This window comes from Schistocerca cancellata, chromosome 4 (assembly GCF_023864275.1).
Source record: "Schistocerca cancellata isolate TAMUIC-IGC-003103 chromosome 4, iqSchCanc2.1, whole genome shotgun sequence".
NCBI lineage: Eukaryota > Metazoa > Arthropoda > Insecta > Orthoptera > Acrididae > Schistocerca > Schistocerca cancellata.
Window position 1 is genome coordinate 169441852 of NC_064629.1, and position 288358 is coordinate 169730209.

The window sequence follows — 288358 nt, forward strand, 5'->3', positions numbered from 1 at the left end:
TGGTCCAACTGAGGCGCCAGGTGGAAATGGCATGGCAAGCCGTTCCACAGGACTACATCCAGCATCTCTACGATCGTCTCCATGGGAGAATAGCAGCCTGCATTGCTGCGAAAGGTGGATATACACTGTACTAGTGCCGACATTGTGCATGCTCTGTTGCCTGTGTCTATGTGCCTGTGGTTCTGTCAGTGTGATCATGTGATGTATCTGACCCCAGGAATGTGTCAATAAAGTTTCCCCTTCCTGGGACAATGAATTCACGGTGTTCTTATTTCAATTTCCAGGAGTGTACATTATCATGTCTTGTCTGTGTCCTATTTTTCTACATAGACTCCATCACGTCCTGTGGCCATATGCCAACATTGTCGAAGAGCATATATTCACTGCTGGTAAAAGCTCTTGTCCTGTAGGTGTGACCATATTTTCACTACATGACTGACACTCTCAGTCCGCAGCTCGTGGTCGTGCGGTAGCGTTTCGCTTCCCACGCCCGGGTTCGATTCCCGGCGGGGTCAGGGATTTTCTCTGCCTCGTGATGACTGGGTGTTGTGTGCTGTCCTTAGGTTAGTTAGGTTTAAGTAGTTCTAAGTTCTAGGGGACTGATGACCATAGATGTTAAGTCCCATAGTGCTCAGAGCCATTTGAACCAAATGACACTCTCATCATCTTCAAAGTGTGTTCCCTGTAGAGAATCTTTAAGCAGTCCAAAGAGATGGAAGTCCGAGGTTGCCAGGTCTGGACTGTAGGGTGGATGAGGCAATGATATCCAACCCAATTTGACGATGTGTTCCTGGGTTCTCAAACGTATATGTGGGCGTGCATTATCGTGTTGGAGCAAGATTTCTGCCGGACTCTTGAATAATCGAACACTTCAGAAATGGTTCTTGAGTTTATTCAGAGTCTGCACATATGCCTCTGAATTGATGGTTGGCCCTCTTGCCATCAAAACCAAGAGAATGACGCCATTACAATCCCAGAAGACTGTCACCATGACTTTGCCAGCAGAGGGGGTTGTCTTAAATTTCTTCTTTTGTGGTGAATGAGGATGATGCCACTCCACGTTCTGCCTTTTTGTTTCTGGCGCAAAGTACTGCACCCAGCTTCTGTCCCCTGTAACGATCCGTGATGGGAAGGCCTCTCTATTGGTCTCCAGACGCTCCAAGAATTTAGATGAAATTGTCCTCTTTTAATCTTGTGGTCCCCTGTGAGCATTTGTGGAACCCATCACGAGCATCTTACTGAAGATCCAAGACACACTTTCAACGCTGACTGTCAATTGTAAAGCAATTGTCGAACTGTGATGAGCTGGTCGGTACAAATAATGGCATCTGCACAATTCAGCATTAGTGGAGTGGTGTTCTGTTTCTGCATTCCCCCAAGGCTGTAACTTTCTTTACCCATCGCCGAACTGTACTCCTATCAACTGCACACATTGCCATAAACTGCACACAAATGTTAATGGATGTACACAGTGGTTTCTTTTTCTGCACACAAGAATTCAATAAGAGAATGCTGCTTGTAATGTGGGTCATACGTAGACACCATTTTGATGCTGTACTACAGCTCTGTCATCTGCCAGAACGGTTTGAAACTTCACTGGCACCCAGGACAGACATCAAATGTGAGGTACGGACAAGGATGTTTGTCTATGTACATTAATGGCTTTTTTAAAAAATGTGGGGAATTACTTATGGAATAACCCTCATACATTCAGAGGCAAAGCTATTGTTCTCTCTTGATTGACAGGTCCATAACTTATTGTTCTCCTAAGTGGATTATGACCCCCTAGGAAAGCCTGTCCTTCCAAGAAAACCCCGTACCTGCCTCCTCCTCCACCCGCTCAACCTCCTCCTCCTCCACCCCTCTGGGAACTCCCCTCCCCAGTACAAGCACACTTTTGAAATCAATTTCATTGACTAATTAATTAATCCATCAATTAATTAAACCCTCCCCTAACCCACCAGGAAATTCGGAGGAAAAATCTCAGTTAATTGACCATTTGAAAGGAAATTGATTGTAGTATATGGAATATTGCTAAAAGAATTTCTGATAGACAGGCCAATGTGTGGAATATAGTTCACCTATCCAAAGAGTTTGGCATGAAATTGATTGCAGTGTATGGCATATTGGTTAAAAAATTTATATAATGAGTGGAATATTGTTTATTTAAACAGTTTTTGGGATACAAGGCAGTGTATAGAATATAGTTTATTCAAAGAAATTGTCAGAAAATTGACTGTAGCGAATGGAATACTGTTTATTTAAACAATTAGTGGGTGACAAGGCAGTATGGAATATTTAAACAATTGTGGCACCTCGTTTATTCTGATCGCACATGGAAGTGCTGAGAAGGCATAGTTTATATTTACTGCTGCTGCAGTCAGGGATGTTAAGGCACATTCTTCTCCCCCCCCCCCCCCCCTCCCGCCCCTTGCCTTTCGAAGCCACAAGTGTCTAAGCATAGACAGAAAAATCAGAACAATTACATATCTAAAAGTTCATGACATATTTCAAAACCCACAACAGATCGTGAAAAACACACACACACACACACACACACACACTCAAAACAGAATTCTAAGCACTCTCCTACAGATGAGAAAAGTGGCTGTAATTTTCAGTGTCCTACAAATGCTGGTATGGAGATGTTCTAAAGACACAATGACAGTTGGGGGTCGGCATCACACCTGTCCAAACAAGCGGAGGCTGGCCTGCTTGGACTTGTCTCTGAACACTCAGACAAAGAGGACATCACATGACTCTCTGACATCACAGAACTTTCTGTTGATACACTGCCCTGCCCCCGTCTTGTTCAAACCAGTCTGTAGAGACTCCTGTGCCCCTCCCCTCTCCCCTCCCCAAAGGATATCTTGTGACTCTCTGATTTCATGCAACTTCCTGTGAAGGGAGCATTCTGATTGGTTCTTACTGAATTTAATTGCTGCTCTTAGTGTGGGAGCACTGTCTGGCACTTTGTGCAGATACACAAATTATGAGTATTTCAGCTTCAAACTATTTTGTACAGATCCAGAAACATACAGCAGTCACATTGCACTGACAGCTAAACCCTGCAAAAGTGATCTACAGATCACGAACAGAATGAAGTGCGGTATAGAAGCCACCATTTGAGGTCACCTGCATGTTTGTCTATCATTAGGGCACCACTGCAAAAGTCAGAACAGCACAGTCTCCTAATTACAGATCACATTTTTGCCAATAAGAAACACTGCCTCTGTCTTTTATTTCAAGCATCCTCTGTGTTGCACCATGCAATGTCCAGCTTTCAGTGAGAGCCAATAGATCGAGACGTGTTAATGTCAGTTTAGCACTTGACACAAACCCTAAAGTTGTGGTGGGAAAAACAAAATGATGACGGTGTACAAAGCTGTAATCATACATTGCTTGGATGGGTTATGGCAGAAAAAAAAACATTGCACCATACTGCTTATAAAAGAGCAACAAAGGGACCCTCTATTGTGACTGATAGTCTGTGGGATATGGTCATGCAGTACCAGTGAGAAAACTTTATACAGGTCTGTGGAAGTGACTTTGATCACATGCCACCTGCTCCAATGGACCAATACCTGTATATTTAATAGGATCGAAACATATCCTCAATGCCAGCACGCAGACAGTATTTTTTTTTCGATATATTGGAAGCCAGGGATGAGGTAGTATCTTATCCAGTTCTCTAATGGATAACATTAGTGGAGATTTTATAGTTCGTAGTTTTTCTCTGTTGGATGGTATGAAATAATGAGGAGAGAGAAACTGTTTGGGTGACAGACATGAATGCATTCTCAGAGACACAGATCTCCTTCGTACCCATATGTAATTTGGAGACCCATTGCTGTGCAGTAGCAATATCCTCGTTTTCCTTCCAGTTCCTGTATGATGTGAAGAATTCCTAATTTTCCTACTCATACAGTGTTTTCTACTACTGCGTGTTGCACGAGAAAGCTTCGTTTGGTGCTGGAATTACACATTGTACATGTTTGGTGGAGCTATGACAACACGTTCCCACTTGCACCAAGTGGTCAAAACATGGTCTTGTCGCATTAATTCAGTTCATCCTGTTTCTCCATGGGATGCAGGAGGTCTTAGACATAGTGCTCTCCAACTTCTGTTCTGTTTGACTTAAATTGGAATGATCACATGGACAAAGATGCAGGGACGGCAGGGCAGGGACTGACGAACAGTTACAAGATGAAGAGGGACTGTCTGAAAAACCACATGGTAGATTTGGTGTACGGAACCATTAGCAGATAGGTTCGAAAGAGGTGACTCATTTTGAGATATGAAAGTGCTAAGAATATGATTCACCAGCGGCTGTAATCATTAAAAGACGTCTCCAGAGGATCAAATGCAAGTATGTGGTTGAATATATAGACATGATTCCAAATCACAGACAGCATTTTTACCAGAAAGTGCAATACTATCAGCGACTCTTGATGTGCCTATAGAACCAACACAGCCTGTAGAACCAACACTGCTTTTTATGTGTGGTGATGGTAACATAGTTGCTGTGATCAGGATTTTAACAGCACGATCCTCAGGTGAAATGTATGTTGATGGGGGTAAAATCCGTTAGCAGTCTGCTTTAAATGTCGCTTTTCAACAGTGGTCATGAAAAAGAACATCGTCTTCCATCCAGGGATTCCCATTTGAGCTGCCCGGTGAGTGTAATCTGAATGATGAAAAAAAAGTATGATGCAATGCAAGGTGGCTCCCATCATCAATTTAATGAATTAGTCTATCAATTTGATATCAATAAAGTGCCGCCTGGTGGGTGGAAGCCACGGCTAGGGTACCATGCATATCATTCTTGAATTGGAGTGGTAACCAGGCATTTTTTTTCTTTTTGCTGTCGTGGTATCTTTTAACAAAATTTCAGTCTCTCATCTCCACAGAGAAAGACTGCCATTTTAATAAAATCAGATGTACTACTAAATTTAAAAGTGATACATAGTATAACACTGATATTTACAACTTATGTGTGCTGTTACCTTAATACACTTGGAGTGGTCAAGTTACCAACACCGGGTGTTTGCTCAGCCACCAGCACCATATGACTTTGTGTAGCTAAGTGCTGCTAATAATAAACACATTTTTAAATTTTGTAGAGCTAAAACCTATTAGCAGTAAACTAGAGTAGGCTGTAAATGGCCAAGTTACCAACATTGACATATGAGACGAGGCATTTGGTTACTTTAAGGCAGTTCAAAAGTGAGGAGGTTTCCTGTGACAGAGGTAGATTTTAGCCCTCCATCAAGACCCAAAAATGAGTTTAATATTCTGGTCCTGTGATGCATGACATAACAGATATTAAGCTGATTAGAACAGATTTTTTCTACCTGATGGAAAAGGACTTAGAATAATTGTAGCCTATGCCATACTGTTACAGGATTTTCACAAGTAACGATACTTTGGTGATGTGAAAACGTGAGTATGGCCCGATTTCTTCTTTCTTCCAATACATAACTTGTATAAAAGGGAGAAATCTACATTTCACGTGAGAGATTGGAGGCATACGGTCAACAACATTGCTGTTTGCGATTGGGTAAAGTGGATTTTTTTAAACTGGACGTCCTATGTCGGGCTGGATTTAGTTAAAACTACTGTATAAATCCAAGCTGCAGCTGTCTGCATCGCAGTGCACCAAGGCTGGCGGCAGGGGTAGTCACGAGGAGTTGGTACCGGAAGTAATGGATTAGCTCAGCCTGACAGGCAGTTAGGTACAAGGAATGCACCAACCTGTCTGCTCTTGCCTGCGGCAGTGGGGGCTAGCGAAGTGACCAGAGTGCTGCGTGAGTGGCAATAGAAGCAGTAGTGTGTTTCATGAGAAAATTCAAAATGATGGGTGTTTGTGCTGGACAATTAGTCCACCCATGTAAATAGATAAGTTGACTGTTTGGTGAATCTCTCTCTGACCTGTGAGTGTTCGGTATGGCAGGTTGGCAGGTGTGGATACCTGGGGATGGGCGTGCAGTGCCAGCATAACCGATAAATATGTGGGTCTCTCCTCGCTACTGCTTGCGAGATGGTGTGGTGACCCTGCTAGCAGCGGATGGTGCATCCACGGCTCCTGGCAGTCGGCAGATGGCACGCTCTTTGTAGTCATGAGTTTATGTGATTGGTTGAATATTTTTCGCCTGATACATTTAGTGGAAATGTTGTAGTGGAGGAGGGTGTTGGTGCTCTCAAATGTCGGGGCATACAAGAACTTGGATACGTTTAGTGCTACGATCTATCTGTGGTGGAAATTTCATTACTTGATTTACATTATGTTTGTGAGTGATACCCAAACATTTGAAATAAGTTTTATTACGAAGAAGGGTCATTGTGAGTTGGAGGTGAGTGTTTTAAGTGATCTATTTGTTTCCTGTAAATTGTTATACAATTAATTTGGTAGGATCTTGCAATTGGATTATTTCACTCTATTTCTGATATCAAAATTGGTCAGCTTTCCCTTTGTCTCCGGCAACAGCCAATAGGAACATGGTATTCTGAGGAGTAGTGAAAACCTCCATCTGCATATTTTGAGACGTTGGTTCACTCAGTCATCCAGGTAGTGGCCTCTTGAGAGAAACAGAGACAGAAAGCAAGTATAGAATTTACCAATCAATAGAATGCTGTTATTTGATGCTTTTTTCGGGTGCTACAAGATCAAAGGAAACAGATATCCAGTCTGAGGTGGGTGGTATTTAGTAATGTGATCTGTAATTACAACATTGGGCAGTTTTGCCCTTTGTGGTGGCACCCAGATGATAGACACACATGCAGGTGACCTCAAATGGTGGCTTCTATACCGCACTTCATTCTGTTCGTGATCTGTAGATCACTTTTGCAGGGTTTAGCTGTCAGTGCAATGTGACTGCTGTATGTTTCTGGATCTGTACAAAATAGTTTGAAGCTGAAATACTCATAATTTGTGCATCTGCACAAAGTGGCAGACAGTGCTCCCACACTAAGAGCAGCAATTAAATTCAGTAAGAACCAATCAGAATGCTCCCTTCACAGGAAGTTGCATGAAATCAGAGAGTCACAAGATATCCTTTGGGGAGGGGAGAGGGGAGGGGCACAGGATTCTCTACAGACTGGTTTGAACAAGACGGGGGCAGGGCAGTGTATCAACAGAAAGTTCTGTGATGTCAGAGAGTCATGTGATGATGATGATGTTTGGTTTGTGGGGCGCTCAACAGCGTGGTTATCAGCGCCCGTACAATTACCCAATCTTTGCTCAGTCCAATTTCGCCACTTTCCTGGATGATGATGAAATGATGGGGACAACACAAACACCCAGTCATCTCGAGGCAGGTGAAAATCCCTGACCCCGCCGGGAATCAAACCCGGGACCCCGTGCTCGGAAAGCGAGAACGCTACCGCGAGACCACGAGCGGCGGACAGAGAGAGAGTCATGTGATGTCCTCTTTGTCTGAGTGTTCAGAGACAAGTCCAAGCAGGCCAGCCTCCTCTTGTTTGGACAGGTGTGATGCCGTCCCCCCAACTGTCATTGTGTCTTTAGAACATCTCCATACCAGCATTTGTAGGACACTGAAAATTCACTGAAAATTACAGCCACTTTTCTCATCTGTAGGACAGTGCTTAGAATTCTGTTTGTGTGTGTGTGTTTTTTCACGATCTGTTGTAATTGTTCTGATTTTCTTGTCTATGCTTAGACACTTGTGGCTTCGAAAGGCGAGGGGGGGTGGGGTGGGGGGGGGGGGGGGGGAGAAAAGTGCCATAACATCCCTGACTGCAGCAGCAGTAAATATAAACTATGCCTTCTCGAGCACTTTCATGTGCGATCAGAATAAACGAGGCGCCACAATTGTTTAAGTATTCCATACTGCCTTGTCACCCACAAATTGTTTAAATAAACAGTATTCCATTTGCTGCAGTCAATTTTCTGATGATTTTTTTGAATAAACTATATTCCATACACTGCCTTGTATCCCAAAAACTGTTTATTTAAACAATATTCCACACATTATATAAATTATTTAACCAATATTCCATACCATGCAGACGATTTCATGCCAAATTCTTTAGATAGGTGAACTATATTCCACACATTGGCCTGTCTATCAGAAATTGTTTTAGCAATATTCCCTATACTGCAATCGACTTCCCACCAAATGGTCAATTAACTGAGTTTTTTTCCCCCCAGTTTCAGGTGGGTTAGGGGACGGGCAGAGCTGTGGCATTCCCAGAGTGTGAGGAGTTAATTAATTGATGGATTAATTAATTAGTCAATGAAATTGATATCAAAAGTGTGCTTGTACCGGGGAGGGGAGTTCTCAGCATGTGGGTCTGTAGCAGTGTGTGTGTGTGTGTGTGTGTGTGTGTGCATGAGATACAAAAGTATAAATACAAATTCCACCACATACAGCACAGACACTTCCTAAGCATTGAAATTCAGATTGTAGTGGGCTTTTGACAGCCAATTATAGCTCACGTCACGTGATCACACCAGCCAATGACGGCAGACAAGGCACGTGATGTTGTCAGCCAATAGCAACATCACTGTAGTAGTAGTAGTAGTAGTAGTAGTAGCAGCAGCTTTATTCATCCGTAGATCTCTTTTTACAAGGATATAGGATATGTCAAAGTATTTACAAGTTTAGATAAATTTAAAATAGGCTAATTCGTATACACATATATTTACAGACTTCTAGTTAGAGACAAGTCATTAGATTTACTCCTGGTATACAATACCTTTTTTTACAAATACCTTATTAAATAATGTAATGCCACACTGTTCACTCATATCTCACTATCAGTCACTGCACACATTATACACACATTGTTTCATAAAACTTCTCACTACACACACACACACACACACACACACACACACACACACACTGGTGATCTCTGGGCCATTTCCTGAACCGCAACTTCCCATTTGCTATCCTGAAAAATTGAGTCAGCATCGCTCCATAATGGGTGAGATGTTGATCTCAGAAATAGGAAGAGGTGTCAGTAACGTGATATGCATAGCTTCAGGGCAAGTATTTATAGAAAGGAAAAAAGAAGGAAAAAAAACATAAAAGTGAAGCTGTTATGTGGAATGTTGGACGTTTTATAAACATAATTATTATTATTTATTTGTATAACATTTTTTATCAAACCCCTATTCTGTTTTATCTAATTAATCCTTCAATGTATAAAATGTATTGCATAAGAGGTACTTTTTTGCTGCCTTTTAAAATAAGTGTATTTTTGCAATTTCTTTAATCTCTCTTGCTAATTTATTGTACAGTTTTATTCCTTGGTAGAAAATGCTGTTTTGAGTTTTATGTTTATTTCTTCTTGGTAAATGTAAGTTGAGTCTAGCTCTCATTGCATGGTCATGGACAGAGCTGTTTGAGCAATTATTACCAATGTTATTTTTGATGTGTACAACTGACTGGAAAATGTATTCACATGGAGCAGTTAAAATCCGCAGTGTTTTGAACAGATCTTTACAATGAGCTTGACTAGTATTTTTGGTTATTATTCTTATGGCTCTGTTCTGGAGTTTGAAAATTGTGTTCATATTTTGTGCATTTGTTCCCCAAAAATGAATGCCATAGCTAAGAATTGAGTGTACATATGAATAATATGTAACTAAAAGACATTGCATGTTACATACTGATTATAGGATTCTAAGGGTATAGTACCTTTGTGTGTTCACACCACTTCAACTGAGAATAAATATTCATTCCTAGAAATTTTTCATTTGTTACACAGTCTGTAGATGTGCCATCTACATTTAATTTAACATTGTCATTTTTCCTCTTTAAACCGAAATTCATAGCTTTACTTTTCTTTATGCTCGATGTCACTTTATTGCTTATTGACCAATCATTAACTTCCTTGAGAGTTTCATTTGCTTTCTTGGCAAGGAGTTCTCTTGTTTTCTCAGTGACTATAATATTGCTGTCATCAGCGAAGAGAATTTTTTCACCATGAGTAACACCACTGGGAAAGTCATTGGTGTATATCCGGAACAGTATTGGTCCTAATATGCTATCTTGCGGAACCCCTATATTAATGTATTTTGATTCTGATAAGTGTTTTACTGAATGTTTAGATCTATTTGAAGTATGTGTTATCTCTGCTCTTTGTACCCTACCTGTTAGGTATGATCGAAACCAGTCATTAGCTACCCCTCTTATTCCTAATGCTTCTAATTTATTTAATAGAATCGTGTGTTCGAATGTATCAAACACCTTACATAGATCCAAAAATATGTCTGTGACACATTCATCTTTATCAAGAGCATCAAGTACAACTTTTGTGAATTCTACTACTGCTGACTCTGTATTTTTGCCACTTCAGAAACTAAACTGTGATTCACTTAAAAGATGGTATTTATTCAGGTAATTCATTAATCTGTCTTTCATACATGCTTCTATTATTTTTGAGAATGCTGACAGCAGGGAAATGGGCCGGTAATTTTCTATGTCTTCTGTATTACCTTTCTTAAGCAAAGGTACAACTCTTGCCTGTTTTAACTGCTCTGGAAATGTCCCTGATGTGAAGGATTCATTTATTATATATGTTAAGGGGCCTTGTATAATCCCTATGCATTGTTTCAGTAAACACATTAGTACTTCATCTTTAGTTTTTGAACAGTTTTATTGACTTAATTCTCTGTGGTTGTAAGTAACCTCATTGTATTTAGTGCAATATTATTTACAGGTGTTATATTTGTTTTGGGGAAGTTTTGTTGTCACTTCACTGCAATACTTGAAAAATACTCGTTTACTTAGTTTGCTAAGTGTTGTGGATGATTTATTACCTTAACCCCCTCCCTTAGCAGTATGTTATTCTGCGTTTGTTTGCCTCTTCCTGTTTCCTTTTTTATAACATCCCAGACTGCTTTGCTTTTATCCTCTGCTAAGTAGTGTGGACATACAAATATGAAAAGTTAATGGTTTGAATTAATATACATACAGTATAGTTCCAAGAAAAGCTTAGCTTTCAGATATAACATTCATCTCTTTTAGCATGTGTTACCCCTTAAGATACATCAAACACAAATGCACCAGTAAAATTTTAAACAATGGCATAAATGGCTGGTCTTCTAGAACTGAAATTTTTCTAAGTGGCTGGTCTTCAAAGTGTTAAGCTTTGAATGAGAGTCAAATGCTCTGCGATTTATGAAATTCATCGCACGTGCTCACAGGTAACGTAACTCATGTTGCATAAAAGGAAATTTATTTTCAGTCACACTTCTCAAACCTCTATTCGCAATATTTTCCCACTACCTGTTAGAAATGTAAACAGTTGTTACATCACGCTCATCGAAAGCAGTTTGTTATTACGAAGTATTGCATAGTCCTTGCCATGTCAGTAGACACTTGAATGTGCATTGTGTTTTGTTGCTGTAAAAGGAGCATTTTCTTTGCAACTAAAATTTTTCTGGGTTATTCTCTCTTTTCTGTTTTACTGCTGCAGTATTAATCTGCGATAGCAGGCTACAGTAAAATTCATTGTTAGAGTATCAGTTTTTACCAGTCAAAATACAACAACTTGACTGAAAACTAAAACAATGAAAAATTTGCATAATTCTAAAAAATTCTTGCATTTTTCCTGGATTTCCTGAGCCGTGTACACCCTGTAACAGCCAGAAAGGACACACAGACTTTTATGTGGAAAATCTCTGAGAAAGAATGCAGAGAAAGAGAAAGATATTCCTTGAAGACCCAGGCTTGGAACACCTCACATCTTTGTCCTAAATCTTCCTACAGGTCTCCCATACAATCAAAGGTGTAATGCAACAATTTATGTAGTTTATGAATTGTTCTCTTTCATAATGTGATAGATTTTGTCCTCAGAAACCAAAAGGTGATGTGGTTATCTGTTGTTGATAAGCATTTGAACCTGCACAGTAATCTACCCATAACCCTGATTAAAAAGGCATTCTTTGATCCAGGAGGGGAGAGTTGCCCTACACACTTGGAATCAGATGCATCAGCAGCTTGATAGATCACATTTGTAATCCACTCGAACAATTCTTTGATACAGCCAACAGGTCGTACAGCACCTATATGGGGCTGCTCAAGTTTCCATTTATATGACTGTTTCAGGTACTTCTCAGTCTGTGAGATGTATCCAGATTGGGACATAGTCACCTACTTCCCACTGAGCGCTAGTGTAGAGGCACACATAATTTCATCAACAGCAGACAATGCCTCCATAACTGCTTAAGTGTTTATTTTCCTCCTTGTTTAGCAGGCATAAGGCTTTTGATAACCTGTAGCTCTCAACAACTTAGGCCCAGGTATTGGTAAAGTCTCCACATAATATGCATTAAAATCCCAACGTAGGAGGAATGGGTGTGGGAGATGTGCAGCACTTCCTCCTTGTTAATCTGTCTTCATGAAAGTCTTGTAATTTTTCAAAGAAGTGTAATGACAAACATATCAAGGAAGATGAGAGTAAGTATTACTAAGTTTTTGTCAATCAAAAACATCTTGTAACAGTTCAAAGAGAAATGTCACAAACAAAAACATGTTACTTTACACGATACCCATCTCACTGGAATATAAAAAAAGGGTTTACTTGCTGCAGTGTGAAAAAGAGGTGATCACATTGTGTGTAAGAAGTACTTTTGGGCCACGTTGTGAATTTCTAAAGGAATTGCAAACCTGACAATAAAGAAGAACATGGTAAAGGTGTTCATCTTGCTGGCAAATGAGGTAGACATATACCACTTAACATTACAAGTAGTTGCTATTGGTAATTTCATTAAACTTCCAAGATATGACTTAGACTGACAAGGATTCATCCCAGAAATACATCACACCACACCTGAATATGTCCATCATGTATAATCTTTATGAATAAGAATGTTGTGTGTATTCCTGCATACTTCAATTATTCAGTACAATCTTCATTTCCATCACCCAGCGAGATATATTTGTCTGTGATATAAACTGCCCTGACAAAATAATTCCATGCCACAACGAACATAAAATGAAGAACTGGAAAGTTAGCATGATAACCAGATGAAGCAAGTAGAGATAGCAAAGTAGGCAAAGTCAAGAGATGTCTAGGAAGTAAAATCATGTAATGGTACTTTTCAAGTACTGGTGTTTGAGTCGCAGAAATCAAGTAATGGTACTTTGCAAGTATTGGTGTTTGAGTTGGAGAACATTTCACCTACTTCAGTGCTAACAGGTTTAGTTTGTTATAAGTTAACACTCATACTGAAGTTTCAAATATGGGACACGTGTGGTTGGGATGGAGCTGGGGCATCCACAGGTTGCAAATATGATCCAATAACTTGGAGGCGATCAACCAAATATTTTATGTTCCTGGTAATCGAAAAGTTTCATCACCAACATACAGAGTATTTGAGGAAGATTCGTCAGATTTCACAAGACTATACCTTCTACACAACTGAGGATAGAAACAAGTGGAGAATTTTAACTTATGTACTGAAACTGAAAGTGTATCTTGACCCCCAGTTGTCAGGTTGCTAGTTCATGTGGACACTGGTAAGGGCCTTCTAGATGTAGCTAGTTCACTCGCTTCCTCGTTCATTACCCAATACGCATTGAGTTGAGATGGTGATAACATAGGTGTTTTTCATTATAAGTTTCAATAGGTGCAGTTCAGTTCCAACTGTGCAGCATGATTTTCATGAAAAGTATCACACCTCAAGGTATTTGATGTTGCTAATGATGTTAAATATCTGACTTTTTTCACAATTGTGAGAGTATGTCAAAAATTTCCTTTTCAACAGGACAAAGCAATGCTGCATTGGCACCTGCATGTAAGAGTATTTCTGAACAATGAGCTTCCTCATGACTGATTGACCATCAGGGTCATATGGATCTCTCATTGCACCAGAGGCCTCTCACAATTATCTGATCTCATGACACATGATATGTTTTTTGGTGGTTTGTAGAAGACTGCATGTATGTGCATGCTGGTAAAAGATATACCTTTGTACAACTGGATCACTCGTTTTGAATACTCTATTCTCATGACTGGATGTAATATCGTAAATAATGGAGAAGATACTAAACTTCATGGTTAACAGAATGAGTATCACAAACTGAAAAGGTAAATTTGTTGGTCTCAGCTTCAAAATAATAATCCAAAGCACCTTTTATTGCATATGACTGAAGAAGTCTTCCTTGATAAACAATATTTCAAAAATCTGGTGGATAGACAGACCATCAAGCTCTCCAATTGGAATACACACTATTATTTTACTCAAAAGACTGAACTGTTACAAAATAAAAGAATGAAGATCTTCTGACACTCTTACAGTATGTGTCTCACATGCAGTGTGACTCTTCTAAGAACTTAAACTTCTGAGTAAGATAATGGTGTACATTCCAGTTTGAGAGCTTTATGGTCTTTCTATCCCCCAGACTTCTGAATGTTATGTCTATGAAAGGAGTGTTCTTCAGAATTTTATTCAGTGAATCACCAATACAGAACTCTATAGTGACCATGACTATCAGTTTATACAACTGATTTCTTGTTTCACACAAATTGTATTGTGATTCAGAAAAGGGTCACTGTAACTATTACATTTTTCATTGCTTCAGTTAAAAACAAAATATGTCCAGTCACTGATGTTCTTGGCTTCAGTGTGCTTTGTTTACAATTTATTGAACAAATTTCATAGAACAGACTATTCACACTATTAATTAACCCTGTTGGTTGGTTGTTTTGGGGAAGGAGACCAGACAGCGAGGTCATCGATCTCATCGGATTAGGTTAGGAAGTCGGCCGTGCCCTTTGAAAGGAACCATCCCTGCATTTGCCTGGAGCGATTTAGGGAAATCACGGAAAACCTAAATCAGGATGGCCAGACGCGGGATTGAACCGTCGTCCTCCTGAATGCGAGTCCAAATTAACCGTCTGGAGCATTCCAGTTAGGTAATTTCAGAAGGCTACTGGTACAGAATACAACCGTACCAGGCAAAAAATGTTGTTCAATTACAACAACATTCTGGCACACACCTATCAGCACTGGAATTCAGTACTTACAGAAACATCTGTTTGCGCACTGAAAATTTCAACAGAGGTGGTGGGATTTCCTTCAGCATGGCATGTAACAGGTTACTGGCAGTGAAAGAGCAACTGGCATGAAAATATAAACAGTACAATGATGACATCAGTGACCTTGGTCTGACCTGGCAGAGCCACAGGCAACATCAGACTGTCCATAGTTCCAACATCATGAAATGTTTACAATGGGCTTCTGGAAAACACGCAACAGTGCTAGGGGGATCTGCAAATGCAAGAAAGTTTATAGGGTATGATCCGACAGTCAGAATCTCTCTCTTAACAGCGAAGTCAGAGGTAACCATCTTTGATACTTTTGGTATTCCCGCCATACAGTGATCTTAGACATGAAACTTTTCACACACCACTGAGGGTGTCAGCAGGGCGAGACTCCAGAAGCAACTATTGTCACTGCTGTCATCACATCTGACAGGCGACATCCCTGATGGTGGTCTTTATACAAAGGTGCCAGTTTTTCAGCATACGCCAAGTGCTACATCTACATGTTATACTAGATACCAGATACTAGCTACATACTAACTTCCTGCGGAATTGCTCTTTGATTGTTCCTCTGTAACTTTGGTGTTTGAACTTATTTGGGAAGTTCCAACAGCAGGTTCCTCTTTAGCCACTGGTGATTGCCCTGTACTGTTTGGGGTTATCACTGTTCGTCTCTGCGTCTGCTCCTCTGGATCTGCTACTGTGCTATATTAATACGCTTGTGTTACTTCCAATGCAACAGAAAGTTTGAATTTTAATTTTAACTTGATATGGTGTATGTACTGAAGACTTTACATTAAAATTAATCACGGTTTTTCACTAATAACAAGCATTTACAATTGAGAAACATAAAATACATATTTCTGGGTACCACATGTTATGAAACTGATAATAGATTTCTTCCATTTAGAATGTGTGTGTTTCACATTCACATAAAATATTAACCAGTTTATGTTCAAGTTTTGACCACTGTTCTGCAGTTGTGTTAAGATTGACTGAAATTGTTTTAAAGTAGTAGTGTCTTTCAAAGTAACGTTTTTACTATAATTATTTTCCAAGCACTATCACTAATTGAATATCAAGGAGCTGTTTTCAACTTAAGACAATCATTTAGTAAATGAGCCTGAAATATTAATGGTCATGTATATTCTGTTACAAACACACTTTTACATATATATTTTTATGTTGAAGTGTCAAGATAAAAAAAACTCATTTTGATTCATAAATATTTTAATTACATTATTCTTTACATCAGTTTTCAAAACTATATCAGTGTACGAAGACGCTCATGGGGGAAAAAACCTCTTCCCTTTTGGGTACAAATTTTTTTAAGTAGTCTGCCTCAGTAATGCTAACACTGTCCCCAATGATATCAAAAGAATCACAGGAATGTACTACTACCATGGGTAATATTCTCTAATAAAATTCATTAAATACAAAAAATAAGCAATATACCCAATTCGCAACAAACTGAAATTTCACTTTGTTTAATACTCTTACCTAAAAAGACATCATACATACGTACATACATACATACACAAAGTATTGTACTTAAAATTACAAAAACTTCTACACGATAAATTTTATGGAGAAAGAAATTTTGGCTGAAGCAAAAAGTCAAACTCTTAATATTTCCAGTGCACGATTGTAACATATCGCAATCCAATCCGGCTGTGTAGCACCCCACTGAATCTGGTTGATTTCCCCTTCTGCTGCTGTGTATGCTAGAATTGGATCCTCTATTGCTCGTGGCATTTGTTGAATGTCCCATATGAGAGCTTGATGGTCATCACCTGAAATTACAATACTGTCTAATTTGTGTAATAATAACCACTTAGTTAATTTTCAGTATGAGGTAGGACAACAATACACATTTTTGAAGGTTATTTACATTTTTAAACAAATACTCAACAGGAATGGAACTAATTCTTGTAAGCAATTACTGACTACGTTGAGTTCGTTAATCCTAGTCATGGCCTAAAGCTGCTAATTCTCTACTTCAATGATACAATGTTAGACACTGCTGTTATTTGTAATTTAGTAAACCATTTCTTATCAATGATTTTTCACTGTACTATTTCTGAAAGCTGTACTCATCTTTCAAAAAATGCAGCCCTTCTCTAAATGACACATTAGATCTCAAATGATTATTGACCAAATCTTGTAGATTAGAGAAATGAAAAACAAAGCACAACATAATGCTAATAGTTGCAGTCAATAAAAGTATTCCTTCTTAATGAATGCCATACCCAACACTTGGGTGACAACTAAAAACATTACTCTCCATGACAATAAATGATAATACATGCACAAAACATTTTCCCCCTTCCTTTTCCTTCAGCAATATTTATTGGTGTCAGCATTATTAGCTCCTGATTTTAAAGCTAAACAGCTTCACCCTGCAGTGCCTTTAAGAATACATGAATAAACTGTAAAAATTGTGCTGTCTCATATAAACATGGGTTATACAATTACAATGTGCACTTCCAAACATTGTAAATGTAGCTCAGGAGTGTATAACCTGGGTTTATATTAGGGAACACATTTTGAAGATCTTGGCTGACTCTTATGTCCTGTCGAGGTGCCAGAAGATGAAAATATCTAGCTCTGACTCTGTAGAATGTAAAAATAACCCCAAAAAAGACTGCTGAAGAAAAAAAAGAACTTTTGTCATTACTGCATGCCTGATGTCCCATCAACATGTATTCAGTTTCCTGTATGAATGTATATATTTTCCAGTATGAATTTCAGGAAACAGACTAGGTGCATTCAGTAAACACAGTAGAATCCATAGTTCATTTTCAAAGAACTCTCACTAATGTACTTTAAATCAAATCTAAAGTTTTCTATGTCATTAGTTTCATCTTCTGGACTCGAAGAGAAAATGAAGATTAAAATGGGGGAATGGGGTGGGGGGGGGGGGGGGTGGTATACCAAGACCATTGGCAAGTAGGACATACTGTGTGACATAACAGATTAAATATAAATACAATGAAATAGTAAACAGACAGATGCTGGAGGACAACATTATTCCACAAGTAAAAGCCAAATACTACATACAAAAAACTGCAACCACAAAAATAATCTATGGTAGATACAAAGTTCTGAAGCAATGCAGACCAACACAAAAAATGAGGAGAACAGGGAGTTTTCTGGTGACAAAGAGCAAGAGTATGAATAACAGATAGCATGTTCAAAACTAGAGAAGACTAAGGATGAAGAATCGTATCTCTGGAATTTACAGGCAAGACAACAGAAACCTAACAATAATAATCATTTTATACATTCCTGTAGATTTACACATGATTATGATTGTGTGGGTGTTATAAATTATTTTGAGTCCCTGATCCCAATGTACCACATAATTTGAAGTAAGTAATGGAGGTCTACACTTTTGTATCTGTATAATGTTGCTAGCCAAGTTCAGCTATGGCAATGAGTTATCTCTACCACCACACACAGAACTACAGATGTTTCACTTCGGCCATTAAACCATGTGGTCTTCCACATAGAATGTTGCAAACTGGTTTGATAAACTTTGCTGAAAGCATTATGCAGCATTCTGTGGGAGCATGAGAACATGCCACTGCCCACTGTCCACCAGCATCAAACAGTAGCCAAGTGTAAATCCAACTAACCAGTCCAAAGAGCATGGTGCTCATCATTATACAGGTATTTTAAAAGTTGGTTTATATCGGATGTCACTTGGATTACACTCCCCAATACCAGCTCCCATTGGAATGGGCAAAATACAGCACACACACTATGGTTTTGCAAATCTCCATGCACAAAGCTGCGCTACTACTTATTTGACTGATTCTGCTCCCTTTAAATCCCATCTCTACTCCTCAGTCAATCTTTTGCATTGCATACCTGTGTATTGCTGCCTTTAGACTTCCTCCATCTCTCAAACACTGTATTTGCATTCACCTACATGTATTTTAAAGTAATTTGGTATTTCTTAACAATTTTTCTCATTTCAATGCCCCTTTCCCCCCTCTGCTCGCAGTTCACTAAGTTAGTTTCCATTCTCTTGTCCCCCCCCCCCCCCCCCCCCTCAATCTTATGTGTCAGAAACTCTTTGCTCATTCATCTCTGATGTTATCCTTATTTTGCTCCATATCACACTTCCCAACAATCCTTCCCTTTTTGCCACTGTTCTGCCATAAACAGTCAGACAAATGTCATGCAGCATTAGACAGTTTTCAACTTGCTTCCCTGCAGGGAAATGAGAATGCAGAAATCTACCAATGAGTCACACATTTTACCACTCAGAATTTCAATCCAAAGTTCTTCACTTTTTCTTAGAACAACTAATAGTCAGAAATAGTTACAATTACCCTGTATCATAAATTTTGATTCATTAATGGACTTTTAGACACACAATTATTCAACAAACAGGAGATATATAGCAGTTTTAAAGTAGGCGGGTGCTTACTATTAAAAGCACTAATTTGTTTAAAAGCACTGAAGACAGTAGAATGAATAAGCCTCCTTACAGTGATTCTTTTCTATTACCTGCTGTACATATGTGGCATGATGAATGTGGTGCCCACGCAATTCCATTGACACACGCTCTATGGTTATTTAGTCTTGCAACAGGTGTACACGGAACTCTGACATCTAAAATAATCACCTGCCAAACATATGAATTTATCAGTAGTTGTTATACATACATAAATAAATATCTGTAAGAAGGAGACAGGTATGGACATCTTAGATATATAAAGCAAATTTGTCATCAACCCAATTATTTGTTTGAACAACACAATGTAGAGGTCTACTAATAGCCACACTATTTAGTACCTTAAAAGCATATAAACAACAACAACAATAACAATAAATATAACGCAGGTGATATGTCTTTCAGACCATTTTTTTCTGATCTAAACAACACAAGAGAGGGGAATATTGGAAGAAGTAATGAAATACATATTAACAGACCTACTAAAGAAATTAATGCTATCCATAGCAATGCTGACCAGAGGTGATGATGTTTTGTACTGAATGGCACCCCAAATCATAATGAAAAGTGTGGAGCCTATATGACAATGACAATTTGTCATGGTTTAATCAGGCAATGGAAAACCCAGGACGGAATAATGACAATATTATGAAAAGGATACATTGCTACCCACCATACAGTGGAGATGTTGAGTCACAGACAGGCACAACAAAAAGACTACTAAACATTTAAGCTTTCGGTCAGAAAGCCTTTTTCGAAACACACACACACACACACACACACACACACACACACACACACACACACACACACACACACACAAAAAGAACTTGTCTCTGGCTGCCAGTGGCCAGAGGCAGTGGTCGTGGTCATGGTTTTGTGTGTGTGTGTGTGTGTGTGTGTGTGTGTGTGTGTCTATTTATTTTAGAAGTAGGTCTTCTGGGGAAAAGCTTATGTGTTCAGTAGTCTCTCTTGTGCCTTTCTGCCATAATTTTGTCAAGGTTTGTTCTCCACAAAGCCTACACACACGAATACAGCCATTATGATACTATATGCAGATCTGGGACTTTTCTGAACAGACAATGTGGTGCCACTCCTGTGCCCAGTGTTGTAGGCCACACCACAATGGCATGTTCTTTCTGGAAAAGTCAAGGGAAGCTGCAAAAGGTTGCCGTGCTGACAGTCAAAGATGCTGCAGATGTCATCATGTCACCTGTGTGGATGCTTGTCTTGCTGCAAAGGAGCCCATTTCCTGATTCAAGGCACATTATTCCTCTGCATGCCCAAAAGAACAATGTAAGGATGCTCTATGGCATTAGCTGGGCGAGTGCCATTGAGATCCTGCACAGTGTTGATTACGGCCTTCCTAAACTCATAAATTTCATATTTGCACAGCAGTCATGGAACCCCGACCAACCTGAGTTGCAGTATTGCTGAACAATAAACTGCAGTCTCGATAGGCCATGATCCTCTCTGTCAAATTCCAACCTGTGAAAGTACACATCTCTCCTCCTCACAGAAGGCATTACCTGATCATCTCATGAACAACCGACATTCAAACAGAGATTCTGAATGAAAAACTCACTACATAAACTTTCCTCATAATTAGAATATAGATCACCTTACTCCTATGTATAGTATATGTATCTAAGCATGCAGTCCACTTCATGCCAATTTCAAATTAGTTGCGTTCTGTCTTCATAGCGTTGCAATATCAACCCTTTGATGACGATGTTTTTACACACATTGTGGGGTACCGGGGATATGTAGTGGTGTCTCATGCGGCGTTGGTCTTCCTCCGTTTGCAGATTCTGTGGGAATGCTGTATCTCTCAAGCAACTGTTTCATGAGCGCCAAGAGAAAGTCTAGTACTTGTGGTTTTTTACCAGCTTTCATTTGGTAAAGAACATACGTGTTCAGTACAGACAATTCCAAGAGGTGAAATAAAAACTTTCTATATCACTTGACTGACTTTGATGTGCACTCACTAGAGCGAATCTGCATGACAGTTTTATCCATTGCTCCCATCTTCTGGCTACACACTGAGGTGACAAAAGTCACCAGACAGTGATATCCACATATACAGATGGTGGTACTACTGCATACTTAAGGTATAAAAGGGCAGTGCATCGGCAGAGCTGACATTTGCATTCAGTTGATTCATGTGAGAAGGTTTCCAACACGATTATGGGCACATGATGGGAATTAACAGACTTTGAACATCAAATAGTAGTTAGAGCTAGACGCAGAGGACATTCCATTTCAGAAATTGTTAGGAAATTTAATATTCCGAGATCCTCAGTGTCAAGAGTGTGCCCAGAATACCACATCTCAGCCATTACCTCCCACCAAGGGCAATGCAAGGGCCTTCATTTAATGATCGAGAGCAGTGGCATTTGCACAGAGTTGTCAGTGCTAACAGACAAGCAACACTGAACGAAATAACAGAAGCAATCAATGTGGGACATACGACAACTGTATCCGTTAGGGAAGTGTACCAAAATTTGGCTTTAATGGGCTACGGCAGCACACAATTGACGCAAGTGTCTTTGCTAACAGCATGAAGTCACCTGCAGTGTTTCACCTGGGCTTGTGACTATATCAGTTGGACCCTAGACAACTGAGGCCTTGTCAGATGGGTCCTGATTTCAGTCGATGGTAGGGTTCAAGTGTGGTGCAGACCCCACAAAGCCCTGGACCCAAGTTGCCAACAAGGGCTGAGTTATCCCGGCATGGACTGGGTCCTGGTTATGTTCAGCTACTTGGACACCATTTGCAGCCATTCGTGGATTGACAATGTGCCACATCACCAGCCCACAATTGTTCATGATTGGTTTGAACAACATTCTGGACAATTTGAGCAAATGATCTAGCCACCCATATCGTCTAAAATGAAAACCATCGAACGTTTAGGGGATGTAACCGAGAGGTCAGTTCGTACACAAAATCCTGTACTGGTAACACCTCCACAATTACAGACAGTAGAGGCAGCACAGCTCAACATTTCTGCAGGGGACTTCCGACGACTTGCCAAGTCTATGCCACATCGAGCTGCTGCACTACACCATCACCTCAATGTATACAGTACTGTGTTTCTTCATTTTTCTTTACTGTTTCTCTGTTGTTGCTCTTCCTGTATCAACAACCGTGTCTGTGTGAATTGGTGAAAACACATGCACTTCTCCCTTGTCCATAAACTTTCCTGTCCACATACAACCAGTACAGCTAGATGTAATTTGGCCTTCCTTTAGTTTTGAAGGCAAATCTGTTGGCACCCCTTTCCTTTTTGGCGTAACTGTCACAGAGGCATCAGTTCTATTCTTGTATTTTTGGCCTAACTGTCACACAGGCATCAGTTCTATTCTTGTATAGAAAGACAAACACATTAGGGCTTGCATATCAATAATCACAAAAATAATAATACCTATGTTGAAGCAAGGCTTCAACAAAGTGGTTACAACAGTGCCAGAAACACAAAGGCCACAATTAACTTCCATTTATGTTCCTCTACCTGTGTACACGCTAATGCCTAAAATAAATCTAGTTTCAACATTGCACATTATAAACAGTTTTATTCTAAATGTGTCCTTTTGCTTGGTATATACTGATAGATTTGTTTTCAAACTTTCCACAACATTAGAGACTCACCAATGCACAAATCTCTGCATGAATTTAGAACTGACTTGAATTTCACTTTTTAAAAATTTCACAGTATACTTTATTTTATAAAGCCTTTTTGTTCTCTAAGCAACTCCCAAAATGCCTGCATCACTAAAACATAAAATTCAAAGAACTGTCAGAAATCATTTTCTAAGCATTACTTTCGAAAATAAGGGTGTTTAGTCTGTAAGTCTGTAGACCAATAGTTCTTCAGTCTATTCTTTTTTTTTCTTCATAAGGCATCTCCATGCAGACTGTTAAAAACTTATACATCTCATCTACACTTTTATCTGTCTATTCTACTCCCCTGGTAGGGCATTGACATTGTTCAGTCACTACTTTGTGAAAGCTGTTAGTTTCACTGGCAGTGTATCAAATCAACTGCCTGTCAAGTATAAGATCAAAACATTCACTTTCATTATGCTCCTCTTTTGGTGCACAACAAGGATTCATTCCAGAATTATCTTTACAGAAAGCATACTTCTGAGTGTAAATATGCCATCTGTATTCAATATTTCCCTTCCGTTTCATTCTCTCCTGTGAGGGGCCCAGAGTTCATGTGTAATTTCAATGTCACTCCATACATCTTCACTTTCTCTTGGTAATATTTCGCAATTTTTGTCCATCTTTAAAATCACTAACAGATTCTGCAGCTCAGTCTTCATTTACAAGTACTTCTCTAATTTTCTTTTCACTCGAACATCAAACATCATTCTCACCAAACACGAAAACACAAGTGCAAGTACCAATGTAGTTCCCATAGCTCGAATTTATACAAGGTCTCCTGAAAATGCAAGTAGTTCCACACATTTGCAACAGATGGCAGTCACTGAAGGGAGCAATCACCCAATAAAGTGTCATGTACAGCATGATAGAAAAGCCGGATGTATCTCTACGGTTGTGGGCTGGCACGACAATATGACTACCATCGTACCGGTATGGTTGATGTCCAAAAAGTTAAGAGGCAGTAGAGAACTTTTAATACCACCTGAGGCATTTGATGGAATCTCATTTGTTGGCACATCAGACATGAATCAAGATTAAGATGCCGAAGTATAGATTACTGTATTCTACCTGCACTATCTAAGTATTCTTCACTATCAAACTAAAGCTTCATTCTGTCATTACTTACGTCTTCCACATACATTACTTACATCCTCCACAAGACTCAAAGTCTTCCACAACATGAAGACCACACGGGGGTTAATTTCTAAATGACATCCTTCACTTGCTAGTGCAGAGTAAACTTGAGAACTTTGAAAGACTGGTGGTGGCGTAATGATTTGAGATGCTTTACATGACATATTCAGACTACTCAAATAACCAAACTGCTGCTTGAAAAAGGCAGCCAAAGGCATAAAATTAGTTGAAGAATGATATATTGCACTATTTTTTTCTGTATACGCAGAAATAAACAGTTCAAGATTTCTTATAGTTGTCTACCAGAAAAAATACCTCACAGGCATCCATTGCAACTGTTGCTAAGTAATTGGGATCCTGTTTGTTCCATGCCAGGCGAAGGAGTGGTGTATGTTGAGGATCTTCATATATTATGGTAGAATGTTCTAAATGACGCAAATCGAACATCCTCACAGAACCGTCAGCCCCTGAAACATATATTCATGTTAGTGACATTTCATGTTATGCACAACAAAATATTTCTGTCCCTTTAAGGAAATCAATGCAAGGGATCTTAGGAATATATATTATTTGTATTTTGTTTTGGCTGAAATTTAATGCTGTACTGAACATGAAATCAGTCATCGAGAGACCAAGCTGTTTCAGCTCACGTACCAGCCGGCAGGCAGGTGGACAGGGGTGGGCGCAGGCACAGGTAGGGAAATAGCCAGCTGTCAGGCCGTAGCCTACACGATGCTACTGCACAGGAAGAACACATGCACACTGGGATGGATATGTGCCTCATGCATGCAGAGAATGCACGTGATTAGGCCACCCTGTGCATAGCCTATACTAACTGCAACTACCTGTAGGTGAGCTGAGAGGCAACTGAGTGTGTTTACACCTATGGGGCAGTATTGAAACAGCCTGAGATTCACATACATTCAAATTTGATATGGAACTGATGTGATAATGGCCATGCACTAGGAAATACCCCAGAAACCTACACCTGGAGAGTGAGTCGGGGGGAGGGGGAAGGGGGGGAGAGAGGGAGAGGGGGAGAGGGAGAGGGGGAGGGGGAGAGAGAGGGGGAGGGAGAGAGAGAGAGAGAGAGAGAGAGAGAGAGAGAGAGAGAGAGAGAGAGAGATATGACATCCCATATCTTCTCTTGGCTCCCTCTTCAAGTTTTACTTCTGCATATTTCAATAAATGTGGGAAATTTCTTAGTTCAAAAGACCAGTGCTATTTATTATAACTAATGGATGACCTATTATTTTACTGATTTGATGACCCCAGTGGTCACAAACTTTTTTAATGAGTATATATTTCGTAAGTTCAGTATAAAATGTTTCTAAATTTTGTACTCAAACTTTTGAGTCATGTCCAATGGGATTTACTTCATAATATTGTTAATTTGCTACAGTGACACTACATCCATAAAAAATCAATGAAGCAATGTGATATTTGAGCATGATTTACAATAGAATCATCTTCAAGTTCAATAGTAGAAGTTTAAAGGCTACAGACTTTATGAGCTAATTCAAGGAAGGACAAATGAGGTTTAATTTCCTTGTCAAGAAGTCATAAGAGATGGAACTCAAGCTTGGAATGGGGAAGAAAATCAGCTGTGCACTTTCGAAGGGCCCATCCCGATTTAGGGGAAATAAAGAAAACCTAAATCAAGATGGCCAGATGGGGATTTGAGTCACTGTCCTGTCAAACACAAATTCAATATCTTACTAGTTTTCAACCTTGCTTGGTATTGGATTTAACAATGGACTGTCACCTCCATGGTCTAGCGGTTACCCTTATTGACTTGAGGTGCACTTGTCCCCAAATTCTGTTCACGGTAACCACCTCAGAATTTCCTTGTCCAGAATTGGGTCCACCAAACCTCATGAGGCCAAATGAAAAGCTGCTTGAATAAAAAAGATGAAAAAATGACATGCAAGATACCAAAGTGGCATCAAATTGAAAGGGTGAGACCAGGATGGGACTCATACGACATAAAAATGGACCAGTGTCTATGACATTTTAAAATTAACCTACAGTTTGACATTGGTTTTGCTGTCTTTACATCATTTTATAACACTGAAAATGTCCAGTAAAAGTATTATCTTTGCCTTTCCATAATTCAGTCTTGTGTACCTGCATTTTCCTTGCACTAGTCGTTTTTGTGTCTTTGATGGTTCATTTTACTTTCCTTGTCATTTTGTTATGACAAGTTTTAGGTGGAAAAGTTTCATAAAATACATTTGGAAAACAAGGACTTTTGGAAGTTTGCGTTACAGGACCATATTGACATTCTGTCCCACTTCATTTGGCATGGAACAAAATCAAATTTGTTTGGTTGGTGTTAATTTTCACGTAATTTTTTCCCGTAAGGCCAAGTCCTCATTCAAAATGGCCAAAAATTAAATTTATATTGCATTTTTTGAAAGGTATGTGTGTCTAGAATGTTGGGACAAAAATGTTTTTAATCCATGTGTTACAAAAGTTTCTACAGCACATTGTTTGAAGCAGTGTCATAGCCACTGTGGGATGTTCTCAGCCAGAAATGTACAGCTCAGATAGGAAACTTGTTGTGCCGTGATGCACATTCACAGAATGATTTATATTGCAGTATGCACGCAAACATATTCACTGAAAAAGCTGACGAACATTGTGTGCAGGTTGCCAAATGCAATATATCCAGCTCAGCCAAATAAACTTTTCTCGCCAAGAATAATGAGGGAATTGCTCACCAGGAACTATTTGAGTTAGAGGCAGGGTTGATATATGGTCCTGGAATTGCAGACAAAACATAAGCAACAAAAACACTTTTTTGGTCAAAATTCGTCAAACGTTTTGGTCTGCCATACTGGGTTACATATTTAGAATTTTGAAAACCTAACTTCAGATTTTTGGTCAGAGACATCACAAATGTATAACATGTAGCTTTTATGTGCATTGAGCTCATAAAACATGTTTTTCTCGAGAAACGACTTTTCAGAACTGTGTGCAGCATGAAACAAAACCAGTTCAACCGATTAATTTCTACCTTTGACACCAAAAAAGTAAACACTTTTCTTAGAAGCTTACACCTATAATATGAGGGTGGTTTGAAAAGTTCTCGGAATCACCACAAGAGGTCAGCGCTAGCGCAATGAGTTGTTCACGTGATATTCATTGGACTGTTGCCTGTAAACACGTGCCACGTCAGTGTTCTCGGAAGAGAGCTGTGGCGGTGATGATGTTCCCACGTAGTGATTTATGAAAATGGGAAAAATCGAGATTCGAGCAGTTATTAAGTGCTTATTAAAAAAAGGTATGAAAGCAAAGGACATTTGTGTTGGTTTCGAGAATACACTGGGGGGACTCTGTTCCTTCACATTCAACTGTTGCACAGTGGACAAATGAATTTAAATTTGGTTGGGAGAGCTTAGATGATCCGCACATTGGTCAGCCAAGATGTGTCACTACTCCAGAAATCATTGCAAAAGTGCACAAAATGTTGATGGAGGATCGCCGATTGAAAGTGCGTGAAATTGCTCGCACTTGTCAGATGTCATCTGTAATTATCTGCATGATGGGTGCCGCGACTCTTCACGCTGCGTCAAAAACATCTGCCGTCGCCATGGCAAAATTACATGAACTAAGGTATGAATTGTTGCCACACCCACCTTATTAACCTGATATGGCTCCTTCAGAATTCCATCTCTTCCCAAACTGAAATTTTTTTTTTTTGATAGATGTAGATTCACTTCAAACAAAGAATTGATAGCCGGAGTCGACAACTAATTTGCAGGCCTGGAGGAACTAATTTTCGAGATGGGATCAAGGCACTGGAACATTGTTGGACCAAGTGCATTAATCTACAAGGAGACTACATTGAAAAATAAAAAAAAGGTTCAGTGATTTAAGTACTTTTCTTCTATTCCATTCCGAGAACTTTTCAAACCACCCTCATATATGAAATTTGTTAACATTAACTTTTTTTGGAAATCCGTAAAGAGGGGGGGAAAAATTTAACTCAAAGTTCAAGTTAGCACCATATCATTAAATTTAATGTTATTTCATCATGGTTAGGTACAAGCTCCCATAAATTTAATGTAGTATTAACTATTGTTATCCCTTTTTGATTTCAGATAACTCCTGAGGGGCTACACTGCAAGTAGTCTGCGTATTTCAAATTCGCAGGCCCTTCATCAATTCATGATCATGACCGCCATATTTCTTTTGTATTGAAAATATAAAACAAAGTTCAAAGTATGATCAATCATAATTCCCAGACAGATCCTTTGTATATATTTTCATTGTCTCAAAAAAATTTCCAAACTTTACCTATTTTTGTTTTTGTTGATTTGAATGAGATCCTGGCCTTAGTGAAGATTCCCAGTGTTTCTGGCAGCTCAATAAAAAATACTGAATGATCATAAACTCTTCAATCAAAGCACAATTTACATATAATCTCAAACACATAATTTGTTACAACACAATCAATGCAGATCACTGCCCAAGCATTTTTCTCTGGTGTATTCACATAAATTTAATTTTAAATCATATTCTTCTTTAAAATTGATGAATCTCATGTATTACTTGCTTTCATTAATAATATTAATTTCTTTTTTGGTGAACATACAGTGAATGTCTTGTTTAATAAGATAGCTACACGGTTGCCAAGAGTCTGCTTCTGTTTTACAACAACTTGAACATTTGACTTCACATGGCATGACTTTTTTGAGTAACAATGCAATTGTTGACAGAAAACTTGGATAACCTCTAACTTTTAGAAACAACTAAAGCTTACCTCCTCCATCATAAGGAAGGAAGAATGGGCTCTAATGCCCCATTGACAATGAAGTCATTTGAGACAAAGTACAAGCTCAGATTGGGGAATGACATGGAAGGAAATATGCTATACCTTTTGAAACTAACCATACCAGGAATTTGGCTGAAGTGACCTAGGGAATTCACGGAAAACCTAGATCTGGAGATTTGAATCACTTTCCTTCCAAATACAAGTCCAGCTTCCCTGCTCTGGTGCAACATAAGGATTTACAACAATTTGAAAAGTGTGGACAAGTGTTACATTTTTAACAGATGGTCTCTTCAGAAGAGAGAATTGGAATTAAGGTTTTCCTGAAACATCATACTGTTATCAGAGTTCCCAAATCACTATCAGAAATGAAGTCATATTGATGGCTCCCTGCACCATGCTATCAGAGTAGCACTTGTTTGTCACTTCAAACTATGTCAGAAAGTGCCTTCTCTCATCAGCAACAGGATAATTCCACATAGTGGTCCTTCATGGCAATGAGTGACTGAGATTCACTCTTGAAGATGGTATCACACAAGCTGTCAATAGTCCATGTCTCTTGGTTATGGCACATTCCAACAAAAGTATATACACTCTTCTGTTAAAAGCATACTATGTCTGATACAATCACTATCTAGATCCGTAATTAGGTGCACACAATACGTGTAAGACCTAAGTCTGAATGACCAACAAAATAAAATATAGTGCTATGTGGTGTGTAAAATGAGTGCATCCCCCCCCCCCCCCCCTTTTCTGACCATTAAGACATCATAATGTACATTATGCATCCTAAACACACAAATCATTCATTCCACTTCACTCAGACCAACTATGAAGCCACATTTGAAATGTGACAAGTGCTGTGAAATGGGCCTTCCACGCATTTTTAGCATTGAGCAGCTGCCTAACACCAAGCATGCTTCAAAAATATCAGTACTAATCACGCTGATGTGTGTTAGCACCATTGGTTAACTCTACATTTGTTTTACTTATGCACCATGTTAACTGCAATATGACATGCATACAAAATAATGTTCTCACTGGATCATTCCTATTGGGCACTTTTTATGATGTGTATATTTCTACATCTCAGTCAATAGTTTTCTGTACGGCCTTCTATCTAACAAAGACTCAGTGATTTAGGAACCAATGCCGCTGCTTTGTTTCTTAACTTCCCATTCAAGTAGGACATACTTGATAAGGGTTTTTGTGATGGGATTCGCAAATCCAAATTTAGATGCTATAGGATTAAACTGCGTCTGCTAACACTTGCAATATTATTTCATTTGGTGTCCTTTCATTACTTCATTCAGCAATTACATACACACACACACACACACACACACACACACACACAAACAATTAAATTCCACCACATTAATTTAAATACCTTAGTGGTTGGTGGAATCTCACCACGGAATGTCACATTCCCAGCAATGAATTCCATGTCCACAGGGCTCTTAAACATGAGTGACTTCCACCAGAAATAATCAAAAGGATTGTGGGCTTTTCCAAGAATGGAAAAAACCTTGTTTTGTTGGTATGTAGGAAGGAACATTATGGTTTAACATCCTGCTGATGCTGTCATTACGAAAATAGCACAAGTTCAGACTAGAGAATTATCTTAATGTTGTACATCCATCATGATCTTTTCGGATGAATTATTCCAGTATTTGCCTTTGGTGATTTAGTAGAAACCACGGAATACATGAAGATGGATGGCCAGATGAAGATCAGAACAACTATCCTCCCACATTCGAGTGTTGTAACCTCTGTGCCACCTCATTTGGATTTTTTATGTAGTACTGCCAGCTGCATATATTCACTTCCATCTTCTGAACCCACAACAAATGTGATTAAAATATCTCTTGGATTCTATAAACACTGAGTACATTCCAAAACATAACAAGCTGTCTCATGAGATTATTTGTAGACTGTACATTCTTAGAACCTATCCTGGCGGTAGGGAATAGTGTTTCTAACTAGTCTGGCATTAAGTCCATTTGACACTGCCATTAGTGGACAGCTATTTCATAGATGCAATCTTACTAGGAACCGGCTAAAAAATGAGAATCACTCATTCACACAAAGTGTTTCTGGTTTTGATGTGGGTACTGTGCATCATAGTTCAGCTAACAAAATGAAACTGCCACAGATTAAACACAGAATCACTATTAAAGTCTCATTGTAACTCAGTACAGGAGGGATGGTCAACTTCTAAAGGGGCTTCGCTAGTAAATTCACAACACACCTCAGCTCTACATACTGTAGATTTCTATGATTGTCTTCTGCAGTTTACAAAGTTTAAATATGAATTCTGGTGATACACCTTAACAGAGCAGTTAATTTTAGCTATCAATGAATTCTACTATAAACCAATCCCTGCTCAGTGGTTGTTTACAATGAACAGTACTACTGCCTCACTCACTCAGACAATGGAACACGATATGTCGTGGTTTACCTGCAAGGTCAATAATACATCATACGTCCTAGCATCGGGGGTTGCCCGACTACCAGGCAACACCTTTTCACCGAAAACTAGATTTTCTGGTTTTCCACTAGGTGGCCCTACCAAGTGCTACAGGAACCTACTTGCTTTTGCAACACACATGATTGAAAATAGATCCCAAGATATCCTGCAGTCGGACAGTATTCAGGCCAGTGCATGGCTTCCCATCTGCAGTTGACTGAGCCCAGACTCCAGATTGCATATCCAGCCCATGTTGACGCCACTGTCTCTGCCACCAACATCATCCTGGTTGGAAGACAAATCTGTCTTCATGGTTGTGGATGTCATTACACTTGGCTCAAATTATTCCTGTAGGACACTGATTGTAGATTGTTCAGGGAAATTTAATTCCATGTCCAGACAGAAGAACTTAAACCTTTTTTGGAATTTTAACTCCATGCATTGACAGAAAAACTGAAATTGTAGTTGAACTTTACTTCAAGAGAGTCTCAATGAAATTAGCATTTTCATTTTGTGTGATCAACTTGTTCATGTCTAAACTACAATAAAGTGATTTTTACTTGTCAATTTTGTATTATTATTCATCAGATTAAAGAAAGAGTGTTCCTTTGTTTTGTTAGTAATCTTTTTTAAGACTCTTTAACATTATTTGTGTTGCCCATGATGGATTCTTCAGAAAAGAAGATCTAATGTCCCACTTATGCCCACATCACTAAAGACAAAGCTATAGATGGGCAACGACATGGAAAGAACTCTACATTGACCTTGCATAGTGAATCATGGAAAAAACAGAAAACCTGGCTCAGAGTGGGTAGATGAGATTTTGAACCAAACCCCTTTCTTCCCTCATATTCATCCAATGCATTATGCACGATGTCAAGCCCCAAGATGAATGCCAACAATTGAATTTTTAATAAAAATTTACAGTCATCTGTTGTTTGAATAAATAGCAGCATTTCTCCAAATTCCTGAGAAATCTTACATCTTAAAAAGAAGTTATTCTTTCAGAAGATGGTCACTGTTGTGAGATAATCTGAGAGTAAAGGAGTGTTCACTGACGGATGTCATAGTAATAGATGAAATCATGTTTGAAAATGTTCACTTGTGAGACAACTAAATCTGTAGTTAAAGATACTTTAGTATTCTGAAACAAATAACTCCTACTAAAGACTTATTTTCAGCATATGCTACACAACTATGTGAATGTCACTTCCAAGCCCTTAAAATGTTTACATGCATTATTATGTGATATTCTGATACCAGCAAGAATAATTGCGATGTGCACCATCTGACATTGGCGCTATCAAATGTGGCCAGTTTATTGATTATATGCAGAATTTGGACATACATAAAGAGGAACTTGGCAACATTTCACATCAGGACATATGACAGTGTATTTTGGATTAGTATATATTTTCATGTCATCTGGAATAGTATGTGGGGTGATATCAGTTGAACTAATATGGTTGGCTGGTTGGTTGATTTGGGGGACGGGACCAAACAGCGAGGTCATCGGTCCCATCGGATTAGGGGAGGATGGGGAAGGAAATTGGCCGTGCCCTTTCGAGGGAACCATCCCAGAATTTGCCTGATGCGATTTAGGGAATTCACAGAAAACTAAATCAGGATGGCCAGCTGTGGGTTTGAACCGTCGTTGTCCCGAATGTGAGTCCAGTGTGCTAACCACCATGTCACCTCACTTGGTGAACTAATATGAGAAGTGTTTTCACATGGGAGAAGAGTCCTATGAGGATTGCAGTGAAAGTGAAACAAAAACATCTTGTAAAAGCCTATTTACTAGCTTTAACATTCTCACGATTTATACGCTGTATATACTACAATAGCCCACCTCCATAGCCGAATGGTCAGTGTGACTGGCTGTCATGTGGAGAACTTGGGTTCAATTCCTGGTACTGCCAGGGATCTTTCCTTGGGGGTAGCACAGGAAGAGGGTGTACTCAGCCCCCAAGTAAGCTACTTGGCTGAATAGTAGTGGCACCAATTCTGCCAATCTGACTGGCTGGGACTGTGGTGTGCTGACCCCCATCACTTCATACCACATCTGATCAATGACACCATGGTCAGTCAGGCCCGACTGTCCCATTAGCAGAAATAACAGCGATGTTTATATTCTACAAAACATTATAATAATGGAGGATGACATACAGGTCACAAACAGGAATATGCAAAATCACAGTTACAATACAAGGTATAAAATAGATTTCCATTTGTTTAACAGATGATTAACACTGACAGCAAAAAGCCTGAATACGGAAGAAGCTGTTTGTCATAATTTGCTACCAAATGGTCATAGGATATTGACTGGATCTACTTTAAAAAGTAGACTTCACCAGTGGCTTATGCATAAATCCTCCTATAACAAGAAGCTAGCAAGAGTAATAGTGTGAACAATAGACCTATCCTAGCAACAAATGTGGTACTAAATTGCATACAAAACCAACTTTTCATTGTGGAGTAGAATATTGTCCTACAGTATTAATTTAATAATTGTAGAACAATGTAAACAACTTTTGTGTGCACAAATAACATTAATGTTTCTTTGTTGACATTGCCCATGCATCTAAAATTGTGTGTCACAAGTTGAAAATAAATAAAATATATCTCTAAGGGAACAGAGGAGGAGCCATTTATGACCTTTGAAATTTACCTCCTTAAGTAACTAATTAAGCACATAGTTGGAGAATTTTATCATTATATTTCTTGGCCATACAAATTTCAACTTGCCGTATGAGATTTACATGTATAAATTTACTTTGTGCATTATGTGGGGTATTGGCGTGAAAACATAAAATCTGAAAAATGAGGATGATGATAGTGTCATTACTTTTAACCAAAAGTTCAATAGTAATGATGTTAAAAATCATTAATGTTAATGTCTTGGTTTTACAAGTATTTAAGTTCTACTGACTTACCAACTGAAGCAAACATATCTCTACCACCCCCAGCTCGACTGAAAGCAATATCATATACTTCTTTATCATGAGCAATTAGCTGGGTCTTTACATGACCAGTCACTAAATTTGATCTCCCAAGAACCTGAAAAAACAAGCAACAGTTATGTATTTTTCTGTGCATGCTGACATGTACGGAGTGACGAAAGTCATAATATGTTTTTCAATCACAATCATTGAACTTTTCAAAATAAAGAACAAAATAAAAAAAATATTTGATACAGATTATGGAAGTTAAAACACTCACAAGAGAGTTGATAATTTGTTTGTTCATCTTAAGTCCAAATTATTGAAAGTCTGAAAACACCTGAGCAGTTCCTCAACTCTGAAATTTTCTTAACTTTCTATCAATCTATAAACCCAATAGAGGTGTGATAAAGTATAAAAACCATGGCATCTGAGAATATCTACGGTATTCTTTCTTTCTTCTCTTCTTTTCAAGTAGACAATGGCACATTTAATTCTGGATCTCTAATTTATCCACGTTTGATTACTCATCTTGCCCAAAGAATCCCCTCACACCACTCATACTCTCCCTGCCTTCTCAATCCCATAAAACAATAATTTAATCTAGGTCTCATTCTATGTACTATATGTGACTGGGACCCATCCCTAATGAAACTTAGCACCACATAAAATATAATTCTAAATCAACGTTGTTAAAATGTCGACACCAGAACAACTTGGGTAGGCCTACATTCAGCAAACAGATGACAGGCTGAAATCATATAGAGGGTTGGATATGGATTTCAGGGCCTATTGGAAGTTCATGGGCAATAGTGCAATAGTTATTTCAGAGTTCACAAACACTTTAAAGTCAAGGTAAGATCTCAAATACTAAAAGCATTGCCACAGGTGTTATTAATTTGTGGGATGACTGACGTTTTTACTCACCAACACTTGCTAGATGGCAAATGAAGTGTAGTATCAAGTGTTGTCACAAGAGAGCAGCCACATATTTTACCATTTCTCCCATCTTTCATCTGACTGCAACCCTCTAAGTCTCAATGTCTTGACAAAAGGCAGAATTAACAGTAGTACCCCTGTGAACAAATTTGAGTGAAAAATTCCTTCAATGCCACTACTTTAATTATCTCAACACTGACACATCTCATCCAACATCGTTGTACCCAGCTGTGATGCACATTTCCCATTTGGGTGATGCATTTTATACTGTAAAAGCACTGACATAGCTTGCCATACTGCCACATGTAATCAACTTAGTTTTGTTGAGATGTTAGTTTCACTTTCTTTTCATTTCTTCAAATCTTGATAACATCCTCCCATCCCACTATTTTTCTTTTTTCTTCTAAGTGATGATCAATTATGACTTTTAAAACTATTTATAAATTTAACTGAAACCAGTAAATGCATATTTCAGCTATTGTATAGTAAGTAAAGCCACTGAGGCAGTCAACATCTACATCACCATAATGTTTTCGAAACATGAACTGAATGTGATTAAAATAGTTAAAACACATAAGAAATTGTATTTAGAAGCACATGCACAGACCTGTGTGTGTCATGTCACAGAATGAGTTCTAAAATAAAATAATGATACAGAAACACAGAACAATAAGAACAAATCTATGTGGCTGGATGATCAGTCATATGGGAAATAAAGGGCTATCTACCTACTATGTTGTATATTAACACCTTTCCCACTGCATTTACAAATAATTTGGATAACAGCCCTGACAACACAAATACTTCAAAATAAATAACACCTTTGCCAATAAAGGTAGACTAGTGGTCTTACGGAACTCTACAGGTGGTATTTTGTCAACAAATGAACCAGTTAATTAAAATGTGGAATACTATTTTTCAGTATGCAATAGCAGGTTTTCTCACCACAATAACCACAATAAAAAGAAAAGCATGGGACAGAGGATATCATCTCCTTCAAAGATAAGTTGAAACAAACTCAACTCTCTGATGAACTTGGAAGTAAACAACTAAGTGGAAAATTTCACTAGCTGTTGCGTCTTATCTCCTACTCTAAGCTAATCCTGATTTCTTGCTTGAACAATGATGCAATGGATTCTACGGGGATGCACAATGTGATATATTCCTTCTTATGGGCCATTTTGATGTTATGAACTTTTCTCTGGTGTATCAGTGAGCTGGATGGCTCAACCATATTCAGTGTGTCACAGCAGAAACCAAATTTCAGCCTAACAAATCTCCTCTACTTCAGTACTCTGGGTATCATATACAATCCTGCACAAGCTATGGTGCTGTCAATAGTCAAGCAGGCATCTAGGGAATATATCCTTAACAAGTAAGTCCTACATAGATTTATCAGCTTACTATATAGTTTTAACTTTGTGTTAAGAGATGTTATAACATAGCTTCAAAAAGATACTGGAGAATTCAATGCTTTTCGTACTCTAATAACTCTAAAATAAAACTGAACCTCTAAAGTAGTCAAGGTGATTGTTGATTTCATCTCTTCTGAAGAAAATGCTAATTTCTCTTGCACAAAGAGCAATGGGGCACCAGTGTCCATGTATCTCAGGCATTCCATTAGTCACAGATACAGCACCGAAAACAGCACCTACTAGATGGTAAATTGTGACTTAACATCTGTGACAGTGAGGCAGGTCTAACAATAATTGTGAAGATACTTGTTGTCAGTTACATTTGGAGGAAGAAGGGGGGGGAGATCCTAAATCACAACAAATGGTCAAAATGAAAACTTTTTTTTAGGGCATTACCCAAATTTATGTTCCCCATTCACTTCTCCTACCTGTGGAATGACAGTTTCTATCGAACAATGGGTGTTACAATCTTAGGGAAGAATAGGAAAATTATAACCAACTTTTTAAGAATGGGCCACTCACTGCATATGTATATGAATATGAATAGCAAAACAAATTGCAATTATGGGCAATTCATAAAGGGACAAGCCTCTTTCACAAAGCAGTCTGATGTGAGGTCACTCATTTAAGGTCTGAACCAATGTTTGAGGTAAATAAATTATTTAAAAAAATGCTAGGGAATATTATGCTTCAGAACAGTATCATATGTCTCAAGACTGGAAAAAACAATCTGAAACATCCGGGCTATGTAGGACAACCAACAACATAGCCACCTCCTGAAGCCAACTAATGCTTACATGATACAGTGTTTCTAATGACTGCAACACTGACAGTTATTAAAGTGCGTACAGTCCTCCTCTACCGTAGGGGATCAAAATGCACTGTTCCTGCATCATGCAATTTTCCTGTCCATCAGATTTCATCATAAACCGTGGGCTTTCCTGATATTTTGTAATACGCTACACTGAATCTCATCATGTGACAGCACAGTAACCTGAGGATAAACAACCTAGAACTCATGAACAGAAAGAGCAGTTTTTCCACTTCACATTTATTTAAAACATTCTGCCCTACTGACAAATGACTCCAGGTGTTTGGAGAATTACTGAGTTTAATGTACTTGTCACAGCTTGCTGGTTAACTTGTTGGGTTCAGTGAGCTCGATACCTATATCATCAATACCTGTGCAAAATTCCTATTGGATAAGTAAGCCTAAAATTTGTGTCAACTTACGTAGGCATCCCTTGTCGGCCAGCACACACTTCAATGACATTTTATCTGAACATTCACACATGTCCCCGATGAACCCTGGTGAAGTTTTAACATTTGTCGAAACAATATTGTTTGACTCCGTGAGAATGTGCGCAGAGTGAGCATGAATTTCTAGTGACTTTGAGCTGTTCTATCTCGGGCAATATTTTGTTGAAATGAATTAAATTTAGACATCTTGCACAGCTTTATACAATCTCTTAAGAATAATAATGAAAATAATTTTATGAGCCATATTCAGTCAGAAAATTTTAAACTCGCCCCCCCCCCCCCAAATAAAAAATAAATAAAAAAAAAATTTCCCAATTTTGGCATCTTACATCTCAGGGACTGAAGGTACGACAAATGTGAAACTTGGCATGTAGTAATGTAACAACACAAGGTTATCAGATACAAAGTTTCATTTACGCACCACTTTGCAATGCTGAACAAATTAAGTGAAAAGTCAAACATTTTCTAAAAAGATACAAAAGGCAGTTTTTTCAAACTGATTCTGCAAGAATCTAAGTTCTATAAACGTTTACAAACTGGTCTCAATTGAAAGAGCATGGTTTTAATCACCAAAAAAAGAGTATTTGATTATCCAACACAGGCTAACAATGCTGATAATTTGAATTAAACTTGAATATGAGAATCGCAGCACAAAAGAATGTAAACTTTAGCTTCTCATATCTCAGAGTAAATGTGTGCTGAAAATGAAACTTAATAAGCAATAGCTCGGGAGCACAAGGATGTGGAATACAAAATTTCATTCTCTTACTACTTTCCAATAATCTGCTAATTCAGCGAAGAGTGATGATTTTTGGTAAAAGATGAAAGTAGGGCATATTCGACACTTCTTTTACAATACCATTATCTATTAAACCTTCAAAAATCAGTCTCATTAAAAAAAGTGTTTTAAACCCCCTCCAAAACAATGGATTTAATTTTCAACTAGGACTAACAATGCTACATAAATTGAGGCAACAGAGCAGGAAAAATCATGCTCTGAATAAAGTTTAAGCTTTGGCTTCTTATACCTCATTGATTAAAGGCATGATAAACATGAAAGTTTGGACAACAACAACTTAGCAACACAAGAGTCTTCCTGGCAGACTAAAACGGTGTGGCGGACCGAGACTTGAACCCAGGAACTTTGCCTTTTGTGGGCAAGTGCTCTAGCAACTGAGCTACTCTAGCTCTAGTCACGACTCTACCTCACAAGTTTACTTCCACCAGTACTTCATCCTCTAATTTCCAAACTTCACAGAAGTTCTCCTGTGAAAATGGCAGGACTTGCACTCCTGGAAGAAAGCCATGTCTCTGCAATATGCTTTCTTCCAGGAGAGCAAGTCCTGCAAGTTTCCCACAAGATGATCTGTGAAGTTTGGAAGGTCGGAGATGAGGTACAGGCAGAAGTAAAGCTGTGAAGATGGGTCGTGAGTCGTGCTTGGGCAGCTCAGTTAGTACAGCACTTTGCCTGAAAAAGACAAAGGTCTCAATTTTGAGTCTCAGTCTGGCACACAATTTTAATCTGCCAGGAAATTTCATATCAGTACATACACTGTTGCAGAGTGAAAGTATAATCATTCTTAGCAATATAAGGTTTTCCAATATAAAATATCATTCAGGTCTTCAATGTCAGTTAAAACTTGCTTTTTGTAAAAATAAAAAAACAGATCACATTCAATATTTGATTTTAGAAAATCTGTTTTCCATAATTCATTTCAAACTAATCACAGCTGAAATGACAATGTTTTCAAGAACTCACAAAATCAGATTCATTTCTCCAATATGCACTGAGAGCACCTGAAACTGCCTGACAAATACAAGGGAACGTACCATGGCAATGGGCTACATAGCAGCAACCTGTTGTCCACGTTTAGTTGTATGTGGTTTTCATTTTTAAACTGACAATTAATATCTCACTATATTACATTGATCCATGTTAATACTGAGACTACTGATTCAAGAACATGAACTGGCAACTCCATTGCCATAGGGATCATGTCTGATAGCTTTTAAATAAGAGCTATGGGTGGGTTTTTTCATGCAAGTTCCCAAGCCTGTAATTTGGTTTCTTAATATTGGTTAAAAACCCTTGTGGTGACACCTGTCTGCATACAAAACCATTTGCTAAGTACCTTATCTTTGATTCTCAAATCTTAAGAGAACCTCGTATAGGCAGCAAGCAAAAAGTAACAACTTCGATTTTGAGCTTCTCAACACTGCAACAATACTGACTGATAAAATTTATGCATTGTCAAGGACCAGCTCATTCCTTTTATTGCCTCAAAAAACAGGATGCTTGTTAGGTACCAGAACAATTCCTAGAAAATGAAGTGCAGAAAGGGGGCTTGAAAATTTTGAGAAATGTAAATGGCACTTTTGTGTCTAAACTTTCCTGTTTATCACACCTTTACTCAATGAAACATGACAATCCAAAGCTGAAACTTGATCACAATGTGATTTTTCTAACTAGTTTGCTCACTTGATGTAGAATTGTTAGACCATGTAGGAAATTAAAGTCACTGTTCCCAGGGGGCTTAAAACATGATTGTTTCCAATGAGACTTATTCTGAAGCCTTAATAGAAAATGGTACTTGTAACGGAAGTGTCAAATATGTCCTATTTTCACCTTTTCACAAAAATAGTCATCTTTTCAATGAATTTGTGAATTATTGGAAAATCATGCATCAAATTTTATATTCCACAGCCTTTTGCACATTGAGTTTAATGTTCAATGTGTGTTTATTCTACAAGACATAAGAGTCTGTCGTTTACACTTTTGTGCCGCTATTTTCATGCCCAATTTTGATTAAAATTATCTAGCACTCTTAGCCCACGTTGGGCAATCAAATACATTCTTTTTTTGTATAGTTAAAACCACAGTCTTTCTATTGAGCCCTGTTTGTAAAGTTTTATAGAAGACAGCTTTTTTTGCAAAATCAGGTCAGAAATACCACAATTTTTTGATCTTTTTACAAAATCCGAACTTTCCACTTAATTTATCAAGTACTGGAAAGTGGTACATAAATGAAATTTTATATCTGAGACCCTTCAGTTGTTAGGTTATACATGCTAAGTTTCACATTTGTCATACCTGTAGTTCCAGAGATACAAGGAGCCAAACTTGGAAATTTTTTTGGATGCCGATTTTTTCAGGCAATTCTGTCTAAATATTCTACATCTCCATCGATACTCTGCAAGCCACCATATAGTGCATAGCAGAGGGTACCCTGTACCAGTACTTGTCATTTCATTCCCTTTCCTGTTCCACTTGCAAATAGAGCGAGGGAAAAACGACAGTCTGTATGCCTCCATGTGAGCCGTAATTTCTCATATCTTATCTTCGTGGTCCTTACTCAAAATGTATGTTGGTGGCAACAGAATTGTATGGCAATCAGCTTCAAATAACAGTTCTCTAAATTTTCTCAACAGTGTTCCTCGAAAAGAACGTCGCCTTTCCTCCAGGAATTCACATTTGATTTCCCGAAGCATCTCCATAACACTTACATGTTGTTCGAACCTACTGATAACAAATGTAGCAGGCTGCCTCTGAATTGCTTCGATGTCTTCCTTCAATCCCACATGGTATGGATTCCAAAAATCTAGCATACTCAAGAATAGGTCACACCAGTGTCCTATATGCTGTTTCCATTACAAGCGAACAACTCTTTCCTAAAATTCTCCCAAAATTCTCCTAAAATTCTCTGACCATTTACCTTCCCTACCACAGTTCTCACACCCTCATTCCACCTCATATCACTTTGCAATATTACACCTATATATTTAAATGGCTTGCTGTGTCAAGCAGGACACTAGTAGTACTGTATCTGAGCATTACAGGTTTGATCCTCCTACTCATCCACATCAACTTCCATTTTTCCACATTTAGGGCTAGCTGCCATTCATCTCACCAACTGGAAATTTTGTCCAAGTTGTCTCGTATCTTCCTACAGTCACTCAACTTTGATACCTTGTCGTACAACACAGCATCAACTGCAAACTAAAGTAGATTCTGTCCACCCTATCCGCCAAATCATTTATGTATACAGAGAACAACAGCGGTCCTATCACATTTCCCTGGGGCACTCCTGACAATACCCTTGTTTCTGATGAACACTGGGTTCGATTACTTAAGAAGTCTTCGAGCCACCCATGTATCTGTCAACTTATTCCATATGCTAATACCTTCACTAACAGCCTGCAATGGCGTACCGTGTCAAATGATTTCCAGAAATCTAGAAGTATGGAATCCACCTGTTGCCCTTCACCCGTAGTTCGCAGTATATCATGTGAGAAAAGGGCAAGCTGAGTTTTGCACGAGTGATGCTTTCTAAAATCATGCTGATTCATGGACACAAGCTTCTCAGTCTCAAGACAATTTATTATATTCAAATTAAGAATATGTTCAAGGATTCTGCAGCAAACAGAAGTTAGACATATTGGTCTGTAACTTCGTGGGGTCTGTCCTTTTACTCTTCTTATATACCAGAGTCACCTGCGCCTTTTTCCAGTTGCTTGAGACTTTGTACCAGCCTAGAAATTCATGATAAATGCAAGCTACGTAAGGCGCTAATGCCATACAGTACTATTTGTAAAATCAAAGTGGGGTTCCGTCTGGACCTGGTGATTTATTTGCTTTCAAATCTTTCAGTTCTTTCTCTACACCAGGTAAGCTTATTATGTCATCCATACGGCACTCTGTTCAATGGTCAAAAGATTGTATGTTTGTACAATTCTCCTGTGCAAACGATTTCTTGAACATGAAATTTAAAACTACTGACTTTCATTTTTCTATCTTCAACACAAAGAGATTCTGGCGATACGTAAAGTACACCAATGGCAAAAAACAGTCAATACTGCCACTGCGCGATACCGATGAAAATGTTACCGATGATGGTACCACTAAAGCGAAGTTACTAAATACAGTTTTCCGTAATTCCTTCACAAAAGAAGACGAAGTAAATATTCCAGAGTTCGGAACCAGAACAGCTGTTAGCACAAGTGACATAAAAGTAGATATCTTAGGTGTTGCGAAACAACTCAAATCACTTAAGAAAGGCAAGTCTTCCAATCCAGATGGTATACCAATCAGGTTCCTTTCAGAGAATGCAGACACAATAGCGCCTTTCTTAGCAATCATATACAACCGCTCACTTGAGGAAAGGTCTGTTCCTAAAGATTGGAAAGTAGCACAGGTCACACCAATATTCAACAAAGGAAATACGAGTAACCCATTGAATTACTGGCCCATATTACTGACCTCAATTTGCAGTAGGATTTTGGAGCATATACTGTACTCGAACATTATGAATCACCTTGAAGAAAATGACTTATAGGTACATAACCAATGCAGATTCAGAAAATATCAATCTTGTGCAACACAGCTAGCTCTTTATTCCCATGAAGTAATGAGTGCTGCCAACAAGGGATCTCAGATCAATTCCATATTCCTAGATTTCCAGAAGGCTTTTGATACCGTTCCTCACAAGCGACTATTAATCAAATTGCGTGCATATGGAGTATCGTCTCAGTTGTGTCACTGGATTCGTGATTTCCTCTCAGAGAGGTCACAGTTCGTAGTGATGGACAGTAAATCATTGAGTAGAACAAAAGTGATATCTGGCATTCTGCAAGGTAGTGTCATAGGCCCTCTGCTGTTCCTGATTTATATAAATGATCTAGGTGATAATCTGAGCAGCCCCCTTAGATTGTTTGCAGATGACACTGTAATTTACCGTGTAGTAAAATCATCAGACAATTAATTCCAATTACAAAATGATCTAGAGAGAATTTCTGTAAGGTGTGAAAAGTGGCAGTTAGCACTAAAGAAAGAAAAGGTCAATTCGACTAAATACCTAGGAATTACAATTATGAGCAACTTAAATTGGAAAGACCAATTAGATAATATTGTGAGGAAGGTGCGCTTTGTTGGCAGAACAGTAAGAAGATGCGACAAACCCACTAAAGAGACAGCCTACATTACACTTGTCCATCCTCTGCTGGAATATTGCTGTGCAGTATGGGATCCTTACGAGGTAGGATTGACAGAGGACATCGAAAAAGTGCAAAGAAGGGCAGCTCATTTCCTGTTATCGCGCAATAGGGCTGAGAGTGTCACTGATATGATACACGAGTAGGGGTGGCAGTAACTGAAACAAAGGCAGTTTTCTTTGCGGCAAGATCTATTTACAAAATTTCAATCACCAACTTTCTCTTCCGAATGCGAAAATATTTTGTTGACACCCACCTACATAGGGAGAAATGATCATCATAATAAAATATGAGAAATCAGAGCTCGAATGGAAAGATTTAGGTGTTCCTTTTTCCCATGCACTATTCGAGAATGGAATGGTAAAGAAGTAGTATGAAAATTGTTCACTGAACCCTCTGCCAGGCACTTAAGTGTGAATTGCAGAGTAACGATGTAGATGTAGAACTGCCACACCAGACTGGTGAAAAAGGGACTGAATGGAAGCCTTACACCCACTTAGTGAATTTACGTGAGACCAGAATTTTCTTGGGTTCTCTGCCAGATCTTTTGTTAAGATGTCACAGTGGTAGTTTTGTATCCTTCATGCATAAATCTTTTCACATGTGCACAAATCTCTACTAACCTTATCTTGTCGTCATCTGTGTGTTCCCTTTTGAACCGAGATGCAACAGCCTTTGCTTCCTGAGCATGTGCTGAATTTCGTTATTAAACCATGGTGGGTCTTTCCCATCTTTATCCACTTACTATGCACATAACTCTCCAGGCCATGATTTACAATCTGCTTAAACTTTGCCCATAATTCCTCTACATCCATCTTACTGGAACTAAGCGATGCCATTTCACTGTCTATGTGAGATACTAATAACTGCTTACCTACTCTGTCTAGCAGAAACACTCTCCTAGCATTTTTGACTGATTTATTAACTTTCATAATCATAGTTGTGGTAATGACATGATGATCGCTAACCCCTGTTTTTGTACTGAAATTATTGATAAGATCTGGCCTATTTGTATCCACAGGGTCTAGGATATTTCCATTATGTGTGATCTGCCGAGCTAGCTGCTCAAGACTATTTTCAGAAAACATGTTCAAAAGTATTCTGCATGGCTGGCTGACTGTAATCCCCCCCCCGACATTCCCGCAGTGAATCCACAGACATCCCAGTCTATATTGGACAAGTTAAAGTCACCTCCAACTAGTAATGCATGATCTGGGGATGTATGCACTATTGACCATAGACTTTCTTTGAATGAGTCTAGAACTTTCACGGCAGAATCAGGTGGCCAGTACAAACATCCAACAATTAACCTGGTTTCACCAACACATGTGATAAGCAACCAGGTGACTTCACTGTCACACTCAACTTTGAACTCAACAGAGACAATATTTTTGTCTACAATGAACACTCCCCCTCCTATGGCTTCTTATCTGTCTTTCTGATATACATTCCATGACTCACTGAATATCTCAAAGCTTTCCACTTTCAGCCAGCTCTCTGGCCCCAAGAATAATTTGGGCATGAGAACTTTCGTGGAGGGCAGTAAATTCGGGAACTTTATTACAAATATTACGGCAGTTTACTGATGAAATTACGACAGTCAAAGTGTCTTTATTCTGAACACTGTTGGACTTCTCTTGCTGCATATCAACTATAAAGTGTTCATTAGATCACTTCAAACACCCGGATAGCCTAAACAACCTTCATGTTAATTCCACAAGTACTCTGCTACCCAAGTAGCTGCTTCCTTTGTGTATTCTGGCTGGAAATGGATCATAAAATACTTTTCATCATTATTCTTAACCCCTTAACCTGCAACCACATGAGAGACTCGTGGTCTGGTACTTGGGCTAAAAGTGATTACCACGAGCCTGACCCATGGTATGCTGGTTGGGCGAAATGCAAACTTCATGGGAAGGGACCGCAGTACATCAGTCAGGTGACATGTAAACTGCACAGGCCTGGCCTGTTGTACATTGGACAGGTCAAGTTTGCATGAAAAATCAGAAACATGGTGAAACAGAGTTGGACTCCATGACATGCAAAGTTCCATTACATGTATCCATATGTTTTGAACAATCTCACACCATTGAAGGTTATTGATTTATGTTGTTGCTTTTTGTAAGAGTGTTGATTATGTGTATTTTGAGTGTTTTCAGAAAATGAATTTTGAGTGTGTTCAGAAATTGGAGATAAATGGTACTGATTTATATTATATTGTATTGACTGATAACGAATCTTTTGTGGTATTTCTAACATAATTATTACATGAGCCTGTGATGATTTATCAGATATTGCATAAAATTTTACCAGCTAGATCTTACAGGTGTACTTACAGTCCGTAAGGAAGTGTGTGACTGGTATAACGTCAGATCGATTGGTTGAACCATGGAATGGCTCGAAGTCTGGAAATCGTGTTTACATTTTGTGCCTGGGCCACTGGAACTTGAATCATAGGTTAAGAAAGCATAAATTTGTATGGGGTCAACAAATTCAGTTTCTTACCACACAATATTGCCTGAGATATAACAGCTCAAAGTTGCCAGAAATTCGTGCTTGTTCTGCGCAAAGTCACACTTGGACCAAAAAGTTACTAATCTTAGCCAGTATTGCTTCAACTAACATTTAACTTTACCAATATTCATTGAGGGCATGTGTGAAAGCTCACATAATTTTTCGCCAAAATCAATGATGGTCTAGCAGGAACACATTATGAAATTGGTCGATTAGACATAGAATTTTTCAGAAACACTAATAAAAAAAATAAGGTTGGAGTTATTCATATAAATTAGAATCTTTGTAAGTGACCACATGTGCATCTGCGTATACACACACACACACACACACACACACACACACACACAGAGAGAGAGAGAGAGAGAGAGAGTCTAAAATTGCAAAATATTCCATAAAGATATAAGGTAACAATTAGATATACTGAATGTACAGTCCTAGTTGATGGTGCAACACTTAAGGTGAATCAGCCACTCTGTGAAACATTAGTCACTGTGAGAATTCCTGTCAACATTTGAATCTCTGAAATACGTAACTCAACCCCCTTGCATTGAACAACGTGTGTTGTCAACTCTATAATAATGATTCAGTTTTTGACATATTATAAAAATTTGACTTACAAACATTGAAATGTAACACTTACTCTATTCTGTTAAATATAGAACATTCTGCGGCATTACAAAGGCAAGCATGGAGACCTGCTCCACACCTATATTAAATCCTTTACAACTGCTTCACATTAACAACAAATGGCCTAGTGGTCACTGGAAACAATGCACGTAAGTACTCAAAAGGAGTACACAACACAGGCACAATTTAGCTGTACAGCTGCACAGGATGTGTGTGTGTGTGTGTGTGTGTGTGTGTGTGTGTGTGTGTGTGTGTGTGTGTGTGTTCTCCTAAATTACTTGCACTTTGCCAGAACTTCCCTTAACTTTGAAATTACATATTTTAAACAAGAGGGGGCAGTGTTAATGCTTTGCAGCTAGTCCGGGCTGTGCATGCACCTACAAAACACGCAACACAGCAAGCACTTTGTCCCTGCCAAAGAAGTATTATTGGCTGACCCCTGCTACCATACACACTGGAACATAAATCATAAAGTTATTTTAATGTTAGGATATCCTACCCAATCCGAAGGCTTAACACTGCAGCCTTAACACAGATCGAGTCAAATGAGACTTCAATAAAATTATAGTGGTCGTCACCTGTCTACTACACTACTGGCCATTAAAATTGCTACACCACGAAGATGACATGCTACAGACGCGAACTTTAACTGACAGAAAGAAGATGCTGTGATATGCAATTGATCAGTTTTTCAGAGCATTCACACAAGGTTGGCGCCAGTGGCGACACCTAAAATGTGCTGACATGAGGAAAGTTTCCAACCAATTTCTCACAGACAAACAGCAGTTGACCGGCGTTGCCTGGTGAAACGTTGTTATGATGCCTCGTGTAAGGAGGAGAAACACGTACCATCACGCTTCCGACTTTGATAAAGGTCGGATTGTAGCCTATCGCATTTTCGGTTTATCGTATTGTGACACTGCTGCTCGTGTTGGTCAAGATCCAATGACTGTTAGCAGAATATGGAATCGGTGGGTTCAGGAGGGTAATACAGAACACCGTGCTGGATCCCAACGGCCTCGTATCACCAGCAGTCGAGAGGACAGGCATCTTATCCGCATGGTTGTAACGGATCGTGCAGCCACGTCTCGATCCCTGAGTCAACAGATGGGGACGTTTGCAAGTCAACAACCATCTGCACGAACAGTTCGACTATGTTTGCAGCAGCATGGACTATCAACTCTGAGACCATGGCTGCACTTACCCTTGACGCTGTTCACAGACAGGAGCCCCTGCGATGGTGTACTCAACAACAAACCTGGGTGCACGAATGGCAAAACGTCATTTTTTCGGGTGAATCCAGCTTCTGTTTACAGCATCATGATGGTCACATCCGTGTTTGGTGACACTGTAGTGAACGCACATTGGAAGCGTGTATTCGTCATCGCCATACTGGCGTATCACCCGGCATGATGGTATGGGGTGCCATTGGTTACACGTCTTAGTCACTTCTTGTTCGCATTGACATCACTTTGAACAGTGGATGTTTCATTTCAGATGTGTTACGACCCATGGCTCTACCCTTCATTCGATCCCTGCGAAACCCTACATTTCAGCAGGATAATGCACGACGGCATGTTGCAGGTCCTGTACGGGCCTATCTGGATACAGAAAATGTTTGACTGCTGCCCTGGCCAGCACATTCTCCAATCTCTCACCAATTGAAAATATCTGGTCAATGGTGGCCGAGCAACTGGCTCATCAAAATATGCCAGTTACTACTCTTGATGAACTGTGGTATCGTGTTGAAGCTGCATGGGCAGCTGTACCTGTACATGCCATCCAAGCTCTGTTTAACTCAATGCCCAGGCGTATGAAGGCCGTTATTATGGCCAGAGGTGGTTGTTGTGGGTACTGATTTCTCAGGATCTATGCACCCAAATTGCGTGAAAATGTAATCCCATGTCAGTTCTAGTATAATATATTATCCAATGAATACCCGTTTATCATCTGCATTTCTTCCTGGTGTAGCAATTTTAATGGCCAGTAGTGTATGTAGACACTTCAGCCTATGTAATACTTTGACGATTCTTGTTTCAAGAGATCTCAATGAGACAACAATGTAAATTTTACATAAATATATACGTGGGATCCCTGGAATCTCACCAAGTTCTTAAAAGCTAGAGCAGAAACGCCTTAGGTGTGAGTCAAGTATATGAGAAACAAAGTGACAACCATCAAAACTGATGCACATATATTGTTAAAACTTAAAACACCTATTTTCTGCCAAGAGGATGAACAAGAGGATGAACAAGAAACTGAGAAAGAGGCCACATAAAGAGTACTCTCCACTCTACATATAGTACAACTGTAAAAGCTATATTCCACTGTGGTTGATTTCACCTAAGACATCAATTTCAAGTATGGCAGGCAGTTAAAGAGAAATAATCAATACCTGTCATTGACATTGACCAGTTGACACAGGAAACGTGCAACAAACGCCATAAACAACATGGTGGCTATAACATGATATCAGAGGCTATTTTTTCAAATGGCCTGAGAGGCAGATCAGTCTTTCACCAAGTTTTTTTGCTTTCACATTCACCGAGTTTGTCCACTGTCATCCTTCAAGCTAACCTACACCTCAGTCCAAGCTACAGATCACAGTCTTTCATTACAATCAGGTTTTTTGCTTTCAAATTTGTTGGCTTCACCAACTAATAATCATATTGTGAAAAGGCAATGTCAAACGGCCATTAACATTATGTCAGAGGTCAAAGCCAATGACTAGTGCTGAATATTTCACTAGACCCAGAGGGGCTGTAACAGATCAGCAAGAAGATGAGCACTGAAGCGTTGAAAGTAAAAATGTAACTGTGACATTAAAAAGGATGAGCAGTGGATACACTAGAAGAAACAGAAATACGTGAATTCCTGAAAGGATAGCCTGACTACATTTTGGACATGCACATAGACCTCAATAATAAAAATCTATTTGGACACTTTTAAGTACATATTATAACTGTTCATGTTAGTTGTTAACTGAAATTGCATTACTTTACAAATAAATGTTATGATAATTTTTTGTATTTAACTTTATTTACAAACAATTTTATTCTAGATATGGTGGTTATTCTCTTATCTACATTTGTATATCCATCCTTATTTTTATACACACACACTTATTTACTATTTTATAGTTTATTTTTGTGCTCATTTATCTCTATTTGTTTCAACATGTTTTGTATGGATAATTGTATGGTTTCTTTTGTAAATACACATACTGTGTTTCCATATGCGTGTGTGTGTGTGTGTGTGTGTGTGTGTGTGTGTGTGTGGGCATGCATGCATGCATGCGCGCGCGCGCCCGCCCGCCCGCCCACACACACACACACACACACACACACACACACACAAAAGCACAGTATAATTGTATATGGAAACACAGTATGTGTATTTACAAAAGAAACCATAAAATTATCCATACAAAACATGTTGAAACAAACAGAGATAAATGAGCACAAAAATAAACTATAAAATAGTAAATAAGTGGAATGCCTGGTACAGGAATACCCAGAAGTTAATGGCACGATAATATCTGGAATTATGTAATAATGAAGATTTTCAATACTGAATAGACAAACACATCAGATAGAATAAAACAGATGAGGCTTGTGGAGCAGGAGTATGGCCAATAATGCCCTTGACATTAAATGAAAAAGAAAGTAGTAACTACAGGTTGTTCACACATCAACTTGGGCAAAGCCTCACACAACTTAGGTGTGGGAGGTGCCCCAGTAATTATCCGCAGTAATCATACACCCATTCCACATGTAGCTGATCTTCTATTATTCATACAGGTGCCTATCATCGTAACAACCTTGACAGTTAAGCCTAGATCCTTCCTGCATATGTGTTATACAAAACAATTCACCACTATGTCATACAGTGATCACTGACGCAATCTCAGAATTTATACATCAATCAAGAGGACTGGGTGTGTTCACCAGCCACAAACTACAAAACACCAGGTTCACTAAAAACATACCTAATCACTACTGGCAAAGTTCCCTGCAAGACTCAGATTTGACATATAGCTTATACAACGCTATAGACCCACACAGCATAAACCTTCCTCCTCTCCCCCCCCCCCCCCCCCCCATCCTTTTCCATCCCCTCAAGGTATGTCATGAGATAATGCAAGTACTGTATGGTGTCTCATCTGTTCCTCTTCAGTTTTCCTTTCATTTTAAAGATAAGGTAATCTCATAACTTATGTTGAATATTTTCAGAAAATGTCTTTTTTAACCTGTACATGTTTACACTAACAGCTATGCTGTCATTTGTTAGGTTTAATAAATGGACTTTTCACTCTCTGATATTTTAAGTTGTCATGTGTGACACAGAGCAGTAGTTGCTCCATTTTTTTATACCCATTTGTGTTTCCTTACACTCCTACTTGTTTTTCTTGATTACATTACTAAATTTCATTCTCTCCTAAATTCCTTTGCCAGTGATATGTCACAAACGATGATCCCTAACTATAGACTGGTTCATACGTAGTGTCTACGAATGAATAGGTGATGCAAAAAGCTATGACACAATACTGTTAAAATTGTAGCAGTGAAGGTACACGAAAGCAGTAGTACACATAAATTATTGAGAAAATGACTTCATCTTTACCCATGTTCCCACATGTAATCTTTCTGTGGAAGGTAAAAATACATTCAGAGGTTCCTTTCATATGTAAGAAATGCTAATTTATCAGCTAGTTTTCTGGATCTTAACAGTACACCTTAGTGCAGAAGTCATGCTTCAGCAAGGTTAGACATTTCCTTCACTTTCTTCAACAAAGGAAATCAAAATCAGGAGAAATAAGCCTCTCAATCAGGCTAAAAGTGTGAGTATACTCAGAGAACATACAGTAAAGAAAACACCACATCTGTTTCTGATGTATAGACAACCCATAATTTTAAATATACTTAAGAAGCAAGAATGTGTAAATAAAGCTATTCCCTGAAATGAACAACTGAATTATGTCAATAGTTACACAATTCTTTCCACAAGTATGCTTTTACAACACATGTAACATTGCCCGGGAAAGGATTTGGATGGATTTTAGGGGCTGCATTGCAACCCTCTAGAAGAACAATTGCTATGTTCCCAGAAGCAACTGGGGAACCACGCAGGTCACCCAGTTGTCTGAGAATCTATCACAGTGCATACTACACAGAAAGTAGAAAAATGGCATCTTTTTACAAAGGGTAGGTAGTGTTTCTCCCCTCCCCCCTGGGGGGAGGGGGAGGGGGGGATGGCCAGAAAGTGAAGAATGAGAGAGGAAGAGGGGGTGGGTCTACACCTACAGTTGGAGGATGGGAGGGTGTACCATGAGTTGGAGAGAGATTTCTCCCGATTTTGGTTTCCTTTGTTCACGAAAGTGAAGGAAATGTCTAACCTTGCTGAAGCATGACTTCTGCACTAAGGTGTACTGTTAAGATCCAGAAAACTAGCTGATAAATTAGCATTTCTTACATATGGAAGGAACCTCTGAATGTATTTTTACCTTCCACAGAAAGATTTCATGTGGGAACATGGGTAAAGATGAAGTCATTTTCTCAATAATTTATGTGTACTACTGCTTTCGTGTACCTTCACTGCTACAATTTTAACAGTATTGTGTCATAGCTTTTTGCATCACCTATTCATTCGTAGACACTACGTATGAACCAGTCTATAGTTAGGGATCATCGTTTGTGACATATCACTGGCAAAGGAATTTAGGAAAGAATGAAATTTAGTAATGTAATCAAGAAAAACAAGTAGGAGTGTAAGGAAACACAAATGGGTATAAAAAAATGGAGCAACTACTGCCCTGTGTCACACATGACAACTTAAAATATCAGAGAGTGAAAAGTCCATTTATTGTGTGTGTGTGTGTGTGTGTGTGTGTGTGTGTGTGTGTGTGTGTGTGAGAGAGAGAGAGAGAGAGAGAGAGAGAGAGAGAGAGAGAGAGAGAGATATTCATTACTCAATGTCAGCTCAGTGTCCAGATTTGTAAAAAGACTTTGCCTATGTGCCTTGTGCTTTTCCTTCACACAAATTTGCGTAAGCTGCGTCTACCAGGAGGGGGGATGCACACTTAACATTTGTGGAAGATAAATAAAGACTTTAACCCTGAAAGTAATCACAATACCCGAAAACATTCTGTGCATGTATGTAAGATGTACACTCCTGTAAAGTTGCATGATTCTTTGGAAAGTAGCTTTTTAGTTCTATGTGTAAGTTAAAATTCACCCCAAGTTTCATCTTCTTTCCTGTATAAGATACAGTCTTGTGAATTCAGATGAATCTTTCTGAAACAGCCTGTACAACAAACCACAAGAAATGAGTTTCTTTGACATTACTCTGCAAAATTACATCAAACAAAGAGAGCATTTTTCTCACCTATAAGAAGAGGGCATGGTGCTTTGATTAATGTAACCCCCCTAACTCCATCCAACAATCAGCTTTTGATGGAAAAGACTGATGTAAATACTGCCCCCACTTCATACATCCATCTTAACATGGTTGGATGTACATGACTAAGTCACTTACCTAGAAAAAGGATAAACAATAACCTGCTGGGTACCTGTTGGCAAACCATCATTTTACTCCATAAATATTTTTCTTCTGCAGTTACAACATGGTTCTTTAGATAAGGCATTGTTTTTTGTAAAGATTTATAAAGACATTTCAAGCCAATATCTCAACCACACACCTCTCCCATTCTCCTGGATCAAGGATGCGAACAACGTTTTAACCATGTCACATATAACACTATTTCAAAGTTATCTTGTTTATACTGAAGCACTGCAACAATTTTCATTGTTGTCTGGTCTCAGTTCCATTTCCATTTTGCAATAATTCATGTTTGTAAGACAGCTGCAAATGCCTATGAGAAATAAGTACAGCCAGTTTGGAATTATAACTAATTATTTTCCCAAAACAAATTGCGATAATTGTATTTGGTGGTGGGGGAGGGAGAGGGGGCGGAGGAAAGAAGAGGGAACTGACTGTTGCATTATTTAATCAGTCAACTTCTGTTATTCAAGGAACTACTGTGGCACTCATACGGAGAAGTATGGCCCACAAAAACCTGAAATCTCGAATGGATCTTGAACCACTATAACAAACAGGAAGGAGTGAGTACAATGACAGAGTGCCACATCCCTTCTATTCCTAGCCTACATCCTTGTATGCAGTAACACACTCAATGATGAACACTGAATACCAAACTGATAACCCATTAACAACTCATAAGTAGTAATAACTACTAAGAAAATATTCATAGCAGACATGGAACATAAAAAGAATAAACAATGTTCCATTAAATCCCCCACAGATAACATCCTATAGCTGCTTACTATCCTGTAGCACTGACAAAGATGCTGTAGTACATGTCCAATTTTCTAGTAACAATGGATGGATTCTCAAGCTTTCTAGTTATCCATCATAAAGTTTTACTAGAAATATTTAGATTTAATGAAAATAAAAAAAGTAAATAAAATAATTAGAAATTATCCTTTATCCATAATTTCTGCCAAACCAAATGATATAGAACACAAATCATTACATTATTTCAATTATTTTCAAACTTTAAGTGCACAGAACTTACCTGTCCTGTCTCCAGCCCCCATATGGTACATGTAGTATCTATGCTTGATGTGCCAATCAGATTGGGATCCACTTCATTCCAGTCAAATGAAGTTAATGGGGCACAGAAGTCTGAATTCTTATTCTGGAATGAAAATTGTTTTAAAAAATTAGAAATATTTATCAACCATCACACTCACTATTATATCAGAACATATGTACATACGCACTTTCATAACACTATAGCTGCAAGTAGGTGAAGTTTCTCATAGAATTTTGTTGTTTGAATGTGTCACAACCAAAAACACTGGGACACTTTAGCGTAAACACCAAACAAAAATTACATGATACCTAATGACAATGAAAAGATCAATGTTTTGAAGTAATAACAGCTAGAAACTGAAGTGAAGTGGATTATCACAAGTGATTACATTATGCTTCGTAATTCTCTCTGAGCAAAATATTCTTCTCAGAAACAAATTCAGAATAAATTAAGCTCAGATTTGGACACAAAGTTTTTTGGACATTGGCTATTTTGTTTGCCCATCCATTCGGAATCAATTTCTTTCTCTTAGATAAAAAAAAAAACTGGAGAACTATATCACAACAACTTAATTAAAATATATGTTAAATCTAGAGGATGACAATGGTTACACACTGAAATTTTTAAACAAGTCTGTTTTATTATATGGCTATTAGAATAACATTACAAGCAACAACAGCACAAGCCACTGATTACTTCCACAAAATTAGAAGTACATTTCAACAATGAAGCATTGCAGAGTTTTATTGTTAGCATCATGGAAGAAATAAAAAGGCGAGTGAAGGGAGGTAGTCCCAAAACACCTGGTGAAATATGAGGCCAGTAGAAAAAGAATAGCACTTACAACTATCAACATGGCAGAAACTGGAAAATGAGAATCTAAAAAGCAGCAAATTGTACTGTGGAATTTTTAAGCACTTTTTCATTCATATTTGACTTAACTGATTTGTTAACTTTACAGTTCACATTAGAACTACTGATAAAGCATGTCTACATCTATATCCATATTGTGCAAATCAATGTAAAGTGCATGGTACAAGACACTTCCCATTGTACCACATATTAGGGTTTCTTCTCATTCCATTCAAGATTTAAAGATGGGAAGAAGGAGCACTTAAATGTCTCTGTGTGCACTGTAATTAGACTAATCTTGTCCGTTGATGTGTAGGATGCTGTGGAAGATTTCGAGTAACTCCCAAAATACTGACTCTTGGAATTTTTTATTTCATGGGGTAGTCTGTGTTCAATCTTCAAGTGTTTACAATTTCAGGTTTTTCAGCATTTCTATGTCACTATCCTGTTAGTCAAGCAAACCAGAGATAACTTGTGTTGCCCTTCTTTGTATATTCTCAATGTCACCTGTTAATTTTATTTAGTACAGGTCCCAGGCAAACGAGTAATATTATATGAAGGGCACACAAGTATTTTGTAAGCAATCTGCTGGCTAAATTTTCTAATATCCTGTGTTTCTAACGGATACTGTCATCACAGAATGTTACTTTCTGGCATTTTTTGAAGTATATAATTTTACATTTCTGAACATTAAAACAATCTGCACCTTTGTCAAATATTTTCAAGATCTGCCTGAATATCTGTGGAGGTTTTTTTTTCCAGATAGTATTTCATTTAAGACAACTGCATCAGCTGCAAAATGTCTGAGGTTACTATTGTCTGTCACAATTAAACTTTCACTGCTTGAGTCAGTGAAGATAGAAAACTATGAATCATATGGGTACCCAAGCTGCAGGATTTCCGGTTTTAGTTGTGTAAAGTGTCATAACATACTGTTACAGACTTCTATTGTACATTGGCATAGGGCTGAAACACAAGCATCAGTGTGGATTATAGTTGCAAACAGTCAACATGGATCTGGATAAGGTGAGTAGCCCTTTACTTGTAAAGCTGTTTTATCAAAACAACAGCAATAATGCTGCTGCTCTGCGCAACTAGCAATGCATTACAGGAATACTGAGAGGTCTTCTTCCTGCACTGAAGTTGAAGAACACGATTCGGAAGTTTGAATTAACTGGCTATTTGGGAATTGCTCCTAAGAGGGGCCTATGGCCAATTGCGCCACAAACTGTTGAAGTAGTAACTGTTGCCATGGCTGAGAATGCTGGATGCAAAGTGCAATCCTCAAGAAGTGCTCTGTTACAACAATCAAACATTCCACAGTCCACCACTCGAAAAAAACTGTGAACAATAGTAAAATGGTATCTCTAGTGTGGTTCCATGCTGTTGTGGACGCAGATGGTTGTCACCTCAAGCAACATATGCAGCCCACAAAGTAAATATGGTACGCAATCAACAAATTTTCTCTCATGAGGAAATTAAAATGTGATTGTTTCAACAGTTTATTCATTATTTTTCTTTTGCGTGTCCTTACAAATATTTCCACAAAGTTCCATTGTCCTATGATCACTCTTCTATTCATGGGGACTCTATCAAGTAGCAAAAGTAATTTTAAAAACCCTGTACAACATGAACAACAAGGGTCACAATACAGTTCCCTCAGGCATTTAGAAAGTTACTTCCACATCTGTTGCCAGTTCCCAAACAAAGCTAACATGCAGAGACTTTCAATCCAAGGAACCCTCCAATGCAATCACAAACTGCATGCGATACTAGAAAATCATTTTACTTTTATTAATAAATATTTTACTGGTACTTAGTCAAATGATTTTTGGATGTCAAGAAATACTACAGTCACATGATTGATTTGAGCCATGGATTGCTGGACATCATGTCAGAGATGCACGAGTTTGGTTTTGCAAGACCATCTTTTTCGAAATCCATGCTGGTTGACACGGAGGTCACCTTATTCAAGATGACCTTATCACATTTGGGCTCAGAGCACATCCTAAGACTCTACAGCAGATGGATGTCTGATACTGAACTGTAGTTTTGTTTCTTATAGGTGTTAACTGTGCTTTCTTTCAATCACTGGGCAGTTTCCTGTTAAAGGGGTCTACAGTATATTATGGTTAAAAGGGGGCCTAGCACAGCTGCAAACTCTGTATAGAATCTGATAAAGATTCCGACAGGCCATGGAACCTTGTTCGATTTTAGTGATTATAACTGTTTCTCAATGCCACCAACCCTGATGTCTAAGAGTACATTATTTTTGGTTGTAGTGGTGTGAGAATTAATCTGCAGCAGTAATCCTTGCTCCTTCTCAGCAAAGAAACATTGGAAAACTGAGTTCAGCACTTTTGTTTGTGTAACCTTCACTTTTAGTTTGTGTGTCATCCATGAGTGTCTGAACACTATCAGGGCCAGAACAGGTGTGTACTTCTAACCAAAGCCTCATAAGGCATTGTTGTATTTCTTATTTACTTAGTTCATACCTTATAAGCCAACCACATATATTTCATAGAATTAATATAATGTGTAGAGTTCTGGACAATATAGGGCATATGCAAAGTCAAGCCAGAACATCTGTGTGATGCCACAGCACGTTCATACGAGTATTTTGATAAAAACAGACCTAAAGTCATAAAGTGCCTGTTTGAGCATAAAAAAAAAGAAAATGGAGAAAGTACATTAGCTCCTCCATTACTGAAGATGTGTATAGTCCTAACTTGCTGCAATGAGTATATGGGAAAAGAATCAATAACTCTGAACTGAGTTACTTGTCTTGATGCATGCAGAATAATTGCCTTTCTATTTTACTGAGATAATGGATATCATGTTTCTGGTATATCCTAAAGCTATAAACAATGAAGAAAATGTGACTTGTCAGGTGATGTTCCTGCCTACCATGAGAATGCATTGCAGGCCAAAATCAATACATAATGTCTCATAACTACTTACATGATGTACAATAACTGAAAGATTAGAATTCAATGTATCGTTGGTTAGGGCATTAGGGTACAAGCCTTACTTAGGAAAAGACAAGGATGGGGAAGGAAATTGGTATTATATTTAGAAATTAACCATCCTTGTTTTCGCCTTAATTGACTTCAGGAAATCACTACAGACTTAAATCTGTATGTTTTTTTGTTTTACTGTTTTGCTTTCCTGATGTATTTCTAACTGCATAAGTTTTGTATTTTAAAACAGAACATAGGTATGGGATTTGTTATTAGTTTTTGTGAAACACGTGTACCGCCTTAGAACGGGCAATGTCCAAACTAAGCTTTGAGAAACACACACATAAAAAAAGTTTTGAATTACCTCGGCACCACGAGTTCTGGTACCTGTACAGAAAACTGGAGTAGATATCAACAACAACATCATTTCTGCCCTTTGTATTGCTCATGAAAACCAAACATTGCATGTTGTACCAAAATACAGCAAGACCTTCAGAGGTGGTGGTCCACATTGCTGTACACACCAGTATCTCCAATACCCAGTAGCACATCCTCTTGCATTGCTGCATGCCTGTATTTGTCATGGCATACTACCCACAATTTCATCAAGGCACTGTTGGTCCAGATTATCCCACTCCTCAATGGCGATTCGGCGTAGGTTCCTCAGAGTGGTTGATGGGTCACATTGTCCATTGTTCAATCTATCCCAGGCATTTTAGACAGGGTTCATGTCTGAAGAACATGCTGGCCACTCTAGTCGAGCAATGTCGTTATCCTGAAGGAAGTAATTCACAAGATGAGCACGATGAGGGTGTGAATTGTCATCCATGAAGACAAATGCCTCGCCAATATGCTGCCGATATGGTTGCACTATTGGTCGGAGGATGGCATTAATGTACCGTACAGCCATTACGGTGCCTTCCATGACCACCAGCAGCGTACATCGGCCCCACATAATGCCAACCCAAAACAGCAGGAAATTTCCACCCTGCTCCACTCACTGTACAGTGCCTCCAAACACGTCTACAACGATTGTCTGGTTGAAGGCATATGCGACACTCATTGGTGAAGAGAATGTGATGGCAATCCTGAGGGGTCCATTTGGCATGTTGTTGGGCCCATCTGTACTACACTGCATGGTGTCGTGGTTGCAAAGATGGACTTCGCCATGGATGTTGGGAGTGAAGTCGCACATCATGCAGCCCACTGCACACAATTTGAGTTGTAACACGACGTCCTGTGGCTGCACGAAAAGCATTATTCACCATAGTAGCATTGCTGTCAGGGTTCCTTCAAGCCATAATCCATAGGTAGCAGCCATCCACTGCAGCAGCAGCAGCCCTTGGGCGGCCTGAACGAGGCATGTCATCAAGATTTCCTGTCTCTCTGTATCTCCTACATGTCCGAACATCATCACTTTGGTTCACTCCGAGACGCCTGGACATTTCCCTTATTGAGAGCCCTTACTGGCACAAAGTAACAATGCAGACATGATCAAACCATGGTGGTGACTGTCTAGGCATGGTTGAACTACAGACAACATGAGCTATGTACCTCCTTCCTGGTGGAATGACTGAACTGATCAGCTGTCAGACCCCCTCCGTCTAATAGACGCTGCTCACGCATGGTTGTTTACATCTTTGGGAGGGTTTAGTGACATCTCTGAACAGTCAAATGGATTGTGTCTGTGATACAATATCTACATGTATCTTGAGGAGTTCTGGGAACCGGGGTGATGCAAAACTTTTTTTGATGTGTGTACATGAAGCAGCAGTGCAACTACAGCGAAATCGTGCAGAGAGTGTGTGTGTGTGTGTGTGTGTGTGTGTCCAACAGTGGGTTAGAGGGTGTGTGTGTAATACAAAGTGAACATTAATAAAACTGACAAACTGCGGGGACAAAGTCCTGACTAGAAATGAAGGGAAGAAGGTCCTAAGATCATGTGTCCAGAAATGTATTGTTGCCATGGTAGAGGGCACTCACGAAGTTCCTCTGACCATGTGCTGTGCATTCTTTGTGTGTTGCAGGCTGTACGATTGGCACAGCATTCTGTTAAGTAGCAGAATGGTCCAGTATTTATGTCAGGAACAAGCCAAGATGGTGTTGGGGTATGGCCAAGCAGACGGAAACGATCAAGAGGCAGCATGGCTATACCAAAACACGTACCCTCATAGAAATAAACCACATCACATCACATTTTTGGACGTCTGTGTGATCATGGGTCCTTTCAGATAGACGTCCAAAAAGGGCTTGAAATGTTGTGTGATGTGGTTGGTGTTTGTGAGGGACCTCTTTTGGTATAGCCATGCTGCCTCTCAACCATTTCCATCTGCTTGGCCATACACAAACACCGCCTTAGCTTGCTCCCAAAATGAATACCAGACTATCTGCCTACAGTATGATGCATCAATCACACAGCTTGCAACACATAAGGAACACATGGCATGTGGTCAGTGGAACTTCCATTCCTCAGTGCCTTTTACTGTGGCAACAATGCATTTCTGGACACATGTTCATAGGACCTTTTTTCACTATTTCCAGTTAGGAATCCATCCCTGCAGTTTGTCGGTTTTATTAGCAGTGGGTTAGGGGTGTACACATGTTTGACCAAGAAAGGCAAAACTGTGCTTTAATATGCAAAGTTGTCCACATTTTTCCCATTTGATGCATACAGCTATGGTATCAAAATTCACATGAAATTTCAGGGGAATCACCATTAAAAACCATGAATAATACCTCCAAGAGAAAACACACAAACCTACTGTTCACCACATTAATGATAGGATTGTGTATATAGTGTCTGATGGGCAATGATCAGCATCTGTAAATAAATTGCTTAAGGTCATGGTTTAATCAATCAACTTACATCAGTAATCTCTTTATTAACAACCAGTGTCAGATATGTTAATGCCCACTGTAAATGTGCCAGATTAATTACCTGAGGAGAAGTAATGAAACATTGAGAGTCATGTTAAAACAAAACATGACCTACAAAAGTTGTAGCTCTTGTGAGTATAGCAAACTTATAGTTCTGCCAGAATGCTAATAATTTAAGAGTAAAGGAGACCAGCCACCAAAGAGAGAATGAAGTCCTTCGCTTCTGAACAACAACCACTATATGGCATACCAAAGCCTAAAAATCAAGAAATAGCTTCCTTAGAGCAAGCGAGAACTATTAACTCCACCTCAGCTTAAAGTGGAGTGTGGTCAGCTTTGAAAGAGCATCACTCCAAAGCAAGTCTCCTAAAGTGGGGCCTAGCACATTATAGTATTTGTACGAGCTCTCTTACGCAACACTGAGACGAGGCTTTTGAGCACAACCCAAGAGTGGGCAGGATGCACTCCCGGTAGGAAAAAGACAGAAGACCAGACACAGAAGGGTACTTGATGAGTGACAGCCATCAAAAGGCACACTCAGAGTAGGTGCCCAATGGTGATGTAGATGCTGTGAGCAGTTAAGGCAGAGTGTGCAGACCCAGGATTTTTCTGGTAGGGAGGGCAGTTATGGCCACTAACTTGATATTGAGAAATTAGGAGTTCCTATGTTTACAGCCTGATTTAATGAGACATGTGCCCAATATGCCCTATTTGTAGTTTAGGAGTTATGATTGAGCATAGCTGATGAAATATGCAATTTATTAAAACATTAGTAACAACAACAACAATAATAATAATGATTATTATAATGTACAATACTCAGCAAGGTGTGAATGGATTATGCTCTTCAAGCGGCACAAAATAAGTGTACATACATCATATGCACACATCATTAACTAGCTTTCAGATGCTTTCTTCTAATAATAAAGCCTAATGATTAATTGGCACAGAACATTAAACCAATGCACACAAAAAGAACATGAGCGAAGTATAGATTAAATGTGAGTAGTGGATAGTATATATCTAGGACTATTTTGACATAAGATTCAATTAAGGATTCTAAAAAATCATAATTAATCAACAAATTGTAATTGTATGGACACCAGCTAAAACAGACAGGAAAATTCTACGAGGTGAATATCTCATGTATTTTTATGTATTGATAATTAGTGACTTCTTTTCTCAAGACTATGTGGTGACGGCAAAAATTTTTTAAAAATCTATTGTATAATAAATAAATAGCTTGGATTTAAGTGTTTGGTGTCACTAGAATCAGCACTCCATTGTGAGTATCATGGTACATATTTTTATGTATTTATTTTTTATTATTTTTAAGCAGCCGAAGTGAAGTAAAAGACAATATTTTAGAAAAGGATGAAAAACAGATGGGGGATGTGCTATTGTTTCATGTGCATAGGGAGTATTCCAAACCAAAGGCACTGCTGCCCGAAAGAGAGGAGTTGGCAGACCATGTTCACCTACAGCAGCCTGGCCATACACAAACACCATCTCGGCTTGTTCCCATTGTACAACACGCACGAAAGGATCCATATCAAACAGAGGGTTCAATTGCAACCACATTTAACAGGACTGCAGGACACGCAATCTCACACTCAACAGTGGCACAGTGACTGCTTGGGGTTGATCACTTTGTCCATCGACCTGTACGTTGTGTTCTGTTGACACCCCACCCACACATTGGTTGCGCTGTTTGTAATGCTGCCAACAGCACAGGGACTAGATCAATGAGGAATGGGCTCACGTGTTGTTCTCGGATGACAGCAGATTCACTCCGAGTGGTGATTCTGGATGTATTCTCAAATGGCAAGAGGTGGGAACATGTAATGCACCCACCAACATTGTCAAACATGATTGTTTTGGTGGACCAGGTGTTATTTGTGGGGAGGCATAATATTGGGCATACTGACTACCATATCTTCATACATGGTACGCTCATTGGTTAACATTATAGTGACACCATACTAGTTCCCCATGTGTCTCATTCAAATCTGACTTCAGATTTGCAAAGTGAAGAGCTCTTGCACTGACAGCACAACTCAACTAAAAGATGGGATCCGTTGACAGAACACATCCTGAGGCATTAAGGAATCATCAGTTTGATAATGGAGGAAAGTGTGTGTGTGTGTGTGTGTGTGTGTGTGTGTGTGGGGGGGGGGGCGGGGGGGGGGGGTAAAAAGCGTAGAGGAAGAGCAAGGCTTTACTACAGTAAGTATGTTCAAGATGCACATAGGTTCCACAGGTTATGTAGAAATTAAGATGCTCACACAGGATGGATAACCAAGGAGGGCTGCATCAAACCAGTTTTCACACTGGTGACCAGAACAAAATTTTTCTATAGAATGTAATTTGTAATAAGCATACCAAAAATGCAGTTTGTGAGCAGAATGAATCAATTTTCTGATGAGTGGTGGGGAGTTTATTTCTGAAACATGGAAGTAGGGGCCCCTCTAGTTTTTGATGTCATGAACATGACACGTGTCGCACATTGGACGGCAAGTTGAGGGTGCAGGTATTTACATTTTCATCAAATCAGTCTCATACTTAAGAGATTTTTGTAAGCATAAGTCATCTGGACTTACCATTATTAAATGAAACCAACAGTTACAGAAATTTCAGAGTCACAGGTTTTAGACTTCGTCATTTCAGGGCATACCAACGAAATACTAATGCTTTTAGCTACTGGCACAACCTCAAAATTACAGGTGGATCGTTGCTGTTGGACATGTGTTATTTCTGAGACAGTGTGGGGAACTTAAGTGGGGTGTAGGCTGTGATGAACTTTTGACACTATTATTGAAATAAGTCCTATGCTTCCATGTGAACAGACTTAGTGAAATATTGCATCTGCTCCACCACTGAACATTTACTGTTCTAAAACTGTATTTGGATGAAATAAACTGAACATTGATTGAATTTCATTTCAACTACGGTCATGTACTGTAATTAATGACAACCTGTCACATCCTTTACACAGTATTTCAGCTTGCATGCTGATTAGTTACTGTAACGTGTTACCATGGTGCATGGGGTCAACACAAACACAGAGCTAAAAGAGACTCCATGTGCCACACATTGTTCCAACCACCAACCATTAACTCTGGTAAAGCATCAGGTACATGCACAATGGCCATGAATAAATACAAAATAGTGAAGCCCCATAATGATGCCATTATTTCATGGCATTGACTGTTCACAAATCATTTTAATTTTTAATCTAATATTGGGACACAGGAATCCAACGATGTTTCATTCCAAGCTTAAAACTAGTTAAAAAACAGTTGCTTGACATATAACTCAGCAATTAAACCATGATTTTTCAGACCATACTTTTCTATTTAACCGAGTGACACTAGTTCTGTTTCAGAGTCTTGAGCTGACTAATCAATAAAATTTCAGTTTTAAATTGAGGAAACGGTAATACACATCAGTCTTCATAGAAATGAAGTTAGCATCACTAGGGCCTGTGAATTACTCGACTAGTGTCCATGAACACACTGATGCAGAGAGACTCAACGTTTGACATGTTGGTAGCTTCCACAAATTAAAGATCTTTTACCGAATTAGCTTTAGGATACCGTTTCTGTAAAATCCATTCAATTTCTTGCTGATAAATACTTGTGCACACTTAACAACAAACTGCCCCAGATTTGTAACATCATAATAGATTCAAAAGTTGTCACATCACCGACATTCCTTCTCAGTGTGGATCATTCTTCAGAGAAATATGAATTGTTAATTTATAACTGAGAAATTGTGAAGTAACTTTCTTGAAAATATTTATGAAGCTTTTAAATGAAAGCATTAAAAGAGAATATAAATACACATGCAGAATACTCACATGTTGATATTTACAGTCTGTGCAAAAGCAATCGCAATTAGACAACTGAGCTATGAAAGACCCAGGTTTATTGATGCATTGTAATAAAAGTCACAGAAAAATTAGTAACAGTGATTAATGTGATGGGGTAAAAACTGGTGAATACAGCAACAAATACTGGAAGGTGTTGTCAACACCACACTCACTCTTACATTGTTCAGCACACATTCTAGCCTTGTTTCTGGTTCTCCTGCACGCCAAACACGGAGGTAGTCACCACTTGTCGCAAGCAGGTCTGGAAAAACACCTTTCTGTGGAAAACAAATACATCTTTAGAAAAGAAAAAATTAAATGAAGACAACTTAGTGTAGGGTAGTCCATACTTTTTGAGTTAAAGGTTAATATCTCCACCACCACTTAAACATAATTTGCCTAGTTCATTAAATGGTAGTACAGCATTAACTAGTATAAAAAAATCTATCAGTCATCATTTTAATGGACTAGTTTTATTAATTTAATTAATACCACTGACAATATTGCACAGAATTAATCACCAATGTTTGAAGGATTAAAGGTGCACATTCAGAAGAGGCACGAAAGGAAAACTGAATTACAGACAACACACAATAGGATAACAACAAGGAAATAACACAACTGATACAGTGCCACCAAAGGAATTGAAATTCAATGTAAAGGAGTGTGGCAACAATTATTTAGAAGGTACACTGAAGTGTCCTTGCTCAAGACCACTCAGAAATCCTGCTGGAACTTACAGACAAAACTCTCCTACATGTATCACATTCTGCAGTAAATGCTTCTCTGGAACACCAGGAGACCATCACTCCTGTGGGCCTGCCCTGGCTAATTCAGCATCAGAAAATACTTGCAGAAGATCTGAGTACTAGATCTTCCTTCATGGATTCAATCTGGTGCATGGGTTTGCTTTCCATTGACTTACTTCCATTATTTCTGGTACAAAGCTGGACACTGAGTGGCAGCACCCTTACCTAACTGTGTAGCTACACACATTCTAGTGAACTCAAGTTGAGCACCACAGTACACAGTTACACTACTAGCAATGTCAGATAGCCTTATCTCAGTTATGACCACAAGGTTAAAGAATGATTGCTTGGGTCTGTCTTCAAGCCTCTGCCAATTTAGACTGTTCAGCAAATATTATATGATGACTAGTTAGTAAAAGTTTTGTGAATAACATAGGATTGTCAACATATTCAATATCCCACTTCTCCAAAATGTCTAGTGTAAGACCCTTTTGTCTTTAAAGTTGGGCACCAGTAGATTCAGATAATTACTACAGAAAAGTTCCTGATATAAAAATGAGGAACTATAATTGGACATCTATCAGCTACTCAAAAGTCAGAGAATGATGGTTTTAGAACAGAATTTTTATTAACACTTCCAGGTAATTTAAAACAGTGTGCCACACTGGAAGCATGCCTTTTGTTGCCTATGCTCTTACTGGCTGACCTATTGAGGCATAACTCTTGCCTTATCTTCACTTCTGCTTATCACTCTCCTACTTTCCACACTTCACAGAAGCTCTCATGTATATTTTGCTGGACTAACACTCCTGGAAGAAGGGTACTGCACAGGAAACAGCTTAGCCACAGCCCCTGAGACTGTTTCCAGAAGAAATCTTTTACTCTAGAACATACTGAGAACTACCCTGAAACTTGCTGGAACATTAAAATTGTGTTTCAGAATGGGAGACAAAATCAAGCAGGAAGTTTCAAAATGGTGCACACTATGCTGCAGAGTAAGAGACTCATTCTGGAGCACTTTATGAAATAGTTGTGATACGTGCAACATGCATATGTTTTATTACTTACTGCAGGTGACAGTTTTCTTGTTTTTATTACTGTTCTTCGATGATGCACAAGCTGTAAGTGCTAATGATAAAGAGATAATAAATTTTTAAATGTTGAAAAAGAAGAAAACTGTTACTGCAGCTGTCTGCAGCACTTGCCAGCCACTGAAATGCTAATATCTAGCTTACATTAGTACAAGTGGATGCAAATTACGGAAAGCTTTTGGCAGCTGGGTCACTGCCTGCTAGCTGTCATGGAACAAGCTTTTTTAGCAAGCTGTTGATCTTAGGAAAAGATAGTCCTTCCTGGCTCACAATGTGCTGGTCATAAGATTATGGCTGAAACAGCAACAATGAGTATGGCACAGTGTTAGTGCTAATGCAACATGTGTTCTGAATAAACGTGTAAACTGTTCATGTTTCTGTATCTCTGCCTTCTAAGGACTCCATACACACCACTTACTATTTCGATTTAATATGAGCTCTAAGCACATTGTGATACTTGGGTAAGTGTTGTCTTAAACTGTGGATAGCTGGAATCAATATATATAACAAGTATTGATGAGATATAACAAGTTGTGAACTTCTAAGCACTCCCTCAGGAAGAGAAACTGAAGCAGCAGACGGTAAAAAGGACACCCCCACACACAAGACAGCCACGTTGCATGTCAGTTTGGCTTGCTAAAACAACATAATGTAGCACAAAAGGTGCTTTTAATACTTCATGAATTTTATATTTGTGTCTCATTTTTGCTACATTAGTAAAAAAGAGAGAGAGAGAGAGAGAGAGAGAGAGAGAGAGAGAGAGAGAGAGAGAGAGGAGAGGTTAAGTAGTACAACATGGTTTTTCTTCAAAATGCTGGTGAATTGTAATGAAATATTCCACAGTCAAAAGTAGATTTAAACAAACAGGGCCTTATGAAATAGTTGGCAACTGACAGTTCATTTAATCTTGGGTATTCATTTGACATGATGAAGACAATTTAAACAAAAAAATGCCTAATGAGAAATAATACATAACAAAGTATAAAACACAAATCACAATGAACCAAATAACATTTGAAAAAAATTAGCTCTACCATCTGAGTTACCCAAGCACGACTTGCACCCCATCCTCATGGCTTTACTTCTACCAGTACCTCATCTCCTACCTTCCTAATGCAAAGGTCCCGAGTTCGAGTCTCGGTCCAGCGCACAGTTTTAATCTACCAGGAAGTGTCACATCAACGCACACTCCGCTGCAGAGTGAAAATCTCATTCTGGAATAATAATAATAATAATAATAAGCCAAAGTTTACTAATGAGCTAAGATGTATGCTATACATACTACAGTCAAATGGCACACTGAAAATTACTCTGCCACTGGAGGTCTTCTCCAGAGTCACTGTGGATGTCCAATTCGTCCTCCTTTGAAACCAAAATTACACATTTTATAACATGGTCCACAGTTTTAATTCCACCACACTCACAGAAAGGACCACTTGCAAGATCCCATTTTGTAACCAAGATTTGTAGCAACCCATTCCCGTATCTATTCTATTTAAGCTCCTCCAGAATCTTGGAAGGTCAAAACCATGAACGTTTATGGCCACGTCAGCAATAAGGAATCCATTGTGCAGGATGTTACTTTACCAGTGCTCCTGCCAGTTCCTTTTCTCCTCAGAAATTTCTAAACTTGGGTGGTTTTAGAGTGAGTCCGATCCTTTGTGTGTAAATGAGAATGAATAGGGAGATCGCACTGGTTTCATATCTCCTTCCACTCCTTTTTCATTGCAGATTTGTGTCTGATGTTTGGTGGTTGGATATTGGCACAACCCACAGGTTGTGGGGTGGGGGGTGGGTGGGGGGGTCAGTATCAGTGAGCTAGTTGTTATCTTCATTGATTCACTGAGTTCCACATCAACTTTTTTTTGTGTGGGCACTCTCTGCCAATACTGGTGTGCAGCATTATGCACAACTTATTTGGCTCAATAAGGAATTCATTATTGTTTCAATTTGTGGCACAACTGTGAAATATATAGTATGGAAAGCCACACACAATTTCATTATCGTTCCACCTATTGCCATTGAAATGGAAGCTTAAAATTATTTCAGAAGAGCAGTAGTGCAAAAATAAAGTACAAAAACACAAATAGATTTTACAGAAATCAGCTTCATAACCAGAATAGTATTGTATAGTAATTTATACATCACTGGATCATTATTACAATGATATGGGATTTGTCAGCTAAATGCATGGAAAAAAGCAAGTCACATATATGAGAAATAGAGCAGGTGATCAGCTGTGGCTTTGTTTAAGACCATGAGGCATAATGAATCCATTTTAACAGGTTACAGATTTAACCTACATACTAGATGAAGACAGTACTAAAAATTATATTTTGATGACAACAACATACAGTCAGAATGTGATTAGTTTAAAATGATATCTATTCTGAGGAAGTATTTAGAATGGGTTTCTTGCCCACTAATGCGGCAGAGGTATTTATAGGGTGTAGAAAGATTTTATTAGATCATAACAACTACAATTTTGAACATATTGCCCCATGTCTTACTTAGAGAAATAGTAACAGTGACAATCTGGAGTTGCGACTCCTAATCGAAACATCAGTTCAAACACTCTGTCAATGTAGACATTGAAAAGGTACAGTAAACCCTCCAGAGAGTAAAAAAAAAAAAAAAAAAAAAAAAAAAAAAAAAAAAAAAAAAAAAAAAAAAAAAGCACGTTGAAATTGAATCACCCCAGCAGTCTGAAATAACTTGAGTTCCAATAACAATAATGAACATGAGCAATGAAAGTGGTATATTTCCACAAAGAATGAAGTTTGGCAAGATATTGAACATATCAGGAGCAAACAAATGAAAATGAAATAGATGGAAAAAGTAAGTAAACTGTTTACTATTTCATAAGTAATCAACATAACTGTTAATACACTTATCCCACTGTGAGACAAGACAACCAACAGCCTAATGGAAAAATGATCAACCTAGTCATGCACCTATACCCAGTCGTGTACCTCTTAGTCTGTAGCAAATTGACAGTCACAACAGCTGTCCCTCTTCAGGGCTTTGAAAATATGGGGGCAGACCCCCACATTACCCAGGTTGTTTCAACTACACTGTAGAAGTTTCATTGGAAAGCCCTGGGTGAGTTCAAATGGCTCTGAGCACTATGGGACTCAACTGCTGTGGTCATAAGTCCCCTAGAACTTAGAACTACTTAAACCTAACTAACCTAAGGACAGCACACAACACCCAGCCATCACGAGGCAGAGAAAATCCCTGACCCCGCCGGGAATCGAACCCGGGAACCCGGGCGTGGGAAGCGAGAACGCTACCGCACGACCACGAGATGCGGGCCTGGGTGAGTGGACTTCTGTCCTAAATTTTGTACATTCTATTACAACTGTCCTTCTACATTTATAAGCTGAACACAGTGAGCCAAGGCACTGATGCTGATATAGGGCTTTATGAAAATTATAAAAGGTCATTCCATGAAAACATTCAGATGAAATTTCCATTTCTCTGTAACACTGTTTTTTGAAATGCTCAATGCAAACAAACTACTCAGGCAATTTCTGATCTGTCATTGTTTTAGCAACAAAAAATGACAAATTTTAAAGCAATAGTAATGTCATGTCTTGACAGTGCCATCTAGTGGCCATTTGTAATAACTTAAAAAGACAAACCCAGTTATTCACTGGGTTTGGAGGAAACAAAATACTGCTAATGTAATGTGCAGAAAAATAAGTGTGTGTTGTATACAGTCGAGAATGAGAGCAAGGGGAAGTTCAAGAAGAAGAACTCTGTTGGAAGAATGGTACACATTTTGAAGAAATAGTCGACTGTTGTATAAAACCACTAGCAAGGGGAACTGTGTAGTCATTCCATAGTGAAGAGAGTAATAATAATAACGAAACAGAAAGATTATTTATTATTTGGGAACTGTGAAAATGATGCAATTAATACCAAAACAGAACAAACATAATGATAGCCAAGACACAAATATTCTTGAATGTGATCCCTGCAACAGACCAAAAAATGTTGGGAAGACTAGAGCACCATTACAAGAATTCTGGTATTCTTGTGCTGATAACCAAGACTAATCCCAGCAAAAAAATACATACTGAGCAAAATATTCTCTCCAGATATAGTCTCAAGATACTGATACCTGCTTAGAATGGTTCAAATTTTAATAAATATGTGGACATTAACATTTTGTTCAGAAGTGTTTAATGCACAAGAATGAATGATATTGTGTTTCATTTTCAGCCATGTACATCTGACTAGCACAAAAAGTGATAGTGGTTCAAATTTGAATCGTCTGCCACATTACTCAGGGGCCCATCACAGTCCAGAATGCACAGTACAACTCACAAAAGTGAAGGACATTTGTAACTGGGTGTGAACGAAGCATTACACCTTATCAGCACTCGTCATCAAGCACGTACACTCTAAAAACTCACAATAAAATCAGCTCCACGTAGTTCCTAGGAGTTCGGACATGGAAAAGGCACTTGGAGTTGGAAGGTGGAATCAAGGGCGGAACACCAGTAAGAAATACCTAAATATCACAGAACTCAGTATAGTGACTTTGTAGTTCAGTGACTTAATCAACAGACTTATACGCAACTATAAAATATCAGGATTCTGGGCAAGTCCCACTTTCAGCAATTTTTTCAATCCTAAAAAGGGCACAGCATGAAGTTTCTTTAACAGTAATATTCCATGCAAATGTCTTGCACTTCGATGACCAGATGCATCCTATGCGGAAATGAGTCTATGAAACGAGCCAATTCTTTCATTTTCTGCTACCTCCTTCCAGACAGCTAGGGCTACATCCCAGTTTCTTCGCGGGTTCTTGGCACACAATCACACCAGTTTTCTTGTATGATCTGTTTCATGTCCACTCATGCATATTCTGTGGAGCTGAGATTTGGTGCAGGGGAGTACCAGTCAATAAGAGAAATCCCATTCTGAAACTTCCTGGCAGATTAAAACTGTGTGCCGGGCCGAGACTCGAACTCAGGACCTTTGCAAAGGTCCCGAGTTCGAGTCTCGGTCCGGCACACAGTTTTAATCTGCCAGGAAGTTTCATATCAGTGCACACTCCACTGCAGAGTGAAAATCTCATTCCGTTCTGCAAACCACTGCAGCGTCATAGCTGACATTTGTGCTGCACAATGACCCTGCAGGAAACAGAGTAATCCCTTGGGATATAGTTGTCACACTGATACAATCATAATATTATCCATATTACAAGTATACTGGTCAGCATCAAGTTGTCCATCTGGCCTGCAAAGCATCTTAAGTACACAGGAACACTTTCAGCCCCAAACTGCCACAGACACACAGTTACAGTGAGATGACTTGCAGATATATTTGAAGTTGAAACTGACATCATGAGGCCTATACACTTGCACTGAACCATTATTTGTGGTAGAAAATACTGATTTCTCAGAAAATATTACATTCTGCCAGTTGCAACTGATATACTCCACAGCAACCACTAATTGGTAGAGTCAATGATTATCACAGAGCTTCCCTTTGATGGCTGCACAATTGCTTTATAGTCCAGCCTTCCAAACCATGTGAACTTATGCAGGAAAAACAGCAATATGTTTCAACTACATCATATTTAGAAAGGGATATTGCTGTGATGTGTTTTTAACACCTAGCTCCCAAATATTTACTGGAATCTTCAATATCATGATCTTAATTTATCTATCATTGCACTGTGCCCCAACCTCCAATACTGTAAAATTCTATTCCTTTAGAAGTGCAATGACACAGTCATAAATTAGGCTAATCTGTTCCTAGAATGTACAAATGTGAGAGAATTGTATGTTAGGTGTAATTGACTGAGGTGGTGTATTTCTTAAGACACATGCTTCTGGATCAGGAGAATGGAGGCTCATGCTGTCTGACCATCCCGATTTAGGTTTTCCATAATTTTCCTAAATCACTTCAGACAAATACTGGGATGTTTCCTTCCATGAGGCCATGGCCTACTACCTGTCCTGTCCTGCCCTACCCTCATTGAACAAATTTATATTTGTGTGTCTGCATACATGCTTATGTTTTCCTTGTATGAAGCTGACAGATCTTATATCACTGAAAAATGATCATTGGATGAATAAATTACTGACACTGACAATGTAGCAAGGCCATTATATGCCAAATGCTCTAATTTTGGAAAAGTACCCACATGACCATCATGAATTTTGCTGAAATTTTGTTTGAACATTTGCACATGTTTCCCATGAACATTGGTAAAGTTTCACAATCATTAATTCAATACTTCTGGATAGACAGACATTTGTTTGACCCCATAGTGCAGCTGTGAGTTTTCGGCAACTTTCAACTTTGAAACACAATGTTTTTTTGTAAGAAATAAAACTTGACCACTGTGTACAACTTTCTGTGCTCTCTTAAGTGAAATAATAAAACGAGATTTCCTGAGCTATTAGCCTATGGATAATTTGAACCAAAGTCGGCTGAAAGAAATATATGCTGGAGGGGGACGTGAACTTTAACTTTTTATATCTCTAGAATTAACTGTGAGATAAACCTGAAACTTTGCACATAACAACTTACCAATACAAGGTCTTAGAATACAAAATTTCATTCTCCCAATGCTTTCCAATTATTTACAAACTGAGGGCAAAATTGGCGATTCTTCTAAAATGCCAAAAATAGCTATATCTGGCCCACTTTTACAAAAAAGGGATCTTCTGAAAGCCCTTTCAAATTATTTTCATTCGAAATACCACGTTGTAAAGCACCTAAAAACCATACTTCGTTTTGCAACACAAGAGATTCAAGTAGTTTGAAGTAAATATAAGATTGGGATCCTAAATGAGATCTCCTTTAGCTTTGGCCTCTGACACTTATACAAATGTCAATTTTTCGTATGAACACTACTACTTCACATTAACCACAAACTATGCCACCACACAGTATGTTACACCTTAAACCAGAATTAAACTAGCGTATCAATAGCATTATACAATAAAAATACATACTAATCATTCTCTATAACATGAATCCATTCCAAAAAATGTCAGGAAGACTGTTGTGAACTTCACCGAAATTTACACACTGTGACAGACCTAGAGGCTATTTATACAATGTGTGCTGCAACTGTTGTGTAACAATTTTACTACCATAATCGCCATCACCTTCATAACGCACAGTTAGATTGTGAAGTTTGTAACCAGTTTGATCCTGTAATTATAGCAAAAAACTGATATTGGCTGCCTCAAAGACAACAAAACAATTTTATAACATAATAAAAGTTGTCAGATTTAATCTGCGTAGCAGGAAAATACAGACCCATTTTCGATGCACCTCCACCTAGTCTTTTTTTTAGGGGCTTATATGCTGGGATTGAAAACCAAATATAGTTTTTAAGTGGTTTAGGACTTGGTCTTTTGAATGAAAATGATTGAAATGTGTTTTCAGAAGACTGTTTTGTAAAAGTGGGCCAGAAATAGATATGTTTAGCATTTTTTGAAAACTCGTTAACTTTGCCCTCAATTGGTATCTTGGATGTATCTCTTAATTACTTCCAGAGAGATAAAATGCATCGAAGTGTCTTTTATGCTACGTGCAAAGTGCAGAATGTCTCAAGTTTTGATTGTTTTCATGGTATTTATTGCCCAACATACTCTCCATACAAAAGTTCAGGAGGATACTGCCTGAACAATAATACAAAATTGTATGTGTTATGATTATCTATTTTTTCAAAAACTAAGGCTTAGTGACCTGAGGTATTTCACAGTAGTTACTTCTGAATGGTGTTCAAATAGTGTGTTAAGCCAAATTAAATCACCGAGTTGCTGAGAGTAGTCTCTCCTCAACCCAATTAAATTGTACAATCATAAAAAAGCGTCAATGTTCTCGCTTCAGCTGCTGCATTGACTGAAAAATCAGCCTTTGACAAAATTCATCATTCTGTTAAACTTTGTAGGAATTTATTATACAACAACAACTACAAACAAATGATCGCAATTTCAGAAAAATTGTGTGATTTATTCAAGAGAAAGAGCTTCACAAATTGAACAAGTCAATGATGCGCTGGTCCACCTCTGGCCCTTGAGCAAGCAGTTATTTGGCTTGGCATTGATTCTTAGAGTCGTTGGATGTCCTCCTGAGGGATCTCATTCCAAATTGGTGTGTTAGATCATCAAAATCCCGATATTGATGGAGGGCCCAGCCCATAATATTCCTAAAGTTTTCAGTTGGGGAGAGATCTGGCAACCTTGCTGGCCAAAGTAGGGTTTGGAAAGACAAGTGGTAGAAACTCTTGTTGTGTTGGGCGGACATTATCTTGCTGAAATGTAAGCCCAGGATGGCTTGCTATGAATGATAACAAAATGGGGCATAGAATATCATCAACGTACCACTGTGCTGTAAGGATGTTGCGGATAGCAACAAAAGGGGTCCTGCTATAAAATGACATGCCACCCCAGACCATCATTCCAGGTCATCTAGCCATATGGGGAGTGACAGTCAGGTTGATATCCCACTGATGTCAGGCGCATCTCCAGACACGTATTCAGCATGCAATCTCATTGACTGGAGCAGAATTGTCTTCATTGATGAGTCCTGTCTCAAACTGACACCCAATGACCAGCAAAGACATGTCTGGAGATGCCCTGGACAGTGGTCGTACACCACATGGCCAAACAACCTGGAGTGATTGTCTAGGGTGCCATTTACTTTCATAGCAGGAACCCCCCTCCCCCTGGCCGTCACCTGTGACACCTCTACAGCACAGCGGTACATTGACAATAGTCTACATCCTATTTTATTGTTCTTCATGGCAAGTCATTCTGGGCTTATATCTCAGCAAGATAATGCGCACTCACACAGAGCAAGAGTTACTACTGCCTGTCTTTCTGCTTGCTAAACCCTACTTTGGCCAGGTAGGTCGCTGGATCTCTCTCCAGCTGAGAATGTTTGGAGCATTACATGCTGGACCCTCCATCAATCTTGGGATTTTGACAATCTAACATGCCAATTGGAAAGACTTTGGCATGGTATCCCCAGGAGGACATCCAACAACTCTATCAATCAAATGTTGATGGTGTTAGGACAGCAACCAGCCACAAATTTACTTTGAGTTCCTTTATTCAAAGGAAACCGTTACCGGTTTCGAATCGTTGCGATTCATCATCAGACGGTTTACATGCTTTCTTTCTGACATTTGGTGTGTTTTTTATAGATTAATTGTCCTAAAATATAAATAAAACATAATTACAAACACGCCACACACGGATGGTTGCGTTGCAGATTTTCATTGCATGTGACTTACGTGAAACGTCGGTTTCGAGTGATTGTTTCCATAACGTTCATCCAATCGATGTAAATGCATTTCCACTGCATCCTCGTTGTTGCACACGTAATAGTTTTCACTGTACACTTTAGATTTGTCGCTGAGATCATTCCAACCATGCACCACATGTTTTGGTGGAATGATCTCAGCGACAAATCTAAAGTGTACAGTGAAAACTATTACGTGTGCAACAACGAGGATGCAGTGGAAATGCATTTACATCGATTGGATGAACGTTATGGAAACAATCACTCGAAACCGACGTTTCACGTAAGTCACATGCAATGAAAATCTGCAACGCAACCATCCGTGTGTGGCGTGTTTGTAATTATGTTTTATTTATATTTTAGGACAATTAATCTATAAAAAACACACCAAATGTCAGAAAGAAAGCATGTAAACCGTCTGATGATGAATCGCAACGATTCGAAACCGGTAACGGTTTCCTTTGAATAAAGGAACTCAAAGTAAATTTGTGGCTGGTTGCTGTCCTAACACCATCAACATTTGTCTTCAAAAACAGCCACGGTCTCCAACATGTCATCATATGACAAAATTGCATCTATCAATCAATGCCAAGCCAAATAACTACTTGCATAAGGACTAGAGATCTACCAATGCGTTATTGACTTGTTCAATTTGCAAAGCCCTTTCGCTTGAATAAATCATCCAGTTTTTCTGAAATTGTAATCATTTTTTGTTCATACATGTAAATCGTATTCACTGATTTTCATCTCATTCAGATATGTCCTCTGTGGTTTGTCTTTCTTTTCTTTATATCTCTTTTGACTTACAATAAATTTCAAGTAATAATTCCTCTTCCATGTGTTCTCAATATAATCCAGGAAAATAGTATGTTTGGGTTCATTTGCATCAGTGCCGTACAGGACTTTGTAGTGGCTGTGATATTGCCCCATCACTTTTTTTACTATCAACCGTACAATACATAAGTGTGTTGCACTGAAGTACTGTAGCTGTTAATTTGCCTCCATTGCTGATTGCTACAATTTACAATTCTTACAGCACTGACAAAATAAGCCTACTGAATGTCAACAAGACTGTGTCCTTTCAGCTTCCTACAGCTGAATTGGCAGAAATCTTACAACTTTGGAGTAACACTGTAGCCAATCTTGAACATCAGCAACACTGTAGATCTGTGGTAGTTTTAAGGGCTCCACCCATGAACGATGGAAACTGCAACATATTCAGAAATAAACAGCCAAGTATTCTTGACAAGCAAGAACGTAATTTTCATTGCTGCTCATGAGTTGTGCTACTAGGTTCCTGCCTAACTACAGTTTGTGAAGGCATAGGTTTGCTGTTTACAACACTGTTTATATATTAATTTGAAACATTAATTTCATTTGTGTGGCCATATACTGAAGGTATTTTAAATCCATCTTTGCAACCACAAGAAAATGCATATTTTGTCACCAAATCATTTCATTTTAATAAAATAAAACACCATCAGTGAAATATATTTACAATTTGGCTTGCTTTCTAGATCAAAAAGTAGTTCCTTACAAATAATGTCGACTTTACTTAACGTGTTTTATGTCCAATTTTCACTCACACCAGAAATAATCACATGCTTGCTTGTTTTCTCAAGGTATTTATTCATTTGGCATAGTTAGTCCAGCCCCTATTCCCAAATTGCAATGCACTGTGTTTTAATCAAGAAATTCACATTTCTACAAAGCAATGTAGTTTCAGGCTGGACTCAACAGCGCCAAACGAAGGAATATCTCAAGAAAAGATGCGACCAGACAGTGTTTTCCTGATGAGAGTGAAAATTGGTCATAAAATACTTTAAGTAAAACTGGCATCATTTGGAACTAATTGTTTTTCAATCTAGTAAGCAAGCTACATTGTTAATGTCTTTTATTACAGATCACTGATGATGTTTTATTTCAATAAAACAAAATAGCTGGCCGGAGTGGCCGAGAGGTTCTAGGCGCTACAGTCTGGAACCGCGTGACCACTACGGTCGCAGGTTCGAATCCTGCCTCGGGCATGGATGTGTGTGATGTCCTTAGGTTAGTTAGGTTTAAGTAGTTCTAAGTTCTAGGGGACTGATGACCTCAGACGTTAAGTCCCGTACTGCTCAGAGCCATTTGAACCAAAACGAAATACATTTGGTGACAAAATACACATTTTCTTGTAGTTGCAAAGACAGATTTAAAGTACCTTCATTTTATTCATGCTGCATATGTAACGTTCTATATGATATGACTGGCTGTTGAGCTGACATGTCTTGATCTATGATTGGCAAACAGAAACAAATCCGGCAGTTTTCATCTTGATTTCATTGCTTACGAAGCATGAGGTATGCCGTACTTGATATGTTGTATTTTTTATTTGCACTTGAGTATTACGAAATTATGCGTCTTCAGTGAAACAACGTATTAAGGATATCTAAAAACACATAATTTTTATTATGTTTTTTGTGCTAAACTGACAGGAATTGCTGTTTTGGTATACAGAACCTTTGCTTAATCGATTACACAACACGGAAACAGTGACCTCAGCAGCAGTAGTCTCATCTGCAAATGTAAGATGACCTTGTATTTTTCAAATGACCAATTTGGGAAAAACAACTCTTCTTATAACTGGGTAAATATGGTAAATATTAACAGAAATTCAAATGTTAAAGATATGCTCTTATCTAAAGAAACACTTTAGAAAATAAAAGCTTTAAACTGTTTAAGCAATTTTTTCCCACATTCATTTATATATACAAAATTTTGATATGCTTGAATGGATAGTCACTCCCAAATGACAAGATATTAATTTTAACTATTAAATAGTATTATTTATTATGTGATCTGTTTGAGATGCCTTTTATAACTCTCACTCAACAGAGTCAGCTGTTAATTTGGGTTATGTTTATGAAAATATTGTGACAATTGAATGGCACAGCAAATACTGATAACATGAAACCATTTTCTTTGTAAACCACATACACTTGTGCTCACTTACCTCTATGCTGTAACAGTACACTGCCTCTAGCAAGTTATTCTCATTCAATTCAATTCAGTTCAATTCCATTAAAGCACTAAACCCACTGTGGCAAATGTAATTCCTGCCAGGCAATAGAACAATTATAGAAATATGACCATTCTTTTAGTGTTTATAATAATTTCCTAATTACTGCATCAAGACAAGGAAGTAATTAGTACAGAGTGCACTTTTAAGAAACACATGTACGAATCGGAATAAGATAAACCCAACATCATGTAGCTACACGAACTGGTCTAATGCATTATTTTCATACAGTACCATGAAAGGACAGGTTATGGCTCAAATGTGTTATTTCCATATATTATCATGAAAGGATAGATAATGGTCTCACAACCCAAAGACAAATAGAGAGTCTACGAATTAAGACTGAAGGGGCTACAGCGACAAGTATGTCGTGTCCTCAATGGAACCAGTTTGGCAACTGTCTTAAGGGTCATTTCATGACAAATCACCTAATTGCGGAATATTTCTTGCTCAACCATCATGGATTTCGATGAAATTTTATGTGAACATTCACACATGTCCCCAACTAACACTGGTAAAAGCAGTACTGGCTGAGATATAGTCACTTGTTTGACTTCACGTGCAGCTTTGCGCAGAGCGAACATGAATTTCTGGTGTCTGGGCTGTTACATATCGGGCAATATTTTGTTGAAAGAAATTAAATTTGGTCATCTTGTACATAATGATAAGAAGAAGAAGAAGAAGAAGAAGAATTGTATAACCCATATTCAGCCAGAACACTTCAGGCAAAATTGCCTGGAAAAATCTGTGTCCAAAAAAACTTTCAAAGTTTGGCTTCTTATATCTTAGGGACTAAAGGAATGATGAATGTGAAACTTGGCATGTAGTACCCTAACAACACAAGATTCTCAAATATAAAGTTCCATTTATGTACCACTTTCCAATACTGAATACATTAAATGCAAAGTTTGAGATTTTATAGACCTGATCTTGCAAAAAAACTGTCCTATAAAACTTTCCAAACTGGACTGATTAGAAAGACAATGATTTTAACTGCAAAGAAAGTGTATTTGATTATCCTGTGCAGGCTAACAATGCTAGATAATTTGAATCAGAGTTGGGTGTGAAAATCGTAGCATGAAAAAAATGTGAACTTCGTATTCTCGTATCTCAGAGTAAACTCATGCTTCACATTAAACATAATATGCAATATGTTGGCAGCACAAGGATGTGGAATACAAAATTTCATTCACTTACTATTTTCCAATAGTCTACAAACTCTACAGTAAGTGATGATTTTTGTGAAAAGGTGAAAGCAGGGTATATTTTGACACTCCTTTTACAAATACCATTTTCTATTAAACCTTAAAAAGCAGTCTAATTCAAAAGAACATGCCCTTTCCAGCTGTGATTAGTTTAAAATCAATTATGGAAAACAGATTTTCTATAAGCAAACTGAATGTTATCTATGCTTGTAATTTTCATGAAAATCGAGTTTGGACTGATTTTGTAGAAATTTAGTAAGCTGTATGTGAATGATATTTTATAGTGGAAAACCTTATGTTGTTAAGTTGTTTTGTCCACAGTTTCATGTTTATCATGCCTTTAATCAGCAAGATTTGAGAAGTAAAAATTAAAACTTTATTCGCAGCATGATTTTTCCAGCTAGTTTGACTCATTTAGCTCAAACTATCACTGGTAGTCCATGTTGGAAATAAACCCTATGTTCTGGGAGGGCTTAACACACATTGTTTTGAGTTACACTGGTTTTTACGGTTTAATAAAAACGGTATTTGTAAAAAAGTGTCAAATATACCCTATTTTCACCATTTTACAAAAAATCATCCTTTTATCGATGAATTTGTAGAACTACTGCAAAATAGTAAGTGAGTGAAATTTTGCATTTCATGTCCTTGTGCTACTGACCTACTGCATATTAAGTTTCACATTCAGCATGTGTCTACGCTACAAGATACAAGAAAATGAAGTTGATCTTTTTTTGCAATGATTTTAGAACTAATTCAAATTATCTAGCACTGTTAGCCCACATTGGATTATCAACTACAATTTTATTGCAGTTGAACCACTACTTTTCTAATGAGTCCTGTTTGGAAAGTTTTATACAACACAGTTTTTTACAAAATCATGTCAAAATACCATAGTTTTAACTTTTTATAAAATTTTCGGCTTTGCACTTAATTTATTCAGTATTGGAAAGAGGTGCATAAATGGAACATTATATTTGGGAATCTTGTGTTTTTAGGTTACTACATGCCAAGTTTCACGTTCGTCATACCTTTAGTCCTCGAGATATACGAAGGCCAATTTTGAAGGTTTATTTGGGTGCACATTTTTTCAGGAAATTTTGCCTGAAATTTTCTAGCTGAATATGGGTTGCAAAATTTAGCCCATATTGCTGCATCTAACATTAAACTTTACGAATGTTCACTGGGGTCACGTGTGAATGTTGACATAAAATTTCAATGAAATCCACGATTGTCGAGCTAGGAGTCTAAGGTGTATCGATGTTGAATGACACAGAAAACTTAATCTGAATGGCCAGATGGGGAATTTGAACCTAACTAATCCCAAACAACAGTCCAGTCCCTTAACCACTACACTGCACCTTAAAGTATGGTTACATGGGCCATAAAAATTGCATACTGCTGATAATACATGTTGTCTGGCCACATTGCAGCCACATGTACTACAATGTTACCTACCACTATTGCCCAGAAATATTTACAGCAATAGATTTCTGGGCCAGAAGTGTTTGCAAGGCACCATACTACTGGCACAAAATGGACAAATGTGAGCTAGAGGAAGTGGATGTGGCTCTATCACTTTTAGATCAAACAACGAATCATGTTAGAAAGAACAAGAGAACTATGGGTGTGTGGATGCGTTCTTTTTTAAGCAAGTGAAATGTTTCAGATAATTTAACTAGTGAAATGGTGCTGGGTACATCCCTGTTCCAAAATTAGCCCAGAATGTCTGAACACAATTTCTAATATCTCATATAAGCAACTTGTCCGAAAACTGATACAAATATAAGAGAGTGTATGCCAGTTATAACATGACAGGTGAACACCCTTCTGATTTTAACTATTGGTGATTCTTACATAAGTTTAATGTATCTATTTAAAGTTCAGTATTAATCAGTAAGGTATATGGTACCAAATGCACACAATGCTTTGGTAGAAGGACTGAAAGATTTCGCTAACCAAAGATTACTAAACTCTCATAAAATTTATGATTGGAGTTGGTACCAACCCATGGCTCCTGCCAATCTAGTATTGTCTGTATAGGGTGTTAAAATGACATTGAAAACTCATTTTGTACATGAAATACTACTGGAGACCTTATTGTTGTAATTAACTAGTGCATAAACCGTAAATTATGATAACCTTTGAATAAAATTTTTAGTAGTAATATTTACAATGGTTTAGTAACAACGTAACATCCCCCCCCCCCCCCCCCCTTAGTGTTCCACGGTAATTAAGGTTTGAAATATGAATACAATTTTTATTGTTATTTCATTCTTGTTCACCAGTGCATGCCACTGTTTGCACTATGAATTCCTGCTTCAGGTAGGTCTCAAGACAGTATGAAACTAAAGGTATCAAATGCCAAACACTTGCATAAACAGCTACCCACCATTTCACTCCTTCTTTGTAACTCTTTTGCCCCATAGTTGGCACAGAGTCAAAGACTTCAGAAATCTTTATATGCTTGATCAAGCACCATTCCAATCTCATCAGCATCAGCTTGCCAATTGCTCTTTCGGATTACAATCTTTGTATATGTTAATTTCATCGTCACATAGCTCTGGCTATAGATGAACCACATTTACAAAATTCATAGTTCTCTCATTTGTTCACTTCTCCACTGCTCTACACAACAAACTCACAACTACAAACAACTAAAAAACATGTCACTATAAGTGCATGTGAAAACTTTCAAACAAAAGAAAAACGATATTGTTGTTTTCACTCAGATGCATGACTGCAGCACTGTCAGTGACAGAAGTAGAGAACAAAGGGGACAACATGAAGGAAGCAATTGCACACAAAGAAGGAGATAGATATTGCCCTGCAATATGAAATATTCTGCACCCTTGGTGGACAACACCGACAACCCTCGGCAATATGTCAGCAACTATATGCAACAGCATGCAGAATCTGCAATAATGTCGAGTGATACTTCAAAATAGCCTCTTACTCCAGCCACAATGCAGCAAAGTTGATGGCAATGCAAGTGTAGCCAAACATTTCTACACAAATACCACGTTGTCTGTTGAAAACTATTGAGTTAGTGAGTGTGTGTGTGTGTGTGTGTGTGTGTGTGTGTGTGTGTGTGTGTGTGTGTGACAACAACACTGTAGTATGAAAAAGCTCTGTCCAATGCAGAAGTTAGGAAACAATCAAAGAAGAAAATGAACAAGGAAAATTTCTTAACAGAAAATTGCCACTTACACTGTCTGGTATCCACATTATTTTTGTTGTTGGATATGGATGGTCGAAGGTACTTTTTGCACTAAATTCTGAGGTATCTTCATCTAAGGAAACTATTTGTACTTTATTATTGTATTCCTCCACGAAGCTTCCGAGAGCCAATCTGCAACATGGACATGCTTACTGATAACAATAAAAATAATAATATTAATATAATGACAACAATTGGAGAAACTTTCCAAAAGAGTAAAACTGTTTCACACTGGTATTCGAACTTGGACCCTTGCCTTTTGCAGGCATTAATCTTACTGACCGAGCTGCCTAGTAATGAAGGTCAGTAGTAAGTTGTTTCTAAACAGCATAGTTGGTAGGAAAATTGCCTGTCAAAGGCAAGAGTCCAAGTTCCAGTTCCAGTGGGGCATGAAGTTTTAATTTACCATGAAGGTTCATAACAGCAATCAATCAGCTGAAGAGTTAAGCCTAGTTTACATGATGACATTGGGTTGCGCCACTCATTGTGTGGAATGAGTTGCACGCTAGTGGTTTCATATATGACTGTAGACAGGGCGACACCAGTGCACACTTCAGTTTCTTCGTTTTGTCGGTCCCTGAGTCGTGTCTGAAATGAAAGTTTTGGCAGCTGCATGTCGCACAAGTTGTGAAGGAGTTAAAGCTTGTTGCATGGAATCGCTGCTTAAGGAAAAAAATAAGAAACTTGTTTCGATTCGTGACTGGATGAAGAAAAGACGTCAGTTCAGTTGCTCAGCATCACTGCTGAAATAATTTTTAATGGAATATCCAAGAAGTTCTTTTAATTATCTTAGAATGTCACCAGAACTGTTCACATTTGTTCTAAATAGAGTTAATTATGAAATAAGGAATAAAGGTACTGTTATACATGAAGTACTGTCACCAGAACTGAAATTGCATATCATATTGTGTGCATTACAATCGAGAAGACTCGGCATGCTATAAGATACGGTTCTAGTTGGTGATGACGCTATTTCATTAACACCAATAATTATTAACATTAACAGTAATACTTATTAACATTAGCAACAATAATTATTCGAAGCAGGCCGCATTAAGAAGATAGATCTGTACAGTGGCAATATTTCAAAATTCTAAAATATGTGAATGGAGTGCACTGCAGCAATGTTTTAGATAGATGAATATTGAATAAAGAATGCAGCTTCTTGAATTTGTATAGCCTTCCCTCCTGTCAACAATATTCCTTAACAAAGAGCTGGCCAACTCAAATGATGGGATTTTAGTCTTGTAGACGAGAGCATTGCCACAGCTAGGATTACACTTGCTTGTATTTTTCTTAATTCAATTGTATATGTACTCCTAACTTAATAAATTTTGCCCTGCAAATATGATATTGTCAAACCATCTATGTTATGATCGCACACGACGGTCTCAGCAATATGTTGCTTATTCTGGTAATCAGTATCACTGAAATCCCACAAACACCTATCAAAGCATAGATATCCAAAAAGCGAACATTATTTTCAGTTTCCCACTTCATATTTCAGTTTGTCTACACTCAACAAACACACATAACCTCAAAATTCATGCAACTAGTGTCGCCAAAGTTGGAACACGCCGAAAGTGTTTAGTTTCACCAACGAGTTGCGCAAACGCGCGGCGCGCATGCGCAGTGGCCAGTAGCGCAGTTGCCTGCAACCTAGTGTCATTGTGTACACTAGGCTTTATAGATACAACCTAAGAACAACAACAACAACAACAACAATAATAATAATGGTTAGCCAAATGCAATTCAGCATAGGAGCAAGACATTATTAACAAAAGCCATGTTGACTAAAATAAATTGAAGTTTTATCTATTGAGAATGTCTTCAATGAACACTTAGCCAGTATACCTAGCAACACATAAATGGAAATTAAAATGTATCTCCTTTATTGTCAATAAGGTTTGGTGATATGTAAATAAGAAGTGTGTTTAAAAAGTTTTGGGTATTTTCATTTTTTTAAAAATAATTTTATTCATTCATCTACATTAATGTTATCTCCTAATCACCATTAGGTAATATACATCTACATCGATACTCTGCAAATCACACTTTAGTACCTGGCAGAGGGTTCATCAAACCACCTTCGCAATAATTCTCTATTATTCCAATCTCGAACAGAGAGTGGAAAAAACAAACACCAATATCCTTCTATGCAAGCTCTGATTTCCCTTATTTTACTATGATAATTGTTTCTTCCTATGTAGGTTTGTGCCATCAAAATATTTTTGCATTTGGAGCAAAAAGTTGGTGATTGAAATTTGCGGGAAGATTACACACACACACACACACACACACACACACACACACCACCTTTGTTTTAATTATGTCCACCCCAAATCTTGTATCATGTCAGTGATACTCTCTCCCCTATTTCTCGATAACACAAAACACGGTGCCCTTTCTTGAACTTTCTTGATGTACTCCATTAATCATATTTGGTAATGATCCCACACCATGCAGTAGTACTCCACAATAGGACAGACAAGCATAGTGTAGGCAATCTTTTCAGTGGATCTGTTGCATCTTCTAACAGTTCTGCCGATAAAACTCAGTCTTTGGTTTGCCTTCCCCACAACATTTTCTATGAATTCTTTTCAATTTAAGTTGTATGTAATTGTAATTCCTAGGTATTTAGTTGAATTTATGACCTTCAGATTTGACTGATTTATCATGTAACTGAAGTTCAACAGATTCCTTTTAGCACTCATGTGGATGACCTCACACTTTCCATTATTTAGGGTCAATTGCCAATTTGAAATCCCTTGTCAATAGCACGAAACACTGTGTGTGTAAAGAGCCACTTGCGTTTCACAAGACGATGTTGACTGTGTGTCAATAGACTGTTCTCTTCAAGGTAATTCGTAATGTTCGAACACAATGTATGCTCCAAAATCTTGTTGCGTATTGACGTTAATGATATGGGCCCCTAATTTAGTGGTTTACTCCTACTACCTTTCTTGAATATTGGTGTGACTTTTGCAACTTCCCACTTTTTCGTCAAGCAATCGGTTGCATATGATTATTAAGTATCAAGCTATTGCATCAGTATACTCTAAAATGAAACCAATGGGTACACAGACTAGACCAGAACACTTGATTTCACTAAGTGATTTAACTTGCTTCACTGCTCCAAGGCTATCTACTTCTAAGTTACTCATGTTGGCAGCTGTTCTTGATTCGAAGTTTGGAATATTTACTTTGTCTTCTTTGGTGAAGGAATTTTGGAGGGCTGTGTTTAGTAGCTCTGCTTTGGTAACACTGTTGTTGATAGTAATTCCATTGCTATCATGCAAAGAAGGCACTGATGTGTGTCTTGTTACTACAACACTTTACATATGACCAGAATCTTTTTGAAATTTCTGTCAGGTTTCGAGACGAAGTTTCTTGTGGAAACTATTATAAGCACCTCGCATTGAAGTCCGTACTAAATTTCAAGCTTCTGTAAAAGATAGCCAATCTCAAAGATGTTGTGTTTGTTTAAATTTAGCATGTTTTTTTCATTGTTTCTGCGACAGTTTTCTGACCCGTTTTGTGTACCAAGGGGGATCAGCTACATGGCTTGTTAATTTATTTGGTATAAATCTGTCTATTGCTGCTGATACTATTTCTCTGAATTCAAGCCACATCTGGTCTAAACTTACATGGTTAATTTGGAAGGAGTGGAGACTGTCTCTCAGGAAGCATCAAGTGAATTTTTATCTGCTTTTTTGAACAGGTATATTTTTCATTTATTTTTGGAGGATATGGGGTTACAATATTCAATCTCACAACAACAACCCTCTGTTCTCCAATCCTTGTATCCGTTTTGATGCTTGTTATTAGCTCAGGATTATTTGTTGGTAAGAGGTCAAGCGTGTTTTCACAACCGTTTACTATTCATGTGGGCTCATAAAGTAACTTGTTGAAATAATTTTCAGAGAATGCATTTAGCACAATTTCTGATGATGTTTTATGCATACCTCCAGATTTAAACATGTATTTTTGTCAACATATCAAGGGTAAATTAAAGTCGCCACAAACTATAACTGTACGAGTCAGGTACGTGTTTGAAATTTTCAAATTTTCTATGAACCTTTCAGCAATTGTATCATCCGAGTTGTGAGGTCAGTAAAAGGATCCAATTATTATTTTATTCCAGTTGCCAAGAATGACCTTTGCCTATACTAACTCACAGAAACTATCTATTTCTATTTTGCTACAAGATAAAATACTTATAACAGCAACAAACAAGCCACCACCAACTGTGTTTAGCCAATCCTTTCAGAACATGGAGCTGTGGTACTTCCCAACACTTATGCCAGCACTTCTTCAAATCCCTGAAACATTTCTGGAACTCTTTATCTCTGAGACAGCACTTAGCTCTTTCAGTGATGCACTTATTGTCTCATCTAAGCTTGTAAATGATCCTTTAAGGTTATCTTTATTTTTGGTAAACAGAAACGAGTCACATGGGTCCATATCTGGAAAATATGGAGGCTGGAGTATCATTACAGTGTTGTTTTTCACCACAAATTCACAAACAAGCAACAAAGGATGAGCAGGTGCATTATCGTGGAGCAAAAGCCACAAATTTTTTCACCACAAACCTGTTTTTTTTCTTTTCTTTCTTTTTCCTCGCACTGCTTCCCACAAATGACATTTAACTTATAAGAACTACTTCTTATTGATCGTTTGATCTTTTGGTGAGAACTCATTATATACTAAGATGTTAAATTTGAAGAAAACATTGAGCAGAACCATCACATTTGACTGCATTTGCCAAGCTTTTTTTGGTCTCGACATCATACACGACCTGTTAAGAAATCTTTCTGTAGTTCTGCATCATGAGTGAATTCATTTAATGACTCCCAAGTGACTTCCATTTGCCAATTTTTTTTTCTCAGAATTCAACACCTTTGGCACAAACACTGGTGTCACACATTTCATAACCTAAACATTCGAAAAGATTTTTATGGTATGAGCCAACTGGTATGTAGACAACATCAGTATCTTCTCTGCTGTGATTCAGTGAGCATTCATAATCATTTCTTTCACTTTTTTCCACTTTTCATTGCTTGTTGATGTGCTGGGGTGTTCAGAACATTTGTCATCTTCAACTTCTTCACAGCCATCCTGGAAATGCTTATACCACTTATAATCCTTTATTTTACTCATAGCACACTGACCTAAAGCAATATTAAACATTTCTAAAATTTTGTTTCATTTTATTGCATTTTTATAGCAAACTTTAATTCAAATTCTCTCATCCATTTTCAAAACAAATCAATAAATGCAACTCATAAGCAAACAAATGAACCATTCTTGGCAACTGACGACAGACTTAACATCCAACATGGGTTCCAGTGTACAGACACCACCTTAACAGCATGTTGATCCACCTTTGGAAAACAATACAACAGCGATTCTGCATGGAATGGATTCACCAAGTCCTTGGTAAGTGTCCAGGTATACGTAGGACCAGATGTCTACATCGGGCAAGACACTGAGCATAAGGGTATCCAAGTGTTGTGCAATGCTGTCCATACAGTCTACAGTTGTCATGGTACCTTTGATTACTACCATAGGTACCACGGAAGCACAGCACAGGCGAATGTCCCCTATAGCATAATACTGCCCTCGGAGGTCTGCGTCCCTGTTTCCAACAGCCATTTGCCTAGGTGACAGTGTGACAGGAGGATGAGGAAAGGAAATTGGAGGAGGAAAAGGATGGATCAAAACTGTACTTGTAGACCAAGGCTTGAATACAATAAACATTTTCAAATGGGGATAGGATGCAGTATTTGTACAGAAATGAAACAACTTGCACAACAAGCACACACAGCCACTTCAAACCAGTTTTCAGACTGATGGCTACAACAACTTAACATTATTATGCAGTGCTCCAATAGTCTCAAATTTATATTTGAGAAGATAATCACCTGTAGAGTTCTGATACTCAATTATCACCACACACCAACTACACACAGAGTACCCTGAAACAATCTGAGTTCAGGTGCAATCTACTAATCAAACCTTAACTCACCTGAAACGTTTATCTGGTCTGACAGACCAGTTCATGCTGTACAGTGGCCATGGTGCCTCATATTTATAGATCTCCTTTCGCTTTGGTGGTGCTCCGTGCAGTGCCATTGTGTATTTATACAGCAGATAACCTAAAACCAGAACAAGTTTCACCTTTTATATGTACTCTGTTAAGTTATGTATGTACTATTGTAACTCACCAACATAACCATGCTCTAACCCAAACAAAATAATGCCAAAGAAACATATTGTACTAACTCTAAAAGAAATACAAACAAACTGTTCATGTTTGTCTGACAGTACAATGTATGAGAACAATAAATGCAGTACTTATTTATTTACGTATTTATTATTTAAAACTAGCTTCACAGTATTAAATTGCACTGCTATTCACATTCAGATAATCATTAGCCATCCACAACGTAAAATGACTGATGCAATAAACATTTAGTGAATCAAAGCACATATCATGTAAACCTATTTTCCTTGTTACGAGATTAGGGTTATGATCAAACATATACTGCAAATCAGGGTACTGATGGAGCTGGATCATGAGCTTTCTGCAACACCAAGATTGCTTCTGACAAGTGTGCTTTTATGGTTAAGCACCTGAAGTTCATGTTTCTTTAGATTGGTCCAAAAGAGACTAATGAATATGTGACACTAGAGACTGGTGACTATCATTTGCCTGGCCTGAAAGCAATGTTGATTTATAACTCTGTAGTGTTTATGTCTGATATTGACACTAATGCATGAAATTTTTCAATTGAACACTGAAATCATCTACAGAAGTATGGAATACAGTGCAAAACCAGACAGTGTAGCTGCCACAATGTCCTCCAATCTATGAAACACAGTACAATAAGTTCTACAAGATCAGAAAACCACATATGATTCCCTTAGTCTGGTAGTAACCCCCTCCCCCTTCACCAACATCACCAAATCACCCACACCCGACGTCCCCACACAGCATAGAGGCCAAGTTCCAGTGGAGGAGGCCGTAGAGAGGAACGGGCTGTAGGTCATTCCCTTTCCAGGAAAATCTCACTATTTGCCGTACAAGCTTTGAGGAACTATAGAAACCTGGGATTAAGCTGACCTAACAGGGATTTTGCTGATGATGCTGTGGTATATGGAAGGTGTCATGTTAAGAGTGACTGTAGAAGGATGCAAGATGACTTAGCAAAATTTCCAATTGGTGTGATCCATTATAGCTAGCTCTAAATGTAGAAAAATGCAAGTTAATGAAGATTAGAAGGAAAAACAAACCCATAATATTCGAGTACAGCATTAGTAGTGTGCTGCTTGACACAGTCACATCGATTAAATATCTACACATACCTTTGCAAAGTAATACGAAATGGAATGAGCATGTAAGGATTTTAGTGGAGAGGGCGAATGGTCAACCTTCGGTTTACTGGGAAAACTTTGGGAAAGCGTGGTTCATATGTGTAGGAGACCATATATAGGATACTAGTGCAACCTATTCTTGAACATTGGCTAACTGAGTGGGATCCACACAACGTCAGATTCAAGAACAAAATCAAAACAATTCAGTGGTGGGCTGCTATATTTATTAGCACTAGGTTTGAACAACATGCAAGTATTACAGAGATGCTTTGGGAACAAATGGCAATCACTGGAGGCAAGGCGACTTTCTTTTCAAAGAGCACTATTGAGTAAATTTAGAGAACCAGCAATTTTAGGCTGAGTGCCACCAATGTACATATCGCATAAGGGCCATGAAGATAAGATTAGAGAGATTAGGGCTCATACAAAGGTACACAGACAGTCATTTTTTCCTCACTCTTGTTTTGAGTTGAACAGAAAAGGAAATGACTAGTAGTGGTACAGGAAACCCTCTGACACGCACGATACGATGGCTTATTGAGTGTGTATGTGTATGTAGATGTAGATGTAAATTCAGCCCTGAAAACAAGTGTATTGCTACACAAGAAAAATCAAATTTTTTTTTTTTTTTTACTTTATATAACCTCCATGTAATTCACACCTTCTAGTAAGCTATGAAATAAAGTCTCTACAATCACCAAAAAATTAAGTGGTAATGTGACTTGCACCAAGATCTTTCAATACATTATAAAGAAATTTAATGACAGACCTTCATGGTGGAAAAGCTAACTTAGATCATAGGTTATATATAAATGTTCTTATTACAAATTACTGACATTGGGGTACTTATTTACTACTCGATAGAGAATCAAGGATGTTCCAGAAATTTTTGCAGTATTTAAGGGTGGAAATTTTGGGATAACCTGTTTAACTGAATCAAGTGTGTGGGGGATGCAGAGAGAACAAACAGCTTTTCCTTTACATTTTGTAGCACTTCTGTAGGGTCATTTCAATATTTAATATTTCCAGCCCCTCACTAACCATGATTCTCACCACAGTGGGACGGTTTGTATACCTCAATGAGACACTCATCCGTGTCTCACATGGAATTACATTGAAGCGGTGTCTATGGAGAAACATAGTTCCTGAGAAGGCCCAATAGCACTTTCCGTAGCTGCAGTCCAAGTAATTGACTTATCTGGCCTTTTAACATTAGCTAACATGGCCTTGCAGTGTCAGTATTGTGGCATGACACAGCTGGAGGAAACCACAGCAGTAGTATTTCCAGGACAAGTGGTTCTACTGTATGGTTTAATGATGATAGCATACTCCTGGTAAAATATTCAAGTAGTAAAATAGCCCCCATTCAAATATCTTTAGGGGCAGAGGGGGGACTTCTCAAGATGGTGATGATGATGAAGAAATACATGCAGCATTCTACAGGTCAATGGGTGGAATGATAAATCCTTAATCACACAGTGGTTTAGAGAATCTGAAAAGAAAAATATTTATGGTGAAGTTAGTTATAATAGGCATTAGTGAATGTGCTAGCAGGAAAAAACGTAATTTCTAGACAGGCGATTATAAAGTCTATCAACAGAAAGTCAAATAGTGGCAATGCAGAAGGAGGTCTAATAATGAAGAAACATATAGGAATGCACATAAACTATTACAAACTGCAAAATTTATATTTTGCCTTAGCCAAGATAAACACAAAGTCACGACAAACCACAGTTGTCTAAATATATGCCCACAAGCTTTGTACATGAAGAGACATGGCAGACGGTATGTCCCACTGCACCAGTTATTAGGGTTTTCTTTCTGTTCCATTCGTGTATGGAGTGCAGGAAGATTTTTTTTTAATGTGTCTGTGTGTGCAGTAATTATTCTAATCTTATCCTCACAATTCCTGTGAGAGTGATTCGTAGGGGATTGTAGTATATTCCTAGAGTCATCACTTAAAGCTGGTTCTTGAAACTTGGTTAATAGACTTTTTTGGGATATTTTAAGTCTATCTTCAAGAGTCTTCCACTTCAATTCCTCCAGTCTCTCTCTAACACTCTCTCATTGATTACAAAAACTATAACCATTTGTGCTGCCCTTCTCTGTATACATTAAATATCCCACATTAGTTCTATCTGGTATAGATCCCACACATTTTAACAATATTCTATTCTATTCTATCATCTGTATTAACTTACATTTTGATACATTTAGAGCCAGATGCCAATCATCACACAACTAGAAATTCTGTGCAAGTCATCTTGTATCATCCTATAGCAACTAATCATACACACCTTCCCATGCACATCATCATCAGCAGCACCAATGATCACTGCTCACCTCATCCAGATGATTTATTTATACAGAAAATAATAGCAGTACTATAAAACTTCCCTGTGGCACTCCTGTTGATACTCTTGCCTCTGATGAACATTCATTGTCAAAGAAAACATACCGAGGTTTATTACTTAAGAAGTCTTTGAGCTATTCATGTATCTGGGAACCTATTCTGTATGCTCATACCTTATTGACAGTCTGCAGTGGGGTACTGTGACCAATGCTTTTCAGAAATCTAGAAATATGACATTTGCCTGCAACAGGTATACTTCGCAGTATATCATGTGACAAAAGGGCAAGCTGAGTTGCACAAGAGCGATGAGATGGAGAATGTGATACTCTAAGAATTTGATAGGGCAGTGAAAGACCCAAGCTGAAACAAGGCATCTATAGTAGATGAAATTCCTTCAAAATTACACTAAACTTTCTCTAATCTGGCACTCAGTAGTCCAGTCTCTCAGTAATCTGGCATATATCTGAAATGGCACTTCTTCTAAAAGGAAACATGTTACAATAAATCTCAAGCAGAAACTTGAAATTTTAGATAAGTTGAACCGAGGTTATTCACAGAAAGCCACTGCTGCTGAGTACAATGTTGGATGAGCAACTACTTATGACATGAAAAATGAAGATGATGATATTGGACAGTATGCATTCCAAATGGATGGCGACTGAGAAAACAGAAGGTTATGCGAAAGAGTGAAAATGACAAAATGGTCATAAATATTTATAGACTAATCACACAACAATGCAGAAAAGGTATTCCAGTCAGTGGTCCAATAATAAAGGAAAACAAAGTTGCATTTAACAAACAATATGGCGGTAATAACTCGTTAGCTATCAAACTCAAAAAAACGACATGGCTTTTGGCAGCTGAGAGCTACCTGGGAAACTTACTCAGCTAAAGAAAAAGAGGCAGATGAGTTTGTAAACTACATATGGAAGGTAAGAGTGGATGATTTAACTGCTGATGCCTTGTACAATGATGGTGACACCAGACCCTTTTTAAGATGCTTCCTTCAAAAACATTAGCTGTGAAGAACAAGAAGGAAGCTCATAGGTAGAAGCAGTAAAAACAGTGTATAACATTACTGGAGTGTTGCAATGCAAATTGGAGTAATAAACTACCACTCATGATGATTGGCAAAACAATAACATCCACGTTATTTCTGACACAGTGACACAAAAACACTCCCAGTGTAATATTGCATTCAGAAGAAAGCGTGAATGGACAGAGAAATATGCTCTCAGTGGTTCCACAAAAAATTTGCACCAGCAGTGAGGAAAAGCTGAAGAAGAAAATGCTTCCACTGAAAGCTATCCTTATTACTAACAATACTCCTCGTCTTCCTTCAGATGTGGCTCAAAATTCTGATACTATAAAAGCACTCTCTTCAACTCACTGTGACAGCTCTGATTCGGTCCATGGACCAGGGAATTTTGGAAGCAATTAAATGCCATTATCAACATGCACTTCTCGTCTCTCTGCTGAAGGTGTGGAAAGCAATCAACTTATGAGTCATTGTTTTCTAAGCAGCCAAAGCATGGGATAAAGTGGAGAGCACTACTACAATGAAGAACTGGAGAAAAGTATTGCCATACACTGATGCAGAACTGGATCCAGTACTGAGCGACAGTGATCATCCAATCAATTCGAGATCATCAACTGCTGTTACTTTGTACACTGACATGTTCCACAAGCTTCTAGAAGGATGAGAAACTGATGATGAAGGTGTTGCTAAGTGGTTGTATAAAGGAAACTATAACACAGACCAAACTTTAACAGATGAAGAAATAATTCAAAGTGTGCAGGAAAGTATTGATGAAAGTAGTGAATAAGAGGACATAGGAGAAGAGTGCATGCAGATTTCTCACACTACTGGTGCTGAAGCTGCAGATGGCTTCCTTGAGTACATTATGCAACAACCAGATACAAGCAGTACTGCTGTAACACTTGTAAAGTGGTTACGTCAAAGTATACTGCAGTTGCATACCATCATTGTGAGTGATACTATTGTATAATTATGTACTAACTAAAGGATAAATTTTTCTTTGAAAATGAATGTATCACACTCAATAATCTAGCACTTCCACTCATTCGGCACTCTTACGTGCAAGGAATGGCCGGATTAGTGAGTGTCTGAGGTAGTATGATTCTTGAGAGAACAAATCACAACAAAACTGTTCCACCTGATACACATGAAGTATAAGACGGGTGATGCCCCTCAGACTTCAAGAAAAATTTAATTGTCACAATAGGAAAGAAGCCATGTACTGACAGCCGAGTTACGACACCATCAGTTTAATAAGTCATGGTTAATTACCTACAGAAGGCTGGAATGAGTGGTATAAGCTGACTTGGGAAAAAATCAATTTGGGTTCCAAGAAATGTAGGAACACAAAGCAATACTGATGCTAAGATCAGTCTTAAAGATAGGTTGAAGAAAGGTAAACTACAATTATAAAACTTTACACAGGAGTCTCTATTGTTCTAACCACAACAGATGTGTTGCTGATACCTGTCGCAAGCAGCCATGGAAAGTTATGGTGGTGGAACAGCTGATTTGTATAGCTAATGTTTTCATTTTGATTGCATTAAGCCATATGAAGTATTTAATACAACGAGCACCTTAACATACTAGGTCTTAGAGTGACATCACAATGCAATTAAAAAAAAAAAAAAAAAAAAAAAAAAAAAAAAATTACTGCGAGAGAAAAGTTACCTACAATCTGTACAGAAAACAAAGTGCAGTTCTATGAGTCAGAGGACATAGACCAGTGACCATTCAGCAGCTGTCAACCATTCTGGAGGAGGAAAGGAATTCCCTACCACAAGAACTCCTTACGAGCATTGTGACCAGCACTGGAGCATGTTGCAGAGCATGCACAGATGTATTGTGGTGACTTCAGTGAAATTATTGTCTTTGAATGACAGTGTCATTTCTGTTTGTCTCATTGCACATTTCTTCCATTTACCTTCTGTACTACATACTATATCAGTTGTTTCTATGTATGGTCCAAATTTCATGAAGCTTTGTTACTTGGCAGTGACACATCATATGAAAGTTACTTTTGTCCTTAAGTTTGTAGTATTCACAAAATTTAATTGTATACTAATTATTTAATTTTTTAAATATATAATCATTATCTCATATACTTGAGCTTGGAATAAAGTTATCAGTTTGAATCAACCATTTCTAAACTTTCTCACACACAACCAGTTCTGAGAGTCAAATGACATGGAAGGACTGGACATCCACAGACATCTGCAACAAGGAAGGATCAGGGTTTAGCATGCCAGAGCCAAGTTTGTCAGATACAGAGTACAAGATTGAACTGCATAAGAACGAGAAAGAAAAGAGACTACATTCATCTCAAAGGAACCATCTTGACATTTGTTTAATGCAATTTAGAGATACCATGGATATGCTAAATCTGGGTGGCCAAACTAGAGTTGCTTCTCTTAAGTGACGTCTTCAACAACTCTAACGAGTACACGTTTAATATCTTCTAATTCCCACACATCATCCACTAACAACATTGTTTTCCTATCTACTGCATGATGGTGGTGGTGGTGGTGGTGATTTGGGTTGAAAGGGACTAAACACCTTGGGTTATTTGGCCACGTAAAGTGTTGTGGAAATAGAAAATAATTGGCAGCTCCTGAGTCTGTGACCTTGCCATAGTGTTTGAAAATTAGTGTGACAGAAGCTTAAGTCAGATGGTCAAAAGTGAGACAAAACCCAGGGAGCTAAAACCTGTAGCCAGTCGCTGAAGGATACTCTAAGAAGAGTAATCAAGTCAGTACTACTGAAATGGGGTGAGAAAAAGGAGGCTGTGTGGACCAAACAGTCACTTACCTTAAAATATCATAAACAAAAAATGTACAGAGAAATTTAAAAATGTATAACAGGGCAAGGGAACGAAGTAGTTGGAGGCCACTCTAGACACGTACTGCATCGAGAGGTTCTCGTCCCGCATCCACTCAACACTGAATATTGAGGTGCATCAAATTTTATTATAAAATCCACTTTGTTAACTGCTACCCCATTGTCTGCTAGAATCTGGGTTTAGGGTGGAAGACAGACTGATGACTCTTCACAGATCAATCAGCAGGACACACACTGTGAGAATATGAGTGCTCATAAGATGACTATCACAGTTGCATTGGCAGGGGGGGTGTCATCTTGACGTAAAAGTAACTCGTTGGTAATTCTGGTGTGGGTGATACACAGTCAGCACAGTACAGCAACATCTTTCTGAGAGGCTTGGAGTGAAGTATGCCACACCCTACTGGTCCCCTACATTGCTCTCAGTTTCTTGTGGGTTGTAATAGCCTGCCATTCCAGATTCCAGGTTCACAACATTTGATGACACAGCTACAATCGTAGGTCTGTGCCCAGCACTCCAAATCCAAGTATGCCTTCAGTGGTTGTTTCTTTAGCTAATTTGTCAATGAGTGACTAGATGAATATTACGGTGGTTCCAGAGCAGTGGAGGTCAACTGGTAGGTTTGGATCTGAGTGACCAAAAATATTCTGGGGGTACCAGTAAGCCATGCCTTGTAAGCAGCTCAAGGACTCAAACAAACCAGGAAGTCATTTGTGGAGAGTGTTTCAATGTACAGCAGAGCCTGTCATATGGCAATCAAACTCTACAGTGTATGCACTGTATACACTCAGCTGAGAATGTCTCATGTCACCTTGCATGAGAAAAGCATAACCAACCATGTGTTGAAGTTCAGTCCATCTGTGCCAAGAGGGAACTCAGTGCACACAGATAAGAGGGGGCAGTTGGAGGTCTTTTCATAGGGCCTCCAGTCATGTCCCAGCTGGTCTACCCAGTTTTGGGTGACTCAGAACTGCTGGTTGTGAATCAGAGTTGAATAACACGGACTGGTAGGCATCTGAGAGATTGTGACCACATAGTTCGCCACGAGTTGCTGGCATCTGACACTACTGTTAGTACACCAATTTCTATCAGGAAGCTTTCTACAGGGCTTGTATGGAAGGCTTCATTTCCTAATCACACAACACAATTGTGGCTAGGGCCTATCAAGCTCAGTACTGAGGATGCTGCTGATCTATAGTCAACAGACCCACAGTACAGACAGCATACAATCAACACTTTATAAAAATGCAGAAGAGCTGTGTGGGTTGTGCTTCAGGAGGTGCAGCTGAGAAATCTGAGCATATTAAGCTTTCTCACGCAATTTGCCTTCAGCTGGCTTACATGTAGTAACCATGTTGATTTACTGTCAAATAAAAGGCCTAAAAATTTGAAAGTTTCAATGACTTCAAGTAACTGGTGGAAAATTTAATCATTCAACAATTAACTGGGAAATTTACAGTTTTTTTAGTGGTGAGCATGATAAGACATCATGCAAAACATTTACTAAATGCCTTTTCTGAAACTACCTAGAACAGATAGTTAGGAACCCCACTCATGATGAAAATATATTGGATCCTATGGCAACAAATAGACCTGACTTCTTTGAGGATGTCAACATCGAAACTAGTATCAGCGACCATGATGTGGATGTGCCAACAATGATCACCAAAGCACAAAGGACAATTAAAACAAAGACATGTATGTTCAATAAACTAGATAAAAAATCAGTGGTGTTATATCTCAGTGAGCAACTTGAAATCACAAGGCAGGAGCATGTAGAGGAACTATGGCTCAAATTTAAAAGAATAGACAGATATGTATCCAATACAAAAGTTAAAAATGGGAGGGAACCTCCATGGTATATGTCACTGTAACAAAAATTTAAAGAAACAGAGATTACTGCATAACAGGTGTAAGACAAAGCATAGAACTGTAGATAGATAGATGCTGGATGAAACGCATTTGGCTGCCAAGAGAGCAGTGCATGATGTCTTCAATTACTACCATAGAAGAATATTGTCAAATGACGTTCACAAAACCCAAAGAAATTCTCGTTGTATGTAAAGGTTGTTAGTTGCACCAAAGTTAGTGTACAGTCCCTAGCACATGAGGCAGGAACTGAATTTGAGGGTAGCAAAGCAAAAGCTGAAATGCTTAGCTCCGTTTTTCAAATATTCCTTTACAAAGGAAAATCCAGGATAATTGTCCCAATTTAATCCTCATACCACTGAAGAGATGAATGAAATAAGTATTAGTGTCAGTGATGTTGAGAAACAGCTCAAAAGTTAAAACTGAACAAAGCTCCAGGGCCTGATGGAATCCCTATCAGATTCTGTACTGAATTTGCGGCTGTGTTAGCCCCTCTTCTAACTATAATCTATCGTAGATCCCTTGAACAAAAAACCGCGCCCAGTTCATGGAAAAAAATAATAGGTCAAGTCCTTCTATAAGAATGGTAGAAAAAGTGATCTACAAAACTACCGCCATATATCCTTGACACTGATTTGTTTGTACAACCTTGGAAAATATTCTCAGCTCACATATAATGAGGTATCTTGAACATAATGACCTCCTCAGTGTCAATCAGCATGGATTTCGAAAACCTCGATGATGTGAAACCCAACTAGCACTTTTGTCACATGACATACTGGAAGCTTTGGATCAAGGCAGTCAGGTAGATGTAGTACTACTCGATTTTTGAAAAGCATTTGATGCAGTACCACACCTATGACTTGTCAAAAGTATGATCATATCGGGTATCAAGTGAAATTTGTGACTGGATTGAGAACTTTTTGATTGGGAGGATGCAGCATGTTGTCTTGGATGGAGAGTCATTGTCAGATGTAGGAAAAACTTTGGGTATGCCCCAGGGAAGTATGTTGGGACCCTCGTTGTTCATGTTGTGTATTAATGACATTGCAGACAATATTAACAGTAACTTCAGCCTTTTTGCACATGATGCACTTACCTGTGATGAAGTACTGTTTGAAAGAGGATGCATAAATATTCAGTCACATTTTGACAAGATTTTAAAATGGTGCAAAGATTGGAAACTTGCTTTAAATGTTCAGAAATGTTGTGCACTTCACAGCACGAAAAAAATGTAGTACTCTATGACTATAATATCAATGTTGGAATTGGCCAACTCATACAAATACCTGGGTGTAACACTTTGTAGGGATGTGAAATGGAATGATCGTACAGGCTCAGTTGTAGGAAAAGCAAGTGATAGACTTCATTTTATTGGTAGAATACTGGGGAAGTGCAATCAGTCTACAAAGTAGACAGCTTACGAATCACTTGTGTGACCAGTTCTAGAATATTTCTAAAGTGTGTGGGACCTGTACGAAATAGAACTAACGGGATACTGAACGTATACAGAGAACGTCAGCATGAATAGTCATAGGCTGTTTTATCCATGAGCGAGTGTCATGGAGATACTGAACGAAGTGAACTGGAAGGCTCTTTATGACAGACATAAAATATCCTGAGAAAGTCTATTAACAAAGAAGCTCTGGCTTTAAATGATGACTCTAGAAATATATTACAAATCACCTATGCATCACTCACATGGGGATCATGAGGACAAGATCAGAATAATTGTTTCACGCACAGATACATTCAGACAATCATTCTTCCTGCACTCCACATGTGAATGGAACGCGAAGAAACCCTAGTAACTGGTACAATGGGATATAGCCTTTTCCATGCACCTCATAGTGTTTTGCAGAGCATAGACATAGATGTAGATTAGTACTGGTTACCAAGGTAAAGTTCTGGAGGCAGATGCGTAGTCCTGAGTCAAAAAAAAGTACGCAATTCAGGTTTTCAAGGGAAAAAATTTATATCCATGATTCAGGATCTAATTATGTACTTTCTCTATGGATTCCTGAAGTTGGCGCTATGCAGGGTGCAATGATGGAGTGGTGTAACATAGGCAAAGGTCATCCGCAAACAGTGACAATGAAATTGTGGGTCCCACTGCAATACAATACCATTGACTGTGAGCATTACATTCAAAATTGCTCCCTGAAAGATCCCAGTTTCCTGTATGTAATGGTTGCTGAGGATCAAACCTATCCAGACCAAGAACAGTCACAGGGACAGGAAATTATGAATAAAAATTGGTAAACAGCCCCGGAAGCTCAGCTCATGCAGTGCGTAGACAGGATGTGATCGAATGAGGTGATATTCTATGCCTTTCATAGGTAAAAGAACACAGTGATTAGGTGCTGGCGATATGTGAAAGCATTGCATACTGCAGATTTCAAATGAATCAGTTGGTCTGTGGTGAACTGAAACACTCGAGAGCCACTTCAAAATTATGATCAAGGCCCTCTAGCTTCCAAGCACCAACACAGTTGTCAACTGACCATTCTTTCGTATAAATTACACAGCCCGTTCATGATGGAGATTGGCCAGTAGTCACTAGGCGACATTATTTATGATGTTTGTGCAATTCTCACTGTTCCTGAAGTACTTTTTTGTGTTGATTTCATAACTTATAAGTTTTCTTTTTTTTTTTTTTTCTTCGATTGTGCACAGATTTTTCGCAAATCAACTACACTCGTTTTTCATTTAAACCTAAGTTGCACAAAGAGGTATTGCAAGTAAGGGGAATTTTATTTTAGTAGGATGGATTAGTTGTCCGCAATAGTCACAACCGTCTAGCTGTTAGGCAGGAAACTTTAGTTTGTTGTTGACAAGCTACACTCACGAGCCAAAACATTATGACTACCTGCTTAATAGCGTGTTTGTCCGTATTTGGAATGAAATACATCACTGATTCTGCGTATCAGGGATCCGACAGTATACTGGTCGGTTTGTGGAGGTATGTGGCATTAGGTGTCTATGCACAGCTCATGTAATTTGCGTAAACGAAGGGCTGCTGATTTGCTTCCATGGTGATGGTGCCCGGTACCACCCCAGACAGTTCCAAAGGATTTACATCAGGTGAATTCGGTTGCCGAGACATAGAGGCGAGTCCACCAAAATGCTCGTCAAACTACTTTAGCACGGTTCTGGCTCCAACACACACATTTATACTGCTGAAAGATGACATCGCTGTAGGAGAAGACAAAGCATGAATGGCTGCAGGTGGCTTGTTGCTGTCAGCATGTCTTCGACTACTACCACAGGTCCCACGCAAGCACAGGAGAATGTCTCCCATAGCATAACACTGCTCCTACCACCCTGTGTCTGTGGTGCGCTGCACATTTCGAGCGGCCATTCGCCTCGATGATAGCATTTGTGGAGATGATCATTGACTAATGTAGGAAAAATGTGATTCACCCAAAGAGCCAAGACATTTCCATTGATCAACGGTTGAGTCCCGATGGTCCCAAGCACACTGTACTCGTAGCTGACAATGTCATAGGGTCAACGTGTGACCACACAGGGGTGGTCTGTTGCAGAGCTCTATGTTCAAAAATTACGATGAATGGTGTGCTCCGAAGCACTTGTATGTGCACCAGCATTGTGATCTTTCAGTGTAGATACTGCAGATCACCTACTTTACTGAGCAGACAAGCCTCTGAACACCACATTCTATTAAAGAGTTGTGGGCGCCCAGCCATTTAGCTCTTAGTGGTAGTTTCACTGTCCTCCGACCTTTTTCCGTAGATGCTCACAAAAGTAGCACATGAACATTTGACCAGCTTTGCCTTTTTGAAATACTCATTCATAGGCTCTGCATAATAATAATCTGCCCTTTGTCAAAGTCACTTATCTCAATGAATTTCCCCATTTGCTGCCCATATCTTCATTAAGGTGATCCCCCATCCACATCTGCTCTGCTTACATACTTTTGTTACCTGTCACGGACCTTCTGAAATTTCCATGGTATGGAGGTAGCCACAGCATCATTTATATGATTGTTATTTTTGTAAGTCAACACTGAAAGTCATAACACAAGAAGTAAGAAGGATATAAAATATCCAACATTTCTTTGCTCTTATGACCAGTTATACATAGAGAATAGACAATATGTGGGGATTTCAAAGTAGCTGGCATGTTACTTGGTCATTAATCCAGTTACACAAATATGCCATGTTTCATTAGTGAGTGGGACTGCAGAGCCAAAGACAAACATCGGAAGGTAGCTAACTGGCCCAGAAGAAAAATCCTGGAACCAGTTCACAGAATATCATAAACGAACCAATTGTTAAATCAAGCAAGACACTATTACCTCCCCTTCACATCAAGCTTGTGTTAATGAAACAGTTCAGTGAAGTACTACCAGAAGATGATGACTGCTTCCTGTACTTAGTAACAAGACTTCCAAATATACCTTATGAGAAATATAAAGAAGCAATCTTTGAGGGGCTGCAGATTAGAAATTTAATGGGAACAATTTGTTTGGAAGTGCAAGGAATCCAGTGAAAAAAGGGCTTGGGTTTTGTTTCAGGAAGTAGTGGCCAACTTTTGGGCAACAACAAAGATGTTGTTGTTGTTGTTGTTGTTGTTGTTGTTATGGTCTTCAGTCCAGAGACTGGTTTGATACAGTTCTCCATGCTACTCTATCCTGTGCAAGCTTCTTCATCTCCCAGTACCTACTGCAACCTACATCCTTCTGAATCTGCTTAGTGTATTCATCTCTTGGTCTCCCTCTATGATTTTTACCCTCCATGCTGCCCTCCAGTACTAAATTGGTGATCTCTTGATGCCTCAGAACGTGTCCTACCAACCGATCCCTTCTCCTAGTCAAGTTGTGCCACAAACTTCTCTTCTCCCCAATCCTATTCAATACCTCCTCATTAGTTATATGATCTACCCATCTAATCTTCAGCATTGTTCTGTAGCACCACATTTCGAAAGCTTCTATTCTCTTCTTGTCCAAACTAGTTATTGTCCATGTTTCACTTCCATACATGGCTACGCTCCATACAAATACTTTAAGAAACGACTTCCTGACACTTAAATCTATACTCAATGTTAACAAATTTCTCTTCTTCAGAAACGCTTTCCTTGCCATTGCCAGTCTACATTTTGTATCCTCTCTACTTTGACCATCATTAGTTATTTTGCTCCCGAAATAGTAAAACTCATCTACTGCTTTAAGTGTCTCATTTCCTAATCAGTATCAACTGATTTAATTCGACTACATTCCATTATCCTCATTTTGCTTTTGTTGATGTTCATCTTATATTCTCCTTTCAAGACACTGTCCATTCCGTTCAACTGCTCTTCCAGGTCCTTTGCTGTCTCTGACAGAATTACATCATCATCGGTGAACCTCAAAGTTTTTATTTCTTCTCTGTGGATTTTAATTCCTATTCCAAATTTTTCTTTTGTTTTCTTTATTGCTTGCTCAATATACAGATTGAATAACATTGGGGATAGGCTACAACCCTGTCTCACTCCCTTCCCAACCACTGCTTTCCTTTCATGCCCCTTGACTCTTATAACTGGCATCTGGTTTCTGTACAAATTGTAAATAGCCTTTTGCACCCTGTATTTTACCCCTGCCACCTTCAGAATTTGAAAGAGAGTATTCCAGTCAACACTGTTAAAGCTTTCTCTAAGTCTACAAACACTAGGAACATAGGTTTTCCTTTCCTCAATCTTTCTTCTAAGATAAGACGTAGGGTCAGTATTGCCTCACGCGTTCCAATATTTCTATGAAATCCAAACTGATCTACCCCGAAGTTGGCTTCTACCAGTTTTTCCATTCGTCTGTAAAGAATTCGCGTTAGTATTTTGCAGCGGTGACTTATTAAACTGATAGTTCGGTAATTTTTATACCTGTCAACACCTGCTTTCTTTGGGATTGGAATTATTATATTTTTCTTGAAGTCTGAGGGTATTTCGCCTGTCTCATACATCTTACTCACCAGATGGTAGAGTTTTGTCAGGACTGGCTCTCCCAAGGCTGTCAGTAGTTCTAATGGAATGTTGTCTACTCCCGGGGCCTTGTTTCGACTCAGGTCTTTCCGTGCTCTGTCAAACTCTTCACGCAGTATCGTATCTCCCATTTCAGCTTCATCTACATCCTCTTCCATTTCCATAATATTGTCCTCAAGTACATTGCCCTTATATAGACCCTCTATATACTCCTTCCACCATTCTGTTTTCCCTTCTTTACTTAGAACTGGGTTTCCATCTGAGCTCTTGATATTCACACAAGTGGTTCTCTTTTCTCCAAAGGTGTCTTTAATTTTCCTGTAGGCAGTATCTATCTTACCCCTAGTGATATATGCCTCTACGTTCTTACATTTGTCCTCTAGCCATCCCTGCTTAGCCATTTTGCACTTCCTGACAGTCTCATTTTTGAGATGTTTATATTACTTTCTGTGTACTTCATTTACTGCATTTTTATATTTTCTCCTTTCATGGATTAAATTCAGTATCTCTTCTGTTACCCAAGGATTTCTATTAGCCCTCATCTTTTTACCTACTTGATTCTCTGCTGCCTTCACTATTTCATCTCTCAAAGCTACCCATTCTTCTTCTACTGTATTTCTTTCCCCCATTCTTGTCAAGCGTTCCCTAATGCTCTGCCTGAAACTCTCTACAACCTCTGGTTCTGTCAGTTTATCCAGGTCCCATCTCCTTAAATTCCCACCTTTTTGCAGTTTCTTCAGTTTTAATCTACAGTTAATAACCAATATATTGTGGTCAGAGTCCACATCTGCCCCTGGAGATGTCTTACAATTTAAAACCTGCTTCCTCAATCTCTATCTTACCATTACATAATCTATCTGAAACCTTCAGTATCTCCAGGCCTCTTCCATGTATACAACTTTCTTTCATGGTTCTTGAACCAAGTGTTAACTTTGATTAAGTTATACTCTGCGCAAAATTCTACCAGCCGGCTTCCTCTTTCATTCCTTACCCCCATTCCATATTCACTTACTACGTTACCTTCTCTTCCTTTTCCTACTATCGAATTCCAGTCACCCACGACTATTAAAATTTTGTCTCCCTTCACTCTCTGAATACTTTATCTCATCATACATTTCATCAATCTCTTCACCATCTGCGGAGCTACTTGGCATATAAACTTGTACTACGGTGGTAGGCGTGGGCTTCGTATCTATCTTGGCCACAATAATGTGTTCATTATGTTGTTTGTAGTAGCTTACCCTACTCCTGCATTATCCCTATTTGATTTTCTATTTATAACCCTGTATTCACCTGACCAGACGTCTTGTTCCTCTTGCCACTGAACTTCACTCATTCCCACTATATCTACTTCAACCTATCCATTTCCCTTTTTAAATTTTCTAACCTACCTGCCCGATTAAGGTATCTGATATTCCATGCTCCAATCCGTAGAACGCCAGTTTTATTTCTCCTGATAACGGCGTCCTGCTTAGTAGTCCCCACCCAGAGATCTGAATGGGGAACTATTTTACCTCCGGAATATTTTACCCAAGAGGACGCTACCATCATTTAACCATACAATAAAGTTGCATGTCCTTGGGAAAAATTACGGCTGTAGTTTCCCCTTGCTAATTTCATGAAACTGTGCAATATTGTTTCAACCATGCTTTTACAACGAAGATACAAATTTTAGAAGCGTGGTTAACACAATATTTCACAGTTTCATGAAATTAGGATGCAGCACATGTGTGAAGCTTCATATTCCCTAATTCACATACTGATTTTTTTCCCTTCGAACCTTGGTGACGTTAGTAAGGAATAAGGAGAACAATTCCACCAGGAGATCAAGGAGATGGGAAAGAGATGCCAGCAAAGGTGGTAAAAGTCTAGAATAGGATTAGTGGCATACTTACATGTTTTGCACAGTAATATTGTCAGCGCCTGCTGTGAGTTATGAAGGAAACAAAAGAACACGTGTCAGCTGTCTGTGTTACGCAGCCAATGAGACAGTAACAGGCACACAATGTGTTTTGAAGTAATACATTCAGAAGAAAGGGTGAAATATTGCTGTAAATGAGGATTATAAATTTAATTGCTCCTTGTTCGAATCATAGCTATTTAAATTGTGCCACTACCTGCAAACCGACAACAGCATTGCAGCCTATGATATATTTGAAAAAGCAAGGAAATATTTCTCTGTTATCTGTTGCTATGCGATCAATCTGTGCGAGCGTGCTGCGTAAGTCGATCAATGTTCTTAATTAAATCATGGGAAAAGGTAGGTGGATCAATATTTATTAATATATCAAACATGCAGCTCTATTATGAACGAACATTGATCCACCTGCCTTCTCCCATGATTTAATTTAAAAAATATAGATCCACTTACTAAGTGCACTTGTGCAGATCAGCTGCATAGTCATTTCACCAGTGCATGTGATAAATTTTTGTGTTTTTGTAATTAATCACTGAGACATGCAATAACGTCTGTCCACTCCATAATACTTGCTGCCATAATTACAAAATATTTCTCCTGAAATTCACTAATACACTGAAAATCAGCAAACATGACAACAGTTTTAATTTTGGCACTAGAAATACATCGCCTCTCTTCTTGCTTCTCATTGGTTATGTCAAAGAATTATCCCACTAGCTAGATGAAACCGATATTTGTTGCCAACCTATGAACAGTAGGTAAGCATCGCCGTGACTGCCACTGACCCTGATCTAGACTTTAGCCACAAAGTTGGAATGCAAACATGACAGCTAACTACTGTTTTATGCTAAAGAGAGATGGCACTTGTAAAAGGAGACAATCAAGGAAGAACTTGATACAGTGAATCAGCGAAGAGGAATTAAACTGTCATACATGTATTGTGCTTTTTGTAATAATTATGAGCATTTTTAAATGAACATCTGCCATTGTCTACTCTAATGCAGTGTATATTGGTTCTATAAACATGGTTATACAATAAATAATTTATTTTTAATGCAATCACAAAACTTCCCTGTTAGAAAAAATATATTATTTCAGCTAAAACTTCAGATGTGATTTTTTACAAAAGTCTGATTTGATACAGAAAAACCAAAATCTAATTTGAAATCAGAAAGAACAATACTTAAATAGAACAATACTTTAACCATTAGACTTCATTCCAAAAGTTATAAAATGGAGTATACTGTAATTATTTGAAACCTGAGGCTCTTACTCCAGTTTCAGTATAAGAATAATAATACCCTCCTGTCACGAGGAGGAAAATTCCTCTTCCTAATAAATACAATTGAAAAACCCAAGACTGTGTTTTATGCTGTCATTGCATTGGTGTTTAAGCATTTGAGCGTGGATTTTATCAGCTCCAGGGGCTATATCTCAACACTCTGACAAAGAGGTGCAAAAACTTTCATTCACTAAATAGAACATTGTATACTTCAAAGCTTTGTGCATGAAACGATACAGAGATTTGTTCCAACAGGCATTTCCTGATCAGGAAAGTAGGATGATAGCTACTCCATGCGAACACTTCAGTGAATTTCATTTCTTTCCTTTTTTTAATTTTTTTAGGGTGCAAAAAACAACTGGGGCTATATGTGCCCCAGTCAGAACTATAGAACACAAACACAGAGACAAGGGAAACGACTATATGTCAGTCACAATGGACAGAATAGGAGACAGCTAAAAAAGGCACATGGAAAAAGGGCTTAAAAAAATACAAAAATGAAGGTCCAAAACGAAAAATTAAATGTCCTTCACCACATTGCTTCAGCGGATAAAAAGTAAAATACGGTCAACAGCCCACGTGTCATTCGCTAAAACGGCTGATAAATCACATGGCAAACCCAAGCTGGAACGTAAACTGGTAAAAAAAAGGGCATTTCAGCAGGAAGTGGCGAACAGTTAAAATTTAGGCGCAATGTGTACAAAGTGGTGGGGCAGCGCCACTGAGCAAATGACAATAGCTAAAAAGGCAGTACCCAATATGCAGGCGAGTTAAAATAATCTCCTCCCAGTGGGAGGGCCAAGAGGAAGTTGTCCAAGGCGCTGGGAGAGGCTTACTAAGCCGAAGTTTATTCCCATGAAGAGAGGAACATTGGTGATGCCAAAGGGACACCACCTCCTGACAGACGGCAATGCAGAGATCATCGGAGGGAATAGAGGAACTCACAGGCTGAGATACGAGGTCTGCAGCCTTGGCAGCAGCCTCAATTCCTGGCAGACCGACATGACCAGGGACCCACAGAAACATGACATTGGCTCTACCAAGAGTGAGCAAGTAACAGGTTTCCTTGACCCGCTGCACTAAGGAATGAACAGTGTACAGTGTACAGCGCACAGAGACCTTGGAGGGAACTGAGTGAGTCTGAGCAGAGGACACAATTGGGAAGGCTGTGTCGCCACATGTACTCCATGGCCTGATACAAGGTGAAAAGCTCGGCTGTAAAAGCCGAGGAGTGTGCCAGAAGCCAATACTGAAAGACATGTGTGCCAATTATGAAGGCGCACAGGACCCCATGGTCAGTCCAACAGCCACCAGTGTATAGAAGGATACAATCGCTAAGTTCCATATGAAAGTCATGAAAATGAAGGCGATAGACCGAGGCTGGAGTAGTGGCCTCAGGAAGGGAATGAAGGCCACATGGGTTGCTTCACGAAGCCAATGTGGTGAGGGGTTCAAACCCACTGGGAAAGTTGCAGGTAGCATGAAGTTAAGCTGCCATAGTAAGTGGTGAAAGGGGACTCCAGGAGGTAACAGAGAAGAGGGATGAGCCCCATACTGACGATCTAAGGAATCATCAAAGAAGGAGGCATAGGAGGGGTGGCAACACATGGCAGACAAACAGCATGCATACCTGCTGAGGAGAAAGTCACGGGGGTAGGACAGTGGTAGTTCAGCAGCTTCAGAATACAGACTCACAACTGGGCTGGTGTAAAAGGTGCCCGTGGCCAAACGGATGCCATGATGATGGATAGCGTTGAGATGGCGTAAAAGGGATGGCCGTGCAGATGCATAAACAAAGCACCCATAGTCAAGTTTTGAACGGACAAGGGACCGGTACAAATGGAGGAGGGGGGTTCGATCGACACCCCAAGAAGTACCACTAAGGACACGTAGGACACGAGGGACCGTGTACAGCGGGCTGCCAGGTAAGAGACATGGGAAGACCAAGAGAGTTTCCTATCGAGCATGAGCCACAGGAATTTCGTAGTGTCAATGAAAAGAAGGGCAACAGGCTCAAGATGTCGAGACGGCAGGAAAAACAATTGGCACCGCCAGAAATTCATACAGATGGTTTTGTTGATGGAAAAGCGATAGCCATTGGCGATGCTCCAGAAGTGAAGACAATCAAGACAGCACTGAAGACACCGCTCAGTGGGACAGGTCCGTGGAGAACTGCAATAAATGGCAAAATCATCAACAAAAAGGGAGCCGAAGACGCCTGGCAGGAGACAGGCCAGTATAGGGATAATGGCGATAGCAAAGAGGATGACGCTCAGGATGGAATCCTGAGGCACACCATTTTCCTGAATAAAGGTGTCTGACAAGGCAGAACCTACATGCCCCTTGAAAACTCGGTCTTGTAAAAATGCCTGAAGAAAACTGGGCAGGCACCCACGGAAGCCTCAGGTGTAAAGAGTATGGAGGATACCAGTTCTCCAGCAGGTGTTGTAAGCCTTCTCTAAATCAAAAAACACAGCCACAGTCTGGGATTGCCACAGAAAACCATTCATGAGATGGGTGGACAAAGTAACGAGATGGTCAACTGCAGTACGCCGCGCTCGAAATCCACACTGTGCATTCCTCAGTAAATGGTGAGACTCGAGCCACCACACCAACTGGGAATGATTCATAGGTTCCATCACCTTGTAAACGCAGCTGGTGAGAGAGATGGGGTGGTAGCTAGAAGGAAGGTTTTTTCCTTACCAGGCTTATGTATGTGTATCACAGTGGCTTCACGCCAGCGTCCAGGTAATGAGCCCTCAGCCCAGATGCAGTTGTATGTGTTAAGCAGAAAGTGCTTGCCCGCAAGAGAGGTGCTGCAACATCTGAATGTGGACAGCATCTGGCCCTGGGGCAGAGGACCGGGATGAACTGAGAGCATGAGCTATCTCCCTCATAGTGAAAAGTGAAGGCAGCATTGTAGCACTCTCGATTCGGAGAAGAGAAGGAGATCGCCCGAGCCTCCTCCACTCGTTTCCGATGGATGAAGGCAGGATGATATTGAGAAGAGCTTGAAACTTCCACAAGAAGGCAGCCCAAGGTGTTGGAGATAGTAACAGGATCCACAATGACATCGGCACCTACTGTCGGGCCGGAAATGGGGGAATGGATCTTGGTTTCAGACAGCCGTCTGAGGTTGGCCCACATGACAGCAGAAGATGTGGAACTGTTAAAAGAACTAGTGAATGAAATCCAACTAGCTCTTTTGCTGTCCCAAAGAACTTGATGACACTTTGTACGCATGTTTTTATAATGAATGCAGTTTTCCAGCATAGGGTGGTGGTTAAAAACGTGGAGAGCACGTCTCCGTGTGCGAATTGCGTCGCAGCATGCATCAGGGACTGGGACACGATGTGGTAAAGAGCAAGTGCGAGGAATGGAATGTTCTGCAGCAGTAAGGATAACATTGGTGAGATAGTACACCTGGTCATCACAACTGAGGAAATCTTGTTCCGCATAGGTCACCAGGGTGGAGTAAAGCTGCCAGTCAGCCTTGGTAAGCTGCCATTTTGGCATGCTTGTGGATGGGGTAGGAATCAGCAGACAGAGAGCACAAGGGAAATGGCTGCTCGAGTTAGGTGTCAGAAAGAATGGACCACTCAAGAGGATCAGTGACTTGTACTGTGAAACATTCAGCAATGACAGTGGGATCCGTCCAGATGTCACATTGAGGGAGATGGCAGGACTACTGTGGGCAGTGGGTGGCCACAAATACATCGAATTTTAGTTCATTCTTGAGACAATGGGATGTAGGCTTTTACAGATGATACATACTGTTCCTAACACTCCTGCTTGCTCTTTTCTATTAAACACTGTGCCTACACTTGAAGTCTCTTGAATACTATTAAATGTTCTGCAGAACAATGGCGTTCCTGTCATTGAAGTGCCCTTGGATGCTTTCTGATAGTGGCCGTTACTTTTTCAGACTACCATGCCATAGGTTTCCAGCAGAAAGGGCCTGAAGAACAGGGTTTGTAGCTTCTGCAACATGTACCATCATATCAGTAACATCTTGTACCACTCGTCTGATATCCTTCTCTTGCTGGTTTTTGATGTACTGCAGCTGCAGTATTACGTAGACAGACTTCCAGCTCTGACATTAATTGTTCTGTAACTTGGCCCCTGCTACAAATGGTTGTGAGCACTGAAGGCTGCCCCCTCCCCCCCCCCCCCCCTCCCTGTAGGAGGAAGGGAGAAGGCAGCTGGTACACTAGCTCCACCAGCTCGTGATATTGTATAGATCTGCCCCAGGATATATAGATAGATATTACATACTGTTACCCTGACTGACAGATAGACAAAACCACTGTGGCTTCTAATGCTGTGGTTAGTGGCACCTACTCACTGCAAGTGTCAAATCGAACGAGCATGAAGACTCCTCCAGATTTCCTCTCAGTGTTAATGCAATTTGTACAATAAGATATGCAAGTTTTAATAGTAGGGAGGTGGCTTTCTGAGAACCAAGCCTCCTGAAGTGCCACATCAACAGCAGAGTAAGCAGCCATTAACTGATGTACATTGGCCATGTGGCAACGATAACCGTTAGTTTCATTCAAGAAGCATCAGATTGGGAACTGAGAAAGCAACGAAGGGGAAATGGGAGCACTTTTTACTTTGCTGCCGAGTTGTGTTCCGACTGAATGTGCTGTTCTTCATTGGTATTCATAGGCTCAACCTCAGGGCGATGGGGGCCAGATCGACTGAAGCAGCAGAATTTGAGTCTACTTCCAATTTACCCTTTTTGTCCATGTGTGGTTTCGATTTGCGTAAGCATTTTACTGCCTTGACTACTGGGACAGAAGAAGACCATTCTTTTCTATGACCCACAGCCTGTAGCTCTGTCAGCTGCAGAGTGGTGGAAGACTGCTGGCTTGTTTCGTCCTGTGACAAAGACATCTTGGCATGTGTCCTCTTTCCTGATAATGTCGAAGGAGGACAAGGCAACTCTGGCTGCACTGATGGGGACTTACAACTGGTGCTGTGGGTGTGGGGGGATCACAGGAGATGGTGCCTTCTCCCCACGACTGAAAAACAGACATTAACATGTGGCTAGGGCCCAGATTTGCTGTTTGAGACCTCACTAGTGTCTTGGATGTGAATTTTGACACAATGTTTGCAAAGTATGAAGTCATACAGATCTGCTGGAATCATTCAAACTTTTCTTAGCTTCCTGATAAGACAGGCAGTCAATTGTTTTATATTCCTCAATTTTCTTCTCCCTCCAGAATACTGAACATGTCGGCGAACGAGGAGGATGGCATTCTGGGCAGTTTACACATGTAATGGGTTGTTCACTAATGTTGCCCTCACATGTCATGCTGCAAACCCCACACGTAGCCTCATTAGTAGAGTAGGAGCACTTATGTCCAAACCTACAGCACTTAAAACATCTCATAGGAGGAAGAAAATAGTGCATTACATCACGCCTATAAACCATAACCTTAACTTTCTCAGGTAAAACATTTTCATCAAAGGATAGAATGAAAGCTCCATTGTCTACCCTATTATCAATAGGTCCTCTCTGGACACAACATACAGATAGAACCGTACTGCTCTAGATTCGCATGCAGTTCTTCACCTGTTTGTTGTGTCAGTTCCCAATGTAAGATGACACCTTGACTCCTGTTGAGTTTTTTTATGAAGAGTGATGGTAACTGTCAAAGGCCTGAAGTTCCTGTGATTGGTTAGCATTCAATATTTTGATCAACAAAGACCCATTCCTCATATTCCCTATTGCAGCAAATTCTCTGAACCAATTCTCAATATTTTCAATGAAAAACAGTGGATTTGTTGTTGTGAAAGATTCTCCCTCAGTTCTGGAACATACCAACAACTGGGCGAATGGTCCACCTCCATTTCTCCTCGCCTGCCACTCATCCCATAGCATGGCCAAAGATGTAAATACAGTGGGGTTGTAAGCCTCTGCATTAAAATCTTTCTACTTATCCACTGAGAAAGTCATGTTGACACAGCCACTAGCATAGGCCAGTTTGATACATTTCAATGTATCAATCATCCACCCTGATGTAACTCACTACAATCTGAGGCTCTCCCCACAGTCACCACCCTGGCAGAGCACATGCTACATGGCACAATAGCTGTTGCCCCGAGTTGCGGTGCCGCAGATTGGACAAACACCTACTGCTCGGTATACGTGCCGAGGTTACAGTTCAGGCACCAGCAGTGTAATCCCTGTATTGTCAGGGGCTGCAACCGTGAGGGTACACATGAGCCCCTCCACGATAGACTGGCCACCATACTGGATTTCATGTGCAGAAGATCACGGCACACAGTGGATAGATTGCGCTTCATGTAAAGTGCCTTCCCCAAATGGTCCACACTTCTGTGTAATTTAGAAAGTGGAGGTCAAACCTTGAAAGAAGACCACAAGTAACTAAGCCAAAAAAGGTTGAGGGAAAGGTTGTGAAACAAGCTAAACCTGACGGGTATTCTAATAATGCTCAAATCATCAACATGAAAGATTCAATAGATATAAGAATCCTTCTAGTTGCCTCCTACAACAGGCAAGAAATAACTGTAAGTCTACTCTAACCCCTGACATCACAGGGGGCCCTATCCACTGCAACTATCTCTCTAATGCCACTAACTACCTACACTTTTCCAAGTTATACCACATACATTGCTCTCCATTACATTTCACTGAATGATATATTGTCACTTTTTAGGAATTCTTTAGGCCCAACCTTCCAGATCTGTACACTTCTAGTTAACACTTCAATTTACTCTATCATTGGTTTTAGCCTTGCCACACTTTTATTTCACAAAGGTTCAGCTCACAAAGTTCTATTACCTTGAACCAGAACTAACTGATATGTACACTGTCATTATAATCTGCTACAGAATGTCAAGTTACTCCACCATTTCAAAATGGTGAGTGTATAAAAATTACATGAATCGACCTCTTTTCCAGCCCTGGACACCCTTCATACTACTTCAGCATATTCTTTGTATCTGCACATTCTGCCAAAAGATCATAAATACTACCACTTCACATTGTTGACTGATTCCTTACAGGCCTGAAACGTTCTGCTGTGCAGTGGTTACATCTCAGAAACATTGTGTAGTACTTCTCTATAAGGATATCAAAAATTTCCTTCACTGTGTCTACACACTTCCTAACACACCTAGCTGCTAACCACCATTAGGGGGAATGCTAGATGCTCATACAATGACATTCTACGCACTTTATTTCCTTACAGTTGCAGATTTTCTACCCCAGCACCTACCCCTGATTTCAGTTTGACTACATCTCTTCTTAACTTAATTAAGTACACTGGCACTCATGTCTGCTCTTGATGGTAGAATCTCCTAAGTGAGCCCAATTAAAATTGATCAACTGGAAAAAAACCTGTTATCTTAAAAGTTATGGAACTAATTAGTGAGATTTAAGTACACAGTAGATGAAATATTTCACATAAGTCCTTTAGATAAGTGACAGAACCACAGTCACATGCAATTAGACACTTCTTTGTCCAGTCCAAAATTATTCTCACAGAAGTTTCTCTTTGGTTGACTAAAAACTTTGGAAGAAAGATGAGAGACAGACAGATGTTGAAGCTAAAATGCCACACAATGTTTTAAACAGAAACAGCACTGTAATTTTCCATAATCATTCCCAGCAGCAGACTTGGAAACTAATATAGCATCTGTCATAAGGATCAGACTGTTCATCCTGTGACAAATATTTTCGTGAAAGATGTTAATCATGGGTACAGCTCTTCAAGAGGCAAGTACGTGTGACTGCATCAACTGGGTTTCCACCATTGATCCACAGAATTTTGTTAGGAGGAAATGAAGTTTTGTCTCCCAGTGGTATAAGTCTCTGCAACGGCTATTGAGAGAATTGTCATTTCCAAAATAACCCCTGTAACATCTTTTGGCAACAACCTTTACAATCTAACTGTCACTATATGAGCACAATGACAGTGAATATGGCACAGAAACGAAGGTCTGAATGTCAGATGAGGACACAGGCAGCAAAATTGAAAGCAGTATAACAGAACCTGTTTTCAGACATTTCTTTGCAGTGAAATTTGAGAAGTTACAATCAAGTTGAAATGAATGATGTGAATGTTAGTACCATTGGGTACAAGCAACAACTGAAATAGCTGAAGCATCCTCAGAAACATAAGGCAGTCTAATTCACTTGAAGATAACAGTACAGAAAAATTACCACCACACAAATACTGCTTAGAATTCTATAATAATGTCAAAGTCTCAGTATAAAGTGCCCTGAAGAAGAAAGACATTTCCATATAATTTATACATGAATGTGCTGATCCTATAAAATTCAACTTCAGGTCTTCACAAATGATAGTCAACTGTCAAGAGTCACATTCGCCTAGCACATTCAGTGTTAGAGCTTTGAAAGGCAAACAGTTCAGGACTAATTTCTGTTAGTGCAACACCTAGATACACCTGTGACTGAAATGGAGGCTCCCTGATACGCACAACACATTACCCTTAATGACAACATAAATACACTTATGAATGACCCTACCTCATGCGTACTTTGGAGCAGCACGGTAGGACTACTATGATTCATACCTTACATTAATAAATTTACACGCAACATTCGCTATATTCTCACAATGTCTGCAGCTGACAATTATTTCTCAGAAACTGCCATTTTCACAAAAACATTACATAAATTTCCACCTAATTTGGATAACACTGCCTGCTGACAAAGAATTGGCAACTTGGCCTACATATAGGAAAGCTGAAAATACTATGATTGACAAAATATGAATTACTGTCTTAATGAGTAAATACCTAAGTATCAATTAATGCCATGAACTCTGAGTAACCTTGTGCAGACTTCAGCAGCAAAATTATAGGAAACTGCAGTTCATCCATAAAGGAGACTCACTATCCTTCTTTGGTAGGATAGAATGTTATACTGAATGCATTAATGAAAATAGGGCAAACAACTGTGCACTGGTCTGTCAACTCTCACAGGTATGATGGGAATAGATAAAACTGCCAGTTATTTAAGAGATGTAGGACAATTATCTCTACCAAAACCACATGACACAGTAAGTGAAGTATATAAACTGAACAGAGACAAATGGGGAATAATTCTCATGATGATAAATGTGGCAAATGGGGAAATCTACTGACAAAAGCAATTTTGACAAAGGGCAGATTGTTATAGCATAGCACCTGAGAATGAGCATCTCAAAAATGGCAAACATTGTCGGTTGGCCACATGCTACTGCTGACATCATCTATGGGAAGTGGCTGAACAGCAGTGAAAGCACAATAAGTAAAAGCTGTCTGATACCCAAGCCTTATCTCTGAACATGGAAGGTCAGAAGCTTGCACATCTATAAAGAAAGATCATCAACTACAATTGCAGTGGGAATGGGACAACTGAGATTGGACAGTGGATAAATGAAAACATGTTGCCTGATCATTTCAATCACATTTCCTGTTAGACCAGATCTTCGGTCATGCTGGAATACACTGTTATCCAGGTGAACGGCTGGCACCACTTACATCCCTCCATGCTTGATGTCTTTGCCAACAGTACCGACGTACCCCAGCAGGATATCTATTCATGTTGCACAAGCAGAATCATAACTGCAGTGATTGGAAGAGCATGGTAGTGAACTGAGGTTGATGTCTTGTCCAATAAATTTGCCCAATACGAACTTGATTAAGCATATTTGCGACGATATCAGACACTAGTTCTGTGCCCACAAACAGCTTGCATGACCTGAGCACAGATATCTGGTGCCACATACCCTTTGAAAGCTATCAAGGACTTGACGAATCCATGCCATGCAAAATCTGTCACATAGAATTCCAAAGTTGGGGCAACACAATATTAAGCAGGTGGTCATAATGTTTTTGGCCCATCAGTGAATTTTCCTCTTTGCATTTCAATAACTTTCAAAGGAACAGATAGCTGTATCCTTCCTTGAGTACATTCCAGGGACCAAGTAGGAAGTCCTTCCCTTCCTCAGCAAATTCTTAAAAACATTTCACTATTAATCAGGAAGTATGAAGGCCTTACAACTTGGATGTATGACACAATATACCACCTATAGGCTCAACTTCTCAAATATTTGCTTGTCTCTTTTGTTCAGAAACCTTAATACTTAAAAATTTATTTTTATAGCTTGATAAAAGTTTCTTAATGGATGAACCCTACCAATTACTATCAATATCTCCTTCCACAAAGTTGCAAGCATATTTACACCAAAATCTTCCACCTACACAGCACTTAACTACAAACACTGCAGTCTTAAACCAGAGAGTACCATGACGTTTAGACAGATTGAAACATTCTTTTTATGATGATCATTTAAAGTTTACATGTAAAAACAATTTATATGCTTATGCAGCTTCACTTTGTGGGCAGAAACAAATGATTTTGAAGAATCTGAACACATGACATTTCTATACATTCAAAGAAGTCAAAGAAGAATTACACGATTCTAAAGCCACAAAGAAAATGAATATGTGCCTTTCTCCTTTGAAACGGTGAAGTACAAAACAAAAAAATAATCTGGCAGTACTGAAATGGAACACTGTTTCACACTATAGTACATTCATTTTATGCTAGTTTGATTTGTCACATTATGGAGGAATTGTCTTAATGTAAGACAAAAAGTGACAGCCTCAAACATCACTGAGAAATACTGTATATAGCCAGAAACTGTGGTTCTTAAATTCACGTGTTCAATGCTTCTGCGACTGGACTTTGTAGTGGATTACACAAATTCCTTGCCAGTTACTTAATTTCGTGCTCAATGGATCATCTGCACAATTGATCATTGTTATGGCATATATGCACTCAATTTTTTAGGGTATGGCAGCCTAGTTGCTGAACATGTGCTCAGTGTACAGCAGATTTACCATAATTTGTTGTCAAAGTAGCTCATAAATCTGTCACGGCAAATTTCAGTCACATTTTGGCATCTTGTACCTTTGGATAGAACTACTTTCTGATGCTCATTTTTTTATCATTTGCAGGCAGCCAGGGGGTTTTAAGGCTGTACAAGTGTTGTCTTGATAACACTAATAATTACTGAGTTATTCATGATTAAAGTCAATTCTAAAAATTTAGTCATCAACTATGTAAGATTTGCTACAGGCTATAGGGTTGCTCAGATTTAATTTTTCCTTGCACCATTGAAAAAAGTTTATTTTCTCTGACCAGGAGAAGCATTTCATTTTTGAGACAAACAGTTCGAAGACCACAATGAAATTCAAAAACATGCTTTGACTTGTTATTATGAGCAGAGAATGTATGGGCTATTTGAATAAACTCACTTGAAAATGATGTAAAATCTATTATTGGTTGTCTCTGTCTTTGTTGAAATAAAAATTTGCTCAGCCTTTGACTTCAAGATATATTTATCTGTACATTTACGTTGCTTCTGTGCTATTTTGAGCACTTTTCACCAGCCATGAACAAGCTATTTTTTCAAGTGAAAATAGCCATGACTTTGATGTTTAATAATTGAAAACAAAGTCAAGTAGACATCAGAATCAAACCGTAGCTTGATTGATGTACAACACACTATTTTAATGCAGCACAGCATTGTTTTTGCAAATAATTCTGCATATAAGATGATAAAATTTGCATCTCAAATAGGTTTTAAAGGAATAAAAGAATTTTCAGCACAACAGTGACAATTATTTAATCAAAGATGTGAATTATATCTTGTTGAAAATGCCCAAAGACACTTTTATCAGAAACCAAAACTATTGGATAAGTATTAACTTCTAAGAAATTCTGCTGTAATCTGTTTGGTTTAAAGAACCATTGTGTGAAAAAGGACTTATGAGTTGTTACTTTCAATACAGCTGACCAGCTGAAAGCTATGACAAAGAATAATGTTAAACCTGATCAGAAAATGTACCCAACATGCCAAAAACAATTTGCAGCAAAAAACACCCCACACATTATAACAGAAGTCAGTTTCATCACAGTCAGAGGAGGAAGAAGAATAAGAACAAGAATGAGAGGAAGCACATCCATTGGAATCACTGAACATATGCCTAACTGATTTTTAGAACACCCACTGAAATTTCAACAAGTGTCACTGAGGGATGCCAGAGGTTATGCAAAATGAAAGATAAGTGAAAATCAAGACGTAATTGCACATAACATAGATACTGCCGGGGACTTTCATCCAACCTGATTTTCAAACATCTAGTACAAGTAAGGCTTTCCCTGAATGCTTACATCACAGGCTGCTGATTATACGACTGAAAAATAAGTCGCAATTGTCAAAGCAGTCAGAAAAATTGCAGATCTTGAAGTTCTCACTTCAGAGTTGGACCGTAAAAGAAAAGATGCAGAAGTCTGTCCTCTCAGAAACAATGGTAAAATGTTGTCATGTGACACACACAATTACCTGCAAAACAAATGCTACATTGAACTGAAATGTTTCTTGGAACATCCATCTACCTATTGTTTGATTCTAACTTCTTCTTTACTTTGTTTTCAACTGTTGAACACATAAAAATGCTGGATATTTTTATCTAAAAAAAACCTGCATGTTCATAGATGGTGAAAAGTGTTGCGGTCAATTTCAAAATGGCACAGAAACAATGTATATGTACAGATAAATATACCTATAAGTCAAAGGCTGAGCAAATTATTTTTTATCTTAAGAAAAGCAAAGACAACAAATAACAGCTGTAATAGATTTTACATCATTTTAAAATGTGTGTATTCAAATGGCCCACATATTCTTTGCTCCTAACAACAGTCAAAGAAGCCTTAGATAAAGGAGAACAAGGAACAGACATTTTCCTAGAGCCCAGTTAATCATTTGACACAGTTGGTCATGAATACTTCTAGGTAAACTTGAAACACAAGGAATAAGGGGGGTGAGGGTGATAAATAAATAGTTTACACCCTACCTAGTAGACAGAGTGAAGAGAGCAGAGATATCCCAAATTTCAAGTGGCTCTAATTATATGGTGAAACATCTTTCAGTTCAGGAATATCTAAACATTGGTGTCCTTCAAGGGAGTGTGTAGGGACCAATATAGTTTCTCATTTGCACTGTGGGTCATACAAGGAGAAACTGTGTTATCTGCTGATGACATCAATATAATAATTACAGATAGGACACCAAAATTTTTAGAATTAAGAGTTGAAAAGGCAATCACAGCAGTCTGCATCAGGTCAAATAACAGTTAAGTAACTCTTAATGTAAAAAAAGACTAATAACATGAACTTCTACATAAATAAAAACCTAACATAACTAAATTTAAAGTATGCGACGAAACCATAGTGTGTGTAGCTGGCATGAAATTTTAGGTATGTATGTTGATCAACAATTAAAATGAGAAGAACATGTCAGGTTACTTCGAAAAAGAATTGGCACAGAATGCTATGCCTCACGAATACTAACCACAGTGTGTAAAAGCTCATGCCTAAAAGAAACAATACAATGCACACATACATTCTAACATCAATTACGGCATAATATTCAGGGTGCAATTGCTCAGAATGTAGAAAATGCGTTCAAACTGCAAAACTGTACCATCAGAATAATGAGCAAGAGTCACAAAAGAGCAGACTGCATTGCGCTGTTCAAAAAATGGGGTATTCTGACAGTTCCAACTGAATATGTATTCCAAACTGTAGTTTTTAAACGAAAAACAATGAGAAATAGGTAGCAAACAGCTCCACACGTCATCATCAAACCAGATACAGTGATTGCTTGTACCTGGATTGAATGGACAGAGAAAAGACCCAAACCACTATGTTTTGACATATAATAAACTGCCAAAATAGGTAAAAAACACAAAGAAACTCTATAAATTTAAAATATATTTTTGAAAATATTTACCAAAAAATAGTTTTCACTCCATTTAAGAGTTCATGCAACTTAAAATTATTACAAATAAATAATCGGGCTGAACAATTATAAAGTAAACGAGGAGGATGGAGTACGCTTGAAAGCAACACAGTACATTGCAGTTTGTAATTTATTCCACAAATACAAAACCAAGGTGTGTTATCGGAGGAGTCTTATGATTCAATTCTGTTGTTTGAGGAAAGCTCTTTCTGTCTTATGCAATGCAGTGATATATTGTGTATATGTTTATTTGCATTATGAATTTCTTATGTATGTCCTGTTTTTCCATTATCTTATGTACCTTTATTATAAATTATTACGTGTGCACGCATGCAGAATATTTTTGAACTTCTTTATCTTTGGACTGTTTGTCTAAAAAATGAAACAAACTTTCCTTGATCAAAGAAAATAAACTCTTTTTAATGGTGCAAAGAAAAATCAAATCTGAGGTGATCTTTTTGAGATTTAGCCTTTAGTAAATATGACAAAACTTTCTGAATTGACTTTAATCTTTAATAACTCTGTAATTATTCAAGTTATCAAGATGCCACTTGCACAACTTCCAGACATATTGGTTAATTGCAAACAAGAAAAAAATGTTATCAGAAAGTCATTCTATTGTAAGATACAAGCTGCCAAAACATGATTCAAATTGGTCAGAACAAGATTTATAAGCTACTTTGACAGCAAAGGGTGATAAATCTGCTGTACACTGAGCACGTGTTCAGTAACTAGGCTGTTGTAAAAAAAAAAGAGCATAATCATCACGTTCCAGCATGGGTGTCTCCTTAGATCAAGAGCAACAGTAAAGCAAACTTCGTGATTTCTTTATATCTGTCATGATGTGGAAAAACTGGCCTTTACAAAAGCACAGCTAGTGGTCCCACCGGTCACTCATCGAGCTGTAATTTGGTACGGCTTCATTTAAGACCTATATGTACATCCTGTAAAAACTTCATCAAAATTGGAAAGGGTCAAGTGGGGACTCTTAGGCCACTTTGACATGGAATGACCCCATTGTCAGAAGTATGATCATAAAGAAAAGAAACAGGAAACCAATTTGGGCCGGACAATCTTTTAGGTCACTCGAAAACTGAGTTTCACTTTACATGGTGTTTGAATATGTTGATTCTTAGAGCAGTTTTTTTTTATCTCCAACATAGTGTACATGTGACACAAAACATATAGTTGTGTAATTTTTTTTTAGAACATTTCTCGTGGACAATAGAGGTCTGGCAAAAAATACTTAAAAAATGAACACAAACACTCTCAACTGCAAAAAACATTTATTTTGTGGTAACCAGTTACAGTCAGTTTTGAACACAGGTGTTACGAGCCCAACTGGAGTCATAACACCATCTCCACTCACCACCACTGCCTATCATCATGGTATGAGGTCTGAAGATCGTCAAAAACTGACCAAAACCAGTTACCACAAAATAATTGCTTTTGCAGTCAAGACTGATCATGTTCATTTTTAATATAGTTATATAGTTGTAAGCATCTAGCCTCTTATATGTTCTAATACTTGAAACCACCAGTGTCTTTCTCAATCAAAGAAGACATTTAATTACGGCACAGCTATCTGATAAACTATTTCTTGAGAAGGATCTAGTTTCTTCACACAATCAAAATGGAATCTATCAAGGACCCCATTGTTCACTGGTTTTTCTTTTCCACATTGAACTTACCAAATGCCTGTCATTTTTTTATTTGTGCAGCAACTGAAATATGATAGTGTAGTGTGCTCATTTTCAATTAAGTAACTTCGTACGACAGAATTTCTGGTGGATACTATAATCTTCCAGTTTGATACCAGTATGGTCAAGGAGTGACTGGAAGGAAGGAAAATTAATTCCATTGGCAATAAGGTCATTAGGCTGCATCTTTTTGCAAGAAACTATTCCAGCATTTACCTTATGTGATTTACATAAATCATGGAAAGTTCCATAAAGGCTGCTCACGGATGCCATGAAGAGTACAGGGTGCAGCCAACTGCAGGTGGTGGCTCATGTCGGTACCAATGACATATGTTGCTTTGGATCAGAGGAGATTCTCTCTGGTTTTAGGCGGCTAGCAGAAATGGTAAAGACCGCCAGTCTTGCTTGCGAGATTAAGGCAGAGCTCACCATCTACACCATAGTCAATGGAACTGACTGTGGTCCTTTGGTGCAGAGGCAAGTGGAGGGTCTGAATCAGAGGCTCAGGCAGTTCTGTGACCGCGAAGGCTGCAGATTCTTTGACTTGCGCCAGCGGGTGGTGGGTTTCCAGGTTCTGCTTAATAGGTCGGGAGTCCACTACATACAGAAAGCGGCTACACGGGTAGCGGGGGCTGTGTGGAACAGACTGGGTGGTTTCTTACATTAGAGGGCCTCAGGGAACCACAGAAAAGGCGTCTGTCTAAAAGGGGGCAGGTAAAACACAGTGGTGGGTTCAGTGGCGTTCGCGGCGCACGAGGCGGAGGGTCAATGTGGAGGCTGGCCGTGTGGCATCGCCCGCTCTGCCTGTCAGTGGACATATGGCCGCTCCTTCAGCAAGGTCTGAGCAGGCACACGGGGGGGAGGGGTTTATTAGTTATTGGGAGCTCCAACATTAGGCGGGTGATGGAGCCCCTTAGGGAAATAGCGGAAAGGTCGGGGAAGAAGGCCAGTGTTCACGCTGTTTGCTTGCCGGGGGGGTCTCATCCGAGATGTGGAGGAGGTCCTGCGGCGGCGATAGAGAGCACTGGGTGCACCCGACTGCAAATTTTTGTTCATGTCAGTACCAATGACTCCTGCCATCTGGGTTCAGAGGTCATCCTCATTTCGTACAGGCGGTTGGCGGAATTGGTGAAGGCGGAAAGCCTCGCTCGTGGGATGGAATCTGAGCTAACTATTTGTAGTATTGTTCCCAGAACCGATCGCGGTCCTCTGGTTTGGAGCCGAGTAGAAGGTTTAAACCAGAGGCTCAGACGATTCTGCGGAGATCTGGGGTGCAAATTCCTTGACCTCCACTATCGGGTGGAGAAATGTAGGGTCCCCCTGAATAGATCAGGCGTGCACTACATGCCGGAAGTGGCTACAAGGGTCGCGGAGTACGTGTGGAGTGCACATGTGGGTTTTTTAGGTTAGAGAATTCCCTCCCTAGGCCCGACAAGATGCCTCCTGAGACGCGGCAAGGTAGGAGTAGGCAAAATGCAACAGGGAATAACAATATTAATGTGCTAATAGTAAACTGCAGGAGCGTCTATAGAAAGGTCCCAGAACTGCTCTCATTAATAAACTGTCACAATGCCCATATAGTACTAAGGACAGAAAGTTGGCTGAAACCAGACGCAAACAGTAATGAAATCCTAAACTCAGATTGGAATGTATACCGCAGAGACATCTGGACAGTGAAGGGGGGAGGCGTGTTTATAGCGATAAGAAGTGCAATAGTATCAAAGGAAATTGACGGAGATCCGAAATGTGAAATAATTTGGGTGAAGGTCACGGTTAAAGCAGGCTCAGACATGGTAATTAGATGTCTCTATAGGCCCCCTGACTCAGCAGCTGTTGTGGCTGAGCACCTGAAGGATAATTTGGAAAATATTTCGAGTAGATTTCCCCACCATGTTATAGTTCTGGGTGGAGATTTTAATTTGCCGGATATAGACTGGGAGAATCAAACGTTCATAACGGGTGGCAGGGACAAAGAATCCAGTGAAATTTTTTTAAGTGCTTTATCTGAAAACTACCTTGAGCAGTTAAACAGAGAACCGACTCGTGGCAATAACATATTAGACCTTCTGGTGACAAACAGACCCGAACTATTTGAAACAGTTAACGCAGAACAGGGAATCAGCGATCATAAAGCGGTTACTGCATCGATGACTTCAGCCATAAATAGAAATATTAAAAAAGGTAGGAAGATTTTTCTGTTTAACAAAAGTGACAAAAAACAGATTACAGAGTACCTGACGGCTCAACACAAAAGTTTTGTCTGAAGTAGAGAGATGGAAAAGAGCCACCGTGGTACAACAACCGAGTTAGAAAACTGCTGCAGAAGCAAAGGGAACTTCACAGCAAACATAAACATAGCCAAAGCCTTGCAGACAAACAAAAATTACGCGAAGCGAAATGTAGTGTGAGGAGGGCTATGCGAGAGGCGTTCAATGAATTCGAAAGTAAAGTTCTATGTACTGACTTGGCAGAAAATCCTAAGAAATTTTGGTCTTATGTCAAAGCGGTAGGTGGATCAAAACAAAATGTCCAGACACACTGTGACCAAAATGGTACTGAAACAGAGGATGACAGACTAAAAGCCGAAATACTAAATGTCTTTTTCCAAAGCTGTTTCACAGAGGAAGACTGCACTGTAGTTCCTTCTCTAGATTGTCGCACAGATGACAAAATGGTAGATATCGAAATAGACGACGGAGAGATAGAGAAACAATTAAAATCGCTCAAAAGAGGAAAGGCCGCTGGACCTGATGGGATACCAGTTCGATTTTACACAGACTACGCGGAAGAACTTGCCCCCCTTCTCTAGAAGAGCATAGCATTCCAAAGGATTGGAAAAGAGCACAGGTCATCCCCGTTTTCAAGAAGGGACTTCGAACAGATGTGCAGAACTATACACCTATGCGTTAGATGAGTATGTGCCAAGCAAGATCGTAAGAGATGAAAAAGAGCCACCGTGGTACCCCCTTCTTCAGTTGTAGAATTTTGGAACACGTATTATGTTCGAGTATAATGACTTTTATGGAGACTAGAAATCTACTCTGTAGGAATCAGGATAGGTTTCGAAAAAGATGGTCGTGTGAACCCAGTTCGCGCTATTCGTCCACGAGACTCAGAGGGCCATAGATACGGGTTCACAGGTAGATGCCGTGTTTCTTGACTTCCTCAAGGCATTCGATACAGTTCCCCACAGTCGTTTAATGAACAAAGTAAGAGGATATGGACTATCAGACCAATTGTGTGATTGGATTGAAGAGTTCCTAGATAACAGAATGCAGCATGTCATTCTCAATGGAGAGAAGTCTTCCGAAGTAAGAGTGATTTCAGGTGTGCTGCAGGGGAGTGTCATAGGACCGTTGCTATTCACAATATACATAAATGACCTTGTGGATGACATCGGAAGTTCACTGAGGCTTTTTGCAGATGATGCTGTGGTGTATCGAGAGGTTGTAACAATGGAAAAATGTACTGAAATGCAGGAGGACCTGCAGCAAATTGACGCATGGTGCAGGGAATGGCAATTGAATCTCAATGTAGACAAGTGTAACGTGCTGCGAATACATAGAAAGATAGACCCCTTATCATTTAGCTACAAAATAGCAGGTCAGCAAATGGAAGCAGTTAATTCCATAAATTATCTGGGAGTACGCATTAGGAGTGATTTAAAATGGAATGATCATATAAAGTTGATCGTCGGTAAAGCAGATGCCAGACTGAGATTCATTGGAAGAATCCTAAGGAAATGCAATCCGAAAACAAAGGAAGTAGGTTACAGTACGCTTCTTCGCCCACTGCTTGAATACTGCTCAGCAGTGTGGGATCTGTACCAGATAGGGTTGATAGAAGAGATAGAGAAGATCCAACGGAGAGCAGCGCACTTCGTTACAGTATCATTTAGTAATTGCGAAAGCGTTACGGAGATGATAAACTTCAGTGGAAGACTCTGCAGGAGAGATGCTCAGTAGCTTGGTACGGGCTTTTGTTAAAGTTTCGAGAACGTACCGTCACCGAAGAGTAAAGCAGTATATTGCTCCCTCCTAGGTATATCTCGCGAAGAGACCATGAGGATAAAATCAGAGAGATTAGAGCCCACACTGAAGCATACCGACAATCCTTCTTTCCACGAACAATACGAGACTGGAATAGAAGGGAGACCCAATAGAGGTACTCAAGGTACCCTCCGCCACACACCGTTGTCAGGTGGCTTGCGGAGTATGGATGTAGATGTAGATGTAAGTTAGTTGTAGAAATGACCGGTATTGTAGTTGTAAATTGTCGTAGCTGTGTTGGGAAAGAACCAGAGTTCCAAGCCCTAATAGAAAGCACTGAAATTCAAAAAGTTATAGGCACAGAAAGCTGGCGAAAGTCGGAAATAAGTTTAGCAGAAATTTTTTCTAACTATCTAACAGTGTTCAGAAAGGACAGATTAAATACAATTAATGGTGGAGTATTTATTGCTGTCAGAAGTAGTTTGCCTTGTAGTGGAATTGAAGTAGATAGTTCCTGTGAAATAGTACGGGTAGAGGTTATACTTGACAATCGGACTAAACTATTAACTGGGTTGTTTTACCGACCCCCGACGCAGAAGATATAGTTGCTGAGCAGTTCAAAGAAAACTTGAGTCTCACTTCAAATAGGTACCCCACTCATACAATTATAGTCAGTGGTGACTTTAAACTACCCTCAATATGCCGGAAAAATTATACGTTTAAAGCCAGTGGCAGACATAGAATGTCATTCGAAATTGTACTGAATGCTTTCTCAGAAAATTATTTTGAACAATTAGTTCATGAGCCCACTCGAAGTGTAAATGGTTGTGAAAGCATACTTTACCTCTTAGCAACATATAATCCTGGACAAATGGTGGGTATTGGGACGAATGCAGGGATTAGCGACCACAAAGCAGTAGCTGCTAGGCTGAATACTGTAACTCCTACAACCAACAAAAAGAAATGCAAAGTATATCTATTTAAAAAATCTGATAAAAATGCTCTTAACGCCTTTTTAAGAGAGAGCCTGTGCTCCTTCCTATCTGACCATGTAACCGTAGAAAAGTTGTGGAATGATTTCAAAGAGATAGTGATAGTATTGACAGCAACTGAGAGATATATACCACATAAATTAATAAGTGATGGTACTGATCCCCCATGGTACACAAAACGGGTCATATCGCTGTTGTAGAAGCAGTGAAAAAAGCATGCCAAATTTAAAAGAGTACAAAATCCCCAAGACTGGCAAAGTTTTGCAGACATTTGAAATATAGTGTGTACTTCAATATGAGATGCTTTCAATAATTTCCATGATGAAACTCTTATCTCGAAACCTGGCAGAAAACCCAAAAGAGATTCTGGTCATACATACAAGACGCAATCAATACCTTCACTGCATGATAACAATGGTGAAGTCACTGATGACAGTGCCACTAAAGCAGAGTTATTAAACACTGTTTTCCGAAACTCCTTCACCAACGAAGACTAAGTAAATATTCCTGAATTCCAATCAAGAACAACTGACAAGATGAGAAACATGGAAATAGATATCCTCGGTATCACAAAGCAGCTTAAATCACTTAATAAAAGGAAGGCTTCCAGTCTTCGTGTTCAAAAAATTTATGTCAGTCATACACTGTGTGTGTGTGTGTGTGTGTGTGTGTGTGTGTGTGTGTGTATATAGTTTCATGATAGTATTAGAGTTGGAACAAACTGAAATGAATTTTATTTTACTGCAATTTACTTTTCTGATTGTACCACAACTGCACGTGATTTGCAGGCTGTTTCATAAAACTGTACATTTAAAATGAAATTATTGATACTAATTAAGCATACTCCAATTTCCAATTTTAAAAATGTTGTAGACCATGCCATATACAAAGTAACATAAATAACATAAAGGATACTTCGTCTTTTAAATTTTCATTTAGTTGCTTGTGTTCGTAGTGCAACAGAAAAATTACATTACCAATATATAACAACACAATAAAAATATTCACACCTACTGAGATGGTATTACATGTTTCTAGAAGAGAACTGTTGAGATAAAATTGGTAAAGCACCAGAGTGGGAAATTAGGGCACATTGCTGCATGCATTTATAACACAAAGTACATGTGCTCTGCGAGTCGTGCATGCAGCAATCCTTTTTGAAATAGTAACAGTAGAATTTTACATACAATACAAAAAGTTTCTGCACAGTTTGAGCAGACTAGTACTAAAAATCACTGTAGTTGTTATGTTGTGTTACTTGTAAACTAGTGTTTAAGTCTTTTCTATAACACTTCATAATTAATTAATTTTACTTTTTATATCTATCATATGTTTTATCTTTTTGGTGTGTGGGATTTATCTTTTAATGTTTTCTTAGGAAGAATACAAACTATGGATAAAAAGTAGTCAAAATCTTGTTGCAGTCTCTTAGAAAGATCTCACAGAGGGTGACTAAGGATCTTCAGAATGTAACTTCTTCGATGATTGACCTAATCTTGGGTGTTGAAGAAAGAATGAAAATCCAAGCTTCATGTCTACTGAAGTTATCTCAAGAAACAAAGAAAGACAGAAAGAAAACCTTAACTGCTGACAACAGAAAGCAAACAAAGCGATAGAAAAATGCAACCTATTTGTACCAGGTTTGATGACACTATGTTGAAAATGGTTTGCATTTGTGGCTATGATGATTCAAAAGCAGAAATGATTGATTAGTTTAAAGACAAATTTCACATTTCTACTAAAACTGAAGATTGAGGTGTAAACTTTGCCACCCAACTTTATCAGGTACACGTACAGAAAAAGAGTTTGGAGAAACCACACCAACTACACTGCCAGAAAAACAAAGAAATTCCTAGAAGAAAAGCAGCACACACTACTCCTGATCCTAAGCCTGAACAGTCTTTGTCTACAAAAACAGTTTTCTGGTGAAAGTGTTTTATTGTAATGATGATGGCAGCAGGTAAATGCCTGGCAAAAAGGATTACCATTCTATGGGTAAAGATGGTAATGGCAAGCCTGTACATGCCCAAAAAGCCTTAACTTTAGAAAAACCTAAGAGAAGTGTATACACTCACCAAATCAAACAACCCACAGGTACAAAGTGGATTTTCACAATTTATTTAATCAAGGCCAAAAAAATTATAGTGTAGCTGGAACTAGTGGAAAAATTGCTGTTTACATTAGTACAGCTCATCAAACAGTGAAACTAATGATAGCTGGAGCAAAACTGAGCAAGGGCATCATACCAGTATATGGGAGCTCACTTCCCACATACCAAGGCTGCTTGTCCACAGTTACTTCTAACCCATCAAATAATCCATGCTTCACAAACAAATGTGATTGCTACCCTGATGTAATTGTTTTTCTATGATGTCTTAATATATGCACTTTAAGAGGAAATGATACAAAACATAATGTACAAGCAGTGGACTACTGTTGATCACTGCATGTTTCAAACGGCAACCAAATCAACACAGAAATTGTGATAGATTTATGTACAAAACTTAGACACCTTAAATGATATAACTTTGCTGCAAGAAAGTCAACTTTTTTCCTTCTGAAAACAAAACTTAAGTAACCAGAAATGAGGCTATTGCTGCAAGTGATTTTGCTGGAAACTGCTTTGTGCTTCAAGATTAATCTAAGGATTTCATTGGAATAATTCCATGGCCAAAGTGCACCCATGTATTATTTATTATAAGATGAAAACTCAAAATTATGAGAAAAATATTCTACCCCACAAATGTTTTGTTTTTATCTCAGACAGTTTCATGCACAACACCATTCTTGTTCATGTGTTCCATAAAACTTTTAGTTTATGAAACCTGATTTTCAGTCCATATATGCTGAAGATTTTGAGAAATGTGTAAAGTGTCGCAGCACGGTAAAATGGCTTCAGCAAAAGCTGGTCTGCAAATTTCCGAATAATCCAATATTAATTCCTTTCCAATTTATGAGTGAGGCAAAGCAAATATCTTATCAGCTACTTTCCAAATGTTACAAATGATGTACATTCAGCAAAAGAAAGGAGTTTGACAGAAAGATTTTGTTAAGGCATTGCACTCACAGGGACTCAGAAGTATCATTCAAGAGAGGGGGGGAAAAAAGCAGAAGTGAACATTTCATGTACGCATCCTTGTGGACCATCTACTGCTTTTTTTTTTTTACATCCAAGAAAAACAGATAAGTGGACTGTTTCAAAAGACTTCATACGTTGCAAACTACACCCCACAACTGTCACTGGAAGAAAATATAGACTATCTGATGAACAGATGTGAAAATCAGAATCTGCTGTACTGCCACCCATGGTGTATTAACTGTGCTGTGTCGTGTTATGTCATTGTGACTTGAAGTTTTTGAATCTGATCATGTTTGTAGATGGCATGTTGTTGTATTTGTTGGCACTCACTTCTGTTTTGATGTTTATATCCCAAAGTTGTTTGTTAGGTATGTTAGTGAGTAATCTGACGTGATCTGAGTGTGCAAGGTTGTTATTGGAACTGTTTGTGCCAGATTGCTAGTGAGTTCCTTTGATATTGCATATTGTGGCTGGTGGATTCATTTTGTGTTTGGTAATATTAGTGCTGTGAGTTTCTTATGGTTGGAAATGTTAATATTATTTTTCTTTTTTTATGACACAAATATGATGTAGAAATTTACATGTAGGACAATGCTTGTAGCAGTGGGCTAAGATATCTTGCCCACAATCAAGTTCTTAGTTATTTTGACTGACTGTGGAGTATGTGAGGTGTCTTGTGTAGTCTGGAGACGAGGTTGTTGACAGTAACTGAGTCTCAAATCAGGGACCTATATATGTGGCACTGTCAGTGGGATAATGTGTGGCAATCCATCAGTTGTGATTCCTGGTTCAAGAATATTATGTTGGTCACTCATTATCTTTGCTATTGCTCGACAATTGATTCCTGTGCTCATGAGACAGGTATTAGCAGACACTGGGTTTTAGAGTGAAATTCTTTTTTGCAGGGAAGTTTGTTCTGAATCTATTAAGTATAGGGGGAAGTTGGGTGGGTACAGGGTGTCTTTGCATCAGGAGCTGGGTTTCCAGAAATTGCTTTTTAGGTTCAAACAAAATTTTGAAAAACACAGCCCTAAGTCGCGAACACAATTAATTTGTAACCTAGGTTTCGGTGTCACAAGGGACACCTCCTTTGGACAAAATTAAAACTAGATGTTACAGCATTACGTACTAAAAAATACGAAAGCTGTGGTCATACCTGACAGCATCAGATAGTCAGAATTAACATAAAATGCAATAAAGGCGCAAGCCACTAGGGGCTGCTATGTGTCCTCTGCTACAGTCAACACAAAACTGAAACATCATGTGACTTAAATGATTAATGGAAAATCTCATATAAAGATGTGAAACAAATACAATAGTTGTGTTTATCTTTACACTATATACCTCTTTACTTCTGTATGCATCCTCTTTGGTTTGAAGCTGGCACAGTACTTACAGTAGAATATCTTTGGCTTTCCTCTGACAACCATGCCTCCATCCTTGCTACCCTCCCTATTTTCCTTTCCCTGTTGCTTCATAGCCTGGGTTGTGAGTAACTGAATCTCCTTTCCCTTCTTCCCTTTCTTTCCCCTCTCTCCTCCCTGATGAAGGGACATTTGTTCCGAAAGCTAGGAATGTAAATTTTCGGTTCTGTTTTATGTGTATCTATCGGCTGTACTGAGCTGAGGTAAGTACTGGCCAGCCTCTCTATCTCTTTGTTAGTATTTGTTTCACATCATGTGACTTGTGAGCCACGGCAACTGCAAGACAATACCGTCATCTGGTGCTTAATTGGTAAAACAAGCTATTTTGTAAAATCTCTCGTAACTGAAGAGAGGGAAATAAACAAACACCTGAATGGTGTACATGAAGTAATTATAATACCGGGATACTGCATGATATAAAATACAACTAATGAATGACTGGCTGTAGTACAAAAATTCCAGAATAAATGCATAAAGAAGACATATACGAAATAATCCATTAAATGACATTACTGATTGCTATAATAGATACGTTATAAAAAAAAAGTTTTTTTTTTTTTTTAATTTACGTATATGAGCTGTTGGTTGGTTTGGGGAAGGAGACCAGACAGCGTGGTCATCGGTCTCGTTGGATTAGGGAAGGATGGGGAAGGAAGTCGGCCGTGCCCTTTCAGAGGAACCATCCCGGCATTTGCCTGGAGTGATTTAGGGAAATCACGGAAAACCTAAATCAGGATGGCCGGACGCGGGATTGAACCGTCGTCCTCCCGAATGCGAGTCCAGAGTCTAACCACTGCGCCACCTCGCTCGGTATATGAGCTGTAAAAAGTAGAAAGAAAAGGTATCTCTGAATCTGCAAGAAGTAGTTGGTACATCAAAGTGTTAGATCTCGTCAAGCAGCAGCTTTATACCATCGAAATAACTTCTTCCATGCAACTGCACCTGCTCGTTGAGAAAAAGTCCGCCTTTCGAAAGTAAATGCTTGAAACTTTCCAGCTTCTACATAATATCAAGTTTACGCCCTTTTTTTTCAATATGCAAAATTTCCAACTTCTCAACCCCTTTAAGAGAGTGCCCTGTCATTAACAGATGATCTGCAAAAGAAGAATTAGGGGCACACGAACCGTTTTCCCTCAGAAAATGTTCTTTACAGTGAATTGAAAAGGCACGTCCTGTTTGACCAATATAATAGGCACCGCAAGTGTCACATGAAATCTTATAGACACCAGAATTCTGCAGAGGGCTAGTAGTTGACTTTAAATTATGGATGACATTTTTTTCTCAAGTTGTTATTTGTAGAAAAGGCAATATTACATTTGTATTTAATCCGAAGCAACCTTTGAATCTGGTATGACACTGGACCTAAATATGGAATTGAGAAGAATTTTTTCTCCGATTCTTCTGGGAGACTGATGAAAGAGCCAAGCATAGTACCCTTCTTGCCAATCTTCTTTCTGAGGATATCATCTACCAACCGAGCATTGTAACCATTATTGACCATTACAGTTTTAATAAGATTAATCTCATTATTAAAGTTTTATTTCGAGAGGGGAATGGAAAGTGCTCTGTGAATAGCTGAGAAAAAGAAAGCATTTTTGTGAGAGGCTGGATGTATAGAAGAAGCTGGAATGATTTGATCAGTTTGAGTCTCTTTACGGAAACTGTTGAAGGAAATTCTGTTTTCAATTAATGACAACGTAAGATCTAGGAAATTTAATTGACGATTTTCATTTTCTAGTTCACAAGTGAACTTAATATTATCAGGAAGATCATTAAACAGATTGAAAACGTAGTTGATCCCATGTACAGTACGACAAAATGCTCAGATCTGTAGATGAAAACAACGTAAAGAATTTCACCTCTAATGAATTGATAAAAATATCGGCAAGAATTCTGGCTAGCGGGTTCCCCATGGCTAGGCCGTCATTTTGTTGGAACAGTTGTCCATTGAACTGAAAGTAATTGTACTTAACTACAACGGTGATCAAATTCATGAAATCTGTAATTTCTTCATCACAGATATCTTTCTTAAACCCACACAGATTTTCCTCCACAATCTTAAGGGTTTCTTGCACGGGAACATTGGTGTAAAGGTTTTTTATGTCTCACGAAAACAATCTAATAGCCTGGTCACAGTCTATATCCTCTACTTTGCAAACTGCAGCAGCACTATTTAAGACAGAATAGCAATGACTGAAGACAAAAGACTTTTTCAGCTGATCATGTAAAAATCTAGCAAGTTCATGATAAACACTATTCTGACTGTTCGAAATCGGACGAATGGGATGGCCAAGCTTATGTATCTTAAATTGCATTCTTAAATTGGGAGGTTGTGGATTCATATTAATAAGTGACTTTTTGTGAAATGGTTTAAGCAAGAAATTGGCATTGTTAACAGCTGATCTGATTTCTTTCTGGAGGGAGGGAATAGCATCGACTTGCAGTTCAGAAATACCATTTTCTTCGAAAAAAGAAATGGTTTTCAAAATATATTGTTCATTATATGCAATTACTAGTGAAGAGCCCTTATCAGTTTTCGTTGTAAGAGCATCATTATCTTTAAGTTTCTTATTAATATTTCTAATCAAGGCCTTGTCATTACAAGAGGCATTAAGGGAAGCAGCCCGACATTTACTAAAAATATTTGTTACATCATAAGCAATCCTAGTTTGCACAGCACTATCCATTTTTATGCAATCTAAACCAGTTTTCAGGTCTACAATGACATTCTGCACGAGCTGCTTGTTAGTCAAATCTGGTTTAACATTATACTTAAGCCCTCTTTCTAACAGACTAGTTTCTGCTTCTGTAAAATTAATATTAGTCTTATTTAAAACTCTGTGATAAAAGACACGGTCCCTTTTTTTAAATTTTTCGGAAGATCTCCCAGGTGGAAACAGGCAGAAAAGCTTACTGATTTCTTATTTAGGTTTTTCAAGGAGTAGCTCAATTTTTTTTATCAAGTTATGCCTGCTGTTATCTTTTGGTTTGGTTTTGTGTTTAGAATGGGTATTAGTTGAGATGAGGTTGACAGTTTTGGGGGGAGGGGGGCAATGTGTTTGGGAGATACCGAGGAGAAATAAGTAAATAAGTCAGAGAGATAGAGAGAGAGAGAGAGAGAGAGAGAGAGACTGTGGCCAGCCCACATTTGGGTAATGGTGGCTTTGGTAGGTAAATAAATAAATATATATATATTTTTACTGTAGTATTTACGGTATGTGTGTTTATGTTTGTGTATATCAAAATTGGTCATGATGCAAATGTTTTTGAATTTCAGTATTTCCCTTGCTAGTGTTTGGTAACTGTGTCACATTGTGGTTGCTAGGTATTTACCTTCACTGAAGTTGAATGAAATTGAGGAGCACCTTTTCGAAACTTGATAAATGTCAAAAATTTCAAAATTGATTCACACATAGCAATGGCTTAATGTTGTCCTTTTACATCAACCTCTGAACCAACTTTTAGCAAAAGTTGAATATTATCCCGTGTCTATGCACTCCAAATCACAAGATTTTAGCAAACCCTGATATGTGCATTCTTAGAGTTAAAGCAAAAGTCAACAAATGCAATAAATTCTCTCTCAAGTGTCTTGGCTTTCTTTCCTTAATAAGCAGTTGGCAATAATGGAGTAGACTGGTGTGCCAGTTTGCTTCATATCATCTTACTCTTTATTGTAACAATATTTACTGGTGGGAATTATATTGCAAGCAGACATTATTTTCATCACAACACCTACAGCCTACTTCTAGATCAATAGTCCCTTGATGCTTTTGGGTTAGTTTAGAAAGAAGTAGTGCAAGCTTAATCAGAATGGATGTGATTCTGGTGCTTCTTACAATGGCATACAGGTCAAAGAATGTTTCGGTGGGAGAAAATCCTGGTCCAGGAAGAGCTTACATTGACCTAAAAATGCAAACGAAAAATTGTAAAACAGAACCTGTTATCAAATACACACATGGAGTTAGGGTTTCGCTCTCAAAAGCTAAAAGAATGAAAGAATGTGAAGCTGCTGAACTCTGTTATGAAGATATTACCAGTTTCATCGTAATGTGACATCATTAAATAAAAGAGGTAAAGTTAAGTTTCAGTATATTTTTTCACCTCAACACAGAGCAGTACACATCCAGAATGCAAACTAGAAGAGAACAGTAACAGTGAAGTATACCATTACAAAAAGGAATAGTGAAGTAGTGCCTGTTTGTGCTGCCACTTTCCAAGGAGTTTCTGGCATGTCAAAGGACAGGTTATCCTATCTAGCAAGCAGGTTCCATGAAGGAGGAAGGTTTCCAAAGGAAAGAATGCAACAGAACAGGAAAGGGTGATAAGGACCTATCTATTGCTATTAAGAACGATATAAAGAAATGTAAGTGCAGAGTGAGTCACCATGGCACTGGGAAGTCTATGAAAGATTATTTCCCCACAGATTTCACAATTAATAAAATGTTTGAGAGATCTGTGAGGAAAGAGAAGGTTTGGGACTGAAACAGTTCTCCATATCAAAATACAAGCACATAATTTACAAAAATACCAATCTGCGATATAATCCTTGACCTTATACTGTTGATATTCCAACCTGGAATTTCCACTGTTTGAAAAATGTCAATCGATCATTCAGGACTCCTGATACTGACTCCTGCTCCATTTATAAGGTCTCTTTAATGGAAATAAACACAGAATATGTCTGGCGAAGAATAATAAACTAGACACAGATTACATAAAATTCTTTCAAAGTGGTATAGGAGTACAATGAAGGTAAATAATCCAGCCATCATTAAGATTTGCTTTGATATGCAGCAAAACCAGCCTAATCATAACGTGTAGACTTTCATGGCTGGTGTATCCATTAGTTAAAACATTGGGGCTGAGAGGCCGTGGTCGATCTGTAAAACTACTACTTCCTGACGTTTCATTGCTAATTGTGGGCAACATCTTCCAAGGTGAGTCAATGATTGGCTGCCAGGCCATGGATGTCCCGTTTATATAGAACACATATAGGGAACCACCATACTCACATGGGGCCGACTGTAAGTCTATCTCTGACTAACGTCATTATTCTCAATTGAAGGAAATCAATTGTCACAGCACTGGTGCAAACTGGATTGCCATATCTTATCTAACTTTAAGCCTTCCTCTTTTCTATGAAAATTATGGTGGTGTTTCTGAATCTCTATAGCTTCTCTATACATGCATGCATAATAATGTGATGTCCTGGCTAGCACACTCATCTCACTAAATTTTATTTCAGGATCACTGTCTTTAAAAACATGTTTCGCTACAGCTGATTTGCCAGTATGTCCCAGTAGACAGTTCCTTTTGTGTTTGGTTAACTGGGTATTAACAATTTTTTCGTTGCTCCAATATAAATCTTCCCACACCTACAAGGAATTTTATACACCCCAGGAGTTGCTAAGAGGTGTCATGCATCTTACAGTACTGCCGATCTTAAACACTCGTTGATCTTCTTGGTGGGTCTAAAGATTGTTTCAACTTGAAACCCAGCCAGAACTTTCCCAAAATGGTCCGTAATATTGTGAATAAATGAAAGAAAAACTTTTCCAGCTGACAGTAGTTGTTGCTGAATGTTATCAGACACTTTTCTTCTGGGATGGAGTGCTCGATCTATCTCGCTGTCAGGATATCCATTTTTCTTAAAAGCCATTCGCAAATTATTTAGTTGGTTGGTTGGTTGTTTTGGGGAAGACCAGACAGCGAGGTCATCGGTCTCATCTGATTAGGGAAGGAAGTCGTCCGTGCCCTTTGAAAGGAACCATCCCGGCATTTGCCTGGAGCGATTTAGGGAAATCACGGAAAACCTAAATCAGGATGGCCAGACGCGGGATTGAACCGTCGTCCTCCTGAATGTGAGTCCAGTGTCGAACCACTGCACCACCTCGCTCGGTAATGATTTAGTTCATCTTGCAAATAAATTGGCTCACAGCTCTCATTAGCTCTGTCCACCAATGTTTTAGTGACACCTCTCTTCTGCCGGGGACAATGGCTTGAATCCTTATGGAGGGAACGGTCGGTGTGTGTATCTTTTCCATACACTTTATGCCCTAGACTCCCATCTGCCTGTTTATTACTGAAACATCCAAAAAATTAAGTTGTCCGTTGCTCTCTTTCTCCATAGTAAATCATACCTTTTGATTAATTCTATTTAGGTGCACTAAGAAACCATACAATTCATCTTCACCTTGATGCCATACCACAAAAGTGTCATCCACATACCGACACCATTTCAAAGGGCTTTCGCTGGCAGAGTGCAACGCCTGCTGTTCAGAAATTTCTATGAATAGATTACCAAAATCTGGACTCAGAGGGCTGCCCATGGCTACTCCTTCGGTTTGTGCATAAAACTCATCATCATACTGGAAATAAGTTGTGGACAGGCAATGTCGAAACAGAGCTACTATTTCAGTGGGAAACACATCAGCTATGTATGAAAGAGCTTCTTCAACAGGAGCCATGGTAAACAGGGATACCACATCAAAACTAAAAAGGAAATCACCTGGGCTGACAGCAATCTCCTTCAATTTTTCAATAAAGTGCATAGAATTTTTATTGCGATAATCAGTTTTACCAATATATGGTTGTAGCAAGGAGGTGAGATGTCTAGCCAACTCTTGAGTTGGTAATCCAATAGCACTCACTATCGGTCTCAATGGGACATTAGGCTTATGTGTCTTTGGTAGCCCATATAATCTAGGAGGGTAAGCTTCCGTTTTGTATAGATACTTAGTGTCAATACCCGCTTAACCAAACACAAAAGGAACTGTCGACTGGGACATACTGACAAATCAGCTGTAGCGTAACATGTTTTTAAAGACAGTGATCATGAAATAAAATTTAGTGAGACAAGTGCGTTAGCCAGGACATCGCATCATTATGCACGGATGTATAGAGAAGCTAAACAGATTCAGAAACATCACAATAAGTTTAATAGAAAAGAGGAGGGCTTAAAGTTAGATAAGATATGGCGGTCAACTTGACAACAATGATGTGACAATTGATTACCTTCAATCGAGAATAATGATGTTAGTCACAGATAGACTTACAGTCGGCCCCACATGATGTACTGTGATGCCCTCTATATAAACGCGACCTCCACGGCCTGACAGCCAGTCACTGACTCACCTCAGAAGATGTTGCCCGCAGTTGGCAATGAAACACCAGGAAGAAGTAGTTTTACAGATTGACCACGGCCTCTCAGCCTAGAAGTTTTAACTAATGAAAACCAGCCCATTGCAAAACTATCAATCAGTGGGATTTTCTGTGCTAAAAAAGTGTGGTTAAATGAGATGTGCACCATGATCCACACTAAGAATGAAAAAAAGTAAAGTTACACGACTGCAAATGATTATTTGGAAGCACTGAGAAGACTTGCAGAAAAAGTCTTCTAAAGAATATTATGATATTTTAGAAGAGCAGGTTACTCTCACCATTTTAAATGCAGATGGGACTGCTAAAAATCTAGAAGACAGTGCACAGAAAGCATTGAAATCCAATCTACCATTCAGAATGAACAGCCAGTGTTTCAGCTCATACAAGAAAGTTAAGAAATTTATTAATGTTTCAGTAAGCAATACATACTTTGGAGATCCACTGAAAGTCAACATCCAGAGAAGAAAGAAACCACAACATTCAACAGTACTAACATCCACCCTCTCACCACAACAAAATATGGTTCTCAAAGAAAATAAAAAAGACGTGCCTGCTTTGCTGAAGTATTCTGAAAGTCCAGATGATGCAAAGAGGTTTTACACAGATGTCCTAGACAAATAATGTATAGATATAACAGAAAACTTGACAACAACAATGAAACTATAACATACAATATATTTTGTAGCCCCCTTACAGACTTTTTACTTTACGTTGTATTAAGTAAAGTCATAGGGCACGAATGGTTGGGAGCCCCTGAAGATCAGCTTCAGCCAACATAATTGGAAAGGTCTTCCCTATCCTTCATTCCTGCTAGCACAATTCTGTCGCAAAGTATGCAATTTGGGTGCTAGGCGTAGGTGCCTGTGTGTGCGTTTTGTTGTTGTTGTTGTCTTGTGATACTGTATTTCTATAAATATTTGCTTAGTCTCCATAAAGTTAAAACCTATAAATAAAAAAAAATGCAAGACATAATAATGTACTCAAAAATATGCATGTACAATGATGCAGGAATATCCTAAACACTAAATTATATTAAAGAAAAAAGGTTGTAAAAGAGTTAAACTCACATGGAACTAAAACAAGCAAAATCACAGACACCAGAAATAATTACTGACATTTATGGATTTAAATAAAAGGAAAGAAAATGGAAAAATCACACGCTAATATACAGCTACAAAAATTAAATTTTAATATATTTCATTTCAATGCTTCACTTATATCAACAAGATCTAGTAATCATGTAAAAATTAAGGTGTCGAGATGTATCTATTTTTTATGTATGTTAGGGATTGAAAACCCTAGTAGCTTCGACAAACAATCTAGTCATCTTCAAGTCATACAACATTCTTGAATAAGCCATAAAATATTCTTGATAAGTGATGGTGAAATATGTCTTCAAACATCATTAAAATCTTTCTGTGCGGAGCCATAATAGCAGTAATACTAATCGACAATGTCTTAGAATCTGTAGCTGACTACAATGTCAGACAAAACCAGTGATCCATTCAAATAAAGACTTCAGGGGCAATCTTGACTTCAAAGGTTTTCAATCTCTAACATAAATAAAAATTTACACAGATTGCATAACTCCTGATTGACAATGTTAACAAACTTGGGGTCGACAGAAGCGTCCGATCCCATGCGTCGGCTTTGACCCGTGACGTAAGGGTGTTGTGTGTGACGTTATGACGGCGCGGAGTTTGGTTTGAGTGTGGCTGTCTCCAGTTCTGTTTTATCTTATTTTGTTTACTTTTCTGATCTGTTCGTTCCATCTCGTGAGATTTTTAAAATTTAAAAACACTTATTACTTATTTTAATTATCTGTTTTCTCCAATTTCTGTTTTAGTTTATTATATTTATCTTTCTCATCTGTTCGTTCTATCCCGTGAGATTCTTTTTTAAAAAAAGACAAAAAACACTAATCAGCTACTGAAGCATCTTTATCTTCTATGGGTTGCAGGGGTTACGACTACTGGGGAGGTGGGTGGGTATTCATACATGGCTGTCTTCACTTACACGTTGTAGCTACGCAAGACGTCTAAATTTGTTTATATTTAGTTTGCCCCCCCCCCCCACCCAAAACACCCCATTTCCCGCGCTTGTCCCGTTAGTGTCATTAGGCTTCTTGTGGAAAGTGTGTGTGTGTTTGTTTTTGTTTCCACCATATTTGTGACGTCATGGGTCAAAGCAGACGGGCGGGATCGGACGCTTCCGTATTTCCCAAACTTGATACAATCTATGTAAAAACTGAAAAACTCATTTCATGAAAAACTATATTTGTTACATTACCGAGTTTTGAAACATAAATAAAGCTCAATTTGCAGTACTTGGCTTTAGAGTTGTGTGTGTGTGGTTTCTTAAGATCGAGGGCTTTGTTTGAGGTATATAGGTCAAGCAAAACTTACCAAACCAAGGATTTCTGCCCCCCCCCTTTTTTGAGAATTTCATGTGGTTGTTTTTTAGGTTATTATTTGTTTTGGAATGGTGGTGTTATTTTTATTGACATCTATTTACTTTGTCTATGACCACACCCCCCACCCGCCCCCTACTTCTCGCAGTTGTCCTGTTACTTTCAGTCCACTGCTGGAGTTAAATATTTTGTGTGCTATTTATCTTAGTTTGTTGTTAATGAGTAAAGTCATGATTGCCATAATGTATAAGCTTCAAATATAGGTGTCTACTGTCTTAATAACATCACTGGTCAAAGGTGATGGATGGTACCGTAATTTTCAGTTTTACCAATCCCAAAACTGCGACTAGAACATATACGCTATCAGATGAAGAGATGCGAAAAGTCTCCCAGATTCAAATGGAAACTTATATGTTGTCACACCAACAATCAGTCATTATTGTTTGGGATGACCAAGCTGTCATTCAAAAAAAGATTATAATTGGGCCACCATAATATTCTTCTTGTTGAAGATGCGTAGAAAGTTTCTCTTGGTGAGGCCCTAAAATAACACATTAAATAGTAAAAGCCACACCAATATTAAGTTAATAATATTGATTAATGTTAATGTATTTGTAAAATAAAGATATAATTTAGTAATTTATTCATAGTCTTTACTGAGAATGTGGCATTATATTAAAATATGTGAATTTCAATTTAACAACAATATTCCCTACATAGATGGGAAGAAGAACTTTTTGTCTCAAAGCTTAAATGTTTTGCAGTCTTTCCAATGTGCCTGTCTGCAGCTCAGTGCATCCTCTATGTGGTGAGTAGCAATCTATTGTTTTCATGTTACAGAGGTTTTTAATGCATTGTGTACGGCTCATAGTTGTTTGTGTGTATTTTAAGTGATCAAGTAAACCTATGAGTTTTGGGTTTTCAAGTTGTCTGCTGGTTCCAGGTAATGAAGGCTTCAGTTGAGCTATGTTTTGAGTTGTGTGTGGGTTCATGGCATCGAGGGCTTTGTTTGAGTTATATAGGTCATTTGAAATTTATGATTTCTATGGTTTTCATTTTGGTAGCATTGAGTTGGATGGTGAGCATCTTTTGTGCTTCATTTTGTGGATAATATTTGTTATGGGGTGATGCCATTAATGTTAGTCTCATGTGTTTGTTTGTCACCACCCCAAACAGCAACATGTTGTTTTGTAGGGCGGGCAACCACAGCCAAACTTCAATATTTTTCCAAAGAAAATTCCGCATTGGCTGTATCAATAATTCTTATTAAATCAGCGACCGGTTTTGCACCGCTTATCGGTGCATCATCAGGCAATGTACGCTATTTCTAACGAGTCAGTCAGGTCGTGTCCGCTGCTGCGCGGCTCCTCTCAGCTTGCACGGTCATTGCCGCTCCCATCATTTATAATTTTTTTAAATTTTAACTACCACTTTCACCAGGTGACGGAATATTGGATGTGAATGGTGGGGAGTGGCTATAGGGCAATGTTCAACATTACCCCAAACTGCGTTACTTTCTGCAGTTGTCCCGTTCCATTTTATTGTTGGAGTGAAATATTTTTGTTCATGGATGTATGTAGTGACATTATGGTTGCAGTATTTTATACGACGGAAATAGGTGTGTGTGCAATCTTTATGACATCACGGGTCAAAGCAGCAGGTGGAATCTGACATTTCTGTACTGCGTAAAAGTTTATAAGGAACTGGGTGAAATTGTACAAACTTTAGGTCAGCAAGTCATATAGGTTTTGAGATATGGTCATTTCAAGGTTTTAAAACAATGCGAAGAATTGCAAAATTTTGGAAACTTTAAAAATTAAAGACAAAAATATTAATTTGTAATTTTCATGCAAGTACAATCAGTGGAAAAAAATATAAACAAATCGACATGTCAAGAACGAGGGTCTTTTTTTTATCAAGATGAGTCATCCTTTAAGCTAAAAGAGGTTTATCATCAGTAATTGCACTCTGTCCAAAACGTTCAGGTGTGCCTGTTTCCATTAGACTTAAGCTGTTAGTTTGACAAGTGAGTTGTCTATTTACCTGCTGAAGATAAATTTTGGCAAAAGCATTAGGTACCAACTTTTGTCCCTTCCACTTGTGCTACCTCGTCAACTGCTGATAAATTGGATTCCCCTTTGGCACTATGCCATGATCTGGGAATTTATATACAACACAACTTTTAAACTTTCTCAAAAGGATTTCAATATCTTTACATTTGATGCAGAACAAGAACAGTCAGTTACTTAATAGTGTGTGTTTCACTTTTGATCTGAGCTAATGATTCCATTTTTAAGCACAAATATTTTGGTAGCTGTAGTAATGATTAGGGTCTACATTAAGTTGAAAAATGAGAGCCTGGTCATGAGATCGTGAAGCTATTGCATGTGCCTCAAGAACTGCTATTAGTATAACAAAGGTTGTGGTAATAGACTTGTCCCTAGTGTAAACCAAGGTCTAGGTTAAATTAACAGTTTGGATGAGAGTTGTAGAAACAATGTCATGACAAAACACACAGTTCTTTTCACATCTCACAGTTACGTCCCTGAGTAAAGACTATTCATGTGGACATCCTATTGATTTTATGCTCTTTGTTTTCCTAATCTTTTGATGACATCTGCTGGCAGTTTCTTCAGATTTGTATATATAGAGATATAAATTACATACTACTCCCACTGTGGTACTCGGTTGTTTCCTAATTACAGATTTGAAATCAAGAATGATCATTCAAGTGACAACAGACATTAAAGCTTCTTCCCATAAACTACTCCACAACTTTCTGGCAGTCTAACATTCTGTACACAATTCTGAAACCACTTTTATATCCTTTGCCCTGCTTAATGATTTTCCTAACTGGTTGGTGAGAATTTTAGTAAACACCTTACATACCGTCTACAAAATCCTATCACACTGTCCCTATATTGTGCACTAAAGCTATCATGGCATTGTTCCAAGAAGTGTGAACTACCTACTTAGATAAGCCTGCATTACATGGTAAAACAAGTTCACAAAAGGTCTTTCAAAACGTAGTGTTTCACAAATGTATGACAGTATACTGAGGTATTTTCATGATTTGTTTTATAAAAGTTGGAAAGTGGTCCTAGTTATAAAAGGTTCATCCAAGCTCTCTGACTACTAGTACAGTAATCTCCAAATGTGATAGTTAGTGTTTGTGTCAGGTACTAAGGATAAATCTGTCACCACACTCAACATTATGGGGAAGGTGCTGGGTGGGGATACAGCTATCACATCACGGGCTATTGCATACAGACTGATATTTTGAAACATAAACTGCACACTTTCCTATTATTTCTTACTTGCATGGCAACGTCGTTGTTCATAATCTGAGGCTGTTTTGCTGATTAAGGGAAATAATGAGAAAGAAATACTGCCATCCACTTGGGACTGGAAAAATACGAAACTGTCACTTCTGTGCATACCTAGGCATCCTAGAAAAAACTATCACGAGAGATGATACAAAACATATGTTCTGGTCAAGTATAACCAACATCGTTCCACAAACACGTAATTGTCTGAAACAACTGGCTCACACTAAACAATAAATTTGTCTCGGGAAGATCATTACATCGGTATAAATACTTTGAGACATGTAGCTGTGGATTTAATTCTTATCACAGTTAAGAGAATTATGATGATAACTGGAACTGTAGTTAATGACGCCGCTAATAGACGATTGGTGCGTAAATGCAGGTAACTGTAAATACTAGTCACAATTCAAGCACAATGAATGTCGAAAAATTTGCAGTGTTTGATAACACATAACATCACATTAAATATATATATATATCTGATTCATCTTACCTGCACACATTCACAGAAGGGTTTGTATTGAGGCTAAACAAGATGACATATTCGCTGTGTGCGTTTTCCTTTCTTTGGGTTTATCAAGTTTAAGCTTTATATTCTATTTATTAGCTAATATACTTCAAAACTACACATCTGAAAATCTGTCTCACCAATCAAGAAGAGATTCACAGCAGTGCTTGAGCACTTCTCATTTTAAACCCCTAGCATTACTGTCAAACAGGCCCATCCTCATATTTAATAACACGAAGCAGTAAATCTGATCGCTCCGGGCGACTGAAAATAACAAAGACGTCCTCCTATAAACTTTATTAATTCTGACACTGTTTCCATTTCTTCGTCACTCTGTCCACTTTAGAGTTTTCTGTAGACATCATACTATACACACAATTAGAGCGCGAAAACAATGATACAACCAAACACATAACACAAAATCACCTATGGCCTACACATTGGACGCGCACAGCGTAGACAAATAATATCGCTGGATACGCGATCGACCATTTTAGATGACAGTAGTCCACATTTTACAAACAAAAATAAACTGCAGATGTTCATCAAAATCGATTACTCTCGTTATTTCTTTTTTCCTCTGACCTCACTGTAGCTTCTGAATGTCTGAAACACGTCCTTAAACTTTTCAGTCACTAGGTATTGTTCAGCACAAATTTCCGCTCTCATTAACCTCCGGTTCACTGTCTCTAACTCGCAACTATTTGTTGAAGTTCCCAAAGTACTTCGGCATCTATGTTTTTATGGGGTATCGGAGAAGCAGCATCACAAGTTACTGGGGATTCAGAGGATAGAGTAGAAATACAGAAATAATATATAGTATAGAAAGTAAATTTCTGCTCTATAGCTTTAAAACGTGTTGTTTAAAACTATGCTGAATGAAAAAGGTATATGAGCTCTAGCAGCGAAGAAAGCCGGATGATACTTTTATATCGTCTGAAGATGTTAAAGCCCCTTGAACGCTAAGCAAGAAGCAAAAATTATGTATGTAAATAATACAATATGAGGAACAGAAGTCCCAGTGGGAATATCAGTCTAACTATACAGCAGTTTTTAGACAAACGGTACCGGTAAAGGTTTTGCGTCTTGATTTGTTTCTTACCTTTTACAGTCAGTCAAACCATACAGCAATTTTTAGACATTAGATAAGTACCGATAAATGGTCTGTGTCCTTACAGTTTAATCGTGAAGCAGGAATCAATGAGCAGAAGTTATCAGCAGTTAAATCATAATCTGTAACGTTCCTTGTTATTTATTTACCCTTTAGTTTTTTTATACACGGCGGTAAGGGACAGATGTTTTTAAGAGCGCTGACAAATTCTAAAATTGTACATTTCTCTTTCCCATTTCTCACGTATTTTTCCCCTTAAGCTGTATCATACAATCTTTTAAAATCATATTTCTTCAACCATTTTAATATTACTTGTAGGCAAACTATAATGTATGGTACATACCGTTACTACTAAAATGTACATATCTTCTCATGGACGATTTATGGTATTTGACAATGGGGCATCGATGTTACATCATTAGTGATACTTATGACGCACCTTACTACCTGGATGCAGAACTCTAGTATGTGAGCATAAGACTTCTGCATGCCTGCATATCCCTGTCTTTTACCATTGTCCAACATGTTATAGTTAGCGCTTTTGATCGTTCTGTACGTAATTAAGAATTATTTGCTCATTTATAGTTGTAAAGTTATACCATTTACTGATACAGTTTTTCAAGTATATAGGGCACTATAATATCAGTGTAAGATTACAACACATTACTAGAAGATGCATTCATAAGCACAGGAATTTCCTCCTTTACATAAATTAGTAATTTCCAACTGGTGAAAGAAACTTAGTGTCCCAGAAAGATTTCCTGTATTTAGTATCTTTGCTTTCCTACAGGAAACAGATAAGCACCTGGAACACTTTCCCCAATTATATAACCCTTCACCTAGTACAGAATATCTGGTCGCTGGCAGTGTCCTGCTGAGATTAATGTAGGGTTTCCACAAGCATGAATTTTACTGTGCCACCCACTCCCCCCATCACCACTACTGTTACAAATAAGTTAGCCCTTCTACACACGAAAGCTGGAAAAGTTACTTACGTGACTTTCAAGATGGGGACAAGTGAAGTTATTTGTATGCGACTTGCGCAGTTTTTAAAAATGTTCAAATGTGTGTGAATTCCTAAGGGACTAAACTGCTGAGGTCACTTACACGTTACTTAAACTAACTTAAATTAACTTATGCTGAGAACAACACAAACACCCATGCCCAAGGGAGCACTCGAACCTCCGGCAGGAGAGGTTGAACAATCCGTTACATGGCGCCTCAAAGTGATGTTGATGGAGAAAAAACAGCCCCACAAACGTTGGGTATGGAAATGGGTATCTCGTAAGAATGGTTTGAGGATATACTATACGCTAATAAGGTAACTATCTTCGAAGGAGGTCGTTTCGTTCGAAAATATTTTCGAATGAGTAAAATCAATGCCTTTGAGCCACATTTCTGGCTCTATACAAATGTACAAGTATGCAACATGACATGTCAGCTTGCATTAAATTACAAGTAACAGTGTGGTATCATCAACTAGAGACACTGCAACATACATATTACAATCTGAAGAGCACTACAATACACTAAAGGTACATCAGAAACTAAGATTCTTGTGTCAACAGTTTTATTTTTAGAGTTATTCGTGGTTGTGACGTGTCAGACCTACTGTAAACACAGTATTACATTTTATTAACTGGAATGGTAGTTAGTTCTGTAAGCAAACTTTGTACTACTTTGCATAACAGTCATTAGTCAATGACAGAGCAAATATGGTTCAAATGGCTCTGAGCACTATGCGACTTAACTTCTGAGGTCATCAGTCGCCTAGAACTTAGAACTAATTAAACCTAACTAACTAAGGACATCACATACATCCATGCCCGAGGCAGGATTCGAACCTGCGACCGTAGCGGTCACACGGTTCCAGACTCAAGCGCCTTTAACCGCACGGCCACACCGGCCGGCACAGAGCAAATACTAACACTGTTTATTTACATTTGTTTTTAATGAGAGTCAAGAATAGCTTTAAATCTCTAAAACCACAAATAAATTTCCATGTTACCATGGTATTTACACTCAGTGACTAAAGCAATCATATGTGTGTATGTTCAGCATCTTTTACTAAACCACTGAAGTGATTTGAACCAAGTTTGGCACAGGTACTGCCTTTATATGAGTATCATCACTATTCAACAGGCATGTTGTGCAGGTAGTATCGGCATGCCTCTCATGGGCTACACATGCAAATGCTCATGGCTGACCAGTGAGAATTGATTGGAAGAGATGGAAAGAGGGGAGGGGGAGATGGACAGACTGAGAGGCAGGAGTATGAGATGGTGATGGAGTGACAGAGATAGTGTAGAGGAGGAGATGGACAGATAGACGTGGAAGGATGAGGTGGACAGAGAGAGAGAGGGAGAAGGAGGGGAAGTTAGGAAGCGATTGACAGAGAGAGAGAGAGAGAGAGAGAGAAAGGCCGGGAGGAGGAAATAGAGAGTTAGAGAGAGGGAGTGGAAGTTGGCCCGAGAGACAGGGGAGGATGGGATGACCAGACATAGGGGGAATAGGAGAGGGAAGGAGGAGTTGAAGTGTGCAGGGAATGGAAGGAGGGGGTGGACATATACAGAGGAGGTAGGAAGAGATGGACAGAGACAGGTGAAAGGAAATGGACAGAGAGAAGGGAGGATCAGTTGCCTTAAAGAGATTGGAGAGGAGGAGATTGGTAGATAGAATGAGGAGGAGGAGCTGGAGAGACAGAGGGAGGGAGAAGACGGTCAGATAAGGGGAAGAAAGATGGTCAGAGAGAGGAGAAGAGAAGATGGGTCAGAGATGGGTGAGGATGAGACAGTCATAGAGAGGAGGAGAATCAGATTGACAGAGATAGGGGAGATGGACACAGAAGGGTTAGGAGGAGGACATAGACAGGGAGATCTTGATGGGAGAGATAGACAGAAACAGGGAGGGAATGAGGAGGTGGACAAACAGAGTGAGAAGAAGGAGATAAGTGGAATACATGTGTAGAGCGTGTACATCGGCAAAGCTGTGTGGAAAAGGCTGGCACTGAACCAAAAAATATCAGTAAATATTGACTGCTCTGCACTAACATGAACCTCGGTAGCTGCACACTCTCAGTTACAATGCTTTTGTTATTAAATTCGTCACTTCAATTAATGGTAAGTTATTTCATTACAAATAAGTGATTATAAGGAATTGTTGAATGTTAGAATGAGATTCCTATTGCATAGCTTAAGAACATTTTGCCACTTCACGAAATATTTATTCACTTAGTTGAGGATAAAGCCCATTTTTGACATGGCACTAACTTTTCACATACATGAAAGATTCAAGATCTGTGCTGTTGACATACCAGAGACGAATGAGAGCAGATCAACCTAGGGGCACCTGCTGAAGCTAGCAGGCGATGGGGAAAGTGGCATCATGCAGGAAAGTTACACGTAAGTAGGTAAGACACAGTGCAAGTAGGGGGTTTCCACATATATGCTGACTTATTCGAGTGGTGGTGGGGAACCGCTCATGAACATAATTCATGCCTGTGTGAACCTAAGTCCAAGTCGTTCACTTAAGATGCCAATAAAGTCGATGCCCTCAGAATCGTGAGTCCAACCATTTACACAATCTGGCAACACTGTAGAATGTGGGATTAATAGGATGAAGTGTTGTCTTCTGCTCCAGTTCTTACAGTAATATATCTGCTAGTGGTCTGATGGTAAATGTTGTACAACATAGACACAAGTAAGAAGTTCCTTTATTTTTTTAAAGAGCATTTACGCTATCTGATAAAGGTATCAGTCTAATGAAAACTCAAAAAAAAATTGCTTCACTTTATAACACACCAATAATAGCAAAATCTCCCAGAAAGATTTTTACAAAATAGCTCGTGGCTACATCAAGATCAGAATAGTTTATACCCAGGTGTTTCCTTACTCTATAGCAGCCACTGACTACCGGGCACCGACCACCCATCACCAGCCACCTGATGCCACACACTGCCAAACCAGGTGACGTCAGCAGAGTTCAGTGTAAAGTTGAATCCGATGAGAGCTGTTTAAGAACTGTAAAATAGAGCTGCACAAGGAAAAAAGGTCTAACATTTGTTTCATATTGTTCGCTTTGGGTTTGATAGAGAGGAGCAGATGTTGTAGGCAGCTATCATTCCAGTAAAAGATTTTCTTGTCTCAAAAGAAGGATCGTTCTGACATGAGTGGAAGTCTCGATAATTCACATATGAGATGAACTATGCCATTTAAACTTTGTGTGACATTTACATTCAACAGACAAAGTTGTGTAGGAGTATTGTGTCCTTTAATTCAAAGCAACAAAAATCAAAGGTTTGACTACTACTGCATTTTTGTTTGTGTGTCGTTAGTTCGTTCGTTGGTCACTCCTACGCCGTATTCTGTCTGGTGACGACTTGTGATGCTCTTCTGTTAACGCCTTCAGAATTAATTTATGGCTGAGCAATAACAAAAGTCATCTCTGTATACAAAGGACGGTATTGACAAATACGGTTTTTGCTCTGGTGGCACAAATAGGTGTTGAGAGCTACTAACTCCTCCCCAGGGATGTGCCCATTGCAGCTGGCATTTATTGCCAAAGTATGAGACACCTTTCGATTGCAGAGTAAGAAAAGCGACCAACAAAACAGCATCAAGCGTTGCTATTACATGAGAACACACTCTGCTGATGCCACAAAAAAAGAAACTATCCCAAAGTTTGTTTGGCACTCATCCCCCATACACTATGTCCTCTGATTCTTCTGATCTCAGTTGTTTACCTTTACCGCTCCTAATCGAACAATAAAGAAGAAAATTGCTTTTAACAAGAAAATGTACTTTAAACCATGCTTGACAACATCATTAAACCCGAATCAACAGACTTTTTTTTATATAGGTGTAGAATTGGTAAACTAAATGAGCATGTCTACCTGTGTTAGAAAATGTCGGAGAATACATTGTTAGTGTTTAATTTCTCTCTTTGTTTACTCTTGTGTTCAAAAACAAATGGAAAAACGCTGTTAAAACATGCACTGTACTAATACAGATGAATTACAGTGTACAATGATAACCTTATGAAAAAAGTCTGTATTACTAAAAAATATAAAGGATATGTAACATGAGCATGCCTAAATCGTCACAGATTAGTAAGATATTATACACTTTGTAATTTGAATGGTCTGTGTTTCAGTGCTTTCTTGTGTAATACAACAGTAGTAAAAGTGACCATAGGAGTACACACATAAAGAAACCTAGTTATTAAGTAAATAAGTGAAACAGTTTCTTAAATAAAGTCATGTATTCACAAGTACTTTGACAGTGATGGAGAAACTTTTTATGTTTCTGTGAGTAATGACATTTACACAGTGTACAAATTTTTGATCTTGCACATCTTGATTGTTCTTCAGAACTTAATGGTTTCATTTCCTCAGTTTCAGAATAAATATTTCCTATATCTTCTAATTCTTGTTTTGACCATTCAATAATTTTTTATGGCAATTTGGTCCTTTTATAAAACTGGATATTCATAAGTCCATCGATGTACTTGATATGATAACAGACTCCACTTGGTTCGTGTTTTTGATATTTAATTATGGATGAATTTTATGGATTGCCCTGAAGGGCTGAGCACACTTTCGATGTGCAATTTGGTTAACAGTTATCCATCTTCAATAGGAAACTTTCAAAATCAGCAAAAAAACCAAATGAAACATTTTGTGTATGTTGATAATTTTTTAAATGTACATATGAATCTTTTTCTGGCATTTCTACTGTTAATGGTTGTCAACTAAACAGTTTGATGTGTGATTATCTAATTTTTCTTTACTATTGAAGTAGAGTAAACACAAATCAAAAATAAATTTTACTGTTGCATTTTAATTAATTTGACTCGAAACAATTCTAGATAAATTTTTAATAGTATGAGAATTATTTCCATCTTTGAAATAAAGAAAATTTCAGAAGTTTCTGTTTCTTTCATTTTGCACCTTGTAATGCATACATTTGATGTTTTTCAACAAATAAATAAACACTAAAAGATACATTAATTTCACACAGAATGTTCAAGTTTCTGATCAAAACCATTGCCAACTTTTTTATATTTATTAACTCTTTCTACATTTTTATCTACAGAATATAATGCAGATTTTATAGACAACAGAAAACATTTATAACTATTATTTTTTACATTACTACATGCTTGTTTGGTTTATCTGGTAAATCGGTGTAAGAAGATCCTCTCAGCAGGACATATCTGTTAATTCCTAGTTGTACAACAATAATTCTATTTAATGTCCATCCTGACCAACACACTTGAAAGTTAACCATTCTTGATAAAATGTCTTGATTACTATTCTTAAATTTTTTAATGGACTCTCTTTCACTTGTGATTCTATAGTTTACTGTCTGGATCTTAAATCCCACAATATTTTTACTTTTTTGCATTTGGTATTCACAAAAAAGTTTAAAAGTTACTTTCAATCCGTAATGTATTCTTAGATTATATTTTAGAATTTTCATAACTTTCGGTTTTACCACAGATGCTGTTGTTCTTGTGGCACTTCAGTCCTGAGACGATTTTTACCCTACACGCTACCCTCCAATGCTAAATTTGTGATCCCTTGATGCCTCAGAACATGTCCTACTAACCGGTCCCTTCTTCTAGTCAAGTTGTGACACAAACTCCTCCTCTCCCCAATTCTATTCAACACTTCCTCATTAGTTATGTGATCTACCCATCTAATCTTCAGCATTCTTCTGTAGCACCACATTTCGAAAGCTTCTATTCTCTTCTTGTCCAAACTAGCTATCGTCCATGTTTCACTTCCATACATGGCTACACTCCACACAAATACGTTCAGAAACGACTTCCTGACACTTAAATCTATACTCGATGTTAACAAATTTCTCTTCTTCAGAAACGTTTTCCTTGCCATTGCTAGTCTACATTTTATATCTTCTCTACTTCGACCATCATCAGTTATTTTGCTCCCCAAATAGCAAAACTCCTTTACAATTTAAGTGTCTCATCTCCTAATCTAATTCCCCCAGCAACACCTGACTTAATTCGACTTCATTACATTATCTTCATTTTGCTTTTGTTGATGTTCATCTTATACCCTCCTTTCAAGACACTGTCCATTCCGTACAACTGCTCTTCCAAGTCCTTTGCTGTCTCTGACAGAATTACAATGTCATCGGCGAACCTCAAAGTTTTTATTTCTTCTCCGTGAATTTTAATACCTACTCCGAACTTTTCTTTTGTTTCCTTCACTGCTTGCTGAATATACAGATTGAATAACATCGGAGAGAGGCTACAACCCTGTCTCACTCCCTTCCCAACCACTGCTTCCCTTTCATGTCCCTCCACTCTTATAACTGCCATCTGCTTTCTCTACAAACTGTAAATAGCCTTTCGCTCCCTGTATTTTACCCCTGCCACCTTTAGAATTTGAAAGAGAGTATTCCAGTCAACATGGTCAAAAGCTTTCTCTAAGTCTACAAATGCTACAGTTAAGAAACGTTAAATTTCAATTAAGTTTACATTATTTTCAAATTTTATAGTTTGTAATCTGTTGGCAAATGTTTTATCAACTAGATAATCATTAACTCTTCTTTGTTTTCTTTCTCCAAGACGTTGGTAGAAAATGGAAATATTTTTAGTGTTGAAAATTTCATCTAAGCACAGAGTAACTGTTTTCAAAGAGTTCCACCTTGCACCAGCTGAAGCAGACTTTAGTCAGTGACTTGATGTCTCTATATAAATATAATTACATCAGATCTATTTTCTATACCACCTTAAATTATTTTTTTACAATAATAAGTTGGATGACTGTAAATTGCTCCATTTATTAAGATTAAAATTTGATATATTCATAAAAAAACGAAGAATTAAAAATTAGACCAGTGACAATTCTTATCTAATAGGTATTTTAAAAGTAAATATGAGATAACTTTCCTTTTTATTTCTCATATATTTTGAAATATACTTTTTACATTTATTATCATGTTTATCTATATGCAGAGAGTTTGTGCAAAAGTAACTAAAATCTTTAATTTAATGACAACCAATATATTTTCTTGAGGATGGATGAATTAGTTCTTCATCATTTTTCATCAACAATAATATTTTCAAAGGTTCTTCCTAGAAATTCCTTGCAAATGATTTTTGTAAAAAAATTTAGAAATATTTTCCTACATACACAAGGAATTCGTTTTTCGTTGCACACCTTTACATGATATCCATTTACACATTGTCTAGCGATCATTCTATAACCATCTTTTGCATATTTTTGTGAAGTGGATTCAACAGATAAATTCTCGGTTTTACACAGTTTGGATTTAAGAGAGACACAGTCTGAAGATTGCTTCAGCAGTTGCTATTCCATTTATATAAAAGGGAATAATTAATTATTTATCATCATCATCATCATCATCATCTAAGACTGATTATGCCTTTCAGTGTTCAGTCTGGAGCATAGCCCCCCTTATACAGTTCCTCCATGATCCCCTATTCAGTGCTAACATTGGTACCTCTTCTGATGTTAAACCTATTACTTCAAAATCATTCTTAACCGAATCCAGGTACCTTCTCCTCGGTCTGCCCCAACTCCTCCTACCCTCTACTGCTGAATCCATGAGTCTCTTGGGTAACCTTGCTTCTCCCATGCATGTAACATGACCCCACCATCTAAGCCTGTTCGCCCTGACTGCTACATCTATAGAGTTCATTCCCAGTTTTTCTTTGATTTCCTCATTGTGGACACCCTCCTGCCATTGTTCCCATCTACTAGTACCTGCAATCATCCTAGCTACTTTCATATCCGTAGCCTCAACCTTGTTGATAAGGTAACCTGAATCCACCCAGCTTTCGCTCCCATACAACAAAGTTGGTCGAAAGATTGAACGGTGCACAGATAACTTAGTCTTGGTACTGACTTCCTTCTAGCAGAAGAGAGTAGATCGTAGCTGAGCGCTCACTGCATTAGCTTTGCTACACCTCGCTTCCAGTTCTTTCACTATGTTGCCATCCTGTGAGAATATGCATCCTAAGTACTTGAAACCGTCCACCTGTTCTAACTTTGTTCCTTCTATTTGGCACTCAATCCGTTTATATTTCTTTCCCACTGACATTACTTTCGTTTTGGAGATGCTAATCTTCATACCATAGTCCTTACATTTCTGATCTAGCTCTGAAATACTACTTTGCAAACTTTCAATCGAATCTGCCATCACAACTAAGTCATCCGCATATGCAAGACTGCTTATTTTGTGTTCACATATCTTAATATCACCCCGCCAGTCTATTGTTTTCAACATATGATCCATAAATAATATGAACAACAGTGGAGACAGGTTGCAGCCTTGTCTTACCCCTGAAACTACTCTGAACCATGAACTCAATTTACCGTCAACTCTAACTGCTGCCTGACTATCCATGTAAAGACCTTTAATTGCTTGCAAAAGTTTGCCTCCTATTCCATAATCTTGTAGAACAGACAATAACTTCCTCCTAGGAACCCGGTCATATGCCTTTTCTAGATCTATAAAGCATAGATACAATTCCCTGTTCCACTCATAACACTTCTCCATTATTTGCCGTAAGCTAAAGATCTGGTCCTGACAACCTCTAAGAGGCCTAAACCCACACTGATTTTCATCCAATTGGTCCTCAACTAATACTCGCACTTTACTTTCAACAATACCTGAGAAGAGTTTACCCACAACACTGATTAAAGAGATACCTCTGTAGTTGTTACAATCTTTTTTGTTTCCATGTTTAACGATTGGTGTGATTACTGCTTTTGACCAGTCTGATGGAACCTGTCCCGACTCCCAGGCCATTTCAATTATCCTGTGTAGCCATTTAAGACCTGACATTCCACTGTATTTGATGAGTTCCGACTTAATTTCATCCACCCCAGCCGCTTTATTGCACTGCAATCTATTGACCATTTTTTCCACTTCCTCAAATGTGATCCTATTTCCATCATCATTCCTATCCCATTCTACCTCGAAATCTGAAACATTACTGATCGCATTTTCACCTACATTGAGCAACTCTTCAAAATATTCCCTCCATCTGCCCAAGGCATCCACAGGATTCACCAGCAGTTTTCCTGACCTGTCCAAAATACTTGTCATTTCCTTCTTATCTCACTTTCGAAGATTGCTAATTACACTCCAGAATGGTTTTCCAGCAGCTTGACCCATAGTCTCCAACCTGTTTCCAAAGTCTTCCCACGATTTCTTCTTGGATGCTGCAATTATCTGTTTGGTTTTGTTTCTTTCTTCAACATAACTTTCTCTGTCTACCTGGGTTCTGGTATGTAGCCATTTTTGATATGCCTTCTTTTTCCTTTTACAGCCTGCCTTGACTGTATCATTCCACCAAGCTGTTTGCTTCATCCTACTTTTACACACTACTGTTCCAAGACATTCTTTAGCCACTTCTAGTACTGTGTCCCTGTACCTTGTCCATTCCTTTTCCAATGACTGTAATTCACTACATTCAACTAACTGGTACCTTTCTGAGATCGCTGTTATGTACTTGTGCCTGATTTCCTTATCCTGAAGTTTCTCCACTTTTATCCTCCTACATATGGACCTGACCTCCTGCACTTTCGGCCTCACAATCCCAATTTCAATGCAGATTAAATAATGATCAGTGTCATCAAAGAATCCCCTGAATACACGTGTGTCCCTCACAGCCTTCCTGAATTCCTGATCTGTTGTTATATAGTCAATGACAGATCTGGTTCCCCTGCCTTCCCAAGTATACCGGTGAATGTTCTTATGTTTAAAAAAGGAGTTTGTGATTACTAAGCCCATACTGGCACAGAAATCCAAGAGTTGTTTCCCGTTCCTGTTGGCCTCCATAACCTCTCCAAATTTACCCATAACCTTTTCATACCCTTCTGTTCGATTTCCAATCCTGGCGTTAAAATCACCCATGAGCAGAACACTGTCCTTGTCCTTTACTCTAACAACTACATCACTGAGTGCCTCATAAAAACTATCCATCTTATCTTGATCTGTCGCTTCACAATGCAAATATACTGACACAATCCTAATTTTCTTGCTAGACACTGTCAAATCTATCCACATCAGTCGTTCGTTTACATACCTTATTGCAACTACGCTGGGTTCCATTTCTTTCCTGATGTAAAGCCCTACACCCCATTGTGCTATTCCTGCTTTGACTCCTGACAGGTAGACCTTGTATTCTCCCACTTCCTCTTCTTTCTCACCCCTTACCCGAATGTCACTAACAGCTAAAACGTCCAGCCCCATCTTACTTGCAGCCTCTGCCAGCTCTACCTTCTTCCCAGAGTAGCCCCCATTGATATTAATAGCTCCCCATCTCATTACCATTTGTTTGCCAAGTCGTACCTTAGGAGTCCCTGATTTGTCAGTTAGAGGTGGGACTCCGTCACCTCCAAAGGTCCGAGGCATTTTGCTCTGATTGTTGCCAGCATCATATTTAAAGTACCAGGGAAGCAGGTTGCTAGCCTTACTTACCCCGAGTCCCATTGGGTTTTACCCCTAACGGCTGAGGGACTAACCGGTGGATTTGGTAGTCTTTGCCATATGAGCACAAAGGTGACCACGACTCAGAATATGTCCGAGATGCCCAGCCTTATTCCGAAGTAACCGGTATCCCGACTGTCGGGACCACTTACTTGGCCACTCATACGTTGCCCGTGGTTCATGAACTAGGACATGACTACAGGAACCCACACCATGAACCACTTTTATAAAATTTCTAATTTTTTATTTGTATCTTACAATATATTTATTATCTTAGAAACTAACTCTGATGATTTATTACAATCAATACCAATTAAATATAAATCGGTTGTACCAGTTGTTTTGGTGAATACATTATAGTGATAAAAATTATCAACCCTGAGAAAAATACAATTATTCATTTACATTTGTGAATGCAGAATTTAATCCTGCAAGTCAACATGGAAATTGTTTACTTATAATTCCTCATGAGTTTATTTAAGACCATATTAATCTAACGCTACACCAAAAAATTCATTAAAGAGTAAAAACGTTCCAGCAGAATAAATGTTTACTGCACATTTAAGTAAAAGAATTTACCTAATGGCATACTAATTTCTGACTTCAGATATTCAGGGTTTAATTCTAATGATTGTAAGTTTAACATATACATTATACCATCAACAAATAAAATAACAACACTATTTGTAATGGAAATAATCCATCTATTTTTTGTAAATCTTGGAGTAAGAATGTTAACCAATTAGATATTAATCCTGCATTCATATCACTACCTATCCACACCCACTTCTTATAAATAAATATATAGAATTCTATTTGCAAGTAAGTAGTGATCGAATATATTAGTTTCACTTAATCTTTCGACTGATGCATTTGTGTTACCTGGAGGTACGACTGGTGTATATTTTGGTATAGTGATCTATGTTGATATTTTTTATCACACAAGCTTTCAATACCATTGATGTCATCTTGATATAATTCTAAATCTGAACCATTATAGTATGGATAAATTACTGATTCATAAACATCTGAATGGTCTGAACTTAATGAGTGAGTAATTCCATGAACTAATAAATAATTTTGTCTGTTGTATTGGAGCATTTTTGACAGTTTCTAAGTACCACAATTCTTCATCATCCATATTATGATTCATATTTGGAAAAAAATGCATAACCTAACAGATTTCCTTTCCCATCTAGATCCTTTGGGCAATCATGACCATATAGTTCATTTTTATGTGATTTTCTTTTATGTGAAACAAAAATATCACAGTTATTTTTATCAAGGTTAAGTGTAATATCAGTATATTTTGGCAATAGATCAAATGCTTCTTCTGTTATTTTTAATATTTTTTAGTTGTTCATTTATGGAATCATTTTATATTTTTTTAAAATCTATTTATACATACTAGTTCTACAACTACCAAATGAAACCTTTTACACCACATCCAGGCTCAGTCATAAATTTTAAAGCCTGTCAGTTAACTATCCAGTTGTTTCAAGATTCTATTTGTACTGAACTAACATTAAAACTTCTGTGAATACATGATCACTCTATTGACTAAGTTTTGTATCATCATAAATTTTTACGTAACTAAAAACATACAAAAATTTTTAACACTTTATTCTTTTCAGCTGACAGTGATATTGCAAAAAACAGTAGTAGAAGTATCTTCATTTATTACACTTATATATTATAAGATAAATCTAAACCCAAACATCAACGACATTTATTAATGAACCTCAATCTGATCTGATCTATATCTACATAATTATTATTAATAAAAATAAAAAACCTAATAAAAAGTGTTATAGTGATGGCACTCGACTATAGATCATGTCAACATCAAGCTTACATATAATAATAAGCTAGTGTTAATGGTTATTGATAGAAATAATGTTCTTTGGTTTGAAGGAAAAGATATAGCTAAAAGATGAGAATATAAAGATGCAAAACAAGCTATCAAATAAGTTGTCAATGAAGATGGTTGTATGATATTAGAAAAGGTAATGAAAAAATAGTAGATACTTAGTAATAAACTTGGGTTATATTGCTTAATTTTGAAGTAAACAAAAGAAGGATAAAAAAATTTTAAATGATGTTTTACCTTCAATAAGAAAAACTGTCAAATGTAAAATGAAAGTTGAAATAACAGTGGTAGAAAATTTAAATAAAATGTAGATGACCACATGGACCATTTTAATTGAAACAGTTGATAATGTTTTAGATATAGTACAAGAAAGAAAGAGAGAAATAGTTACTTTACATCCTCCTGTTGTTCCTCAAACAGTTAATGAAAATTTAAAACCAGTATTCATTCTTTTAAAATTATTCGATGATGACTGTTATTATAATTATTGTGTCATTAGAGCCCAACAAAAAATTTATGAAGACAGTTATAGGAATGGAAGGTAGACACCCCAATTGTTAAGGAACATTAAGACTTTATTGTAATTAACTGAATAAATGTGTCCAAAAAATGAAAGTAACATTAAGTATTATTTGTTGACACAATTATTTAAATTTTTAAATTGATTTCACACAAGATCAATTGATTCAAAATTTAGTTTATGTTCTGTTAATAACCTTTCTACACATTGAGCAAGAAGAATGATTTGGTAACCATTCATCAAACACATTCTTTGTGAAAAATGTAATTACAGAGTGTTTCCACACATTGACAACTTCCATCAATTAAACACAGAGATCAAACAAAACCTTTGTAGTTTGTCAGTACTTCATAAGGTTTAAATATAGTTTATATAATTTAAATATAATTATATGTATTTAAATATAATTTTTTATATTTTAAAATTCAATGACAATTAACATTATCTTAAAATTCTAATATAAACTCTACTGGCGAATAATGATCACTTGGTACACCATCACAAGCTAATTTATCTTGAAAATCTGTCATGAAATTTTCAGATAAGTTCTTAAAATTGATATAAAATCTCAGTATCATTTGTCATGAAAATTCTCACAAATTCTGATATTCCTTCCAAATTTACTTTATCTTGATATTGTGTGATACAATCTTCAGATAATTTTTATGTGTTTGATATATCTTTCCAGTTTAATTTATCTTGAAAATCTCTCATAAAATCATCATATAATTTTTGAAAACTTTATATACCACCCTAGTTTACTTTATCCTGAAAATCTCCCAGAAAATCTTCGGATAATTTTTGATATCTTAATATATTATACCATTCTCATTGATCTTGAATTTCTCTTATAAAATTTTCAGATCTTACACACACTTTTTAGTAGATATTCTTGATCTAATTTATCATGAAATTCTCTCGTAAAAAAGTATATCATATTATAATATCCTGAAAATGGATATTCCTTTTTAATATAATTTACGACTGTTTCACCAATTGTATCATTTGCTAAATACAACTAATATAATTGTCTAAAATATAAATTTCAACCCAGAGGATGAATAATTTGAATAAGTTGGTGTCATTTAGTTTCTAATTTATTCACTTCATCTTTATGGTTAGTAATAAGCTCAATGGTTGTTCTTTTTTCAATTTCGAATAACTTCTAAATTCTATTTGTTTTGCTCTGATTTTTAATTCGTAACCTTTTAGACTATTTATGCTCAGTATTTATTAGAAATAATTTTCATCAGTTTCCAACATCTGTGAAAACCTAGTTTGAAGTTGATCATTTGCCAAAGGTAAACGCAGTATTTGTAAACAAAGACATTTAAGAAAATCCAATGAAAAGTTAACCTTTTGGAAATGTTTGTATATAAACTATTAAATATGCTATTCCAGCGTCAGTGAGTGGCAACCCTGAAAATGCTAAAAATATAAAATGGGATTTAATATGACATTTTAGAAACTTAATCTTGGATATATTGAAATAAATTATGAAAATATAATGATGAATGTATTATCCATCTTATCTAATTTGTATGAATTATTATCACTTAAATCTGGGTTCTTCGCTTAAATACATTTGGATTTCATTGTTTGAACTTAGAAATTTATTCATCACAAACGAAATTTTTTGATTTCTTTAAAATTTTTAGAGGGTGGATTGGACCCCTCTTCAGTTTCATAAAAATAAGGTAATTACTTATGATATTTATTACTTTATTTATGAAGATATTTAGGAATCTAAAAATTTAGATACCCAGAATTATATAAATTTTCAGGATGTCAAAAATGTAGTAACCTGCTAATATATTGACTTTAGTAACGATAAAAGACATTTGTATTGCATTGTTAGAAAATGTGTTAGTTACAAATGAAATTTTACTACTTCTGTATGGAATTTCAGATATTAAAAACTTAATCCTTAGAGCTCTTGAACGAAAGAAGATTTATTATGGTATTTCAGCCACTGACTTAACAACAGCTGCTAATTCAGAGCCTGTGACGACAGGGGCTGAAAACATTTAAAAATGTGTTCATTAGTCATGATATTTCATTTTATTTACTAAGTCTTTCAAGTCGATAAAAGTTTTGTCGCTAGAGAAAATGTACATCTTCCAAGATATAAAGGAGATTGGAAGTACTCAATATGGAATTTCAGTGAGTGACATACTCTCTAGATAAATGTGTAATATAGATCCAACGACGGTAGGGCGTGAAAAATTAATAGAATATAATATAATAATGATATAGAAAACATCATAAAACATACTAAAATTAAAAGGGCGTGTATTGCCCACTTTTCGAATATACATTCCCTTTACTGTACTTATTAAGGAACCAATATTATATTCAAATTATTTCTAATAACTAGCAGCTCTTGTAAGTAAATGTAATGCTGAATAACTTATGATAAACATTTTTTTAATTTGTCCAGAAAAAGGGATATCAACTTAATTTAGGTAGATGGCTTAATGATATTTGGATTCTTTTGTTTGAAGAGAAAAATGTATTACTTATAAATAATATTTTATGCTTCATTTATGAAGATTTTTATGTATGTAAAGATTTAAATGTTTGGAAAAATATAGATTTTCTAATTCGCAAAGAGGTTTATGAAAGGTTTTTCGCTATAAAAGAAATTAAGTTTTAAGTAGTAAAATATTATGCTACTGTATTGGATGGTTATCTGTTTCTTCAATATAAATTATGAACTTATAGTAAAAATAATTTAATTCAGAATGCTTGGTTGAAATTATCTGTTGAAAATTTTAAGTAAACGATAATTGGGATGTACATTCAGAATGGTAAATCTGTTAGAACACATTACATTACATTAGAAAAAATTTATTTGATTATCTAAAATTTGCAGCATCTGTTGGAAAACATAAATGTAAACAACTTGTTATAGAATTGGAAAATAAACTAACAATCAAAGAAGAAATAGAAGTAGAAGAAGAATTAGAAAATAAAAATAAAAAGCAAGAACAATTGAACATGAACATGAAAAACTTTATTGACAAGGTTAAAAAAACAATAAATGGGTATGTTTAAATTTTTACCTCAAGGATATATTCACTAGCAATAACTTTAAAGTAGGAAAAACAGATAATTTATATTTAATTCATCACACATCGAACAGTATAAATTTTACATATGGTATGATGAAGTATATTATGTAAATAAAACAGAAAAATTAATACATGAATTACTTGATGATTTTGTAGATAAGAAGAATGGAGAAAGGTTTGTTGTACACATGTTTTCCTGATTTTGTTAAATCAAGCATTAAAAATATAAATCGACCTTTATGATTATGTTCGTAATCTAGCTAGATATCACTTAATAGAAATATATATGGTGGATCAAATAACACCTAGCAAAACAGAATTACGTGAAGAAACTTTTTTGATTGAGGAATTGAAAGAGAAAATAATTTTGCTTATTGTATAAAGAAAAATAACTGAAATCTAGAAAGCACTTAATAGATATGGTGGGCATTTATTGCATTAGTAATATAATAATATGGAGTTGTTTTTAAAAAAAGGCAATGGATAAGTAGGAAGATCCAATAACTCATAATGAAATCAAAAGAACAGGTAAATATTAATTATTTCTTAAGAAAAGTGAACTTCAAATTACTTTTTTGATAATTATATTACATATAACACACATAACGATTTTTATATATGTCTAATAAGCCCGACTCATTAAATCCGTCATTTCATTCAATCATCTAACATTTCAATTTCGCATATATTTCCAAAAGAAATGGTTTAAATGGCTGTAAGCACTATGGAACTTGACATCTGAGGTCATCAGTGCCCTAGACTTAGAATTACTTAAACCTAACTAACCTAAGGACACCACACACATCCATGCCCAAGGGCGGATTCGAACCTGCAACCATAACAGCAGCGCAGTTCTGGACTGAAGCGCCTAGAACTGCTCGTCCACAGGGGCAGGCAAATAATTCCAATATTAAATCACTTTTAACCATTATTTTAATTTCGAAATACACTCTATCTTCCTTGACAAAATAGTTAGCACAATGAATATTGTACCAAAAAGATGTAAATTATCAACAATGCTCTCTATTTGTATATTAAATTATTATTAATATTTTATAAAACAAATGTTTATGTACCCAACTCTTGTTTAAATTACCAAAACCTAACGGTTTAACGTACACACGGTGTCCCAAAGCTGTGTATACACTCTTTGAAACTGAATGTCTCTTTAATCAAAGAGAGTGGAAATATAATTTTAATGGTGTTAAGTGCCTCATGGACGGCTAAAGGTAGTAAATTCTCAAACTGGTGTCCGTCCATCGCAATGCACCAATGGCAATGATTTACGACTGAGTGACATGCCAATTTTATTGTTTCCAAAGGAATAGTGTCACAGGTTTGCTCAATTTGCGTTCTTCGATCATCCAGTGTGTGTGTTCTCGCAGTGTAAACTGTGTTCTTGAGAGAACCCCACAGAAAGAAGTCCAGAGGAGTTACATCTGTAGACTGTGTGGAATACTCCACACTCCTTTTTCGTCCTATTCATGTGGCAGGGAACGTATGGCTGAGAAATGGTCTCACATGCAGGTGAACGTGAGGTGGCGCTCCATTGTGTTGGAAGTAATAATCTTCATTTACAATCACAATGCTAAGCCTAGGAGCTATCATTTCCAACATTTCGAGTATGAGTCGCCCATGACAGGGTTGTCGAGGAAGTATGGCCCGATTAACCCTCTAGAAGACAGACCACACCAGACTGTTACTCCTAGTAGATTAACATGCGTTTGCTTGATTACGTATGGTTTCTCCCTGACCCACTACACGCAATTATGGCGGTTATTTATTACATCAACATTAAATGTCATATCCACTGACCAAAGAATTCGACCCTGGAAACATTGCTGGTCTTCACACCTGTTGATGAACCACTCACAAAATTCGCTTCGCCTATCAGGATCATACTCGTTAAGAACATGGAGAAGTCTTGGAATGTAAAGCTTAAAGTTCTGAGACCGCAGAGATCTATGAAAACTGCTTCTGGAATCCCAGTCTCACGAGAGCATTGCCTCATAGATTTCTTCATGGATTGCATGTATGCCTGGATTACTGCATCAACATTCTCATTGTCTGTTGAACTTGTCTTTCGTCTACTAAGTCCCTTCTTTATATTGTGCACTGTTCCTTCGACTTCAAACTTCTCTCTGATTCTTGTAATTGTTACTCTTGTCTGTGGTATTCCAAATTGAACACTCCAACATTGACATACCACACTCACATTCTCCGTTTTCCGGTAAGGCTTACACACCAATTTCCGTTGTTCATACGATAATGTTATGTTTGCTGACAATACTGAAACAAAAGAAATCATTCTTATGTTTTCATATACTTCTAAATTTTTTCCATAACAATTGTATTTCTGTCTCCTTTAATTAAAGAGATACTCTGTTTCAAAAAGTGTATACTTTATTTTGGGACACCCCGTACATTATTTCCTTTCTTTTTCCATTTTTTTGAACAAGATGTATATCTGGAAAATTTGTTTTCTTTAATCCTCGTTCATAATGATTTCCTTTTACTTCTTCACCATTTAAATCTTTCAGTTTATATATACTTGGATTAGACTGAATAATAGATTTAATTTCAGAAGTTTCCATTGATCAATTGGCTGTGTATCCTTTTCAAAATTCCCTGTAAGTTTATTGATTCTAACTCTATATCTCTTTTTAAATTTAGTGTCAGCTAAAGCAGGCTAAAGTCTGTAGTTGCTTTGTAATTCTTATAATTAACTTGTATCAGTTCCATTTACATTGTTGAATGATTTGTGCTACTTTGTTCATCAAATAATTTCGAGACCATGTTTAGCCATTTATAATTTCCTTGTAAGTGAAACAGCTTCCAGACTTAATAGTCTGTTAAATTTCTCAACCACAGATGCTTTTTAATTCAGTAAAATTTGAATAATGATTAGTATTATATTTTTTCATTAGTTCTTTAAAGCCTTTATTATAGAATTATTTATCATTATCTGTTTGTAAATTTTTTGGTGATTGCTCTGTAGATATGAGTATGTCTTCAGCATGCAGTCTATTTTCAGAAATTTTTTCAAAATCATTGGGAACATGTTTGCCTGTTTTATCCATAGCTGGACAGTGCCAAAAGTTTGAAAAAACAGCTAATAAATATTTATATCCTATATTTATTTTCGATATTTCTTTTAAATTACTGGAATCGATTCTGACTAAACCAGCATGCCATAAATCATCAATATCAAATGATACTACATTTCTTCTTTTAAATTTTTTTCATAGTTCTATGTAACTCATTAATTATTTCGCCATGAGTATTTGGTTGTGACAATCGACTACAATTTTTTTAATGGATTCACTCTTTTTACTTTGACAAATTGTACAATACCTTAAATTCATGGTCTTCCATTTTTAGTTGTACCCAGTGGGGATTGTATGTTTCAGTAAATTTTTTACATTTAAAACAATAGATAGGATATTCCATAATATGGATAAAAATTCAATAAGGTATTAAGTATTGATCCATTCTTGCATCATCATTTGATTCTAAAATGAGTTCTCCAAAGATGAGTAATTCACCTAAATCAGGTATAGTTTTAGCAGTCTGCTTTAGAGTTACAAATATTTTATCTTTCATTTTCATTTCATGTAATGTGTTATTGAATCAATTTGGATATACAATTTCCAAATCTCAACATTATGCCTTTTTATCTCCATTTTCAAATGAGTAGGTGACAAATCGCTATCTATATTCGATCCCAATAAAATAATTTTCTTGATTTTTGCAACGTATTCAGCTGTATATTTAAATATTTCATTGCCCCTAAAAAAACGAAATTCCAATTTTTGTTTGTTACACATTTCTTTCTTTCTTAACCAACTTAGCTATAGTGTTAAATCTACCTTTGAGAAATAATCTGAAAAAAGCTTTCTCTACTTTTTTTGTAAAATAAAAAATTGATTAATCTTTTTATTAAAATGTGTTGTAGTGATATAGTTACTGATAGTTACTGAGCTGTGTTAGAATACTTGTGTTTTCATGTTTTGTACCATATTCTTTTCCTAAATATTATGGGGTAACTGCATCATAATCACCTATAGGATCTTTCAAATCTACGAACTATCTACTTTTAATATCATTATATCCTTTAGTTACTTTAAAAATGTTACATAATTCCTTAAGAAGCTGTTTAAACTTTCTATAATTGCTACAGTTTTTTTCCAATATGCATACCACATTTAGGCTGATGTACTTTGTTTCCAAAAATCTCCTTAACTGTCTGACAACAGTTTGAAGACATTAATGACTGAGAATTAATTCGTTTAAATTCTGTTTTCTTTCAATGCTTAATATATATGTTATTCTTCCCAAATAATTTACTAAACTTTCAGTATATTACTACAAACGAATCAAAAACGAATTTCATATTTTTCCTTCCATAATAACAAATCTGATGAGTACTAACATGATTGGTTGTATCTAAATTAACTGTTCCACATCATAGGTTTATTGGATTATCAAGTAATTTGTAAATCTTGAATATACCATGAAAGTGTTTAATTTTTATTATTTAACTAATTCTTCTATATAAAAATTAGATAAGAGGTTATTATATATATTATTTTGACTACTTCTTTGTGATTGTTTTTTTATTTTTTAGTCTTTTTCCTTTATTTTCCATTACTAGATTATGTCTTTTTTGTTCATCTAATGCTTTATCAGCTTTATTTTTATTTATTACTGCATTTGCAATCGCTGCAGAAACATCAACTAGTGAATCAATAGTTGCTAGATATGGTAATGCAGCCATAGTAGTGGTAAAAATCCTCCTTCATGTTTTCTTAATCCAGAACATTATTTCTTATTCAATAGATATTCACTAATCTCTTTTACAACAGAAATACCCAACGTAATAAGTAAAGTTTCCATGAATTTTTGTCCTTTTATTACCCTGATGGGCTATTAAAACGTCGTTTCTATCTCTCTTTCTCTTTTGAGGATTAGTTAAAAATTATCATTACTATTTCATTGTACATTGCTTAAATTAGCTTTAATTGCTTTTGGTTTTGTTTAACCACTACGTAGCAAAGTATAATGCTGAAGTTATTCAGCTATATAAATAAAAATTATTAATATCTCTATAAACCCCATTCATTTTCACCGAGTTCAGTATCCATACCTAATTTTCATTTCCCATAAATTATTCCTCTAACTGCTGTTGTTGCTAATTTTTCTCCTAAGGAAGCTTCGCATGCATGTATTGTTTCTTTTGCAGCCAACTGAAGTTCTTTGACAGCTTGATGCCTAGATTCTAAATCTTCCTTATCTCAATATGGAATATCATGTTGTATGCACGCTTCATCAACCGGATTAATTCCCTTATCACCATGTGTTAATCGTTCTTCCAGCATAGTAAAAGATTCACAGTATGAATGCCCTCATAGCTGCATCTCAGGCATTAGTAAATTATTTTAGCTCAATTGATTAAACCTATACCATCATTTTCACTTTTCCAAAATGTGTGAGGAGCATCATTCAAAAATCAAATCAAGTATGGAATTCATTTTGGATTGTTGATGATGAAATCACTAAACTTAATAGTTAACATCTGTGTTATCCTAACGTTTACATTATAATAATTTTTATTTGCAGCCAATTCTTCTCCATGAATTACTGTTAATCTATCGATTAAACCTCTGATATCATTCATCGACATATATTTGACTGATTTTCCTGAATATTTCTTTATTAGAGTTGGCCCGATTTTTCATGTGTACCTGAATCGGTATCAACTATATTTTTCCTTCTTATGTTGGAAGTCATCATCAACAATTTGTTTTATCAAACCTGTATATTTTTAACGCTAAATGAGTCTATTTTCATTGAATTATTATTATTAGTTGATAATTCCTCTGAATGGCACAGTATGTCTGTGTAATTAGATAAATCAACACCATTCAAATTTTTTACCCATGTCATCTATAGTAGTATGCGTTTTCGTTAAAAGATTCATTAATCCATCTGTAACTTCATATTGTTTATGACCAATAATTATTTTATCATAATTGAATTTATCTGGTAAACTACTAAGACATTTAAATTGTTCAACAGCTCCTAATCCAAAATTCTTATCTTCACAATTGTTTATATACTTTAACATTCTTTCAGGTATAGTTACTTTTTTAAAATAAACAGCCTCCTTTTATTTAAAAACACCTCTTTCCTTTATTTTTTAAACTGCACCCTGAGTTTGAGTTATCTTTTTCTTACCACTAACATCTACAGACCAAATGCATACTTTTCTAATTGCAATATCATCTTCAGACCAATCACATCATTGTCAAAGTGATTACAAATCTCGAAAATCTTCTGTATGTTGAAGATAGGGAATCATTCATTTATTAAATTCTCATTTTTCTTCAATCACATTTCACACATTATTACCTATTCCTTCGATTACTAGTTTAAGTTCGATTGTGCCATAACACTTTGACCTTCTTCTTCATATTTTTTATATTATGTTCTTGTTTGTTGTTTCCATTTTCAGACTCTTCTTTTAATTGTCCTTTTACTCTTTTATTTCGTCTGGCTTTTTTTAACAACCTTTGGATCATATTTCGTAAACATATATTAAGGATGAAAGAAAGTTAATCAGTTGCTTTTAAACATTTAAGTTCATTTTTGACGTCCTTGTTTAACATGTATGATATTTTTAACATTCTTGTGCCAGTGCTGGCATTAGCCAGTCGATTGTTCAACATTTATGAAAAGCTTTATTTTATTTCTGAACTCAGTTTCATTTGATTTCTTACTAATGCCTATCATAGAAAATCCAAACTAATCATTCCAGCATTTACTACATATTTCTTTACAATCGTCAAACTTCTTTAAATCTCTACCAACAAACTCATGACAAATATGTTTTTATTTTGTGTCATACTGTTCAAAAAATATTTAAAAAATTAAGATTATCTCTGGTTGGGTTTTTTATTTTTTACCAATAAGTCCGAGCTAAGTAAAAACAATGTATTCCTTTATGTCTAACTCTTGTAAAATGTTCTTTAACTGTACTCTGATTTTTAAAAATGAAGTCATGCAATATTACAACTGAATTATTTTAACATTGATCTAATCCAATAATTTCATCGTTACTTTCAATAAAAGTAGCAATTTTTTCATTATGCTTATCTTCAATTTGTTGACATCTTTTAACAAATTCTTGTTATTTTGGTTGATCTAAACTTTTAAAATAATCATACAATTGATTAATTTTATCTCAGTTTAACAATCCTGGTGCTAGAACATAATTATCAGTCATTAACGTCGGTTTTCCACAAATTCTTGGTCCTATGAGTGCACATCGAACATAATTTGGTAAAAGTTTACTACGCTTATATTTTGACTTCTTCTTTGGAAGTCTTATTTTCGGTCCCCAATCGGGTCTCATTTAATTAAATAAAAATTTATTAAATAAATCAGTCATCTACCTCAATTAAGTGGTAAATCATCTGTTCTCAAAGAAAGGATAACTGTACCTATAATAATGTGGCAGTTGTTTCCTTTATTCAATTTTTTAACTCAAAACATTACATCCAAAAATAATAGACTGTTTTGCGATGGAGAACTGATCGAAATTCCTGTTGACATATAGTTTAAAAAACTTAGAAAAATTTAAACATCAAAAATGCCAAATATTCTCATTAAAACATATGAAATTTAAAAACAGAGTGACTTAAAATCTTATTTAGATATGAAAGATAATATTGGAAGCATGCGTGAATTTAGTGATCGAACTATTGAAGCCAATAGAACGGCTGTTGGGAACAATGTTCCTAAAATTATTCTGTGTTTGTTAATTAATATAAAGTTTAATCTAGGTGATGAAATGTTTGTAAAACTTACTGATCATTTTTATTGATAAACTAATATTATTTCTTCATTAGAGCCTAATGTTGAATTTTGTAAACCAATAATACATGAATCAAATTTTTTGTAAATATTTCAGTTTCCGATCCTATTCAAAATTTAGAAAGTACTATAACCAATGAAAATGACAGTTTGATTAATTTTAATGGTTCTTGTGTGATAATTGTTTTAGATATGTCCTAATCCATAATAAAATTTCATTCCTTAATAAACAACGAACAAAATTGAGAGTTATCAGCTTTACTCATTCCCTGTGAATGAGAAATGTAAAAATAATTGAAATGTACCCAACAAGTGTACATTTCCATAATTCTACAGAATCTGATATGCCAAATTTCGTATTTGTTACATTTCAGAGGAATCGTAAAAATAATCAGTTATTGGATCTTCCTATTATTCGATAACGTTAGGTTACAGATTACATGCCTGAAACATGGAAGAAACGAAATTTTTCCAGAGGAAACATGGAATATTAATCCTCCAAATAATTTTCTGAAAGTTTATGATACATTTCTAGATTTTAAACAAGTTGTACTACTCAAATCAGACACTGACATAACTCCATATAATTTCATAACGAACTATCGTGTCTATGTAATTAACATGACTTCCAGAAAAAATATTATTACAAGTGAAAAGAGAACTATGAAACTTTGTGCAACATTTAATGATAAAATTCCGAATGACACACTTATGTATATAGTAATGTATGATAAAAAGAATTAGACATACAACAACACAGCACAAAATTTTGACTGAGAATTTTTAGTAGATTTTGAAATTTTAAAATCGTTTGAAAAATAAACAAAATTCGATGTCTTAAACTGTCTGCGAGCGAGAGGTTCGTCTGCTAACATGAAAAGAGAAGCAGTTCTCATCAGAATGTGTGCAAGGAACACAAAATTCTGATTGTGATATCTAGGATAACTCATCCTTAAGATGTCATTCAGTCTATAAATACAGAAAGAATGATAAGTATCATCTACTCATAATAGGGAAAATATAACCAATGCTGGTGCTTTCTTAATAGAAGCAAAATCATCTATCTTCTAGAGCTCTTCAAGTGGCAGCATGCTTACGACACTGAGAACCTGAAATAGCAACACATTTAGCAAGTCCAGCGTTTTGTTGATTATCAATGCAGCACTTCACAGTTGATGTCATGTATTTTTCATGGTTCCATATATCTGACATGTCTAAGCTACCCCAACATTAATATGAGAATTATCAACTAATAATGTTATGGCACAGGTGTACAACTGGTTGTAGAATTTGCAGAGGCTATCCTTACACTGCTGATTCATGATGACGCACTAATAAAACTTTATTTTAACAGTGGTCATTGTTAGCCAGCCTGTGAAAGAACTGCTCAACAATGTGTGAATAGCATCGACACCCTGCATCCTACACTAACACAGACCCATTTTATGCCAGATAATCACAAAAGATGCCCTCTGCTTGCATCTTTCTGTCAACGACTTAATTTCTTTTCGAACAGACTATAACCTGTTTCTGAAGACGATAAACAACTGTTACAGTTATCACACAATCGTTAATGCCCACTCCCTGCCCCATCCCCATATGCACTGTGAATGGCTCATAAATGATAACACTGGATGCACATTGTCCCGCTGGTTGGTATCGTGCTTGCCTCGCATGCACCAGGACGAGTTCGATTCCGAAACAGGTGGGAGATTTTCACCGCTCTGGGACTGGGTGTTGTGTTTTCCTCATTTTCATTTCATCCTCATCATGGGCGTGCAAGACGCCCAATGTGGCGTCGACTGGAAAAAGGCTTGCACTCAGCAGCCGAACTTCGCCAGATGGTGCCTCCAGGCCAACAATGCCGTACGCTCATTTCATTTCGCTTTGGATGCATATGTATAGCTACTTTACTTGCTTCTTGTTGTCAACGTTTCTGACTGCATAGACTGCTATCGCTATCAGAATGAATGCTGAATATAAATACGAAATTCTATGTTGTGTACATTTGATGTTTCCATTCTTTGAGCTCCATCATTCAAAAAATAATGAGAATAAATGACAGAATAGCGTCTATTTGTGAAGGTCGGCAAACTCCGTCAATGATCTCTAACAGTTACGAAATGCTGCTTTTGTATCTACATAACATTTCTGTATGAGCTCAAATGTTTCTTAGGATTCTGTTACTTGATTTTGTGGCGGTCATTTGCAATAATAGTAGAGATAGAGGACAAAATACCTGACTTTTAAAATACTTTTCGAGTGAAATTTTTATCTATGGCCATAGTTGTAGTAGCACAGTGATAGTGAGGCATAGATAACAATGACAATCTCTCATTGCTGTAGTAGAGTTGAAGGCAGAAAGAGTCATATTTCTCACAAAGAATAAGATGAGAGAAATTTTAATCCACTTGTAAAAAACCTTGTAGTCGAAAAATTAAATTTTCTGTCTCAGTGCCACTTATTATGCAAGAATTACTGAGAATATTTCATCAAAATTACAAATAAATGTCCGGTGAAGTTAACAGGATGATTCAGTTCCAGTCCTGGAAGTCCATCAACGACCACTGAGCTGCAGAAACTTTTCTACATGGCACTTTATAAGTATATTTCTCTTTGGGTCAATACAAGTTTTTGTGAACATCTGTCCTGCTGTTAGTGGAAAAGGACTTAAACGACATTCCCTCGTTAGTCCCTGTTTTGTGCTGGTGGTAAGTCACGTCTGATACATGTGAATCAGAGTGCAGCAACTGTTTCTTCAAATGAGTAATGGTGTATGTAGAATGCAGAAAGATGATTATTTAACAATCTGTAACATGAAGAACCTGTGCAGTGACCGTAATTTCATTGCATTGTGGTTATCTGCAGAATTAGAGTAATTACAACAATGGACTCTGTTATAATTGTTATATCATTAGAATTTCATGAACTGAAGACTATGTTCGTTAAGACAGACAACTAACATTGATGCCAAATACAAGATATATCGTTTTCAAACTGAAGTATTTTAGAAACAACACTGCATGATTTAACTATAGTGTGAGGAATGTTTAACATGTCATGTAATATGTGAAATGCATAAGGAATCGTTACACATGCAAGAATGGCATAAAAACAGGCAGCACAAAGTGTGAAGCAAACTATGTTGGGTAAAATTATTTACAATAACTTTTTATTTCATGGAAAATTGCAGCTCCAATCTATAGGTGTGCTTCTGGCTGAACTACAATATAAATAAGTTTTTCAGTTACTCAGAAAAAAATTTACTTCAGGCTCTGTGAGTACTCCATTTAAATGTTATGTGGAGGTTTTATTTGGAATTTCTCAGAAATTAACATAGAAGAATTTGCATCATTACGTTGCTCCATCATAAACATTGTAAAAACTGAGGAGCTCTCCATGCTTCCATCCAATAGATGTCCTCAGTCTTCTGCAGTAATGTGTCTCAATAAAATCTTCTCAGTGTACAATTTGTGTCACTTTGAAGTGATATGGCTTTCAAAGAAGAAGAGTTTATTCTCCTGTTCAATAATCAGTTTTCATTCATGCATTCCTACCTCTTACAGAGTCTTTTTTAAGGACTTTCTGAGTAAGTTTTTCAGCAGTTAAAGGACTTGTCTCTGACAACAGTGAAGGGCTTTGCGCATGACTACATTCAGCAATGACTGCTGGCTCCTACAACACTTTATGACATTCATGTGGCAGGTAACACAACCGCCATACTAGATCAAAAATCAATGAATACGTTGTCAGGAGATGGACTGAAAGTGAAATTATTGTAGCTTTTCAATTATTGTTCAACGCAAAATGGAGTACTAGTTATGGTAGTAGAGTGTTCTAGCAATTACGCCTTGTAAATTCCCATAAGAATATTCTGATAGCATAAAAGAGCTATTAGTGTGAAACTATCAGGAACTACATTAAAATCAAGCTACAAGAACTCGAGAAAATGGGGAAAGACTCTTCCCTTCACTAAGTTTAGTTAATGTTCTATTGTTATTTTAGATTCTCTCTGTCTTAGGCGAACTGAAAATAGAAAATGTCTTTCATAAGGGGCATTTAACTTTTCTTGACAAAGCATCAGCAGCATTTATATTATAATCATTATGAGTAGATGACGCTAACAACTGTATAATCTGAATGCTATGGGTGCTCGGCGAGTGAGTACATGTCATGCTACCCAAGTGACGAAGGCGCTGGTGTCATCACTTCTTATGAGCTCCAACTCTGATTAAGAGCACTTATTTTCATCCTGATTCTCAAGTACTTCTGTACACTTAGCATGCAAATAGGAACACCTGGCATGCTACACCACCTTAAGTTTCCCTCAAAAACAAGCACAGAATGGAACTAAAACTTCTAAGACTTGAAGGAAAGCACCTGTGAACCTGCTCAGCCTAATATACAAAGCACCTGTCTCATTAGAACGAAGCAAGCAAGTACACTGCTCACACTAAACTTCTTGGCTGAAGGGAAAAAGAAACGACAACTGAATAAAACTGGAAATAAATTTTTGCTAAGTATGAATTGTGTTGTGAATTAAACATAAGCTAAACAGTGCCATGATATATTGCTATTCCTCTCAGTACCTAATGCGCTACATAGCGTAAAGGCGAAAAAATTTTGATGCTGCACACTTGATACTGCTTTTTCTGCTTCTGTCGGCACAATTTTTGGTTTTTGTCAATACACTATTTTATTTATGAAATTGTAGCACTGAATTATTTATTAACTGGGTTTCTTTATGCATCTACTCGAAAGGTCAAATATACTACTGATGTATGACACAAGACAGCACTGAAACACAGACCGTTTTGAATTAAAAAGTGTGTAATGTCTTACTAATTCGTTTCGATTTAGCCACCCACATGTTACACATACTTTGTGTTTTATTATATGGACTTTTGTCGTAATGTTATCATGGTAAGTTGTAATTCAGTTGTATTAGTACAATGATAATTGTAATAGCATTTTTGCATTTGGTTGTTGAACACAACAGTAAACAAAGAGAGAAATTAATCATCAACAAAATATTCTCCAATATTATTTAAAACAGGCTTACATTGTTCAGTTAATTTACCAATTCCACACCTATAATTAAATCTGCTCATTCGGAATTAACGATGTTGTCAAGCAAAGTTTGAAGTGCATTTTCGTGTGGAAGGCAATTTTCTTGATAGTTGTTCGATAAGGAATAAGACATAGTGTACGAGGGATGAGTGCCAAACAAACTCAGGGGTAGTATTTTTTTTCTTTTTTTTGCGGCATCAGCAGAGTCCGTTCTCATGTAATAGCAACGCTTGATGCAGTTTTGTTGGTCGCTTCTTTTACACTGCAGTGTCTCATACTTTTGCAATAAACGTCAGCTGCAATGGACACATCCCTGGGGAGAAGTTTGTAGGGGGCAACACCCATTTGTGGCACCAGATGCAAAAAACATATCAGTTCCTACTGCCCTTTGGTTAAAGAAATAACTTTTGTTAGGACTCAGCCATTAATTTCTTCTGAAGAAGATAACAGGAAATCATCGTAATTTGTCACCAGAAACAATATGGCATAGGAATGCTCAATGAGCGAACTAATGACAAGCAAACAAAAAGGCAATAATAGTCATCCCTTTGATTTATGTTGCTTTGAATTAGAGATTGCAATACTCCTTCATTCAATTTGTGAACTTTTGCTATTTAATGTAAATGTCACACAAAGGTTAAATGGCACAGTTCATCTCAGTGCCAATTATCGAGACTTCCTGAACATAAAAAATCATTCATCTCAGAACGATCTTTCTTGAAATAAAATCCATTTCTCTCATGATTTTTCTAGGATCTTCACCCCACACATTATATGACACTGTGCTGAAAAATAATGCCCCCGAATTTTTATGTGAAAATTCTCAGAGCTTTGTAAGTAAAACAAACTTTATTAACATCCTACATCTTCATTCTTCGTATCTGCAGATTTATTTCTCAGCATAGTGACCCTGACAACGAACACTTTTCTCCCTATGAGAAACCAGTTAATTGATAACGTCACTGTAGAATGTTGACAGAGTCACAACTTCACCTCTGTTTGCAGCACTTCATCAATATCAAAGTAAATTCCTCACAATCGTTTTTTAAGTTTTGGAAACAGATAAATTTAAGACAGGGCGAAGTCAGAACTGCATGGAGGATGACCGATGACAGTGAATCCAAGGTGTTGGATTGTGAAAGGTGTCTCAGCATTCGCGTGTTGTCTGGCATTGTCATGCTGAAGGAAAGGGTCCTCCATATGAGGACAGTCTGGTATCTGATATCTTCCAAAGTGCGCAATGCCGTAAGAAAGTCGGCAACTCGCATCGATACCACGGAAAGTAGTGACGTCTCACTGCATACTGAAATGACGAATGGGGGTGCTGGTGAAGCCACACCCTCCCTCCTAGCTCTGCAGCGCCACAACACACAGGCCAATATAGAGTCGAGAAGGGGAGCACTCCGTCAGTTAGTGACTTCTCATCAGGCACACAACATTTCCTAGCTAGGATACAAGTGTTACTCATGTCTTAGGCTGGACTGACATTCTGAACTTTGTGATCTTTTACTTCAAGACAAGAGTTTAATATTCAAAGACAGCTGTATATATTCGGCACATTCTTGTGTCAAAGGATTGCATCAAATCTTTTTATTGTTCTTGTGATAAAGTAAACTAATATTTCAGATGTTATAGTTCCACTCCAACCAACTCCCAGAGCAATCAAGGAACCTACAGTTATGCCAGATGTTTGTAGTTTCCTCAGGTCATAACTAATGGCAACGAAAAATGGGGTCCACCTTGATTGTCTTTTAAGCCTGCTCGCCTGCCACTTGGTTTTGTATGCGAGCTGTAATTCGGCAATTGTTGTTGTTCTAATTTTGTTCTATTTCACGTTTCATCATGCCTGAGCCTCCACAGAAAATGTCTCTAACCGACCTTGCACCGTTTCAGGTGCAGCAGATTGAAAGCCTGCTGCTCCGTGGCAGCCAATTCACTTCATTATTGAGTAAACAAGCAGTCACACTGCTTGTTCGTGCACCAAAATGTTGCCCATACCATAGCCAGGGTGCAGAATATTTGGACTATTGGGCGCAAATGGAGGCCCATTTTTGCAGCCTACATAATAACTGGTATGGAGCACTATATTTACCTTTTATTCACTGTTGGACCCGACATATACCACCTGTGTGTCAAACTGTGTGCAGAAACTGTTTCCGAAACAATCACATACCACTATCTGGTTAAATTGCTGGATTAACATTTTGATAGTCAGGATAATATGGCAGCTACATGCTTCGAATTTTTCGCCTGAAGCAGCAACTCGCTCACACAATAAAATAGCGGGTTGCAGAAGTTAGAAGTACAGCAAGTTTAAGTGTTCTTGTGGACTCAACTATAGTGATGTGTTATGTGATGCAGTTGTACAGAATATATCAGGTGCATGCATTCGCTCTGCAATTCTCAAACTGCCAGAGCCTGATATAAAACAAGTTCTGTTTATTTTGGAATCTCAAACAATTGTGGGCTGAGCAGAGATTGATATTAGTGCTCCAAGTGTTTCTGTTGTTCTAAGCGCTCATGAATTTCAGCCTAAATTACATGCTAGTGTTAAAGTGATTAAACACAAGGCTCAAACAAACAGTAAGTGCAGAAGTACAAACTTCCAGTCTCACAGTGCTCGTCGAGTGCTACAAAATTCTGTGATGAAGTCTTGGCTGCAGTAGTTTTCGAATCGTGACCAGAAAGCTTTCACTTGTCATGAGGCAACATGCTACCAGTGTGGAGTTTTAGCAAAGCCATTCACAATGACACATGCTAAAGCTCGCTCTTCTGCATCGCAGAAATATTCCACAGCCATAAGCAAAACCAACTTTTTGTTCAGAGTATGAATGGAACAAAAGTCAATTAAATTATAGTTGTACACAGGTGATTCTGTTTCTCTGATGAATAAAGTCACATGTGACAGACTCAGTAGGCCACCACTGCAGCAACCTACTAGTAGTTTGTCTACCTACAGCAGACAAGAAACTCCTGTCCTTGATAAGCGTAGCATACCTCTTTTCATTGAGTGAGAAAGTGTGTGTCGTTTCATGTACTCAGTCCTAGAAACAGAGCAGACATTTTTGGGTTTGATTTATTTGATTTGTTCAGTCTGTACATTCAAGAGAATGTGTTACAAATTAGTGTTCCAGTACCTCACACTAATGTTTCTGGTTTGTGGAGTAAGTACAAGGAGCTATTTGAATCACGTTAGGAAGGGCTAAAAACTTTGAAGCACACATTACAATGAAAAACAATATGTAGCTGCAATTTTTCCGTGCACGGCTTGTTCCCCATGCAATATATGAGCAAATTCCTCTGGAACTGGACAGATGGATAGACAGTTAGGTTATCCAACCCACTGCTGTAAGCCAGTGGTCATCACCATTGGTAACTCTAAAGAAGCCGTCAGGTGGTTTACACATGTTTTCTGACTTTGAGGCGTGGCTATATTAAGAGGAGGTGATTCACAATTTCTCGTGGATTCTTTCCACATCTGGAGGAATTGATAGACAGACTGGGACAGGGTAGACACCTTTCAAAGGTTGGTTTGTGTGAGGCATATTTACAGTTGCAACTGGATGAAAACTCCGAGCAATACTTTGTAATAAACACTCATCTAGGTTTGTTCAAGTTTCAGCTGACGGCAAAAATCCCTTCTTACACTAACTATTTAGATAATATTGTAGTCGCAGTTCGTTCAGCAACTGAACATTTATCAAATTTAGACTAGTTTCAAGCTCTTTCTATAGCTGGCGCAAAGTGCAATGAAGAAAAGTGCTCTTTCTTTCAGGAAGCAATAAAGTACTTAGGTCTCGTGATTAATGCACAGAGTATTCATCCCATTAGATTGCACTTGGCTGCGATTAGGGACCTGCTGGCACTCCTTAACAGTTAATATTTTATATAAAATTTATTTATAACGCTACGCAAATTACTGCACCATTCAACTGCCTGTGTCAGTAAAATGTTCCTATTGTGTAGTCCAAAGAACGCAAGGACACATTTCAGCAATTAAAGGACAAATTGTTAAGTCATTAATGTTTGAGTCATTTCGACCCATCTAAGCATCTTCTTATGGGACTGGAGCACTGCTCTCCCATAAAATTGATTTTTCTGATAGACCTACTGCTCTTGTTTCAAAAACTGTGAACAAAGCACGCTGCAACTACAGTCGGCTTGAAGAACAGACATTCGCCATTATTTATAGTGTTATGACGTTTCACCAATGTTTGTACAGTCAGAAGTTCTATTTTCTGACAGGTCATCAGTCACTAACGGCCTTGTTCAATCCCGCATGCCTGTCCCACCTTGGACGGCACAAAAATTGCAATGTTGGGCTCTGATATTGTCTAATGGTCAGTATGAGTTGTTATACAGGTCCACTGCTCAACATTCGAATGCTGACTTGTTTTCTCAGTTACCTGTCGGTACTGACACAGCATTCGATTCATTGGAGAAATCATGTTTCGAAATAGATTTTTAGGACTTTGAATGCCCTTAGCAATGCTCCCCAGTGGCATGTAGCTACTTTGCCCATCATCACGCCCTATCCAGGCGATCAGGTCTTCTGCTGCTCATTACAGAGAATGACAATGCATGGGTTGCGATTTCTCACTCCCTACCATGGGAAGTTTTGTCTTTATTGCAGCAAGGTCACTACAGCATAGTTCACATGAAGCAACTTGCCGGACGTCATTGTACTTGGCAGGGAATGGACGATCAAATGGAGCAAATGACATCTCGTTCCAAGGATTGTGCAGAACATCAAACAGCTCTACAACAACGCTTTTTTGAGTCACCACGTCTGTCTTAACCATAACTATGCGCCCATTCTAGAATACATAATGCTTGTTAATGGTAGAAACTTAACAATAAGTTGCGAGGTGCCAGGGTGGAGAAGAGTTTGTACCTCTTTAATTCAGACGAATCTTGCATGAGAACGAGACATGCACTCAACCCCCTCCTTATCTACCAGCTAATTAATTATGCACACAACGGTAATGGAAGGAAATGATGGTGGACCCTGATAGCTGGTAAAATACGAAGCGCACACTTACAATAATTTAATAAAAATCTTAATCTACTCAAAAAATGGAGAACTTTATCATAATAATCATCAGGAAATGGGATTCTGCCTATATCTACGAAATGATATGCGGATTAAATATTACAATGAGATTTATTATATAACAGAACATAAATGCACATGACTGTTGACACACACAGTAGGTTAAAGGATAGCGTATACTGAAATATTATGAGAATAATAGTTGGCTCGAGAACAAGGGGCTCCTACTTTCTGTGATGCAATAGATTGACAATAATGACTGGAGGTCCTAATGAATCAAATATTAATCTCCCGACTATATAGCAGTATTGCAACTAGTAGTGAGAGCTCAAATGGGATCACATGGAAAAACAAGCAAGGTGGACTTGTAGCAAAGCGAACGCGCGTGCTGCTGAGGGATTCAGTATAAAATTGTAAGGTACTACAATGCCGGAGCCGCAAAATACTGTACCAGTAATGAAATCAAGCCTATTGTACGGACCCCTCAGAATTCAGCGAAGTGCAGCCCCCAGCTGGAAGTGCTGTGTGCTGCGTATTAAGATGCTTGTCTCACACAGGCCACCCAGGGAAGTAACCCAACATGTTTAGCAATCAAGTGAAAAGTATTTTTTGAGCTCTCAGTACAAATACTCTCATTACAATAACCTTAATCGGCCTGTTACTACCGCGCAATGACATGGAACATTAATGTTGTTGTTGTTGTGGTCTTCAGTCCTGAGACTGGTTTGATGCAGCTCTCCATGCTACTCTATCCTGTGCAAGCTTCTTCATCTCCCAGTACCTACTGCAACCTACATCCTTCTGAATCTGCTTAGTGTATTGATCTCTTGGTCTCCCTCTACGATTTTTACCCTCCATGCTGCCCTCCAATGCTAAATTTGTGATCCCTCGATGCCTCAGAACATGTCCTACCAACCGATCCCTTCTTCTAGTCAAGTTGTGCCACAAACTTCTCTTCTCCCCAATCCTATTCAATACTTCTTCATTAGTTACGTGATCTACCCACCTTATCTTCAGCATTCTTCTGTAGCACCACATTTCGAAAGCTTCTATTCTCTTCTTGTCCAAACTAGTTATCGTCCATGTCTCACTTCCATACATGGCTACACTCCATACAAATACTTTCAGAAACGACTTCCTGACACCTAAATCTATATTCGATGTTAACAAATTTCTCTTCTTGAGAAACGCTTTCCTTGCCATTGCCAGTCTACATTTTATATCCTCTCTACTTCGACCATCATCGGTTATTTTACTCCCTAAATAGCAAAACTCCTTTACTACTTTAAGTGTCTCATTTCCTAATCTAATTCCCTCAGCATCACCCGACTTAATTTGACTACATTCCATTATCCTCGTTTTGCTTTTGTTTATGTTCATCTTATATCCTCCTTTCAAGACACTGTCCATTCCGTTCAACTGCTCTTCCAAGTCCTTTGCTGTCTCTGACAGAATTACAATGTCATCGGCGAACCTCAAAGTTTTTACTTCTTCTCCATGAATTTTAATACCTACTCCGAATTTTTCTTTTGTTTCCTTTACTGCTTGCTCAATATACAGATTGAATAACATCGGGGAGAGGCTACAACCCTGTCTCACTCCTTTCCCAACCACTGATTCCCTTTCATGCCCCTCGACTCTTATAACTGCCATCTGGTTTCTGTACAAATTGTAAATAGCCTTTCGCTCCCTGTATTTTAGCCCTGCCACCTTCAGAATTTGAAAGAGAGTATTCCAGTCAACATTGTCAAAAGCTTTCTCTAAGTCTACAAATGCTAGAAACGTAGGTTTGCCTTTTCTTAATCTTTCTTCCAAGATAAGTCGTAAGGTCAGTATTGCCTCACGTGTTCCAACATTTCTACGGAATCCAAACTGATCTTCCCCGAGGTCAGCTTCTAGCAGTTTTTCCATTCGTCTGTAAATAATTCGTGTTAGTATTTTGCAGCTGTGACTTATTAAACTGATAGTTCGGTAACTTTCACATCTGTCAACACCTGCTTTCTTTGGGATTGGAATTATTATATTCTTCTTAAAGTCTGAGGGTATTTCGCCTGTCTCATACATCTTGCTCACCAGATGGTAGATTTTTATCATGACTGGCTCTCCTGAGGCCATCAGTAGTTCTAATGGAATGTTGTCTACTCCCGGGGCCTTGTTTTGACTCAGGTCTTTCAGTGCTCTGTCAAACTCTTCACGCAGTATCTTGTCTCCCATTTCATCTTCATCTACATCCTCTTCCATTTCCATAATATTGTCCTCAAGTACATCGCCCTTGTATAAACCCTCTATATACTCCTTCCATCTTTCTGCTTTCCCTTCTTTGCTTAGAACTGGGTTGCCATCTGAGCTCTTGATATTCATACAAGTGGTTCTCTTATCTCCAAAGGTCTCTTTAATTTTCCTGTAGGCAGTATCTATCTTACCCCTAGTGAGACAAGCCTCTACATCCTTACATTTGTCCTCAGCCATCCCTGCTTGGCCATTTTGCACTTCCTGTCGATTTCATTTTTGAGACGTTTATATTCCTTTTTGCCTGCTTCATTTACTGCATTTTTATAATTTCTCCTTTCATCAATTAAATTCAATATTTCTTCTGTTACCCAAGGATTTCTATTAGCACGCGTCTTTTTACCTACTTGATCGTCTGCTGCCTTCACCACTTCATCCCTCAGAGCTACCCATTCTTCTTCTACTGTATTTCTTTCCCCCATTCCTGTCAATTGTTCCCTAATGCTCTCCCTGAAACTCTCTACAACCTCTGGTTCTTTCAGTTTATCCAGGTCCCATCTCCTTAAATTCCCACCTTTTTGCAGTTTCTTCAGTTTCAATCTGCAGTTCATAACCAATAGATTGTGGTCAGAATCTACATCTGCCCCAGGAAATGTCTTACAATTTAATACCTGGTTCCTAAATCTCTGTCTTACCATTGTATAATCTATCTGAAACCTGTCAGTATCTCCAGGCTTCTTCCATGTATACAGCCTCCTTTCATCATTCTTGAACCAAGTGTTAGCTATGATTAAGTTATGCTCTGTGCAAAATTCTACAAGGCGGCTTCCTCTTTCATTCCTTCCCCCCAATCCATATTCACCTACTATGTTTCCTTCTCTCCCTTTTCCTACTGACGAATTCCAGTCACCCATCACTATTAAATTTTCGTCTCCCTTCACTACCTGAATAATTTCTTTTATCTCGTCATACATTTCATCTATTTCTTCATCATCTGCAGAGCTAGTTGGCATATAAACTTGTACTACTGTAGTAGGCATGGGCTTTGTGTCTATCTTGGCCACAATAATGCGTTCACTATGCTGTTTGTAGTAGCTAACCCGCACTCCTATTTTTTTATTCATTATTAAACCTACTCCTGCATTACCCCTATTTGATTTTGTATTTATAACCCTGTAATCACCTGACCAAAAGTCTTGTTCCTCCTGCCACCGAACTTCACTAATTCCCACTATATCTAACTTTAACCTATCCATCTCCCTTTTTAAATTTTCTAACCTACCTGCCCGATTAAATGATCTGACATTCCACGCTCCGATCCGTAAAACGCCAGTTTTCTTTCTCCTGATAACGACATCCTCCTGAGTAGTCCCCGCCCGGAGATCCGAATGGGGGACTATTTTACCTCCGGAATATTTTACCCAAGAGGACGCCATCATCATTTAATCATACAGTAGAGCTGCATGTCCTCGGGAAAAATTACGGCTGTAGTTTCCCCTTGCTTTCAGTCGTTGCAGTACCAGCACAGCAAGGCCGTTTTGGTTAATGTTACAAGGCCAGATCAGTCAATCATCCAGACTGTTGCCCCTGAAACTACTGAAAAGGCTGCTGCCCCTCTTCAGGAACCACATGTTTGTCTGGCCTCTCAACAGATACCCCTCCGTTGTGGTTGCACCTACGGTACGGCCATCTGTATCGCTGAGGCACGCAAGCCTCCCCACCAACGGCAAGGTCCATGGTTCATGGGGGGGGGGAACATTAATAAAACTATGAAACATTAATAAAACTATGAGAATGAGAGGAGACATGCAAAAGAGGGCATGGAATCTCTCAAAGTTTCCTTTTGTTGTACCCAAGACTTCCACCACTACTGCAAGTATGGTATTGGCTTTGTCTTCTACTCTATGTCCTGAAGGTTTTCCAGAGATCATTATCAACGACAATGGACCAGAATACATGTCAGCCGACTTCCGAGATTTATGCTATCAACAGCATACACCATGTGACCCCTGCACCTTTCCACCCACAGCCTAACGGTGAAGCAGAATGGTTCGTTTGAACATCCAAAAGTCACACAGAGAAACTCCATTCCTCCCACACACAGGAACAGGCATTGAAAAATTGTCTGTTCTCTTACCACTCAGTGCCATATGATGGGAAGTCGCTGGCAGAATCGTTACATGGTCATATACACTGTACCCTGTTGCATCTCCTGCAGCCGCCATGGAAACAACAAGGTACGACAAACTTTCGGCTGCAAGATGCTGTCTTTTACAAAGTTTTCGGAAAGAAACAGCTTTGGGGGCACAGAGTCGTTACCAAAGCCATCGGACGTTCTTCTTATGACATACAAGGTTCTCCTGGGCTGCAGCAGCGCCACCAAAACCAGCTGAAACAGGCTTCTGAGTATGTCACTAATTCTGTCACAGAATGTTTGTCCACAGATCCAGTACATCTGTGGGGTCTGCACCAGCTGTCACTTCTGTCTCTCCGCTGGTTGCAGCCAGCACCATTCACTGTGGTGCCCATGGAGGTCGCCACTGACATTGCCAATGCTGGTGCCCGTCCAGTTGCTGAAACTGATATCCACGGATGGACCATCCCCAGTAGATCGTCACGCTGCTCCAGAAAATCTCTTTGCCATACACATGACCATGCCGTCTGTGTCTGGAGGCGGGCGTGCCCTAGAGCACGGCAGCCACGTGGCGAAGCTGCGTGAATAGCACTCGTCTGCTTCACTCTCGATGCAAGCGCAAGAGGAAACACACGGCTGACACTTCACTCACTCGGTATCACGCGGCGCTCACTAACCGAGTGCTGGGCAACAGCCCCTTGGCCTTGCCACGCGGGTGAGGAAACAGACCCGCCACAGGTCTGGCTCATGTCTCGCACGCTGGTCCGGCCACTGCGGGTGACGTCAGAGGCCACAGCAGTGCGCTCCCAGCTTCGATAGAACGCAGCGGCACTAATGGCTCCGGCAAGCATTCAAATGTGTTTAGAATTAGAATTTCTTTTTAGCTGTCGATTTTCCATGTTTTCAGTGGAGAAGGCGTACACAGTATGCCTGAGATTCAGCAAATGGTACCACAGTATAACGAAAATTAAAGTGATAAATGAATATTGAATGTCGTCGAAAGTCATCGTTTCAGTTGGGCAACTGCAGATTTCTGTGAAATAATAGCTGATGAATTAATGCTCACTTTTAGTCAACTGCTAATATCGCACTGATATTTAGATCTTTTTTGATCAGAACAAATCAGAAAGATGTATGTTGAGAGTGTGAGAGCAGATTATAATTATAAACTTTGTTTATAATTAACTAAAAACTTCAAACCACACTATAAGTTTTCATGAATAAATCGAACAAGTGAATCAGTAGGATTTGATAGTATGAATGGAAAGAGAAAGGAAGCAAAAAAGTGTAGTGGTGAAATGAGATGGGTATTATTCAACAGATTTCTATAATTATTCGAATTCTGTAATTATTCGAATAAGTAGGAAATTCAGACAAATTTATATAACAATAAATTATTTGAAAATTAAGTAACAAATAACATTTAATGCCATTGTATTTTACTTGCTTACTTACTGTACAAATTAGAATTTGTTCTCTTGGTTCAGTGCAGTTTCTGTATTATAAATTACTTATTAATGGTTTGTCCAGAAATGTGCACTTGTGGCTCAGTTGCTTAAGTTCCAGACTGCCAGATTTAGGCTTAGGGTTCGATCTCTGGTTGGTCCAACGGTTTTCTCTCTTATTATCGCTTCTTTCACCTACAACAATGACAATAAACCCAAGTCAAGTTGCACACCATTTCGGAGTACGTGTTGAAATGTAGATCCCCTTCTAATTGCTTGTATCTGTTCAGAGGTTGGAGATGTCAAGGACACACCACCATGACTAGTAAAGCACTGCAGTGCTTAAAACTATCTTTCAAGCTGAGCTCAGCTTTACTTGATTTACAGTGTAACGAATGCAACATAAAAGTACATGTAGGCAGACAGCCTCAGCAGTTTGGGCTATAACACACTAGGCAGTCGCAATGTTAAGTAGCCATTTTAGTCAGCCAGCTCACGCTCAGTCAATGTTATGCCTTTTTTCTCATAAGAAACGTACTTTACTATAATCATAAAAATTATTTTCCTTAGTTTTACTTGCTTTATGCGCTGCGGATTGTAAGTTCACGTACATACACTACTGCCCATTAAAATTGCTACACCAAGAAGAAATGCAGGTGATACACGGGTATTCATTGGACAAATATATTATACTAGAACTAACATGTGATTAAATTTTCACGCAATTTGGGTTGATAGATCCTGAGAAATCAGTACCCAGAACAACCACCTCTGGCCGTAATAACGGCCTTGATACACCTGGTCATTGAGCCAAACAGAGCTTGGATGGCGTGTACAGGTACAGCTGCCCATGCAGCTTCAACACGATACCACAGTTCATCAAGAGTAGTGACTGGCATATTGTGACGAGCCAGTTGCTCGGCCACAATCGACCAGACATTTTCAATTGGTTAGAGATCTGGAGAATGTGCTGGTCAGGGCAGTAGTCGAGCATTTTCTGTATCCAGAAAGGCCGGTACAGGACCTGCAACACGCGGTCGTGCATTATCCTGCTGAAATGTAGGGTTTCGCAGGGATCGAATGAAGGGTAGAGCCACGGGTCGTAACACATCTGAAATGTGACGTCCACTGCTCAAAGTGCAGTCAATGCGAACAACAGGTGACCGAGGCGTGTAACCAATGGCACCCCATACAATCACGCCGGGTGATACGCCAGTATGGCAATGACGAATACACGCTTCCAATGTGCATTCACCGCGATGACGCCAAACACGGATGCGACCATGATGATGCTGTAAATAGAACCTGGATTCATCCGAAAACATGACGTTTTGCCATCCGCGCACCCAGGTTCGTCGTTGAGTACACCATCGCAGGCGCTCCTGTCTGTGATGCAGCGTCAAGGGTAACCGCAGCCATGGTCTCCAAGCTGATAGTCCGTACTGCTGCAAACGTCGTCGAACTGTTCGTGCAGATGGTAGTTGTCTTGCAAACGTCCCCATTTGTTGACTCAGGAATCGAGTCGTGGCTGCACGATCCGTTACAGCCATGCGGATAAGATACCTGTCATTTCGACTGCTAGTGATACGAGGCCGTTTGGATCCAGCATAGTGTTCCGTATTACCCTCCTGAACCCACCAATTCCATATTCTGCTAACAGTCATTGGATCTCGCCCAACGCGAGCAGCAATGTCGCGATACGATAAACCGCAATCGCGATAGGCTACAACCCGACCTTTATCAAAGTCGGAAACGTGATGGGACGCATTTCTCCTCCTTACACGAGGCATCACAACAACGTTTCACCAAGCAACGCCGGTCAACTGCTGTTTGTGTATGAGAAACCGGTTGGAAACGTTCCTCATGTCAGCACGTTGTAAGTGTCGCCACCGGCGCCAACCTTGTGTGAATGCTCTGAAAAGCTTATCATTTGCATATCACAGCATCTTCTTTCTGTCGGTTAAATTTCGTGTCTGTAGCACGTCATCTTCGTGGTATAGCAATTTTAATGGCCAGTAGTGTAGTTCTAAGTTCTAAGCTGTATCGTGCGGAAAATGAAACTCTTTCGCTGAAATGTTTCTGGAAGGTTATGCTCCTACTATATAGTGGGTTAGAAAGTGAAGCAAATTAATTTTGAGTTTCCATCAGATTAATACCTTTGGCAGACAGCTGAAATGTAGTTTAAAAACTAAAGGGAGTAGTGGACTCAAACTCGAGACATTGTGTTTACATTGTACGATCATTACCACAAGACCACGAGCAGATACAGCACTGCAACAGCTCAAGTGGAAGAAAACACTTTCATTTCCTGCAGCGTTGCCAGATAGTGCAGATGACTGAACCTACAATTGCGATGGGTGGCCAGTTTTGTTGACACCTTAATGAATAGCTCGGACTTGGTCTCTACAGCGACGAGCCAGCGACCAGCTTTTCTGTCTAAGATCATACATGTATCTGTGTTGCCAAAATAGACCATATTTAGTACACATAAGAGCTGATAACCTTTCTCAAAAATCGGTATTTAATATCATGTTGAGCATGATAAACTGTCGTATTTGCATTATGAGTCTCAGTGACATGTGCTAATAAAAATACTACTAGGCGGTGCTTGACTTCCGATACTAAATGCGTAGAAATGTATTTCTTTGTAGACTGAGGCGTGGGTGCCTTTCCACGTTTTAATATCGGTTAATGGCTATTGAGAAAGTTCTCTGCTCATTCGTAATATTTATTGGTAGTGGTGTGTCCGAGCAAACAAGGTTAACTTTATTCAAGGGGCATCTGCTTTGTTTAAGACACTTCGTTTTTTTTAATTACACGTCTATAAAAGTTTGACTCATATATAGATTTATGCTGTAACTCATAGCGTTGCTTTGGATAGCAACGAAATACATGAATAAAGAATATGTGAAATAAAGCAGAATTAATTGTCTCGGCTGCCTGTTAAAGTCCTTATCAGATTAGAATTATGAAATGTTAGAGCAATACTTGCATTGTATGCACTAGTTTTGAAACAATTCATTTTCTTCTCCTCCAGATTTTGGTATTACACGAAAATGCAGTCTCTTTAAAAAAAACTAGACTTTGTTTGGCACTTAGCCCTCATACACTGTGTCTTCTGACTCTTGTGCCCTCAGCTGTTTACCTTTACCGCTCCTTATCGAACAATCATGAAGAAAATTGCTTTTCACAAGAAAATGCAATTCAAACCATACTTGACAACATCATTAACACTGAATGAGCAGACTTATTTTCGTACGTACGGATTCGGTAAACTAACTGAGCGTTGTCAGCCTGTTTTAGATAATGTTGGAGAATATCTTGTTGATTGAAGTTCTCCCTTTATTTACTGTTGTGTTCAATAAACTAATGGAAAAACGCTATTAAAATATATACTGTACTAATACAAATGAATTACAACCTACCATGGTAAACGTACGACAAAATTCAGTGTTAATAAAACATAAAGCATTTGTAACATGTATGTACCCAAATCGCCACGAATTAGTAAGATATTACACTCTTTGTAATTTGAAATGGTCTGTATTTCTGTGCTGTGTTGTGTCATACTTCAGTAGTATATGTGGACATTAGAGTACACGCATAAAGAAACCCAGTTAATACGTAATTCAGTGCCACAATTTAATAAATAAAATTATGTATTCACAAAAACCAAAAATTATGTCGGCAGGAGCATAAAAAAGTATTATCAAGTGTGCGTTACTGAAGTTTTTGCCCTTACACTATGTCGTATGTGAGGTAGCAAGAGGAGTTGTGATGGAGAAGTTTTCTTAAGATTCCTTTATCGATTTTCCATTGGGCTGTCTGTATATCTATTACAGAAGAGATTAAATACCTGGTCTCCATCAAGATTGGAACTGAGATCCCATGCAACCTTTGGTTTACAGCAGGATTCCATTAGCTGAGAGCAAAGCAAAGAGCTACAGCATTTGTCTCTCCATTGTTGCCCATGTGGTGTCTAGAAAAGATTAATCACAACGCAAAAATGAGATTAGTTGCAGTTTCTGTGCGAAACGATTTTGCTGGACTGAAAACCATAAACTGATAATCCTATGTTACACCTTAAGTGAAATTCTCTCAGATTATTCACTGGAAATGACAAGTAAATATCAAGTGAATTAAGTAGAATATTTCTGTCCCATCAGGAATTAACCGACAGTCACAGAGTTCAAAAACATATTCTGCATTGTTGCCCTATTTTATTATATTACTGGCAGGAGGAATACGTTTCAGTGGCGGTGTAGAAAATGAAACTAGCGAATGCGTGGGATGCAAGTTCTACTCCAGTTATTGTTAACATGTTAAGAGGAGCAGTTCTCATCAGTATTTGGGACTAGGAACACAAAATTCTGATTGTGGTATCTAGAATAAGTCATCCTTAAGGTAAACTGTCATTCGGTACATAAATACTGAAAGAACAATAGGCTAAGTATCATTTACTCATGATGAGTAAAATATAACCGCTGTTGATGCTTTCTTGTAGAGCTTTTCGACTAGCAGTATGCTTAAGACGCTGAGAACCGTAAATAGCAATATATTCAACAAGTTCAGCGTTTTGTTGAATATCATTGTGTCACTTCACAGTCGATGCAATGTGTGCTTTATGGTTTCATATAAGTAACCTCTCTAGGCTACCCCAAGATTCATTTGAGAAGTATCGACAAATAATGTGATATCACAGGTGGGCAACTGGTTGTAGAATTTGCAGGGGCTATCCTTACAACGCTGATTCATGATGACAAACTACCCAATGTAGTGGACTCGTGTTGGCACAGAATCGGAAATTATTTTATTTAACATTCTAGTGTCATTTCGCGGTTGTTGTGTCCTAGTTAGGTGTGAAATGAAGTACTTGGCCAGCACATTCAGACAGCTGCAGCTCAACGTCCACTTTGGGTAGAGATTAGCTGAGTTCTCGTAATTTGACATAAGCGATGGCATACAGACCTCGTTTTTGGATCTTTCCCTGTTTCATCTTAGATGATTGGTGATCATATGTGCAGTTTCGAGATTTCGGTGAGCATACACTGTCAGACATTTATGTAGGAAAGAACTGTTATAATACTGTAATACGAAACATTTCTTTGAGCTCAATATTTCACCTATTCCACATATTTATATTCCAGACGCTATTACTTTCATAAACAACTACTAGCAAATGTACTCAAATAAGATCGGCAAAATATACGAGCAGCGACATAAAATTTATGGCATTATTAGACACAGAAGAATTCTGATGAAGAACGTGCTTAAAAATCATTATGAGTTCAAAAATCTTAAGATAAAAGCAACAAAAAACGTTGCTACAGAAACACTGCTTTTACTTTATAGACGACTTCTCTATGGAGTTAGAAAAATAGCGGCAGTACTAAATCAAATTACCCCAGAACTTATAAGAGACTCTTACGTTAGTCTCGTGTATTCTCACTTGTGTAGAAAACGTTATGCACTGTCATCGACATACTTTACGAACTTGGTATACAAGCATAATAAAACTTATGGTACAATTTCCTATTTTCATTCCTAAAGGGATTATAATTCTGAATGTCTATAACACAACGTAGCACTGGTTTTGTGTAATAACATAATGAGTGAGCATAGTGAAGTTATTCCTTGATTATGACAATGGATTCTCTTGATTTATTACATTGGACAGTGACTGAAGTTGGATGTTATCTAAAATATGTGTTGCGCAGTACGTATTTATGGACCTTACAGGCAACAAGTTGCGTATCAGCATCTAAAAGCTCGACGAACGAAAAGAAGCAAGATTAGGGTGAAATATCTCACAATATAAATTTAGGTGGACCGCAAGCTTGGATACAGCAAGGAAGGGGAAGAATATGGAATGTGTACCTTTTTTTTCGAAGAAATCCGTTTGGCATTTTTCTTAGACAACTTAGGGAAACTGCAGAAAACCTTAATCAAGATGGCCAGATAGAGATTTGAACTCCACTTGTCCTGAATATGAGTTCAATCTACTAATCAATGTGACACGACATTCAGTAATGAGAGGTGACGAGATGTAGCCTCAAAGTATCAGTGTGTGCATATTCAGCAGCAAGTTGGTGGTTTACACCTGCCCTGGAAACAGAACAATACGAGGCTGCAGAGTTTCCTGATGATACAATTATGCACTAAGTTCCTGGGATCATAGTTACCTATAGAGTTGCCGTCCTCAACTCAGTGGTTGGTTTGAACACTGCCGTGCTTTACTACACATGATCACGTTGGAAGTGATATTCCCTTATTTCTGCTGGCCTTGCAGAGGTACTTACAGTGAATGTAGACGTCGAAAATTGGTGCCACTTCGATTTTACACCTGTATAAATCAAGAAAGGGGAAATGAAAGAAAAAATTATAGGACCTTTGGATTAGTAGTCTCACACTTACCAAACAAACCACACAGCCACAGTATTACCATCTGCCAACAGGTCTATATCGTTCACTAACCGTCACTGGACAGATTGCGTCAAAACTACAATATTAACACTTTTCTTTTTAGTCATCACTCTTCTGATTTGTTTGATACAGTCCACCTCGAATTCTCTCTTGTGTTGATCTTTTCGTTTCAGATTACCACTTGCACAGTGCACAATAAATTACAATACAGGAAATTCACAACATGACAACTAAGATTTAAAAAACTAAATATATTAATGTAGAATACATTTTTGCTCAACATATATTTCATTAAAAGATTTACTAAGTTTGGAGAAAGTTCACAAGATCGATTCAGTGTCATCAGAGTCAAGAAATGCTGTAGTTTTCAGGACCCTTGTAACTTTTTTCTTCAGTTTCTCCAGTATTGAGATCTGCACATTCAAAGGTACTGCACTGAAGAGTTTCAAGGAAATTGTTGGGAAATTGTCTCTAGTTTTTGACAGTTGACAGCTTTTTAAGTTTATGGTTTCTTTGTTTCGAGTGATGTCATTATGTATCTCATGCCTCTTGCTGAACATGTTCTTGACAGAGACAAGGCACAATAATGTACAATGGGTATAACAGTCACTAGTCCCAATTTTATTAATTATGAACTGGAAATAGTCAATCTATGCTATCTTTCCATTGCTGTTTTTAGGTCAGTGATATCGAAAACATGCGTCTTGCTACGTGTGTCTAGGCCCTGATGTGCAACTGCAATTCCAGACTTACGAAGTGAGCTGAGTTTAGATGGGGAACCTCACTGGCACTAAGTTACATACAAAAGAATTAAAACTGTTCGAAAGAGGAATGAAGCGCAATGCCAGTACAAAGCATCCTCACACAGGAAAATAGAAACTCAATAAGTTAGGTAAATATTGGTCTAACGAGATAACTAATAATCAGTGAAATCAAAAATTCTAATATACAGCTGGAAGAAAACACTGGAAACCAAAACAAAACCAACTCCATAACAATGACAAAAGTCAAAAAGAAAATACAGGAACACAATACCATTATTACAACAGCAGATTAAGGAAATGCAGTAGCATTCATAGAAAAAGCTTAATACATTAATATGACACAAGAGTTCGACATAAAAAATAAAATTATGAAATGAAAAACAGATCTGACTGACACATTCCAGACAAAGCTGAGAAACACTCTGAAAGACTTTGAACACATACTAGAAGACAACAACAAAAGAAACCTGTTGCAAACAAATCCCAGTACAACTTTCCTCCAATGTCAACCAGTTTCACAAGAAAGACCTCCCAGTCAAATCTATTGTGAACTACAGAAACGCTTCCAAATATCAACTTGCAAGACAGATGATGAAAATGTTATTACAGAACTACAAATTACAAGAGCATAGAACTATGAGAAACACTCTACAACTGATTCAGTGTACAAAAGACATATACATTCAAGGCACAGCTCCCCTCCTCTCATTTGATGTAGAGAAGATGTATTCTAAAATACCAATAACAGAAACAATAAACATCATAGAAGATAGTCTCAAAAGATACAGTACACTTCTAGATGAATACACCAAAGAAAGACTCAAACTACTACAGCTAAGTAATATAAGAGGATTCCATAGACAATATCAAGAATTACCAATGGAATCCCCACTGTCTGGAACTATAGAAAACATATTTCTGAACCGGTAATATTTACCAAAATAGTGCCAAATAGATACAATATCTCATACAGGATCTGATGTATTAATGACAACCTACGCCTGGCAGATGAAACAAGTAGTAAAACTGGTAAGTTACATGCAGATATAAGTTCTGTTCATGATATGGTAAATTTTAGAACAGGAAAAGAGTGAAATAGGCAGATTACTTGAACCTCACCACTGAGGTTCAGAAACATCAACACATATTTGATGTATTAAAGAAAACCACAACCAGAGATACGTGATATACCAGACATCAAATTATCAAGACTCACACAAACAAGCAGCACTTCGATACATGGTAAACAGACTAAACACAATGCCACTAGTCACAGACAACTACCAAAAAGAAATGAATACCACAGTACAAATACCCACAAACAGTGAATACAAAGAATACAAGACAACTTAACAAACAAATCTGAACCATAAACTCAAGAAACAGATATGAGCTATGATCAGCAGTAGGTCAGACTTCTACACAAACAAACATGCGAACAAATGTAACAACAGTAACAGCACTTAGTGAGAAAGAAAAAGAAAACAGGAGATCGTATACAATGATATACAACCACATAACCCAAACAGAATATCTAATATTTTCAGAAAACAAGGCATAAAAATAGCTCGCCAAACCATCAACTCAATTCAAAAATAGTCCGGCCCTGGTGGTCTAGCGGTTCTAGGTGCTCAGTCAGGAACTGCGAGACTGCTACGGTCGCAGGTTCGAATCCTGCCTCGGGCATGGATGTGTGTGATGTCCTTAGGTTAGTTAGGTTTAAGTAGTTCTAAGTTCTGGGGGACTCATGACCACAGATGTTAAGTCCCATAGTGCTCAGAGCCATTTGAACCAATTCAAAAATGCTTTTTAATACAAACTGAAAAAATAACTCTATACTGTTGTGATATTACTTTCACATATCACTAGGCGATATCAATTCATTTTAAGGCCACTATTTTGCCACTGTGTTTGTAGACTTCGGGACTGTGTAGTGGAGAGAGAGCTGTTGGCGTTCCAAGTGAGTCAAAGGGTCCTTTTGCTGACAGAGAGGCCCTCAGAAAATCTCGTTAAGTCAACCACGCTTTTCTTGGGGTGCAATAACATTGGTGTAGGTCAGCTCCTATTGTGTGTAAGTGAATTACGTCGGTCTGGGAACAGAGCAGTGGACACGAAGTCTGCTTTGCACCCTCCCCCCACCCCCTGGAAAAAATAAATGAGTACGACAATCTGGCTTTTCTGTGCTGACTTCTAAGGCTCAGATATCACGGCGACAGTCGGCTAGTATGGGAGCGTCATCTCCATTTCCGCTCCAAAAATTTTGTTTACCCATTGAGACTGTATTGTGGTACCCATCACAGGGGACGAATCGGCCGACCAGTCAAAGTAACGCTGCTCCAGTCCATTCTCAACCTTGTGACAGTAAAATTTGCACAGTGTTAGTGAAGTGTCGGAAGACGTGCCGACACTGTTTTTAGAGAAGGAGGCCGAAATGCACGCGTCAACTCACGCAGGCTTGCTTAGGTCTGAAACAGGATACGTAATGAATGCTATAAAGAAAAGTACGTAGCTGCTGGAATACTTAACTTTAATCCATCATTTGTATACAGCGTTCTTGATGATACAAGTGAGACTCTCTCTAGAAATGGTTAATGGCGCCTTGCTAGGTCGTAGCCATGGACTTAGCTGAAGGCTATTCTATCTCTCGGCAAATGAGAGAAAGGCTTCGTCAGTGTAGTCGCTAGCAAAGTCGTCCGTACAACTGGGCGAGTGCTAGTAAGTCTCTCAAGACCTGCCGTGTGGTGGCGCTCGGTCTGCAATTACTGACAGTGGCGACACGCGGGTCCGACATGTACTAATGGACCGCGGCCGATTTAAAGCTACCACCTAGCAAGTGTGGTGTCTGGCGGTGATACCACAGTTAGCAAGAAAGGGGAAGTTCGATACCTTTTCCATTCCCGCTCAGGCTGCGGAGGTGAGCTGATCGCTGCAAGTTCAGCGCTCGCTCCCCAGCATGTATGGACGACGCGGAACGGGAGGCAAAGCCGCCCCCCTGCTGCCACTGCTGGGTCTCGTGCTCGGCGCATCAGAAGACGGGGGACGCAAGAAGACTGTGGAGCGGAAGGAGCAGTGCTATCGCTGCCAAAAACTTGGCCATGTTGCCAAGTATTGTCGGAATCCAGTGGCGTGCCTTCGGCGTGCGCATGCACACGATTCGCGCCATTGCACGAAGAAGGACGCCACACGCTGCTGCACCAATTGTGGTGTCGCTCACGCGGCGAATTACCGCGGCTGCAGCTACATCAAGAACTGGAGTCGCGGTGATAAAGCTAGACGGAGACACAAGACCACCAAGAAGGCGGATACAGCCTCTGGCGGATCCGTGGTGGTTGATGACGCGGCTGTCCCACCAGACGCAGTCAGCGAGGCGTGCGCCAGGGTCCGCGCCGCCGCCGACGAAGAAATTGCTGCCCTCAAAGCCGCAATGGCGGAAGAGAGGGCAACACTGGCCACGGTGGCCGAGCGGTTCTAGGCGCTACAGTCTGGAACAGCGCGACCGCTACGATCGCAGGTTCGAATCCTGCCTCGGGCATGGATGTGTGTGATGTCCTTAGGTTAGTTAGGTTTAAGTAGTTCTAAGTTCTAGGGGACTGGTGACCTTAGAAGTTAAGTCCCATAGTGCTCAGAGCCATTTGAACCATTTTTGGCAACACTCCAAGCCGAATTAGCCGAGGCTCGGCAGGTGGTGCACTGTCTCCGTGATGCACTGGCCGGCCGGCCCCGCCAGGTACAGAAGAAGGACGCCATCACGCAGACTGCCGCCTCCCTGGAGCCTGTAGTAGTGCAGGAAGCCACGGGGGTGGTAACACAAGACGCAGCCGTACAGACAACCGTTGCGGCGAAGATCAAGGCAATCCAGATGATCATGGAGGAGGCTCCTTGCCCCCTCTCCAAGACGCAGCTGCAGAAGATAGTGTCCATTCACTTGGACACTCTCAGGTCCTACAACACCCGTCCTCCTCCCACGCCTGTCGAGTGGGAAGTTCTCGTTGCCACGATAGAACAAGCCGAGAACGCAAGCAAAGAACAAGGGGCGAGGACCGTCGAAGACGCCGAAGCCGCCAGCTGGGAGGATTTGACAGATCCTGAAGTGTCACAATCAGACACATACAAGAAGAAGAAGAAGGACAAGAAGAAGCACCCAGACGCCAGGAGGACTTAGAAGACTCTCCTCCTTACCGCACGCGACACCATCGTCATCATCATCACCATCAACCACTCGCCCTGCCAGTCGCTGACTGACAGTCCCAGGCGTCAACAGGGCCAGTCAAGTAAAGGCCCCTAGCTGACGCATCGTTGCTATTCACGTGACCTACCGCCTGTCCCTGACCGGCAATCATTAATACCAACAACACACTACTGTCCCAGTTATTCCTAAACGTCCTAGAATACTTCAACCCATCTTCGTGGAGTAAATGTCTAACGACAACAGAGTCCTTCTTACCTTCCTCAAGAAGAGGAATTCAAGTGCGAAGCAGCAGCAGCAGCTCGATACCTTTCCCCTGATATTTCTATAATTTTGTGACATTTCTCATCCACCATGTTGGCAATAGCATAAAGTAAGCCCGTTCACTTGAAATTTTTGAAAGATTGGAAGTTGGTCAGGGGGGGGAAGGAATTTTTTGGGATTCGGAGCAGAAATATGGTGGACAGTCAGTGATTTGGGAAGCCATCTGAGGCTGCCTGGCGCACTCGGCTGACTTGGAGCAGAGGTAAGTCTTTGCAATATGTGGTGTTCTGTTATTTGAGCAGTTTGCTTCGCATATGTTTCGAGTGTGCAAACCGAATCGCTGATTTAATTCCAATTTGTATTTAGTTTCTTTAATCTAGCATCAGCAAGCTGCACAGATAAGAATATCTTGGCACTTTAACCTCCATGCAGTCTTCCATCTGTTGGGTTCCCCCCACACTATTAATTAGCCTCACTTTTTGCTAACCTAATTCGACGTTCAATTAATAATGTTTCTCTCCTGACTTTTGATTAACCTTTGTTTCATTTAAGAAACAGTTCTGTCAAAAACAATTAACTTTTGATTAACCTTCGTTTCATTCAAATGTAAATGAAATTCTGTTAAATGAATATAACGTTTGGTTCACCTCTCTTTAATTTAAGAGTAAATGAAGTTGTATTGAATTCAGATAACTTTCGATTAACGTTTGTTTCCTTGAGGATTAAATGCAATTCTGTTAAAGGTAGGTAACCTTTAATTAACCTTTGTGCAACTTAAGAGTAAATCAAATTGCATTAAACGTAGATGTGTCTTCTACTTCAAAATCCTTAATTTGTTCTACAGCCTTCCTCGTTAGACAACACATAAAAATAGTAATATAACCCGGTGTACTATCAAGTTGTGCATTACTGTGTCGCTGTCGCCCCTTCTGAACAGTCGCCAGATTAGACAATAGGAGATTGATTTTTCCCATGTTGCAGCAGCAAGCAGCTTGTGTTTACACATGGCCACCGCTTATTCGACCCCTCTTCATCCGTGGCAACGCTGATCCAGTCATATTTTTGTTTTCCTATAGGAAATATAAGTTAGAAAGACACAGCGAAACACCTCTTGGGGTATAAATAGTTGTAGAGAACCATTTGACCCAGTTTGTTTGTGAATGAGCACAAGCCTGCAGCCGCAACTCACGTCAGCGCCACAGATATACACAGGGTGATCCCACTCGCAAGATTTTCATACTCTCCTGCTCGCTGCTTGCAAACTATTGGTGCTACAGAAAAATGAGCCGGACCGTTTCCGAATTATTCAAGGAAAACGTCCAAAAGTAACTGTCAATTGCGATTTTCCTGATTGATTCGGAAACCGTGGCCTCCAGTGAAAACGTATCCCAGTGCAAAATTTAACTACCTTCAGTTTCCTTGCACATAGCGAGCTAGAGAATTTGAAAATTTCGCTCGTGCTTTTTGAAGGCAGTGTGGGTTTTATAAAACCTATCGATAGGGGCAGCTGAATCACCCTATATTCTGTGTTTATACAAATTGTTTGTCATACGTATCTGAATTTTCGGGCTTTTAAGAAAATATCTTGGTGTGTGAAAATTTCTTTGTGTACTTCGTGTGAAGATTTATTACACTACATGAGAAGACATCTTTGGGTGCTTATTTGATGGTGTTGAATTTTGTGGAGTTGCTTTTTATTTCAATTCTTGTATACATGAATAGGGCCAGTCAGGTGCGGTCGTGAGAGGCAAGAAAGGTTTTAGGGACAGCGGGCCCTACAGAATCAGAACAGTCTACACTGGAATTTTCAGTGGGAGATGCCTCAGCAACAACTGCATAACTTGAAAGCCGGGACACTGACGCAACAGTTGAATTTAGTGAAAGTAGCGATTTTGCGAGACAGCATCGTCAGAGGCACAGAGCAATACGAATTTTAGAAACGTGGGAGACATTCTGCTATGTGTAAAACAGACGCTAGATCAAGTGGAAGCTGACAGGGAAAAGGTAGAAGAAGGCTGAAAAAGGACAGAAGAGACAAGAAGGCAGAAGCAGGCAGAGAAAATGCTGAACCAGATAGAAAACTCATTGGAGAGGGATGGTGGTGTTGCGTGGAGAAGTTGAAGATAAATTATATTCCGTGACGCAAAAGGTGGTTAGGAGTGAAGGACAATACGAAGCAACTTTACAGAAGCTGTCCTTCAGGAGAGCCTAAAGTTTGGAAGGTAGGAGACGAGGTACTGGCAGAAGTAAAGTTGTGAAGAGCGGGCGTGAGTCCTGCTTGGGTAGAAGGTCTGATGGTAGAGCACTTGCCCGCGAAAGGCAAGGTCCCGACTTCGAGTCTACATCTACATCTACATCTACATCCATACTCCGCAAGCCACCTGACGGTGTGTGGTGGAGGATACCTTGAGTACCTCTATCGGTTCTCCCTTCTATTCCAGTCTCGTATTGTTCGTGGAAAGAAGGATTGTCGGTATACTTCTGTGTGGCCTCTAATCTTTCTGATTTTATCCTCATGGTCTCTTCGCGAGATATACGTAGGAGGGAGCAATATACTGCTTGGCCCCTCGGCGAACGTATGTTCTCGAAACTTTAACAAAAGCCCGTACCGAGCTACTGAGCGTCTCTCCTGCACAGTCTTCCACTGGAGTTTATCTATCATCTCCGTAACGCTTTCGCGATTACTAAATGATCCTGTAACGAAGCGCGCTGCTCTCCGTTGGATCTTCTCTATCTCTTCTATCAACCCCATCCGGTTTGGATCCCACTCCGCTGAGCAGCATTCAAGCAGTGGGCGAATAAGCGTACTGTAACCTACTTCCTTTGTTTTCGGATTGCATTTCCTTAGGATTCTTCCAATGAATCTCAGTCTCGCATCTGCTTTACCGACGATTAATTTTATATGATCATTCCATTTTAAATCACGCCTAATGCGTACTCCCAGATAATTTATGGAATTAACTGCTTCCAGTTGCTGACCTGCTATTTTGTAGCTAAATGATAAGGGATCTATCTTTCTATGTATTCGCAGCACATTACACTTGTCTACATTGAGATTCAGTTGCCATTCCCTGCACCATGCATCAATTCGCTGCAGATCCTCCTGCATTTCAGTACAATTTTCCATTGTTACAACCTCTCGATACACCACAGCATCATCTGCAAAAAGCCTCAGTGAACATCCAATGTCATCCACAAGGTCATTTATGTATATTGTGAACAGCAACGGTCCTATGACACTCCCCTGCGGCACACCTGAAATCACTCTTACTTCGGAAGACTTCTCTCCATTGAGACTGACATGCTGCGTTCTGTTATCTAGGAACTCTTCAATCCAATCACACAATTGGTCTGATAGTCCATATGCTCTTACTTTGTTCATTACACGACTGTGGGGGAACTGTATCGAACGCCTTGCGGAAGTCAAGAAACACGGCCTCTACCTGTGAACCCGTGTCAATGGCCCTCTGATTCTCGTGGACGAATAGCGCGAGCTGGGTTTCACACGACCGTCTTTTTCGAAACCCATGCTGATTCCTACAGAGTAGATTTCTAGTCTCCAGAAAAGTCATTATACTCGAACATAATACGTGTTCCAAAATTCTACAACTGATCGACGTTAGAGATACAGGTCTATGGTTCTGCACAACTGTTCGACGACCCTTCTTGAAAACGGGGATGACCTGTGTCCTTTTCCAATCCTTTGGAACGCTACGCTCTTCTAGAGACCTACGGTACACTGCTGCAAGAGGGGGGCAGGTTCCTTCGCGTACTCTGTGTAAAATCGAACTGGTATCCCATCAGGTCCAGCGTCCTTTCCTCTTTTGAGCGATTTTAATTGTTTCTCTATCCCTCTGTCGTCTATTTCCATATCTACCATTTTGTCATCTGTGCGACAACCTAGAGAAGGAACTACAGTGCAGTCGTCCTCTGTGAAACAGCTTTGGAGTCTCTGTCCGGTACACAGTTTTAATTTGCCAGGAAGTTTCATATCAGCGCAACTCCGCTGCAGAGTGAAAAATCTCTTTCTAGATTAATATATTTTATTTTGTCTGACTTGTGATTACTGGCGTTGTAAAATGAGTGTCGGGAAGGACAAGGCTTTTGCAGAGTTAGAGACTCATGGTGTGTCAGAACTAGAGGCCGTTCACATATTATAGGAAAGGTTAGCGCAGCTGACAAGAGTTATTGAGGAAATACATGGTCTAGTGACATCGCAGTCACCACAGTAAGGTATAGGTTTGTCAGCTGCAAGTTTAGTTGGTCCTTTCTCTGTTAAATAAACTGAGAATGCGCAATCATTTGTGAAAGATCTTAAGAATATGAAAGAGATGGAAGGATGGTCTGACGCGGACCTTTTAAGGATAGCAAAGTCGAGATTAACAGTAGAAGCAAAAAATTATGAGGGGTGTGTGGAAGCTTTCAAGGGAGTTAGAACGTGTGACAAATTTTAGAATGGGTTAGTGGCAGACATTTTACGCATGGTAACGAATAAGCATGCAGAGTCGCTGGAAGAATTTGCAGACAGAACAAGGAAGATCAATGGGTGTAGTTACGAGTTGAGACAGATTACTGTGGTGAAGCAGGTGATCTTATGAGAGGCCAGGCAGCTTGCGCTTGATGCATTCCAGGAGAATTACTTTTTACAGATGTCAAGAAGAGTATGAACAGGGGGTTCGACTGACTTCTGCGCAGCTGTCAGATTAGCAGTAGAACGTAAAGAAATTGAGATGTCAACCAGAGCGTAGGTTAGACAGACAGTGTTTTCAACCAACATGAAGTGTTATAGGTGTGGACAGAAGGGGCATGTGAGGAGGTGATGTCGACATTCTCGGGACTATGGGATAGAGGCAGAGGTCACAAGAGGTAACCTGTGGTCCACCTATGGTCATTTCCAGTAAGATTAGATGTTATAAAGTCGTGTGCAGAGTTAAATTGTGAGATCAGGGGAACAGCATGAAAGGATATTGTTGGACACAGAGCCGTATGTGTCACGTGCCAGTGCGGATCTGGTCGAACATAGGCAATAGAACCCACAACAGTACAATATGGAGTGAGAGATGTCACGCCATTGGGATCGGTGGACGTAGATATTATATCTGGACACAGTTCAGTTCAAATAATGTGTAGAGATTGTGCTACAAGTGAGTGAGGGCTATGACGTGACTCTGGGGTTGGCTTTTTGTATCAGCGTTGTGCTAAAATCGATCTTTGGCAGCTTGACGGGAAAATTTTTCTGTCGAGTGAAATCGCTGCCAGTGGAATGATGCCGTGAGATGAGTCTATCACGAATTGCAATCCATTTGAACCGTGAACAACCACACTAAGACGCGATTCACAGGATTGTGTACGTGAGGGTACAGGGAAATTGCTTTGGAGTAATATTGAGTCTAGCTTACCGGTCAGGCAGCTTGCTTAGTGAAAAGAAGTCTTGTACGCGTACGAGAGGTAAATGGTGCGAAAATGATACCTGTATTAGTGGGTAATTTTAGTGTCGAGGATTTACGGTTAAGGAAGTGGTCGTTGATTGCTAACGTGGATATCCTGGAGGAAGAAGAGTGGGACAAAAGGGCTGTCGGCTACGAGGTCGCCGAACTCCATTGAAACTGCATTACGTGTGAAGGTGAAGCACCTAGAGGGAAGTGGTATGGAACGAATGGAAGAGTTACCTTTGACATTTAGTGGTTTGCTTTTTACGAGAGGGCAATTGCCAGCTAAGCATATTACGCAGCACCGAAAATGAATCACCTGTTTATCACAATCCATACAGAATCCCGAGGTATTTGCAGGCGATTCTGGAGAAATTTATCGATCAGTAGCTGAAGGATGGATTACTGAGGAGAGTAATAGCTGATGGAGCGCTGGACTGTCATCGTGCAAATGCTAAGACTATAATGGACACCTACCCTTTGCCGAACTTCACGCAAAGCATAGACCATTTGGTCTAGTGCAAGTACTTTTCAACGATGGACTTAGGGGCGGCTACCATCGGCTAGAAGCAACACCGACTCAAAGGAAGGCCTCGGCGCTTGTTGGTGACGTCACGTCAGCTAGGCACGGCGAACGCCAGGTCTGTTGCAGGCAGAAACGCCTGGGCGTGCTTATCACTATAAATCACTTATTTTTGGACACAATGTTTGGTAGTGCTTTGGATTCTGCAGTTTTATTTAGGTGAAAGATTTTCTTACTATCGTAAAGCTACAAATGAAGATCATAGTTCTGTATTACTGAATCCTGTCGAAACAAACGTAGATCAATATGAGAAGACGCTTTGCCCCATTGCAAGCTTCGGAAATTTTACATTCAAGTAACTATATTTACTTGATCCATTTTGTTATCGAAACTTACCCCAACCCCCTTACGATGAACTCGTTTCATTTATTTATTTATTTATTTTCATTTGACATCGTCACTGGAAATGTGAACTAAGTTACACGTGTAAATGTTCAACTGTTGCCAGTCATTAGATTACAGTCGTTTTCAGTCTGGAATCGTGTGACCACTACGGTCGCAGGTTCGAATCCTGCCTCGGGCATGGATGTGTGTGACGTCCTTAGGTTAGTTAGGTTTAAGTAGTTCTAAGTTCTAGGGGACTGATGACCACACATGTTAAGTCCCATAATGCTCAGAGCCATTTCTGTCCCCCATCCCCTCCCCCAACGTGTACAATCGCAAGATATTTCATTAACATTCAGTGTTCCTCACCCCATAGTCAACCAAGTTTCTTGTAAAAGCAACCCAGTACAAACGCAACTTCCTCAGATTTACAAATAAGGTAAAGAAGCACGAATTCTGTTGCTGCTGGACCATGAAGTTGTTTTTGTATGTCAATCCTTAAAACAGGTGGAAATATAAGTTCAGGAGTACATTATTTGTTAAGAAGTGTAATGAATTGCACAATTAATTGATTGCAGAAATCTCTCAGAACAATGTGTGTTGGTCAACTACCGCCAATAGTTTCACATTTTCCTGTGTTGGGAGGGAGACACCACCATTATGAGTATGCCTGCAACAGACCTGGCGTTCGCCGTGCCTAGCTGACTTGACGTCACGAACAAGCGCCGAGGCCTTCCTTTGAGTCGGTGTTGCTAGAAGTCGCTCTGGAAGATCGACTAAAAACAGCATTTTCTTCACTGTTTAGTCATTATTAGTACAAGAGGCTGGGTTTCGGATAAAAAAACGCACCTGACACTGTTCAGAGATTGTTACACAGAGTTAAAGTCAATGTTTGGTGTATCTTGATGATGTAATCGTCGACGTGAGTGGTATGGAACAGACCATACAACGCTTGAGGGAAGTATTCCTGTGACTGAGAGGAGCGAATTTAACGTTGAGTACACAAAAGTTTAATTTTGTGTTGGAAAAGGAACTACAATCATTCCTTGGAGTTGCAAATTATTACCGAAGATTCGTAATGGGATTTTCGGATGTTGCCAGACTGTTGATGCAATTACTGAAGAAACGTGCAAGATTTGTTTGGTCGGAGGACTGTCAAAGTGCTTTTGAAAAACTGAAAGAAGCTTTGAAAGCTGATCTTAGTGTTTCCAGATTTCAGTAAGGAATTCGTTCTGTCATGTGATACATCCAACCGTGTGCTTGATCATGAGCTTGGTTGTGTGTTGTCTCAAAAAATAGAGGGCGTAGAGCACCAAGCAGCCTACACATCAAGGCACTGAACTCAGCAGAGAAGAATTACTCCACGACGCAAAAAGTAATGTTGAGCCTTACATTACACATATTTCGTGTGTTGGCTCTACGGGAAAAGGTTTAGAGTGATAACAGATCATACAGCACTGAAATGATTGCTGGCGTTGAACGGCCCGTTGAGTAGGTTGATTCGATGGGCGGTACGATTGAGTAAGTTTGATTTTTGAGGTCTTACATAGCCTTGGAAAGAAATATGGGAACGCAGACTGCTGAAGCAGGAAAGTGGCAGTGTTGCAAACAGGTGGTAATGAGCTTAACGAGTGGCAGACAGCGCCGAAGACGGATGATGCGTGTAAACAGTGTAATAAATAACTACAGTTTTGTATGCAGGATGGATTATTGTGCGGAGAACCAGTTGCGACCATAAGTAGTAGTACCAGTGAAACAGAGGAATAGAGTGCTACAAGAGACAAAAGATCACATGTCTTCAGGTCGTGGGGGATGTCGGCCTATCATCAGGAGAGTAGCGGAGAATTATTGGTGGAAGAATAGGAAGACGGACGTGAATCAGAATGCGCGGAATTGCATACAGTGCGCACAGGGAGTGGATTCGTATGGAAAGAGAGTATTATTGCAGAGATTACTTGAAACATTAGCATGTTTGAATTCCTCGGGATTGATATTTTAGGTCTTTTCAACAAAACGTCTACAGGGAACAAATACACTCCTGGAAATTGAAATAAGAACACCGTGAATTCATTGTCCCAGGAAGGGGAAACTTTATTGACACATTCCTGGGGTCAGATACATCACATGATCACACTGACAGAACCACAGGCACATAGACACAGGCAACAGAGCATGCACAATGTCGGCACTAGTACAGTGTATATCCACCTTTCGCAGCAATGCAGGCTGCTATTCTCCCATGGAGACGATCGTAGAGATGCTGGATGTAGTCCTGTGGAACGGCTTGCCATGCCATTTCCACCTGGCGCCTCAGTTGGACCAGCGTTCGTGCTGGACGTGCAGACCGCGTGAGACGACGCTTCATCCAGTCCCAAACATGCTCAATGGGGGACAGATCCGGAGATCTTGCTGGCCAGGGTAGTTGACTTACACCTTCTAGAGCACGTTGGGTGGCACGGGATACATGCGGACGTGCATTGTCCTGTTGGAACAGCAAGTTCCCTTGCCGGTCTAGGAATGGTAGAACGATGGGTTCGATGACGGTTTGGATGTACCGTGCACTATTCAGTGTCCCCTCGACGATCACCAGTGGTGTACGGCCAGTGTAGGAGATCGCTCCCCACACCATGATGCCGGGTGTTGGCCCTGTGTGCCTCGGTCGTATGCAGTCCTGATTGTGGCGCTCACCTGCACGGCGCCAAACACGCATACGACCATCATTGGCACCAAGGCAGAAGCGACTCTCATCGCTGAAGACGACACGTCTCCATTCGTCCCTCCATTCACGCCTGTCGCGACACCACTGGAGGCGGGCTGCACGATGTTGGGGCGTGAGCGGAAGACGGCCTAACGGTGTGCGGGACCGTAGCCCAGCTTCATGGAGACGGTTGCGAATGGTCCTCGGCGATACCCCAGGAGCAACAGTGTCCCTAATTTGCTGGGAAGTGGCGGTGCGGTCCCCTACGGCACTGCGTACGATCCTACGGTCTTGGCGTGCATCCGTGCGTCGCTGCGGTCCGGTCCCAGGTCGACGGGCACGTGCACCTTCCGCCGACCACTGGCGACAACATCGATGTACTGTGGAGACCTCACGCCCCACCTGTTGAGCAATTCGGCGGTACGTCCACCCGGCCTCCCGCATGCCCACTATACGCCCTCGCTCAAAGTCCGTCAACTGCACATACGGTTCACGTCCACGCTGTCGCGGCATGCTACCAGTCTTAAAGACTGCGATGGAGCTCCGTATGCCACGGCAAACTGGCTGACACTGACGGCGGCGGTGCACAAATGCTGCGCAGCTAGCGCCATTCGACGGCCAACACCGCGGTTCCTGGTGTGTCCGCTGTGCCGTGCGTGTGATCATTGCTTGTACAGCCCTCTCGCAGTGTCCGGAGCAAGTATGGTGGGTCTGACACACCGGTGTCAATGTGTTCTTTTTTCCATTTCCAGGAGTGTACGTACTCGCGATTGTAGATAATTTTTCGAGATAAGTGGAAATGGTCGCAATAGCAAACCAACAGGCATCAACGGTGGCACAAGCGTTAGTATACAATTGGATACTGGACTTTGGGGTACCTGAAACTATAATGACGGACCAAGAACCAACTTTATATCAGATCTGCTCAAGGAATAAGCTGTTATGTGTGAAGAAATTAAGACCGATTTTCTACATCCTCAAGCTAATGGGAGAAAGGAAAGCGTGCATAGAACGATTAAAAAGATGCTAGGACATATGTGGACGCCTACCATACCAACTGGTATGTCTATTTAAGTTATTCGGTCTCAGCATGCAGCGGGAAGCAGTACAAGAGTAAGGGATTGTCGTCATATGAGGCAGTATATGGCCATACGATGCCATCGCCATTTGTCATGTTGAAAACCAAGAAGAGGTAGACAGGAGAATCGGTTGAAGAATTTGCGAGGATGATAAGAGAAATGTGGAACAGGGTGTACAAGAGCACTGGAAAAGCAAGAGGAAGCAGTGAGCCATACAGCAAGAATGTCACAAAATGAGGTTGGGGAATGGGTAATGCTACTGACCTCTTACACTCCAAAGAGGAACACGAAGAAATTTTTTATGAACTACCAGGAGCCATTTCAGGTTGTGGAAGCTACGTCACCAGTGAATGTTAAGATTCAACTGCCACTGAGAATGACAATTGTGCACGTGGGACGTTTGAAACCTTTTAGAGGGAGGTTGTCTCAGGAATTGGAGGGCCGGACCAGAAAGTGGAAAAGAAGGTGCGGAGGAGCGAGCGAGAGGCATCGATAAGAAATCCGTGTGGGTTAGGATCTAGGAGGAAACAGTAGATTTATGTTTTCTGTGGTATGGGTGTGGCATAATGTAATGGGCGAAACCAACTGCTGTAGGGCAACAGGTAACTTCAGGGGGAGCAAAGAATAATATGTATCCCTGTCCTTAGGAGAGATACGCCTGGAGACCAGATGATAGGGGTCATAACGAGGTTACTGGTCGTCGTCGGGGTGGAAACACTGCAGAACCAGCACCTGGAAAGGAGAGTGCTGTTCGTGAAGCAAGAAGATTTGGTGATCATTGGTCGTCACTGGGTGGTACAGATGGTTTTTAACACATGAGGGATGTAGAACCCTTCGATAATTTTTCCGGAAACAGCGATCGTGTGAGACCCAATTCGCTTTATTTATTCATGAGACCCAGAAAATATTAGATACAGGCTCCAAGGTAGATGCCATTTTCCTTGACTTCCGGAAGGCGTTCGATACATTTCCGCACTGTCGCCTGATAAAGTAAGAGCCTACGGAATATCAGACCAGCTGTGTGGCTGTGCGTCATGGGACCATTGCTTTTCACAATATACCGAGTGATCAAAAAGTCAGTATAAATTTGAAAACTTAATAAACCACGGAATAATGTATATGGAGAGGTAAAAATTGAGACACATGCTTGGAATGACATGGGGTTTTATAAGAAAACAAACAAACAAACAAACAAACAACGTATTGCTAGACGCGTGAAAGATCTCTTGCGCGCGTCGTTTGGTGATGATATCGTGTGCTTAGCCGCCACTTTCGTCATGCTTGGCCTCCCAGGTCCCCAGACCTCAGTCCGTGCGATTATTGGCTTTGGGATTATCTGAAGTCCCAAGTGTATCATGATCGACCGACATCTCTAGGGATGCTAAAAGACAACATCCGTCGCCAATGCCTCACCATAACTCCGGACATGCTTTACAGAGCTGTTCACAACATTGTTCCTCGATTACAGCTATTGTTGAGGAATGATGGTGGACATATTGAGCATTTCCTGTAAAGAACATCATCTTTGCTTTGTCTTACTTTGTTATGTTAATTATTGCTATTCTGATCAGATGAAGCGCCATCTGTCGGACATTTTTTGAACTTTTGTATTTTTTTGGTTCTAATAAAACCCCATGTCATTCTAAGCATGTGTGTCAATGTGTACCTCTCTACCTACATTATTCCGTGATTTATTCAGTTTTCAAATTTATACTGACTTTTTGATCACCCGGTATATATAAATGACCTAGTAGATAGTGTCGGAAGTTCTATGCGGCTTTTCGAGGATACAAAGAAGTTGCAGCATTAGAAAATTGCAGCGAAATGCAAGAAGATCTGCAGCGGATAGGCACTTGGTGCAGGGAGTGGCAACTGACCCTTAACATAGACAAATGTAATGTATTGCGAATACATAGAAATAAGGATCCTTTATTGTATGATTATATGATAGCAGAACAAACACTGGTAGCAGTTACTTCTGTAAAATATCTGGGAGTATGCGTACGGAACGATTTGAAGTGGAATGATCACATAAAATTAATTTTTGGTAAGGCGGGTACCAGGTTGAGATTCATTGTGAGAGTCCTTAGAAAATGTAGTCCATCAACAAAGGAGGTGGCTTACAAAACACACGTTTGACCTATACTTGAGTATTGCTCATCAGTGTGGGATCCGTACCAGGTCGGGTTGACAGAGGAGATAGAGAAGATCCAAAGAAGAGCGTTTCGTCACAGGGTTATTTGGTAAGCGTGATAGCGTTACGGAGATGTTTAGCAAACTCAAGTGGCAGACTGCAAGATAGGCGCTGTGCATCGCGGTGTAGTTTGCTGTCCACGTTTCGAGAGGATGCGTTTCTGGATGAGGTATCGAATATATTGCTTCCCTCTACTTATATCTCCCGAGGAGATCACGAATGTAAAATTAGGGAGATTCGAGCGCGCACGGAGGCTTTCCGGCAGTCGTTCTGCCCGTGAACCATACTCCACCGGAACAGGGAAGGCAGATAATGACAGTGGCACGTAAAGTGTCCTCCACCACACACCGTTGGGTGGCTTGCGGAGTATAAATGTTGATATAGATTTACAAGGGTATGGAGGAGAATACATGGGACTTATGAGAGGTTGTGGGATGAGACGACGCAGATTCTGGGGCTACACCGCATACGAGTAGGAGGAGAGGTTGGATCGATGCGGGAGCCCGACTTCTGAAAACTGTGTTTGGGACAGATGACGAGGAGAACATCACAAGGGTAAATGACACAGTGGAAGCAATGGAACAATGGGTGAAAGGAAACATGGCAGCAAGTGAGTGACACACCACCCAAATCGCGAGTCTGGAGAAAGATTTATTTAACAATACTCGGTTACTACGGCAGCTGACTAGGAAACTGATGAGCACGCAAAAACTGTAGAAGAGTCAGTGAACTGGGACATTATGAGGTTTCACACTGAACCGGAAATATTGGGCAAGGAAATAATGGTAACAAAGTGGTTACAGTTCTTGGAAAACAATGTGTGGGAAGCACGAAGAGAGGTAACAAAGTTGCAGCAAGCTATACAGCAAGCTGTGCGAGTCCAGCTAGTAGTGAACTTGCCGCCAGAGCAGAACCTAGACGGACTACGGAAAGTGCAAACAGAGCAACCACCAGTGCTAAGGTTGGTCTTGGAGGCCAATCATAAAAATTTCCCTTTTATCTTAACCTAGCGACAGTAAAAGCAAGGGCCGATAGAGCAAAGAAGTACGTTTCAGCTTCCTTTCCAGTAGCAGGGAAGCAGGCACGTACCAGTGTTGTGAAGTCCACTCATATCCTGTTATGTGGAAGTGCTGAAGAAGTTTGTCAGCGTAAAGGTACAACGGTTGTTAATGGTCGCGGAAGGCAAGAGCAGAGATATGGAAATGGAACAAGCAGAGTTACAGAACCGTTACAGGGGTGATTTTACAGTTTGACCACACAGGATAGTGAGAGAGGGTCAGGATTCCTGTGCAGTGAAGCTACCACTGCGTCAGAGAGTGGAGAAGGATTCCAAGAAAGAGGTGATTCGATCTGAATTGTATTTCCAGCAGGTTGAGGCACATTGGTTGTACTCTACCGTCGATAATGTAATAATACCCTACTGGCCATTAAAATTGCTACACCAAGAAGAAATGCAGATGATAAACGGGTATTTATTGGACAAATATATTATACTAGAACTGACATGTGATAACATTTTCACGCAATTTGGGTGCATAGATATTGAGAAATCAGTACCCAGAACAACCACCTCTGGCCGTAATAACGGCCTTGATAGGCCTGGGCATTGAGTCAAACAGAGCTCGGATGGCGTGTACAGGTACAGCTGCCCGTGCAGCTTCAATACGATACCACAGTTCATCAAGAGTAGTGACTGACGTATTGTGACGAGCCAGTCGCTCGACAACCACTGACCAGACGTTTTCAATTGGTGAGACATCTGGAGAATGTGCTCACCAGGGCAGCAGTCGAACATTTTCTGTATCCAGAAAGGACCGTACAGGACCTGCAACATGCGGTCGTGCATTAGCCTGCTGAAATGTAGGGTTTCGCAGGAATCGAATGAAGGTAGAGCCACGGGTCGTAACACATCAATGCGAACAAGAGGTGACCGAGACGTGTAACCAATGGCACCCCATACCATCACGCCGGGTGACGAATACACGCTTCCAATGTGCGTTCACCGCGATGTCGCCAAACGCGTATGCGACCATCATGATGCTGTAAACAGAACCTCGATTCATCCGAAAAAATGACGTTTTGCCATTCGTGCACCCAGGTTCGTCGTTGAGTACACCATCACAGGCGCTCCTGTCTGTGATGCAGCGTCAAGGGTAACCGCAGCCATGGGCTCTGAGCTGATAGTCCATGCTGCTGCAAACGTCGTCGAACTGTTCGTGCAGATGGTTGTTGTCTTGCAAACGTCCTCATCTGTTGACTCAGGGATCGAGACGTGGCTGCACGATCCGTTACAGCCATGCGGAAAAGATACCTGTCATGTCGACTGCTAGTGATACGAGGCCATTGGGATCCAGCACGGCGTTCCGTATTACACTCCTGAACCCACCGACTCCATATTCTGCTAACAGTCATTGGATCTCGACCAACGCGAGCAGCAATGTCGCGATACGATAAACCGCAATCGCCATAGGATACAATCCGACCTTTATCAAAGTCGGAAACGTGATGGTAAGCATTTCTCCTCGTTACACGAGGCATCACAACAACGTTTCACCAGGCAACGCCGGTCAACTGCTGTTTGTGTATGAGAAATCGGTTGGAAACTCTCCTCATGTCAGCACGTTGTATGTGTCGCCACCGGCGCCAACCTTGCGTGAATGCTCTGAAAAGCTAATCATTTGCATATTACAGCATCTTCCTCGTGACAGTTAAATTTCTCGTCTGTAGCACGTCATCTTCGTGGTGTCGCAATTTTAATGGCCAGTAGTGTAGTAACCAATTGTTTAGATCAAACGAAACTCACGCCAGCAAAAAGGCTAGAATTAGATGGGAGTGGATTATCGTTAAATAGGAAATCATGTGAAGTAGTGGGGCCTACCTGCCATCTACCTGCCACAATTTTGGGAATAACCCATAAAAGAATTTCACAGCCTCGATTGTATTGGCCAGAGGAACCCATGGAAGTGTTATCAGCCGTGAATCTGACTATGTTAAACCAGATTTTCGGACCCAAACACTCGTTAACAAGCAGAAGGGTCGGATCTCGGTGGAGACATTGATGCAGCGTGTGAGTGAGAACCAGTACCTGAGGGAAGCAACGTTGACCATTGTCATACCAACTAACGCAGCAACTCTTACTCGCTAAGGGTAATCCTTGTTTAGAGATAAAAAAGTGGAAGAAAGACAAAGTTCGGACCCAGCCATTGTTCATATTCCAGTGGACTGGATGCCCACAGCCTATGAAGTGGTAGAGAAAACTGTATCAATAATTTAAGTTGAGCAGAAAATTAAGGAACTTAGGATAAGTAGTGTGTAAGGGAACTTGATGGTAAAAGTACTCTTGAAAGAGTAGACCAGAACCAGTTGAGCCGGCTGCCAGGATCTATCATTCTAGTGTTTAAGGATAGTCCAGTTAATGTGACCCGAGGGACTGGGTCTTGTCAAGGGGAGTGCAATGTGGTACAGTAACCATATTTGGTAAGAAATGCGCAGAGTAGGAAGTAGCTCTCAGCAGAGCCAGTTGCAAGTGAGTGCTGATGTTATGCCTTATAAAACACAACGACAACTGTTACAGATTGTGAGGTGAGCTGGCCAGGTGAGATGTTGAACTAATTGACACAGCAGCACCTAAGTAGTGGAAAAGGCAGAAGTCTTTCCACACCACGAGCAGTGGAAGTGTTTAATACACATCAAAAAAAGTTTTGCATCAACCCGGTTCCCAGAACTCCTGAAGATAGACGTTGTCTGTAGATATTGCATCACAAACACAGCCCCTTCGACTGTTCAGAGATGTCACTAAACCCGCCCATAGATGTAAACAACCGTGCATCATCAGCGCCTGTTACACAGAGAGGGTCCGACAGCCGAACATTTCCAGTCATTCTACCAGGAAGGAGGTACATGGCGCGTGTTGTCTGTAGTTCAGCCATACCTAGACAGTCAATACCGCGATTCGATCGCGTCCGCATTGTTACTTTGTGCCAGGAAGGGCTCTCAGCAGGTAAAGTGTCCAGGCGTCTCGGAGTGAACCAAAGTGATGTTGTTCGCACATGAAGGAGATACAGAGAGACAGGAATTGTCGATGACATGCCTCGCTCAGGTCGCACAAGGGCTACCACTGCAGTGGATGACCGCTACCTACGGATTATGGCTCGGAGGAACCTGACAGCAATGCCACCATGTTGAATAATGCTTTTCGTGCAGCCACAGGACGTCGTGTTACGACTCAAACTGTATGCAATAGGCTGCATGATGGGAAATTTCCCTCCCGACGTCCATGGCGAGGTCCGTCTTTGCAAACACGACCCCATGCAGCGCGGTACAGATGCGGCCAACAACATGCCGAATGACCCCTCAGGATTGGCATCTCGTTCTCTTCACCGATGAGTGTGGCATATGTCCTCAAACAGACAATCGTCGGAAATATGTTTGGAGGCAGCCCGGTCAGGCTGATCGCCTTAGATACACTGTCCAGCGAGTGCAGCAAAGTGGAGGTTCCCTGCTGTTTTGGGGTGGCATTATGTGGGACCGATGTACGCCCTTGGTGGTCATGGACGGCGCCGTAGCAGCTGTACGATACGTGAATGCCATCCTCCGACCGATAGTGCAACCATATAGACAGCTTATTGGCGAGAAATTCGTCTTCATGGACGACAATTCGCGTCCCCATAGTGCACATCTTATGAACGACTTCCTTCAGGATAACGACATCACTCGACTAGAGTGGCCAGCATGTTCTCCAAACATGAACCCTATGGAACGTGCCTAGGATAGACTTAAAAGGGCTGATATGGGCGACGTGTCCCACCAACCGCTCTGAAGGAATCGCTGTTGAGGAGTGGGACCATCTGGACCAACAGTGCCTTGATGAACGAGTGGATAGTATGCCACGACGAATACAGGCATGCATCAATGCAAGAGGACGTGCTACTGGATATTAGAGGTACCGGTGTGTACAGCAATCTGGACCACCACCTCTGAAGGTCTCGCTGTATGTTGGCACAACATCCAATGTGTGGTATTCATGAGCAATAAAAAGGACGGAAATGATGTTGACGTTGATCTCTATTCCAGTTTTCTGTGCAGGTTCCGGGAGTGTGTATATGTGCCTCAAGGCGTAGCAAAGCCCAAGCAAGCACTGCTTGTGAGTGTGTAAATACCTAGCCACTTGTTTACTGAAATCATCTTGTGTTAGTATTGCGGTATTACCACCACAGGGATGTGATACCTAGGGCGCTATCCGAAATACTTTACAGAGTCCGCAGTTCGATCTTGTATCAGGACAGCCCGTCCTGAGACACAGAGCCACCACTGCCATGGGGCCACGGACCCAGCCGAGACCTAGGGCATACCGCACTGGCCATAGCACTTCCACAGTTGGTCACGGCCACTGCAGCAATGGAGAGGCATCAGCCGTGCCTCTGCCTCGGCTGACACGTCCGGAGGATGTAGCTGACGGGAGCAGTGGCGTTACACAACCGGTCGGCCACGGCACGCCTCGTCAGCACTGCGAGACATCTCGCACACACACACACACACACACACACACACACACACACACACACACACACGGGAAGCAACTGAATGCCTCAGCCACACTGCTGCTACTTCTAATGAATCACTGCACAGGGCCATAATAAAAGAATTTGAAAAACACAAAACAAGTCTACTGACTCCAGTCCTATCTCACTCACCATGGTTACACGCAACGAAGGTATCGACAATGTATCTGTTTCCCACTATAGGTTTACAAGATTTCAAGTCCAGCACCTGTCCTTCGAAATGTAACATGAAGAATATGGCCACCACTGGACTAAGAGGACTATCCATGGCGACGTCTTCCTGCTGTTCGTGGAAGTAGCCATTCCACATGAAATACACTACTGGCCATTAAAACTGCTACACCACGAAGATGACGTGCTACAGATGCGAAATTTAACCGACGGGAAGAAGATGCTGTGGTATGCAAATGATTAGCTTTTCAGAGCATTCACACACCGTTGACGCCGGTGGCGACACCTACAACGTGCTGACATGAGGAATGTTTCCAACCGATTTCTCATACACAAACAGCGGTTGACCGGCGTTGCCTGGTGAAACGTTGTTGTGATGCCTCGTGTAAGGAGGAGAAATGCGTATCATCACGTTTCCGACTTTGATAAAGGTCGTATTGCAGCCTATCGCGATTGCGATTTATCATATCGCGACACTGCTGCTCGCGTTGGTCGAGAGCCAATGACTGTTAGCAGAATATGGAATCGGCGGGTTCAGGAGAGTAATACGGAAAGCCGTGCTGGATCCCAACGGCCTCGTAATCACTAACAGTCGAGATGACAGGCATCTTATCCGCATGGCTGTAACAGATCGTGCAGCCACGTCTCGGTCCTTGAGTCAACGGATGGGGACGTTTGCAAGACAACAACCGTCTGCACGAACAGTTCGACGTCGTTCCCAGCATCTCTACCAGCTCGGAGACCACGGCTGCGGTTACCCTTGACGCTGCATCACAGACAGGAGCGATTGCGATGGTGTACTCAACGACGAACCTGGGTGCACGAATGGCAAAGCGTCATTTTTTCGGTTGTATCCAAGTTCTGTTTACAGCATCATGATGGTCGCATGCGTGTTTGGCGACATCGCGGTGAACTCACATTGGAAGCGTGTATTCGTCATCGCCATACTGGCGTATCTCCTGGCGTGATGGTGTGGGGTGCCATTGGTTACACGTCTCGGTCACGTCTTGTCCGCATTGACGGCACTTTGAATAGTGGACGTTACATTTCAGATGTGTTACGACCCGTGGCTCTACCCTTCATTCGATCCCTGCGAAACCCTACATTTCAGAGGTGGTTGTTCTGGGTACTGATTTCTCAGGATTCATGCACCGAAATTGCTTGAAAATGTAGTCACATGTCAGTTCTAGTATAATGTATTTGTCCAATGAATATCCGTTTATCATCTGCATTTGTTCTTGGTGTAGCAATTTTAATGGCCGGTAGTGTAGCTCATGGTGAGACATTCATGAAAGAACTTGGGAAGCTGAACTGAAAAGGACTTAGTGGCATTTCGGTAAATAAAGAAACAACATCAAAGCTGAGCAGGATGTCGTTTGATCCAAGTTTTATTTTCTTCAGCCTCTCAATGAAATGTGCCGAGTCCCTTAGGTATGTGTCAGTCTTTCCACGTTTGGCTGAAGCAGAGTGGTTAACTGTTTCACCAGTTTATACGTCGGTGAGCCAGGAGCGTTTACAATCGGTCTTAGTGGAATATTATCCTTATGGATCCTTGGTAATCCATACAGCAGGCGTGGTAGGGCTTCTGTGTTGTGCAGGTTCCACTGTATGTTCACCGAGAGAGAAAATATCTTAATTAACCGATTTGTATTCCGTGTAATTCATTGCATTCGAATTGCACTTCGGTTTTGGAACGTCGTGGGCTCTGATAGGTTCTGGATCTACTGCTCATAACATTTGGTCTTCATTATAATTGTCACATTTCCCTTGTCGGTAGTCAGTACTAACATAATCTTGTCAGAGTTAAGGCCTTTGATGGAATGTAACTCTTTCTTCAGGTTTGTAAGCTGGTGGCTTTGCTCGGGGCAGTATCCTGGTGGTTTCAGTGCATATTTCCTGAGCTCTCATCACGAGCAAGTATTCAGAAGGCCGCTTTGGTATTAGCAATGATATCCTTCATAGGTTTAGTTCTCAGGATGATAGCGATATGCCGGCCGGTGTGATCGAGCGGGTCTAGGCGCTACAATCTGGAACAGCGCGACCGCTACGGTCGCAGGTTCGAATCCTGCCTCCGGCATGGATGTGTGTGATGTCCTTAGGTTAGTTAGGTTTAAGTAGTTCTAAGTTCTAGGGGACTGATGACCTCAGCAGTTAAGTCCCATAGTCCTCAGAGCCATTTGAATCATTTTGATAGCGATATTTCCTCCTTTTTGATGGACAGACTGTTCCTCTTTGATCAGTGGTCGTTCACTGAGGTTGCCCACTGTGTGTGACATGTCGGGAATCGACATGTCAATCTGTTTTCCACATACTGTAAACTTTTCCATCTCTCGCTCGGTGTAGCAGTCAGTTTCGTACTACACGCTCCTTTGAGTGATGCTCTCGATCTTGTTCGAGTCATCTCGATGCATGGTGCCACTTAGTTGATAGAAAATGTTCAAAAGTTGCTCATCCATTCTTGCCGAGTCTCTCCGTGTTGCATGGATTGATTCCTGAAGGAAAGCTCGTTGCATTCTGTCGTAGACATGATGTGCTTGGGCAGTGGTGATTAGGCGCTTAGATTTCAAGACCTCTGGTATGGCACCTTCCTTACGGCACCACGACAGATACGGGAAAGAGGACAGCAAAAGCGCTTCTGTCGTTCGTCAAGATGTCTCTATAATCTACATATCTTCAGTTGTACCTACGGCTTGACCAGTGAAGGAATAAGAAAGCACGTTTGCTGAAACAGAAAAAAATAGCTCGGTTCTGATGTGACATTACTTTCACATATCGGTTGTTGTTGTTGTTGTGGTCTTCAGTCCCGAGACTGGTTTGACGCAGCTCTCCATGCTACTCTATCCTGTGCAAGCTTCTTCATCTCCCAGTACCTACTGCAACCTACATCCTTTTGAATCTGCTTAGTGTATTCGTCTCTTGGTCTCCCTCTACGATTTTTACCCTCCACGCTGCCCTCCAATACTAAATTGGTGATCCCTCGATGTCTCAGAACATGTCCTACCAACCGATCCCTTCTTCTAGTCAAGTTGTGCCACAAACTTCTCTTCTCTCCAATCCTCTTCAATACCTCCTCATTAGTTATGTGATCTACCCATCTAATCTTCAGCATTCTTCTCTAGCACCACATTTCGAAAGCTTCTATTCTCTTTCTGTATAAACTATTTATCGTCCATATTTCACTTGCATTCATGGCTACACTCCATACAAATACTTTCAGAAATGACACTTAAATCTATACGCGATGTTAACAAATTTCTCTTCTTCAGAAACGCTTTCCTTGCCATTCCCAGTCTACATTTTATATCCTCTCTACTTCAACCGTCATCAGTTATTTTGCTCCCCAAACTCCTTCACTACTTTAAGTGTCTCATTTCCCAATCTAATTCCCTCAGCATCACCCGACTTCATTCGACTACATTCCATTATCCTCGTTTTGCTTTTGTTGATGTTCATCTTATATCCTCCTTTCAAGACACTGTCCATTCCGTTCAGCTGCTCTTCCAGGTCCTTTGCTGTCTCTGACAGAATTACAATGTCATCGGCGAACCTCAAAGTTTTTATTTGTTCTCCGTGGATTTTAATACCTACTCCGAATTTTTCTTTTGTTTCCTTCACTGCTTGCTCAATATACAGATTGAATAACATCGTATGAGACATCAATTCATTTTGTGGTAACTATTTTGCTACTACATTTGTAGACATTAGCCTGTGTGCTGGAAGAGAAAGCTTCTCATACTGTTGACATTCCAGGTGGGTCAAAGAGTCCTTTTGTCAGCAGAGATGCCGTCGATAAATCTCATTACGTCAACCACTCCACTCTAGGGATGGAGTAACCTTGGCGTGGTCGTGTGGTAGCGTTCTCGCTTCCCGCGCCCGGGTTTGCGGGTTCGATTCCCAGCGGGGTCAGGGATTTTCTCTGCCTGGTGATGACTGGGTGTTGTGTGATATCCTTAGGTTAGTTAGGTTTAAGTAGTTCTAAGTTCTAGGTGACTGATGACCATAGACGTTAAGTCTCATAGTGCTCACAACCATTTTTTTAACCTTGGCGTAAGTCAGGATGGCCCACTACACCGATACTGCGTGTAAGAGAGTGGTGCCGGTGCGGATGCTGGGGAGTAGACGCCGCATCCGCCATCCCATCCTGGGAGATAAATCATGTACAGCAATATGACTTTGCTGTGCTGACGTCTAAGGCTCAGACATCGTGGCGACAGTCGTCTAATGTGGGAGCGTCGTCTCCATTTTTGCTCCAAAAATTTTGTTTACGCAAAGAGATTGCGTCGTGCCACCTATCACAGGGTGCAGACGGGCCGACCAATTCCAGTACCAACCTCGAGACATTTATTCGTTACGTTGGGAATAGTATAGAGTCAGCTAGTCCGCCTGGAATTTTCGAAAGGTTGGCAGCTGGGCTCTGATCTCGTAAATTGACATACGGCCGGGAGAGCGGTGTACTGACCACATGCCCCTCCATATCCGCATTCAGTGACGCCTGTGGGCTGAGGATGACACGGCGGCCTGTCGGTACCGTTGGGCCTTTCGAGGCCTGTTCGGACGGAGTTTAGTTTTTAGTTGGAAGCTGGACTGGAAGAAGAAATTGTTTGGGATCCGGGGACGGAGATTCTGTAGACGCAGTCAGCGATCGGGAGAGACAGGAACTAACAGCCGTATGGGGCTGTTTGGCGCACTCTGCTGAATTGGAGCAGATTTAAATTTCCAAAATTCGCGGTACCGAGTTCCGTAATCTGAGCAGTTCGTTTCTCACATGTATTGGGTGTGGAAGCTGAATTACTGACTTAATTCCAGTTTGTGTTTAGTTTCTTTGATGTTTATCAGCAAGCTCGTCAGATAAGGATACACCGGTTGCCGCAGTGGATACACCGGTTCCCGTCTGATCACTGAAGTTACGCGCTGTCGGGCGACGCCGGCACTTGGATGGGTGACCATCTGGGCTGCCATGCGCTGTTGCCATTTTTCGGGGTGCACTCAGCCTCGTGATGCCAATTGAGGTGCTACTCGACCGAATCGTAGCAGCTCCGGTCAAAGAAAACCGTCATAACGACCGGGAGAGCGGTGTGCTTACCACACGCCCCTCCTATCTGCATTCTCAGCTGAGGATGACACGGCGGTCGGATGGTACCGATGGGCCACTTGTGGCCTGAAGACGGAGGGCAGATAGCGTTTCGTCAACCTTTGTTTCATTTAAGAATAAATGAAATGCTGTTAAAGGCAGATAAATTTTGATTCGACTTCGTTTCATTCAAGAGTAAATGCAGGTCTGTTGAAGGCAGAACCATTGTTTCATTTAAGAATAAATGCTATTCTGTTAAAGGCAGGTAACTTTAACTTTTAATTATCTTTTGTTCAATTTTAGAATAAATAAAATTCTTTTAAAGGTAGACTTGTCTTCTGTTAGAAGATCCTTTAACTGTCCCACAGCTTTCCTAGTTAGGCGACACACAAAGGAAGAAATATACACCAGTCCACTACCAACTTGCGCTCCGCTTGTCAGCCTTGTTCTTTGTGCACGCAGGCCAGATTAGACGACAGGACACTCATGTTTCACATGCTGCAGTAGCAACCAGCTTGGGCTCAAACATGGCCACCACTTATAATAATGTAAGACAATTCCTGCTGTAATGTAATAATGTGGTGGAAGTTATATAGGTCAAATCAGGAGAACATTAGACAGCAGGTACAAATGGGATGTGAGCGCACGGAAGTACAGGAGAAATCGTTCAACTTTAGCCGAACTCTTACACTAAAACCATCATAAAATTATCACCAGAAACACAGACCTCGAGCTCGTAAGGATAAACACCAAAAAACACCTTGTCACTCTTCAAGAAAATTACCTCGTTCACAAAACCTAAACGGAGAAGAAACTACTTATAAATGATGAGATCAACGCGGCAAACGACACACTTTTTAAATTAATGGATCACTTAGGACGGCCCTAATATTAAATACAGATCCACATACTATCAACGTCCCCACACGCAGTTCCCATTCACAACTACTATCTCCTACTAGTTGCTCTCCCTATAATAACTGCCGTCCATCAGACGTGTATCGCTACTCTCGCCCAGCCCTCCACTCACATCACCTCGCAACTTCTAACACATTGCCACTAATTTACACACACACACACACACACACACACATATCCACGCACATCTACGAAAAAAATTGTATTCACAGGATGGCAATACTCACAGCTTAATCAGAAAACAAATGAATAAATACAGACAGAGTGCTGATTGCGGAATACATTAAATCATAGTGTTATTTCTCCTGTGAAGTTTCACTAAAGTGAGGCGAAGTGGAAAAAAAGGCAATACAGAGACAGAAAAAGTGGAAAAGTGGGTTTAAAAACATGAATAATTGCCAAATGTGAATGTAGAAGCGAGTTTCTTTTGACATTAATCTCCACTAACACCGAAGGAAAACAGAGTGGTTTGCACAGTATGTAAACAAAGTGGTACAAACACAGTGAGTAAAATGTACGCCAATTTTTAAAGGAATTAATGTTTTTAAGCTAGTATAAATAAATGCGTTACAAATAAAAGAGAGACGCAGGTTATGAAAAATATTCTTTCATTGCAGGTAACTTAAGACGACAGAATTCGGGTGAATGCGAGTAGGACTTACGCACTGAGGATCTCGTACAAACTTAACTATGTATGTAGATAGTTCATCTATCCCGAAAATAGAGAATTTCGACTATTTTTACCTGTTATCACTATCGATATTGGTAAGTTACCAAAATATGTGAAATAAATGGCCCTATCTTTTGACTTCATAGACGTAGAAGTTAAATATTTTATACCACAAGGCGACCGATGACCTTAGTATGTGGCATAAATGTCAAATTCATACGCCTATCCGTTCCTGAGGAAAAACTGGGTCTTTACAGACGGACGGACGGAGTGGCAGAACGAAAACAAATGGCAAAATTTTTTTCGTGTGAGATAACTACAAATCAACAGTTTTCGGGTTTTTTTCTTTAATTGTACTACACACATCAAAAAAAGTTTTGCATCACCTAGATTCCGAGAGTTCCGGTACCTGTACAGAAAATTGGAGTAGAGATCAACGTAAACGTCATTTCCGTCCTTTTTATTGCTCATGAAAACCACACATCGGATGTTGTACCAACATACAGCGAGACCTTCAGAAGTGGTGGTCCAGATTGCTGTACACACCGGTACCTCTAATACCCAGTAGCAAGTCCTCTTGCATTGATGCATGCCTGTATTCGTCGTGGCATACTATCCACAAGTTCATCAAGGCGCTGTTGGTCCAGATGGTCCCACTCCTCAACGGCTATTCGGCGTAGATCGCTCAGAGTGCTTGGCGGGTCACATCGTCCAGCCCTTTTCAATCTATCCTAGGGTTCATGTCTGGAGAACATGCTGGCCACTCTAGTCGAGCGATGTCGTTATCCTGAAGGAAGTCATTTACAAGATCTCCAAGATGGGGGGGGGGGGGGCGAATTATCGTCCATGAAGACGAATTCCTCGCCAATATGCTGCCTATATGGTTGTACTATCGGTCGGAGGATGGCATTCACGTATCGTACAGCCGTTACGGAGCCATCCATGACCACCAGCGGCGTACATCGGCTCCACATAATACCACCCCAAAACTGCTGGGAACCTCCACCTTGCTGCACTCGCTGGACAGTGTGTCTAAGGCGTTCAGCCTAACCGGGTTGCCTCCAAACACGTCTCCGACGATTGTCTGGTTGAGGACATATGCCACATTCATCGATGAAAAGAATGTGATGCCAGTCCTGAGCGGTCCATTCGGCATGTTGTTGGGCCGATCTAACCAGCGCTGCATGGTGTCGTGTTTGCAAAGACGGACCTCGCCATGGACGTCGGGAGTGAAGTTGCGCATCATGCAGCCTATTGTGCACAGTTTGAGTCGTAACACGTCGCCCTGTGACTGCACGAAAAGCATTATTCAACATGGTGGCGTTGCTGTCAGGGTTCCTCCGAGCCATAATCTGTAGGTAGTGGTCATCCACTGCGGTAGTAGCCCTTGGGCGGCCTGAGATAGGCATGTCATCGACAGTTCCTGTCTCTCTGTTTCTCCTCCAGGTCCGAACAATATCGCTTTGGTTCACTCCGAGACGCCTGGACACTTCCCTTGTTGAGAGCCCTTCCTGGCACAAAGTAACAACGTGGACGCGATCGAACCGCGGTATTGACCGTCTAGGAATGGTTGAACTACAGACACACGAGCTGTGTACCTCCTTCCTGGCGGAATGACTGGAACTGATCGGCTGTCCGACTCCCTCCGTCTAATAGGCGCTGCTCATGCATGATTATTTACATTTTTGGGTGGGCTTAGTAACATCTCTGAACAGTCAAAGGGACTGTATCTGTAATACAATATCCACAGTCAACGTCTGTCTTCAGGAGTTCTGGGAACCGGGGTTACGCGAAACTTTTTAGATGCGCGTATAAAACGTTCCTTCTTGCCAAATTTCATGATTCTAGGACAAAGAGAATTACCCTACAGGTTTTGATGAGTTAATTTGCGATTGCCAAAATATGTGACATGACGCCGTATCCTTTGACTGCAGAGATTTAGAAGCTTACGTTTTCTACGGTGCCAACCGACTATATACCTTAATATGTGACTTAAATTTCAACGTGAAACATCTACCCATTCCTGAAAAAAATTATCTTAACAGACAGACAGACAAACAGACACTCAGATAACAAATGACAAACAATTTTTTTTATTACAAATCAACAATTTTCGGATTTCCTCTTTAGTTGTATTGTGAAGTCTTCTTTATCATCAAAGTTTACGATTCTAGGTCAACGGGATGTACCTTGCAGCTTTTAATGAGTAAGTTTCCGAGTGTTAAAATATGTGACATACACTGAAGTGCCAAAGAAACTGGTACATGCATGCGTATTCAAATAGAGAGATATGTAAGCAGGCAGAATACACTGCGGTCGGCACCGCCTATATAATACAAGTGTCTGGCGCAGTTGTTAGATCGGTTCCTACTGCTACAATGGCGGGTTATCGATATTTAAGTTTGTATGAACGTGGTGTTATAGTCGGCGCACGAGCGATGGGGCGCAGCATCTCCGAGGTAGGGATGCAGTGCAAATTTACCTGTATGAACATTTCACGAGTGCACCAGGAATATCAGAAAGCCGGTAAATCATCAAACATCTGACATCGGTGCTGCCGGAAAAAGATCTTTCAAGAATGGGACCAACGACGACTGAAGAAACTCGTTCAACGAGACAGAAGTGCAACCCTTCCGCAGATTGCTGCATGTTTCAATGCTGGGCCATCAACAAGTGTCTGCGTGCGAACCATTTAACGAAACATCATCGATATGCGCTTTCGGAGCCAAAGGCCCACCCGTGTACCCTTGATGACTGCGTGACATAAAGCTTTACGCCTCACCTGGGCCTGTCAACACTGACATTGCACTGTTGATGACTGGAAACATGTTGCCTGGAAACACGAATCTCGTTTCAAATTGTATGTAGCGGATGGATGTGTGCAGGTATGGGCCGGCCGTTGTGGCCGAGCGGTTCTAGGCGCTTCAGTTTGGAACCGCGCTACCGCTACGATTGCAGGTTCGAATCATGCCTCGGGCATGGATGTGTGTGATGTCCTTAGGTTAGTTAGGTTTAAATAGTTCTAAGTTCTAGGAGACTGATGACCTCAGATGTTAAGTCCCATAGTGCTCAGAGCCATTTGAACCATTTTTCTACAAGTATGGAGACAACCTCATGAATCCATGGACCCTGCATGTCAGCAGGGAACTGTTTAAGCGGGTGGAGGCTCTGTATTGGTGTGGGACGTGTGCAGTTGCAGTGATATGGGACCCCTGATACATCGAGATACGACTCTGACAGGTGACACGTACGTAATTATCCTGTCTAATTATCTGCAACCATTCATGTCCATTGCGTATTCAGACGGACTTGGGCAGTTCCAGCAGGACAATGCGACACCCCACATGTCCAGAACTGCTACAGAGTGGCTCCAGGAACACTCTTCTGAGTTTAAATACTTCCTCTGGCAATCAAACTGCCGAAACATGAACATTATTGAGCATATGTGGGATGCCTTGCAACGAGCTATTCAGCAGAGATCTTCTCCCCCTCGTACTCTTGTGGATTTATGGACAGCCCTGCAGGATTCATGGCGTCAATTCCCTCCAACACTAGTTCAGACATTAGTCAAGTCCATGCCACGTCGTGCTGCGGCACTTCTGCTTGCTAGCGGGGGCCCTTCACGATATTAGGCAGGGGTACCAGTTTCTTTGGCTCTTCAGTGTAAATGACCTATCTTTTGAGAGCAGAGACTTAGAAGATTAAGTTTTACAAAACCACCAAGGAACTATACACCTTACTATGTGACATAGATTTCAACTCGAAACATCTACCCGTTGCAGAAAAAAGGGGGTACTTACTGACGGACGGGGAGACAGACAATCTGATAACAAACGGCAAAAAACTTTTTCTGTGTGAGACAATAACAAATTAACAGTTTTCGGATTTTTCCTTTAGCTGTACAGTAAAACGTTCCTTCTCGCCAAATTTCATTATTCTTCGCCAAAGGGAAGTACCCTACAGGTTTTGCTGAGTCAGTTTTCGATTATTAAAATATGACATAAATGGCCGTATCTTTTCATTGCATAGTCTTAGAAGCTTAAATTTTTTTAAACCGCTAAGGGACCATCCCCCATTACGTGACGTAAATTTCAACTTGATATGTTCCCATTCCTGAGAAAGGGGTTTTTAACAGATGGGTGGACATACAGACAGTCCGATAATAAATGCCAAACAAATTTTTCCTGTGAGGTGATTACAAATCAACAGTTTTCATATTTTTTCCTTTAGTTTTACTATAAAACCTTGCTCCTTGCCAAATTTCATGATTCTAGACCAAAGTTAAGTACACTGTAAGTTATGATGAGTGATTTTGAGAGTATTGAAATGTGTTACATAAATAGCCATATCTTGATTGCATTGATAAAAGGTAAGTACACACCTGTCTACAAAATCGAGCAATTGTCCATAGACACTGTAGAGGGACTGTCTGTAGACATGTAGCTAGACAGTATATATAGACAGTGTAGATACTGTGTCTCGTGTACACACCTGAGTGCTTTAGTCTGGAACCGCGCGACCGCTACGGTCGCAGGTTCGAATCCTGCCTCGGGCATGGATGTGTGTGATGTCCTTAGGTTAGTTAGTTTTAAGTAGTTCTAAGTTCTAGGGGACTGATGACCTCAGATGTTAAGTCCCATAGTGCTCAGAGCCATTTGCACCACACCTGAGTGCCTTGTTCCTCGATATTTGCTAAATATGGCTGACCTTGTGAGATCTCGGTTTTTGCAGTGGTAGTAATGGATAGTTAAAGAAATTGAAAGAGGAGACATTGGTGGAAACGTATATCGTTCGTGGAGAGGCCTCATTTCGGCTGTAATTTACTTTCGACTTTGAAAGTAGAAGAATCGTGTTTTTTTTTTTTTTTTTTTTTTTTTTAACATCACTCGCAGCTACCCAATTTTTTTGGCCAGCTCTTTCGTAATCAACTTCTTGTTGTTGCAATTTTCATATCCGAAATTGCGAACTTCCCACAGACATGATGCCTCGTGAAAATTCTCAGTCAGCTGCAAGACTTTCTTTGTTGGTCACATCTTGATAAGTGATGAATAAAAACTAAAATAATAAAAAACCAACGAGCTGTTTTCCACAGCACAAAGAGAGTAACTAGAGGAAATGTCTACCAACAGGTCCACATTACAAAGTATTGCGCAACATTGCGTAATAATTGTCTTATGTCTCCCGTTTCAAATGGGAGTCGAAAGCACTGTGATTCTGTTACAAAAGCGTGTCTATAGACAAGAAATGTCTCTCAATTATCTATAGACACTGTCTATATACAAAAATCGCTCGCCTTTGTATGCTACTGTGCACAAGACATTAGATGCTTAAGTTTTATGAATCGCCAAGGTACTATACATCTTAGTACGTGACATAAATTTCAGTTCGATACTTCAAGTCGTTCCTGAGAAAAAAGGGGTCTTTAGAAGTACAGGCAGACGGTCTGGTAACATATGAAATTTTTTTTTCGTGAGAGATCATTACAGATTAACAATTTTCCTATTTCTTGCTTCAGTTGTACTGCAAAATCTTGCTTCTTGCCAAATTTTATGATTCTAGGCCAAACGTTTCGATGAGTTTCCGAGTATCAAAATATGTGACGTAAATGACCGTATCTTTTGACTGCATTGACGTAACAGCTTGCCGGCCGAAGTGGCCGTGCGGTTAAAGGCGCTGCAGTCTGGAACCGCAAGACCGCTACGGTCGCAGGTTCGAATCCTGCCTCGGGCATGGATGTTTGTGATGTCCTTAGGTTAGTTAGGTTTAACTATTTCTGAGTTCTAGGGGACTAATGACTTCAGCAGTTGAGTCCCATAGTGCTCAGAGCCATTTGAACCATTTGAACCGTAAAAGCTTGAAGTTCTTACACTGCAAAGGGACCATGGACCATAGTACGTGACATAAATTTTAACTTGATATAGCTAGCCATTCCCGAGAAAAAGCATTTCTGACAGTCGGACGGACAGACAGGCAAACGGACGGCAAAGTGACCCTATAGCGGTTACATTTTTGCCGGTTGAGGTACGGAACCCTGAAAAAAGATAATAAAAGTACACGCTTTTTATTAAAAACTGCTTTTATTGTTGGGTCTCCTTCGAATATAGTTTGTATCTGCATCCGCACTCTTCAGCTCCTAAAATGCTATTACGGTATAAGTGTGTTAGAGCACGTGACTTCCGCTGGCGGAGTATTGATTGGTCTATAGACGGGGGACTGCTGCCACCTGTGCCTCGGAAGCGCCGCTCCGTTACGTCTGGGGGAAAGTCGCTTCCCATAGATCATGGAACATAGATAACCTATACGATATTGCATTGCCTCTGTTGTTAAGAAGAACGATGCAATATTCCCTCGAATATGCACGCATGTCCGAAAGAAGAGGCGCTGCAGCGACTACAGCTGTTATGAAATGCATGACACGTATTCGCAGTTCCGAATACCATCACATTTCAGCTGTATAATGATTACAATGAAAACTCGAACCCCGGATTTCTTCTTTATGAAAGCGGTCTCGATAATCGCTTTGGCTACACGTGATTGACAAACGGCCAGAACAAAACTTCCATATCTACATCTACATCTACATCTACATTATTACTGTGCAATTCACATTTAAGCGCTTGGCAGAGGGTTCATCGAACCACAATCATGCTATCTCTCTATCATTCCACTCCCGAACAGCGCGCGGGAAAAACGAACACCCAAACCTTTTTGTTCGAGCTCTGATTTCTCTTATTTTATTTTGATGATCATTCCTACCTATGTAGGCTGGGCTCAACAAAATATTTTCGCATTCGGAAGAGAAAGTTGGTGACTGAAATTTCGTAAATAGATCTCGCCGCGACGAAAAACGTCTTTGCTTTAATGACTTCCATCCCAACTCGCGTATCATATCTGCCACACTCTCTCCCCTGTTACGTGATAATACAAAACGAGCTGCCCTTTTTTGCACCCTTTCGATGTCCTCCGTCAATCCCACCTGGTAAGGATCCCACACCGCACAGCAATATTCTAACAGAGGACGAACGACTGTAGTGTAAGCTGTCTCTTTAGTGGACTTGTCGTCGTTCGTGCGTCACAACCTGTACTCTTACACACATTATGTAATTCTCGTACATGCGTGTCCTATAAACATTGCATCTTAACAACACCGGCACTGCAGTATCGTATTTATCCGCCGATACCAAACATCGACTTTCAATTAAAATGTCCTCCCCTGTACGGGGATTACATAATGTGTATACGAGTACAGGCTTTGACGTAGGAACGATGACATATGGAAGACTGGGTGTGGCCGCGAGCAGTGCACGGCTACCATAGCGGAGGCGACCGCTCGCGTTAAGAGGGAAATCCGGGTTCTAGCTCCGGCTCGTTGTCGTCGTTCCGTTATACAGCTGATGGTTGTTTGTATTCGCAGCTGCGAGCTGCGAATACATTTCACGTAGTTCCTCTATAGTCTATGTTGCATCCTATCATAGCATTCACACGACACCACTCAGTGGCGCCACATGTTAATGCTGTCACTGCTCATTTAGTATTTGGTAGTAGGGCCTTGTTATACACGCTATTGGCTAGAGATTGAAGTCAATACAGAAGATTTCATCACTGAAATCATCTATCGATATGGAAGGTGTGGTGTAAGCAATACTCAAATGAACAGAAGAAGATTAAAGCGTGGGAGCGCAGTGATCAATAAAGTTTGCGCCGGGGGCAAAATGTGCTTAAGAGAAAAAGCCAGTTAGTGAGTGTCCTAACTAAAATGCTTGACAAACTGGTCATGTAATGCATCTTCATTTTTGTTAAACGATTAATCATACAAAATATACTTCATTTAAAGGAGATGTTGAACAAGGTGACCTCATTTTTTTAGACTACCAGATAATTGTTCGTCAGTGCTGATAAAGCTGTCTGAGAATTTGTCTTCCAATTTGTGGTGGGACTCTTGATACATTATGTAAACCACAAGTAGCCAAACGGTCTTCAGATCCCTATCCATGTCGATCATATACTAAATTGTTCAACACACAGCGTGTGCTTATTAAGGGACGTTTGCAGATGCCATAAGAACTGCATATCACCTTAGCACACTGGAGATCCAAAGAAACTGGTGCACCTGCCTAATATATGTGTAGGGCCAACACCGACTCAAAGGAAGACCTCGGCGCTTGTTCGTGACGTCACGTCAGCTAGGCACGGCGAACGCCAGCTCCGTTGCAGGCTTACTCATAATGGTGGTCTCTCCCTCTCTGACACAGGAAAATGTGAAACTATTGGCGGTAGTTCACCAACACACATTGTTCTGAGAGATTTCTACAATAAATTAATTGTGGAATTCATTACACTTCTTAACAAATAGAGTACTCCTGAACTTAAATTTCCACCTGTTTTAAGGATTGACATACAAAAACAACTTCATGGTCCAGCAGCAACAGAACTCGTGCTTCTTTACCTTATTTGTAAATATGAGGAAGTTACGTTTGTACTGGGTTGCTTTTACAAGAAACTGTGAACATATTGGTGCTCTTCAAATAAATGGCTCTGAGCACTATGGGACTTAACATCTGTGGTCATCAGTCCCCTAGAACTTAGACCTACTTAAACCTAACTAACCTAAGGACATCACACACATCCATGCCCGAGGCAGGATTCGAATCTGCGACCGTAGTAGTCGCGCGGTTCCGGACTGAGCGCCTGAACCGCTAGACTGGTGCTCTTCTTTAAGTATCTTGGTTGACTATGGGGTGAGGAGCACTGAATGTTAACGAAATATCTTGCCATTGTACACGTTGGGGGAGGGGGTGGGGGACAGAAGAAGAGGCAAAAGAGAGATATTTGTTTTATCAAATAATTTTTTTTATCTTATAAAGTTTCTCCTTTCAGTTGCAAGAGGGGAATATTTATCTTTTCTAATGTGCATGTTTAAAAAAGTTTAAGCTCAGCAGTATTTTCGGTGTATGAAGCTATTTTGTTTCCTGTTTAGAATTTCGACTTTAATCTAATGATTGGCAACAGTTGGACATTTACACATGTAAATTAGTTCACATTTCCAGTGACGATGTCAAACGAAAATAAATAAATAAATAAAAGAAACGAGTTCATTGTAAGGGGGTTGGGGTAAGTTTCGATAACAAAATGGATCAAGTAAATATAGTTACTTGAATGTAAAATTTCCGAAGCTTGCAATGGGGCAAAGCATCTTCTCATATTGATATACGTTTGTTTCGACAGGATTCAGTAATACAGAACTATGATCTTCATTAGTAGCTTTACGATAGTAAGAAAATCTTTCGTCTAAATAAAATTGCAGAATCCAAAACAATACCAAACATTTTGTCCAAAAATAAGAGATATATAGTGATAAGCACGCCCAGGCATTTCTGCCTGCAACAGACCTGGCGTTCGCCGTGCCTAGCTGACGTGACGTCACCAACAAGCGCCGAGGCCTTCCTTTGAGTCGGTGTTGCTTCTAGCCGATGGTAGCCGCTCCTTAAGTCCATCGTTGGAAAGTACTTGCACTAGACCAAATGGTCTATGTTGGTAGGGCCCCGCGAGCACGCAGAAGTGCCGCAACGCGACATGGCATGGACTCGACTAATGTCTGAAGTAGTGCCGGAGAATTAACACCACGAATCCTGGAGGGCTGTCCATAAATCCGTAGCAGTACAAGGGGGTGGAGATTTATTCTGAGCAGCACGTCGCAAAGCATCCCAGATGAGCTCAATAATGTTTATGGCTGGGGAGTCTAGCGGCCAGCGGAAGTATTTAAACTCAGAAGAGTGTTCCTGGAGACACTCTATAGTAATTCTGGAAGTGTGGGGTATCGCATTGTCCTACTGGAATTGCTCAAGTCCGTCGGAATGCGCAATGGACGTGAATGGATGCAGGTGGTTCAAATGGTTCAAATGGCTCTGAGCACTATGGGACTCAACTGCTGTGGTCATAAGTCCCCTAGAACTTAGAACTACTTAAACCTAACTAACCTAAGGACAGCACACAACACGCAGCCTCACGAGGCAGAGAAAATCCCTGACCCCGCCGGGAATCGAACCCGGGAACCCGGACGTGGGAAGCGAGAACGCTACCGCACGACCACGAGTTGCGGGCCAGAGGATGCAGGTGATCAGGCAGGATGATTACGTACGTGTCACCTGTCAGAGTCGTATCTCGATGTATCAGGGGTTCCACATCACTGCAACTGCACACGCCCCACACCATTACAGAGCTTCCACCAGCTTGAACAGTCCCCTGCTGACATGCAGGGTCCATGGATTGATGAGGTTGTCTCCATATCCGTACATGTCCATCTGCTCGATACAACTTGAAACGAGACTCCAACATGTTTCCAATTATCAGTAGTCCATTGACGGTGTTGACGGGCCCACGTGAGGCATAGATCTTTATATCGTGCAAAAAATGGTTCAAATGGCAAAAAATGGTTCAAATGGCTCTGAGCACTATGGGACTTAACATCTGAGGTCATCAGTACTCTAGATTTAGAACTACTTAAACCTAACTAACCTAAGGACATCACACACACCCATGCCCGAGGCAGGATTCGAACCTGCGACCGTAGTGGTCGTGTCCAGAATGAAGCGCCTAGAACCGCTCGGCCACAGCGTCCGGCTATGTCGTGCAGTCACCAAAGATACACGAGTGGGCCTTCGGCACTCGTGCAATGTGTTATTTTTGACGATTTACAATTAGCAAGTGTGTGTAGAGCGTTATAGATGAGTTATGTAGGAGTAGTTTGTAGGTCTGTATGATGTGGGGCATGTCTGAGCTTGTGTTTTGTGATACATATACTCCATCCCTAAATAAATTGCGCCCAAATAAATAAAGTACATTCCTTCCTCTCTCCATCAGCCTAGTGTGGGCTGAGTCCTTTTACCAGCAACCCCTACTAAGAGTTTGCGCCCTGGAGGCTTAGGTCAGTGGTGTTGAGCTTCGTTTTCAACAATTTTCTTAGGTTGGTGGCGAAAGCGCAAGTGACCCTTCTTTACTGCCAGAATTCAAACTCGGCGGCGGTTCCTAGGAAGAGGTGGCGGTCTGCAATCTGCATCTTGAAAAGTACACTCCTGGAAATTGAAATAAGAACACCGTGAATTCATTGTCCCAGGAAGGGGAAACTTTATTGACTCATTCCTGGGGTCAGATACATCACATGATCACACTGACAGAACCACAGGCACATAGACACAGGCAACAGAGCATGCACAATGTCGGCACTAGTACAGTGTATATCCACCTTTCGCAGCAATGCAGGCTGCTATTCTCCCATGGAGACGATCGTAGAGATGCTGGATGTAGTCCTGTGGAACGGCTTGCCATGCCATTTCCACCTGGCGCCTCAGTTGGACCAGCGTTCGTGCTGGACGTGCAGACCGCGTGAGACGACGCTTCATCCAGTCCCAAACATGCTCAATGGGGGACAGATCCGGAGATCTTGCTGGCCAGGGTAGTTGACTTACACCTTCTAGAGCACGTTGGGTGGCACGGGATACATGCGGACGTGCATTGTCCTGTTGGAACAGCAAGTTCCCTTGCCGGTCTAGGAATGGTAGAACGATGGGTTCGATGACGGTTTGGATGTACCGTGCACTATTCAGTGTCCCTCGACGATCACCAGTGGTGCACGGCCAGTGTAGGAGATCGCTCCCCACACCATGATGCCGGGTGTTGGCCCTGTGTGCCTCGGTCGTATGCAGTCCTGATTGTGGCGCTCACCTGCACGGCGCCAAACACGGATACGACCAACATTGGCACCAAGGCAGAAGCGACTCTCATCGCTGTAGACGACACGTCTCCATTCGTCCCTCCATTCACGCCTGTCGCGACACCACTGGAGGCGGGCTGCACGATGTTGGGGCGTGAGCGGAAGACGGCCTAACGATGTGCGGGACCGTAGCCCAGCTTCATGGAGACGGTTGCGAATGGTCCTCGCCGATACCCCAGGAGCAACAGTGTCCCTAATTTGCTGGGAAGTGGCGGTGCGGTCCCCTAGGGCACTGCATAGGATCCTACGGTCTTGGCGTGCATCCGTGCGTCGCTGCGGTCCGGTCCCAGGTCGACGGGCACGTGCACCTTCCGCCGACCACTGGCGACAACATCGATGTACTGTGGAGACCTCACGCCCCACGTGTTGAGCAATTCGGCGGTACGTCCACCCGGCCTCCCGCATGCCCACTATACGCCCTCGCTCAAAGTCCGTCAACTGCACATACGGTTCACGTCCACGCTGTCGCGGCATGCTACCAGTGTTAAAGACTGCGATGGAGCTTCGTATGCCACGGCAAACTGGCTGACACTGACGGCGGCGGTGCACAAATGCTGCGCAGCTAGCGCCATTCGACGGCCAACACCGCGGTTCCTGGTGTGTCCGCTGTGCCGTGCGTGTGATCATTGCTTGTACAGCCCTCTCGCAGTGTCCGGAGCAAGTATGGTGGGCCTGACACACCGGTGTCAATGTGTTCTTTTTTCCATTTCCAGGAGTGTAGTTGAAACTAGGTAGTTGAAAGTATGGTGAACACCTTTTCATACCTATATGAAGTCGAATCACATGGCTAATAGGAGTGCAGCATTCTAGGGTCGGAGGGGGGTGCTAGGTCATGAATGAACACCGCACTGATAGTGGGAAAATGTGGAACTGATCATTTGATCATTGAATATTGAAACTGTAAATTGAATTATTGAATATGATTAAAATTCATATTTACAGAAGACTATGTACGGCGCGAGTATAAAGGTGCGGGCTTGAGGCTGTGGGGTCAAACGATGATGTACAGTTACGCTGCCGCAGCAGGCAGGATCACGGCGCGCTGTTAGCGCGGGCCCATGCGCCGGCTGCGGCGACCGAGCAGACCCACGTGCTCACTAACTGTCAGACGACGTGGCAGCTGCCATCAGTTCCAACGCGCTCGCGAACTGTCGGACGGCGAGGCGTGTTCGGGATGTCAGAGCACTCTGGAATAACGGTACTCACATCATCAGCTGGTGTCAAGACAGCGTCCTCTGTGTACCAAGCCACGTGGTGGATACACTGGGTGCAGCCATCTTGAACAACAGTACTTGCGTCAGGATTTGACGTCATAGTGACGTTCTCTGGTGGCGACGATATGAAACGAAAAAATGGCTGACATCGAAATAAGTGTCCAAGGAATAGAAAAGCAACTGAAATCACTCAACAGAAGGAAGTCCACTGGACCTGACGGATACCAATTCGATTCTACGCAGAGTACGCGAAAGAAATTGCCCCCCTTCTAACAGCCGTGTACCGCAAGTCTCTAGAGGAACGGAAGGTTCCAAATGATTGGAAAAGAGCACAGGTAGTCCCAGTTTTCAAGAGGGGTCGTCGAGCAGATGCGCAAAACTATAGGCCTATATCTCTGACATCGATCTGTTGTAGAATTTTAGAACATGTTTTTTGCTCGTGTATCATATCATTTCTGGAAACCCAGAATCTACTCTGTAGGAATCAACATCGATTCCGGAAACAACGATCGTGTGAGACCCAACTCGCTTTATTTGTTCATGAGACACAGAAAATATTAGATACAGGCTCCCATGTAGATGCCATTTTCCTTGACTTCCGGAAGGCGTTCGATACAGTTCCGCACTGTCGCCTGATAAACAAAGTAAGAGCCTACGGAATATCAGACCAGCTGTGTGGCTGGACTGAAGAGTTTTTAGCAAACAGAACACAGCATGTTGTTCTCAATGGAGAGACGTCTACAGACGTTAAAGTAACCTCTGGCGTGCCACAGAAGAGTGTTATGAGACCATTGCTTTTCGACTGCTACGGTCGCAGGTTCGAATACTGCCTCGGGCATGGATGTGTGTGATGTCCTTAGGTTAGTTAGGTTCAAGTAGTTCTAAGTTCTAGGGTACTGATGACCACAGATGTTAAGTCCCATAGTGCTCAGAGCCATCTGAACCATTGCTTTTCACAATATATACAGGGTGAGTCACCTAACGTTACCGCTGGATACATTTCGTAAACCACATCAAATACTGACGAACCGGTTCCACAGACCGAACGTGAGACGAGGGGCTGGTGTAATTGTTTAATACAAACCATACAAAAATGCACGGAAGTATGTTTTTTAACACAAACCGACGTTTTTTTAAATGGAACCACGTTAGTTTTGTTAGCACATCTGAACATATAAACAAATACGTAATCAGTGCCGTATGCTGCATTGTAAAATTTTAATTATATGGCTTCAAATGGCTCTGAGCATTATGGGACTCAACACCTTAGGTCATAAGTCCCCTAGAACTTAGAACTACTTAAACCTAACTAACCTAAGGACATCACACACACCCATGCCCGAGGCAGGATTCGAACCTGCGACCGTAGCAGTCCCGCGGTTCCGGACTGCAGCGCCATTTAATTGTATCCGGAGATATTGTAACCTAAAGTTGACGCTTGAAACCTCCGACGTTCAGTTGCGTGTTGTAACAAACACGGGCCACGGTCGGCGAGCAGCATCTGCAGGGACATGTTTACGATGACGACCGTGTTTACGGGTGTGGCTGTAGTGCACTATTGTGGTTTGGTCTAGCTGTCGCAGTGTCCGCATGTAGCGCTTGCTGCTATTGTTATTCTGCATTCGTCTCCGCACGCAGACCTACTGTAGTACACCGTGTTACCAGACGTCTGTGGTAGTGTAGCGTTGTAGGAACTGTGACCATGGTGTATTCGAACTCTGAAAAGGCGGAGATGATATCCATCTATGGCGAGTGTCGACGAAATGCAACTGAAGCCTGCAGGGTGTATGCAGAACGGTACCCGGACAGAGAGCATCCAACGTGCCGCACATTGCAAAACAGATACCGCCAACTGTATGCAACAGGTATGGTCGTAGCACGCAAACGGGTCCGTAACAGGCCCGTCACAGGAGAAGCGGGTGCAGTTGGTGTGTTAGCTGCTGTTGCCATGAACCCACACATGAGTACACGGGACATTGCGAGAGCCGGTGGACTGAGTCAAAGTAGTGTCGTGCGCATACTGCATCGTCACCGCTTTCACCCGTTTCATGTGTCGCTACATCAGCAATTACATGGTGATGACTTAAAGCATCAAGTGCAATTCTGTCAATGGGCATTAACAGAGAATGCGTTGCAGTTCTACCTGTTTACCGATGAAGCGGATTTCACAAACCACGGGGCAGTGAATCTACGGAACATGCATTACTGGTCCGTGGACAATCCTCGCTGGCTCAAACAGGTAGAGCGACAGCGACCGTGGACTGTAAATGTATGGTGCGGAATCATTGGCGACCACCTCATTGGTCCTCACCTCATTGCAGGGGCCCAAACAGCTGTAACATACATCGCGTTTCTATAGAATGATCTGCCAACGTTGCTCGAAAATGTCCCACTGGAAACGCGTCGACGTATGTGGTATCAGCATGATGGTGCACCTGCACATTCAGCAATTAACACTAGGCTGACCATTGACAGGATGTTCGACGGGCGTTTCATAGGACGTGGAGGACGCATAAATTGGCCAGCCCGTTCTCCTGATCTTACACCTCTGGACTTCTTTCTGTGGGGTACGTTAAAGGAGAATGTGTACCGTGATGTGCCTACAACCCCAGAGGATATGAAACAACGTATTGTGGCAGCCTGCGGCGACATTACACCAGATGTACTGCGGCGTGTACGACATTCATTACGCCAGAGATTGCAATTCTGTGCAGCAAATGATGGCCACCACATTGAACATCTATTGGCCTGACATGTCGGGACACACTCTATTCCACTCCGTAATTGAAAACGGAAACCACGTTTGTACGTGTACCTCACCCCTCATGGTAAGGTACATGTGCGTCAGTGAAAAAGACCAATAAAAAGGTGTTAGCATGTGGACGCAATGTGCTGTTCCAGTCTCTTCTGTACCTAAGGTCCATCACCGTTCTCTTTGGATCCCTACGTAATTCGGTGCTCTCCGATACACACGATCGACAGCGGAGGAGTGGTACTCAAGCATCAACTTTAGGTTACAATATCTCCGGATGTAATTAACATTTTACAATGCAACAAACGGCACTGATTACGTATTTGTTTATATGTTCAGATGTGCTAACAAAACTAACGGGGTTCCATTTTTAAAAAAACGTAGGTTTGTGTTAAAAAACATACTTCCGTGCATTTTTTTATGGTTTGTATTAACCAGTTACACTAACCCCTCTCCTCACGTTCGGTCTGTGGAATCGATTCGTCAGTATTTGATGTTCTTTACGAAACATATCCAGCGGTAATGTTAGGTGACTCACCCTGTATAAATGAACTAGTAGATAGTGTCGGAAGTTCCATGCGGCTTTTCGCGGATGATGCTGTAGTATACAGAGAAATTGCAGCATTAGAAAATTGCAGCGAAATGAAGGAAGATCTGCAGCGGATAGGCACTTGGTACAGGGAGTGGCAACTGACCCTTAACATAGACAAATGTAATGTATTGCGAATACATAGAAAGAAGGATCCTTTATTGTATGATTATATGATAGCGAAACAAACACTGGTAGCAGTTACTTCTGTAAAATATCTGGGAGCATGCGTACGGAACGATTTGAAGTGGAATGATCATATAAAATTAATTGTTGGTAAGGTGGGTGCCAGGTTGAGATTCATTGGTAGAGTCCTTAGAAAATGTAGTCCATCAACAAAGGAGGTGGCTTACAAAACACTTGTTCGACCAATACTTGAGTATTGCTCATCAGTGTGGGATCCGTACCAGGTTGGGTTGACAGAGGAGATAGAGAAGATCCAAAGAAGAGCGACGCGTTTCGTCACAGGTTCATTTGGTAAGCGTGATAGCGCTTCTGAGATGTTTATCAAACTCAAGTGGTAGCCTCTGCATCGCGGTTGAGCTTGCTGTCCAGGTTTCGAGAGGGTGCGTTTCTGGATGAGGCATCGAATATATTGCTTCCCCCTACTTACACCTCCCGAGGAGATCACGAATGTAAAATTAGAGAGATTAGAGCGCGCACGGAGGCTTTCCGGCAGTAGTTCTTCCCGCGAACCATACGCGACTGGAACAGTAAAGGGAGGTAATGACAGTGGCACGTAATGTGCCCTCCACCACACACCGTTGGGTGGCTTGCGGAGTATAAATGTAGATGTAGATGTAGAACTAAGCCAGTTGGAATCCAGACCTAGTGGCGAACACACATGCTTGAAATTGGTTAAATAATAAAGACAAGTCCATTTTTCCAGCCATTTTCCTAGGTGTGACACATTATGATGTTGGAATTTGAACTTCCAGCCTATTTCTGGGGGGTGGGGGGTTAGGTTAGTGTTGGTAGCCCAATTGACCTTTTTCCCGCCAAAATTCAAACTTCCCGCCAAAATTCGTCATCTTCATCGACGTCACTGGGGGTGTGTCTGTGACGTCATCGCCGCCATCTTGGATAACTTTCTTTGGAATGGTGCCCTTGTTGTTCCAATACTATCATGATCTGTCAACGCAATAAAGTGGTTGTCAGATAGCTTCATTGAGGCTTTGGTTTTCTTGGCTGGAGTGGAACGAGCCGCACAGTTCTTTGTCATCTTCGTCCAGCCAGTTTCTGCGCCTCCGTTAGCTGTGGCAGCGTCACGGGGTGCACCGTTTTTTAGTCTTCAGCTGCGTCCATGAGCGTCTCACCACACTCGTGTCCGCCACTGCCTTCTTCTTGCCGCCAGTCGTCGATACTGCGATTGGTCGCGGAGTGTTATACTTCCATTCTGAAGCGGCTTCTCCGCTCCTGGTCCTGGCGGCAGAATGTTGCTGCCGCCTCTCTTTTCTTCCACACCTCCTCGGATATGCTGGAGCAATGGCGCAGCACAAGAGGAGCGCCCTCTGCGTCGATATTCATTTCCAATAAGTCGTCCACATGCACGTCCGTATTCACAGGCCGCGTCGTCTTCGTTGGGGGTCGGATGGGGTCACCTTCGAGGCGGCCGGCCGAGGTGGCCGAGCGGTTCTAGGCGCTACAGTCTGGAACCGCGCGACCGCTACGGTCGCAGGTTCGAATCCTGCCTCGGGCATGGATGTGTGTGATGTCCTTAGGTTAGTTAGGTTTAAGTAGTTCTAAGTTCTAGGGGACTGATGACCTCACCATTTAAGTCCCATAGTGCTCAGAGCCACTTGAACCATTTTTGAACCTTCGAGGCAAGCATCAAAGGAAGGCGATCCGCCACACACTTGGGTTGGTTCAGAGCCCTTTATACAGCAGGCGCGTACACGCTACACCTGAGGTAGGACGACGAGAAACACCCTTCGGAAAGGCACGTGCCACGTCAGAGGTGCTGTCGTCGCCTCGCCCTGTCGAGTGTGCGATCGAAGCTACATTCACAGTACACTTCACTGTCGACTACGTCGCACACTTAGGCGTTCTTAAAAGGGGCTAGAGATATATACTGCCCTGCGATAGGAAGTGTTGCCCACCCTTGATAGACAACACTGGCAACCCTCGGCAGAACGTTGGCAACTATCTGCAACATCAGCAATATTGCGCATCTACAGCTATGAATTGATGTATAATGCAACCACATTGCAGCAATATTGACGGCAGTGCTATTGCGACCAAATATTACCGCAAAATATGGCCTGTGTAAACACACCTTTATATCTTCAGCACGTTCTAGAGATAAATTCATAGACCGATGAAAAATTCTCCATTTTTTTGGCAAGAATGGTGAAAATACTCTGACGGAAAAAAATTGCAGCACAGAAAAATAATTAACATAGAGTAAGGAAATTTCAGGATTACATTTGTGTAGGTATCATATTTAAGCGATTAACATTACAAGATCACAGGTTAATGTAAGCACGAGATAAGCCATTGCAAATGTGAGCTGCTGGTGCAGTAATAACCGGTGTGACCACCAGAATGTTGAATGGAAGCATGCAAACCTGCATGCGTTGTGTTGTAGAGGTGTTGGATTTCAATTTGTGGGTTGGAGTTCCACGCCTATTGCACTTGCTCGGTCAATACAGGGACGGTTAACGATGATTTGCGATCGACTTGTATGAAACTGCGTGTTCTGTGTGTCACTTAGAGCGCTATCTACCTACAATCAAAAATGGTTCAAATGGCTCTGAGAACTATGGGACTTAACTTCTGAGGTCATCAGTCCCCTAGAACTTAGGACTACTTAAACGTTACTGACCTAAGGACATCACACACATCCATTCCCGAGGCAGGATTCGAACCTGTGACCGTACCGGTCGCGCGGTTCCAGACTGTAGCGCCTAGAACCGCTCGGCCACCTCGGCCGGCCGGCCTACCTACAATCGTTAACAGCAAATGTCTTCATACCACAGTCACCAGAGGGCTTCCAACGCAAGTGTGATGAGTCATGTCCATCGATGGAAAACCTATTTCAATACGCCCCTCTAGACGAACGAAGATTTAAGCGAAGTACTCCATTTCTCTGCCACATCTTGGACATAAATCGAGCCTTCAGTTTCATAGCTGCAGTGATTATAAGTCAGTGACAGGTGTTTGTGACGTACTGCAAACCCTGTGTATACGTTTGCTTGGCAGTTGTCCTGTTTATGGAGTTAGCGCATCATGGCGTGTAATTTCACATGTCAAACACTGCCGCTATGCGTTTGTCTGTTTCCTTGTAAGAAGCATTTTTCGTTACTGACGGTCATTTCATAGGACTGACGAAAGGATAGCATAATTTCTGAACCATAATCGGATGTGGACAGTGGGAGCTGTACACATCCAGAAAGCTATATTGTGCATGTATCACAAAGAATCTATGATTTTCTTTGGTGTAGAAGGAAGTAGCTCTATCATCTTAAAGTTTGTCACCGTAGTGAGTGGGATGGAAAACTTGCAGGCAGCTGTATGTCAGATGTTGGGCATACAAGTGCTGCATTAGAGTATTAATAGCGTTGCACTCCACATGACTAATAACTCAGAAACCATAGGGCTTTAATATTATAGCTTGTTTAAGTGCAGAACTGTCTAGCCTTAGGAGTAAGTGCTTTTATGATCTACGACAATTTCTCTCTTGCTGGTACCTTCTTGGTACTGACCCAGGCACTAGAACAATACTTCAGAATTGATAGCACAGTTGACTTGCGTAAAATGCTTCAAACTCCGTCCGTCTGGAGCTCCATCATGCATAACCCACACGTCTCTTCTTAACCATCTGTTATATCATTACAACACTCTCACATCTACTATACACCAATAAGGGGTGCTAACCTCCTCGATAAGTGCAGACCTTGTGCACTTGGATGGTTGCCGCGAGTAAGACTTGTGCGGAACACTCTTCGCTGAACAGCAGTTATGGACTCAACTCACTCTGTTCCTTCACGAGACTTGGAATGTAGTGGGTATAGCTCTCTTCACTTTTGGTCAGTTGCAAATTAAATTGTTATTAGTATTGTAGGGATAGTTGGTGAAAGACAATGGTGGGGGATCTTTCAGTCTCCAACTTATCCTGAGAATGCGAGAATACTCTGTGACTCCCATTCACATAGGGAAAGATTGACAATCGTAATCGTAAATTTCTTACTATGATCGAAGTGCTAGAAATATTTACATAACCTAACTGCATTGGTATAGGACTCTGTCTGGTATACATTGGTGTACTGTATATGTTTGTGAATCAATCGTGTCATTGGTCTTCGTTGAAATTACGGAAAAACTGATAAAATTGCTCAAACTGATCACACCATCAACTGCAGTGCTTATTACAGTACATTGTCACATACTGATGGTGTCTTTTCCGCCCCACCCGTCCACTGGTATGCTGTTGATTACCACATAATGATTGACTGACACCACTCGTTTGAGATGGAGAGGGTCTTGGAGGGAACAATACCTTCTGGGGGATGGCCAGCACTGAAACAGTGACCATGTACATAGCTGCAATATAAGTAATCAATGCTCTTGGTCTCTCCAAAATCGAACCCCTAGAGATGTTCTACCCCATCACTCTGAAAGATGAGATTAAAAGTGGAGGTCACCACCTTCGGGCAGCTGTTTGGAAATGCTCCACAATGTCGCAAACTCTTCCAGTTTCCATATTCTGCGACATCTCCACATTTTTGTCAATAAGAAACACCACCTCTGCCTTTTATTTCAACCACCCTGTGTGTTGTGGGAACAGCATAATTTACACCTTGCGATGTCCATCTTTCTGTGAGAGCCAATGGATCGAAACAGGTTAATGTCGGATTAGCGCCTAGCATAGGCCTTGAAGTCGTGGTGGAAAAACAGAATTGTGCAAAACTGTAGTCATACACTGCGTGGATGTATTACAGCAGAATAAACAATGTGTCCTGCTTATAAAAGAGCAGCACAGGGACCCTTTCTTGTGATTGTTAGTCTGTGAGATATGGTCCTCCTACAGTACAGGTAATCAAACTTTACAGTGGTCTGTGCGAAACGACTTCGATCACTGGTCACCTTCTCCAATGAACCAACACCTGTATATTTAATAGGATCGCCACATATGCTCTATGTCAACATGCAGACGGTATTTGTTTTTGATATATCAGAAGAAAGGCAGACAGTAATATCTTATTGAGTTCTCTACCGGGAGATGTTACCGGAGTTTTTATAGGTGGTAGTTTTTCTCTCCTGTATGGTACAAAACAATGACAATAGAGATAATAGTTAGGTGACAGACATGAATGCACCCTGAGAGATGCAGACCTCCTTTGGACTGCAGTGCCTGTATGTAGTTTGGAGATACAGCACAATGCAGTAGCAAAATCCTTGTCCTTTTTCCAGTTCCCACATGACGTGGAACCTTCCAAATTTTCCTGATAAGAAACACCACTGTAACTGCTTGTACTGCCCTTCCTGCTACCCTGTGTTGTAGGAGAAAGCTTCGTTTGGCACTGGTCTTACATACTGTTCATGATTGGCAGAGCCATGACAACATGCTCTGATTTTCTCTGAGTGGTCAAAACACCGCCCTGTCACATTAACTGCCGGCCGGGGTGGCCGAGCGGTTCTAGGCGCTACAGTCTGGAACCGCGCGACCGCTGTGGTCGCAGGTTCGAATCCTGCCTCGGGCATGAATGTGTGTGATGTCCTTAGGTTAGTTAGGTTTAAGTAGTTCTAAGTACTAGGGGACTGATGACCTCAGAAGTTAAGTACCATAGTGCTCAGACCCATTTTTTTTTTTTTTGTCACATTAAGTCAACTCACCCTGTTTCTCCACAGGATGCACAAGGTGTTAGAAACAGCAATCTCTGACTTCCACTCAGTTCCGACTTAAACTGGAACAATCAGATGGACAAAGCTGCACAGAGGGATGGACAGAGACTGAGGAACAGTTAAAGATGCAGAGGGACTGTCTAAAACCACACTGTAGTTTTGCTGTATGGGGTGCTTAGCAGATAGGTTTGAAAAAGTTGACTCATTTTTCTGTGAGAGCCAGTGAATCGAAACATGTGAAAATCAGTTTAGAGCCTGACAGAGACCTCGAAGTTGTGGTGGACAAAACAAAATGTATGGTGGTGCGCAAAGCTATAGTAATACATTGCTTGGAAATGTTACCGCAGAAAAAAAAACAATGTATCACACAACAACACAGGGGCCCTCTCTTGCGACTGAACGTCTGTGGGATATGGTCCTCCTACAGTACAGGCGTTGAAACCTTGCACTGGTCTATGTAGGAGACTTCGATCACTGGGTGGATCAATATCTCTGTATTTAATAGGATCGCCACATATGCTTGATGCCAGCACGCAGACAGTATTTGTTATATATATATATACAGGGTGTTACAAAAAGGTATGGCCAAACTTTCAGGAAACTTTCCTCACACACAAAGAAAGAAAATATGTTATGTGGACATGTGTCCGGAAACGCTTACTTTCCATGTTAGAGCTCATTTTATTACTTCTCTTCAAATCACATTAATCATGGAATGGAAACACACAGCAACAAACGTACCAGCGTGACTTCAAACACTTTGTTACAGGAAATGTTCAAAATGTCCTCCGTTAGCGAGGATACATGCATCCACCCACCGTCGCATGGAATCCCTGATGCGCTGATGCAGCCCTGGAGAATGGCGTATTGTATCACAGCCGTCCACAATACGGGCACGAAGAGTCTCTACACTTGGTACCGGGGTTGCGTAGACAAGAGCTTTCAAATGCCCCCATAAATGAAAGTCAAGAGGGTTGAGGTCAGGAGAGCGTGAAGGCCATGGAATTGGTCCGCCTCTACCAGTCCATCGGTCACCGAATCTGTTGTTGAGAAGCGTACGAACACTTCGACTGAAGTGTGCAAGAGCTCCATCGTGCATGAACCACATGTTGTGTGGTACTTGTAAAGGCACATGTTCTAGCAGCACAGGTAGAGTAGCCCGTATGAAATCATGACGAAACTAAAATGAGCTCTAACATGGGAATTAAGCGTTTCCGGACACATGTCCACATAACATCTTTTCTTTAAATGTGTGTGAGAAATGTTTCCTGAAAGTTTGGCCGTACCTTTTTGTTAACACCCTGTATATATATTGGAAGGCAGGGATGTGTTAAACTCTTATCGAGTTCTCTACCGGATGACATTAGCAGAGTTTTTTATAGTCCGTAGTTTCTTATTCTGTGTTGAATGGGACAAAATATCGATGATAGAGAGAATGTTTGGATGACAGGCGTGATGCACCCTGAGGGACGCAGATCTCCTTTGGACTGTAGTTTGGAAATGCATCACAATGCAGTAGCTAAATCCTCATCCTTCTTCCTGTTCCCATACTGTCTTTTTCTACTACTACCTCATGTCGCAGGAGAAAGCTTCGTTTTGGCGCTCGGCTTACACTTTCTACACTGTTGGCAGAGCTGCAACATATTCCCATTTCCACTGAGTGGTCAAAACATGGTTGTGTCACATTAACTCACCTCTACATGGATTGCAGAAGGTCTTAGATGTTGCACTCTCTGACTTCTGCTCAGTTCCGACTTAAATTGGAAGGATCAAAAGCACAAAGCAGCAGGGATGGTGGATCAGAGACTGAGGAACGTTTACAAGATACATAGGGACTGTCTAAAACCATATTGGAGTTTTACTGTAGCAGATAGGTTCGAAAAAGGTGATTCAGTTCGAGATATGAGAATGCCACGAATATGGCTGTAATCATTAAAAGACATCTACATAGGAGCCAAAGCAAGTATGTGGTTGAATGGATAGACTTGATTCCAAATTGCAGATAGCATTTCTACCAAAAAGTGTAACACTATAGATCTGAAATGCCAATGTACTATTCATAGGATTTTGTACATTTCTTATTACATCAATCTAACGTTGCATTTTGTAAGTGATTCCTCACATAGCACACCATCTAATGTATATGATCATTTTCAATCAACCCTCATCCTATAGCCCCGTGGGATATATCGCAGAACTGCTCTTACACTGTCTACATGGTATCGAGATTGAATGCGTTACAAATACTGTTTGTTAGTGTGGGAAATATCGAGCAGCAGCAAGAGGGAGTTGCAAATATTGGCTTAATATCACGTTCCTTAGTCGAATCAATTCCTAAATTCTGTGATAAGGGTGATTTTATTACGAGCTTACACCGCTGGTCACGTGCACTGGCGTTTCTGGCGTTTCAGTCTGTTAATACACAACCCACAATCACCGTCTGCATTCAGGTTTTGCGGTATTTGTGTGGAAGACCATATCATTCAGGAGCAGTGCTGTACCTCGATTTATAAAGCATGTATAGTTTTTAACGTGGATATCGTCAGAAGAAAATATAAAAATGCAGTAAATGAAGCAGGCAAAAGGGAATACAAACGTCTCAAAAATGAGATCGCCAGGAAGTGCAAAATGGCTAAGCAGGATGTAAGGATGTAGAGGCTTATCTCACTAGGGGTAAGATAGATACTGCCTACAGGAAAATTAAAGAGACCTTTGGAGAAAAGAGAGCCACTTGTATGAATATCAAGAGCTCAGATGGAAACCCAGTTCTAAGGAAAGAAGGGAAAGCAGAAAGTTGGAAGGAGTATATAGAGGGTCTATACAAGGGCGATGTACTTGAGGACAATATTATGGAAATGGAACAGGATGTAGATGAAGATAAAATGGGAGATACGATACTGCGTGAAGAGTTTGACAGAGCACTGAAAGACCTGAGTCGAAACAAGGCCCCCAGAGTAGACAACATTCCATTAGAACTACTGACGGCCTTGGGAGAGCCAGTCCTGACAAAACTCTACCATCTGGTGAGTAAGATGTATGAGACAGGCGATATACCCTCAGACTTCAAGAAGAATATAATAATTCCAATCCCAAAGAAAGCAGGTGTTGACAGATGTGAAAATTACCGAACTATCAGTTTAATAAGTCACAGCTGCAAAATATTAACGCGAATTATTTACAGACGAATGGAAAAACTGGTAGAAGCCGACCTCGGGGAAGATCAGTTTAGATTCCGTAGAAATGTTGGAACACGTAAGGCAATACTGACCCTACGACTTATCTTAGAAGAAAGATTAAGGAAAGGCAAACCTACGTTTCTAGCATTTGTAGACTTAGAGAAAGCTTTTGACAATGTTGACTGGAATACACTCTTTCAAATTCTAAAGGTGGCAGGGGTAAAATACAGGGAGCGAAAGGCTATTTACAATTAGTTCAGAAACCAGATGGCAGTTATAAGAGTCGAGGGGCACGAAAGGGAAGCAGTGGTTGGGAAGGGAGTGAGACAGGGTTGTAGCCTCTCCCCGATGTTATTCAATCTGTATATTGAGCAAGCAGTAAAGGAAACAAAAGAAAAATTCGGAGTAGGTATTAAAATCCAGGGAGAAGAAATAAAAACTTTGAGGTTCGCCGATGACATTGTAATTCTGTCAGAGACAGCAAAGGACATGGAAGAGCAGTTGAACGGAATGGACAGTGTCTTGAAAGGAGATATAAGATGAACATCAACAAAAGCAAAACGAGGATAATGGAATGTAGACGAATTAAGTCGGGTGATGCTGAAGGAATTAGATTAGGAAATGAGACACTTAAAGTAGTAAAGGAGTTTTGCTATTTGGGGAGCAAAATAACTGATGATGGTCGAAGTAGAGAGGATATAAAATGTAGACTGGCAATGGCAAGGAAAGCGTTTCTGAAGAAGAGAAATTTGTTAACATCGAGTATAGATTTAAGTGTCAGGAAGTCGTTTCTGAAAGTATTTGTATGGAGTGTAGCCATGTATGGAAGTGAAACATGGACAATAAATAGTTTAGACAAGAAGAGAATAGAAGCTTTCGAAATGTGGTGCTACAGAAGAATGTTGAAGATTAGGTGGGTAGACCACGTAACTAATGAGGAGGTATTGAATAGGATTGGGGAGAAGAGAAGTTTGTGGTACAACTTGACTAGAAGAAGGGATCAGTTGGTAGGACATATCCTGAGGCATCAAGGGATCACAAATTTAGCATTGGAGGACAGCGTGGAGGGTAAGAATCGTAGAGGGAGACCAAGAGATGAATACACTAAGCAGATTCAGAAGGATGTAGGTTGCAGTAGGTACTGGGAGATGAAGGAGCTTGCACAGGATAGAGTAGCATGGAGAGCTGCATCAAACCAGCCTCAGGACTGAAGACCACAACAACAACAACATCGTCAGCAAGTCTTGTGTGTACCTGTAGAACCAAGATCGCTTTTTATGCAGGGTGACAGTAACATGGTCGTTGGGATCGTGTTTTTAACATCTGATCGCTTATAAGATGTTTATGTCTCTCTTCCCAAGAGACACTGGTACAACTCACGAGAAACACAAATGAGGCATGTCCCCCCCGTCTCGGGTTTTCGCTCAATATTGTTTAGTGCCACCAACATTCAGTCGAGTGCAAGGAAAATGACTATGACCAGTAGTAAGGGAGGTATGGATTTGACTTGGTAGATTGTGATAATGCACCTATATCCATAAGGGAGAAAAAGGATTTTACATGGAAAACTATGTCCAGTCATAAGAGGGAAATAGATACTGATATTTGCAGACCCACAGCTGTCAGAAGGAGGTATTCCAATACTGTGCTCATTGCCGAATGTCGTCAGATTTGGGTTGCAATCGTAATATTTAATTGTAATAACAGTGTAAATATGTGGCTGGTTTCCTAGGACTACACTGTTTGGCATGCTGGGCGCACGGCGGAGGTAGCCTGTCGTTGGAATGGATGGGCATTTCTGACTTAAGGTCCTCGCGAGCGGTGGGTACAAAGGAAAGTTCCGGCTGGCTGGCTAGTAAGTTCTTGCCCGCAGCTATAGGAGCAAGTCCCAGCGACGGTGTCCTCTGGATAGCTGAATAACAAACTAATAGTCATAATACGTTGGGCTGTCAGCAGTTTTCACTGACCTCTGAGCATTGGTGCTAGCAATGTATGAAGGGAGTGGCGTGTTGAGTGTGGACATCGAGACATGAGTGCACAGAATGTGTAAGTGTTTCAGTGATCTCTGACATCTAGCCATGACAACTACTGCTACGAACCGGATCATGGTTTAAGTGTGTCATGTTTAGTGCTTCTCAAAACATCACGGTGGACTCTCTACCCTATCACTCAATAGGCCCTTCCTCCTCCCCCTTCCGAAAGTATTACAGAGCTGTAACAACCCAAACGCGATGTCAAATTCCCAACTGATAGTAATCGCCTACATGTAGATATGACAACTACTGTTACTACTGTTTGGATCGTGGTTTAAATGTGTCATGTTTAGTGCTCTCAACACATCACATTGGACAATTGTGTTGCAGAGATATTTGTTGTTGTAGTTTCTATCCTACCATGCAGTAGGCCCTGCCGCTTCCTTCCGAATGCTGTGGAGAGAATCAGTTTAGGAATTCTATAGCACTTTAAATACCCAATCACAATGTCAAATTCCAGATTCGTCAATTTATTGTTTCTGATAGTGGTACTGCGAGGACACATGCCACTCCAGCCCTTCCTGGAAATTTGTTTAAGGACATAGCATGCAACTGAGCTGAAATTTTATGGACTTACTACTGAATAACCTAACTATGCCAGTATGCACCAACTGGAGGTAAGAGAAAAAAAACCAGTAGGGCTTGTAAACCAGACAGTTACGGTGTCCAATCCCACCAAATATACCAGTCCTAGTATCCAACAATAGGATGCAAGGAAAAACTGACCATACACAAAGGATGTCGAATTAATTAATTAGTCAATCAATCTGGTAGAATGAGGGAATATTTCCAAGACATCCACAGCTGGGGGTTTACCAGGTATCCACTACTTTGTTCAGGACGAAGGTGGAGTTAGTGTGGAAGATAATAGACACTACCTACTTCTTCTCGAATATCCTTGTTTCATCTGCCACAGGTTTCCATAGTAGTGAAAGTGTGATAACAAAGGGATGTACCGACTACTATCGCCAGGTCTGCGTGAGTGTTGAGGGGGCAGGGGACGGGATGGAGAGGAGGAAGGGTGGATGGGGTCATCTTGGTTTTCAGGCATTAGTGCAACTTCTGCTCTGCACGTCACACGGGGTGGCTGGCGGTGTGACAGCTGATATGATGGTGGTCATGGGGAGCGTGTATTCGTCATCAAATGGTTCAAATTTCTCTGAGCACTATGGGACTTAACATCTGTGGTCATCAGTCCCCGAGAACTTAGAACTACTTAAACTTAACTAACCTAAGGACATCACACACATCCATGCCCGAGGCAGGATTCGAACCTGCGACCGTAGCGGTCACGCGGTTCCAGACTGTAGCGCCTAGAACCGCACGGCCACACCGGCCGGCCATTCGTCATCGCTATACTGGCGTATCACCCGGCGTGGTGGTATGGGGTGCCATTGGTTACACGTCTCGGTCACCTCTTGTTCGCATTGACGGCACTTTGAACAGTGGACGTTACATTTCAGATGTGTTACGACCCGTGGCTCTACCCTTCATTCGATTCCTGCGAAACCCTACATTTCAGCAGGATAATGCACGACCGCATGTTGCAGGTCCTGTACGGGCCTTTCTGGATACAGAAAATGTTCGACTGCTGCAGTGGCCAGCACATTTTCCAGATCTCTCACGAATTGAAAAATCTGGTCAAAGGTGGCCGAGCAACTGGCTCGTCACAATACGTCAGTCACTACTCTTGATGAACTGTGGTATCGCGTAGAAGCTGCATGGGCAGCTGTACCTGTACACGCCATCCAAGCTCTGTTTGACTCAATGCTCAGGCGTATCAAGGCCGTTACTACGGCCAGAGGTGGTTGTTCTGGGTACTGATTTCCCGGTGGAGGTTCGAGTCCTCCCTCGGACATGGGTGTGTGTGTTTGTCCTTAGTATAATTTAGGTTAAGTAGTGTGTAACCTTAGGGACTGATGACCTTAGCAGTTAAGTCCCATAAGATTTCACACACATTTAAACATTTTTTTGGGTACTGATTTCTCAGGATCTATGCACCCAAATTGCGTGAAGATGTAATCACATTACAGTTCTAGTATAATATATTTGTCCAATAAATACCCGTTTATCATGTGCATTTCTTCTTGGTGTAGCAATTTTAATGGCCTGTAGTGTATTAATCCTCAATTCCTTTTCACTCATTAGTCTTATAGTTTAACTGCACGTATTCACTCAATTTTCTTGTAACCTCGATGTGTCTGTAGAAATGTTGTCAGTAGCAGCAGCACTGCTCATTACCATAACTCTTTTTACAAAAAGTGTGAGGCAGTGTTACGTCATATGAAATGACAAGAGACTTAAGTAGAGCCGTGTCATTGATTTCCCTGAATATTGAAATTAAGATGACTACTTAGTATTACGGCACTGGCACTACAATCTGTTAATAAGTTTAAAACATTAATAATGTGTGTAACTAACTGTTTCGTAAATACCGGAAACTAACTCATCAGATAGATGCCAGTGCATCGTGGCTTCTCATCAGTTCTTCTTCTACAGCACACGCTTCAAAACCCTAATCACTGCAAAATAAAGGGTAAGGCTTTGTTTTGCAAAGTGGCAACTTGGGCCTCAACTTGACTTCTGAGAGTGGTTTGTGGTCACTGGATGATTTGGATAATTATAATTTCTAACACAGGTTGCTTACTCAGCGTGTGCAAAGCAAAACGACACAAAACTACACAACCACTACAATAACTATACAAACGAGTCGCAACCACATTGTCTCATACGGCTGCTAACCAGCTAGGCAGTCTCATTGCATTCACGAATCAGAGGTGCGATCCATCAGATAGCCCGGCATTTCCATACGATCAGCGAGCTACTGTGCGATTTGCCCACATACGTGCGATCGAATCAATCAGTTGCCCATGCAACGGGCTGCTGTGATCTGTCGCTCGTTTGTGGGGCTATACAGGCAGCGGTCTTTGACGTCACGAACCAACCCTGGCGCGGATACGTATAAACCAGGCGTTGCCAAATGTGCGTCGCGGTTCACATGCGCGTCATGGGTTACAGTAGGGGAGTCGCAGTAGTTTCATAAAAATAATCTTATGGCTGATTTGCCATCTGAGTAAAGGCACAACATGTGGGCTGACACTGATGTTTAGCGGCCCGGTAAGAAGTGTCGTTGCTACGGCAGCCTTATAGATGCCAGACGATTCGTACTAAGTGACTCATTTGTTTTTATTCAGTAACAATCAATTTGAAGGTTAGTTCTTTCAAATGCAGATCGTTTTAAATTGTTCCTTGTGTACTGTGATTTGTGTTTTGCTGTCAACATGGACTACGTTTTAAAGTTAAGTATAAAACTTGGTCGTTGTTGTTGTTGTGGTCTTCAGTCCAGAGACTGGTTTGATGCAGCTCTCCACGCTACACTTCTTCATCTCCCCGTACCTACTGCAACCTACATCCTTCTGAATCTGTTTAGTGTATTCATCTCTTGGTCTCCCTCTACGATTTTTACCCTCCGCGCTGCCCTCCAGTACTAAATTGGTGATCCCTTGATGCCTCAGAATATCTCCTACCAACCGATCCCTTCTTCTAGTCAAGTTGTGCCACAAACTTCTCTTCTCCCCAATCCTATTCAATACCTCCTCATTAGTTATATGATCTACCCATCTAATCTTCAGCATTCTTCTGTAGCACCGCATTTCGAAAGCTTCTATTCTCTTCTTGTCCAAACTAGTTATCGTCCATGTTTCACTTCCATACATGGCTACGCTCCATACAAATACTTTCAGAAACGATTTCCTGACACTTAAATCTATACTCGATGTTAATAAATTTCTCTTCTTCAGAAACGCTTTCTTTGCCATTGGCAGTCTACATTTTATATCCTCTCTACTTCGACCATCATCAGTTATTATGCTCCCCAAATAGCAAAACTCATTTACTACTTTAAGTGTCTCATTTCCTAATCTAATTCCCTCAGCATCACCCGACTTAATTCGACTACATTCCATTATCCTCGTTTTGCTTTTGTTGATGTTCGTCTTACATCCTCCTCCCATGAACCATGGACTTTGCCGTTGGTGGGGACGCTTGCGTGCCTCAGCGCCACAGATAGCCCTACCGTAGGTGCAAACACAACGGAGGGGTATCTGTTGAGAGGCCAGACAAACGTGTGGTTCCTGAAGAGGGGCAGCAGCCTTTTCAGTAGTTGCAGGGGCAACAGTCTGGATGATTGATTGATCTGGCCTTGTAACACTAACCAAAACAGCCTTGCTGTGCTGGTACTGCGAACGGCTGAAAGCAAGGGGAAACTACAGCCGTAATTTTTCCCGACGGCATGCAGCTTTACTAAAATTTTGTATGTAAAATATATTATGCAGTTGTAAAGACATGGATAGACGAAAATGCAGGAAATATGTCGACAGTTCATCTTGATGAATCTTCGTTGTGACTGGGTCCGCAGCTGCGATGAAGTTTTGAAATTGTTTACTGGTGACTTCGGCTGACATTTCATTTATTTGATGTTAGATTGTACACTTTCAAACACCCAAAACGGAAGCATTATACACTGAATGCATTAGTATCACTTATGAGTTTAACATAAGAACAAAGCATATCCGAAGATATATTAGAAGGGTTATAACTTACTTTACACAAAATTCGTTAGTGGCACATGGGGTAAAGTCATCAGACGTGCCAGCTTGGCCGGGACAGTTCCGATTTTTGGAGTCCAGTCCCCTCGTCCCCACTGGGTTCTGCAGGACGCCTAAATGTCTTTAAAAATCAAATCAAATTCTCGGTCATTTGCGATTTCCACCTACGACGTTTTGTATATCTAGCACTGTAAAAGTGTCTATACGTCATTTCAATATCGTATCTCTAATCTAACATACCATGACGCCGTACTACGAGATGCATTCAGACGGCGTACGTGACGATGCGTTCGAGATCTTTAGCAATTCTTTCGCTGAAGTTGGCATTACTGAGTTGCATTTGCTTAGCGGCAACCCTAATACTTTCACATGTATTTCGTTGGCGTGAGTATTTTAGGGCCTGTTGCACAGCTAATAGGATTTTTATTCACTTTGTTTAGACTGTACCAACTCCGCAATGCCCAAACATCACTGCATTTTCAGTTCGAAACTTCAGGAGATGTGAGTAACGTATTCATATTCGAACGTCGTGAACAATGTCATATGACTCTGTTTTTAACTAAATTAGATTTAGGCAAACAAACTCTCGTACATTATATAATTTATTTATTTTTAAAATAAGTATCAATTCGTAACAACGAGAGTATGGAATTATATGACTTCTTAAATTTAAAGTGAAGCAAACATTTGCTGACTCAAATTTATTCATCACAGAATTATGGGGCAATGTTAAATGCTGTATGTAGTAGTTTACTAACTTTATTTACTAACTTATATTTAAGTGTATTATAAATTATACAGTAACTAGGAATGTGACTATGTTGCAGAATATGTTTGTTATATTATCATTTGGTGCCTACTATTCATTTCGTTGTGAGATTTAACAGTGTTAAACATTTACAGAGCTATGTTGCATTCCGAGTAGTGAGCAGTTATAAAATTGGTCCCAGCTTTGACTTCCAAAAATAAGGTTACATTACTTTATGCCATATACGTCTTCGCTCCTATGTTGTAACTGTTGTAGCAGATACTAAGGTGACCAACATATTTTGGCTTAGACGCCTTCTCTCTACTTGGAATCAAAATTAACAACGAAGTTAACCTGGTTCCTGAAGTTACTTCGCTCACATATCTGAGATGTCTTTACCAAAATCATTTTCGAATCCCGGGTCGGTTATGCTAATAATTTGAAAGCACACTTAATAATGAAACGGTCTGCGTTACTGATACTATATTTACGTAAACGGAGACCAATCCCGTTTTACCTTGCGGGATGACCTAACGGAAGTTCTACACCGACTGAAAGAACCTGTCATCACTCCTACTTCATCTGTCCAGTGGACCACACTTTTCCTCGCAATTCACAACTCAATACTCATAAAGAATATGTAGAAATTTCAAATCTACAGTAAGAGCTCAATCTTCGGCAGATACTAACCTAATTCCCTATCCAAAGGAGCTGATGTCCACAAAAGTTGGAAGCCAATATTTCTCGAAAACGTATCTGAGATGCATGCACTAATTTTCTCAAAAATAGATTTGAGAGACGCCTGTTTCAATTACATCTCGACGAAGGATCTAAGAAAATCATGGCCAATAATTTACCTTTCATCATCTATCAACACAACACAGCGTTATTTCAGTGCGGAGCAATTAATTCACAGCATTTCCCAGTGTGTTAGCTACCTTGATTATATCATAGTAACTGATACATCTCGATAATGTAGTTTTTTTTTATAAAAAATAGAAATGTTATTTAGCATACTGTAAAACAATATAACCTGAAGAAATGGTCTTTATTATTTCATCCCAAAGAAGAATAATTTGGTTACATACTAACGAATAGCCGGCTAAATAGGGCTACCAGCTGCTCCGGTTTTCTGGGACAGTTCTGGTTTCAGAATGAAAAAAATTTCGCGACTGCAGTTTGTACTGGATTTCAGAGAAATATTCTCATACTGTGTACTTTTTCTCCAAATTCGTTCGTGAATCTGTTTTTCAACTACTGCTGGTAAGCTAAATAACGAAAGTTTCTATTATCGCAGCTGACTAAGTTCTTTAATGAGTATTATTGCGCAGTAACGCTACTGAATTTCCATTATTGTCCTCAGTTTAGCTTTGCAGCAGGGTGTTTCTCCGTTTCTCTGTCTGAGTCGTATAGCGGTTAATTTGTTATTAAAGTGTTTGTTGTTTCAAGTGAACTAAAAATGTCAAAGAGGAAGCGTTCATTCAAAGAAAAATATTCACCAAAATGATTCTTCATAAAAACGAGGGAGAAGTGACTATGAAGTAGAGTGTAGAATTTGTGTGTTTATGTTTACATCGCACATGGGGAAAGAGTCGATATTAAGGATCATTTAGCTAGTGTAGATCACAAATCAAACGAGAACTCTGCAAGCACTTAAGAAAAGGGCATTTTTTGTTTCAAATTCATTTAAACAAGGCAAATTAGTTACTGCAGTTGAACTAGCAATGTGCTATCACACCGTTAAACATCGTATGTCTTTGAAATCAGTGCACTGTACTTCCAGGCTAAGGTCCGATCTTTTTCATGATTCCGATGCAGCAGTAAATGTGACGTTGGCACAAGTTGTGATCTTTCAAAGGTCCGTTATTTCGGAATAGCTACAGACGCTAGTAATCACAAACCCGAGAAAATATTTCCGTTAGTTGCTCAATATTTAGCACTGAAAAATGGCGTTCGAATGAAAATACTTAAACTAACTTCTCTCCGAAACGAAAATAAATTGCCAGCCGAGATGGCCGAGCGGTTCTAGGTGCCACAGTCTGGAACCGCGCGACCGCTACGGTCGCATGTTCAAATCCTGCCTTGGGAATGGATGTGTGTGATGTCCTTAGGTTAGTTAGGTTTAAGTAGTTCTAAGTTCTAGGGGACTGATGACCTTGAAGTTAAGTCCCATAGTGCTCAGAGCCATTTGAACCATTTTTGAAAATAAATAACTTAAATTAACTAAGGTAGGAGACGAGGTACTGGCATAAGTAAAGCTGTGAGTACCGGCCCTGAGTCGTGCTTCGGTAGCTCAGATGGTAGAGCACTTGCCCGCGAAAGGCAAAGGTCCCGAGTTCGAGTCTCGGTCGGACACACAGTTTTAATCTGCCAGGAAGTTTCATATCAGCGCACACTCCGCTGCAGAGTGAAAATCTCATTCTGGAAACTTAAATTAACTTCTCTGCCAATTGAAACTGCCTCTGTAATAAGTACGTTTTGCGTCACTGCCTTAGAGGAAAACAAAAAAAACTTATAAAAATGAGTGCATATCGTTTTGCGGTGACATTGCCAACATTATAGTGTTGGAGGAGCACGACGAGCTGGTACAAACAATGTGTTCGCAAAATAGAAAACTAAATCTAACGAAAATCTTGCAGGAGTTGGATGCCCCGTGCACATATTAAATAATGCTGCAAAGGCAACCGCTGACGTGACGAGTGTTGATGTGGAAACGTTTGTAACTAAAATTTTCAATTGCTTCTCCATATACACAGTACAGACGTAGTGTCTAAAATAATTTTATGAGTTTGTTGACATTGAGACCATGCTTTACTGTCACATACAAAAACAAAACGGTTATCTTTTTGCAGTAGAGATCACACTTAAATTATATGATGCTCATAAGTCATTCTTTCTCTCAGAAGAGAAAGCACCTAACTTTCTGACAACTCTGTTTAAAAATCCGCTGACTGAACCATGTTTATGGTTTTTGCACTGTCAGATGAGTGTATTTCAGAGACAAATACTTAAGTTCGACAAAGCAAATAGCAGCATTATAGAAGCAGCTTTAAGTAGGGAAGGTGATATCGAAGTAATAGGATGGCTTAAAGAGGAAAAATTTGTACCACTCAAAGTGAGATCCATCTTGCAGAAAACAGAGGGTGCACGAGCTAGTGATATTCAGAAATTTCATTCTGGTATTGAACACTTTTAGAAACTTGTGCAGATTATTTTTAAAAAAATGGTCAACGAACTTGAAAGAATGTTCTGTTTTCCATTGGATGTTGTTGGAGTCAGAGTCTGTTTGGAATAAAGTGACAAGGAAACTAATATTTCTGCAAAATGGTTCAAATGGGCGCGGTTCCGGGCTGAAGCGCCTAGAACCGCTCGGCCACCGCGGCCGGCAATATTTCTGCAAGATAAAGGATTATCAGTGGACAATAGTGCATTGTTTGACTAGTTTTGCTTCCTCAACCAGTTCACTGTGTCACAACTCAGTAAGAATAGTGACAATTGGTCGAGTAAATCGTGTTACGAGAAATGAACTAATTTCTTTAAACAGCGTGGACGTGTAGTGCAGTATTCACAGTTACTAGATCTGTGCGAATTCATGTTTAGTGTTGTAGGACACAAAGCAAACGCGGAAAAAAAGTATTCATTCCCATGGATGTATAATGTACTGAGGAACGAAATAGACTACAAGTATCAACAGTTGAGGCAATAGTAAAATGTGTTTGTAGTTATGAAACGAGCTGCTCTGACTTTTATGATTACGTCATTCAGCGGCAAGATCTTCTCTCTAAAGCTCAGAAAGCCGACAAAAATGCATTTCGACATTGAACATTTAATTTCGTGTCTTATGATGCAAAGATGTTTAAAAAGGTAACTGGGTGATTTATTATGCTGTCACAAGTATTGTTATTATAATGTTCCTTCTTTGATTTCATTAAATTAATTATATTAGTGTTAAGTGTGATTTATTTCTTTTACTAAATCAATTGACTGCAGCTTTGGATCTTTCACGCGAGGGAATGCGGGCCGGCTGCAGTTAGTTGAAGCAATCCTCAATAAAGTGAATCAGATGAGGGCATTCAGACGGTCGCGCGTCAGCCAGTGCTTCGTCTCTGCAGCTGACTCGCCTGCTGTAAAGCGAATCGCCTTGTAGTACTCGCGTTACGCACGACGAACTAACTTTTAATCCACTGACCACAAGTTGCAATGTTGACTGTCTACCGTGTGCGGGGGACCATCAGTATGAACGGCCTAGTATGGAAGCTCGATAATTCTAACAATAAAGGAACAGTGTTAATTCTAAATTCCGTGCTGTTAGGATAACATGTAAACTGTCTACACTGCTTCCGGGCAGTCACATTGGAATCTGTAACGTTTTGTCTGTCTGATTAGTTAGGTTAGCTAGCTTTTTTTTTTTTTTTTTTTTTGGAATAGAATTGGAAAAATACACCTACCGTAGGGCTACTAGCTAGCAAAGAAATTTAAATTTGTGCATCGAGAATTTGAGTACTTTCGCGTGCAGTTGAAAGGCAAAACAATAAATGTGCAAATGTACCTTTGCATTAAATCTTTTATTCTGTACAGTATTCTGACAGTAATGTCGTGACACCACAACTTTCTTCTCCTCCTCTTCCTTTTCTTTTTCTTTTTTCTTTCTTTCTTTTTTCTTCTTTCAATACGACCACACCCGCAACAGCGGCTATCTCAAAAATTGTGTGACTCACTGAAGAAGGGGCAGCTGTTATATGAGATACCGGGACAAAGGACCTGATTGTGGTGGTGGGTAGTGTTTAACGTCCCGTCGACAACGAGGTCATTAGAGACGGAGCGCAAGCTCGGGTTAGGGAAGGATTGGGAAGGAAATCGGCCGTGCCCTTTCAAAGGAACCATCCCGGCATTTGCCTGAAACGATTTAGGGAAATCACGGAAAACCTAAATCAGGATGGCTGGAGACGGGATTGAACCGTCGTCCTCCCGAATGCGAGTCCAGTGTGCTAACCACTGCGCCACCTCGCTCGGTGGACCTGATTGTGTGAGCCACTTCTCTCCTACTAGACCAATAGGCTTAAAATCCAAATCGTAAATAATAGCTACGACAGGATTTATTGTTTTTTGTTTTTCTTGCTTCTTTTGTGATCCAATAAGACTTATCAGTGCCCCCCCCGCCCCTCCCAACGGAGTTGTGCTTAAGTGGTGTGGAGGGGGGGGCGGGTAAAAATGCAACCCCAAAAGAGGCATTTTTGCGGTTTTACAGTTATATCTAGTAAAAGACTCACAGTAGAGAAAACATGGCCCAATTAAAAGTTGTAGGGCATTAAATTCTGAATTTTATGAGACCAGTCACATATGTTTTTCTTGCTTCTTTTGTGATCCAATAAGACTTATCAGTGTCCCCCTCCCCCTCCCGGTGGAGTTGTGCTTAAGTGGTGTGGAGAGGGGGCGGGTAAAAATGCAACTCCAAAAGAGGCATTTTTGCGCTTTTTCAGTAGAGAAAACATGGCCCTATTAAAAGTTGTAGGGCATTAAATTCTGAATTGAATGAGACCAGTCACATATTTTTTTGGATCACCCATTCCCATACTAGTGCCCATCAAAATTGGACAAATTTTACATATTTATGAAAAATGTTCGTTTTAAGTTTTTTTTTTTTTTTTTTTTTGTTTTTTTTTTAACATCGCCTGAACTAGCCCACCTATCAATAAACTGGCTCTTACAAAAGTTATAGAGGAATAAATTCTGCGTTCGATGAGACCAAAAGTGAATCCACTGACCACAAGTAGCAATGTTCACTATCTACCGCGTGCGCGGGACCATCAGTATGAACGCCCTAGTATGGAAGCTCGATAATTCTAACAGTAAAGGAACAGTGTTAATTCTAAATTCCGTGCTATTTGGGTAACATGTGAACTGTCTACACTGCTTCCGGACAGTCACATTGGAATCTCTAACGTTTTGTCTGTCTGATTAGTTAGGTTAGCTGGCTTTTGTTTTTTGGAAAAGAACTGGAAAAATACACCTACCGTAGGCCTACTAGCTAACAAAAACATTTTAAATTTGTGCATCGTGAATTTGAGTACTTTCGAGTACCGTTGAAAGGCAAAACAATAAATGTGCAAATGTACCTTAGCATTAAATCTTTTATTCTGTTCAGTATTTTGACAGTAATGTTGTGACACCACAACTTTCTTCTCCTCCTCTTCCTTTTCTTTTTCTTTTTTCCGGCGGAGTTGTGCTTAAGTGGTGTGGAAACGAGGGGGGGGGGGGGGGGATAATAATGTAACCCCAAAAGAGGCATTTTTGCGGTTTTGCAGTTATATCTAGTAAAGGACTCACAGTAGAGAAAAACATGGCCCTATTAAAAGTTGTAGGGCATTAAATTCTGCATTGAATGAGACCAGTCACATATTGTTTTGGATCACCCATTCCCATACTAGTGCTCATCAAAATTGGACAAATTTTACATATTTATGAAAAATTTTCGTTTTATGTTTTTTTTTGTAACATCGTCTGAAATAGCCCACCTATCAATAAACCGGCTCTTACAAAAGTTAGCCGGCCGGGGTGGCCGAGCAGTTCTAGGCGCTACAGTCTGGAAACGCGCGAACGCTACGGTCACCGGTTCGAATCCTGCCTCGGGCGTGGACGTATGTGATGTCCTTAGGTTACTTAAGTTTAAGTAGTTCTGAGTTCTAGGGGACTGATGACCTCAGAAGTTAAGTCCCATAGTGCTCAGAGCCATTTGAACCATTTGAACAAAAGTTATAGAGGAATAAATTCTGCGTTCGATGAGACCAAAAGTGAATATTTTGGACCACCCGTTTCTGTACAGATCCACCTTAAAGTTGAAGGAACACGCATTTATTGCGTAAGTTGTGGGGGAGAGTAGAGAATTCTTTTGTTGCAGCCTATTTCGCATTGAATTTAGGTAAAGGCTAAATAATACTATATCACGCCATTGCACTAGTATTGTACCTAGTAAATATAGTAGTACGTTATTTAAATGGAATTTGAAATTTAAAATTAATTTTATTGGAACAATCAGACGTACAAATGACAAATCTGTGTCTTGTGCGTGAAAAGACAATAGAGGAGAATAAGGCAGTGACTGTAACCACCACAGAATTTTGAGACAGCGTTCTGCATGGGAGACCAGTGGCCAGAAGAAGTCACATCCCGATTGGTGAATGACTTGGTAACCTATGAAAGGAGATACCATCAGAACTGCATGAGAAAATTTTTCTTACCTGTACGTTCAACAAACATCAAAGGTAGACGCCAAGATGAAGACATCACTACTGCTTTACAGTATCTTTGCAACTACATTGAGAGTATGGAAGATGATTGACAGTTTTCTTTGAAACAGTTTTTGAAATGTTTCCCTGACCCAACAGTGAGAGAGAAATCTTCGAAGAAAAGGTTGCAAGACCATTATTGGAGTGACAGCAACGTATCAGTTGGTCAACACCGAGAGACAGTACTCTGCTTCCGAAAGACTGCTTACAAAATCTTGTCCCAGCAATAGTATAAATCCAAGCAGGCAAATGAAGAGAGAAGAACGCCTCCGAGTTATTAGAGCAGCGGTTGACATAGCCCGGGAAGACAGCCGTTGAAAATTGTATCCCCTTGACAGTTAACCATATCCCCAACGACTTTCTGGAAAACTATGTGGAGGATATTCCGCAAACCCTTCAGGTGTTGTCTGATTCAATCATAAAGATAGGCAAACGTGGCCAACGGCAGAAAGACAGAACCGAAGTAATTTCTGTTTCTTATGCAGTAATGTCTTCCACCAGGCCTAGATCTTTTCATTCATCTTTCCAACTTGGGGTTGGAGCCCTCCTGTCCAGGAAATATGGCTCAAGGGAGCTAATACAAATAACAAGTTCCTACGACGAGACCAGGATGTTTGAGGTGTCTTGTATGAACCACTCTCAGAGTTCTAACCACTCAAATTCTTTTTCTGAATGGGCGTTTGCAGATGTCATTGTTGACACAATTAATGACCGTAATAATTTCCATGCCATGGATGTTACCCAGCGTGTAACTCCAGCAATTTCTGCCTCTTCAAGTGGTACAGTAATTGTCAGAACAAGTTCTGTTCCAATAGCCAGCACAATTAGAGAATCCGGTGTAATTCCAGTATCAACGTTTGAACATACTGCAGCGCCTTTGAGGAGCATCATGTTTGAGGACTTGACCGAATATTTTTCAAGAGTGAACGTTAAAACGGCTGATTGCAAGTGGGTTTTTGGTAAATGGAAAAAAAGATGATCTTCCAGGTTGGAATTGCAACATGGAGTTCTGAACCTTACTCGATGTCACAGACACTGTTCCTTACATTCATCAGTGCACTCCCCAGCAACTATGACACTGTGTACACTTCACTTCTCACTGCAATTAACAAATGCAAAAGCGTCAAACAAAATGTCTGTTTTGTTACATTTGACCAACCTCTCTATCTTAAAGACACGCTAGATAGTTCCATCTTTCCCTCTAGACGCCGATTTGGGCATGGTCATAGTACGGTTAGGATGGTTTCATCTTTTCATGTCATTCTTGGGAGCCATACACTACATTATGAGTGGAAGTGGGCTGCAAGAGCTATTCTGCAGTGCTTACGTGTAGGTATAAACAGAAGTAATGATGGCTGGTCGTGATTATTCAAGGGCAGTTCGTACACATACGCTTTTCAGTTTGACTCTCGCACACGTCATCCTTACAAGAATGAGTGACAATAAGAAAACAGATCAGCACCTTGAAGAGACATGTACCTCAATAAGTCCTTTGGAAGCCCTTGACCATGACACTTTGAAGCAGATGTTTGCACAGATACTTAGATGCTTGAAGAGCTAGAGCTAAATGATCCCACTGCTAAGTTATGGATTCTCTGCTTCGACTTGACTATTCAGTAAAGCAGTTCATCCGGTTCTAGGCGCTTCAGTCTGGAACCCCGTGACCACTACAGTCGCAGGTTCGAATCCTGCCTCGGGCATGGAAGTGTGTGATGTCCTTAGGTTAGTTAGGTTTAAGTACTTCTAAGTCTAGGGGACTGATGATCTCAGATGTTAAGTCCCATAGTGCTCACATCCATTTGAACCAGTTGAACCAGGCTGAGAGGAGTGGCGACTGGGAATTGCACCTCACCACTGTTAACAAAGTGCTACCTTACTTTCATGCTAGTGGGCATTTTCTGCATGCTAAATTTGTACAGCTACATTTACAGGTTACGATGGACCTTGAAAAGAAAACATCTCATGCGCTCAATAGGTGGTTTACTATCAGAAGGTCTTATAAGTTTTGAAGTGGGTTGTGGTCTGACATGACGACTGAGCAGACCCTAATGCTCTCGTTGAAAAGTACTAGAGGGCTGAGTCACGTTCTCAGTATTTCAGACAGTACTCTGAGTAGATGGATTCTGTCCATTCCAGCCGGCCGCTGTGGCCGAGCGGCTCTAGGCGCTTCAGTCCGGAAACGCGCTGCTGCTACTGTCGCAGCTTTGAATCCTGCCTCGGGCATGGACGTGTGTGATGTCCTTAGGTTAGTTAGGTTTAAGTAGTTCTAAGTCTAGGGGACTGATGACCTCAGATGTTAAGACCCATAGTACTTAGAGCCATTTGAACCATTTGACCATTCCAACTGTTACTACAGTGACGTAGCAGATTGAAGAGTTTTGTGGGGTATCTCTCACCACTTCGAAGCAACATGTTGACGCAAGGGATGCTAGAGTACAGCATGACAATGCATACCTTCAGAAGTTCATTGAGTGATTTCAGTCATATGATCCATTCCTAATTACTAATTTTGTTATGTCCATCATCACAGGAATCGTCGGTGATTACTCATTCAACTGCCTCAGGGACTTTGAAATTGGCAGTTCTTCAATGCTTGCCCTGGTTGATCAAGTCTTTGGCAACATCAATTTTGTCCAAAAAAAGAAGAGTAATGAGTATGCAAGGATTCAAATGTAAGGTGACAGTTGATGGGGAGAATGAACCAGTAAACCCTGCAACCACATGCTACAAAATAGCACTCCTCGAGAAATCCGGTGAACAGCTTAGAAAATTCTTCCATTATGAAGTGGCACCCTATCCCCTCCCTCCGTTCGATGCAGTTGGAATGAGGAAGACTCCCAAGTAAGTGGTATTGACTTGTTCACACCACTGAATGAGGTAAACCTGGAAGGAGCAACTTTTGTTATCTATGATGGATTTCTTCTCCGTTGAGTTGTGTGGAATAATATTGGCTCTGAGCACTATGGGACTTAACATCTATGGTCATCAGTCCCCTAGAACTTAGAACTACTTAAACCTAACCAACCTAAGGACATCACACAACACCCAGTCATCACGAGGCAGAGAAAATCCCTGACCCCGCCGGGAATCGAACCCGGGAACCCGGGCGTGGGAAGCGAGAACGCTACCGCACGACCACGGGCTGCGGACTGGAATAATATTGGAACATTCCAATCAATACGTTGACTGCCTAAAACGACACTACAACCGAAGTGCAGCAAGAAAATATCTCATGCGCTCAATAGGTCGTTTACTATCAGAAGATCTTATAAGTTTTGAAGTGGGTTATGGTCTGACATGTTTGATGGTTACCCAGAGGACCTGCTGACCAAAAGCATCAAATATGCTGAGCGCCTCCGCCGAAGCAAAAGGCACACTACTCCTGAGGTCATGTTTACCTAGTTAATGGTGCGGACCATAACTCAGGAGCAATTCCTTTCCAATGACAAAAAACTAATTAGTTTGCTTTCTAAGAGGCTTGGCGGCAGCAGTGGCCGAGCGGTTCTAGGCGCTTCAGTCTGGAACCACGCGACCGCTACGGTCGCAGGTTCGAATCCTGCCTCGGGCATGGATGTGAGTGATGTCCTTAGATTAGTTAGGTTTAATTAGTTCTAAGTTATATGGGACTGATGACCTCAGAAGTTAAGTCCCATAGTGCTCAGAGCCATTTGAACCATCTAAGAGGCTTGAAGGTGAAGGCTTCTCAGTAAAGCAAGTTAATGAAGACGGAGACCATCTAAATGTTACTAAGGCTCTTGAAGTACCACAGGAGCAAGAGAAGATTGTGGTAGTTAGTGAGAATATGGACCTTCTCATCGTGCTTAATGCCCTAGCCACACCATCAGAAAACATATATTTCTCAAAACCTGGAAGAGGAACGACTCCGTCAAAAATATTTGGTCCGAACAGCTTCAAACAGGCAGACAACATCAGAAGGCCACTCAAATTTCTCCACGCCACACGAGTAATTGTATCTGACACAACCTCAGCACTCTCCATGCAGGTCCAGATGAAGATGATCAAGCTGTTAGTCGAATACAAATCTCTTCTACAAGAAATAAAACCTTTCTTAGAGCATAACACTCAAGGTGAAGTTATTGCCGAAGCTGGCCGATGATTTTAAGAATCCTCTACAGAGGAAGGGCAGGAGATACTTTAGATCAATTGTGATACAGCCTGTTTTCCAAAGCCCTCGTGAAATTCAAATTCAACCTATCAACCCTACCACCAACATCCGAAGCAGCCCACCAAGATTGCTTCAGAACTTACCTACAAGTACAAATGTGGTTAGGATACCAGATGCACCCGCTCCTCTGGGGATGGCAGGCTCCAAAGTTTGGTCTTAACCCCATTCCTATCTCCAAGGAACCAGCTCCACGGTCTCTTTTCTCCACAATTCTCTGCAAGTGTAACAAAGAGTGTGTAGGTGGTTGTGGGTGTCGGAAGGCTAGAATTAAGTGCTCGTTGCTCGTTCATTAGCGCAGACTACAAGAGAATTCCTGCACTAACTCCCTCCAACCAGATGATACTGACAAGCCAGATGTTGACGAAGACAGAGACTGCATACATGGGCGACGAAAATTGCAGAATTTGAGGACCCGAGTGATGGGATGACGTATTCCGAATCTTAAAATACAGACTTTGAGGAGCCGAGTGGCGACGTCTGTGAAATTTGTGTACCTACCTATTATTTCCCTTTTCATATTCATACCTTTAACTACACTACTGGCCATTAAAATTGCTAAACCACGAAGATGATGTGCTACAGACGCGACATTTAACCGACAGGAAAAAGATGCAGTGATATGCAAATGATTAGCTTTTCAGGGCATTCACACAAGGTTGGCGCCGGTGGAGACACCTACAAAGTGCTGACATGGGGAAAGTTTCCAACCGATTTCTCATACACAAACAGCAGTTGACCGGCGTTGCTTGGTGAAACGTTGTTGTGATGCCTCGTGTAAGGAGGAGAGATGCGTACCATCACGTTTCCGACTTTCATAATGGTCGGATTGTAGCCTATCGCGATTGCGATTTATCGTATGGCGACACTGCTGCTCGCGTTGGTCGAGATCCAATGACTATTAGTAGAATATGGAATCGGTGGGTTCAGGAGTGTAATACGGAACGCCGTGCTGGATCCCAACGGCGTCGTATCACTAGCAGTCGAGATGACAGGTATCTTATCCTCTCGGCTGTAACGGATCGTGCAGCCACGTCTCGATCTCTGAGTCAACAGATGGGGACATTTGCAAGACAACAACCATCTGCACAAACAGTTCGACGACATTTGCAGCAGCATGGACTGTCAGCTCGGAGACCATGGCAGCGGTTACCCTTGACGCTGCATCACAGACAGGAGCGCCTGCGATGGTGTACTCAACGACGAAGCTGGGTGCACGAATGGCAAAACGTCATTTTTTCAGATGAATCCAGGTTCTGTTTACAGCACCATGATGGTCGCATCCGTGTTTGGCGACATCGCGGTGAACGCCCATTGGAAGCGTGTATTCGTTATCGCCATACTGGCGTATCACCCGACGTGATGGTATGGCGTACCATGGGGTACCACATTTCAGATATGTTACAACCCGTGGCTCTACCCTTCATTCGATCCCTGCGAAACCCTGCATTTCAGCAGGATAATGCACGACCGCGTGTTGCAGGTCCTGTACGGGCCTTTCTGGATACAGAAAATGTTCGACTGCTACAGTGGCCAGCACATTCTCCAGATCTCTCACCAATTGAAAACGTCTGGTCAATGGTGGACGAGCAACTGGCTCGTCACAATACGCCAGTCACTACTCTTGATGAACTGTGGTATCGTGTTGAAGTTGCATGGGCAGGTGTACCTGTACACGCCATCCAAGCTCTGTTTGACTCAATGCCCAGGCGTATCGAGGCCGTTATTACGGCCAGAGGTGGTTGTTCTGGGTACTGATTTTTCAGGTTCTATGCACCCAAATTGCGTGAAAATGTAATCACATGTCAGTTCTAGTATAATATATTTGTCCAATGAATACCCGTTTATCATCTGCATTTCTTTTTGGTGTAGAAATTTTAATGGTCAGTAGTGTATAATCTTTGTTATTATGAAATACAGTCATCACTAATTGAGTCAACGAATTGTGTTTCTTATCCTGCCTCCATCTTCATACCAGTTGGAGGAGTCCCGTCATATTCTATATGAAACCATTTTCTAATGTTATCTTTTATACTTTTCACAATTTTAATATTTTATTGTGTTACTATATTTACTAAGTACAATACCAGTACAATGGAGTGGTATAGTACTATGTTCAGTGTAGTGTAAATTACATTTGTTGAAGAATTGCATGTTAAGCAGTCTTCATTGATGATGAGAAATGATCCAACTTTAAGGTAGAGCTGTACAGGAAAATGTGGTCCAAAAAATTCACTTTTGGTCTCATCGAACGCAGAATTTATTCCTCTGTAACTTTTGTATGAACCATTTTATTGATAGATGGGTTAGTTTGGATAATATGTTAAAAGGTAAATTTTTCATAAATATGTAAAATTTGTCCAGATTTGATGAGCACTAGTATGGGAACGGGTAGTCCAAAAAATATGCGTCTGGTCTCATCCAATGTATAATTTAACGCCCGACAACTTTTAATAGGACCATGTTTTCAGTATTGTAAGCCCTTTACGAGGTATGACAGTAAAACCGCAAAAATACCCCTTTTGGGGGTACTTTTTTACCCCCCTCCCCTCCCCCACCATAGCTCCACCGGGGAGGCGGAAAACCTAGGATAGTCATACTGGACCACAAATGAAGCCATTAAAGCAATAAAACCTTTTCTAGCAATCAGTTACGATTCGTCTACTTCTTTTGTTTTACTCTTCTGACCTATTTGGGTTACTTTACTTCCAAGGTAGAAAATTCCTTAACTTCGTGATTATCAAATTTGATGGTAAGTTTCTCGCTATTCTCATTTCGGCTATTTATCATTACTTTCCTCTTTCTTTGGTTTACTCTCAATTCGTATTCAGTATTGCCCCCTGTATGGCGCAAAAGTATTCTAAGCAGGAAAAGGCGCCCTTTTACAAGCTGACCATACCAGTCCCACGCATTTCGTGAGTCTATATGTGGAACCTGCAAAACACGGGCAGTTGACTCAGGCAAGGCAGAAGGGGAAAGACGCCCCACTAAGAACAAAATAAGAGAAAGACTGATTCTCCCGTATGGTGGCGAAATCGAGTGAAAGAAACAGTACTCCCCCATTTGAGAGAGTGATTTTACTTTTGGCGCGGTGGGCCTATAAGCGATGCCAGAGCAGTAACTGCGGTGGCAGCTTGATCTAAAGACCGTAAACAGCAGAAATGTGCACTCGAGCAGTCAGTTGTAATCAGACAGTATTGAGTTAGCAGCAGACAGAGGCCAGTGCAGTTTCATCTGTGCTTGCAGAGTGACGTGTGCGAGCAGCAGTAGCAGAAACTAGTCGTATATTCAGTTTTTCGTATTAGTTCCGCAGGTTTAATTCAAATTACTTTGTGTGATTGTGTGCTTGCGTGGTGAAATTTTTCGGATCTTTGCGTATTTTCGAATTAGAAAGGGGTAGTATCAAATTTTAATAACGGTAGAGTGTAACATCGTGTAGGCGGTTGTCATTTGTACTAAGACAGGGGTAAGATCGCATTGTAATATCTGTATAGTGGCGTAATCGTGGTCATTTGATTGCTTAGTTCGTAAGTAATTGTTCATATATCGCAGCTCAATCTGGCGCTGGTGACGCAACTGTGCAGTCGCATAATGCTGTTTTATTTGTCGCTACTCTGTACGTCCAGATATTAGCAGTAGGATGGATAGGGTGTGTGCGTGCTGTGTGCGGGCGCAGGAGGAACTGGCCGCGGTTCGCGAGCAGCTGAGCGTGCTGCCTCGAGGTGCAGCGACGGCGGAGGGTCTGGCGCGTCGCTTGAGACACCCCAGGTGTTGCTTGCTGCGTCTGCTGACTCAGCCGCCGAGGCACCTTCTAGTGTACCAGGGGCGTTGGGGCCGCCCTCACCTCAGGGTGAGTGGCGAACTGCAACGCGTTCGCGTCGCTCGAGGCGGAGGGTCAATGTGGAGGCTGGCCGGCTGGCCGGCTGGCCTCGCCCGTTCATCCTGTCAGTGGGCAGGTGGCCGCTCCTTCTGCAGGGCCCGAGCAGGCACACGGGGGCAAAGGCTTGCTGGTTATTGGGAGCTCCAACGTTAGGCGGGTGATGGAACCCCTTAGGGAAATAACATACAGGACTGGAAAGAATTCCAACGTGCACTCGGTTTGTCTGCCGGGGGGCCTCATCCAAGATGTGGAGGCGGCCTTGCCTGCGGCTATCGAGCGTATGGGGTGCAGTCGTCTGCAATTAGTTGCTCACGTCGGCACCAATGATGCCTGTCGCTTGCGTTCTGAGGCGATCCTCAGTCCGTACAGGTGGCTGGCGGATTTGGTGAAGACCGCTGGCCTCGCACGCGGGGTGCAAGCAGAGCTCTCTATTTGCAGCATCGTTCCCAGAGTGGATCGGGGTCCTTTGGTTTGGAGCCGAACGGAGGGTCTCAACCAGAGGCTTCGTCGACTCTGTGCCGGTCTTAGCTGCAGATTTCTAGACTTGCGCTATTGGGTGGGGAATTGTAGGACGCCCCTAGATAGGTCAGGGGTGCACTACACAAAGGAAGCAGCTACTCCGGTAGCAGAGTACTTGTGGCCTGCACATGGGGTTTTTTTATGCTAGGCAGTAGTGCGAGGTGTCCTGATGAACACTCACCAGCCGACGTGCAGGCAGGGAAATCAGGACGCGCTCAGTGTAAAGACACTTCAGCTATCAAGATATTAGCAGTAAATTTTCAGAGTGTTCGTAATCAAGTTCCTGAATTTACTGCCCTCCAGGAAGCGTGTGGCGCGCAAATTATTCTCGGGACTGAGACCTGGCTGTACCCTGAGATAGGAAGTTCTGAAATATTTAGTGAGGGTTGGAACGTGTATCGGAAAGACAGATTATACACTGTAGGAGATGGTGTCTTCATTGCTGTTGGCAAAAATATTGTGTCTACTGAGCTCGAAGTAGAGTGTGATTGTGAAGTTATCTGCACACGTTTAACAGGGCTAGGAGAAATGAAGTTAATTGTTGGGTGTTATTACAGGCCACCAGGTTCCACCGTGACAGTTCTAGAATCATTCAGAGGGAGTCTACAATCTGTATCGCAGAAGTACCCGGATCATGCTATATTACTCGGAGGCGACCTCAACCTACCTAGTATAGACTGGGATGTTTATGGATTCATTACAGGTGGTACATACAAGCCGTCGTGTGGATTACTTTTGAACACATTATCCGAAAACTGTCTTGAGCAGCTAAATCGACAGCCAACGCGTAATGGAAATATTTTAGATCTGGTAGCCACGAACAGACCAGACCTCATCGACGGTGTCAGTGTTGAAACAGGGATTAGTGATCATAATGTTGTCATTACGACTATGGTTACGAAAGTTAAAAAGTCAGTCAAGAAGGCCAGGAGAGTATTCTTACTAGAAAGAGCTGATAAGCAGTTGTTAGCATCCCACTTAGTAAATGAATCGACTTCATTTACTTCCGGTACGATGGACGTGGAAGAATTATGGGCAAATTTTAAACACATTGTAAATTACGCATTGGACAAGTATGTACCGAAAAAGTGAGTTACGGACGGAAAAGACCCACCGTGGTTTAACAGAGCAATTCGGAGAATGCTCAGGAAGCAAAGACAGTTGCGCTCGCGGTACATGAAAAATCGGGAGAATGAGGACACGCAAAAGTTAGTAGAGATTCGAAACTGTAAAAAGAGCGATGCGCGAAGCATACAACCACTACCACCGTCATACCTTAGCAAAAGATCTTGCTGAAAACCCAAGAAAATTCAGGTCTTACGTAAAATCGGTAAGCGGGTCGAAGGCTTCCATCCAGTCACTCACTGATCAGTCTGGCCTGGCAACGGAAGACAGCAAAGCGAAAGCTGAAATTTTAAATTTAGCATTTGAGAAATCTTTCACGCTGGAGGATCGTACAAACATACCGCCGTTTGAGTCTCGTACACGTTCCCGTATGGAGGACACAGTGATAGACATCCCTGGGGTTGTGAAGCAGCTGAATGGGTTGAAAATAAATAAATCGCCAGGTCCTGATGGGATTCCAATTCGGTTTTACACAGAGTACTCTACTGCATTGGCTCCTTACTTAGCTTGCATTTATCGCGAATCTCTTGCCCAACGTGAAGTCCCGAGAGACTGGAAAAAAGCGCAGGTGACACCTGTATATAAGAAGGGTAGAAGGACGGACCCTCAAAATTACAGACCAACATCCTTAACATCGGTTTGTAGCAGGATTCTCGAACATATTCTCAGTTCGAATATAATGAATTTCCTTGAGACAGAGAAGTTGCTGTCCATGCATCAGCACGGCTTTAGAAAGCATCGCTCCTGCGAAACGCAACTCTCCCTTTTTTCACATGATATCTTGCGAACCATGGATGAAGTGTATCAGACGGATGCCATATTCCTTGACTTCCGGATAGCGTTTGACTCGGTGCCCCACTGCAGACTCCTAACTAGGTACGAGCATATGGGATTGGTTCCGAAATATGTGAGTGGCTCGAAGAATAAAACATTAATACGACCTGTTCTTGAGTGCTGCTCGAGCGTTTGGGATCCCTATCACGTCGGATTGAGGGACGACATAGAAGCAATTCAGAGGCGGGCTGCTAGATTTGTTACTGGTAGGTTCGATCATCACGCGAGTGTTACGGAAATGCTTCAGGAACTCGGGTGGGAGGCTCTAGAGGAAAGGAGGCGTTCTTTTCGTGAATCGCTACTGAGGAAATTAAGAGAAACAGCATTTGAGGCTGACTGCAGTACAGTTTTACTGCCGTCAACTTATATTTCGCGGAAAGACCACAAAGATAAGAGAAATTAGGGCCTCGTACAGAGGCATATAGGCAGTCATTTTTCCCTCGTTCTGTTTGCGAGTGGAATAGGGAGAGAAGATGCTAGTTGTGGTACGAGGTACCCTCCGCCACGCACCGTATGGTGGATTGCGGAGTATGTATGTAGATGTAGATGTAGATGTAGAACCAGTGGCGTAGCACGGATTTCTGTCACACGATGCGCGAACGCTAAATTTTCTGCCCCCCCCCCCCTCCCCCGTTTTCGCAACTAAGCAAAAACTAATTGAGACCTTTTGCCAGTGCGTAGAGATATCTATTAAATATTTTGAAATGTTACTTTTTCTCCTTCATCTGCTCTTTTTATATCGATTTTATTATGCAATGAGCCCTTTTGGGGTACGGCAGCGGTCGTACAATCAGCTGGAAAAAGAGAAAGAGACATCTCTGCTTGTTGAATAATCATTCATACAGATTATAACAATCAAATCTTTCCACTGAAAAATGTCTCAAATTGATCTGGGTGGGGGTACCTGTATTACAAGCAGTCGCTGGCGCAATGAAAGCACAGGTTAAAATAAATAAATGTGACTGAACATATTTATAAAATTTTCAATAATGAAGGGTCGCCGTTTCAGAGTCATGAAACTGAGCTAAATGAGTTAAATGGATCACCTTTTATCAATCTATGGTTCAAATGGCTCTGAGCACTATGGGACTTAACTTCTGAGGTCATCAGTCCCCTAGAACTTAGAACTACTTAAACCTAACTAACCTAAGGACATCACACACATCCATGCCTGAGGCAGGATTCGAACCTGCGACCGTAGCGGTCGCGCGGTTCCAGACTGTAGCGCCCAGAACCGCGCGGCCACTCCGGCCGGCTTATCAATCTAGTTTATTTCGTTGATGTAGAATGTACAGTATAATCTGGGGTCAAAAACATAATTTGTTTTAAGAATAGTGTAATAAGAAAAAGCTAGCTTGAAACTAATTGTCTTGGAATCTTAACCCCAGTTTAACTAGTTATTAACAAAGACTCTTCACAAAGAATATCGAATTATCAAACCCGATAGTTCTGCATCTACATCTACATGATTACTCTGCTATTCACAATAAAGTGCCTGGCAGAAGGTTCAATGAACTATCTTCAAGCTGTCTCTCTACCGTTCCACTTTCGAACGGCCCGTGGGAAAAACGAACACTTAAATTTTTCTGTGCGAGCCCTGATTTCTCTTATTTTATCGTGATGATCATTTCTCCCTATGTATGTGGGTGCCAACAGAATGTTTTCGCAATCGGAGCAGAAAACTGGTGATTTAAATTTCATGAGAAGATTCCGTCGCGACGAAAAACGCCTTTGTTTTAATGATTTTCGCTCCAATTCACGCATCATGTCTGTTACACTATCTCCCCTATTTCGCGATAATACAAAGCGTGCTGCCCTTCTTTGTACTTTTTCGATGTCATCCGTCAGTCCCACCTGATACGGATCCCACACCGCACAGCAATACTCCAGAATAGGACGGACAAGCGTGGTGTAAGCAGTCTCTTTAGTAGACCTGTTGCACCTTCTAAGTGTTCTGCCAATGAATTGCAGTCTTTGGTTTGCTCTACCCACAATGTTATCTATGTGATCGTTCCATTTCAGGTTATTTGTAAATATAATCCCTAACTACTTAGCTGAATTTACAGCCTTCAGATTTGTGTGACATCGAGTAATCGAAATTTAGCTGATTTCTTTTAGTACTCATGTGAATAACTTCACACTTTTCTTTATTGAGGGTCAATTGCCACTTTTCGCACCATACAGTTATCTTACCTAAATCATTTTGCACGTCGTTTTGATCATCTGATGACTTTACAAGACGGTAAATGACAGCGTCATCTGCAAACATTCTAAGACGGCTACTCAGATTGTCTCCTACGTCGTAAATATAGATCAGGAAAAATAGAGGGCCTATAACACTTCCTTGGGGAACGCCGGATATTACTTCCGTTTTACTAAATGACTTTCCGTCTATTACTACGAACTGTGACCTTTCTGACAGGAAATCACGAATCCAGTCGCACAACTGAGGTGATACACCGTAGGCACGCAGTTTGGTTAGAAGACGCTTGTGAGAAACGGTGTCGTAAGCCTTCTGGAAATTTAAAAATATGGAATCAATTTGACATCCCGTGTCGATAACGCTTATTACTTCATGAGTATAAAGAGCTAGTTGTGTTTCACAAGAACGATATTATCTGAATTCGTGCTGACTATGTGTCAATAAATCGTTTTCTTCGAGGTACTTCATAATGTTCGAATACAGTATATGTTCCAAACCCCTACTGTAAATCGACGTTAATGATGTGGACCTGTCATTCAACGGGTTACTCCTATTTCCCTTTTTGGGTATTGGTGTGACTTGGGCAATTTTCCTGTCTTTAGGCACGGATCTTTCTGTGAGCGAGCGGTTGTATATAATTGCTAAATATGGAGCTATTGTATCAGCATACTCTGAGAGGAACCTGACTGGTATACGATCTGGACCGGAGGTCGTGGCTTTATTAAGTGATTGCGATTATTTGAATAACACACAAATTATTATGGATAATAACCCAACTATTTACGAACAGTTGAAACGAATAACGAGGAAGATTGCTAGCAGAAGTGCAGGTGGCGTTCCAATAGGTCTGAGCAGCTCACAAATGCAATTAAAGAAATTTGTTGAATACTAATTCCAACTCTGAATTAATACAAATGCAAATACAAACTGCGAAACTTATTCAAACAGTCAACCCGTACAAGGCTGCAGGCCAGCGTCTCGGCGATCGAAAATCGGACGCCGCAGACCCACACGCCGCTCTGCGCTCTCTCTGCATCCACCCTCTCTCGCTCCAGAACACCGTGTCCTCGAGGGAGAACTCTGTTACGATTAGCAGCCTGATTTCTCTTTCCAGCACAAATCTCAGGGGAGAAACTGTTACAATTCTTGAACAGCGTCCTCTGCGTATTTCTTAGTTGTCTGAAGGTTGGCACATCGCTCATTGAGTAAGCCAAAAATAGAGGTGGGTGGCTGCTGGAGCTCACAGAATACAAAAAGTTCTCACACTGTGGAAGCACAAAATGGCGGTATCGCGTACTTCGGTGTCCTGCAGGGAGAGCAGATTCGTCACACTTGTGAACGCTTTTGGGACTTAATGGAACTTCCTGAATTCAAAGGGCGCACTGTGCCCTGCCTACAGACAAGAAATGTCACAGGCATCCTGTGAATTTTTAGAATTTCGCGGCCCTTGAGAAGCTTAGGGAAAGAGCCGTCTGTTCCCAAGCAACTAGCCCTCCCAGGCATGATGCTGACTCGCCTGACCTGTTTGACACAAGAGAAAATATTGTACTTCGCTCCAACAATCACTACGTGATCCATGCTCCCAGCAAGTCAAAAACACAGATATTTTCAGATAGAATAAAGATCACGTACCGACATTTAACCGACCAGTTATGTTACAACTTAAAATCAGAAGACAGGGACATTAGAATTTATTCTCCCTACATAAGTTTCTGAGTTCTTCTATGCTTTCCATTATGCTGAAGAAAACGTTTTCGAGGATTTCGTACATGACTTGCTCGTGTGAGTCGTTTATAACACCAAACAAAAACATCATATGTTTAAGACAGTTTCGAAAGAGAGAATGTACACAATCATGCAATGGGACGTAAGAAATTTGCCACATCTGAACTTACAAGGAATGGACTTTCATAGCAATAAATTGTGCTGTTCTGATTTAAATTTGGGGAGTAGTTTTACGTATATTAAGTTTATAAAAATTCCATGTCAACAGGACCTTAATAGACTTTTCCACTGCCAAATACACTAGGTGCATCGAATCTGCTTATGGACAGGCGTCCTCCAGTTCGTCGGCTTACCATTACTGACTCGATTAATTCAGTTAAGCCATGCTTTGTTGGGTTCAGGAGAATTTCACCACTCACAAGAGCTTACATTGACGTATAAACTTTCCATAACCTTTGAGCGATAATAGTAGTAACGAGTAGTCGTGCCAGGAAAGGGCACAGAGGAGGAAAGTGCTAGAAACACAGGAGAACGGATAAGCTTATTCTGAGGCGGAAGCCAGCCAATCTCTTAACGCAGCACTTGTTGACTGAAACATTCAATCTAAAATGAACGTCCTTCAGACTAGAGATTTAGAGGACCTAATAAGAACTCTTGCGGGGTATAGAACATCAGAGTTCCTGTTGGGCATGGGGGAACGGATGGTAGATTTTTTTTTCAGTTTTATTTTGCAGCTCTGGGTTCTCGAGGGTGAGTGATTACGTATTAACTTAAGTACGGCATATCTTTCGTTGGCAGCCATATGTTACGTTGTAGAGGTAATAGTTAGGTGAAGAACGCTTTTGAATGAGTTATAAGTTGTAACATAACTGGTCCGTTAAATGTCGGTACGTGATCGTTATTCTACAGCCACAGGTTGCAACCTGTGGCTGTACAGGTACGAGCAGCCCATAGTGGCTCGCCTTCACGCATTCCTGTTTACATATTTTGTGGCTAAAGCCGTTCTGGCCTGTTAATTATTTTATCAGTGACATGTAAGGACTGCCTCTGTCTTTTATTGTTAGTCAGTATTTACACTCTTTGTATAAAAAATGTCTTTTCCTATAAATTTGTAGCTATGTTATAGACCATTTTGATTGTTTTAATTCTGATGAAGGCACTCTTAGAAGTGTTGATATCTGGTCAATAAGACTAAAAATAATAGTGACCGAGGGCTCGTTTGTTTCAGTTTCATATCTGATGTAATGATCGCGCAGACGGCTCGGCTGCTACCTGCCGCCCACCTGTTCCTGCCGCCCGGGACCGTCACCCCGCCCCCGCGCCCGCGCCCGCGCCCGGCTCCTCCCACGCTGCACCGCTGTATTGATTAGTGGACCTGCGCGGTACATTGTCAATGTCGTGTCACAAATCGCAATGGCGCAACATCTATAATATGTTCTCCAGAACATTCCGAAGAAGAGAAAAGTGTGCGCGAAATTTGTTCCGCACATCTTGAAATACTAACAAAAACACCGACGCTTGGACGCCAACCACGACTTCCTTAAAATGCAAAATACGGACTATTCTGTGTTTGAAAAAATCATCACAGGTGACGGCGCTTGTTGTTATCGATACGATTCTACCACAAAACGACAGAGTGCCTAAATTCACATGGAGGGTCAATGATTTGACGATTTAACCGTCATTGAAGCCATTGTGACGCACTAGTTGAACAGCATCACAATGAAAGACTTTTCTGACAGCTTCATATGGTTGTATGAACGTTCTGTGCATTGTACTCAAGTGGAGGGAGACTATGCAGAGCACCTGAAGCATCTTAACGTTTCTGTATTTTTTTATTTCTCCAGGCTGAAAACTTTTTGGACTGGCAGGATAATTCGTAAATGAACTATATATCACAGTTACTTAGCAAATTTTTGGACGAATTCTTTTCGAATTATGTGTTTATCTGACTTACAGTTTCTTGAAAGTTATCGTAAAGAGATGTACAAATGGCTCTGAGCACTATGCGACTTAACTTCTGAGGTCATCAGTCGCCTAGAACTTAGAATTAATTAAACCTAACTAACCTAAGGACATCACACACATCCATGCTCGAGGCAGGATTCGAACCTGCGACCGTAGCGGTCACCCGGTTCCAGACTGTAGCGCCTAGAACCGCACGGCCACTCCGGCCGGCAAAGGGATGTACCAAGGTTCAAATGGCTCTGAGCACTATGGGACTTAGCTTCTGAGGTCATCAGTCCTCTAGAACTGAGAACTACTTAAACCTAACTAACCTAAGGACATCACACACATCCATGCCCGAGGCAGGAATCGAACCTGCGACCGTAGCGGTCGCGCGGTTCCAGACTGAAGCGCCTAGAACTGTTAGGGCACTCCGGCCGGCAGATGTACCAAGGACTTATGAAAAAAAAGGTTATTGTTATAGTAAAACATTCTTTATTTTACTTATATTATTATTATTATAATACTCGAGGCATGAATTTAAAAAAAACGCCTTCAGTCACAATTTTTCGTGTTTTATTCAGTACGCGATTCATTTCGGACCCTGTGAGTCCATCTTCAGGTGTAATTCGTCTTAATACATGCCTTATTTTTTCTCTTTTCGTTAAGTGAGACGAAATTCGTAACCTAACATCAAACCTTTTCGTGACAGGAATATACATTTCATCTCATCCAAGATAACAAATCAAGCATGTATTAAGACGAATTACACCTGAAGATGGACTCACAGGGTCCGAAATGTATGGTGTGCTGAATAAAACACGAAAAATTGTGACTGAAGGCGTTTTTTAATTCATACCTCGAGTGTATTGAGTAGTCACGTTTCAAGCTGCAAAATATGGATAAAATTTTTAAAAAAATATTATTATTATTATTAAAATCTTAGAGATATGATCTGTTGGTTCGTTGGTTCAATGTGGTGGCGGCGGCAAGTTATGCTTGCTGGGGTGGGGGGTGGGGGGGGGGGGGGTGGGGGAAGGAAGGGGACTGTAACAAACTGCTCGCTTTACTAGCAAACAGTTACCCTATTATTTTCCATTAGTCTCTGTAGCCGTTCCGTCATTTTGGCCTTCTGGCAGAGTGTATGAACATACTTGCTTGCCCTTGTCACTAAATTAATCAGTTTTGATGAAATCTGCCACAGGCTAACAACGCAATTCCGATTGAAAAATAATTATGCGCTAACACAGTCCCTTTGTAATGTGAGCCGTCATCTTTCCTTCTTTTCGTTGGAAGTACAGTTCTGGATGAAAGACAAAGCCTCACTATGCCGTGTCGTGGGGCGAGGGCCTCCAGTCGGGCAGACCGTTCGCCAGGTACAAGTCTTTCGATTTGACGCCACTTCGGCGGCTTGGCGCGTCGGTGGGGATGAAATGATGATGATCACGACAACACAACGCCCAGTCCCTGAGCGGAGAAAATGTCCGACCCAACCGGGAATCGAACCCGGGCCCGTAGGATTGACATTCTGTCGCGCTGACCACTCAGCTACCGGGGTCGGACGCCTCGCTATGAAAACATCATAAATACGGAAATGCAAATTTTATTTTTCAACACATTAACAAAGTCATAAGACATGTGAAAATGGTTAAAGGATGGGCCACAAAGAAAGTACCCACTACCAAACTCAAAGAAATGAAAGGTTAGTATGGTGTGTTCCATATGACGCACAAATTTCTGTAGTAGTGTACGAATACTGGTTGGTTCAGCTCAGCGTGGTCCGGGACTAAGCCTTCTTTCCAGTTTACCTTCTCCCAAGTGTGCTGGGAATGCAGGAGCAAGAATCTCGGGCGCCTTAGCAGACGAAACCTGTCTGGGGGGCCTCGAGTTGAAACATTAGAAGGCAAAAATCTGGCTGTGAGTCCCAGTTTGGTACTCACTTTTAATCTGAAAAGTACTTCCACAGCTATGCCTAAAAACGATAAAGCAATCTTCAGCCTGAGGGTTGTGTTATTGCCCTGAGGAGTTTTTAGCAAGCAGAACGCACCATATCATTCTCAAAGGAGAGAACTCTTCACACATAAAAGTAACATCGGGCGGACCTCACGGGAGCGGTATAAGACCATTACTTTTCTCATTTTATGCAGGGTGTTTGCGTAAGAGCGAGCAAAAATTTAAGAGGACATAGAGGATGCTCCACTGAACAATTTGAGGTGGGAACCTGGAGTCGGAGAAGCCAGGTTAAGGAGATAATTGGAATAAAATCACATAACTGTGTACTTTTTTATTTACATTGGTTATAGTTAACTGCACATACCACCATTGACTCAATGAACGTACCATTTGTAATGCATCTTACAAAATATGCTGAAACTGACGGCCATCAACCTCAATGCAAGCATGACATTGGCGAACAAGGTTCTGGCGCACACATCACAGGCAAGGTTCTGGCGCACACATCACAGGCAGCTACAATTCTGGCGACTAATTCCATCTCTTATCCACTGGATCTCATACACAAAAGACAATAGATATCCCCATAGGAAATAATCAAGGGGATACAGGTCAGGTGACCTCGCAGGGCATGGAATAGGACATCGCCGTACAATCCAGCGATCAGGAAATACAGCATCATGACTTCCTAGTAATCAGGCTCGTCCTCCTAGTTTACTTGCAGGAAATAAAGAATGTACATGTATGTAAACAGCACAGAACGCGTAAAATTGTACGCATGTTAATTGTAAAGAAGCTGACAAACAGTAATGCTAGACAAAGCGGTAGACAAAGAGTAGAGATAACACATACTTCAAATAGATCTAAACATTTAGTAAAACACTTATCAGAACCAAATTACGTTAATATAGGGGTTCGGCATGGTAACATATTAGGACCAATACTACTCCTGATACACATCAATGACTTTACCAGTAGTGTTACTCATGGTGAAAAAATTTTCTTCGCTGGTGACATCAATACTATAGTCACTGAGAAAACAAGAGAACTCCTTGCGAAAAAGCAAATGAAACTCTCAAGGAAGTTTATGATTGGTCAATAAGCAATAACGTGACATTGACTATAAAGAAAACTAATGACACGAATTTCAGTTTGAAGAGGAAAAATGACTATGTTAAGTTAAATGTAGATGGCACCTCTATAGACTGGGTAATAAACGCAAAATTTCTAGGAATGAATATTGATTCTGAGGTGAAGTGGTCTGAACACACAAAGATACTTGCAAGTGGAATATCATCAGCATGTTATGCCCTAAGAATCCTATCATCAGTGTGTAACATGCAGTGTCTTTTAGTTACATATTATTCATATATACACTCAATTCTTAGCTATGGTATTCTTTTTTGGGGAACAAACGCACAAAATATGAACACAATTTTGAGACTCCAGAAAAGAGCCATAAGAATAATAACCAAAAGTACTAGTCGAGTTCATTGTAAAGATCTGTTCAAAACACTGGGGATTTTAACTGCTCCATATGAATACATTTACCAGTCAGTTGTACACACCAAAAATAACATTGGTAAGTACTGCACAAACAGCTCTGTCCATGACCATGCAACAAGAGATAGACTCAACTTATATTTATCAAGAAAAAATAAACATAAAACTCGAAACAGCATTTTCTACCAAGGAATAAAACTGTACAATAAATTACCAAATAGATTAAAGGAATTGCAAAAATACACTTATTTAAAAAGGCAGCTAGAAGGTACCTGTTATGCAATACGTTTTATACATTGAAGGATTGCTTACATAAAACAGATTAAGAGTTTGATAAAAAAGTTATACAAATAAATAATAATAATAATGATTATAAAACATCCAACATTCCACATAACACCTTCATTTTGTGTTTTTTCCCTTCTTTTTTCCTTTCTAGAAATACTTACCCCCAAGCTATGCATAGCACAATACTAACACCACTTCCTCTTTCTGAGCTCAATATCTCCCTCATTATGGACGGATGCTGACTCAGCTTTTCAGGATAGCAAACGGGAAGTTGCGGTACAGAAAATGGCCCAGAGATCACCAGTGTGTGTGCGTGCGTGTGTGTGTGTGTGTGTGTGTGTGTGTGTGTGTGTGTGTGCGCGCGCGCGTCTGTGTGTGTGTGTGTAGTGAGTGAAGTGTTATGAAAGAATGTGTGTATATTGTGTGCAGTGACTGATAGTGAGATATGAGTGAACAGTGTGGCAATAGATTATTTAATAACTTATTTGTAAAAAAAGTATTGTGTACCAGGAGTGAATCTAATGATTGTCACTAACTAGAAGTCTGTAAATATATGTGTGTACGAATTAGCTTATTTTAAATTGGTCTAAACTTGAAAATACTTTGACATGTCCTATATCCTCGAAAAAAAAAGATCTACGGATGAGTAAAGGTACTACCACTACTACTTCCATATCTCCTTAAGCTGGCTTCTCCGGTCCCAGGTTCTTTACATCAAAGTGTTCAATGGAGAATTCTCTATGTCCTGTTACACTTTTGCACGCTCGTACGAAAACACCCTGTATAAATGGCCTAGATCAGGCTTTTCGCGGATGTTGTATACAGAGAAGTCGCAATGCCAGAAAACTGTTACGAAATGCAGGATAAGCTGCAGAGGATCAACGTTTCCTGCAGGAACTGATAATTGACCCTCGAGATAATCAAAAATAACATGTTGCGCATACATAGGCAGAAAGACCATTATTACGGTTAGCCGATTGCAGAACAATCATTGGATGCATTCATATACATAAGATGATTACCAGTGCGGGCAGCCCGCATCTCGTGGTCGTGCGGTAGCGTTCTCGCTTCCCACGCCCGGGTTCCCGGGTTCGATTCCTGGCGGGGTCAGGGATTTTCTCTGCCTCGTGATGGCTGGGTGTTGTGTACTGTCCTTAGGTTAGTTAGGTTTAAGTAGCTCTAAGTTCTAGGGGACTGATGACCATAGATGTTAAGTCCCATAGTGCTCAGAGCCATTTGAACCATTTTTTTTTTTTTTTTTTGAACCAGTGCGGGCACAGAGCATAGGCTTATCTAAAACGTATGCCATCTTAGTCGCTCACAAAAGACCATGGTGTTTATAAAATTTTGAAAGAATACTTAAATCCAGTTACGTTGCTTTGGCAGACACAATGGCAAGGAAATATACAAATTCACTGACGGAAAAAAGCACAACACCAAGAAGGAATCGTATCACATAAACGAAAATTGGTAGGCCTGTTTCTAGATCTGAAAGATGATGTCTGTTCAGATTTCAGAGTGACGCAAGTGATGCCACTGTGAGGATCAAATCAGATTTGCTTTAAATACACACTGTAATGGTCGTGAGTGTTGAGAACGGTGAGCCAATATCAGTCAAGAATGTCTTTAGGACGACAAAGACGCCATTGTCAACAACTCACTGGCTTTGAATGAGGTCGTGTATGGGGCTACGAGAGGCTGGATGTTCCTTCTGCGACACTGCACAACCACTTGGTAGGAATGTAGGCACTGTACATGACAGCCGACAGCCGTGCTCACGAGAATGTACGGTAGTAAGAAGACCGGACTCCGGACGGCCGTGTAGTACTACACAGAGGAAAGACCATCGCCTTCGGCGTATGGCTCTGGCGCATCGTACTGCATCTGCAGCAACAATTCGAGCAGCAGTTGACACCACACTGACACAACGAACTGTTAAAAATCGGTTACATCAAAGACAGCTCCGAGCCAGACGCCCTGTAGCGCGTATTCCACTGACCCGAAACAATCGAAGATTGCGACTTCAGTGGTGTCAAGAGGGAGCTCACTGGAGGGCAGGCTGGAGGTCTGTTGTGTTTCCTGATGAAAGCTTGTTCTGCCTCGGTGCCAGTGATGGCCGTGTGTCGGTTAGAAGGAAGGGAGTTGGTGCCCCGCAAGCAACTGGTCTGGGACTTACACACACTGGATCTACACCTGGACCTACGGTCTGGAACGCAGTTTCTCATGACTAAACCACGGATTTTTAGGTCGTAAAAAAGTGTATTTTAGGCAGCTAAAATAGGCTCCTTCAGTAGTTCATTCTACATCTACATCTACATCTATACTCCGCGAGCCACCTTACGGTGTGTGGCGGAGGGTACTTATTGTACCACTATCTGATCCCCCCTTCCCTGTTCCATTCACGAATTGTGCGTGGGAAGAACGACTGCTTGTAAGTCTCCGTATTTGCTCTAATTTCTCGGATCTTTTCGTTGTGATCATTACGCGAGATATATGTGGGCGGTAGTAATATGTTGCCCATCTCTTCCCGGAATGTGCTCTCTCGTAATTTCGATAATAAACCTCTCCGTATTGCGTAACGCCTTTCTTGAAGTGTCCGCCACTGGAGCTTGTTCAGCATCTCCGTAACGCTCTCGCGCTGACTAAATGTCCCCATGACGAATCGCGCTGCTTTTCGCTGGATCATGTCTATCTCTTCTATTAATCCAACCTGGTAAGGGTCCCATACTGATGAGCAATACTCAAGAATCGGACGAACAAGCGTTTTGTAAGCTACTTCTTTCGTCGATGAGTCACATTTTCTTAGAATTCTTCCTATGAATCTCAACCTGGCGCCTGCTTTTCCCACTATTTGTTTTATGTGATCATTCCACTTCAGATCGCT

The 288358-nt window shown here is 40.1% G+C and overlaps 1 protein-coding gene across 4 annotated transcripts; it reads right to left on the reverse strand.

Moving 5' to 3' along the window:
* Positions 1 to 16233: 16233 nt before the first annotated feature.
* On the reverse strand, positions 16234 to 147557 carry LOC126183433 (DDB1- and CUL4-associated factor 7). 4 transcript variants are annotated; one of them, XM_049925416.1, is made up of 9 exons: positions 147231 to 147557; positions 90027 to 90156; positions 83989 to 84130; positions 65567 to 65671; positions 54813 to 54935; positions 34467 to 34590; positions 24602 to 24753; positions 19540 to 19657; positions 16234 to 16814 (listed from the first exon to the last, which is right to left on the reverse strand). In XM_049925416.1, exons 2-9 carry the CDS (start codon positions 90131 to 90133, stop codon positions 16639 to 16641), a joined length of 1047 nt encoding a protein of 348 aa, XP_049781373.1. In that variant the 5' UTR covers positions 90134 to 90156; positions 147231 to 147557; the 3' UTR covers positions 16234 to 16638. The 4 variants fall into 4 exon arrangements, with proteins under 4 accessions (XP_049781373.1, XP_049781371.1, XP_049781372.1 ...); XM_049925414.1 differs by having other exon boundaries at positions 147076 to 147557; XM_049925415.1 differs by having other exon boundaries at positions 65573 to 65671; positions 147076 to 147556.
* Between the last annotated feature and the right edge of the window lie 140801 nt (positions 147558 to 288358).

Coding starts and splice junctions, on each gene's coding strand:
- LOC126183433 (XM_049925414.1), bottom strand. Junction 65,672..83,988: donor TAATGTGGATACCAGACAGT/GTAAGTGGCAAT, acceptor TGTTTTCCACAG/AAAGGTGTTTTTCCAGACCT. Junction 24,754..34,466: donor AGATATGTTTGCTTCAGTTG/GTAAGTCAGTAG, acceptor TATATGTTTCAG/GGGCTGACGGTTCTGTGAGG.